The 245288-nt window shown below is 36.6% G+C and overlaps 8 protein-coding genes across 13 annotated transcripts; 5 read left to right on the plus strand and 3 right to left on the minus strand.

Annotated features, from left to right (window-relative positions):
- The first annotated feature begins 8688 nt into the window (after positions 1-8688).
- Positions 8689-22382, plus strand: LOC100892512 (phosphatidylinositide phosphatase SAC1-B). The gene is made up of 19 exons (XM_030975865.1): positions 8689-8796; positions 9572-9669; positions 10088-10162; positions 10449-10576; positions 11297-11446; positions 12902-12961; positions 13596-13629; positions 14412-14599; positions 15291-15377; positions 16096-16164; positions 16671-16750; positions 17145-17243; positions 17884-18022; positions 18559-18634; positions 19134-19206; positions 19793-19886; positions 20612-20713; positions 21207-21267; positions 22107-22382. The coding sequence occupies exons 1-19, from the start codon at positions 8771-8773 to the stop codon at positions 22241-22243; spliced, it is 1776 nt and encodes a 591-aa protein (XP_030831725.1). The 5' UTR covers positions 8689-8770; the 3' UTR covers positions 22244-22382.
- A 14226-nt stretch (positions 22383-36608) lies between these two features.
- LOC591586 (probable Na(+)/H(+) antiporter nhx-9) lies at positions 36609-88342 on the minus strand. 4 transcript variants are annotated; one of them, XM_003726089.3, is made up of 14 exons: positions 73589-73704; positions 70164-70553; positions 62076-62378; positions 60694-60857; positions 55078-55334; positions 48842-49062; positions 47990-48192; positions 46022-46111; positions 44651-44721; positions 43929-44120; positions 43181-43352; positions 42281-42518; positions 40172-40294; positions 36609-37310 (listed from the first exon to the last, which is right to left on the minus strand). In XM_003726089.3, the coding sequence occupies exons 2-14, from the start codon at positions 70387-70389 to the stop codon at positions 37147-37149; spliced, it is 2424 nt and encodes an 807-aa protein (XP_003726137.3). In that variant the 5' UTR covers positions 70390-70553; positions 73589-73704; the 3' UTR covers positions 36609-37146. The 4 variants fall into 4 exon arrangements, with proteins under 4 accessions (XP_003726137.3, XP_011675325.2, XP_030832045.1 ...); XM_011677023.2 differs by lacking the exons at positions 70164-70553; positions 73589-73704 and adding an exon at positions 87859-88342; XM_030976185.1 differs by lacking the exon at positions 73589-73704 and having other exon boundaries at positions 70164-70711.
- Positions 88343-92902: 4560 nt separating this feature from the next.
- On the plus strand, positions 92903-118723 carry LOC577509. Its single transcript, XM_030975591.1, has 13 exons — positions 92903-93068; positions 100008-100153; positions 100730-100981; positions 101614-101722; positions 102568-102710; positions 103454-103717; positions 109611-109719; positions 110591-110742; positions 111365-111609; positions 114586-114634; positions 116227-116335; positions 117094-117245; positions 117927-118723. The coding sequence occupies exons 1-13, from the start codon at positions 92943-92945 to the stop codon at positions 118183-118185; spliced, it is 2115 nt and encodes a 704-aa protein (XP_030831451.1). The 5' UTR covers positions 92903-92942; the 3' UTR covers positions 118186-118723.
- A 1075-nt stretch (positions 118724-119798) lies between these two features.
- On the minus strand, positions 119799-134659 carry LOC594452 (translin-associated factor X-interacting protein 1). The gene is made up of 16 exons (XM_030975307.1): positions 134433-134659; positions 133383-133515; positions 132307-132579; positions 131586-131720; positions 129616-129780; positions 128818-128999; positions 128026-128137; positions 127142-127203; positions 126288-126377; positions 125476-125626; positions 124561-124689; positions 123796-123966; positions 123128-123217; positions 122547-122699; positions 121690-121796; positions 119799-120023 (listed from the first exon to the last, which is right to left on the minus strand). The coding sequence occupies exons 1-16, from the start codon at positions 134477-134479 to the stop codon at positions 119810-119812; spliced, it is 2214 nt and encodes a 737-aa protein (XP_030831167.1). The 5' UTR covers positions 134480-134659; the 3' UTR covers positions 119799-119809.
- Positions 134660-137118: 2459 nt separating this feature from the next.
- LOC579137 (ran-binding protein 10) lies at positions 137119-188525 on the plus strand. Its single transcript, XM_011677019.2, has 12 exons — positions 137119-137368; positions 152138-152249; positions 171135-171193; positions 171872-172039; positions 173821-173843; positions 179720-179821; positions 180707-180789; positions 181278-181390; positions 182815-183615; positions 184233-184384; positions 184848-184959; positions 185715-188525. Exons 1-12 carry the CDS (start codon positions 137176-137178, stop codon positions 185834-185836), a joined length of 2040 nt encoding a protein of 679 aa, XP_011675321.2. The 5' UTR covers positions 137119-137175; the 3' UTR covers positions 185837-188525.
- A 4551-nt stretch (positions 188526-193076) lies between these two features.
- LOC590901 (ubiquitin-conjugating enzyme E2 C) lies at positions 193077-200867 on the minus strand. Its single transcript, XM_790487.5, has 5 exons — positions 200639-200867; positions 198279-198309; positions 197236-197322; positions 195386-195590; positions 193077-194851 (listed from the first exon to the last, which is right to left on the minus strand). Exons 1-5 carry the CDS (start codon positions 200743-200745, stop codon positions 194742-194744), a joined length of 540 nt encoding a protein of 179 aa, XP_795580.1. The 5' UTR covers positions 200746-200867; the 3' UTR covers positions 193077-194741.
- A 132-nt stretch (positions 200868-200999) lies between these two features.
- On the plus strand, positions 201000-207871 carry LOC580215 (mitochondrial calcium uniporter regulator 1). 2 transcript variants are annotated; one of them, XM_030975411.1, is made up of 8 exons: positions 201000-201143; positions 201747-201845; positions 202924-203027; positions 203891-203992; positions 204549-204590; positions 205485-205556; positions 205981-206095; positions 206481-207871. In XM_030975411.1, exons 1-8 carry the CDS (start codon positions 201008-201010, stop codon positions 206537-206539), a joined length of 729 nt encoding a protein of 242 aa, XP_030831271.1. In that variant the 5' UTR covers positions 201000-201007; the 3' UTR covers positions 206540-207871. The 2 variants fall into 2 exon arrangements, with proteins under 2 accessions (XP_030831271.1, XP_030831272.1); XM_030975412.1 differs by having other exon boundaries at positions 201000-201134.
- A 3104-nt stretch (positions 207872-210975) lies between these two features.
- Positions 210976-224861, plus strand: LOC580278 (mRNA cap guanine-N7 methyltransferase). 2 transcript variants are annotated; one of them, XM_780348.5, is made up of 11 exons: positions 210976-211107; positions 212866-213011; positions 213831-213941; positions 214534-214666; positions 215605-215726; positions 216095-216276; positions 217050-217214; positions 218223-218340; positions 219103-219225; positions 220378-220686; positions 221646-224861. In XM_780348.5, exons 1-10 carry the CDS (start codon positions 211101-211103, stop codon positions 220642-220644), a joined length of 1374 nt encoding a protein of 457 aa, XP_785441.1. In that variant the 5' UTR covers positions 210976-211100; the 3' UTR covers positions 220645-220686; positions 221646-224861. The 2 variants fall into 2 exon arrangements, with proteins under 2 accessions (XP_785441.1, XP_011675317.1); XM_011677015.2 differs by having other exon boundaries at positions 210978-211107; positions 212869-213011.
- The last annotated feature ends 20427 nt before the right edge of the window (positions 224862-245288 follow it).

Raw genomic sequence — 245288 nt, forward strand, 5'->3', positions numbered from 1 at the left:
GAGATGCAATGCGGTGTTGTGTGTTATACTTATAGGAGGGTGTGTCGGAAAGAAAATCATCCTGCCTGCGCATGCGTTTTATCTTTCTTTTTTTGCTGGTATATTGGAACAGATGTTGAGAGGAAAGAGAATGTTGGTATCACTGGTGAGCTTGGTTCCCAGAATACTCCTCCTATTGGAAGATGGTGTATGTGTGTGCTTCCGACAGAATGATGATGAGCAAAAATGTGTGAATATTTGATGGCTGTATAATGTAAGGGGAGGGGAGGGGTTACTGATGGTTTGTGTTTGCAGTATTCATTTTTCTTGTGTAAAAAACGGTTTAAATATCAGCTAAACTTACCATCAACTTTAGATTCCTAAGAGTACAATATGTCACTGTTCCATTAGGTGAACATGATTATACCCATAATATAAACAAATACACCCTTCAATATTCTGATAACAATAATCATCTTAAGGCGACCCGTCCATGCACCAGACCTTGGGCCTACTCTATACAATGGCCAGACCCTCCCCCCCCCCCCCCCACTCTCTCTTCCACACATCTATAGGCCTATTCCCACTTGCCACCCCAAGCCTAATATCTCTCTCTCTCTCTCTCTCTCTCTCTCCCTCCCTCCCTCCCCTCCCCTCTCTCTCTCTCCCTCTCTATCAATCTATCGATTTATCTATCTCTCTCCAACTAATTTACTTTTATCCTCTGTCACTCCCTGAAGAAATATAGAAACGAGATGCGGGCAGGTTTTTTCATGTTCTGATGTAAAACCCGATGGAATTATGAATAAAAACTATATTATTTTTCTCTAGCACCGACTGAAAATGAGCAGGAACTATGAGATGATAATACCAGCAAACATATTTTCTATCTAAAATGGAATACAAATACGCGTTAATGTAGAGACTTACAAAATATACTAAATGGCTACATGAAAGGAAAACATAAATTATGATAATACCGAAAGTCTAAGAAGAGAATCGGATTGTTTAATTAGGTTTGTTCGGAAATAATAAAAATCGCAGCTACACTCTGACGCATCTTGAGATCTAAATCATATGTAAAATATATTATTGTAATAGTAGATTTAATAAAGCTAGGAGAATATAAATTGATTATCATTATCATTTTGAGCAGATTATTAACTGTATATAAGTATAGTTCTTATATCTTTACTTATACCATTGAAAAACGAAAGTGATCCGAATATTTTGGCACTTTGAATGCACGAATTTGTAATCAATAAATTTGTTATAATCATCTTAGTTTCTGTCTCGCCTTAATTCCATGCACGTAATACGAGCTCTTCTCATCTTTGGTTGTTGTGATTATTGCCCGGGCTAAATTGATTGCAAATTTGGTATCGTAACTTGGGCTTGATTTGAATAGGCCTATTACTTTGAATTTGATTTTCTTTAGTTCTTATCGGGGATGAGTTTCATTTCAATGTATCACATTCCTATTCTCATCACCTTGCTCTGCCTCTCATACACAAATATTCATGTTTCATCTAATTATTTTGTGACCTATTTCACATACCTGCATGTCCTGGACCTCTTCCCCCTTTTTGTTCTCTCTCCCTTCCTTCTCTCTCTCTCTCTCTCTCTCTCTCTCTCTCTCTTTCTCTCTCTCCCTCCCCCTCTCTCTCTCTCTCTCTATCTTCCTCTCTGTCTTTATCTCTTTCTCTTTCTCTCTCCCCACCCTTCCCCCCCCCCCCCCCTTCTCTCTCTCTTACTCTCTCTCTCTCTCTCTCATTCCATGAACCCTCAACACATCGTGGCGTCGCATCACCTGTTGCCACTCCGCTTCCTGCTGTTGCCGTTGCCATGCCAACGATGACTTGCTCCATTCCTCGTTTCCAAGCCCTTGTGTGTGCTCGAGAAAAAGAAGAAGAAAAAAAGTAGCAGATCAGTACTGTTCTATTAACCAACTCCGACAGAAAATACCGGCCTGGTTTACGATGATCGCTCAATGACCCACGAATACAATAGCCGCACCCCGTCTATTGTGTTCTTGCCGATAAAACCTGGTATTTAAAAATGTCTCCTCCACACCTGACTAACCACCGACCAAAGACATGAGCACTGCTGGCTTGATGCAGACGGGATGTACAATGGCATTCTCCTCGATAAGTGAGGAGGGGCGGCGGAAAGGGCTAGTTATCTTCGAAGAGTATTATGAAGGGGTTAATTAAGAACGCTAAGATCATTGGTTGCCTCCGATGGTTAAAACACACAGCTGAAGACAGACTGTGTGTGAATTGCGGTTGGAGAACAGAGGAAAGACAGGAAGAAAGTTAATGATGGATGATAGTCGTGGAAATAGGGAGGAGTTAGCTGATATTAAAGAGACAGAGACTTACCATGAGGGACATGTCTAGGAGAGGTGGATATGAACCAGTGGCCTATCCATATAGACACCCCGTCCCCGTTTGAAGCAGTTTCTCATTTTTATTTTTACCTTAAGATTCTTTTTTTTTTTTTTTTTTTTTTTTTTTTTTTGTTGAGGCCGCCATCCTTGTCAAGCATCGCTTATGATTGCGGTCTCCTGCACTTTTCCAACAGATAGTTCGGATAATACTTTACATTTATGATAAAATGTTATGGAAATATATGGAAGTTTCGTTATTATATGTACATATCATGTACAATTATTGTTTGTAATGTTGTATTATACCTTACATTTATATGTTCTTTGTTATTCAGTTATATTATATTTGGAAAAATGCAGAAATCAAATCAAATCAAAACAGTACGTTCCTGGAAAGGACGTGGTGTTTGAGATAATATTAATGACCCTACATATACAAACCATTTTAATGATGAAATTTGCAAATAATTGTTAAGACAGGGAAGAGAGGGCATGGGCGCATCCAGAATTGTCAGAGAGGGTAGGTATGAAAGAAAACAAACATGTTGCAAAAGGCCATTATCCTTGGGAAGATCAGGAAGCTTCACGACTTGTGCATCCAGCATCCCTTTCCCCAATTTTATTTTTGCCCCCGGAATATGATTTTTTTTTTGTCCTTCTTCGAAATCATGTACGCCATTTTTTGTTCAAAGCGATAATTAGATTCCCCTTTTAATTTTCTTCAAGGGGCAATACCGTTCACCCCCCCCCCCCCCCCCCCATCTAAGTGTAGGTGAACTCAAACGATGAACATCAGGAGGAGGCAAACTTAATCTGTTATATTTTGTGTAATAAAAATAGGTCTATACCACTAAGTGTACATAAGAGAAAATATAAATAAGCAACATCTCGTGGAAGACGTTTAAATGGGGAAAAGATAAGAAGAAGAAGAAGAAAAAAAATCGGTCGTTGAAAATACAAAAGAATTAAATTAATTAGAATCTGAACTATGATCCTTCATGTTATTTTTAAACAATAAAGCCCATTCATTTTGACCCTGCTTCTCTGTTTGATCCGATGTATCCAAACATACAAGCACCTATAGTCATAAACCTAACCCTAAAAAACATGCTAAAGGGACTACAAACTTTTAAAAAATTGCAAAAATATAACATGATGCAATCCCCATATAATAAATAAGGCAAAATGTCCAATTCTATGTTACCATGGAGTTTAATCCTATACCTCCTTTAGATTGTATCTCAGAGATGATCACCGATTCTCTGAAGCATCACTCTAGAAATTGTCAAATATTCGTCTCGAATAAATTAACAATCCCGAAACGTGACATAAAGTTGTAATACCTCTCATATTGGGTTTGTTTCGAACTTTTGTAAGATTGAAAATTGAAATTGAACTGTTTATGGAGTATATAAACATTTTGTTTGGTTTAATTAATTAAATTTCTTTCCTGGATATGGAGTGGCAAATGCAGATTAATGCCTTGCCAAGGAGTCAGGCCCTATGTTGATTGAAATGATGCCTTTTATTTACACACTTTATTGTTTTAGTTAACGGAAGAAGGGATTTATGAGTTGGATATTAAAAGCATGATCGTAATACCATATCATTATCTTTGAGATGCACTGACCTTTAAAAAAAAAGACAGAAACGAAAGGTTAAAGAGTTTGGAACCGGTCGAGAAGGCATCGAATAACAAGCTAATTGGTAGATGGTCTGGTAGGATGCGATAGCAATCACCTCTCCTCCACGTGTTGGACCCGAAACAAAGGAAGTTGAGCCGAGAGGAGGATAACCGTGGAAAAGAGCAACCGGAAATCACGCACCTAACCATTCTTGTTTATGGATATCACAAACTTCCTGCATCCATCAAAGAATAAAACTCTTTCAGCCGGATTGCTGTGGATATAGAAGGAAATAAACGCTCCTCTATTGTATATCAGTATCGTCTCAAAGCTCTCACTGTATCTGAATCATTTTTTTTATTATTTTAACGAAAGCAATCTATTGTTTCTTAAAGTTTTTTTTATTAACGATTAAATGTATCCTTGTAATCGCAAAGATGGGGATTCTTATCGTCGTGTCATCTAGATACACCCTCAAAATCAAACATTATTCGTAAACTTTTTTTATTCAGAATTTTAGTTGAATAACAGACTGATTTGATTAATTGTAGATTGAATAGGTTATAGTTGAGCCAAGCACAATATTTCGATAGGTAGATTAAGTAGCGAATTCCTATTTGTCAGTGTATCCTAAAAAAGTTATAACTATGACCTATAGTCTATTAATGAGTAATTGATTGTGATAGCTGAACATGAGTATAGTAAGCAGCTATTTCAACAACTTTTTACCGTAACGGTATTTGGATACATACACTAATTTTGCACCTAGATTTTGCTTTATACCATAAAACCATGGCAATGGTGGAACAACGTCAATATTTTAGCTCCGCCTCGCCACTTCATGATTAAGATCCGTTGCATTGACCTTTCCAACTACCATTGTTTTATCATCTCCGTTTATAACCTATTCCTACTCCATTTTTGCGAGGAACACGGATGCGGCGATGCCAACTTTAAAGCTGTTTCAAATTTTAATTCCAATATTTTCTTCTCTAAATGATGTGTCGTAATCTTTTTACTCTGTGCATTTTTATGTTTATTTCATTTTTAGGAACATAGAAGAGTATAAAAACAACAAAGAATACAAATAAGTACAATGGTCAATATAATAACAAAACAACAACAAATTTCGAATTTCTACACAAGGCTCTCCGAATTTATAGTTGATGATACAATTCATAAATGTACCATAATTGCATAAGAACTCTTCAGAGTGCAAGACTAAAAGCTCCAGTACGTCTTTTTTTGCAAGCTATATTCTTCATTACTTTGTTCATATTTGTCTTTCTCCTCCCGTCTCATTATCATCATCATCATCATCATCATCATCATCATCATCATCATCATCATCATCATCATCATCACCATCACCACTCACCACCGCCAGCATTGAGGATACACAACTCTGGATAAATGCCATATTTGTTGCAATCACGTTCGTGGTTCTCGTCTTTTGGTTAATTTTAGCCGAACAATAATAATTATTATAGCAATATAATTTCTTTATTTAAAGATACTATGTCCCATTTGCAGGCCAAAAAAATTAAAAAGTTAAATTCCGACTGCATTTGAAAGATAATACTAATTTCGAACTTCCCTAAAAAAGGTGGGGCTTGAAAATGTCTTCAAGTGGGAAAATAACGACTATTAGTTGTCAAATCGACTTTAGGGCTATTGAGCCCAAAAGTAATAGTCTTGATTTTCAGACATTATTGTACCGAATGGTCATACGTTTTATGCTGCGCAAAGATTCAATCAGTTTAATCTTGGCCATCACAAGAAGTGGGTTATTGATGTAGACAAATGCTCATGTACCCTTTACAACTCTGTTCATGTATGTTATTACCAAAGAAGAAAAAAAAGCCAGTCAGTCACTCAATAGTGTCTGACACTGAAGTCTATAAGTAAACGGGTTTCCTTGCATAATTTGAATATGAGGACACTGCTAACGTTTAAATTTCACAGATAGGACATACATGACATATTCATAATTCCTGCAAAGTTCTACAGAATTTGAGGTTGGTTGCAAAAGGGACATAGTACCTTTAAAGCCTGTCTACACTACTTTGGCCAGGAGGGATTAGACACCCCCCCCCCCCCCCCTGCGTGGTCACTGACAGGTGGTACCGTGGTTATCTCATCAAATCATCTCTCAATTAACATAAGAAAAAGGGGATCATGGGGGACCAACGGGTACCGCTTAGGCATTGTTTGCTATATATAGAGGGCACAAGTAGCTACAAGTAGAGCAGTCCCACTTGGAATCGGAATGAACTACTTTCATGATTTCGTCGTGACAATTCAATATCAAGGGCAAAAAAACTCCTTATTATTGTCCTCCTGCCATTCGTGTAATTGGTGAAAGGTTCACATAAACCAAATTTGATACGACCCCCGCCCCTCCTCTCGCATTTATTCGACCTGATCCATCCTTGGCCTGCTTAGTTCTACCATAAAGGGTCGTATAATGCTCCAATAACTAAGACAGAACGAAAGAGACACGGGAAGACAATAAAAGAGCAATAATAACAAGGGGAAAGAGGTTCAGATATTTTAAAGCCATACAAAGATAGAAAAGGAGAATTTAAAAAAAAAGAGAAAGGGGGAAAGAAAGAGAAAAGTAGAAGGGAAAACAAGATAAAAGGGATAGACAAGTAGATCACACAATGAAATACAAAGAGAGAGAAGAAAAGAAATAACGAATATTATAATTGATCAATACCCGAAAAAGATAAACGATAATTTTCATAATAATGATGAAGATAAGACCCTTAATAATAATACTTGCAATTATTTAATAATAACAATAATAATGATAATAATAATGAACATTATTAACATGGGTATTGTTAAGAAACCAACGAAACATTTTGATTGAGAGGATTGAGAGCTCCGAAGAGTTGAACGGAGTTTGATAGAGGAGACGTTGTCCTTGGTAATGATAATTATCATTCTGACCGTATACTTTCAGCCTATCAGCGAGGGAGGATTTGGGAGACGTACAGATAATGTGCAGAGAGAGAACAAAGAGGGCGCCTACGACTATTCTATAGAACCGACTCTGACTGCACCGTTCATAAGAACTGGCCAATGTCGACAGAAATTTGTAATGGTCATTGGCGTATCGGTTTCAGTTAAAAAATAACTATAATATAATTTTGTTCCTCTACCACCCCTACCTGTAATGATCGTGGTGCCTGGTTGCGTTTGCGCCTTAATACTCCATTTTTGTATAAAGTATAGATGGTATATTTATTAGTTTCCATTTTCAAACATTATTTTATAATGTGTTGGTAACCCCCCCCCCCATACCAAAACCAGTTTTGAATAGTCGCAGTAGACCAACTATTACCATCCTATCAGACTAGATTAATACATGTATGTATCACACCGGGAAATCTTGTTATAGTTAAAGCCTTTGATGATCGGGTACAAAAGAAATAACAATATATGGCATTATTACAGCTACACCTTTTCTAGCTGAATGAAATAGTTTTTTCTCTACTACGTCGGGGTTTCCTGTGTAGGTCATGATATGATAATTCTTTTAAATTGTCTTTTATTTTGAAGAACATTGCGGTAAACATGTTTACACTTTCATCATGTCATGAAAGACAATATATAGTGACTTTTTTTTTTTTTTTTTAAACGTTACCGTGGAGTTTTCCAGCCTTGCAGAAAAAAAGGCTTACACTTGAACAAAAAAGCTTGGCACAAATCAAGACTGTCTAGTTATCGTCTGATCCTTTAAAAAAACCCTCTTCAATTCTAGAAAGTGAGTGAATTTCCGAAAATGACATGAGTTAGGCCTTATCGTTTAAAATAAATTCAAAGACAAAATATATATGTTTTTTTTAATTTTTTTTATTGTTGTATAAAAATTGACATGCACCACAGAATGAAGTGGTCAGTTAACAATTAGAATAATACAACAATGCAGAGGGGTGTTACGATAGTATTATGGATTTATTTTAAATTATGAAATATACATAAGAACCCTTTCAAACAACTAATGTGTGAACATTGCACCGTCACGTAATCTGAACATGATTTCCATGAGATATACTGTACAATGAGATATGTGCTTTTGTTGATTTCTTGAAAGTTTGTGCGATTGTGTTTTCAATGAATTAAACCATATTGATGTGTTATATGTTTTTTCGTTGTGAAATAGAGATAGCTTAAAGGACTCAGATAATTATAACACATATAAATTATGATCTTTGAATAACTAAAAAGTGTTCACTCCGATCAAAATCATAATCTGATGTAATTTGATGGGGATGAGTCCGTTACCTTGGATCGACACCATACGGTCCTTTGGTTAATCTGTTTGGGGCCATTAGAATGTAAACTCTGTGTTAAAGTTCTGTGTTCTGACTCCAAACAGATTTGGTAAACTTCAGGGGCGTGGCTGGGATGTCTGCTTATTGGGCGTGGTCCATATAATTATATGGGTTATTGCAGTGCCTAATTCTTCCTTCTTATTCGCATTGCAAATTTTTTTTCATTTTTCCAGTTTATTTTCTCGGATTGAATTTCTAAAAGTGTTTTCTATTCTCCATCTAAAATCTGCAATACATTAATCATTTTCATATCTATTCTTCTTTGAAAAAAATGAAGCATGAAATTCGTAGTGCAATTGGGCGGCTCTTCTTTTTTTAACGATCGAGCGATGAGATGAGATCATCGAGAGCGAGCAGAGTTCAAAGGTTGACCGGCGCCGTGTACACTTTTCTAGAACGGGAGTTAGTCAGAAAGACTGTAACCAGGCAGAATGGCGGTTTATGAAACTCTCCTCTTGTAAGTTATGACGTATTTTTATTGAACTGATTGTTTTAGATATTGTTTTTAATGATAATCAACTATTCGGTGAACATTTGAATGTTTATGATACTAATTTGTTGAAACCTTTTGTCATTGTAGTCCCACGAGATGAAATCGGTGTATGCTACCTTAAATATGCACTCGTAGGAGCATTATGAATACTTTGGTCTAGTCTAGATCTAGCAAAAATGTTACGTCTAAGACACCATCTATTGATTCTCAAAATTTTCAATCACCACTGTTCGAAAATCGGCACTTTAGTGACAATTGATGACACCTAGATCTAAACAGCAGTAAAATACAATCAATTCAACTCACCGATATTTTTTTTTTTTTAATAATTTTTTAATCAAAAATCTTTTATCAATCCTTGCGAAGCTAAGAGCTGCTTTGTTTTCCTATATCAGCAAAACAAATGGGAGAAAAATACAAATTATTGTTGAAACAATTTTAAATATGACGCTCCAAATTTGTTACAGTAAATCATGACCGTAATAAATCAGTCCTGTAATTTCCAGCCGATTCACAAACTGTAGAAGCCACTAATAGTTTTCCTCTGCCGTGTCCCTTTCGCTTGCAAGCTACATATTCATCTAAACAAAATTGACCAACAAAAACTCAGTAACTATATGGTCCGTTAGTGCCTACAGAATATTTAAGGGCTTTTACCTGTCATGTTGTTATTGTTATTGGAGTGTTTTTCTATCTTCATCTTTCTACAACTCTCTCTCCTACCCTCATTTGCGCACAGACATACCCAGGATGATAAATTCTACATCGAAGCAAGGGATCCTGGAACGAAGGAGGTTCTCGTCATCGATAGACTCAGCCAGGAGATCATTCTTGAAGGTGACAGTAAACCTCTGATGTGATGACTTATTAATTTTCATTCTTCCATTGTCCAACATCCTTCAGTGTGCATCATTGTTCCTGATAATAGTACATTCGCAAAATATGACAGTTTATTGAGATAAGAATTCATCCTACCAAATACTTTTATATCTTTGGCAGTTAATGTGATTTGTGAGAACAAGAAGGCAAATTGTATTAAGAGGATAAAAATAGTATAGGGTACTAGAAAGGTTTCCTAGTGCCAACTCACAACTGGGCCCCGTCTTATAAAGAGTTGTGATTGATGCGTGTTTACAGTTTTCAATCGCAATTAAGTTGCAATTAATCATAGCTTTTTATAAGACCGGCACAATGGCACAATTTATGGCAAAATAAACTGTATATTGATCATTGTCTTTGTTTTTGTCTTTTTTAGAAAATGGCCTTGGCATTCCACCAGGAGCAAGTAAGCCCATATGTGGTATTATGGGCATTATCAAACTGCTGAGAGGTAAGTAATCCGATTACTTTCAGCTCCCCCCCCCTATTTAATATCTATTCCACTTCTTTTCAATTACTTTCCCAGATTCAATTTAGAACCATTTAAGAATATTTACAGGTTCATCTTTTATTCATGTGAAAATCTTTGTCATGAAAGTTGTTAAGCTTTCGTCCAAAGCTAGGTGACATTTTATTGAATAAAATGAGTCAGGTCTGCATATTATTATTCAAATAGTCCATCAAAGTATCAATACTCTTAATGCTATTTACAATGCAATCATCCCTTTTTTCTGTAGGGTCATATCTGGTGGTAATAACCAAGAAAACAAAGGTAGGAGAGATCAATGGCCAACTCATCTGGAAGGTGGCTGGAACTGAGACTATACCCTACAAAAGAACTGATCTGCATCTCACTGAGGAACAGGTAAAGACTGCTCAATGAAAGACTAAGAAGTGGAAAGTTTCCTTGTAATACACTAGTAAAAAAAAACCTGATTACATGGTGCCTAGTGCGAATTGAAAACTGGAACTAATGATTGTGTGTATCTAATGCCTGTAAGGTTTACTCAATAGTTACACTATGTATAGTATTTCAAAGAAATAAAAGCCGACAAAAGAGCTGATGAGTCCCAGAAATAAACCTAAGCTCTATAAGCTTAAATGCTCCTTGACTGTTCGATCTGCATGCTCCAGTCATTTTCAAGAAAATGTCCAGAAATTTTCCATGCAAGTGATGGCTTTTTATCGTCCTTGTGAATATCTGTTGAGGAGACACCCCACTTCTTGTTGGCTATCCAATGGGAAATGCGTTTATAAACTAAATTGGCAGATATGCTATATTTTATCATGCTCTTTTTGTCCCTGCTAGGACCGTGAACTCTCATCTATGATCTGCGAATCATGCTAAAATGATCAGTTTCAACTTAAAGCCCCACTGTACTACTTGTAGCTACTTGCTTCCTCTATGTAGAAAACTTCCCCAATCGGTGCCTCTTGGTCCCCATGATCCTCTTTTTCTTATGTTAATTGAGAGCTGAGTTGAAGAGATACCCACCTGACAGTGACCTCGCTGGGTGGTCTAATCACTTCTGGCTGAACTAGTACAGATGGCCTTTAACTTATTTTGCATTTGTTCTTTTAACAGAAAGAAGACAACAAGGTGTATGAATCCATGGTTCAATATGCTTTGGAGAACAACACTTACTATTTCTCAACGACCTTTGACCTCACGCATTCACTACAAAGGTTATATAACACCAGTCCAGAGTTCTTACAGATGCCTCTATTTGAGAGGGTGAGTATGTCACATATCAAGTAAGAGTTACTCATGAGTCATGATTTGGTTATTTTAATTTAAAGAATCAAATATCATGATGTAAGAGGAATTATCTGTTTTTCCATTTATGGCAAGATAATTAAAGTCCACGTTGAACATTTGATGCTAAACTAATGTCATGTTGATTGAATGATAATAGAATTGCAACAATGTCACATCAAGAGGGTAAATTTACCTTAAATCATATTTTAGAGTGGAATTCAATCTAATTTGATTGCAAGGGTTATCTTCAAATGGCATACTAATTGATATATGTTATTAATGCTATATGTTATTAATGCTATAGATTTCTGTTGAGGCCCATGTATATTCATTCAATTAAATCACTGGCCAATTAACCCTTACTGTACTGGGCTATTTTGAGCACCCTCTGACTGGGGGGGGGGGGGGGGGGGGGCCTGGGAGGCCCCCCCCCCTATGATCTCGGCCGTCGAATGTCCGATGAACACGAAAATTTGCATATTTGTAGATATTTACGTAAGGAACAAGATGGTATAATTAGTTTTTTCCTAATATGCAAATTTTTCTCATTATAGCCTAATTAATTATGCAAAATGCTAATTTTATGCATTTTACAGAAAACTCTGCATATTTGTCCGTAGACTTGTGAAGAATCTTGAAAATGTATTGAATAAATGTTTCCTTCATCTCAAATTCATGAGGTTTCATTATTTTTATGATATTTGAAAATGCATAGGTTAATTTGCATAAATTATGAATACGCAAATTACGCATTCATGAATATCAAATCTGGAACTATATTTAGGGAACTAGAATCATTACAAGAATTGTCAGACTCCACTTTTTGAATGTTGAAACTCATTATTCATATGAAACTTCTTTTCTAACACAAAATAGTTATTTGATGTAATTAATAACGATAATTTATGCAAATTTGATGCGATTTTCAACTATTTATTTTCTTATGTATTATATTGTTTTTTATTTCTTATTATATCTATTGTTTTATTTCTAATGTATTCTTTTGTTCTGGAATACATCAAGTTACTCTGAGAAACATATAAAAGCAATTTGATATCAATTCATATCTTCAAATTTCTGCTTGTACATGAATATATGCAATTATAGCACTTTTTTGATGACATGCGCATACTAATTGTTATGTAACACCTTACACGTATATCCAATTTTGACGAAAATGGTATCAAAATGTGCGAGACTTGAGGGAAAAAAGTCATGAAACGACAATTCAAAATTCCAAGCGGTTGCGGCGCGATCTCTGAAAATGTTGAGGGGGGGGGCCTCCCAGGCCCCCCCCCCCCAGTACAGTAAGGGTTAAATCACAATATAAAGATGATGTTTCAATAATGATTTCAGATATGTAGCAAGGCATTTTTGTGTATATTTCATTTAGATGTGTGTGTTATCAAGTAATTTTTGTTTGTTTTCTAGGCTGATCAGAGGTATGTTTGGAATGGCCACATGCTTAGAGAGTTCACAGCACAACCTGAGGTAGGTTTAGTACAAAGTTTAGTGGATCTTCTCATCTTGTTCTGCTTGAATGTTGTGATTGAATTAATGTACATATTGTTTTATTATTAGTGTTATTAATATTGTTGTTGTTGGTGCTGTTATTATTATTATCATTATCATTTATTAGGCGAAGACAAAATCAAGTAAACAGTGAATACAAAACAACAGAATGGTTTGTAGGGAGTCACATGGATGCCGGGAAAAGGAGAAGATTAACTAAATATAAGTCTTTTGGGTTACAAGTTTATAACCCATTTTGTACGATTTAGACCACTCCTTGCTTTTCAAGTATAATTAGTACTTCCTTTCATTGTAAATCTACCCCCTAGCTCTTCTTTGGTCCATTTGCATCTCTTCTGCAGATATAAGCAAAAAATGGTTTGATTAGATATTGTGTGATTTTTATCATCGTCTGTGGTCAAAATTAGATTGCATTCAGAGACCGATCCTAAATCTTTTGGGGTTGAAAATTTCTCTAGGAATTTCCTAGCTAGTGAGATAACACTTGTTTAAGCTTTAACCTAAACTTTTGAGAAGCATTTGTGTTTTTGTATTCTATTCTAAATTGCAAGTATTGTGTAATTTACTTCATATTTTTGTTTTTATATTTTAGCTGGGCAAGTTCATTCTTCCTGTCATGGTAGGCTGTATCCTTTGATAATCATCTCAACTGGTTGAAACAATGAATGACTAACACAATCCACATACAACTTGATAACTAAGACAAGACCACTTAAATTTAATGGTCTACTGCAAGGGTTATTATTAATCTGCCAGGCAGAATACTGAAGTTTTGTTAGCTTAATTGTCTTGCTACCACAAACCCTGTTTGCTTTACATGTGGTATTCAAAACCTGTCCACAATGACCATATTTTTTGTTTTCCTTGAACTTTGTTTCTTTTAAGAAGGTGTATTAACCAAACCTGTCCTTAAAGACCACCTGTCTATAAAGACTGCTGATCCTGTCTCCCCGGAGCACTACACAGGGCTCTCTTTTGATACATAGTTCTGTTCAGTTCTGTCTTTTTTTTAAATTCTAAATAAAAGCAACATACATAAAATATAGAAACAATAGAAAAGCAATACAAAGACAATACAAAGCAATTCTCTCAGTATTGAAGTGTCAACAAAAAATGAAACCTGCTTAGTGACCACCTGTCTTCAAAGACCACATTTTTTGTTTTCCTTGAATACGGTTTCTCATTGAAACATTTACTAAAGGAACCTGTACATAAAGACCACTTTTCTTGTCCCCTTAGGTGGTCTTTATAGACAGGTTTCACTGTATAAACATTAGAAAAACAATACAAAACAATTACATGAAACAGATTATGACAATGAGCTGAAAGGTCAACACAAAATGGCAAATAGCCTTAAAGTATGTTGACCCAAAGTTGAACTCCTTAACTCCTTGGTTGCCGCATCCAGTCATCTCGATACGGATAGGCATCCTCAACACCAAGAGGTTTGACTACATCCTCATCTCAAGACGAAGCTGCCTGAGAGCAGGGACGCGGTTCTACATGAGAGGATTGGATGAGCAGGGACAAGCGGCTAACTTTGTAGAGACAGAACAGATTGTGCAATTCAACGGCAGCAGGGCTTCATTTGTCCAGGTAAGCATAAATGAGCTGTAGGAATTTCCTTTCATATGTTAAAGGCCCACTGTACTACTTGTAGCTACTTGCTCCCTCTATATAGAAAACAATGCCTAATTGGTGACCATTGGTCCCCCATGATACTCTTTTTCTTATGTTAATTGAGAGCTGAGTTTATGAGATCACCTGTCAGTGACCCCTAATCCCTCCTAGCCAAACTAGTACAGATGGCCTTTAAAGCCTATGAGGAATGAAAATTATTGGTACTTATTAAAGTGTTTGTTTTATCATTAATTTTATAAACAATTTGAAATGTAGTGTGCTCATGTAACTGTATTGCATTGTGGTGAGAGAATTGTCATGACCTCCACTGGTATTGCTCAATATTTTCACTGAGATGCTGCTAAATGTGTGTTTATTATATTTTCCCGATTAAGGGTAACATTCAGTCTTGGGGTGGGTATAAAAATGAGAGAATTTGTTAAATCATACTTTGTCACAGTTTATACTTTATCAGTGGAGGAAAGTCACTTGTCCAATTCCAATTGTAAAGATTCAATAATTCTTCTAAGGTAAAACAAATTAGACAAGTTAAATTGTCTGCCTTGACACTATTATGTTTTGGTACATTTATATACGATGTTCAATCATTTGCAGATATTACTTTACAGTTCCTATAATGTGTTCAATTTCTTTTATTCTTTTTCAGACACGAGGTTCCATTCCATTATTTTGGTCGCAGAGACCGAACCTGAAATACAAACCAGTTCCACATATCAGTGAATCACAGAGTCACGTGAGTAACAGCTAGGACTGCACAATCATGGAGAAAGGAAAGAAGGAGTAGAAATTGTTGCGGGTTCTCTTTTTGTTTAGAATAAAGGGTGCTTTTTGTATGGAAGATAGACGGGAGGGAGAGGGAGAGGGGGAGAGAGAGAGAGAGAGAGAGAGAAAGAGATGCCAAAATGAGTTAGATCATACCTCCTTTCTCAAACAATAGCCCCTCTTAAAAACGCAAATTTCTTTTTTCTCACACACAGTAACATTAATACAAATTGAGCATTGTCTAGTGATTTTTTGTATAGCGGACTCTTTTGACATTTTGTAGCAGACACATTATCATAGACTCTCATAATAATAATAATAGGCATTTCTATAGCGCCGTCTATCTAGAAATTCTATTCTGAGGCGCATTTATTATTACCCCGGCTGTAGCCTAGCTGCCATTACAACACTCCAGAATTTCAAGGAACTAATTCCTGCCAGGTACCCATTTACATCACCTGGGTTGAGTGTGGCAAATGTAGATCAATGGTCTTGCCAAAGGACATAAGTGCCGCGGTGGGATTTGAACCGCGGACCTTGTGATCGACAGTCTGGTGACGTATCCACTCGACCACGACACCTCTAGCACATTGTAATAGATGACACATAATCTTAATAGAATATTTTGAAGGAAGTGACATGGGCTATGAAGATATTTATTATGATGAACTCATCTTTCTTGATTTTAGCTGGATGCATTCAAGAGGCATTTTGATGATCAGGTGGTGAACTATGGTAATCAAGTCCTCATTAATCTGGTGAGTTCTACCCTTTAGTCACTCATAATTATGCAAATAACATTTACTCTTGAGTGTGTTAGCAGTAAGGAGCTAGCTTTGGAAGCTGATTGTGTGGGTTTGAACTGATGAAATTTAAATGTAGTAATCAAGAGTTGTGTGTTATTTTATTCATAACATATGGATGTTAAGATTCTTGTTATTTGATAAACTATTAATCATAATCAGAATTAAAAGCTATTGACTGACAAATTTGTTAGTAAGTCTAAAAGTGGTAATGCAAATCTTGATGTTGTATCCATATACCTCGCCAATGCGTGCTTCATCATTTGTTGAATATGAGTTCTTCAGAGGCGTATACACATGTGCACTAACATTTTTTGTTAGTCAAAACATAATTCCACTTTGTTCCTATTAACCTAAATTATTGCTTAATACCTCAGGTCCTCTTCATTCCACTTTTTCCTATTCACTCCAGTTGGTCCAATTAACTTTGTTTAATGATATTTTATTCTCCCGACTTCCAGATTGATCACAAAGGAGCAGAGAACAGATTGGAGAAGATGTTTGCCAAGACGGTCTATGAATCAGGCAACCAGATGATGAGGTGATCAAGTATTACATTCACAGATGACGGTTTTCTTCCTTGATTCTATTTTTAGGGAAGAAACAAAATATGTGCTCGAAATGAGAACAAAATAACTTTGTATGTAAATAATCGCTGCAAGATTATGTTGGGATGATCAGAGTATTCAGTGCTTTGTATCTTCAGAAAAGTGCAATGTAAATCAAACTTTTATCAATATTATTACCATTCTTAGAAGAGTTAAAAAATGAGCGAAATTTTTATATTTCAAATTTGGGATATCAGAGTCATTAGGATATTGGGTTCATGCACCGGTCACAACTTTCTTTGTAATATTATCGTTAAAAGCTATTGTATTGTCAGGAAAACATAATCAGGTTAACACAATTTTTATTTTTATTTTTTAAAATTTCAGGTACGAGGCTTTTGATTTCCACCATGAGTGCCGTAAGATGAGATGGGATAGACTCTCTATACTCATGGACAAACTAGCCAAAGATCAACAGCAATTTGGGTGAGTTACATAATTTATTTTCAAGGTCTTGGCCTCCTTTTCATCAACTCAACTTCAATTACAATTCAAATCTTTTATTCAACTTTTATTAAACAAATTACAATAATAATATACAAGATAATGGTTAGGACCAGAGAGCAGAATTCTGCTTGTAATCGGGGCCCTGTAACAAACAAGAACAAGATAATTGAAAAACTAAAAAAAAGTTGCATAATACAAGCATCACATACACACACATTCATAAAGAAGGTATCAAAGAAAGAATAGAAAGAAGAGAAAAATAGGATAGAAAGAAAGGAAAAAGAAGTACCTAGTCAGTCAACGATATCATTCTTCAAAAATACTTTTTTTGTACATCAATTTAAATCTGGTAATTGTAGAAGTGGATCTAAGGCCAACAAATGATATGGAAAGTGGGTGATGTAGATTTTACTTTGAAGAGTGGGTGTTGGGCGATGGAGTTTGAGTTAGCTATTTTCATAAGTGTTTGAAGAGATCTGAGATGTTGGTTTGTCAGGAGACTACAGCATTGCAGTGGTAGATAAAGTACCCTCCCATATGAAACCCAGTGGTCATATATTCTAAGGGTTATTGATGAACACTGATTTGTCATTGATGTTGTTTGCTGTTTGTTCTTTAGGTACTTCTGGATGGATGCCAACAATGAGCTACTCAAACACCAGGTTGGTGTGTTCAGAACAAACTGCATGGACTGCTTAGATAGGACCAATGTTGTACAGAGCATGCTGGCTAGGAGAGCACTTCAAGATCAAATGCAGGTAAGACTCTTGATAAACTCTGTTAATCAGACCATTATATGGTGGTGCGTTTAGCCAGGTCTAAATTATTTACAAGATGTGATCAATATTTTAAACAGTTTTAGATAAAACCAAGGTTTTACAGAATATTATAGGTAACAGCTAGGAAAAATGTTGATCAAACCAGGCTGGCGAGAAGAGCACTTTAAGATTAAGCAGGGTTGGTATTCTGAAAATTGCAATAGCAGAATTTTTAGAGGGGAACTAATGATGCACCAGAAGTTTGTTATTGCACTTTTTATTATTTCATAAAGTTAAAGATGAAATTTTTTTTTTTTAAATACCACATTAGGTAATCAATTTCTGATACAGTTGTTCAGGTGTGAACATTTGGCCTCATTTTCAAAGTGATTTAAATCGATGGAAATTTCTTATAAAACATTTTTCCCATTTGGTCGTCAGTGAATAAAAGATAAAATTACTGATCATTACATTTCAATAATTGAATTTTTCTTTGTTTTGTGTAACTCTCACTTTTTCATTACTTTTTTGTTCAGCAAATGGGAATCTTGAAACAGGGTGAGAATTTGGATGATCATTATACTGCCGCATTTGAATCAACATTTAAGAACAGTAAGTACTTTATTCAAACACCATGCAATATGTTTTATTTTTTATGCAGGATATTGTTCGATTTGTTATTTTAATTTGTAGGGATGGATAAAATCATGTATGCATCTACAGTCAGAATTCTTTTATTATGACTGCATATGAAACTGAATTGAATTGAATTGAATTATATCGGAATGTCTAATGATAAAAATATGCACCCTTTTCATTCTATCCATATGTTTTACTAATCTATGCCTAAATACTTTGGCATACTTTCCATCATTACACTACGATTTATGTGCTGTTTATCTTTCTACATCCGTAAAATGTTTGTATCAAGTTGTATGGAATCTTGTTAGTTAACATTTTATTCTACCTGCTGATTAATTCATTATCAGTCTACTTCAATGTGTTTGAATTCGTCCTTAAATGAGTAATTAGACAAGTCTCGAAGGTTCTACCTAAATAGTAATCTGAAAAGTTATGATCATGCATCCATTGTTTGCTTTCTATTAAACAGCTTGGGCAGATAATGCAGATGCATGCTCCAAGCAATATGCCGGTACAGGAGCTCTCAAGACAGACTTTACAAGGTAAGTTTAACATCCAGTATTGCGTTTAGATGAGATTATTAGGACTGGAGTCATCTTTGCCTTGGATGAACACCCTTAGATCATATGATTACCACTCAAATTGATCAAGATGGAATTGTATAAGTTTGGTTTGTTTTCAAGAAGGAATATACTTTTATCAAGATTAAGATGCTAATTCCAATATTTACTCAAGTGTACTGCCAAAATAATATTAATTGTATCGAGTTGGTACATTTTGCAGAATAAATATATTTTTTGTAGTATTCAGATGTCAATTTCCTCATGGATATACCTTGGTGAACTACCAGAAATCTTTAGTGTATTTGAATGAGACTTTATTGAAAGACAAGTGAGTCAGAGTAGAATATAAAACTTCCCGGTGGTAGGGGACAAATATTGTAATTGTCATTTGGGACAATTTTGATAGGAAGGACTTATTATGGATGAGTTGTGGAAGCTTTCTTGGCTTTAAATCTGGTTGCATGACTGGCTAAGTAAAAGCTGCATGTTTCAAAGCCTTGTTACTGTATTCATTAGTATGTATCCATCTTGTTTTCTTCTGTTTTTTAACTGTTTCCTTATTAAGAACTGGAAAGAGGACGAAATTTGGACTGCTCAAAGACGGCATGAACTCCTTGATCCGTTACTACATGAACAACTTTGTAGATGGTTTCAGACAGGTAAAGCATTTCTACATTATATGATTGACTAGTTCTGTGTAAATTTACTTTGATCATCTTTATAGCTTAGAAGAGCCGAAAGCATATTTTCTGCAGATTTATCATAACCCTAATCAAACTTAAAGGTAGCACAAGTAAGTTGCTATTAAATAGTGATAATGTTGTTTCTTGCATTTTATGTTATAGAAAAATATATACATGACATACTATTATGTACTGAAAATTTGTTATAATCTAAAAGGTACTCATATATTTGTTTTTAAAGTAACTTTATATCATGAGAAATTTGTGATTGACATGCGTTTTCATACATTTGCCACTCTCCATCCAGGTGAAGTAAAGCTTAGGGGCCTTATCATGGCAGCTCAGCTAAAGCCTGGGTAATATCATATTAGGGGGAACAGTATTCATACTTACAAGACTTTGCTGTGTGACATGACATATTATATGACAGGTTCAAGAATGTTGCCAATGGCAAACTTGTATTCAAGTCACATGTTTATGCCTTATTTTTGTCCATCGCGCCCAGCTATGCAAGATCAAGATTGAGATCAAGGTTAAAGAGCCAGGTTAAGGTATCATCTGACACAAGATACAGGTCATTGATGCTTCCTGGAAACTATATTAGTCGTATGTGCTCTAATGATATTGCAAAAGAAGAAGAAAAAAAAAACCCCAAAGTTCTTGGAATTATTTAAAGCAATCCTCTTCTCCCTTTTTTTCAGGATTCTACTGACCTGTTGCTAGGCAACTATGTTGTAGAGGAAGGTGAAGGTGTGACACGACCGTCTCCCATACGCAAGAGCAAGGATGCCAAGTTCATGCTGGTGAGTGATTATTAGGGATTCTTATTGAAGACAAAGAAAGAATATTAAATATATTGACTGAGAGTGAAGGGAATTTTTAACTGAAAACACTTGCAATGGAGCAATGTTCATCTAGCTTTTTGCCAGGTTAGAAAGAATTCAAACTTTAATTCATTCTTGTTTTAAAGCGACCTATAAGTATTTGGCCTCTACATGTAGAAATGAATGCTATATATGTTTTTTAAATGGAATTCAGAGAATTTCATTAACATATTTGATTTTTTATAGTCAAACTCAAGAGGCTTACAACTTCTTCTTTTTTGCTCCAAAAGCTAAAATTAACTTCATACAGATATTAGTATAAAAGCAGGGTCATGCACAATTTTAATGTCAATATTACTTTGATATCATAAAATATCATTAGGAAATATGCAAGTATTAGTACGAAGAGACATTGCCATAAAATGAATTACAAGTGCACATGTTGATGGCAGCAATCTAATTTTGTTTACAGTTACCAGCCATCGCCATGGTAGCATTCTCCATGCTTCTCATTAGCATGCTTATTCCAGCTGGTAAGTCAATTCAATTCTTTTTATACATCCAAATTCATTAGAGTACATTTGGTCACACATGGTACAAATACGCAATATATGTATGAGAAACTATATCGTTGTGTTTATAATCATAGAACCATCAAAATAAAAGGTAGACAAAATAGAAATATTTTTATATTCTAGTATTACACATTGAAAATGATGCAAACGGATATAACATCAGTGTGAAGGAAGGAAGGAAGGAAAACCAGGCTAAGCCCACATGCTCCTCACTCCATTTGGTTGTACAAACAACGGAGTATGGAACATATGAGCCCAACTATCGACCTGTCCGACATTTCAATGAGCGCATTCTCCTTCCTGACCATTTATATACATTTATCAGTATCTAGTGAGAAGAAATTAATACACTAATATGATCTTGAGTTTTCCTGCTATGGCATTCTTGCATTCATTTGGAGTGCTTCATGTTGCTAGTTTACAAAACAAATACAAGCTTTACAGTTGTGAAAAACATATTTTGGGAAATATATCACAAGTTAATTTTCCAATAGTAGTAACTATTTATTATGATTTTTTTGTAAAGTATTCATGTTGTTGGAAATTACAATTATTAAATGTTATGGAGAGCAGACAATTCCATGCTCTGCTGTTCAGGCGCGAGGCCTGCTTTGAACACTCCAATTTTTTCAAATTATGGCTCCAAATAAAGTATGTTTGTTAAATGTTGATAATTATGGTAAGTTCCCTGCTGAATTGTGTATTTTCATTTGCCAATTCATCTTTGAAATGATACTTAGAAAACAATTATGAACAGTTAATTTGATAAATTGCTGTTTTTCTTTCTATTCTTACAGCCGAGCTTCATTTACAGATTGCATACATCCTGTTCTGGTTAGCTGCTACTGTCATCTGTGTTGGTTTGATGGGGGTGTTTGGTATTGAGTTTATAGATCAACCCAAGCTCTCTCAAGCAAAAGTCAAGAGTGATTAAATAACTCATTAGTACCCCTCTCTGTGTCTGTCTGTCTCTCTCTCTCTCTTGCTCTCTTTGTCTCTGTCTCTCACAATCCTCTGTTGCTCTTTTCTTAATATTATTTTTCCTATCCATCCCTCTTTCTCCTGTGCTGCTCTTTTTTCCTCCCTTCCTCGTATGTTGCTTTCTCCTCTGTCTCTCTTTCATTTGTCACTTGCTCTCTCTTGTCCCCCCCCCCCCCCCCCCCCCCCCCCCCCCCCCCCCTCCCCCCCTCTCCCCCTTCCCCCCCTCTCCCCCCCTCTCTCCCCCTTCCCCCTCTCTCTCTCTCTCTCTCTTTCTCTCTCTTCCCCTCCCCCCACCACATGGGGTTAAACATTAATGACCAAATAGTAACTGCCTATAATACATCAAAACAATTCACTGTCCTTTGAAAAACATCTAACAAGTCTCTCATTTCGGAACATACTTTAAGTATGTGCATTTTCTTGCATTTATTCCAACAAAGTTAGTCGTTCCCCACTGTTCATGCACCATAAAGTCACAATGGTAAAATTAATTAAATACTTGAAGGAGGTACCTGTGTCAATGGTGAAACTTGTTGAGGCTAAACATCATACAAATATCAGGCCTGATAAAAACCCGATTTAAATCGGTTTCCCGATTTTTTTTATTTTTCCCGATTTTTTCCCGATTTTTTTTTTCTTCCCGATTTAAAAAAAAAAAAAAAAAAAAAAAAAAGATTTTTTTTTTTTTTTTTTTTTTTTTTTTTTTTTTACCAGATTTTTTTTTTCTTCCCTTTTTTATCCTGATTTTCCTGATTCCCCCCTTATTTTCTCTATTCTTCCCTATTTTGCCCTATTTTTTTCTCCCAATTTTCTTACTCGAAAGGGGGGAATGTTGTTAGATGCCGTTTTTTCCCCGCGAATCGCCTTTTTTTTTTTTTTACTCAAGGGGGGCGTGGTTGAGGGGAAAACAAAAAACCTATTTTTTTTTTAGTGCTCACTATCACCCCTGAAATATATGTTGGAAAGTTGCCTTAACATTTAGCTATAGGATATTTATTAGGTATGTGTGAGGAAAGAAAACAAATCATGGATCTACAATGGAGAATTATTTGATGGTACTTTGTAAGCGCTACTACAAGACAATTCTCTTTGTGCGGCTGTACCAATGCTTTTTTAAAAATTACATGTATGCAAGCATTGATATGAATTTGCTGTGCATAGCAATCAGGAATGCTTGGTATAACTTTTGTCTGTAACAGTGCTGGGTTATAGTAATAAGTATGGTATTCTTGTACATGATGTAAAATCTTATTGTTAGGGTAAAATGGAGATGTATTATTTGGTTTGGAACAAGTTTCCCTCGTACAATATCTATCAAGGAATCGGCAAGAAAATTATATTTCTGCATTTCGTATTATCACTCTACCCATATGAGACTTTGACAAGCTGAGACATGTCACAAAATGAAAACTGTGAAATGTTGTCAATTTGAAAAGGAAAGAGGTAGAGATTGATCGAAGATCTTGTTTGTGATGTATCGTCATAAGGTGAACCTTACATTTAATAGAATCTACTCTGTGTTGCGTTACCAAAGAAAACTAATCAATTCATTCCCCTGCCATCTTTAGTATGCATTAATCAATATTGGCCTCATCCTCTAGTTTTCCTTTATAGTTACTACATAGTGAACATGATATTATCTGTTGTAACAATCAGGGAATTATTTGCATTATTTCAATTTTTGTACCTGTAAGCATTCCGGTGTCAAGACACTAACTATCAATGTATGGTGGAAGCTTCACAACTTCAATATCTAGCTGTATAGATCATTCTTATGCTCTATTGATATATTTAGTCTTCATATTTTTAGCTGAGGATATACATAATTATTCACTTCTCAAAGCATGAGAATGTGTTTTACATGAAATTGAATTTAGCCAAAAGCTGTTGATTATTGCCATTGTGTGTCATATATTCTTATCAGCCAGAAATTAATTATTTCATGTGATTTCAAGTGATTACATTCGATAGTAGTTCACCCTCATTTATCATTACAGATTATCATTATATGCCCACTTTATTGTCATGTTTTCCTATCAATATCGTACACTCCATATACTCTTTGCAGTACGCATTTCACCTCCGTATTCTGCGCAGGAAAATTATTCTCATATATGCCCCCGTAGAGGTATGTATAATGATTTGCTCTGAAGGAATAGAAATATCATCTTTTGATTGTATATATGTATATCATTGGATATCCTCTGTATATACTGGTTTCTTCATATGAATTTTTTTTTTTTATAACCAACACTAGTCTAGTTGTTGGGCATAAAAAGATGTACAATAAGAAGGAAAACAATGCTAAAAGAGATGTACAACCAATATCAGAACATGACCGTGCAAGTACATTATAATACGAAAATATTTTGTATAGGTCCATAAAATCATGTAACAAAATTCAAATTAAGAAGCAATTTATTTGTGTGCTTTAGTCTTGTAATTAGACAATTCCCTCATTCGTTGTTGGTTGAAAACCATTAGTATTATATATTTTTTTTAATGTGTGTTCATTACATCTCGGTGATGTATATTTGAGGTGAAATTTGGTATTCTGGAGATAACCTTTAATTCAAGTAAGAAACAGGCAACTTACCTATGTTGATTGTCGTGTAAAGTAATGAAAACTGGTATTTTATTATGCATACCATCCTTATACTTGTACATGTACCGTTACTGAATATCATTGTAAATACAGGCCCTTACACACTGATATTATGTCACCATCACCTATCAGAAATTATTAACACCTTATCTGTTTGTTTTAGGTCGGTATTTAACTTCAACAATTTGCATTCAGATTACAAAACAAGATTTATTTTGACTAAGAATTGGACAGGGAGATTATTTAGCATTGAATGGCCTTATTATTGAAATGACTTGAGTGGTCGTAAATTTGTCTGTAAAATAGTTTCTTGCCTATGTTTATCTTGTGGTGTACAAGAATTGATGCTCTTTTCAATCAAATATTATGTTATGGAACGTAATTGACTTTTCAGGGTTACCCATACAATTACTATGCCATGAACCAGTTTGTGTAATTGTAACTTTTAAATACATATTTCAAGTTCTGGTAAAATGATTGTTACTGTTCTTTAGATTTAATATAAGAAACACTTTTGCCGTAGCTAAAGGGAATTGTAGAGAGTTACTTCATCATTGCCCAAAATTGTAGATATAGGATTGAAATGATAGATATATATTCTGTTTTATGTGAAGATATTGACCTTTATGATAATTTATTAGTCAAGATGTATTAATCCTTTGCTTGTATTATTTTTTAGCATCCTTAATCTTTGATACATATTGCTAATATTTAAATGGGAATTCATTATTTTCAACGTACTTGTATTTATGTTTGGTAGATAGTCACATATCTATTGGTTTGTGTAAATTTAATCTTTATTGTATGCCATGCACTTGTATCTTATTGTCACTGCTCTTCCACAGGTTATTCATGTCTTGCTAAACAAGGAACCGAAACTCTACATTTTGACAGTCTGTTCATTTTTTTCTATTGATATGTGATGTGCTTTGTGTAGCTATTTTATTGAAAACTTCATTGAATTAATTATGTGTATGAATTCATTAAAAGCAGCATATGTAATTGATCCAACAACCAAAAAAAATTGTATCTGCCGTTCTTCTGTTAAATTTGTTGATAGTGTGAGTGTATTGGTAATCATTGAGTAATGAAGCACTGTATTACAGGTTTCAATTTGGAGTAAAGAGGTTTTTTTCATCCAATATAGCACATAAAGTAGAAGAATGATTTGTGCTTTCACAGTTATCTGTGTATACTATAAACAATTGAACATTATGGGTAGCTCTGCAAGCACAGATGTAGAATGTCTCGCGACAATTACCTAGATATGTTACGATCAAGATACAGCTCACTGAAAATAAAAGATTTTTTCATATTTTTTAAACACCTCCAAAAGTTTTGGTGACTTCCTCAAACATAATACTGAAGACAAAAAAAAATAAATACATATGTTATCGAGTTATGAACAATAGTTGAATTATTATGAAATAGGCCCCATACAGAATAACACCATAGGACCGAGGTGCAATATGACTGGAACTGTGAGAGTTTAAGGTTAGTACTCTGCCTTTTTCTCCCCTAAGTCAAGATACTTATCATAAAATGGAATATGTAGAAGAAAAAAACAATCCGAAAACATCGTTTTGGGTTTTGAGATGAGCCGTGTAACATCTTATCTGAACAAGCTTTACCATTCCATTGACAAATATTCCTATAGTCACCATAAGTTTGAATAACATCTTTACGTGCAAACAGGGACTCAGCTAAGTAAATGGGTCCACGTGAACGTGTAGGTGCCGGTTCCACAGATGGAACGTCTTGTTCTTCATAGTCCTATGATACCAAAGGATCATCAATGGGTTGGCGTCGCGTCCGATGTACTTGCGACTCACCGCATCGCACGCGTTTGCAAGATGACAGAATGTGGCGCGTGCGGAGACCTCACACGTGCGTACGATGTCTGTGACGTCACCAAACTTGACGAGTTCCGAATAGATTGTTTCAAGGGAATAACCGGGGTCCCGCTTCTTTACGTGCCACCTTTTTCAAAATGATACGAACGATAAATCATGAGGGTTATAGAATAATAAATGAAATCTCAGATGAGATCAAGTCTGAAATAAGTAACCCAAACAACGTCTACTGTTAGTCCTAACCGATGACGTAACATGGATTGAATTCAATGAGGGGGCACTGACTGTAAAAAAAAAAAAAAAAAAAAAAAGAATAAAGAAAGCAAGATAGATAGATTTTTTTTAAAGGAGAGCACGGCTGTCTAATTAAATAAGTGGGGTTAGAACAACATAACGAGGGAAGATTGGAATGGAATTGTATTACGTTTTTATATTCCTCATTTCTCTTCTCTTTTCCCACTCCAAACTTTACGCTTTCTTGCCCTTTTTGTCGTGGGTGGGGGGGGGGGGGGGGCTACATTTCATAACCTTTATGATTGGTAACGATAACTAATCTTTGACCCGATTCAATTAAAAGTGGACACCACGTCAAGAGAACACATTTAATCTGAAAGTAGTTGTTAACACATGTACATGTACGTCTACTGTAGATGTAGACATACTATTTCAAATAAGTTTTGGTGAGGATGGCATACTTATGACGATGGCGGAGATGATAACGATGATGATAATGACGGTGATGATAATGATAATATCCATGACGGCGAGGATGACATGGTTATGATGAGAATAAAGGCTCTCTTTGCATGGTGTAGGTCTATTGTATTAAAGCCTAATATGATTGTACAAGTCAAGGATATAATAGTTGCAAGAAAGAATAGGGAGAATGAGAAAGAGGGACTGAAGGGAGGGAGAAAGGAGAGAGAGAGAGAGAGAGAGATAGTGGATCAAACCGTGAAGAGGAGATCGAGCCCTTACTATAATCAATCGATGTTCCCTTTAATTTCATCTATACTTTACACGTGCCCTATGCTCCTCCCCCATTACATGATGAATGCACCAGTGACATGTTACTGTATTTGGACACATCATGAAAATGCGATAATAAAACTACATGTATATGAAGCGACGGAGGCCCATATATGCCACGGTGACGTTGACTCACATGACGATGACGGTTGATAATGGAGCTTGTATCTTCGAGTTCTTATCGGCATCCTTCTGGATGGTCTGCATGAGAGCGTCGGGTTGATAAGGTAAACGAACCGCTTGTCGAGCGGGGAGGCAGGCATCGATGCGGTGATCGCAGAATGGACGAGTAGCAGCTTGAAGCCGATGTTCATGGTGTGTCTTGTTGTCGAGGCGACATCGACAGCATTGCGTAGTGGACGTTTTGGCTTCATTAGCTGGAATTAAAATTCGTGAATTAGAAGAATTATTAAAAAAAGGGAACGGTGCAAATATAGGTCTCCTTTTCAAGAAAGTTTGTTTATTGCATTCGTTCATTCGTTCGTTCCTTTCTTTTTCATTCATTCATTCAGTTAGTCATACGGTATTGTTAACATCAAATCAAACATACATGTATGATACGAGACGGCCCTCCGAAGAATGAAATTGAATGTACAGGGGATAACATAAATAAACGTTCATTTTCAAAGAAATTTAAATATTGTCAAGAAAGTTGATCCTCTTCGACGCACTAACTTGGGAGGAGTGGATCGAAGAAATGATTCCACGAAGCACTATCAGTACATCAACATTTAAGAGAATGTTCTTCAAGAAACTAGACTTAAAAACTTAGAAACTTAAGAAACTAGACTATCTTTGTTTTATAACGATGATGATTGAAACAACAATGGACACTTTATCTGAAATCATTTTGATTTTAACATATTGAAACAGAATATCTTTTTCTTATTTACTTTGAAACTCAGTAACTAATTAAAGTTTAAACGCAAGATCAATGTCATACCGTTCTGGCATGCAACTTGTGACGGGCCTGGTGTAGATCCATCTCTCTTACACCAAGGACAACCCAACATCTGTTTAGAACCTTCATAAAGTCGCTTAAAAACTCGCTGTTGCTCTAGTCCTACCAAGTGATGACGTGGAATATGTATCGAAGGATGCCAATGTTTTTCGGCATCTGAGGGTAAACCTTTCTTGGCGGGAGTTCGGACAATTACGGCATCCTCCATGAATTTGAAAGTTTTATTCTCCATTTTCGTTTTGCAAAGGCTGTCTGAGCCCTTATATTTTTTTGGAGATATCATGTTTTTGTTAATGCTTTATACCATCTTTCGAATTATTAGTGTTACGACAAGCTCCCAAAGATGGAAAGATGGTCACCATTGAATATCACATAGTCTATTACTGGGTATTTTGTTTTGTAATGCATGCAAGCTAATGTAACTAAGCAATTGTACACGGAGGTGGAATGGATGTCATTGTGACGTCATAGAGGTAATTTTGGGACTTGATGCTCGCGCGCGCACACAGGGTGTGCGCGTACAATGCGCCTGTGATATGACGTCACAATGTCAGACACGCAGTTTTGTTGACGAAAAAAGTTTGTTGAACTCACTGACCTAGTTCTGAATCAAAGTTCAAAGAGTCACGAACTACTGCACATCACACTATTATACAGTGGGTCCCAGAAAAAAACGAAACCGATAATTATCGATGTTTTTATCATAACTTAAAGTAATGCTTGCATTTCCATAGTTTTTTCAAACGAATTCATTTTCATAAGCTTCCTGGTTCTGTCTTGATCCTGGTCCTCGAGAGGGATATATAGATGCCTCCCGTAGCAACAAACAGAATTGACAAAAGACTTGACTCCGTTTCGTTGACGATCAGCCATAATCGAAAGACTTCATGCATGGCTGATTATCAACGAAACAGAGTTAAGTCTTTTGTCAATTCTATTTGTTGCTATGGCAGGTAGCCAGTGAAAACGAATTCGCTTGATAAAATTATGGAAATGCCAACATTAGTTTGAACAGAAGAACTTCGTTATTCCTAGCTCTTTTTTCCTGATTGAAGTTCAAGTGTCATATGGAAGGGCAGGAAATCGTCCGCCAAATTACTTTTTGGTACCCTTTCATCAAATTGATTTTAATCACTCATACGTGAAATATGCATCATACAAGTTGCATCAGACGAATGAGGAGGATCTAAGCTTTACAAGTATGTGTCATTTATTAATTATAATTGTGATTAAGTTATGATAAAACAGGGATAATTTTCGGTTTCGTTTTTTCATATCACGATCGATCGATCGATAGTAGGGTCATTCTCACTAGTAAACATCGCGACGAAAATACTCGCTATATTTCACCTCACAATTCACACCGACTTCCAAACACCGCGGATTGGCCATATTGACAGATAAGACTTATAACTTGGTATTCTATCCTCCTCATCTTCCGTACCCATCTCCATCATCATCACCATCATCATCATCACCATCATCATCAACATCATTATCATCACCAATATACCATCAATATCATCATCATCAACATCATCATTATGATCACCAATATACCATCATCATCATCATCATCATCATAAACATCATCATCATCACCAATATACCATCATCAACATCATTATCATCACCAATATACCATCATCATCAACATCATCATTATCATCACCAACATACCATCATCATCATCATCAACATCATTATCATCACCAATATACCATCATCATCATCATCATCATCATTATCACCATCATCAACATCATTATTATCATCACTAATATTCCATCATCATCATCAACATCATTATTATCATCACCAATAAACCATCATTACGATCATCATTTTGTTGTTAATTACAAAAATAATCACCATCATCACAATTTTCACCCTTACCATAATCACCATCATCATCTCACGATCATTACCACCCTCAATGTCCTACTCACCAATATTCCCATCACCATGAATCAAATTATTCTGATTTAGTGACACACCTGTAACAAATCTAACATTTGACTCATAATTAATGGCACATAAACTTATTGCCAAAGCTATTATCTATATTTATTTCAGTCGTTTTGTTTTTCTTCGAAAATGGACATCTATCAGAAGTTGGTCTCACATGCACTAATAATCCCCAAGCTAAGCCATTTTTTCCTGGTTCGGTCTGTTACCAGTTTTCACTTGTAATGAATATACCGATGTGAATAAAAATGAAAATCATTATCACAGACGGATAAGGTTTTGGTTTACTAGCTTGGTGTAACTTTTTTTTTAATGCCATAACGGTCTGCAATGAAAAACAAACAAAGGGGCATTTCTATTACACCATAGCCTCCCATATGATAGCCACTCATGGACTAAATAAATAGTCAATCATCTACGGATTTAAAAACTCAAATGTTGATACACGTGTTTGAATTGTTTAAAAGGAAATAAGCGTATTATTGAGATATTGGTGGTGGTTGTGCACTTATTGACTTTAACTATATGATATGCATTTAATCAATGTTTCTGTGTGTGTGAGTGTGGAAGGGGGGGGGGAGGGGGTGGCCAGGGTAAGAAAAACTACATATACAACAAAAATCAATTTTGTATATACTTTATTTTCATCTTGAATATATCTATATATATACGGTATGCATAAGAGTTCAAGCTTTCTTGTATTGTTAATGTTACAAGCAAAACCAATTATTTTTAGTACAAAACATTTGCAAAAATAGATACTTTTTCTTGATCGTAGTACAATTTCTGTCATAACCATGTATCACACAATATTCTTATTAGCATGATAATACTACATTTATAATTCTGGTAATTGTGAACTACTGATCTATATAACTACGACTTTTTAATCATTACCTTTTACCTAAACTGATTTAAAAGTATTGTAAGAAATAGTAATAGATGACAAGTTTATAATCTTTAAAAAAAAATCATTCAATACAAACACATCATATTGTGTATCATACAAAGCACACCCAACTTTGCTAGCCTAGTACGAACAGTTCACAATTATGTTGGCTTGCATGATCCAATAAGAGCATTTTCTTCTAATAATATACTATATTTCCTCCTTCTCAGGTGGTTTCTGTAACATGCAGTCATTTCAAGAGCCATGATCATTTTCCTTTTTATTCATGCTAAGCCAGTAAAGTTAGATGTACTCTTTGTGGTATAAACTTTATTTTGCTAAAAGTACATGCACTAACAACTACATTTTAGTTTAGTAATATAAAGTCAATTTAAACCAATTTGGCAAATGATTTTTGACCATTTATATAAACATGCAAAATAAAGAATTATTTAATTTGTATTTCTCTCGAGTATAAAATAATAATAACAATGATAATAATAATAATAATAATAATAGTGGGTAATCGTCTGTCAGACTTGACACTTCTGGGGCTCCACAATTATTATCACGGCTGTAGTATAGATGCCATTATAGCCCTCTAACATTTCAAGGAATTTATTCCTGCCAGGTACCCATTTACTTCACCTGGGTCGAGTGTGGCAAAAGTAGATTAATGTCTTACCAAATGTAGTACCACAAAAGGACTTGAATTGCGAACCATGTGATCTACAGACCGGTGACGTATCCACTAGAACATGACGCCTCCAAAATATAGCACAATTATGTAAATGCCTAGCCAAGACTGCATAATGAAATAATGCACACTCTATATCAACACTTCCGGCATGATGTTGAATGATAAAAAATAGATAGCAGTATCATCATTACCATATCTTATGCATTTTAAACGCACAAATGTTCCCTTTCGTCTGCTTCCTTTCACCAAGATTGTTAATATTTGAAAAAATATTTGGCTAAAGCTCGGAAAGCAAATATTACATGGCACTTTACATAGTACATACACTCAATGTGAAAAAAGCAGCTGCTAGCTTGGTCAGATATACATGTATTTCATGGTGTCAGCTGGGCTGTCAATTGATCAAAACACTTAAAGTATCAGAAACAAAGAAAGAAAAATACAAAAAGCAAAAGAACAACAATAATAAATAGCACTATAAACAAGAGAAAGCAATTACACAAAAAGAAAAGATAAACTAAGATGGAATGACTGTTATAAGTACTGTTCATGATATCAATTGTTGAGAAGTATAAACAAAGCACAGAAATAGAAACAGTGTGATATTTCAATGATATACCTGTAGCAGAATGAAACAGTGTACACTTAAAGGGAGAAAGGCAATGCATAGTCCGCCATCTTGGTAATTGAGTTTGGTCATTTTCAGTACTGCACCTTTACATTCTAATGCATTTGAAACTAGTCTTACATGGGATCCTCAACACGTCCCTGGCAAACTATCCCCTCCATTGAGCCAGAAGGACATTAACTTTAAGAGTTAATGACCTTCTGGTTTTCAAAAGGCAGGACGATAGAGAAACCGATTCTAACTTATTTCGATACCTCCAAAGTGGAAAGGTCATCTATTTTCAAATGAGTACCCATCACAAAGAAAATACTTATACATGTGCAATGAATTCTCTTCAGAAAGGTGATTTGTCTTCATGGTTTAGATACGTATCACTTATCAACTATATTTTGATACCTCCAACATGTAAAGGTCATCTATTTTCAAATGAGTACCCATCACAAAGAAAATACTTATACATGTGCAATGAATTCTCTTCAGAAAGGTGATTTGTCTTCATGGTTTAGATATGTATCACTTATCAACTATATTTTGATACCTCCAACATGTAAAGGTCATCTATTTTCAAATGAGTACCCATCTCAAAGAAAATACTTATACATGTGCAATTAATTCTCTTCAGAAAGGTGAGTTGTCTTCATGGTTTAGATATGTATCACTTATCAACTATATTTTGATACCTCCAACATGTAAAGGTCATCTATTTTCAAATGAGTACCCATCACAAAGAAAATACTTATACATTATGTGCAATGAATTCTCTTCAGAAAGGTGATTTGTCTTCATGGTTTAGATATGTATCACTTATCAACTATATTTTGATACCTCCAACATGTAAAGGTCATCTATTTTCAAATGAGTACCCATCTCAAAGAAAATACTTATACATGTGCAATTAATTCTCTTCAGAAAGGTGAGTTGTCTTCATGGTTTAGATATGTATCACTTATCAACTATATTTTGATACCTCCAACATGTAAAGGTCATCTATTTTCAAATGAGTACCCATCACAAAGAAAATACTTATACATGTGCAATGAATTCTCTTCAGAAAGGTGATTTGTCTTCATGGTTTAGATATGTATCACTTATCAACTATATTTTGATACCTCCAACATGTAAAGGTCATCTATTTTCAAATGAGTACACATCACAAAGAAAATACTTATACATGTGCAATGAATTCTCTTTAAAAAAGTGAGTTGTTTTCATGATGTAGAGACGTACAATTTATCAACTATATTTCAATACCTCCAAAGTGAAAAGGTCACATCTATTTTCGTATGAGTGCACATTACAATGTAAATGGTTATACATGTGCAATTAATTCTCTTCAGAAAAGTGAGTTGTCTTCATGGTTTAGAGACGTACATCTTATCAACTATATTTTGATACCTCCATAGTGAAGAGGTCACATCTATTTTCGTACGAGTACACATTAAAATAAAAATGGTTATACATGTGCAATTAATTCTCTTCAGAAAGGTGATTTGTCTTCATGGTTTAGAGACGTATAACACATCAATATGATGGCGCAATGCAACTAGCTCCATCAGCCTCATAAAAACAATACAGGCATTTTAAAATGGACTTTCTTCCACTGTAGATGAGTTTCACTAAGCAAATGTCATTTCAACTTTTGAGCTGGTCTTGAGTCGGTGTTTAAGTTGACTTTAATTGATTGATAAGCACATATCCACATGTTTGCATTAAAATATAAATTCTATAACATGCATGATCAACAATTTTGAACTTAAGTGAGTGTATACATTGTTTTATATTAGCACTATCATTACTGTCAGTGAATGCGAGTTTGTAATACTAATTGTACTGTTTTATGCAGCCACTAAAACAACACAAATCTTAATTTGCATAAGAAGTCAATACTAAATGCATTCTTTAAGCACACATTTGACAATTACAAATCTCACACCATGGATAATCCCAAAGCTCTGAATATTTGCTGTTTATGGATAGTGTTGCATAGAATTACAGAAAATACATGATATTATTTTCTCACTAACCTTAAACTGCCCTGAATAGTTATGTTGTAAATTCCACAAACTTAATAAAACTTGGCAATTTGAGTGTAAATTGACCATTCCCCATAAGAGAATATCACATACAAAGAATTTCACCAGTATCAAATCAAAACTACTTTTGCATAAATCAACTCACAAAAGACGATGTATAAAATTCTGATTTTTTTTTTGGTTCTTCAATAAGAGATCACTTTGGTGATGTTATACCATATTCTATGAAAACACAATCAGAGTTGTAGACTGAGATGTCCAGTACAAAACGCTTCTAATTAATGTGACTTACCAATAAAACAATAAGATACCCTGACCTAGTTGATATATACACTCTTTTCATTTGTTGTTTACATCCTGCAGCTGCTAGTACTAATCTATATAATCAACATATAACATTCATATTAGCATAATTTAATTAATCACATTGCATATTATTGACCATTACTTACGTTTCCATTCCTTACAACTGGACATGATTTGTGCAATTTTCTTTGAGCATGCCAAAAGTGACAATCTGCCTACCAGTACTACAATTATGACATTTATATATGTATGAATGGTATTCACAAAATATGATATGAAAAATAATATGGTTTAAAAAAACACACCAAAATAATAGAAAAATTTCTCACACATGTTCAATATATTTCTCTGATATAGTCTGTACAACAATTTGAATCAGTTTTAAACCGAGTTGTCTTATATAAATGCTAACAATCTACCTAGCTTGCATATCACTTTCATTACAAGTGTTATTAATTTTTGCATGGTACTTTTAAAACAAAACGAAGAGATTGATAAGTGCATATATTTCTTAATAGAGCTATTTAGCTTCATTTATATTGCAATGCAGTTGTGATATAGACAAAACATTCTACAACATTCTAAAAAACACTATTAGTGTTACATAGGACAAAATTTCGATTTTACACACACAAGCATCTTAACAATCCAATCCATTTAGCAAATAACCCTTTATTTGTATGCATAATTTGCTGTACATCATGAATATAATATGTATTTCATGTGAAAAATCTGTTGCACAGTAATGTAAAGAATGGTTATCATATTTGAAAAATAATGATTTTGGTTTCTTTATATGGAGCACTTATATCTACAACCAAAGGTGATTACGGTGTTTCAATATAAACTGGGTTTAGGTAGGATACTAAATCCTGTGATCACAGAATGCAGGAAATCTCTTCCTATCACTTACCAATATTCTTCATCTACACCTGGGTTGAGGGAGGCAAATGCCATGTCATGTCTTGCCAAAGGACAGTGACACGCAACGGCTCAACCAATGATCTTCGCATCTCCAGTCAACCTTTACATTTAACAACATTTTGTAAAAACTTCAAATGAAAACCTCATCAATTAAATTCTTGGGGGGTGTTTCACAAATATCCTAAGTTGAACTTATTTCTAAGTTGGACTTTACAATTATGGCAAGCCGTTAGCATCTTTGAAAATATTTTGTAAAAGTTATTTTAAAAGGCATACAATTTTGATTCAAATCTTTCATATTTTCTATTATCATAGGAGATTTTTATGTTCTTGATGTGGAATTTATGAAAAGTCTAAAATACTTGAATTTTTGATTTTGAATATATTTCATTTATAAGGCTACAAATGGCTCTCCATAACATTTAAGTCCAACTTAGAGTTAAGTTTGACTTAGAATCTTTGTGAAACACCCCCAGGTTCATTCCACCATATACATGTGGATATTGCAAAAGAAAAATAAGTCTCAATCCTTCTATATTCTGACATATAATTCAATAACAGAAAGACAGCTAGCATTACAAGAAAGAAAAAAAAAATCATTACCAATAAAATGATATAACTAATAAGGATACCAAAGAAAAGTATGATTGTACTTCAAGATGATTATTAGTACAAAATGTATTTGCATGTCACTTAAAGTCACAATAATATACTAGTCATATCTATATAGTAATTTTACATAAATGTACAGTACAATCTTTAAGCTTAAATTCTACAGATATTCTCCACCATTGATCGACAATCTACAAATTCCATCTTGATCTAACCATCCCATTTAAGATGATAAGTTCAACAACAGTTTGAAAGACAATATTTCAATCCTCACTATTTCATATTGTTGGTCATGGAAGGCAAAAGGGAACAAAATATTAGACAAATGACATGATGAGATGAGATGAGCTAAAAGCCGGTCTCTTTCTCTTTTGATTTTTCATCCTCGACAGAGAACTGGACATCTTCTGGTGACCTCTTCTGCTCATCAGCGCTGGTTGATGGCTCGGTGACGTCCACCTGGGCTGGTCCCATATCAGCAACAGCATCGGCTCCAGGTTCAACTCCATCTTCTACATGATATGGATGGGGGGGGGGGGGTTATAGGAAATAAATCAGTCAAAAGAGTACAGAAATATTCATACTAAAAAGCTTTCTTGTTCAGCTTCCTTAATTCCTTTTCCCATCTTACTCTGCTAACTCCTCTTTCATAGCGTAGGCCTTTACTTTTGTCAGAATGTATTCAACTGTTTGTTTATAATCTAATTGATGTTTTTGTTTGGTGTACATTTATGTATTCTTATGTTATTCATTGTTATCTCTTGCCAGTGGAGGCCAAATTTCTATGTCTTTTAACGTGGACAATCAAATTTGAACCTGAATATTAGAGGATAAAACACGATGAGAAGCTGGATTGACAAGACATGTCCAATTGCAAATCGACATACTGGGCGACGAAAGCTTTTCACATATAGCACGGACACTAATTTACAAGTACAAGATAATGGAGTAACAAATTGTCCTCGTTTACGAGTCTGAATCTATGAACAGTAACATCTGCCAATCAAATATTTATTTGGGGCAAGCACATCGTTGTTATTCTATGCAACAAACACAAACCATTTGGTTTCAACTGACTGAAAAGCAACATCGAGTGTGCAACATAAAACATGAATATGACATCTTTGTAGCTTGCTAAACATGACATTTATATACTAGCATAGAGAACAAGACTGCCTGTTAATCTTCTCATCAGATACTTTCCAACAGGATGTATGGAACAACATGAAGGAAACTGGTTGGAAGGAAACTGGGAGACTGGTAGCGGTAGAAAACAGGAAACCCAAAGGGGTAATAGTATATCTGAAAAGCGCTTAGAGACATTGTATTAAGCGCTATATTATTAAGGAAACTGGCAGTAGGATAGGATCAGTTAGTTATCTTTAAAATTTTTGTTAAGTGCCATGGTACAATTCTTACATTCACCTGTTACAAAAATAATTGTATTGAAATAGTCAGAATGCAAATTGCATACATTAATTGTCACTAGGTACGACAAACATGATGGATTTTCCTACCTCACTACACAGAATGTATGCAATTTGCATTCCGACTATTGAAATACAATCATTCATAACAGGTGAATGAAATCATTTGTAACATGGCACTTAACAAAGATTTGTGCATTGAATTTGATTACATTACCGACCTTACACAGTTGCTTCCACACAGTTTCTTTCATAATGTAATCACACAACCAGAACTCAACTTTTCTTTTAATTCATGAAACTCGTCTGTTTCCACTTCACAATGTCATTACCGGTACTTACCTTTTTTTTCTTCAAAATTCAAAATCACAAACTATTCTTCAAAAATGTCTTTGTATAGTTACTACACATGATGCCATTCTCATGTGTGTTAAAAAAAATTAATGTACAATTAATCAACCAAATATATTACACCATTCAATAAATGTATGTAGCTTATAATTACTTGAACCCACAATAACCGATTTCTGTTCATTTCAGTTAGATTGATACTTCATGCAGTTAGTAAAGCAGCTCCACCATTGGATAGCAGTTAGAAATGAAAGATGTTATCTTATAATGTGGATGCCATGCAACAACCAAATACTTGTGTTAGATAGTCCCTTGAAAAAACTTCTGGGTTAGTTTTATCACTGTAGATCCATCTGCAGACCAGATGGCACTATCGATAAACATCAATTTAGAATCATTATTAGAGGAAACTTTTCTTCCGTGACAACCTTAAAGGTACTCTGTCCCATTTGCAGGCCAAAAAAATGAAAAAGTTAAATTCCAACTGCATTTGAAAGATAATACTAATTTAGAACTTCCCTAAAAAAGGTGAGGCTTGAAAATGTCTTCAAGTGGGAAAATAACGACTATTAGTTGTCAAATCGACTTTAGGGCTATAGAGCCCAAAAGTAATAGTCTTGATTTTCAGACAATTGTACCGAATGGTCATACGTTTTATGCTGCGCAAAGATTCAATCAGTTTAATCTTGGCCATCACAAGAAGTGGGTTATTGATGTAGACAAATGCTCATGTACCCTTTACAGCTCATTTTATGTATGTTATTACCAAAGAAGAAAAAAGCCAGTCAGTCACTCAATAGTGTCTAACAGTGAAGTTTAGCAAGTAAATGGGTTTCCTTGCATAATTTGAATATGAGGACACTGCTAACGTTTAAATTTCACAGATAGGACATACATGACATATTCATAATTCCTGCAAAGTTCTACAGAATTTGAGGTTGGCTGCAAAAGGGACATAGTATCTTTAAAAGCAGTTAACCAAACTTACCAGACTGATTCTCTACAGAATATGTAGACTAAAAGCTATAATAGTACTCAAGACAAAGACCAGAAGTTATAGAAAGTATAATAAACCAGTTGTACACAGTGGCAGATCCGGGTGGGGACATGGGGGCCCTGGCCCCCACCCCTGGCAAAAATAAAAGTTTTTAAAAAAGATGGTAACGACAATTTAACTTTAATTTTTTTTTCTTCAAGGACAGATACCCCCACCTCTAAGAAAAAGAAGAAAAAAAGTATTACAATTCTTTTTGTGTTTTTTTGCTCAAGGGGAGGGGGGGGGGGTGTTGAGTACAAAAATAGTGCTCACTACCCCCCACCCATCAAGCAAAAATGCGCCGCTAAATATTTTCTCACTAATTGGGCTCCCTCCTTGTCGTCGGCTGGATCTGCCCCTGGTTGTACATAATTGCACATGTATGTACATATGGTTAATAAAGGAAGAGAGAGTGCCTACAACTTCACATGAGATTAACATAGGTCCAATCACAATAGGATGCTTGGTTGCATAAGAGTCGGGGATAAATAATCTAAAAGAATTAGGTCATATCTCTGGATTTGTGAAGAGAAATACCTCCCATCCTGTATGCACTTACTGCCATTCGGCGACGTTGCTGATTTGACGCTGAAAGTTATTCCCTGATCACTGCTGGCGCTTGGCGTTTGTGGTGTGATGATGATGGTGGGAGCAGGGGGTGTTAGGCTTTTCCTGTATGCCTCTGTTCACATTAAGCACAAACGTGTGAACACAGCAACAATCAAGAACGCACATGTAAACAGGGCGGGGTAGGGTAACACATATTGGGAAAAACAAACAATGGTAAAGAAAAACCATGCATGCATGTTAGGTATATGATCAAATGATAAATTCATGAAAAAAAATCATCTCCACATGTTCGTAAAATTGTTTGCGATTTCAGGCAAAGCAAAAACAACTAATTCTTCTTTTTATGCATGATGACATATGGATTGCAAGACATTCAGCATCTATTCTAGCATTTCACCTTCAGTGTTCACCAACTCCCACCTCTGTTTCACTTTCAGATAAAAATCATAAAACACAATGGTTTAAGTGACATAGGAGAACCTTCAACCAGCAAACAACATGAGGCCTCCAACGAAAGGAAATAAGCAGTACACCAATCACCGTATGTATGCAACAATTTGTATCGGTATATCTCTACTTCAATCGTAATTCATTGAATTGGGATGATCGGTTAACAGTTGGTTCTATAGCAACATATGATATCAATTTGTTATGGAAGTACAACCTTGGGATAATTGTATTCCTCAAATTCATAGAGGACATTGCAAAGGCGATCACAAAACAATATGACGGAAACATAAAAAACAAGATTAATGTAACTGCATCTCTAATATGCCTCTGCCTGTATATGGTCATTGATGGGTTTGAATCGCCTCAGGGGGTAACAAGATATTATCTAGCAGTTTTTAACTCTTTTATAACCCTGTGACCTTTTATCTTTGACCCCTTCTACCTAAAATCTAATAAGGTCATCCTTGTGTGCTCATACATACCGGGGGTACTTCAAGTTTTGGTTAAAATCCACTCAATGGTTCGTGAGTTATCGAGGTAACAAAAAGAGGGAGGGAGGGATGGATGAATGGACGGATAACCCCAAAACATAATGCCTCAGGCAACACCCTCGATGATTGTTAAAAAAACCCTGCAACTTCAAATGTTTAATTATGAGCAAAATGCGTTGAGATAATCAGCAAACAAAATGCTTATGAGCGTGCAAATGCCATAGATTAGTAAACCAAAATTGTATGATAAATTTTACTGAATAAATAAAAGCTGTCAAAATGCTGTGAATTTAAAAAATGTACTGTGTCGTGGCTTCCTGATCATGCATTTTGGGCCCCATTTCACAAAACTTGTCATCAGTGACAAATGATAGCTTTTGTTATAAGCTAGTGAAATCCTTGCTTCTGATTGGTTATCAGCAGATTTGTCACTGATTTTTGTCATTTGTCACGGATAAAGGCTTTGTGAAAGGGGTCCCTGATCCAATATACCATTTGTTTGAAAGTAGATTCATAAATCAGTGTATAATGTAATGAGCTAACATCCTTCTGGCTCCAAACAGATATATATGATGATTGATTGAGCCTGATCATTGCTGCTTTCCTGAACAATGTGTTAGCAAGCATCTAAACCCGTCGCCTACAAGAACTGGGTAGTTTTTGAGCAAACTATTTATGTTGCTTCAAAAGGCTTGGAATGGCAGCATTTTTATTCAAATGGTATCATTGGGAAATGTTTCAAATATAATTTTCAAAGTTATCTTGCTATCCATTGCACCTGGAAATGAATTTCCATCATGTAATTTTGAATACCATAATGATTAACAAAACCCATTCATTTAAGTGTTTAAACCCCGTCTGTACTAGTATGTCCAGGAGGGATTAGACCACCCAGCGTGGTTACTGACAGGTGGTTATCTCATCAACTCAGCTCTCAATTAACATAAGAAAAAGCGAATCATGGGGGACCAATGGGCACCGCTTAGGCATGTTTTCTATATAGAGGAAGCAAGTAGTACAGTGGGGCTTTAAGAGTGGAACATATAGATGCCAGCTACAGATTGGTCACAGGAAAAGAAAACCCATAAACCTTTAATGATGAACATTGTATTTCCAAGGATTCCTTTCCATCAAAAATCTCTCAAGTTATTTCCTACCTTTGGGTTGTTGGGCATCACCACTAACGTCCAGGTTGTTACCGCTGCGGCTCTTGAACATGTTACGAATGGCCGAACCGGAACGCTTACGAGTGTTGCCCTTCTGCGTCTTGTTCGCCCGCATCTTCTTTGTCTTGTGACGATGCAGGATGTGAAGGCTACGCTCTGCCAGAGGTTTCTCCTCGTGATCCTTGATCTCCTCATCATCCAAGAAGTAACGGGACTGACGCACAGTGTGCTGAAGGGTTTGATCACAAGAAAAGAGTTGGATAATAAAGAAGAAAATAGAAAAACAAGGGCATTAAAGGCATCGTTTAACAATGTTAAATCTGAGATGCATGGCCCTACGTGTCATCAGTGTCTGTGATTTGGTGTAATATTGAAGACCTAAACAAATTGCGCTTCAACAATGATGATCAAGAAGTGCCTCAAAAAAGTAAAAAATCTTTGAGTGACCGGTTTTACCACACTCTTTTTCTAAAATAGACTGTAATGTTATATAAAACGTAAGGAAAACGAAAAATGAAATTTCGATTTCCAATCATATAATATCTTGATTCAAAACATCCTTGTAATCATAAAAACCGAACTGTCATTTTTGTAGAATAACTAAGGTCTTAGTAAATGTAATGAAAATACATCTGGGATAAATATTCAACATAATTTTGAACTGATTTAGATTACTGCAGAAATTTCAAAATACAATATGAGAGTCTTTGGATGAATTATTAATGGCTATATGTATTCCTGCGTAAACTGAATAATGATTATACATGGGACAAGAATAGGTGTAGCGTACGCCACGAGAGACTACTACATGTGAAATGGAAACCAACATGCCAACGAGGACACTCCTTGAAAAAAATGTCAGCATTTTTAAAAAGAAGGTAAAATACTTACAGCCTGACGAGGTCTATAAGCACTCTTCTTGAAGGCATCCAGCTGATTTGTAAAGGAGGACTTCCTACGTTTGGGTGATTCTTCTGTTCCTTCTTGAATTGCCATACTTTCAACGTGGTCAGGTTTACGCTGTCTCAGAGCGGGGTCAGTTACCTCCTGGTTGAGAAGAGAGCTACGCAAGAAAAATATGTACGAGGTTTGATCAACGTCATTACTGAAATCCTAGGATTTATTACAAGTCACTTGCAATAATAACAATCATACTCACTCCAACTATAGCATATACAGTTAACAATTACAGTTGACAATCATTATTCATACCCCTTGCATATGTGATGAGTTTTGGGGTATTTCGTAACTCAAGAATGACAGATTGGACGTGTCGAATTAGGGCCTTTGTTGAATACTCTTACCGGTAGATGTACAATTTAATATGTCACATTCTCAAGAACAAATTGGGACGAATCAGTCAATGGGAATTAATGGAACAAGAATGTGAATAATAATAGGCTCTGATTGTCTGTCATGGGAAACTAGGCATTACCAACTTTTGTAGAAAGGGGCAGTTAACCGCAGTTAGTAGTGTGGTTTACACTAATGAGTGCAAGACGAAAAGCTTCAATATGTCTGTATTCAATGCTAGTCATAGATGTTGTCGTACCAATCATCTCATAAGTTATCTTTACTTATGTTTATCCTCTCATAAAAACTCTCATCAAGAAAAATAAACTCTTCCTCAGATACTTACGCTTCACTTTGATTTCGCGAGATGAGGTCTCCAGTTGAAGGAGAAAGATGGAAATTTTTATTACCCTCAATCCCCTCCCGAGTTTCTTTCTCTTTCAAACGCTTGTAGACGTTAAGGATTTCTCCGTCTCTGTTCACCTTTGGTTCCTTCACCAGTAACTTCTCAAGGAATTTATGGTTGACCTCTTCCCATCTGCTCATGAATATTCATAGAAACATTTGGATTAATCATTGCCATAGATGAGGTTGAATTCATTCAAATATTAAGATGCATCATTTGTTTACACTGAATAATGAACAAAGATATATTCTGCTGAACATTGATCATGAGGGGCTATATACATACAGCTTTTCATATAAATCATTCTTTTCAAAGGGTTACATACATCAAGATTTTCAGATAAATTGTTACCTAACAAAGAACAAGAACAACATCTATTTTTTTTTAATTCAGATATTTTATAACTTTATACTGGGCTATAACTCAATTATTACCATATATGTGTTCACTAATCACTTTTTTTGAAAACTCAAAACATTTAACCAAAAATCAAAAGAACGTTAGAAATGAAATCACATAAAACATAAACAGAAATTGTATTTATAAAGTATTTTCAGACATTTCTTAGATGTGGAGAGGGAAAGAAGTTCTTCGATTCACAATCATACTCCTTCAATTCACAATGGTTCTTACTTGCTTTATAATAGAATCATCCAACTTACTTTTCTTTGATCCAATGATGTCCATGGTGACCAACTATATCCTCCACACCCGCCATTAGATGGCTGTTAAACTGTGAAATTAACATCAGTCATAACAAGAGTTCCTCAAGTCAATTGTATTGATTAACATACAATAATTACCATGACAATACTCTATTATTTTAAAGGCCCACTGTACTACTTGTAGCTACTTGCTCCCTCTATATAGAAAACAATGCCTTATCGGTGACCATAGGTCCCCCATGATCGTCTTTTCTTATGTTGATTGGGAGCTGATTGATGAGATAGCCACCTGTCAGAGACCTTCCCGGGTGGTCTTATTCCTCCTAGCCAAACTAGTACAGACGGCCTTTAAATAACACCTTACTTTGCGTAACTATATGTCTCTATACATTTCCAGGGTACATAGGAAATTATGAATTCCAGCTAATTTGGCACCCGAGTCTAGCTCAGGCCCCTCTCCGAATGACAAGGCCAGGTAAGCCAGGGACTGATTGAATATCTTTAAAAGATGGATTTTGTAAAAATTCATATAAACACCAAGTTCCAAAATTAGGAACTCATTATATGCCACAAAAAATAATCTCCCTGTGCCACATTGTCTTGATCATGGGATAGATATATATACCAAAGGCTTCAAGATTATTTAACTGTTTCCAGTGCAAGGTTAATCTAAAACAGTGTTAAAAGGGTTGTCACAGAGCTACCTAATCAAGCCTGGAAATGGGTCATTTTGCAAAGCCACTGTGTTGCACAAAGCAATCCTACCATCAATTGGTGTCTATATTGCTTTGTGCAAAATTGCAGGTGTGTCAAACGAGCATCGTGTAGAGAGGCAAATAGAGTAACCAAAGGGTTAAAATAGAAATATTGCAATACCACTACCAGGGCCCAGTTTCAATAAGCTGTGATAAAAATGCGTAAACCTGTTGGCTACTGATTTATCTAATTCCCATAGGCTTAACACAGGGACCACCAGGTTCCAGTAAACAATGGGTTAATAGAGTCATGGCAGTTGTTATTGTTATAATTAATTATCTTTATCATTAATATAAATGATCTTCTGTCACCTGAGCCTGGGAGGGGAAAAGCAAACTTCATTACTAAAAACGTAACTAACGTCCTATCTGAGGGTACGTTGAGTGTTTTCCATTGTAACCTAGCTAGCCTGCATCTATGGAACATGGGAGGGGCACGTAAACACAAAATGCAGGCTTCCATCATTAACCTGGGCTGGATTCAAGCCCACGATCTTTGGTTCGCCAGGTAGATGCTCGCCCGACTAACCCAACCTAACTCCTCAACCTTAATAACAGGTTCTATGAAATAAGACTCTCGACATTTTCTCTTTGCTTTTTTTTTAGTACTCACCCTCTCGTAAATTTCTTCATTCATCGTTGGTTTCCTCTTCTCTGCTTTTTGGATGTGCAGAAAGTTCACAAGAGGTTTGATAGTAATACCCTGGTTTAGACAAAAGTAAGAAATTGTTCAAATGATGCACTTAATTTAATATCAAGACAGAAATTTCTTAATGAGATTGTTGAGCTCTACAGTAACAAAGACAGTGCTTTTCTTTGTACAACTATCAGTATACTGATTATATGTTTGTCAAATTGGGAAATAAGCAGAAGATCTTTTATTCAAATTTAGCTCTCACTGTCTTAAAGATAAAGACCAGTTGTGGTCATGCGATTGCATTGTGAAAGAAACGTTGTGAAATCGATCAGAAAAGGTCAATCATCTAGCATAGATGTACTTGAAATTTGGCCCAGTCTTCATAAAGTTACAAGCACTGTACACAGAAAGATGTATATTGGACTACACACACTTGCACGACACGTGCGTTTTTATCTTTCACATCCCAATAGATAAACTAATTTACCAAATATATCAATTAGTAGGCGGTTTCCCGGCAAAATTGTTATCATCATGTATTATTCAAAACATATTCTTTCACATGATTGGTAATAAGGGCTTCCATTTCATTTTTTGAAATTGGGGCGTTTCCAATACTGGTCTTTACCTTTAAGCTTCATATAAATATGCTATACTGTAGTAAACTGCCTGAAAACACAAAAACAAACACACGTATGCACACATGTTTTTATGGCAATCAGTCAATTTTGACTATTATCACGAACAAATTTTAAAATTTTTGTTTTATCATAATTATGTTATAATACAACTGACTTCCCTCTTGTTTTTAGTAGTTATTTTTTTCTTCTTCTTTTTAATAATCATTATATATTTTCTTAAAAGATAAAATGGTATCATGTAGTATAATGATAAAACAGTGCTTATAAAGGAATGACGTAAGCGGTGGCTTCAAATTCTATACTATACAACTCTTAGATCAGTGAGCCCGTCTGGGAGTGTTTATTGCAAGCAGTGCTCTTTTCTATCTATCGGTCGTAATATATTTATTTTGCCAAGGTATCTTTTCTTTTTCTCCTATTGAAGTGGCTCACCACATCATGTTTAGACAAGCCTTTTGAGTATTATCATAGCTATTGGAAGGCTCAGAAAAGTCAATCTACTTCAGTACTGTAAAAACAAGAAACTTTCAGGCAAGTGATTTACATTCACCAAAGGTTTCTCGACCTATGAAATAGTTGAACTTCAACTTACATAACACTGGCTATTTGAAGTTCTTAGGTTTCTTGATGTGAATATAGATTTTGTTAACAATTTGCAAAGGTTATATGTGGCAAACGTTCATCTTTATTTAAAACCTTCTGTACATTCTTAGTAAACAGATTTCTCTGTTTTATGAGTATGTTGCTAATCAAATGATCAATTAGAGAACATACTGCTGCTGTTGGTTTCGAGTAATATAACACTGACATGGCTTATCAAAGCCTTTCCTTGTTTCTAGGCCAAAGGAACCACACTTGATTAATGCTATAGAAACTAGAAAAGTACAGACTTATCTTCAGCGCAGTTCCAGATACATATCTCAATGGACAGTGAAGAATCGTTAATGACTTTTAAAAACCATGAAGTACCGATAGAATCAATTCATTAATCAGATTACCCTAGATGTGTACAACCACTTATTAAATACTTGAACCAGGTATTAGGTATTAAAAGGCATCCAACATTTAAAGTGCACCATTTATCAAGAAATATTTTGTTTTGTATGTCAGTAGTTCCATGTCAATAACAAGTTAAAATAACCGTTATAAGCAACTGAAATTGTGGCATTTGATTGGTCGAGAGTCAATTTGCCATAGAAAATTAGTATTCGTTATCGATGATTGACAAGTTTCACGAAACAGGGTCCAGATCAATGAATCTCTCCACAAGAAGAGAAGACAATTTGCCTCCATTTTATGTTACCTGTACAAAGACTGTGAACATGATGATCACTACGGTTGTGGTGAAGAAGATGGGCTTTGCGCTGATGACTTTAGAACACAAGAGCGCCACCAACGAGAAAGCGATAGCACCGCGGATGCCTCCATACGTCATGATGAACTGAGAGCGTCGGTTGATCTTGAATAGTCGGAAGCGATTCAGGATCGTTACCTGTACGAATACACCTGGAAAGGGAAAACAAAAAATGTATGAATGTGAAATAATACTATTACGGTAAATAGGAATGATAACAATAATACAAAATCTTTTATTAAGCACAAATCATCCTAGTAAAGAACCTCAATGCACTTCACAATCATGATTTTAAACATAATTACATAACATGAGTACATTACAACAACAAAATGTTAGTGAAGTATTTCATTTTTGTTCACTATTGCACATTCAAATCATGCTCTGCCTACAAAGGCACTTAGGGTCAATTTAGTTTGTCAAATTCTAAAACTCAACACAGGACCCAACACAATACCTGACCCTAATCCGTACCCTAAAACTAGTTACCTATAATGGACTTTGTGGCAGATTAGCCTCGTGCTAAACAAGTTATCTACTGAAGTCTACTACTACTACTACGATAAGCCAAGCACACAACCTAATCCCTATGTTATACCTCTCTTTAGAAATCTAGCCATCTGATTGGTCAAAATTGGAGTCGTATCCGGATGTACCGTCCCCTTGAGCCTATAGAAACAGTGATGCTTCTCATAGCAGTCAATATACCTATAATATTTAATAATACAGCCTACAGAGACCTTGATTGCACTTGAGCATGTGTTTAATCAACAACCATCTTGACAGCCAGTTTGTACTCACCTATAGCCCTATACACGGAGCAGAAGAGGAGAGTGAAGAGAACAAACGCCGTGTCCCACTGATGGGCCTCTTTGCTGAGTGATGTAGTCCCTAAGAAGATGAAGATGATGGTCTCACTGATACTACTCAGCATCTTGAGGAAGTATTTGATGGTGGTGTGAGACTTGGTGGAGATGTTCTGCTCCACGTAAGGCTTCATGAACATCGAACATGTGACGATCCTGAAAGAACAATTAAAATACCGGTGGATTTAGTGAACAACCATTGTTGGATGTAGGTTTGGCCCACATTAAGACCGTAGTCAAACCTGCTTTAGCGACCACCTGTATAGAAAGACCACCTGTCTACAGAGACCACATTTTTTGTTTCCCTTGAAAATGGTTTCTCATTGAAACATGTACTAAAGGAACCTGTACATAAAGACCCCCTGCCTATAAAGATCACTTTTCTTGTCTCCCTTAGGTAGTCTTTATAGACAGGTTTCACTGTACTATAATTGATTATATCATTCTACAAAACTTGTATAGCTATACGACAAGTAATAAACCTTTCTTTCTACTCTGAATGATGTATTAAGAAACGTTGTATGATGAACATCATACGTTTGAGCATAGTTTTGAACAGAAACTCAATAAGAATCAGTGTCCCGTTCTAGTCTGAACATCTCATCAAAGAAAATTGTGTAACTGGGCGGGGCTTATCGTGAGCTCACACTGATGGTTGGACAGCAAATTGACCTGTTTAAAGAAGTTTCTTATACAACTTTTCTTTATACAATGTTGTTTTGTACTCTGTATGCCCCTTTTACTATACAATGGTTCTTTATATGACGTTTCTTCACACAATTTTCATGTGAAATTTGTATGGTCTAAAGAAGTTATTTTTCTGCCTCAATAAAGTGAATGGCCCTTTTAAATGCAGCAGAACTTGTTTTAAAAAAAATTAAAAACTAAAAGCATAAAACATAAAGGAGATACACACTCGTCTTCTTCATCAAGTGTCACTTGACTGTTCGTTTAAAAAAAGTAATGTCCCTAAAGAAACAAAATGTTATGACTCTTACAAGTTTTCTAACAACTTTTGTATAATCCAATTGCATGAACACTGTACTACTTTCTCTTTCGATATGTTGTACCTTGTACCCACTTGTGTATAGTTTTGTATTGTTACATCCAACTTTACTGCTCAGTTTCACTGTTTTAGTAGACTTACAACTATGTGGAAAAGGATAAATTGAGCACATGAACAGACAATTTGCAGATTTTTATGTTCATTTTCAAATTAAATCTCTTTAGAATTGCCTGACACAATGATGCACAAGAGTGCATTTCACGTCAAAGATTTGATTATGAGTTCATTAACTAACGCACTCAACACTATACAAATTAAAAAAAAGAATGTCATCCGTGAAATTGATCTGAAATCTATGGTATGGCAATACATGATGAGATTTGAACTAAAAACCCATTTTAAACTCGGTATAAGACCTAAAAGAGCTCCTTTTCTGATAAATAGTTCATGTTGAGTTTTAATACATTTTTGTCCATGGGATCTCATCTTAAATTGGGAATAGCATGTGAGCTCATTTCTGATAATAATTTCATGCATTTTTTGTTTTTATTGAAGAGTCAGAGAAAGGTCTGGTGTCAATTCATGAAATAATATTTCCATCACACAACTAGAACACATGATAACAACTAAGTCATTTATACCAAAGTCATGCTAATTTCTAAATCACCTACTATCAAAGTAGGCAAAAGCGAGACTAATTCAGAGAGACCAAATTTATATTACTTTTACAAAATTCAACTTCCTTGTTAGAGTGAGTCAGGTTATAATTATTTGTAAAAGTACAAGTAAAGAGGACCATATCCTGTTTGTGAGTTAACAAAAAAGAGTTTCCTTTGAAACCAAGGATTGAGAAGTAATACCAAATAAAATGAAATCTGATTTATACTAAGATAATCAAGTATGGAAAGTGAAAAGCTGATTTTATACTTGAGATATATAGACCTAGTGCAAAAATTAAAGGGAATGTCCCTAAATGAAGTATTCTGTGTCAGCAAAAGGGTTTATTTAATTTCCATTGTTCTCAACCATGATGTTGGGTGGTAAATGTTCTGAGAAAAAAAAATGGGGCACACTTTTCTTCCTATTCAAATTAAGTTAAGGCCAAATGTTTGTAAGCTGCAGGCAACCACAATTTTAAAAATCCCTAACAGCTCGAACAAAACTAACACGCACACACAATGCCCACATTCCATGTCTGCAAGATTGGTAAAATACAATAATGGGCAATGGTAACAAGTGACCAAACACAAATATCAGTAGATTGATCAACAACAAAAAATAGATCAGGGGCCAGTTTTTCAAAACCGTCATAAGTCTAAGTTTGTAGACATCCCACAGATACGAGTGTTGATTCTATAACACAGGTTACAATAGGATGTCCAAGATGTCCATGGTTTCGAGAAACAAACAAACAAACAAACAAACTTAAATTTGAAGCAGGGTTTAAACTTTGTCTAAAGTCAAGTTTACATAAAAGGAAGTTGAAATTTTCCCCTTTTTAAAGATTGAAGTCCCTTGCGTCAGGTTTAACTGACTTAGCAGAACACTGGGCAGTGAATGCAAAAGGACAAGCACTACATGACATAGCATTTACTGAAAGTTCTGACACTGTTTATAACTTTACACTTGAGTACGAGTGTCTATTCAAATTGAATGCTGAAGGACAGGTACTACATGACAAAGCACTTACTGAAACAGTTTACAATGAGTACGAGAGTTCATTAAAAATGAAACCAATGTCTATGTGCTAGCTAGTACTGCATGCTTGGCCCGGTCTGAGCCTTTGGACAGAGTTATACAAAAGATACATTTAGGGAACTACAGAGTACAAATACATGCATTAAGTTAAAATTACAAATACAGAGTTGTGAATATATGTGTTTTCTAACACATATAATCATTGTTTGCAAAATTGTTTGGAGCGTTTAAAATTTACGGTTTGCTAAGCCCAAACTATTTCTGCATTGAGGCCTAGCTGCTTTGTGGCACAAAATACATATTGTGGTGGAATTGTATGTGCACGTACACTACCAGGTAAAACATGTCAGTCTATTCCAGTTGTTTATCTGGCGCTTTCATATCGAAATCTTCTTTTAGGATGTTACCCCCGTTCTAACCAACAATACCCATGACGGCCTAAGGCAGTTTATTGTCTGGAGCTTTGATATCAACATTTTCTCTTTTAGGGAGTTACCCCAAAGCTAACCAACACTACGCTTGATGGTCTAAGGCAGATTTTACCCTTGGTTTTATACACGGGTGTTACCCATCATATGCGCCTTGCCAACTTTTTTCATTACGTACTGTTACGTTTTGTTGCGTTCACCCCGTTTTACTATGGCCTACTATAGGTTTCCCATCCGCACCGTGACTGCCATGGCAAATTTGTTGACAGTTTAAAAATCCGGCCCGGCATCCATGGCAATCTCTGCCTGTCACGTTTACCCATTCCATCCATCACTTTGTCCATGGTGGCCTGAAACGTGATTGCCGTGGCCGCCGGGAACATGAAGTAAACCTAGCATAACCAACAATACTCTTGACAGTCTAAGGCAGATGTTACCCTTGATTTACATGAGTGTATTACCCGTCATTTAACACTGGTAACTTTTGATACCCAATGTACACCATGGTAACACTCAGGGGATCCCTCAAAATGATGTCGATGATGATGATGATAACAATAAAAATACTGATGGTGATGATGATGACGATAAATATCCTATTAATCCTTGTAAAGCCATTGTCAATTAAAAGTCACCTTATTATATCTAGGGCAACACTCAGGTGTCAGCATTGACAGAATCTTGGTTAAAAGGTATATTACATGAGTATCAAAAGACTGCAACATCGCAATGAAGACTAGACTGATCTTTATTCCTTGGAACTTAAAGGTACATTGTACTATATCCCATTTGCAGGCCTAAAAATGAAAAGGTTAAATCTCAACAGCATTTGAAAGACAATACTAATTTAGAACTTCTCTCAAAACAAAAGGGCTTGAAATGATGTTGGCTGCAAAAGGGACATACCGGTAGTATCTTTAACCTATATGGTGACATAAAGCTTACAAATGTTTCATGGATGAAGAATTGTATTTAAAAAAATTTGACTTTCTCAATGCTCACCTTGAGATAATTACTGTTTAATAATATCAAACATACCAAAAATGAAATCTCTAATTTCAAGAAACCAGCTCTTCTTTGTTCCAAAATCTTAGATACAATTGGGTCATTTTTTAAGTGCCAATGGCAATACAAGGGTTAATTGTATATTTTCAGCAGATACCTTAAGCCAATGGGTGAAAAAAGCCCATTGTTAAAATGTTTGGAAATTTAGGGCTGTGTTTGGGGAAAACCCTTTAAAATACCCGACAATTTTGAAGAGTAAAGGTTACCAAAATCAGTAGTGTTATCAACAAAACAAACACCATGTATTTGATGGACAAAAGGAAGTTAGTCTGATAAGTGATAATCTAATGTGATATTTATAATGTCTGTAATTATCAAAGAAGTGCAAACAATATATGCAATGAAAAACTTGTTCGAATCCTAATATTTTTTTGGTTTCTAGAATAAACAGCATTTAAAAAAAATGACAGTGAATTGCTAGTAAAATCTGCAGAACAAAGCCCATAATACCATGTTTTTAAAAGTATCACATCATCCATATAATAGGAAAATTGTAATTCTCTATACATATCTTTTTGTTTGTGCAATTTCAATTCATCACAAATATACTGACTAAGCTGCCGTGATTGATTCAAGTCGAACATCAGCACCAAATTAATCACAAGTTATTACTCTATGCAATGGTCGGATTAATTCAGATCAATAAGAAAAACCTAGTCTACTCTTCAGCATTTCGAATCTTCATAGGTTCCTAATTTTTATAACAAACTTTCAATTCATCACAAATATAATGTGTCAGGCCTGGATACACTGAAACATTATGCATGAGAATTTGGACTAATTTCAGCTATTGCTTGTCATAATTCACATGTAAGGGTATCTGAAGCCTATTCCTTGTCAGGGAACATCTCTAAATACTACCACCCTATTATGCTACTTCTCCAAACTGACACAAAACGAACAAGAAAGCTTACATGCTATTCAAAAACTTTACATGAACTCAACCTTCTTTTTAACATCACTTCCAGAAAGAAATGAATTAGGAAACACTTGACGTGAAACAAGTGTTAACCTTTACCTTGATCAAATAAACGGGCATATGCCTAATTTGATGAACTTGTACTGTGGCCCCTTGGACTTGAAACAATGAGATTATCTACACATTACAAACATGAGGAAATCTTCAAAAAGGAAATTCCCACTCAAAGATTAAATGCTGATGTCATGGTTTCCTCTCCCAGCTTGTTTACAATTGTTTGTTTAAGGCCAATTTAATGGCTTCCCTGCTTGTTTTGCCTAATCACCTTATCACCTAACTATACATTGTAGCTAATGATCAATAAAAGACTAATAGATACAAAACATTTTCACACCAGTCACATTTAATATCTATGTAATAAATACTGGTATCTAAAGATAAACAATATTTGTGACTATGATAATTAAGGCAAGTATCCAACCTGCAAGAAAACATATTGACTTTAACGGCTTAACCCTCCTCCTTTTTTTAAACAACACAATGAGTAAACAAACAACTTGAGAAGGGACCTGGGGGCGTTTCACAAAGCTTATTTTCAATAAATCAGTGACAAATCTGCTGATAACCAATCAAAAACAAGGATTTCGGTAGCTTATAACAAAAACTGTCATTTGTCACTGATGACAAGTTTTGTGAAATGCCCCCCCTGTTAGTAGCTAAAGCTTGCAAAATACTGAATAGTATATATGAGGTTACATCTGAAGAAAACATCTTTGAAGTCTAGAGGCCGTTTCTCGAAACTGTCATAGGTCTAACTTTAACTTTTTGGACATCCCATAGAATCATACTGAATAGTATATATGAGGTAACATCTGAAGAAAACATCTTAGAAGTCTAGAGGCAGTTTCTTGAAACTGTCATAAGTCTAACTTTAACATCTTGGACATCCCATCGAATCATGTGTTACAGCATTAGTGCGCATTTGTATGGGATGTCCACGAACTTGGACTTATTACGGTTTCGTGAAACTGGCCCCTGACGGTGGTACTACTCACGCAAGGATACTGGACAAGGTGAGCATCTCAGCTATGATGTAGGAGAGGTAGGCCATGACGAAGACGAAGATGGGCTCGATGACGCGTACCTTGTAGGTGTACTTGGTGATGAGCGCTGTGAGGAAACCCATGATGAGACCGATCAGGATACCTCCGAACGCGACCACGAAGAAGGAGATGAAGCCGAAGATGATGTCCTGAGTTGCAAGGTGTTCTCCTCCGATCTCGTTGAAAGATTCAAAGACACGGTACAGCACCTAGGATTGAGATAAGAAACCATCGTTCTAGTACAGTGAAACCTGTCTATAAGACCACCCAAGGGAGACAAGAAAAGTGGTCTTTAAAGGCAGGTGGTCTTTATGAACAGGTTCTTTTGGTACATGTTTCAATGAGAAACCATTTCCAAGGGAAACAAAAAATGTGGTCTTTGTAGACAGGTGGTCTTTCTATACAGGTGGTCACAAAAGCAGGTTTGACTGTACCTTGACATGCCATTTGAAACGCTCTCACAGCATTTGATAAGTCGATCATCCAGTCTCTGGGATAGGAAGCAAATCAAAGATGATGTATCGTGGGTGGAGGTGTCCTCCCCCATTCTCATCAAATAACTCCCCAAAAAACAAAAAAACATAATAACCATAATGTTCAAATACATAAAGCACAGAGACTTTGCAAATATGTTCTACTGAGTTGCAAAAACACCTGAAAAACTTCAGACTAGTACAGACCATTGAATGAAAAGATGTGATTGTAATTTTAATTTCGATTTTTAACAATGGTGACTTCCTGGTGTCTTGTATAGGGAGAAAGAAGTAGATTCCCAGGGGGCTGCTTACCGACGAGCACATTCGTTTTCAGGTCAAAGTATGAAACTTTACATCAACTACCTGGACCTGATTTGTATGTATTCTCTAAAATGGGGGCATAGTTAGATGGGCACATCCCCCCTCCCCTCCAAATGGAATGGACAAAAAAAGAGAGAAAGAATGAAACAGAGAGTGAAAAAGGATACTGTAACCAAAAGTAGATGACAGGTTCCCCACCTACAACCCCCCCCCCCCCAAAAAAAAAAACTTACTGGTAGCCTAGTAAGCCAGGTGGTTCCCCTTCCCATGTTGCTAGTGCCCCCCTCCCTAATAGATAAACCCATGCTATGCCTTTGATGTATGCAACAAGTCAATATACTTTATTACATTGAATCTTTAGAGATATGAGTGTGAGGTATTGTGAATGGATATTTGAAAGCGTGTTCACTCGTCACACAACATAACTCTTATTTCTATTTTAGCTACGAGGAAGCAAGGTTGCACTGACAATAAAATACATGAAAGAAAGTATTCCCTTTTCGTTAAGTTTATTAGGTAGTGATGAGGCTGGCCGTACACTTGCAAAGTGTAGCCAAGCACAAACGATGACTCGGAATGAGAATTGAAGATATTGCACGTAGTTACATAGAAATAGTAATGAATGAGAATGGACATGAATAAATGCGATGTATATAATGAAATTGAATGAATAGAGCTTACGACAGAATAGAAATGGCGTCGAAAGTCCAATGAAGATGAAGAGAGTTGAGAAGAACGAAGGAAGGGGCTCACGCGATGATGTGCGGAGGCTTGAAGAGGCGGAGATGTAACTTCGTTGTCGTGGCTGAAGAGCCGTGAAGAATCTCGACGCTGACGTCCGTGATGAAGATGTGAAGAAGCTCTCAGGCGAGAAGAGAAGAGACGAGATGTGGCGCTCGACGACGGAACAGTGGTCGTTCGATGTCGGAGGCGAAAAGTAGAAAGGTAGACATGCAAAGCCGGCACTGGTGCTGAGTAGAAATAGTTGCTCGTTTGATGCGCCGGACTTTGATGAAGAAATGTTTAGATGAGCTGCGGTGAAATGATGAGCTCGTGAGTGGAAAGAGCTACCGGAACGAAGACACTGGCAGCTCCCAGCGGAGAGTCAGGCGCCATGTCGGTGCTGACTATAACGTTCCACTGGGAGACTGCAGCCCGATGAACACGGCAGAGAAAGAGTTGACGTGCCGTAGAAAAGACGAAAGGCACGGAAGAATACAGCCTGGAGAGGAAATTGCGGAGATGTCTTGACTCGACCAAGGTGAAAGCGGGAGTGAAGAAAAACCTCGTGGAGTTGAAAATACGCGGGGTGAACAGTGCGGAACCACGATGCGCGATTGGAAGGAAAAACACACGTGGTCCGAATAATGAATATAAATAAGTACCGTGATGGAAAAATACTGGAGACATGAATGTATGGTGAAAGTAGGGCGAATGTAAGTAGGGCGAATGTAAGAGCCGCTACATTACTCCCCTGCCAGAATTGAAGCTGTGTATGCAATACACAGATAAAAGGCGATAAAGATATAAATGAGCAAAGTACAAAATGTCACAAGAATCAATGGCTGATAAAAATGTAAAAGTGCATGTATTGTATAGTGTATGCAGTAATTCACAACAGCCTAAGAAATGTACAAGCATGGCATGTTGAAAGAATGTAATACAACAAGCATGGTATGCGAACGGCTGTTTAGTTGCCAAAAATTGAACAGTGAGTATTGACATGGTATGCATCGAATAAACGCGTATAAATGCAAGAGCATAAAAAACATTTGATACAAAATCCAGAATGAATACAGTTGATAAAACATTGCTAAGTCCAAAAAGTCTGGGAATAATAAAATCGTACAACCAAGCTTCAAAGTAAACGAGGGGTCACCACTTTAGAGATATGAGTGTGAGGTATTGTGAATGGATATTTGAAAGCGTGTTCACTCGTCACACAACATAACTCTTATTTCTATTTTAGCTACGAGGAAGCAAGGTTGCACTGACAATAAAATACATGAAAGAAAGTATTCCCTTTTCGTTAAGTTTATTAGGTAGTGATGAGGCTGGCCGTACACTTGCAAAGTGTAGCCAAGCACAAACGATGACTCGGAATGAGAATTGAAGATATTGCACGTAGTTACATAGAAATAGTAATGAATGAGAATGGACATGAATAAATGCGATGTATATAATGAAATTGAATGAATAGAGCTTACGACAGAATAGAAATGGCGTCGAAAGTCCAATGAAGATGAAGAGAGTTGAGAAGAACGAAGGAAGGGGCTCACGCGATGATGTGCGGAGGCTTGAAGAGGCGGAGATGTAACTTCGTTGTCGTGGCTGAAGAGCCGTGAAGAATCTCGACGCTGACGTCCGTGATGAAGATGTGAAGAAGCTCTCAGGCGAGAAGAGAAGAGACGAGATGTGGCGCTCGACGACGGAACAGTGGTCGTTCGATGTCGGAGGCGAAAAGTAGAAAGGTAGACATGCAAAGCCGGCACTGGTGCTGAGTAGAAATAGTTGCTCGTTTGATGCGCCGGACTTTGATGAAGAAATGTTTAGATGAGCTGCGGTGAAATGATGAGCTCGTGAGTGGAAAGAGCTACCGGAACGAAGACACTGGCAGCTCCCAGCGGAGAGTCAGGCGCCATGTCGGTGCTGACTATAACGTTCCACTGGGAGACTGCAGCCCGATGAACACGGCAGAGAAAGAGTTGACGTGCCGTAGAAAAGACGAAAGGCACGGAAGAATACAGCCTGGAGAGGAAATTGCGGAGATGTCTTGACTCGACCAAGGTGAAAGCGGGAGTGAAGAAAAACCTCGTGGAGTTGAAAATACGCGGGGTGAACAGTGCGGAACCACGATGCGCGATTGGAAGGAAAAACACACGTGGTCCGAATAATGAATATAAATAAGTACCGTGATGGAAAAATACTGGAGACATGAATGTATGGTGAAAGTAGGGCGAATGTAAGTAGGGCGAATGTAAGAGCCGCTACAAATGATTGTATAGAATCAGAATCAAGGGCTGTTACTTCCCTGTACATGAACATCAATATAGTACCAGGTACTACCAGCACAATATTGTATTGCCTCCTACTTCAAGACACATGCAGTTCCCTTTTGGGGCAATCATCCCATATTTTGCGGTTTGCCTCAATAACTCTGGATTCAGAGCCCTACAAAACATGTCCAATTGATAAGTAGAAAAGGGGAAAAGGGTTCTGCATACCCGTACACTAGCTGCATCCATTCTTCTTCCATGACTTATTTTAGAAAGGAAAATAAGCTTTGAAAACCTTAAATTGGCAACACATTGAAAGGTTCTAAATCAATATTTTTGAACCAAATTTGCCCAATTGAAACATAATATTTTATTAGAACAATTTAGCGATAAAAGAAAAACAGTATTGTTGCCTATTTGAAGAACAAAAATTTAAATCCTGTCCTGAAAAAGCATACTCTTTATTCTTTTCTTCACATAGCACAGTAAAAGGTAATTTTAGATGAAACTAAACAAAGATAAAGCACCATAGAATTATGTAATACAAATATATATAAGCTTATGTATTGAATTTTTTGGGGGCATAAATTTCATCTCAATATGATTTCAATTATTTGTGCATTGAAAGCAGAATATTCTTATCTATCAATGATGTTCACAATACATATAAATAATAAACTAATAATGAGTCTTTCCTCTTTTTATTTCCAAAACCACTAATACTATTGTACAGACTTCAGTCTAAGCCTGCAAATGACCTTATATACATGAAATTAAGTTATGACCACATTTAACAGATTCATAAATTGTTGAGCGATCCTGACCTTCATAAACCATAATAAATAGAGGAAGTTTAGACGTATGATTGCAGCAAAGACAAACAAAACATATAGGGGTGATCAAATTTGAATAAACAATACGCTTTTTCTGAAATACGGCTTCCTTTTCATTTTGTTTTGCCTCACTACTTTGTCTTTTTTTTAAATTATTATTTATTTAAAAAAACATGCTGGGTGACCTATATATCTTTCGTTTACATTGTATTTTGTATCCTACTTGATTACAACAACACACTGCACAAAACAAAACTTGACACCCATCGGATGCAATATAGTTGTCAAGTAGGCTATCTATCAATATGGTTGAAGATATCAATGATGTGTTGCACTATGCTAAGAGTATATACGATAAACTCTGAATAAAACCTGTTCATTTAGGATCATGAATTTGGCTTAGGAACCTTTCATTTAGCTAACTTCGTCATATATACATGTATGTTGGTTAGAATTGGTAAAGTCAGGTGGTGTCATGTCATGTCATGACAGCTTTATTACTGTGGTTGAACTTGACAAGGCTAATCATTTATCAATTGAAATTAAGTTGTAAAAGGTAAATTAACCTACCACCTGCAATACATTAGGCGCTCATTAAAGACCATATACTAAGCACTATAATGGGGTAATTGGCAGACAAATGGAAATATTAGATTATCAATATATTATCACCATAAGGACACATTTCTGCCAAACTTGGATAACGCTTTGCCCAATCACAATCCCCTTTTTATACCAAACACTGAAGATTGTTTTTTCTTCAAAGTTGTGCCTGTAATTTGCCGGAAAATTGATCAGACATATTTTTACCATGGCAATGTTGTGGACAATTCTTGACATGATATTGTTTGTTGTGAAGTAAGCATGGAAATGCCTGTGAGGCCTGCATACTGAAGTATTTGAGAAAACCAGGCAATCTCTATAATGACAAAGTAGACTCACCACTGTGACAGCATCATTGAGCAGTGATTCTCCAAAGACCAGAATGTGAAGGACTTGATTGACATGAATCTCCTCAAAGACGGCCAGAACAGCGACAGGATCCACAGCAGAGATGAGACTGCTGAAGGTCATACACTCCAAGAAATTGATGGTTGTATTTCCACCTTTAAAAAAACAGAAAATCAGAGACATTATCATTTTAGTCACAGCGATTCCCTCAAGCATACGTGTTGTTGAATACTGCAAGTTATGGCGATGTTTCTCATTAGATGTGGCATTGCTATGTATTATTCAGAATTCAGATAATGCTTCGAGGCCTTAGAAAGCATAAACGATATTCCTATTACCATTCTGCAAAAAAGAAGATTATGTGATACAAGAGAAACTGTTTTTTAGCACCTTGGAGGTTCCAATGGATATGCTTAATGCAACAAAATTTCCCCATGAAATTGAGTTTGACTAAGAACCACTATTAACGATGAGCAGCTTTATCAATTTCTTTTCATTTTGAGCTTCTCTCACACTTCAGGTGTGAGATGTGTGCCGAAGTGACCCATGAGCACGAGGGTGTTTCACATAACTAGTCGTCAGTGACAAATGACAGTTTTTTTTATAAGCTACTGAAATCCTTGCTTCTGATTGGTTATCAGCAGATTTGTCACTGATTTTTGCCATTTGTCATTGAAAAAAGGCTTTGTGAAACACCCCACTGGTGTGGCTTGTGGAGAGTGGCCTCTGGGGTGCCCTGGAGGCATCTCAAGATAGCTTGGTATGACTCATGAAAAAAAAAACTCACTCACAGGTACTTGATGTCACAGGTATTTGAAGTTTTAACATGTTCAAAATAATTTTGAAGATGACTCAAATTGCTACATGCAATGCGAGCAGTTTATTTCTTACCAGCTTCTTTGGAAGTTGAACTGTGTTGGGTACAGATAGACTGGGTATGCCCTACTCTACAAACAATGAGTGAGCTTGACTTGAACACCGAGCAGATTCATACCAAATAGCACTGAAATCTTGTACTTTTCAATCATTAATAACATTAAACTCACTCAAGAGTCTCCAATGTAAATACCTAGAAAAAGTCCCTAGGGTTTAGTTGTAGTAACTGCATCAAACTCATTCATAAGTCCTCCTGCAGACGTATACACCCTCAATATTCAGCCTTTATCTAAAACAATATCAAACTTTTATAAATGTAATGCTTCCTGGGAGAAATTTCAATTATTCAAACATATTTGTGGCTTACACCCAGTAGATGGCAGTTTCATGTCCTGCTGGTTCCAAGATTTTTTCTGACTTGTTTTTAAATTACAGATCAATCAGAGGATCTTATTTACTGGGTGTAAGCCACAAATATGTTTAAACATCAAACTTACGGAGAAGTCCGCCCATAGAGACGCCCCACAGAGACAATCCGATGGTGAAGGCGTTGATGAGGGTCCCGACGACGGCGAACATGAGGATACTGCCTATGTTATTCCAGAAAGCAGCCTGAGGCATGAAGTACCCCGCCTCCATCATGATGGGCGGTAGGAGGTAGAGGAAGAAGATGTGGGCCTGGAGCTCTGGCTTGAACGGCGACGCAGTGTTGGCCAGGAAGAGGGCTCCGATAATGAAGCCAATGGCAATGAGGAGGCAGCTCTCCGGGACATACTTGGGCAGCGGCGAGAAATGGAAGACTGCAGAAAGAAATAGTGATTTAATATCATATCAATACAGATTACATTGGTGACATTAAAAGACGTATGTTCGATATAAATTCCTCTTGAAAGCAACATCAGCTCAAGGCTTTACTTCATAAAATATGTAGGGTTGAGGTTAGGATTGCAGTTGATTTAGGTCAGGATTAGGTTAGGTTTAGATTTAGGGTTAGATCTATATTTATAAATATCAATATCTTCATAATCAATATCTTCATAATCAATATTGTTTTATAATTTATTACTCTTTCTAACTCAAGAAAAAAATTCTTTGTAATAAAATTGTCAGCAATAGATGCTTTGAAACTCCAATATCATATCCATATACAGGAGATGATTAAGAACTTATAAAAATCCCATTTCAAATTGAACTCAAGTTTCTCAATAATCTTAGTGCCATATGCATAAATTTCCATGGCAACCAAGAGAAAGGTTATTCTTTGTAATAACTTTTCAGTAATACATGTTAATACCAGTGTTGTAAAGGGAATATAGCTTCACAACTTCAATACCATATCCACATACAGGAGACAAAGAACTTATTACAATCCCATTTCAAATTGAACTCCAGTTTCTCGATGATCTTAAAGCCATAGCATAAATATCCATGGCAACTGGTGCATGGGCATCATCTTGAATGGTAAAATATCTATGTATAAAATTTGAATCAACTACTAAATAACAAAAAAAAGTGAATAAAGCACACAAAAGAAGGTAACAGTCTCCGCATGGCTCGTGTTAATAACCCCCAATTACAAGTTGCAATGGTGACATGAGCATTACTATACAAACTGCAGGAGGTTAATATGCATTAATTACATTATTGCCCCATATCAAATAATGCTGTTTATATTTGACAGTCCTAGAGTCAGCATTATTGAACCAACTCATTATAGGGGAACGTCAAGTCATCTACCTTTGAAACATACAACAATAGCACCGTTTGGTTTTTCTCCCTCATTTAAAATGACATTGCTTCCTCTCTCAAATGTACACAGCGATAAGTAATCAAGATAGTAGCTAGTCTACATGATCCATACCATGTTCATTCACAGTCCCTAACACTTCGTGTAAATAGACTAGAAGCCAGGGATGATATTCTGACAAGTGCTGGAGGTTTGGGGGTTGGGGAGGGGGGTGATGGAGGAGCACAACCAGCCAATGTCCCACCTTTTAAAACCCAATTGTGCATACCTTGACAATACAAGGAAAGAAAATATGCCCCCAGTTGTGTTTTGTGCCCCCTTTTTAAGAAGTAGACCAAACAGGTACCTTCAAAGTGTGATGTTACAGAGATTATTTGGAACTGTGCCCTTACCCCTTTTAACAAAATCCTGAATCCATCCCTGCTTACAATAATTATTTAGGTACAAACTGAAACAAGCACTTTTCATATGTGGAGATACAGCATTAAAGCCCTGAATTTTCTTTGTGGATTACATATTTCTCTGTACATGGCTTCTAATGCACAGACGCCAAACCAACAACTCCTAAAGTAATATGAATTTAATGACATTATTAAAAAAAAACTAACATGGTTATCTGATAATAACCACCCGAGACTGCATTTCTGAAGAACCATTCACTAGATTCTCACATTCAGTACCAGGTACTGTAAGACTCGTAGAGGAAGACGGCTGGTGTTTGAAGTTACAGGTTTGTGTAAATATAAACGCTACCTACTTAAAGTACCAAGGGTTTTCACACTCTATTGACAGACGAGTGTAAGGTAACACATTGCCTTCTCAAAACCAGAAGGGTATCAACTCTGATCACTTGAGATGGAGTTAATGCCCTCCTGGCTCTCAACAGACAACATTCATGTAACAAACACTGGAACATGATCAACCAGTTGGAGATGTTCTCATTTTGCTTCAAGGTGTATTTCACCAAGCATGTTCTTGCGGTGTGACACGTTAAAGCCCCTCTAAAGTGTCAGGAGCCCCTAAAATTTGATGGCAAAATTTCACTTAAATTGTATCATTATGGGAAAGAGAATGTCATTTAAGACACATTTCTGCAAAGATTTTCAAAACAAATGTGTTTAAAGTTGAATATTGAAGAAAGCATACAAAATTTAGGTTTTCTGGGTACAACAGAAAACCCAAATGTATTTATCAATACCGGTATTTGTCTTCAAACACCTTCTTCTTTTTTTCTTTTTTTTTGGGGGGGGGATCTTTGCAGATTCTATGCTACAACATATTTAATCTGCTCAAAGACAGAAGGATGTTAACTCTGTGTTAATGTATGTGAGTTAAAGCCCTTTTGGCTCCAAACAGATTTAGATTTATAATGTACCACAAACTAACTTAGAGCGTTCATAATCTTCTATATAAATCCTGTTCTGTCATCATCGTATCTACTCCGTAAGTTTCACTCTGATCCAACCTTTACAAATAATCCTTAAAATCATCAATTAAAAATGAAATGACTACAGGTGTATTACGAAAGAGTTGCCATAGCAATAGAGCTTTTTCAATTGCATTGCTTTTTAAATATCAAAGGTCTATCACTACAAATACGTCAGTGCTACATGCTGGGCATCAATTTAAGTTTGCATGAATAAAGACTCCACCCTTTTACTTTTCAATGATTTTAACAATTTTAAAACAGCGGCTAGCTTCATAACCAAGTAGTACATGTAATTTCAATAGAATGATACAATTTTAAATACCAACACACAAATGTGAAAAAAGAAGAATACAATTGGACAAGAGCCTGTGGAGTGGAATTATCTATACTCTTCAAAGATATATTTGGCTAATTTCTTTTTCAACTATATTTATTCTTCATGGTCATTTTATTTAAGTGTTTCTAAAAATAATCTGTCTTCTACAAAATTAATACAAGGATCATCGTCATGTGGTTTTCAATATATTCCACTTACAGATTTATTACCTTGGGTGTACAAGTGTGATATTTTAGATCTGTTAACTCAAAACTTATAATTTTCTCACTTTCAATGTAGGGATGTAACGAACAAGATTTTTTAATCTTTCGTTTGTCTCAAATCATTTGAAACCAAGCTTTACTTGTATTTATTGTCATTATGTTTGAAATTATCTTTTTTTGGTACTTTTACATGTATTTGTATTTCATGTGGTTTTAATTAGTGAATAAATTGAATTGAATTGAATTGAAAACCTATTTGTTAATTAAAGAGTTCTTTTGGTATTTTCTAAGGAATACAAATATTAATCCTAGCAGCCCTAGCAAGCAAGCTCAGGCTTGAGAAATTTGCGAACCACAAAAGCAAGAACAAAACAATAAGAAGAAGAACAACAACAACAACAAATTTATTAAGTTACCAGTTTCTATCCATTTCTAATACAAAGATGTAAGGGTCACACACACACACACCCACACACACATTAACATATGACTGAAGTTCTCTAAATCGCAACAAACCAAATTGGCAGATATTTCCAATAAAAAATTGTGTTACATCGTAATGTGCTCACATTCTTATCTGAATTATGAGACCAATTCACTTATAAAGTCTGCAATGCAGTTATAGAAGAAGAATGTTCTCAGTTCTATTGAGACTTTGTAACAGTGTTTTTTTATAACTATCTTGGCAAGGTTTGAGTAATTCTGAAGTTATACAGCTTTCATGATCCAAGGGTATTTCCCATTTAGAGTACATTTCATTTATTGATTAAGCAAACAATCATTCAACTTTTAAAAAATACATTTAAGTTTGACTGAAATCAAAATATAAAAAAGTGATTTGTTTGCATATCTCTGTGGTTATTGTCATCAATCCAAAGTGCTTACCACAAAATAAACAACCTCACAATTTTTGTCCGGTAAGAAATGTATGCATGATCAAAAGTCCTTGAGTAATCTGTTATTGACCGAATGTATTCATCTTTTATACTTTCTGTTATTCTTTAATCTTGAAAGCTTTCCTGTTTCAGGCCTTTAGTCAATAAAGTTTACATTGCACAATATCAAACCGAAGACTTTAATCGTATAAGCTATTCACAGACACATTTTCCCAGGCAGTGCCTCTAAATTTTATTCTTCCCGGATGCATCTATCTTTTGTAGTGTATTTGGTGTTATTGTGTTGGCTTATTTTATCATGCAGACTCGTTTTATCTCGCCTCTTCAGATCTCAATTCCTAGCCTGCGGGATGTGGTAATCTGCTCTTAAAATTCCCCTGCCTCTATGGTAAATTGAAAACCACTTCAATGGTATATGAATCGCACCTTTCTAGGACTATCCACACTAAAAAAAGGTGAATATCAAACTATGATTCTAATCTCACTGTTTTTGCATTCACACAATCATGTAATAAAGTCAATTTTCTTTATTGATCACTGAACTTTTTTATGAAACAGAAATGCATAGCGAATAATGGTGGCTCCCCCCCCAAAAAAAAATAACGAAGTTACGACTGTAATTCATGTCACAATCCAGTCCTTACAATTGGGAGAGATTTTGGAAGTCACACATTAGAAAAGAGAGATTCTGATCACGATTTTATACAAAAACAGCGATATCAAAATCCAAGCAACTACCAGTACTCAGTATATGAAAGGCCTAAAGTCTGCTCACATACGTACAGTAATATATAAGACTGATTCCACTGTTTGTAATAACGCCGAGTCGCTGACGACATGAATAAAGAGATGCATTGCTGCTGGGGAGAAAATGTTTCTAAATTTGATGACATTTTCTTATCACATTTTGCTGTCAAGCAGTTTATACAAAGTGGTTTACAACCTCTTCAGCCTGTCTGATCTTATCTAAATTAGATATGAAAACATTTTAATTCATTGTTATAACAAGAAAAATTATGTGACTGCTCCTCCTATTTATGCCTCCACCCTTAATTCAGTATAGGAAATGGATGAAATTATTCATGACATATCACAATGAAGAAAAAAAAAAGTCTTTTCAAATGTCAACTGACGATTATGGTCTTGCCCTACATGTACTGGCCCCAAAATGTAATTGGTTCATCTTCCTATACTAATAGCTGTCCCAATGTTTGAGATAGCAAGGCTATTAATTTCAGAAATTGACCTCTGACCTACTTACCTAAACCTTACCTTATATCTATGGTGATAAATACTATCACCAAGTTTGAACCCCTGTCTCTAATTGCAATAGCAAGGCTAAAACCTGTAATTTCAGAAATTAACCTCTTTGACCTTTGACCTATGTATCCAAAATCTTATCAGATCATCTTCCTATGTTGATACATACTATCATCAAGTTTGAAGTTCATAACTTAAGTGGTTCATGAGATATCGCAATAACAAGAAAGTGGGACGGACGGACGGACGTCGGACAACCCCAAAACATCTTCGGTGGGCGAAGGCATGAATAGGTTGGGCTAATTATGCATAGAAATAGTAGTTGTGACCTCTTCAAACTCTGTTAAAAAACTTTCAAAGTGGACAGCTATACTGCACATTAATTCTATGGTGATTTATTTCACCTATATCACCTTCATGTATGACACATTATTTCCTGAATAGTGATTGCCTTTACGGTATTTTTGAGATCTAGCATTGACAGAAAATCAATTTGAAAACAAACCCACACTGAATGTACGTGGGCGATGTTGGAAGAAAATGTATGATAGCAAATAAAGATAGAAGGACTGAAGGATCAAGGAAGCAATTTTGCCCACATGCATGCATAACACACAGCCTCTACATGTATGTGCATACATTTATATCGTATTCTTGGAGCCACAAGGACGTTAACTCATATACACTGAATTAAAGCTAAACTTGAGCTCTGGTATGGGCATCGTATATCTAGAGAACATGGCTATAATTCATTCTGGATTGTTTATTCTGGATTGTTTATTCTGGATTGTTTATCTTGCAGTAGATTTATTTTTGTATTGTTCAATAGAAACCTCATAAAACTTGCTGGAAATCTACTTCAATCAAAACCACAACTCTCATTTGCACATAATGACCTGTGTTATGCACATGGTGTCTGGCCTACTTAGTACCTTGATTTACTTATCTTTCTATGCTCATTACTCAGCCCCTATATATTTTTTTACCTTGAGCATTCAGTGCAAGTTTTGTTGGGTTCTGTGAGAATTTATTTTCTATCATTACCAGAACTCAAGCTTATCTTTAAAGGTACTATGTCCCTTTTGCAGCCAACCTCAAATGCTGTAGAACTTTGCAGGAATTATGAATATGTCATGTATGTCCTATCTGTGAAATTTAAACGTTAGCAGTGTCCTCATATTCAAATTATGCAAGGCTTTTTTTTTCCTTGGTGATAAGATACATGAAAAGAGTTGTAAAGGGTACATGGGCATTTGTCTACATCAATAACCAGTGAAAAAAATACACGGGGGCTAAGGGCGAATTAGCCCCCGAAATGCCAAAAAGAGCACCCGAAAGTCGTAAAAGAGCCCCGAAAAATTTGCATAGAGTTCAATGCAAAACAAATTAAAGAGTGTTATTTTCATGCAAGCAAGCTTGAAAAGTAGCCCCCGAAATTGTTTAAGTATTTTTCCCCCTGTCAATAACCCACTTCTTGCGATGGCCAAGATTAAACTGATTGAATCTTTGCGCAGCATAAAACGTATGACCATTCGGTACAATTATCTGAAAATCAAGACCATTACTTTTGGGCTCTATAGCCCTAAAGTCGATTTGACAACTAATAGTCGTTATTTACCCACTTGAAGACATTTTCAAGCCCCACCTTTTTTAGGGAAGTTCTAAATTAGTATTATCTTTCAAATGCAGTTGGAATTTAACCTTTTCATTTTTTGGCCTGCAAATGGGACATAGTACCTTTAATATATGTGTTTGATATTTAATTGGCATTTTGCCGATCAATTCAAACGTCCAATCAACTGCATGAAAAAAATGCACGATCAATTTAAGCCAGACTCTCTCAACACGACTCAAGGTTGGATGGCGCTTTGGAGTAGACATAGGATAGAAAACAAAAGTGTTCATATGGTATTGTAAACTGTAAAACAAGAAACTTCCAGATGCATGAAATGTTCGGAATTGTGAATGTCACAAATGATTCAAAATTATTAAAAACCATATCTGAACTGAAAAATAATAATAATAATAATAAATTTATATAGCGCAGCTTTTATACAAAATATATTCAGCTGCGCTGGTTAAGAGCTCCTTTTTACTAAGTTCTACAAAATGAAATGGATGAATTATATATCAACGGAAAGCTAATAAGCCGTAGATAACAATAATATCAACCGAAAGCTTATAAGCCATAGATTACAATAATATAAACTACACTGTTTATGCCATTTTAGTGTCTATCGGAGGAGTATCAGCTCTCTGAAAACTCATTAATTAAGCACGGCTCATTGCCTCAGCTACATAGGTGAACCAGTCGGGTCCACATGTTATGTCGTCACTGTAACTTTGGCAAATTTGACCCATGTTGACCCGTAATTTGGAGGGGTGTGGAAAATGACGTTTAATTTGCTTTTTTATTCCTTTATATTTGCTTTTTTATTCCTTTATATTTGTATTCTACATTCATTCAGTTTTTCATTAATATCAAGTTGTATTTTTATCGGATTGGGTATTTAAGGTTTCATGCCATAAAATAATCGATTCCCAAATGACGCTCACCACCTTTTTGCATTTCGCGAAACTTCCTGAAAGCCATAGAAATTGCCCCCTTCGCAATTTTTTCGCACAAAGTTTCTGATTTTACTGTAGAAAGGATGAAAACAGTTTAAATTAAGATTTGTCTTTGTCTTATTTATCATCTAGGATACAAACTTACAGACTTTTGCTAGAGCACCAATGGTTATCCACATGACAGCTATGAAAGTCCCTGAGACGTCGTCAAATTCCACAGACGCTATCTTATAAGATGTAACCGCACTGATGTTTAATTCATCACAGTGTTTCTGGCCGAGATCCTCTTCTTCAAAAGCATGGCTGTATGTCAGCAGGGACACCATAAACGCGGTGAGGGCGACGAAATGAACATCAGCGTTATTCCTCATGGTTACTGGCTATGTTTGATCCAACACTTCAGGTTTTATGTCTATAGGTAGAATTACAGATTATCAGCTTGGCGACTTCTAGGTAATTGAGTGTGCAAGTATGGAAGCAGCAGTAGAATACAAGATGATATCAAGGTGTATAATGATGTAGAGGCAATCTGTTCCTAAAGAGTTCAAAAGGTGGGTAACTCATTAGTATAAGATACATCACACAAATGTGACAATACTCATCTGCCAAATGTTGAGGTTTCAAGAACAACTCGGTCGTTAATCAATCACAGATGTACTCCTGTTGCTCACGACTCCCAATCAAAGACATTCAAGAACAGGGGGGGGGGGCATTTCACAAAACTTGTCATCAGTGACAAATGACGGTTTTGTTATAAGCTACTGAAATCCTTGCTTCTGATTGGTTATCAGCAGATTTGTCACTGATTTTTGTCATTTGTCATTGAAAAAAGGCTTGTGAAACAGGGCCCAGATCTCTACCTGGAGGAACATCTCTTTCCCAAAGAACAAAACTAACCAAGTCTGTGTGAAGCAAAAACCTCTCTTAGCTATAAACATCCAAGCCTTTCTGCTGCTCAAATCACCAAAACGAAAACCCTGCCACTGAACGCAGTCCACACCTATCAAAGAACAAACATTACCATCCGCGATGGTTGAACTAATCATGTCTGTAAGTCAAACTGCTCATGAAACCTCAAGATATCAACAAAGATAATGTCACAAGACACAGCATCTACCACTTCTAGGAATGAATCATCTCCTGATGAGGTTTTAAAAAATTAACATAAAAACTGATTTAGGTACATATTTGATTCCTACTTTCTACGAAACAAGGATAAGGTTTTAAATTGTTTGATATTTTCCTTCCACATTTAACAATCTCATGTCGTCATAACTGTATTTAATTCGGCATTATGTGAGATTTTGTATAACCTCAATATCTAGATTTCATTATATACTTCTTTTAAACTTCCTTTTTACTGTATCGAAAACAATAATATCTAATAACATAAAAACAGGAGGCAAGCAGGGAAAAGGGAAGCAGGCAGAGACAAGAAACAGGACATAGAAGTGCCTGGTTAGAACCACAGGTAACATCAATTACCGATAATCAAATCATCTAGTACTGTTTGTATATTTGGCCAAAATGAGAAAACAATTTCTGTTCCTTTCAAAGAGTTTCAACTTTTGGTATTTCTTGGAAGTCAATGAAAATCAATTGACGAAAGCAGGTCTGGATAACTTTTCCCTAAATCTAATTGAATCGTTTGTTTTTATTCTTGAAACATGTCTGCAGGATAAAGCTATTGTAGAGCCCAAAATTTAAATGGAGGTTTTGAAGACACAAAATAGACAAATATGATCTTTCAAGATTGAGTTGATATATGCCACCTATTCACCTTTTCTGTTTCAAAGAGTAAAAGGTACAAAGTCATGTAAATATCACGTCGATTGACAATACCATCAATAAAATTCTGATGTCAAAGGGCATCAAGGCCACTAACATTGCTGAACAATTTACAGCAGACAGCCAGACACGCTTTAACATACCAGCGTAAATGCAAACAAAATCCATTTCAACATGAGTAAGCAAGCAAACACCATAATTGCTTCTTTCGTATCAACTTCTTTAAGTCGAAGATTGACACTTGACAAAATAAAATATGAATGCCACCTTGAAGCTACAATGGAATATCTCCACACATTGGGTGTCTTGCCTTGGAATGTATCAAGACTTAAAGAAAAAGATGTTGTATTGCACTTTGTGACCGATCCAAAAATTTTGAAATCTATGGTCGGCTTAAAAAAAAAAAATGGAACCGTTTTTTAGAGAAAAAAAAATATTAAAGCATTCAAAACTAAGAAGTAATAGCTCAAAGACGGAGAAAAAACAAAACAAAAGATTTCCGACCGACCAAGCCATGTTTTGGCACCTAAAGGGCAATACAACATCTTTTTTTTTAGGCCTTATCATGGATAGTTGACCCGGCAGACATATCCCAGCTATCTCATGATGAGGTCAGAGCATGGTGACCAGACACTTGCCCCTGCAACATTTAATTTGTTCCAGCTAGGCTTCAATTTGTCAAAGTGAAGATACATGGTTAACGTTAGGGTTGCAATCGGTTTTAGGATTGGTTTTAGGATTGGTTTTAGGATTAGGGGTTAGGTACTATAATATGTAGGTATAGTGTTTTGTCTCCAGGTCGAAGTTAGGAATTCAGTTTAACAAATTAGAGAAGGAAGTCGATGGTGGAGGAATCGCTACCAGAGCATGTGTCATGAAATCAAAACCAAGCACTGTAGATAATAATAGCATATTCATAAGAATGAAAAGATGTATGGATGCCTTGGAGATTTTATTATCAAAGACAATCGGAGCAGCAAATATTCCAACCTTCAGAATATCTTGAAGATTTGGACCACAACGGCTGTAAAGCGAGTACTGCGTAAAGTAAACAAAAATTCCATATCCACACTAAACAAGCTAGGAAACATTCAATATGCTGTCAAAATAGAGTACAGAACCTTTAACACTCTTCCCACTCCGACGAGATGCTTCGCGTGTTAACCATTTAGTCTGCGCTTCCCGCCGACAAATTGATAATCAAAGCAGGCCGGCACAGTGTCAGATAAATCATCATCATCCATGCACGCAAAGAGGCCCGGGTAATGATATGCCAGAGAGATGCAGAGAGGCAAGAGAAATGAATTCATAGATAACACTTTGTAGGTAACAACATAGTTTTATTGGACGGCTACTCGTATCAGTGCAGGAGGCATCAGAGGTGAGAGACTCACGGTGAAAGATCCATCTGTAAATTACAAATGCGAGCAATCCTGCTTTATAATTATAGTCAACGAACGCAATCAAAACAAAAATCGCTGTGTGGTTGTATCCAATCCTCCGCCTGCATAAAGTATAAATCACTCATCAGGACTTCAGTGAGATACAGGATTCAATAATCCTTCTTGAACAGATGAGCGAAATTCGATCACAGTGGCAGTCATATATACCCTGCAGCAAGGCAGAAATCCTGGAATACTGTATCAAGAGCTCTTGACGCCTCGACACACAAATGTCAAAGGCTAAACGATAACGTGCAATATTTTAGAAAAAACGTCTACCGGTATATGCAGGTTAAATCTAATACATTATAGCAATCAACCCATTAGACAATCCACATACAAGGCATTCCTGCTCTCCCGGTAAGCACTAAGGTGTCTCAGCTCGATCAGCCTTGTGAATGGCTTACCGTAATTAAATGCTCTACCTTCGCTCCACGAGTCCAAATTTATATCCATCTCAAGAGTTGGACGAATTTGTAACGAGAGGCAGCGCTTGCAATCGTCAAAGCCATTAGGAGGGTAGGGGTAATATAGAGGTACACATCATGGGGGCATAGGAGGAAGGAGGGGGGAATTGAAGAAATGTAATCAAATGCTTACTGATGACAGATGATCAAAATTCATTATAGCACATCCTATTCATATGGGGGGGGGGGGTCATGAGGGATAGAACCCAAATGTATCATAAATCAAAGTGGAAAAACTGAACTGGATAGAATAATTTATTACAACCAACTCATTCACAATGTGAAAAAATGAATATTGTACAGAATGCAACACTAAATACCAAACTGCAGTACATTGTGAAATATGAATAGTATAGCTGTTAATAGAAACCAATTTATATGTGTATATGTTCATAAGTGTTAATATTGGAATAATGTACTTTATTATATATTCATTATTATGGTAGATTGAGTCAAAGAAAAGAAAATCTTCAGAAGAAAGTCTAACCTGGGTCTTTCTGTATACTGGTATTTTGGTCGATGTTACCTTTTTTCACTACTGTAGTCTACTTTAGATAAGGATAAGAAAGATTTTCTTTGGGGAGGGGATAGTGCCCCACTTATCCCTTAAGATTCCCCCCATATTCTTACCCAATATTGACACAGTGAGGAGGAAACATGTAGCCTTCATAGGCTCAACATAAAAGATACAAGGGTTACAATCACTAAATAGCATGCTCACAAAACAAATAGACATTCAGATTTTAGCCAAGATAGTGGTTGTTTTTGTTTTCTTTTCTTTTTAGTTAAAAAATAGAATCTTAAAGGGATACATGTACATTGTGTATTTAGCTATTTTTACTGCCTATGCGGTGCTTAAATAGTCCTTTAAACGAGAAGAATAGCTCAGTAGTAGCACTTGGTTTCTCCAAAATCATAATAAATTATAATTATATGTAAGCTAATGGATTTAAAAAATATAAAAAATGAGTGGGAAATAAGATTTCAAACATACCACTTAAAGGAAGTAAATCCTTTGAATAAAGAAGTTACTGATCAAGACAATTGTAATACCAGTATTTGAAAGGAAACAAAATGTATACTGCCCTGATCTTTCTTGTATTTCATTTCAAAATTTACCCTTTGGAGCAATTGATCTATAAGATATTTTTAAAGATGAACATATACATACATTTTAAATACAAAGTACTTTTTTAAAATAATTTCCATGACATATCACCAAGAACTGTTTTTATTTTGAGATCACACTTATTTGTTATTCTGTGATATCCTTGGAATAAAAGTGGAATAAGTGTCTGGCACCCCCCCCCCCCCCATTGTTATAAATCAGAGGTAACAATGGCTGCCTGATGGGAGGCATAACTATAAATGTTATCATCTGATTTGCTTTTCAATCACACACAGATTGCAGACCATACACTCAATCTCAAATACAAGGAGTACAGACAAGTTCCTTTTTTCCTATTTTTTTCTTCTTCAAACTGCAATTGTGACATCTTTCCAATATACGTTTTGAGCCCCCGCTCCCAAGGATGAGTGGAAGAGAGTTTGCCTAGGTCAAATGCAAAATCATTCCTGGTTGAAGGATTTACTTTGATTGGCTTTTCAATTTTTCATTCTTATGCGCATCATGCAGTTAATCTTACACCCTGGAAGCACAGACAAATTCTTTCCGCTATTCTTCTTAAAGTGATCGTTTAACAATGTTAAATCTGAGATGCACGGCCCTACGTGTTATCAGTGTCTGTGATATGATGATATATTGAAGCCCTAAAATAATTGTGCTTCAATATTATTAAGAAGTGCCTCAAAAAAATGCAAAACTTTGAGTGACCGGTTTTACCATACTCATTTTCCCCATTAGACTGTAGTGTTATGAAAACTGTTTGGCAAATGCAAAATTTGATTTCGATTTTCCATCATGAATATCTTGATAATCAGACAGGCGATAGGCTTTTAAAAGTACATGGGGTTCCTGACTGGCCTAAAGGTTTATAAGTATCATTGTAGCATTCATGAGCTAAATTAAGGATTTTTTTAAAGGATCTACAGTGTAAGACAAAGTTACTGGATCCCTTTACACATGACATCTTTGCATATTTGTTTTAACCCCCCCTCCCCCCCCCCCCCTCCCCCCCCCCCCCCCCCCCCCCCCCCCCCCCCCCCCCCCCCCCCCCCCCCCCCATTCTCCTCTTTCAATGAATCAGTGGTAGACAGGGCTAATTATGTCTATGCTGGAATAAGGCAGAAAACGCAAAATCATATCAATCCTAGTTGAAACTTGAAAGACTTATTCTGATTTCCTCTTCATTTTACCCGACATGAAATGAGAAAACCATATGACCAAACTTGTGGTGAAATCTTATTTAAATGTTTGAATAAAGGTTGATTGCTATTGGATCTGTTCTTGGAATATAAAAAATTGACCCACTTTTATTAGTTTTCTGATAACTCTTACCGGTATTTTCTTAAAACCGATATCCCTTTGAAAGCTGTATTCAAGAAAGAAAGTGTTTCACTTTTAAATTGTCTGCTGGGAGTCAAAAGGGCATTAAGTCATGACAGGGTTACACCCTTCTGTCTCTCAATGTCTCATTTGACGCATAGAAGAAAGTTTGAGGAAATTGTTTCACATAGAACTCAAAGAGAACTTGTGGACTGCCCATCAAAATAGGGCCACCCAGGTCGAAATTCCTATAGAAACCAGTAGAAACCAGTAGAGATATTCTAAGGGTTTCTACTGGTTTTCCAGTAACCAGTAGAGTCTAATGGTTTCAGGAGGAACTGTGAAGTAAAACCAGTATAAACCTTTACAAACCAGTAGACTCTAATGGTTTGAAGACCAGTAGAAACCAGTAAGATCTAATGGTTTGAACATGGGTGTAAAAATCCTAAGTAAAACCAGTATAAACCTTTACAAACCAGTAGACTCTCATGGTTTGAAGACCAGTAGAAACCAGTAAGATCTAATGGTTTGAACATGGGTGTAAAAAACCTAAGTAAAACCATTATAAACCTTAATAAACCAGTAGAGCCTAATGGTTTTGAAGACCAGTAGAAACCAATAGAAACCAGTAAGATCTAATGGTTTGAACATATGGGTGTAAAAATCCTAAGTCAAACCATTAGAAACTTTAACAAACCAGTAGACTCTAATGGTTTGAAGACCAGTAGAAACCAGTAAGATCTAATGGTTTGAACATGGGTGTAAAAAACCTAAGTCAAACCATTAGAAACCTTAACAAACCAGTAGAGCCTAATGGTTTTGAAGACCAGTAGAAACCAATAGAAACCAGTAAGATCTAATGGTTTGAACATGGGTGTAAAAATCCGAAGTCAAACCATTAGAACCCTTTACAAACCAGTAGAACCTAATGGTTTTGAAGACCATTAGATCCAGTAAAATCTATTGGTTTGAACATGGGTGTAAAAATCCTAAGTCAAACCATTAGAAACCTTTACAAACCAGCAGATCGAGCTCAATTAATGCATGGTTTTGAAAACCAGTTGAAACAAATAGAAACCAGCATGATCTAGCACCGCCTCTGGTTCAATCTAACTATATTTATTTAAGCCAAAAAAACAGGGGTGAAAAAATCTCAAATTTCATTAGTCATTATATTAATAGTTTTATTTTACAGATTGTGCAACGTATTGACATGCCCGGTAAGGTCTGCAATATTGGTCAAGACTACAAGCCCCAAAACCCCAAAATGCAAATGCGACTCCCGCCTTTTTTGAACGGGTACACAGCATGGCATCTCTCTGGGCTACACTCACTATAACACTGTGTGTGTGCACGTGCACATGTAATCAAGGCATGCAGTGTGTGTGCGTACACGTACACCCAGCCATGCAGGCCATGCCTTATGAGACACGTACACACACATCTCAAAACAGCTACAGGAGCCAGCGACAGGAGCCACAGCAGAGTGACAAATCCTGTAGTTTGTTTTCTCCTGCTATTCTTCAATATGGGTAAGTCTTAGGTTTACCTAATTTATTTGCAATATTCGCAGTAACTGTTTTCTGTTTTGAAACGTAGTAATGTATGATTGTGAACTATTAGTAGGAGTGCTTTCAACGCCTGCCGCCAAGATCCCTGAAGATGAGAAATGTATTGTATTGTCCCATCTATGTATTTTTATGTTAGATCTTGATGGGATCATCATTCAAAGCAAAGTTTGTGCATTCACCTACACATGGCTTTAAAGGCATCGTTTAACAATGTTAAGTCTGAGATGCATGGCCCTACGTATTATCAGTGTCAGTGATATGTTGTAATATTGAAGCCCTGAAAAAATTGCGCTTCGAAATGATCATGAAGTGCCTCAAAAAGTAAAAATCTTTCTTTTGATTGACCGGTTTTACCATACTCATTTTCCCCAATAGACTGTAATAGTGTAAAACCGTTGGGGAAAACGGTTTTTGAAATTCGAATTCCAATCATAAATATCTTGATAATCAGACAGGCGATTGGCTTGTAAACGTCATGGGATTCCTGACTGACCTAAAGGTTTATAATTATGATTGCAGCATGAGCTCAATCCAGGATTTTGTTTCAGAATCTGAGGCAATGTTACCGAGTCACTTTAACTCTGCTGTAAACCATGTCAATTTTAAGAATTGAGCGCTTTATTCTTTTTTTAAATAAATAAAGTGCTGCATGAGAAGCATAAACGTCTGATCTACAATACTACTTAAGAGGTAGTTTTACTTTTATTTAATTTTCTAGTCTTTTTAAATTTTGATTACATGTATTTCAATTTAAACGACTTAATATTCCTTAAATTTTGTTTTAAACTACTGACTTGAAAGACTATAGTCAACGCACCCTTTTCGCACCCAACGCACTAGTCAATGCACCCTACAGCTAAACTATTCAGGTTCGTGGCTATAACTCACTCCCCCCCCCCCCCCCCCGGCCCCCCGCGCTTATCCCGAAAGGGTGTGTTAAGGCGGTACTCCGTTCTCAACGCACCCTAATTTCGAGACAAGGGGGGGGGGGGCTTTAATCCATTTATGGTGTGTTCGCACAATATATATATATATATATATATACAGAAGCCCTTATCTGGAAATAAACGGCTAGACCCGTAAATGGTAAACAAAATTCTTTACCCACAGGTTGTACGAAGAAGTTTGTAGTAGACCTACATGCATGTGTGTTGCAAATGCATCAACCGTTCAATTTGTTTTAACTTTATTTATTTTCTTATTAATTGTAGGCATCTTTTGACATCTTTCGCCAAACAGTGGATTCAAAGCACATTGTGGCCACAGTATATCTTCTGGATCAGCATTCAGCAGCCTCATGACACAGTTGAAGCCTTTACCGGTAATTGTGCAGATGTACTTGTATTATTTTTGTACATATATTTTTCATTCTTCCATGATCATGACACTGATTAATTAGTCATCAAGAATTGATCATTTCATTCGAAAGGCTTATTTTTCCTAAGTTTCAAATATATATAATTCAATTAATTTCAGATATGCAGGTATGTTGCAATAACCGACTATATTTTGTGAGTTTCGAACAGTGGTCTTTTCCCTCCTCAGCAATAGAGCTTTGATTCTACTCATCAGCAAACTAGAATTGTATTGATCATTATTTACAAAAAAATCCTGAATCATGTTTGCATTGCCAACAATTTTTTAAAATGCAAAGGTATGTTTATATTATGTTTGTAAGCAATGAGAGATTATTTTATTTAGTACTTTTCAGACAGAATTCATTATTTAATTCATTGTTTACGTTCTAGTTTTAAAATTTATAAAAGTTTTTTTTTAACTTGTATTCCTTTCTTTTTTGCTCTATTCATGCATTAGAATTCTTTGCGTGCATGTACCCTGGATCAAGCAGCACTTGCATTATACAGGAGATTCCACCCAAAATCTAAACCATGAGTCCAAGCTGAAGAGGAATATTTCCAAAATGAGGTCTACACACACAGAGGTTACTTTCCCCTTCATTATAGAGATACAGAGAGAGAGAGAGATTGGGGGGGGGGGGAGTAAGTTATAGCCACGAACCTGAATAGCTTAGCTGTAGAACTGAAATGCCCATTCATGTCACTTGCCATTTTGATGAATTACAGGGTTTACAAACATACATGTAGTCCTACATATTAACGCTTTGAGTAAAAGATTTTGGTATTTGCGTATATTTGTTATTACTATTTATGAAGTAGACCTGTTTCATAATGCTTATGTAGTAGATCAGTCTCGTGCTCACCCCCACCCCCTTCGTATCAAAATGTCAATTCCTAAAACCTGTGGCAAATTACATAAGTTGGTAATAGAGAAAAATTGAGTGAGGTAAATGCAATAGAAATCTATTCCAATCTTAAGCACTTAAGACTTATTCAGGTATGGCACGTGAACCGCCAAAACATTCCAAAAATGCTGCAGTTTTGTTTTATGTGTAAAGTGAACAGCAACAAAGGACCTACATGTTTTTGTATGTTTTGGTCTTTTGGACTGCACATATTCAGTGATCTCTGTATTATAATATACAGAAATGTAAAGCATATAGAGCTTTATGTCAACTCCAGCATCATATCTGAACGGGCCTTAAAGGGCAATCCAACCCTTGTAATAAGTTCATTGAAATATTAATATTTATTAAGGGAGTTGTACAAAGTTTAAAATATGAGATCACTAAATCCATGCGCATCTCAAATGGGCAATTTGGTCAGTGGATTATGACGTAGTCATGGGACAACTCTCCCATTTGTTACTGAATTATAATTAATTCTCTTTTTAGTTTAAGTGCCTTCTCCCCCTTTGAGAACTACTCAAACTATATTATGGATAGCACATTACAGGTCCTCTACATAGAAAAGCCCCTCCTGAATCATACATTTTGAAGAAAAAAAAAGTTTAAAATCATTTTGTGTCTTGAATAAATGGGAAAGTAGTCCTGCAGCTCATCATAGTGACATTACCGATTCAGCCAATTTAAAATGCCCATAGGTTTAGTGATCACAGCTTTCAACAATCCATAACCACCTTATTTTCTGTCAGATTTAATTTGGTATTTTTTAAAAGTATAGTTGTCTGTTAAGGTTGGATTTCCCTTTAAAAAGTGTAAGCCCTATGTGACATAATGTGATGAGGCAATTTTCGTTATAAAATCAAATCAAAGTGCCGCGGAACAAATTATTTCGTTCACCTGTTAAGAATAATTGTATTTTGATAGTCAGAATGCGAAATGCAAAAATGTGTTGTTAGGTAGGGGCGTAGGGCAAGTCATAATGTTTGTGCTACCTGGTACTACCAACACATAATGTATTCAATTTGCATTCTGACTATTTAAATACATTTATTCGTAAAAGGTGAATTTAATAATTGGTAATGAGGCACTTAACAAGGACCTATTCATTAAATTTGATTACAATACGAAAATGGCCTACATGTATTCATATGGATAGGAAATCTTTGAACTGTTATATGTCGTTTTCTGAGGGTTCATAATTCTACAAATGAAGTGGGGCTCTTAATTCTGAAAATGAACTAGGATTTGTAATTCAAAAAATGGAATATGGTTCATAATTCAGAAAATTAATAGGGCTCAATATACTTCCAAAATTTTATTATTCTGAAAATGCAAATAGAACCCTTTATCTTTTTTGGAATTACGAACCGTCAATATAATGAATCCTATTTCATATTCAAAATAATACCATTTCATTTGCAGAAATATTAACCCTATTTCAATATCGTTATTAACGCTCCTTTTTTCAATTCCAGAATTACGCACCCTATTTATTTTTCGTAATTATGAAATCTATTTTATTTCTAAATTCAAACCTTTTAAAATATGGATCATATTTCATTTGTTTATCAAATGTCAGGAGGAAATTGAAATTTGTCATAATACACTGTACTATCAAGTTACATTTATTGATGAACAGCACACTCTTTAGTTACCATAATATCACATCACTTGTCAAAATAATAAGGCCTTACCGGTAAATGATTTTGTTTTGCTTGTGAATGTAGTAGGCTTATATTACGTAGTACACAATATTTCATTTCAATTTGCTGCAACTTCATATCAATTCTTTACATGTACTTTGACAATCTACAGGTAAAAATCATGCTTTGCGTTATCATCACTTGTGAATTATTCTCCAAATTGAAATGCATGAATAACGTACTTAAATTTGTGCAAACGAACTTATTCTCTATGGTGGAAAATTACAAATGAAATTTCTCAGCAAAAATGCATGCTCATTGTTTCTACTCATGATGGCTACCGTAAGAAAACTATTGCATATTGCCAAACCTACTCTTTTAAATATCTACTCCAAATTTTCAAGATTGATTTCTCTTTGTTAAAACCGGCCATAACTTATAGACAATAATTAACCAATTTAACACTGTTTTTTTTTGGTCTTCTTTTGTTGTTGAAATGTGTACAAAAATCCTTTTTCATTTAAGCTGTTAACCTTGTTCATGTAATTGTAATCACTATATGATGGATGATATTCTGACAGATAATAAAAGGATACACTGTTAAGTGTTAAATATGATAAAGATGAACCAACATGATTATAATGTCTTTTGTTGCCAGATGTTTGCGAGAGAAGTGGCTGAACCTCGAGAAAATGGTTTATTGTGTTGGAAGCGAACTTCATGCCAGCTCCTGTCATTTTCGTGTCTTCTTTGCAGACCAGCATGCTCTTTCAAAGTAAAACAAAACAAAACAACAAGGGCTGGCAGATTTTGTGAGGAGTACTGTGATGGAAGTGCATTGAAGTAGTAGAATTTCAAATGATCAAAACAATGTCAACCATGTAATGTAACCAATGCTATATGTTTCAATTGGGGATTCCTACTTGTTTTCTACTGGTCTCCTAATGGTTCCATTGGGGGATTCCTACTTGTTTTCTACTGGTCTCCTGATGGTTACAGTTGGGATTCCTACTGGTCTCCTAATGGTTCCATTAGGGTTTTCTACTGGTCCCCTAATGGTTTCTGTGTGGATTCCTACTGGTCTCCTAATGGTTCCATTAGGGTTTTCTACTGGTCTTCTACTGGTCCCCTAATGGTTTCTGTATGGATTCCTACTGGTCTCCTAATGGTTCCATTAGGGTTTTCTACTGGTCCCCTAATGGTTTCTGTATGGATTCCTACTGGTCTCCTAATGGTTCCATTAGGGTTTTCTACTGGTCTTCTACTGGTCCCCTAATGGTTTCTGTATGGATTCCTACTGGTCTCCTAATGGTTCCATTAGGGTTTTCTACTGGTCTTCTATTGGGCCCCTAATGGTTTCTGTATGGATTCCTACTGGTCTCCTAATGGTTCCATTAGGGTTTTCTACTGGTCTTCTACTGGTCCCCTAATGGTTTCTGTATGGATTCCTTCTGGTCTCCTAATGGTTCCAGGACTTCTTTTTTACTGGTCTAATGGTTCGAGCACTTCTTTTTCTACTGGTCTCCTAATGGTTTCTGTATCGATTCCTACTGGTCTTCTACTGGTTCCAGTGGGGATTTCTACTTGTTTCCTACTGGTATCCTAATGGTTCCAGTTGGGATTCCTACTGGTCTCCTAATGGTTCCATTAGGGTTTTCTACTGGTCTTCTACTGGTCTTCTGCTGGTTCCAGTACGATTTTTTTCTACTGGTTTTTAATGGAAAAAGCGCCACTTTCCATATTGAAACCAGTAGAGAATAGACCAGTACAAACCAGTAAAAATCTGTACTGGTTTTCTCTACTGGTTTCTATGGGATTTTCGACCTGGGCATAAAGCTTTTTGAATTTTGATTAATATTAAGCGTAAGTCTGCGGCTCATCATGAATTGCTTAGATTTATGATCAATTATAACTCTTTATAATACTCAACCCAGATTCTTGATATTGTACAAAAATACTCTCTCAAATTAAAATCATCACCAACGCAACTTCCTTATTTACATTGTACACACATATATTTATTTATAGTCAAGTATGTCAAGAATAATTGAATCACAGCAGGTCTACATTAGTCACTCTGTATTTTCCTATGTCATGCTCCACTTCATAGTAGCACAATGGAGGTCTAATTTGAAATATATATACAATGCAAAAAGTGGTCTACTTTCTACCAAACAGTTCCTCTTTTAGGAAGGATGATTTAGCACAAGCGTTTCCTGCTTCCTGTGTTTACACGAGGTTTTTCCAGGATCCGGATAGAAATCACACCAAGCATGGTCGAACATATATATATTAGTCTACCAATCAAGGTGATGAAATGTCATTACAAAACCAATGACACCTTCACTGAACAAAATTGGTTAAAAACTGTCCAAAATGGGGGTATTCTATCAACTTTGGGGCAATGTATTCTTTCTCTCGCATAATTGGATGATGTTTTGCCCAATTACAATAAACAAAGTTACCTTTAACTACAAATTGATCAAAAATTGCCCAGTTGCGCTAACAACTGCCATAAAGTTGGTCAGACACATAATTGTCCTGATGTTGGGCAACTCTGTACCCAACATTTCCTACGGATTAGAATTTAAGGCGAGAACAGCTTTATATCTAACGCAGGACGATAATTCTACACTGCAAATTTTGTAGACTTTAGCGCAAGGAATCAATCATTTTAGAGTACTTACACATCAGTAATTGATAGCCTCTTTTGTCTTATCGAAACTTAAAGTAATGTTGCTTCAATGAGAGTACGGTCATTGATGTCTTTCCTCTTATGGTTTTTGGGGAAAAAAGTTCTTAAAACCAGTAAAAGTGGACCTTTCGTAAATCTTTGTGAATTTAGACTGTACAAGTCTTACAGTTCATGATGAGCATGCAACTGTATCCATTTCAACCTTACCCCAATCGTGAAGCCTAAATGATTAGCTGATTGGAAAGAGGGTCTGAGTATATGTCACAAGTGAATAGACACTCTCCCGTTAATAGCTTTAAGGTTGATCTGATGACTGAGTCTCTCCCAAAATTAAATTGTAACAGCCAAAACTGTACCTACTGTTGTCATAGTATTTGATCATTACAAAAAAATGAATAATGTTTCTGAATAGTATATTGGTAAGAAAATATGAGGGGTAGACTATAATACACTTTTAACTGGCAAATTTGATCCAATTGGCCAGCTTAGAGTCATTGATAAACTGGCCCTTTTCATGTGAAAGTATACATGGGTGTACATTGTATGTGTGTTTAATGTGCTTTGTGCGGAAGACTTATCTGGGCATTGAGTCTACCGGTAAGTTTAATTGATTTTTATGCACAATGTACATACGCATGTAATCAATGAAGCCCACGTGCCTACATGTAGCCATGAATTTGATACCATTTACTCGGTTGGGGCCGCGTTAAATATGATGGTATGACACCTGTAGACCTTCATAAATTATGCTTCATCATACAATTATTTAGTTTGCTGTTTTTTGTCATGCTTACAGACTTTCATTAAATGATTTTACAACACGTTGTACATGTATGTCAGGTTTGCACCAGAGCAGCTTAGGGGCTAAGGGCAAGGGGGGGGGGGTTAACTCCCTCTAATATAATACGATGGGGTGTGTTGGGGGGGGGGGCTTAGGCGAAAGGAACTCCACAAAAATCTACACCATGAATCAGACTTGTATGACCTAATGTACATGTATTCCCAATTCATAGCAAGAGGTAATTCAACAATATGATGATTTCTTTGTCTTTTTGGGTTAGGGGTTAGTTTTTGCATTTTGTGTAGGATCATCTACATATACCTCTAAGTTTCTGTAACTTGTTGATGATCCTATCACTTTCTAATTTCCTTTAGTGTATGTTCCATTTTATTTTCTTATCCATAAATGTGTAGGAAATATTTTATTGTATTCTTTGACCCCGTTCTCACTCACTTTGAAAGTGGTCTTAGTTAGACCGCTCCAGAGGAACGGGTCTTGAGGAACGGTTTGCGAGCGTACACACTCCGAGCAGTTTTTAATGGCTCAAACCGCTCCACGAGTCAAAGTGGTCTTGTTGCTATGGCAGCTCAGGTCAGCAGATCAATTTTTTCGCGCGCGGAATACAAACCGTATGTACCGTACTACATGTTTCGCACCGAAGGTCACTAGCTCACTTCTGTTCAAAGTACGCTTTCCGTTCACATTGCACGTTAGAGCGCTCCAAATCGCTCTTAATAAGACCCGCTCCTCAAGACCACCTCGGAAGGTGGTCTTCTGGAGCGGTCCAGAAGTCCACTTCCTGGACCACTTTGACCGTTCTCACTCACCTAAGAACCGCTCCTGAGGAACGGGTCTTAGTTAGAGCGCTCCAGAGCACTCCAACGAAGTGAGTGAGAACGGGGTCTTTGACTTTGCATGTTTTTATGAAAGTGGTGAGAAAATTCAATTCAATAGCAACATAATGGGATTCATAGAAAAGCTTGAAAATAATAGAGAAAGCAGAATTCATCATACTGTGGATTACCACTTGTAACTTATTTATTGTACAAGGTTTCAGTTTGTACATTTTTTTTAGGTACATCACTATATTGATACTTCACCAATAAAGGAACAGAGACATTATATGACAAAGACATACAAAAAAGGAGAACATAATAAAACATTTAAAAAAATAAAAAATAATAATAATAATTTACAAATCAAAACTTGAATCAAGACTTGACCTGAATAATAATGGTCCACAAAGAGCAGTTGATTTTTAAAAAATACAAATCATTACAAAATACAAATTACAGCTAATACCTGTAGTATGGTTCATATACAGATTTAAATATTTAGTATTCATTAACAAAAAAACCTAATGCCTTGGCCATACAGGTCCATACTACTTTGAATCACACAAATAGGCTGGAGGGATAAGATAATTAGTACAGGTACTTAAGTAATTAGGAAAATAGATGATAGCGCAAAACTACAAGTTTGAAATCCATATATATTACTACACTGTTTACATATACAGTATTCCTTCTACTGTGAAATATTGAGAAAAGCCAAGCTCGTCAAACTGTGCATGGATTGCACAGGTTAAAGATAAGTTCACTAGTATTCAAGAGTCAAAGCCTCTTAGAATTTACATTTAAATGAACATGACAAAGTTTGTTAATGGGAATATAATCGCATCCTCTTCCTCCAATGATTGGTGAATATTGATTTTCAAATCTACCTCCTTCCGAAGAAAAGTAACACAAAGGCTGTTCAATTGATTGTAATTACCACTGAATCACTGATCAATTACCCCTTCCTAATCTGTCGATAAAACTATCAACTATACAATAGATTTTATATTGACCTATTGATTATTACAAATTATTGTACCTCTCATGTTAAATAGAGACAGAGACTTGATTCTTTGAAGCTTGTGCAGTTAAATGTTTGAACTGAAGAATACCAATAAGTAAACGAGCCAAATTCATTTCACCATTCAAAGACAGGCCTTGTAAGATTTGTTTTCTTCCTCTAAACGTTGATGGGAGAATCGGTTTTGTATTTACTTAAGGATATCATAAGTTTATAATTTTGTATAGTGAATATTCTTGTGAAAGTGTTTAATGTTTACAACTACTGGAACTGAGACAGAACACTTTTTGCCACACTTATTAGGTTAACATTTTTTTTCCTAGTGTATCAGTGGTTATAATATCTATTATCTATACTAGCTCAATTGTCCGTTTTTCTATTTCTTATGTATTTTCTTTATTGCCAAAACAAATCACACTAACAATGAGATATGCAGAGCATACAGTTAAAACAAGACAATCTCTGTCCCAGTTTTGGCACAGTTATGCTCAAATATTAATCATCATCTCATCCTCACGAGTTCACCTGCTATTTTTAATTGGTCATCTACTTTCTTAACTGTTAAGTTGTAAACACCGAGTGAGTTCTCGCATATGTTTTTTTTTTTGTCTGTTTTTTTACATAGACTAAATACATCTACAATTCTACCTGTAACATTTTCAGTAATTATATTACTTACATACTTACTTGGTATACTTGGTAGATTAGCCCTCTATTCCTAAGGGAAGGGCTCTCAAATAACTCTTAAAAGTCGCCACAGTAGGTGCACACACAACTTTTTCTGTTAGATTATTCCAAGGTTCCAATCATTATTTCTTAAGACATTTTAGGAGTAAAAATTTAGAACTTGGATCCACAAAGTAGAAGAACAGGTTGATGAAACTTACCGATTTTGGCGACAGCAGCAACCAAGATCCATATACTCAGAACCAAAGGGGAAGCTACCTCCAAGAAATTCACTGATAGGATTTCATACGATTCTATCTCCTCCTCTGTTCCATTGTACTCTTTTTCATAATGGGCCACGAACTCCTCACACCCATCCTCAATGATGTCTCCGCCAGGTCCAACGGCCCAGACCGCTGGCAACAGTGCGACGGAGAGAAGCAGGGCGACCACTTTCCCTCTTTGCAACAAGCCCCCAAAAGTCATCTCTGTATTAAAATGAAAGACAGTCTAGAGAAAAGGAAAGATGTGGACACTTCTGCCACGACTTTCTCTATGGATATGATCCGTGGATATGAGCTAGCTGATAAAGTTTAGACCGTGCTCACGGTATTCCCAACAGGTTCACGTTCACCCGGAACTAGGCACACTCATTAAGTTACCAAGCCCCTGCCCATCCGGTCCACTGGCTTTCTATTGAGCTCTCTTCGCACTGCGCTATCCCTTGTGTTTCGGTTTCGTGAGTGCTGACTTTTTGTATTAATTTAAAAGAGGAAGAGGAAATAGTTTCCCACTTTTTATGAGATATATCTTTTATAACGTAATATGTAATGTGATATCATATTGAAGTGAAACTCTTTCTAGCATAAATTCGAGAGGCAAATCATGAGTCTGCTTCAAACCTTCAATACGAAACCAGCAATATAATCAGAAAAACAGCTCAGTTAGCTCCAACTTTGACACCCCCCTGCTTTGTTTTATCCATAAGCAACAGGTCAGACAAAGATTTCAAAATCAGTGGCGGATCCTAGAAGGGGACACAGGGGCATAAGGGCCTCTACCCTCGCCCCCAAAAACTGGGGAAACGAAGGAAGTATAGAAGAGTCTGAAGGGAAAGGAGGCAGAAAAGGAAGAAGGGAAAATAGAAGGAAAGAAAAAAAAGGACCAAAAAGGGAGACGGGGGAAAAGAAGAAGAAAATTAAGATGTATCCTTTGGCTGATGACTTTTTTCCTTGAAAGAGAATGTATTTGAAAAACGAGATTTTGATTTGCTTGTCAGAGATTTGTCTGGGAGTGCACTCTTACGGCCCTCTCTTTACCGTTCCTCCCCGGATACCTGCTCGTGTCGGAGAAGAAAGAAGGAAGTGAGAGGGACAACAAGGTTGCATTACGAAATATCATTGTATTTCATCAAATTCATTTTAATACATATTCCATACATCATACACAGAAGCGGCGCTCTGAAGGGCACAGTGCCCCCCCCCCCCATGCAACCTTTTCAAGTACCTATACAGTGCCACTTTTTATATAGATAAAGTGCCCCTATAACTTTGTAAAAGTGCCCCATCCCATTTTCACCTCAGATAAGTGCCCCCTTTACTTCAACAAGTTTCCATTTTTCTTTGCAATAAGTGTCCCTTTTTCATTCTGAAAGTGCCATTTTTAATCTCTAGTTAGTGCCCCTTTTCAAGTTACGAGAAGTACCACATTTCACTTATTATAAGTGCCCCTTCACTTCCGATAATTGCCCTATTCAAATCTGAGAGATGCTCCTTTTACTTTGTAAGAAGTGCCTTTCCCCTTTTAATAACTAGCCCTTTTTTAACCTCATAAGTGCACCTTTTTTCACACGTGGCCCTTTTACTTTCAAATAAGTGCCCTTTTCCTTATGATAGTGCCCCCATTTAAAAAGAGCTCATTCCCCTTCTTATCAATGCCCCTTTTGATCTATGAAACGTGTTCCCTTTCATTCTCATAAGTGCCCCTTTTCATTTTTATGAAATGACCCTTTTCAGGTCAAGAAGTTACTCCTTCTCTTTTGGATAAGTGCCCCCTTCGCCTCCGATAATTGCCCCTATTTAAATATGAGAGATGCTCGTTTTACTTTGAAAAGTGCCCCTTCCTCTCCTGATAAGCGTTCTTTTCATCTCTGATGAGTGCCCCTTTTCACCTCCAATAACTCGTTTTACTTCTTATAAGTATAAGTGCCCCTGCCCCTACTCATTATTATGCCTTTTCATCTCTGATTATTGCCCCGCTTATTTTAACATGTGCCTAAGAGTCTTTCTCTTTTTAACAAGAACTACTTCCCGCTTCTCATAAAAGCCCCCTTTCATCTCTCATAAATGCCCCTCTCAAAATCTGATGGGTGCCCCTTTTTTTTCAAAAAATGCACATTTCCCATTCTTACATATCCCTTTTCCACCTCGAGTGAGTGCCTCTTTTTCCACCTCTGATAATTACCCTTTGTACTTTGACTTGTGCTCCTTTTCTTTTCTTTTTTACTAAGTGTCTTGTGCCTTGCTCGCATTTATAGATGATATCATTTTGAGAACCTAGTTCATATTTCAAAGTTCATTTTATTTTTTCTTTCACAAACATTTGTACTTAGAATTTCAAATAAAGTAACTGGAACAGCAGATTATCAATATAACAAACATAATTTGAAGTGCAATAGTAATGTTCAACATACAAGTCTTGTTATTAACTAAAGAAACTCTATAAAAAAGTTACTTATGTAAGATCATGTTCTGTACATGAAAGAAAGAGGAGACCTTATATAGAAGCTGGGCTTGTTAGAGCAAGGTCCCCAAACAGAATATAATTCCTGAATGATTTAATTACTTTGAAGAAAAAAATTAATACTGAACAACTAAAGTACCTTAACAGACTAGAAACAATTACACATGGGAAATATTTACAAAAGAAATAGATTGATGTATATATTGAAAAAGGAGAAAATGGGAAGATATATACATTAGGATGGAGAGCGAAAGCGCAAAACAGAACAAAACAACAACAGAGAAAAGTTGAGAAGATAGTTATATGTAGGAGAAATGGTAACGGGGAAGACATAGAAGAGAAAGAGAGAGAGAGAGAGAGAGAGAGAGAGAGAAAAAAAAAGAGAAAAAGTACAATAGAGCAAAACAGAACAAAATGAGTTTGCTAATAAATGAAGAAATGTTTGTAAGGTAAGGGCCAGTCTGGAAAAGAGGGGGGGGGGGGCAATGAAGCAAGAGAAGAACAAAACATACATACTATATCATATGTGATGACAAAGTTTTTATATTAAAAACAATATCTAAGGACTTTCGAGTCTTCTGTTATAAGAATGTGCTTATAACCCCATCAGGATTGTTTTCCCCTCTTTATAAATAATATGTAAATTTTCGCACTGTGACCTCACAAATCTTGAAATTGTTCCTCGCTCGCAAATGAATATTCAGACCATCACACCCAACTGCAGAGTATAATGCTTAAGCAATATCTTGTACGATGTATAAAGTGAAACAAATGTTGAAATCATCACTGGTGATACAATGTACATACAAATGCTTACAAAATTGTACACTTTCGCTTTGAGATTTTCCTTTATATAGGGGCCCATTTTTCTCAAGAAAGTGGCCTGTTTTATTGGTGCCCCCCCCCCCGCAAATCGAGTTTACAGGGCTGAACCCCAGCTAAAAAAGAACTTCGTGTACATTTTATTTTTTTATTTTTCCAAGGTCTGTTTTTTCAAATTACGCGCCTACCCATGAGAAATCCTGGAGAACAAAATAAAACGAAGGAGAAGAAGAAAGAGGAGGAGGAAGAAAAAGAAGAAATAAAGGACGGAAAGAAAGAAAAGAAGAGAAAAAATAGGTGGACGCGGTCGAGATGCTTGCAGGGGCGTGGTCCGTAATTTTGCGTTGCCTTTTTTGCCTATATTGCTGACCGTGGCTTTTCATTATTCTATTTTCTTCATTAAAAAAAATGAATGTCAACATTAATTTCGTTTTCTACTCATTTTCAAGTTGATTTGCTAATACATTATAAAGCGCCTGCAGTGTTATTATCACCCCGGTCACTATATATTCAATTCAATATTCTGCACTTCATATTGCACATTCTCCACTCCATGGGGAGCATTTCAGCTAGTTGCTTTTTTTTTTTAGGGGGCGCGCACATGCTTATCCAACCATGCACAATGACGTTTGCTTCCTATACCGGGTACCAAATAGAGAGGACCAATGTAGATGATATGCCTTGCTCAAGGACATAAGTGCCGTGCCGTTGATCGAACCCACGACCTTTGAATTTCCCATCAAATAATTAAACCACTCGACTATATGACACCTCTACTTCTGATGACGAAGAAGAAGAAGTAGGAGAAAGAAAAAGAAGAGAGAAGAGAGAAGAACTTTAAGAAGGAGAAAACAAACAATGCCACTACCTAATTATTCAACAATAATGTCAAATGTTGTTATGATTCCATCTGAATTTAAATTGGCCAGAACGCCTATACAAGACAAGCCTATTTTGATGACGACGGAGTTGCTTAAATAGTTTATCGGTCCAGCATATTAACCACAAATGTATACAGCGACAAAACAACCCCTTAGCATTATGGGGTGCCCTCAACCCAAACCCCTCCCCGGGTTATACTGATGGTTCCTAGTTGGTATACACAATAATAATCAAGAAGGGGGGGGGGGTATAATATTTTGACTTCAATACACATCGATATCCCTGTCGGTATGTGATAAATCATTCTCCTTTTTTGTTGTTCAAGACAAAGACTGAGGGTTTTGTGTTGAAATATCTGAAATATCTCAGATTACCTTACTCAGAAGAAAAGATCCCACTTATTTGTAAAGAATCGTGGAATGGACATACTGAGTTATAACTCAGTATCTATCATTCTTTGTCCATTCAACGATTCTTTACAAAGTGGGAATGGGATCTTATCTTCTGAGACTCTGTGTAAAGTAATCTGAGATATCTCAACACAGAACCCTCAGTCTACGTCTTTAAAAAAAGAATGAAAACCCGTAACTACACCTCCAGGGTAAATTTCCTTGCAGAATATTTAGGTCAACAATCCAAGATCCAAATCTCAACATCCAATTATTATGATTAGTCTTCGCAAGGATTTGTAGAAAGAGCTTCAATCAGATCAGCCCTCTGAAGGAGAGGTCGAGCGCCATCTAGAGGCACGTGCAAAATAATGTACACATTAACAAATGTAGACGTAGATTAAAACGTCGACAGTCGGCCTCCCGGCCCGTCCTAGTATTCTTGAAGCGTAAACTTGCCAAAACACATCATGGAAGAAACTCCAGGTGATTCTGATGGCACCTTCTTGTATTATGGATTTGGCAGTAATCTACTGAAGGAGAGGATTCACTTAAAAAACCCATCCGCCGTTTTCGTTGACGTCGCAGAATTAAAGGTAAGTAATGACAGCAGATTTTGACCGAAGATTCCCCCGGAGCTTGGGCGGGTTGTCAGCTCAGGTACCGTAACTGTCAATGAAATATAGTTGCAGGTAGTGCTGGTGGTCGAACTTGAAGGCTTGAACTTTCTGAGAGCCCACAGCATCTGCTACTGCATGCTAGCTTAGTTATAACGACCAAGTCACCAAGAAGCAGCTGAAGACATAAAATCCTTTTGAAAACATACATGTTGTGAACAGTCGATGTCTCCCTTTTGCTTTTATGATCTGATGATGGATACCAAGTCCAAAGAAAGAAAGAAATTCCTCTCATTCATTCATTCAGATCCAAGGAGGGTCGAGGGGGTGTTTGTTAGGGGTAACCCTGCGAGGCCTCGCTATAACGCGCTAGTCATAAGGACCACTATTTATAACGTGTAACTTCCTATATATGTGAAGGGCCGTTGTTCATGAAACAGAAAGGGGGTAACTATTCATAAAGGCATAAGGACCGCTATTCATGATGTGAGATGAGGATCGCTAATCATAATGTGAGATAAGGGTCGCTATTCATAATTCACATTAAGGGTCATTACTCATAAGAACCACTATTCATAAACATGAAGAAGGGGCACTCTTCATAATTAATATTGGGGTTCACTACTCATAAGGGCCGCTATTTATAATACGAAATGAGGGTCGCTATTCATCATAATCTTCTCCTATTATGAATAGAGACCCCTATGATTTAAACGACCCTGATTTTGTATTATGAATAGCGGACCTCTTCAATTTGAATAGTGGTCATTGCGAATAATGACCATTTTCTCAAATTATGAATAGTGGTCCTTATATTATGAATAGCGGTTCTTATAAATAGCCTTCTTTATGAATAGCGAGCGGCAGGCCTCTCACCAAGAAATTTAAATATGTGTGGCGCGACCCAATGAAAAAAAATCAGGCGTAATTTGATCTATTTTCATCCCTGTATTATATTCCCGCCAGTTATTATTTATAATTTGCTGGAAATTGTTCTTTAAAAATGAGAATTAATGAGTTTGAGTAGAATTCACTATTTTATTTCGAAAAAGATTGTTGAATATCTGAATAAGGCTAATCTGAATCATGGTGACTGGTGAGCCTTTACTGTGCAGATGTGAAGACAGCCACAAAGGAATTGAACATTTTGATTGACCGCAGTACGTGTTGCCTAGTAACCATACATAAACAGAGGAAGGAATATAGGTCAGTTCATTCATGACTTGCGAAGCCCTCTCCCCTGAGTTAATGAGAAGAAAACAATGTTGAAATTTGTTGGCCGAGTGAATGACTTCAAGTGAATTCCCCTTTACATTGTAGAATGTATTTGAATCGCAAACTGTACCTGTGAAATAACAAAGTTTGATAAGCTTTGAAAGTTTGAATTACTGGTATTTTGAAAATGCAACAAATGTTGCCTACATGTAAATAGTAAATCAGAGATGGGAGAATCTTGATTTTATTTGGCGTGATTACTGAATATAATTTTATTAGGTGGTCTGTTGTCAACAGACCAGCTATTGATTTCGTCAGAATTTTCTTTCTTATTATTATTCTTTATTTATTTTTATTTATTTCTCCGCACTTTTTTGTGCAGACGATTTCTCAAAATCCATCCACCCAATTTCTTTCAATTTTGACACAGTTATAGGTCATCATCATAAGACATGACAGAAACATTTTCAAGTTTAACAAATTATCGTGACCTCATCCAGGCGCCATTTTGTAAAGTTTTCAGATAATGAACTCATGATCATATCTTCTTAACAAAAAATAAATTGCCAATCTTATTTATCATGATAAAGGTCAATATCCGCCCGGTCAATTTCAGGTCAATGAACGCGCGCATATATGCGCGCAAAATTTAAAATGCTTTAATTCGTCTTAAAATAATTTTGCATACGTTTCAGGCTATTTTGAGCATTTTATAAAAAAAATCGCACATGTGCGCACGTTTTTGTTCATCATGGCCGTACGCAATATACAAACGCCATTTGTTTTCTGTCATGTTATTCCCCATTTTTTAAAAACAATTTGATACTAAGTTTATCTCTTAATGACCATTAATAACGGAATGAGCATCCATTCAAGATAAATGTCCGTGCATGCGAGCTCTTGTAATGCATAGCAAATATGGGCAAAAACATACAAAATCCATTATAGCTCTTTAGGATGCCCTTTGACCACCAACTTTCTTTTCATATTTGAATAGATTATGAATTGTAGATATGATTTCATGTCTCATTTGTCCTCTAAGTATTTTGTAACATCATTATAAGAGCCTTGGAACTCAAATAAGAATTTGCATATTATGACGTCACCATATTTATGGAAAATGGATTGTAATTCTGTAAATAATGATAGATTTTCTTCCAAATTTCGATATTCCTAACAAGATCAGCGTTTACTAGATTTAATAGCAGACCACCTAATTCGTCTTCATGACGAATTGAATTTCTTGTTTTCAATTGTTTTTGTTTTTGTGAAAGTATCAGGAAATTTTATCAATTTAACTTGTTGTTCTTTCGTGGATTTTTTGCACCATAATTTAATAAGACCATTATAGAAAGTATGGGGGATGGGACAAGGAGGAATCTTGTCTTGTAATTATCTAGAATAGCCTACTGGATTTATTTTCCTTTTTTCCCTTTTTTTAAGTTGTGAAATGTGAATGTATGAAAAAGTTTCATCAGTTTGATCGTTCTCCTTTATTGGAATTTCTGATAAATTATTTCATAGTATTTTGTTGTAGTAGGCCCATGATCCATGATCCATGATCGAGACTCACAAGTTTCATCCTGTTTACGAGTTGGGGTCCTCCACTGCCTTTCAGTTCATGACCTTGTAGGGTCAGCCCAAGCTAGGTCAGGTAAGGCTGATACCCCAGGGAGTCTGATAACGTAGTTAACTCTTGTAGATTGTAGATCAAGCAGTGAGTTGAAATACATAGCTGTGGCTTGCATTCTTCATGTGATCTTTACTCAGTCCTCCGTCAATTTCAAGGTCAAAAGGTCATGTACTAATCTTCAAAATGATGGCAGATTTTGAATCCGCGTTGAATTCCCTTCCAAACAATACCATTTTTGTGAAGATTGACCCATTAGTTCCTAAGCTACAAGGGTTCAAAAGGTAGACGGCCACCCCCATTTTTTGCTGAAAATCTCAAAATTTGTTGGGCTGTATCTCCCAAACCCCTCACCCCTCATTTGAGATTTGGTGCTGTGAGATCACACTCATCAAAATGAAAAATTGTTGGTTAAACCCATCGGGGGATTTGATATGGAATGACCCCTTAGTGCTTTTGCATTCAAGTAAATCTTTATTATTATTATTATTTTTTTTTGGGGGGGGGGGGAGGGTGTGTGTGTATGTAGCCAAAATGATACAAATGAAATAGGGCTTTAGACTTTAGAGATCCATATAATAGAAATATTATTGCACCATTACTTGCAGCTAAACATCATTATGTTAATTACCCTTTTTTCAAAACTATCATTGCATTTCATAATTAAGTTTTCATATTTACTGTATGTCTCTATATTACACAAATTATGCATTGTCGCTATAGATATTCGTTACCGGTAATTGATTTTGAATGATTCTTTAAGTGGTAGAGCTGGAAACAGGTCCTGTCTTTCTGTTCATATCATACATGCACTAATAGTGTTTTCACACTGGCAATATTTTGCTTAACCCCGTACTATAGGTAGGGTTAAGGGGGGGTCTTAGCCCCACCTATAGTACGGGGTTAAGCCTATTCCACTTTCGGTTCAGACTGGTTTTTACCAAAGTGGGCTAAAGTTGGCTAACCCCACCTATAATACGGGGTTAACTAACCCTGCAAAATAGCAGGGCTAACTCCGCAATTGTGGTGCTAACTCCTGCTAACCCCGCAATTGCGGTGCTAAGCAAATGAATGAGAACAGAAACGAAAAATAGTCCGGTACTACGCAATGGAGCGTATCGCAGCTGGCCAGATGCGAAGTATGTCCAATCATAAAATACACGATATCCGGGGTTAACGAAATGCAGTGAGAACAGCGGGAATTTACTTATTCCGGAATAGGCGCTAGTACGGGACTAAAAACAGCGTGTGTGAAAAGCCAAAAAAATAGTCTGGGGTTAAGGATAGTACGGGCTAAGCAAAATACGGGGTTAAGCAAAACCAGTGTGAAAAGAGTATAATAGTACTATCTGTCAGTTCAATGACACAGGATATCTGCAGCATGTTGTATGTGATGACCTTATCAAGTTTCTAAACAGACACAATACTAATGAGGCTTGGCTTCATCAAACCGAAGTTGCAAAATAACCTGCTATTTTCTGACTCTGGATATTTTCCCAGAGGCTTGAAATTTGGTCTTCACCAGACTGAGAAGTTGACTCGTAAAACTAAGTTCCCAGCCTTGAAGTACATCCACAATACTTCACTGATGCCATTTAAATCCCAAATCTTGACCTCTGCAATATCAGGATCGTGAGCTATAAACATGAATACACGTGCATATTAGATTCATTAGCTTCATAAACAAAGTGAAACCCAGTCATTGTTCCAAAGCATGCCCGACAGTTACATGTAAGTTTCTGTTTTTGTTTTTGTTTATTATTATGTACATTATTTGTTAATAATGTAATTTATTTGGATTTTCCAACTAAAACACAAATTTAAAAAAAAAAAAAAAAAATTAAATTTTTTAAAAATAATTTTAAAATTGAAACCGTCCGGTTTTGACTGGCGTTAAAATGGAATTGGAGATATCCCTGATGTTACATCACTAGTTATTTTGCAACTTTGGTCTGATGAGTACAGGCCTTTTGAATGTACATGTAGTGCCTAATACATCAACAATGTCTCTAAGCATTTTACAGATATTACCCCAGTCATCATCCTTGCCCCCCCCCCCCCCCCCCCCCACACAATAAACATTCCCTACCCCTGGGGAGCATTATAGCCAGGGGCCATTGCACAGCTGCTCACAATGCTCGGCAAACTACAATAGCCAAGTTCACGCAATCTTGGTCAGCTAGAGGTCGTGATTGGAGCTAAACTCAATGTACAGAGGTCATGTATCTTGGTCATTTCTTTACTGAGGACCTTTGTGATGATGAAGATATTAGTCGACAGGGTCGTAAATTATATGCTCAAGGTAATATGCTCGTTAGGAAATTTCATATGTGTTCTCCGGATGTGAAGGTGGCATTATTTAGGGCATACTGTACACCTTTGTACACTGCGCATCTGTGGTGTAATTTTAAGAAGAGCAGTTTGTACAGGCTTACTGTGGCCTATAATGATGCCATGAGAATGCTTCTTAGGGTACAAAGATACTTTAGTGCTAGTCAAATGTTTGCTGAGTTGAATGTTCCAGTCTGTTCGGCTGTATTACGAAATCTCATGTATAAGTTCATCCAGAGAGTGGATGTCTCTGAGAATGGTATTGTAAAGGTATTAGTGAACCCCACGTATAGTTGCCTTAGGTACACATCGAGCCTCTGAAAATTTTGGCATAATAGCCTGCTGACACATCGGAATTGATCATATTTTGCATGATGTTACCAAGGACTATCCAGTCTCTTATGGTTGCAGTATAGTCCTTAGTCCTTTTTTGCTTGATTATAATATCTAGTTATCTATTATTAGTATATTGTTTTAGTTAGTTGAGCAGAGATTGTTACAATTAAGTTACAACTTCATTTTGTTATGTACCGGTTTATATTTATTTTAATCTTGCAGTTACAGGTACAGCTTAGAGTTAGATTGCTATAGGCCTTCTGTTATCAATTTTACAGATACAGGTTACATGTTACAGTTACATTTTATATACGTAGTATAGTTTAGTTTGTTATACTCTTTAGTATTTGTACGATTTGTTGTTATTATACTCATCATGTTCATACTCAGCTCTTTTCCCTATCTATATGTAACATATGTTTTATGGACCTCTGCCTTGTGCAGCTGAGTCTGAAATAAAGTTCTGAATTGAATTGAATTGGTAATGGTTGGTGCAATGACCGTCTGAACGGTAGTCGTGTTTATAGGTACGCCAACCTTTATGGCGACTGATTTACTCCTAGATTTTTCCAGGAGTAATGTGCCAACACAATTAGAGGGTAGCATAAGTTGACCGTGTGAATGCTCTCACTTGGTACTCTAAGTATCTGTGACCTTTCACAAGGGTTGTATGACCAAACATTTAAAATTTCTGGGGTCAAACCTACAGTGATTACCACACGCAAGTTTTTTTTAATTCGTTTAGATTGATTTTCAGTTTTATAGCGATGTTTGTTTACAATCAAATATGAAAATTAAATATAGCACCTTTTAGATGCGGAAGCCGGGTGGAGGTCGACTAGTGCAGGCGTCACCACCTGTGAAAGTTACACTGTGTAAGACCGGGTCGGTGGAAGGTCATGATAACTTTATCATGGCAAGTTGGTCCGAGTAAGAGCGTATGAACAACTTATAGTGTAAGTCCAATATTTATGGAATATTTATTGCTGCAGGGAAAAACTTACACCGACTAGGGAGCCACTTCTGAACAAGTCTAAGGCCTACAAAAAAAAAGATGTTGTTTTGCCCTTCAGGTGCCAAAACAAAAGTTTTTACTCCGTTTTTGGGCTGATATTTTTCAGTTTTGAATGCTTTGATACATTTTTTCTCTCTAAAAAAACGGTAAAAAAAAAAATTAAAAATTAAAAGCCGACCATAGATTTCAAGATTTTTGGGTCGGTTGCAAAGGGCAATACAACATCATTTTTTTAGGCCTAATGACTGTCACATTCTACCATCAAAACTCCAGCATGGAGAGTGGCAAAAGTGGATTAATCTCCCTCGACCTTGAGCAAATAATTATGTAATGTAAACTTTCAAGCATTAACATTAATTTGATTCTTGTATTGTTTATTTTTTTCTTTCAGAATTTTAAATTATGTTTTGGAGGGCAAAGCAAGTGGATGAGTGAGAGATGGCACGGAGGCGTCGCTACCGTGGAAGAGAGGAATGGTAGCTCCGTCTGGGGCATAGTGTGGAGACTAGATGAGAAGGATCTACCAAGTTTGGATCTGTAAGTTGCAACCGTTGATGAATTGATGAATGTCATACACTTTATTTTAAATATTTCATCATTCATCAATCAAAGAATATTACCCCCCCCCCGAAAAAAACAACAACAAAAAACAAAAAAACAATGTGTAGCTGTTTCAAATTTTCAATGCAACACAATTAATGCAACGCAATCCAAAATGTATTTTGTGCATCTCCCTTTCCGTGCAGTTACAAAGCATTTCGCATTATGTTTATTAGACTGTACAAATCATACAATCATAATCACAATTTCATTCATGCAAATATCATTATAGTTCATTCAGGCATAAGGTAGCGTTATTAAGGAAATACAAGTTATAGAGATTGTCAGTATGTTCTTATTTAGATTTATATCGTGCCCAATCAATTTGTAAGTATATTCTTTTGAGGACATTTTTGTCTTCACTTAATACAATTTTTATTTTGTGTGACATCAATTGTTTGTATCTTCGTTATGGAAAGTAGATAATGTGAATATTGCCATTTCAGTAAGAAAATCCCTATTTAGCTTTCTCTCTCTTTCACACTCTATCATACTCCTCTCGACTGACAACAGACAAGAGAGCGAGGGCGTTATTTATAGACGAATGAAAGTAGGCGTGGCATCCCAAGATGGCACCTGTCATTCATGCTGGACCTACAGCATGATGGATTTCCATGAACACACCCCTTCGCCACAATACCTGAATGTGATCAGGAAAGGGGCGGAACAGAACTCACTACCTCCGCACTACGTCACATGGCTTCGATCGATCGAGGATAACGGATACAGCGGCCAGGTGGAGATTATGAATATGATCGATTCCAAGTAAGAAATCAACTTTAACAATGACATTACCGGCTTACACCTACCATCTGTAATGTCTTCTTGTATGTTCTGTACAAGATAAAAATACAAGTTTAAATTCAACTTAAGAATATCCAATGGTGTATCCAGATCTTCGTTTCAAGTTGGGAGAGGGGGGGGGGGGGCTAGGGTAGAGACTGGGGTTCCAAAACATCAAGCTTACGATGACCTCTGCATACCACCAAGTTGTATGTTGGAAAGGGGATATTAACCTTCATTTAAAACTGTGGTGGTGGTGGTAGTAATTTAAAGTTTGTCAATCTAACAGAGGAGTGTTTTGTCTTCTCATCTTTTCTACATTTCTGAATTAAGATATCTTTTTTAATAAACCAGGAGGAGATGGAAGATTCCTAATCCTGCTTTTAACAAAAAAGGATTTAACTCTCTCTTCTCTCTCTCCTCTCCCTCCTCCTCTCTCTCTCTCCCTCTCTCCCTCCTCTCTCTCTCTCTCTCTCTCTCACCCTCTCACTCTTTCTCTCTCTCTTGATCTTATCCTAATGTCTTGTCAGGAGTAACGATGATACATTCCTCTTATCCTAATGTCTTGTCAGGAGTAACGATGATACATTCCTCTTATCCTATTGTCTTGTCAGGAGTGATGATGATACATTCCTCTACTTTGGTTATGGTAGCAACATGTTGAAAGCCAGACTTCATGTCCACAATCCAACTGCACAGCTTGTCGGTCCAGCTAAACTTGAGGTACGTACTTCACATGACCTTTTTCATATTAATGTAACACAGGTACATTGATTAAAAACATGATACTGTACATGGATTTTAAAACAAAGGGATTCTCTTCGGTTTATGTTGCAATAGTCGGTCAATGGAAGAAAAAATGTATAAAAAATTAAAAATACACAGCTATAGGTGTCATGCTTAATGGACCTATGTGGTTTATAATAATAAGCCACGACTTGTGTTATATATTTTTTGTTTTACCTACATGCACCTGTTTTCCAATTTGTACTTATAAGAAGTAAAAAGGATGAGATTTGATGAAAACTGTACACTGTGTATAGAAGTAAAAAAAAAAGAAAAGATTATCAAATACAGAATTTACAATCTGTCTGAAACCAGAGGTTGGAGTGGTCATTAAAGGGATCGTTTAACAATGTTAAATCTGAGATACACGGCCCTACGTACTATCAGTGTCTGTGATATGGTGTAATATTGAAGCCCTAAAAAAAATTGCGCTTCAAAATGATCAAGATGATCAAGAAGGTAAAAATCTTTGAGTGACCGGTTTTACCATACTCGTTTTCCCCAATAGACTGTAGTGTTATGAAAACCGTCAGGCGAACGGTTTTCAAAATTTGTAATTCCAATCATAAATATCTTGATAATCAGACAGGCGATCGGCTTGTAAAAGTCATGGGGTTCCTGACTGACCTAAAGGTTTATAATTATCATTGCATCATGAGCTAAATCCAGAATTTTGTTTCAGAATCTGAGACAAAGTTACCGGATCCCTTTAATATTTCCAAATGAGTTTTGAGATGTACTGATTTTTATGCCTCCCCTGCCCTTCATTTTCTTTTCTGCAGGGGTATAAACTGTGTTTCCGTGGCTTTCCAGATTGGTTACCGTATTGGAAAGGCGCCCCTGCTAGCATTGATACAGCTCCTGATCATCACACATGGGGCGCATTATGGAGGATAGATCGATCAGACCTTGAACACCTAGACAGGTGGGTAATCTTCATTTGGGAACCCTTGCAAAGATTTTTTTGTTTTACTTTGTCATTTTAGTTGGCCAGGGTTGCTTTAGAATGGTTGCAACTGAGTTGGTGATACTTCCCCCCCCCCCCCCCTCCTGAAAGGTGATATTTGGAAAGTGTGTACTGATTGGCCGATAGCAGATATCATGTGGAGTTTTCTGATCGGTTGATGAAAATATGGTATTGTAATATTGCATTCTGATTGGATGACAGAGGATAGCGTTGTTACGATGCATTCTGATTCTGGTGGTCATTATTATCATCACATCAGAACATGTGTATAAAAAAAAGCCTATGTACGATTTTCCTTGTCGATTTAAAGCCAATCTATAGCCATGGGAATGGATAAAGCATGAATTATATATGTAATTCATTCTGGATTGTTTATCCTGCAGTAGATTGATTGTTTGAACCACTAAAATAAAAACAAACTCACAAAACCTTTGCTGGAAATCATCTTCAATAAAAACCACAATTCTCATTTGCACATAGTGACCTGTGTTAAGCACATGGTGTCAGGCCTACTTATCTTGATTCCCTTATCTTTCTATGCTCATTACTCAGCCCTTATACATTTTCTATCAAAATCGTTTGGCACATGTCATTTATTTGTAATCTTGAACCTTGAGCGTAAATTTTGTTGGATTCTGTGAGAATTTATTTCTATCATTACCAGAAGTCAAGCTTATCTTTATGTTCCAATTATATTTCAGTCAAGAAAGCTCATACCGCGCCATAGATGTTACTGTGACAACACCAGAGGGCAGCAGTCATATATGTCGCACTTATCAACTTGGTGAAAATGTGGAGGAGATGCTTCCGTCCCCACATTATATGAAGGTGTTGATAGAGGGCGCCAAACAATCTGGACTTCCAGCCTCATTCGTCAAACATCTTGAAGCGATCCCTCACAACGGAGACTCTAACCCTCCCCCTATTATGGACACTCTCTTCAAAGCAACACCAACTCAAGCATGATATATATATATATATATATATATATATATACAGTTACAACTGAATTAGTTATATATTTCTTGTAAAGTTGATGTTTCTTGTGTGTTTTTCCTAACTCGGAAGGGTTGAATTAGTGCCTTTGTTGAATGATTTGAGATGTAAGCTTTGATATGTCATATTCTCAAGAAACATAAATCGAGAGAAATCAATTTCACATACTTAAAAAAAAAACTTTAAAAAACTACAAAAATATTGGTGAGGGTATGAATGATTTTGTTGTTAAAGACCATATCTGAACTGAAAAATGAAATGGCTTATAAGCCATAGATTACAATAATATCAATTATGTGCCATTTTAGTGTCTGTCAGAGGAGTATCAGCTCTCTGAAAACTCAAAATCAAAAGCTTTGAAAATCGGAAGTTGTCAACCTAAACACTTTCTATCATCTTATGTGGAGTACGTATTATATTCACAATGACTTTGTATTAATTAAGCACGGCTCATCGCCTCGGCTATATGGGTGAACCGATGAGGTTTTTAAATGGGTCACATGGGACCCCCTTAACCCTGCCACACCACACTATCTAAGGGATCTTCATCACCACGATGGCGAGGTGTGGCCTTCAAGGTTTATCAAGGTATATTCATGTTATGTCGTCACTGTAACTTCAGCAAATTTGACCCCTGTTGACCCCTAATTTGGAGGGGTGTGGAAAATAATGACTTAATTTGCTTTTGTGCAATAATGAAAGGGTAAATACTTTTTATTCCTTTATATTTATATTCTTCATTCATTCAGTTTTCCATTTAAGGTAGTTACTTATGTCGGCCCGTGCACATTATTAGAAGTCTTTGAATGTCACATGACACCTTTTCAGCAATATGTTACTTACTAACAAGTACCCTATTTTATAGACATGTATATGTGTGTGTGTGTGTGTGTGTGTGTGTGCATCACAAATAAATCTTGTACGTATCTATTTTGTGTGCACTAGTGTGTGATGATGATGATGTCATCATTATACGTTTGATATTAGCACAAATTCATCACTTCTTTAAAATTGAAAACAGATGATCATCAGTACTTCTATGGTTTAGTTAAAAACGATGGCTATGTACTAAGTATGTTCTACCTGTTTATATTTGAGTGTATGGTTAAACCCTTGGTGACTTGAAGATGACTATTTCCCTTTGGGGCTGCACTCCTAGTGAAAACAGTCCCATACATGCCAACTGTTCAGATTAAAGAGGAACATTCCTCTTTTTGGGAGAAGATAATTATCATTTTAATGCAGGTGTTCCTCTTCCTGTACAAATTTGTCTGTAGTATTGAATAGGAGAGTTAGGATTGTTCCTCTTTTTTTTGAAAATAGCATAATTTGTACAGATTTCTGATTTTCAAATGTTGGCATGTATGCAGTCCTAGTTGCATCACTTCATAGTTTTCAACGAGACCCTTGTACGGCAGTATGAATTGAATGAAATTGATATATAATTTTATAGAGTATATTAATTAATATATTTTGAAGGGAAAAAGAAGAGTAAGATGGACGTTTTTGAGACAAATTATGAGGGAAAATAATTACTTAAGGCAAGGTATAACTATATTTTAATTGTCTTAACTATATTATGTTGATAAACTCAAAATGTATTTGATCTGAAATAATTTTGTTAAGAAATATTGCCTGAAAGATCATGTAATTGATACGGTGTTTCTTTACTCTGGTGTTTACTTAATATAATGTGACAACGAAGAATGGAATAACAAATATACAAGGTATGACTCTTGAAGAAAAAAAATACATCTGGAACAGTTGTTAACATACTATATATATCTTTTATTAATTATTCTTTTTATTCACCACGATTTACTTGCCTAGAAAATTGAAATTTATCATTGTCTGTATTTAATTTGCATGGAATGCTTTAGGTTTGATATGTGAAGATGGGAAAGGAATATTTTAATTATATAATCAAAGTACTTTAGCCTTATAATCTGATTTGAAATTTGCATATGGGTCTTATTTAAAGCCATTCTGTACGAGAAGCACTACCGCAAAATCCCCTCTAGCGCCATCTCAGGTCAGCTGTAGCAGTATGGTCCTGTAACTCGCTGCTTCCCTAGCTGGTTCTCGCACCGAGTCCTTTTTCTGTGAAGTGGGAATTAGGCATTGGGTTACGCACTGTTAGCAGGTTGACCATAAGATGGCGCTTGCAATAAAAAAAAGTATGGTAGGGCAGAAACTTCATCAGTTCAGTATTTCTTTAACTATGAACACTCGCCAACATACTTTGATAAGAGATTACAAATTTTATTGTATATATGTGAACTAAGTTCAGCTGAAGTATGAACGTACATGTACTATGTTTAAAGTATCTATGTATAAACTAAATATCTGGATTTTAACTTCAATTTAAGGTGTTACTAAATCACCAATTACTAATGACTAAATTACCAATAACAGGTTTTACTGATTGAATCAGTTTGAGCATATTGAAGTGATTTAGTTTGCTAGTTTTGTGCCCCTGTCTGTGCAGAATACTGTCAGTTTTGAAAAGTCAAGTGTTGGCAACTTGAAATTTTAAAAATGCCAAAGGCAAAACCTTCCTGACCAGAGTACTGACAAATATATGAATATGTCAATGCATACTTTCAAAATTGTTTTTTGTCCTCTCAAATCTCCTGACGAGATGCTGCAAAGCCATTTTGTGTTTCACTCTGTACCAGTAGTGTAAATAAATATAAATATTGCAAGACCCTTGCTACCCTTGTTGGGCTTTCAAAAAGCGAAACAGAAGATGAAACCCAAAGAGGGCATTATATCCCACTCCCTGTAAACCCCCCTCCCAGAAACAGCTTTTTATGCCACTAGGTTTCACCATGCTAGCAAAGTTTAATCATACATTAAATATAATCAATATTAAGTAGACAAAATTATCAAACTCAATCATAGCATCACACTGTACTTATTGATTGATTTTAATTTAAAGTGGGTACCATTTAAGAATTAAATGTGAAGTTGGCAATTAGACAACACATTTATTAAGAATGAACTTATTTTTACAAAATGTATGCATATGATTTTAAATGCTATTTTATGTTTTATGATATTACTTCTATTTAAGTATGGTCATTTGTTTATGGTTCATTAACAAACAAAACAAATCATTTTAAGTGTGCATTGTTCTAAATTTGAGACTTTATGTATGCTTTTTTACTTTTGGTTTGTGGGTATTATATTTTCCATTGAACCTCATGTACTTCCCTGAATATGTATTTGAGAGTTTATTGCAAACTGAAAGTTAATGCTATCATAGCATGTAAGACAATGAGAAAGAGAGTGAGAGAGAGGGAGGGATGGAGAGAGAGAGAGAGGGAGAGAAAGAGAGAGAATTGAAGAAAGAAGAGAGAGGGAGAGGTGAGAGAAAGAAAGGAGAGAGAAAGAAGAAGAAGGAAAAGGAGAAAGAAATGAGAGAGAAGGAAGAAGATGAGGAAATGGAAGAAGAAGAAGAATGTTTAGAAATTGGTATATTATTTGTACCCCTACAATGTAATCAATACATTATCAGGGATGATCTTCAAGATTGTCTCTTTATGTGGTTCAGCACCATACCTTGTCTATGAGATCACATTGCAACCAATTAGATATTAGTATTCAATGAATAACCAATCCTTTTAAGCATAATATCCCCGGATAAAAGAAAGAATGAATAAACCTTTTATATGTTACTTAAAATAAAAAAAAGTTCTGTGATAACTATTATAGTTTATATTTTCTCAGAAATCATGTGATCTGTCCTTCGTGTTTTTCATATAATACTTTACTTAGTTTACAAGTTCATCGTAAGCTCATTGTATCGATCAATTGAAAAAAATAACAATAAATATGTACTTTGATGGAGATAAAGATGGATTAAACATCAGTCTTTTTTTTTTCAAAGGTAAACGAAAAAAGGCACTAGCTGGGTATCGAACCCGATACCTTCCAGTTACCAGGCGATCGCCTATACTCGAGACTAATGTGTCACTCTGCTAAATCTCTATGTATTTTTTTCCCGGCCCCCCCCCCCCCCACTCAGTGTTATTTAGGGTACGCATATGCGTGTTCCAACCGACCCCCCCCCCCCTTTTCAGCAAAAGTCCGGTGTGTAAAGTCAATACGGCTCGACCTTTTTCTTTTGTATACGAGCCTTTTTCAGCACCCCCCCCCCCTTTTCAGCAAAAGTCTGGTGTACATACGGGTCGACCTTTTTCTTTTGTTACGAAAAGGACATTTTGGCAACACGCATGGGGTCCGTCCGTTCTCGGAGTGGGGGGGGGGGGGGCCGGGATTTTTTTCCTTCATATTGATACTTATTGTCGTAGACGTAGCAAAAGACGTATTCTAACTTTTTCAGAGAGTGGCTTGTTAAAGAAAGAGTATCACATGTTATTTTTTCTCCTTTGTTGAGGAGGTGGGGGGGGGGGGGTATCCCCTTAAGAAAAGAGATGGACAAGTCAATACCATGGGGTGAAGAAAAGATATTACACAAATAACATGGGGTAAAAACGCATAGCTGGTAATCGAATCGAGTACATTGCCTTGTGAAGCGATCAGTCTTATCCACAAGACCACTCTGCCTCACTGCGATTACCTGGTTCAATTCTAATTGTCAACACTTTCTGATGTTAATGATTTTACAAAAATGTGCTGATTTAATGATTTTATGCTTTCGGGATACACAACTATTATTATTATTTTTGCAGTCCGATGTTGTCAAGATTGCCCGTAAAATCTTTCTTTCAGTTACTGTTATTACTGATATAATAGTGACTTTTTTAATGTTATTTTCATTTATTTTGCAAACTGCTGACTTCAAATTAAAGTGGTATGACTACAGGCCACTGCGCAGCTCTCTGACATAGCTTTCTGACATAGCTTAATGAATAGAGAACGGGTCTATTTAATAGGCCATATTCGTAATGTAACCAAATTTGATACATAAGTCTTTGTGAAGTGCCTCAATACAAATTATTTCATTCACCCGATAAGAATAATGGTATTTCAATAGTCTTCAATAGTCAGAATGCAAACTGCCTATATTAAGTGTCGCTAGGTAGGTCAAGCCATAATGTGTGTCCTACCTGGCAATAACTAATGTATGTAGTTCGGGTTATGTCTATTGAAACACTATTACTCTTTACAGGTGAATGAAATAATTTGTATTGAGGCACTTCACAAAGACTTATGCATTAAATTTGGTTACATAACGAAAGTGACCTATTGGTCATAGCATCCGATATAAATTTTTAAACGCTTTTGCCTCGTCTGCTTGCATATTTTACCAGGGTTACAAAGCAATTAACAAGTCGTAACACTCGATGCAATGTAAATCATTCTTTCTTGTGATCTGAACACCTGCATCAAATAATTGAACAAGAGTTTAAAGTTCAAAGTTTTATTTGCGAGTGAGATTCTTTTATCAAAGGTGCAAATTTTTCAAGCAGATTTGTTTTACATCATAATTATACCACGGACACTTCTTCACGAAAGATTTTCTCCCGGTCTCGTATTTAAAAGTGGCAAATCTTTCGAAAGAACATGGATAGCGGTGCATTGAGGTAATTTCGTACATGCAATTATTATTTTATATCATTGATCCTAATTTTAAATTACCTTATAGAAGTAATGCCGCGTAAACTTACCTTTTATATAGACGGTAAGTTACTATGTTGTTATTAGTTTTAAAAAAAAATGCTCTTTCGTAGGTTTATGATTATTATAATTTATTCTATGCCTGATCCAAAATTTTATTTCAGCGCATTCATTTTTACTCTAAAGCTCTACCCATTGATGGGCATGAAGATACCTAAAATCAAAACGTCGAATCCTTAAATCTCTTCTTATTTTTACTTTTCCATTGGTGATTAGTAAAGACGGGGAATCGTTTCTATATTTTGGCTTTGCCAGCAACTTACTGAAGGCTCGCCTGCACATTGCTACCCCTACAGGCGAGCTTGTTGGTCCAGCTAAAATAGAGGTAAGTTATACACTGCAGTCGATCTGTGTATGGAGTATTATATCTAGGTTTTAGCTTCTTGAGGAAGAGCCTGGTGGGGGTCCCAAAATAGCAACAACAACCAACCACGAAAAATATTTTTAAAAAAAAAATCTGTTTTAATTTTTTGGCAAGAAAACCAAATACAATTTTAGTTTAAACGTATGCACCGTAGCTTTCTTCCTTGATAATGTATTTCTCTTTCTTATTCTTTCGAGGAGGAATGGGTGATGATTGTGAAGGGATGGAGCCCGGGATGGGGGGGGGGGGGGGAGTGGTCTAAATGGGGGGAATCCACAAACACAACCTCCACCTTGACCTAACCAATGTCGACAACTAGGCTACTCCTAACTATATAAAACACGGTCACAGCTACTTTCGAAAAATCAACTCAAAGGCTATAAGTTCGATATCATATATTGCATGCCCTATAAGAATTATGTTCAGATTACGTAATACGTCATTTTAATGTTCGCACATTTCAATAGGTGACGTACAAGGCCATTGAAATTTCCTTAGGTTAATTTTCGAAAGTATTTACGATGCTATTGTATTAACTTTTAAAAAAAACCTGCTGTCAGATCAGTGGCGATTCGAGGAGTCTACATGGGCAACGGGAGCACTAGCCTAAAATAAGTTGCGTCGGACAAGCAATAAGGGGGATGCGCATGTAATGCTGCCGGGGAGGGGGAAAATAGGCACATTAAAAAACAACATTTTATGTGTACTTATTGGGTATCTTCGAAATTGGTTTGCTGGGTTGGGCACGCGCCCCTGAAATAACCGAATGACCCGCAAATACAAACGGTTGATCATCTGTTATTCTTTAAATTTGTTTTAACGATAATTATAGGGCTACAGGCTTTGTTTTCAAGTCTACCCGGGTTGGAGCATAGAAGAAAGTTTATGGCACGGTGCCCCAGCCTCCATCCTAGAGAGCCCTGGGGATCACGTGTGGGGAGCTGTATGGCGTCTCAAGAATTCAGACCTGGCTAACCTGGACCCGTAAGGAAACCTTATAATGACATTATTGATAGAACTTATTCGTTTTAATCAGATGGAAGCACTTTTGTTTACATTAATAGGCTATTAATTGAAACACCGCATTTTAGATCGTAAACCTTCTTCCGCAAATAATTTTATAAAGTTTGATCAAATACGGATAATTTGATTATTTATCTTTTATTTTTTTCCTTAAATAATGAATATGTATATTTGCTTATTTATGATTAATAGTCATAAAGTACATTTTATTATTCTATGTTTGTTATAGTACCAAAAATTGTTGGTATTTTTATGAAAAGCTGAAGAAAATAAATAAAATATATGAATAAAATAGAAGTATAGCCATGCAGTATTGCCCTGATAATGGTGGAATGATTCTGACAATAGAAATGAGACTGGGATATATTATGAAGGATTGAGGTGCTGAAAGAAAAGAGCTAGATAAAGAGGGAAGAACCTTGAACTTTCTTTTATGTTGACGTGTTGAAAGACACTGTAATTTATGCCTACGTCTATGTTCATGACGGGAAAAGTTATAGAGCCCTTGATATTTTTTGGTGTTTCATGGAACTTAGCCGATCTTGTCAGAGATTTTTCGTTTTCCTTCTTTGATGAATCTTAGACCAGAATCTAGCTACCGAGCTTTTGACGTGACGGTGACGTCACCGGATGGTAAGGAATATCTATGTCGCACCTATCAGATGATCAATGGCCTGCAGGAAGAACTTCCATCACCACACTACATGAAGGTCATCTCAGAGGGCGCTGTAGAGTCTGGCCTTCCAGAGACCTACGTGAAGTTCTTGAAATCGATCAAACACAACGGACACATTAATCCACCAGCTATCATGAGTCAATTATTCAAATGATCAACTTTCTTCAACTTTAATTGAAAACCTTAAATCGAACCTTAAACCTAAACCCCAAATTTTAAACTTTGGTATCTGTTTGTCTTATTACACATGCATTTTTGAAAGGAACATTTCACATATTATATACAAACACTTTGTTATAGCGATGAATAAGCCATATTCAAAATGTATTAACATTTACTCTTCTTTATACTTAGCAGCGAGATATCACAGTCACCTAACATTTATATATATATATATATATATTTGTATTTCAATAGTCAGAATACGAACTGCAAGTTGTTACTAGGCAGGACAGACATATAATAGCTTGCCCTATTTTGCGCTCTGACTATCTAAATAAAATTATTCGTAATAGATGAATGAATTAATTTGTGTTTAGGCGCTTTACGAAGAAGTATGCATTATATTAATTGATTACATTACGAAAATGGACTATGATTTTGTTAATATCTCATCATATATTTTTTCTGAAGTTATTTGTGATGTTGGCTCATACCTGCATATACGTTAACATTGACACGAGTTTTGTCTTTAAATTGTGTGCAATGATTTTCATGCAATTCTCATTGTCCATGGCAATAAATCATATTATGATACTGTGACGAAGCAACGTCTCTGTGTGTCTTGGAAAGTATAATGCTTATACTATAAACCTATATGTTTTGGTTGAGAAAGATAGACCTGACGCATCGAAACAAATTAGTAACGCGTTTCTGATATTACAAAACAGTCTTGATGACAATGTCAGCTGTTCCTACTACTGAACAGGGTGTTTATCGAATAACCTATTTGAAACTTAGTGGATTGGGGGGGGGGGGCATTAGCCGTCATTGTCGAATTTGCTGATATTTTTGGACATGCTAGGCTGCTGGGGGAAATAGAAAACCTTGAAATAAAAAAAAACCGTCCTCAGATTTTAACATATTATGACCTTGCTGACAGGTTGAGGGGTATCGCAACTTCCACACTTAGCGACACCCTTTCTGTATATAATAATAATACTAGTGATGATAATAACAATGATAATAATAATATATTCATAAAGCGTCTTTTCATTAGATAAAAAGCGCATAAACAAGAAATACTTACAATTAAACAAACTAAGGGAGAGAGAGATAAAGAGAGAACATTATCATAAGCTTACATTAATTACAAACAGAGAAGAATATTGCAACAAATGAGAAAAGATGTGTTTTCAGACACCTCTTGAAAGCTGTACGAGAATGGCGATTCGTTTTTTTTTTTTTTTTTTTTTTTTTTTTTTTGGGGGGGGGGGGGCAATAACTGAAAAAGCCCTATCACCTCGAGGGACGGTAAGTATATTACTACTGGCTGATCGTGTAATATATACATGAATGTGTGTGCGAATAGAGTAGATCACCTACAGGCTTGATTATTGATTTTACAAAGGTGGCATAATATATAGGTTAATGGACTGTACTTTGAACTTGTACGTGTTTTATGGGGAGGAAGTCCCTGGTAAATTAGGATAGGGTAAAGTCAGTTGTCACGATAATTTATTAACAGCAGCGCTGTTCAACTTTGGACAGCTGTTGCGTCTCTAAACAGGGAGGGTGGGGCTTGGGCAAAGAATCATTGTATGGGATGGGAAAATGAACTGAAAATAATACTATTTCATAATATTTGTTCAGCAGTATGGACGGGTAATCTTTCGATTGGGCTCGTTTCACCGCTATATTGATGCTTTCAACTATGCGTGAAAATGTTGGGGGGGGGGGTGGGGTCCTGCAAACTATAGGAGCATCCTGAAATCCTAGAGCAGTCGCATGCATGCACAACCAGGCGCGTACGCAGGATTTTTTCAAGGGGGGGGGGGGCCAAAAAAATCGCAACGACTCAGCCGACCGCTGAATAAGCGGGGGGGGGGGGGGGGGGGGGGGGGGGGGGTGTAAGAGGACATTTTTTTTTTTTTTTTTTTGTCTCGGAATTTGAAAATTTGACATTTTGCTCCGTTGGGGGGGGGGGGGGGGGGGTTAAGGTCAGCTTTTTTAGGTCAGCTATGGGAATTGTTTTTCTTATTTTTTTATTTTTTATTATTAATAATAATAATAATAAAAAAAAAGATCAAAGGGGGGGGGGGGGGTTTACACACACAAATATTCCAAAGAGGGGGGTTGACCCCCGAAACCCCCCCCCCCCTGTGCACAACAATGTATACAACACATCCCTGGGATAAGAATATGTGTGTTTCGTTATACCCACCAATGATCCCTTTCATACCCACGGGGTAAACTGACCTAGAATGCCCTACATACAAACGTAGGCCGGTCTACCTATACAAAAATTACAAATAAACACTCATGTACTCTGCAGAGATATGGTTGAGTCGAAGTCCTGCAACAAGAGCTGGAATATATGAATTGCCTTGTTATGTGCGAAGCGAAGCGACTGAAGTAACGTGAGTAAAATACAAATCGTTGAATATATAGGAAAGATATCATATTGGACGATCTAATATCACTGTACTTATACTATCACCGCTGACTATTGTGTATACATAATTATATTATTAGTCAATTTGACCAAGAGGTGTAATCACTCCTTGATTTGACAAGGTTGTATATATTATGCTCTCATGAGATTCGGTAGAATATATGAATCACGCTTAAATTGTGTATATGCCTATGCATATATATATACGACGGTTTCAGAGGGATAGATAGGCAGTATAGGCTGTAGTAAGGTCATAGTTGACATCAAATGAAGATGACGAAATCATTAAAAAGCAGTAGCGAGGAATTGAGATAAATTAGAAAAACATCCGAGAGAGAGAGAGAGAGAGAGATAGAGAGAGAGCTGGGGGGGGGGGGGTATATCTAGGACTTCCTATAACATCTCTGTCATAATTATTGAGGACAATTACGTAAATTAAGTAACATCTTTTCCCTCGTAAACCGTTTTTTCTTTAAATCACCTGAAATGTTTGTTCTTCTCTTTGATTTATCAGATTTTTTCTTCTTCTGGACCTCAACGAGTGATGGTTATAAAAGTGTTAGGTTAAGCAAAAGTTGAAGTGAACAGACCGAGTGACTTGACTGGCGAGGTGGGAAAGCCATGGCTACAACAAGTGCACACAAGTAAGATATTGCTGATGTAGTTTGCCCGATTGGCCGAGCCTACATGAACTCGCAGAAGCGTAGCAATTGATTTTCCAGTCTTTTGCTTAGAGCTTCGTAGACATATCATACAAATCCTATGTTATGTTGCTTGTCATATCGTTGCAGTCTGATATTTAAATATATCAAATATACACATAGTAAAGCAACATTACAGTTCGTTGTAGCTATATATTTTTAAGTATGCTACCCTTCACGGATGATCTTTCTTTCATGAAAAAAAAAAATCATCAACACAAGGATTATGTTTATCTCGTCTTGATGAAAGATAAAGATTGTAAGTTTTGAGTTTCAAAACAATCAACACGAGAAATTTTGTAGAATAAACAATACATTACTTTTGCCTCTCACGAGTTGAAGACTTTAGATGATTCTACGTATTTCGAGGAGAGGGTGTTATAATTCCTTACGCATGTTTTTTTTTCTTCGTATTTGAAATATATTCAAGCCGCCTGTCCCGTTTCATCAATGTAAAAACTCTTCAAGAGCTATAAGAATAGAGCTAATTTGAATCCTTTGATATTGAATTAACCCTAAAAAGGCCGGGCTATTTGAGGTCTTAGTATGGCAGGGGGGGGGGGGGCATTATGGCCCCCTTAAGATCTCGGCCGCGAAGCCGATTGCCGCGAAAATTTGCACGTATGTCAGGTGAAGTGTATAGAACACGCGTGGTATAGAATAATATGATAATTTCAAATTTTCGAAAAATTCATTCATTTGCATATTTATGGTAATTTATGCAAATAAAGTTACAAAAATCACATTTTTACCCATAAATCATATAGTATTCATATTTAAGCATTCTTTTTCACTACATATATTCATTAGACCATTCTAAATAATAATACGACAAAAAAATTTGGAAGAGCCAGCTTATTCCTTATGTTATCCCTTGTTTTAATAATTTCTTATGTATTTCATTGTTTTTTTAACTTATGTATTTCATTTTTTTTGTTGTTTTATTTCATTTCTTACTACAATTCAACTATTTTGACTCTCAAAACAACCATCTAAACTTTAAACAAGACCCAATAACCCATGTTTGATCTGTTTTTAGGAAAAATGACTTTTCCATATGTTTTGTACACAAATCACGAAAATGAGCGATTTTCGGGCTGACATGCAAAGACAAAAGGTCACGTGACCTTGTAACCGTAGGTCAGATTTTCAAAAAAAATCTTTTAAAAGTTGCGCAAGACTCGAAAGAAAAAAGTCAGCGAGCGGCGGGGCGCCATCCATATGCGTTCCCGAGCAATCAGAAAAATCGTGGAGGCCTTATTAGGGTTAAAAACCTTTGATAAGAGTTAACGCCACTCTAGCTCTCAACAGACAATGAATTGTGTCTGTTTTTGACAGCTCATTGTCTTTGATACAAAACCATTTTGGATATAAATTTTGAGAATGTATAGTCTTCTTCTATACTGTTTCTTGTCTTCGTGTTATTTAAATTCTATTCCATTCAATGATTACAGAGCAGCAGATGATAAGTTCTTCTATTTCTGCTATGCCAGTAATCTACTGAAGTCAAGGTTCCATCTTTATGTCCCGTCGGCTGAGTTTGTAAGCCCGGCAAAACTTGAGGTAGGTCCATTTTGTATTATGGTAGTACTTAGTTTAGAACGAGGTGGACTATTGGTACTTTAAAGGGGGTGGATCGCCAGTTTCCATGTGCAGAAGGCCATAATTCGCTGACACCAGACTTGGTGGAAATACCATTAATGGGGGTACAAATTTGCACACAGCAAACCCATAGTCCAGTCAAGAATTACCCCCTAATATCTCGGAGAGCTCGAGAATCTTCGGGCAATTCAAAGCATTACATAAGGTCCAATGGTCATAAAACTCAAGGCTAACCCTGGTGATTGACAACACCTATTATTGGGTAAACACCCGAACGGTGTCGAATTCCCCATGAGAGCCGACTACTCAGTGACTTTAATGAAAACCCTTACATTAAAAAATATATCTGCCAGTCTGGATCAATGTTCAGTTTCAATCGTTTAAAAAAAGGTACACGCACGTCAATGATGAAGTGATTATTGGTAATTTTTTTTAACTTCATAAACAGTTCCATGTTATTGTTATCGTGGCACTTCATGACGATATTGAAGATATAGAAGATGGAAAAGTACAACGGGAGATGTGAGTAGGTCTAGGTCACTTGGTCAGCTCTGTCTTCGCCTACAAACTGGCTCGGGCGACCCTGGTTCGAAACTGAGTCACGTCTACTTTCTGACATAGTGGTCGGTCCTCAGACGTAAATTATCATATCTGATTGATACACGTCTGTAAAACCCCAATTAAACACACAAGACACATGCTTACACCTCCCCCTACAGGGCTATAAATTGAACTTCCGTAGCTACCCTGGATGGTCTCTAGAGACGAGCCAATGGAGAGGATCTTTGTGTTCTATAGAACAGGACAGACAGGCTCATGTATGGGGAGTTATATGGAGATTGGACAAATCAGACGTTGAGGGACTTTACCCGTAAGATATTCTTTATCTCAAAGCTTTACCCCCCCCCCCCCCCATCCCCACCTCTCTCTCTCTCTCCTTTCTTTTCCGGACTTCTCTCTTCATACATTTTACCTTCTATACATCATATTCTCTTTTCTAACTCTCCTTTTTAGGAGTAGTCCTCTCAGACTACCATTCAGTGAACCATTTTTGGTGCGTATAGATATACCAGTTCTTTCTGAATACAATACATGTATATGTTGAATAATATTGAGGTTATCCCTTGCTACTGTCACATACTAGAAAGAGAGCAAGGGGTGGGTGTGTGTGTGTGTGCATGAAAGAGAGAGAGAGAGAGAGAGAGAGAGAGAGAGAGAGAGAGAGAGAGAGAGAGAGAGAGAGAGAGAGAGAGAGAGAGAGAGAAATTAAGCTACAGACAAGCACAGAGAGGGTGACTAAGGAAGAGAGTGTAAAAGAGAAGAGGAAGAGACAATCAAAAATGAGAGGGAAAGACATAATGAACATGAAAGAAAAACATTACAGGATCGAGCTAAATGAAAGAAAGGAAACAAGCTATGAGATACAGAAAAAAGGTAAAACTAGAGGAAGAGCAGAAGAAATGAACAAGAAAAAATATGAATATGGTGGCATTGCCAACATTCATGGTTCATAGATGCATATAACAAATGTCTTTCGATATTCTCATCCTAGGACCCTCTACCGATACTCTTCTCCAGAGGTCACCGTGACGACCCCCGAGGGCCAGGCCTACTCATGCCACACCTACCACATGGCACCTGACTTAGAGGGTGCTAATGAGGAGCCTCCGTCACCCCACTACATGAAGGTCATGATAGAGGGCGCTGTAGAATCACAGCTGCCTGCGTCTTATGTCGACTACCTGAAAACCATCAAGGACAATGGCGATACTACCCCTCCACCCGTCATGGACCAGATATATAAGAAATAGGGCGTGGTCACGATCTTCACGTAAGATTACCCCGAACACGCCATAGTATATATCACGTCGTCTGCTCAGAGCCAGAAAGGCATTAACTCATATCACTTAACACAGAGTGAACGCCCTTCTGGCTCTCAACAGACGATGTATTCTTGTGTGACAAGAGCTTTTTTAGGTAGAACAACAGATGTGGTACATGAGAGAATTACTTGGAAGTCCTTAGTTTATGAAGTTGCATAAATAGAGTCAGAAAACAAATGAAAAGTAAGGGTTCATATCTTTATCTTAAAACAATTTTTATTAAATAAAATGTAAGATATATTTGTACAATATATACATACAATAACAATATACGGTACTGCTTTTCACAAAATTCACATTTGCTTGGACGGTTTCATGTAATGATACTGCTTTTCAGGAAAGCACCTTACGAGTCTGAAAGTTTGGACGGTATTTCTGGAATTGTATGTATAATTGAAGGTGGAGCAAAGGGAAAACATATTGGATACATACTTCATAATTTTTAAATATACAAAATATATATGTGCATGAACTATATACAAATATATTTTTTTCCTTTCTCTTGAACCCAAAAGGAGTCAATTCTTTAATATACCAGCATGACTTAGTTTTCTTATCTAATCATTTTCTTCCAAGGCCCATTTGAGTTCTGGAAAGAGTAACGACACTTGATCATACGATTTTGTTCAGATACTGAGTATTGATTCCACAGCACAGTACTACAACCTAGTTGTGAGGGAGTTTGATCTCATTTGTTTACAATGTATTTTGTTCCCCTCACTTCTCAGATATTGTGCAGATTACTTCTCATTCAGTGTTACACTCTCTGTAAGATCAGTGCAGGTGTACATAAATCATGATTTGAAGAAAAAAAAACTTGGGAAAGTGTCAGAATTAGTCTTTGGCATGTACAATACTGTAATAAGAAATTTAAAGTGAATGTTGCTTAAAGGCTTGAAAACAGGAATTTGTCTTCTATGTCCATTTGATAAAAAAGTAAACCAATAGTTTTCTGAAGAAACTTTCCTCTTTCATATAGAATACACTCAGTGCATGAAACTAGTATGTTCCACTATGATACCCTTTCTGAGAGTGTAGTCCTAATGAGAAAAAAATATTCTTCATAATCTCTAACAAGAAATATTCACTCCTGTCATTGTAATAATAAAGTGAAGATTTATAATCATATCATATTTTTTTGGCAGTGATCAATAAAGGCTTCAAGAAACCAACGCATGAATTGATCAACAGATATTGTTCATGCTTTTCTAACTCTTGGAATATCTTTGTACATCAGCGTTTAATTTGGTAATAAAAATTCATATTTTCAATATCAAGAAACCAACTCATGACTTGATCAAGAGATATTGTTCATACTTTTCCGTCTCTTGGTATATCTTTGTACATGTATATCAGTGTTTAATTTTGTAATAAATTCATATTTTCAATATCAAGATACCAGTACAAGTTCTTTGCAGATTCAGAAATGTGCAGCCTTTATATATGGAGAAATATTGCTCATACTTTTTCATCCTGTCTTTGTACATCAAAGTTCAAGGTAATGTACATATATATTAAATCAATCAATGAATCGAACGTGAAGATGGTAGTTCTATGTAAGCTCAGAACTGTTGAGCTTGCCGATCCTCCTCACTGTGCTCTTCTGTAGTCTCCTCACGATCACGTCTAGAGTCGTGGGTTGCGCCGTGGTGATCTGGTCCTGAGGAACGTCAAACGCACGACACACATACTGCACCATGTGAGGGCGGTCTATCTCCGCATCGATGACGTTGATAGCCATTTGAACTTCTCGCCACGGAATCTCCCTGATGATTTAAACAAAAATATAAAAAATGTTTTAAAAATCCAATTTGTCAAAGATGTGGTTGAATATTTCTTACACTGAATGCCATCCTGACATGATATATACATGTATATAACATAATTGTTGTTGCCACGTTGCTTGAAATTTGTAATGAATTCTTTCTAGTGAGAAAATAAAGTATTTGGTTTATTCTTTCACACATATGGGTCTGGTTGTTCTTTAAATTTTGAGATGATAACAGCATGAAAAATATTTGATTTTGCAATAGCTTGTTCATTTTTTTTTTTTTATAATGGAAAAAGTAGCTATCGTATATAAGTTTATGAGAGCCGTGTTTGCTCCACAAGAACTACTTAAAGGTATTTCATGCCAAACAATCAATTTTGGCAAACAAATTATTTCCAAAAAATAATACACCACCAACTATGTGCATCTGCAATATCACCTCAGAGTTTTCTTTAATGGTGAATTTTTACCCGGATATCATATAACTGTAGGCAAAGAGATTTTTTGAAAAAAGAATTACCCATGCACCTGTGCAGGCTGTGATAACAAATGCTTAATCTAATGTGCCAAATGATTATTTTTTTTTTTCCTTTTCAGCACATAGGGTGAAATTGCTCACAAAGTATAAAATTAAAGAGAGAGAAGCTCATATACAGCAGTCACCCATCTGTCAACTCAAACATGAAATCAAAAGCAAAAGACAAGATAAAAGAAAATGCTGTGCTAAAAGAATAAAAATCATATTGAAAGCCAACCATCATCGGTGCATAATACACTACAGAACTGTTGTGTGTTGAAATAACATAACAATAATGCCATTCAAATCAAGCTTACCAGATCGACAACAAAGCATCAACTTCACTATAATCTTACCTCAAATTAAACATTTTAGTTTGACTTATCTGTTAAATATTAATGATAGAAGGAAGGATAAGATCATAAATAACTTTCTTGAACAAGTACAGTCACAAATTACAGGAATAGTGAAAAAACAGAGCTGAGATGTTTACACTTCTCCACAATTATGCCCCAAACAATTGTCCTCTTTCTTTCTTTCATCGCTCTTTCTTTCAACTAGCCAAGGTGCTATTGACATTAATATGCTTTGGGGAAAATAATAGTTTTTTGTGTAATTAATAACATGGTAAAATTTAATCTCCCCTAAACCCTACAAAGAAAATCAATGCAACCTGAAAAGCAATCATTTGTTGAGCCATCTTCCAAGGGCAAAATCAAGGAGGTCCTATCTGGAAGCTGGAATTGGGATTAAATTATATTAAGACAGCAATAGCAGCAATTGTCAATCAATGGGATTTACTAACAAAGGCCCTGTTGCTATGGTAATGACCATACTTCGGTCACAATCCTCTAACACTTTTTATAATGTTAATCTATTTCAATAATGTCAGTAGCTCCAATCAACTAAATGTCAGTAGCTCAGTAGCTTAAATCAACTATTGTAACATGTTAGTAACAACACATTTCATGTCACAGGGCATAAATATTTTTAAAGCTCAGTTTGAATAGCATCTAGAGAAAAATGCCATTGCAAATTATTTGAGATGTCAGTTAGCCCATTGTTTACTGGAACCGGGTGGCTCCTGTACTAAGCCTAAGGGAATGAGAGAGTTCAGTTGTCAACAGGTTAAAAACAAACTTACTCTTTTCCTTCCAGTTCTAATCTGATGTCATCCACATACTGTAGTTTCTCTTCTTGCTCTTGAGATCTGAGGAGAGAGATGAACGGTCCAACGGTTCCATCCTCCTCCTGATTAAAGAGACAAAAACAAGAATCATTAAAGGCTACAGGCAACTGTGAGACTCAATACAAGACAATTACATCTGTTGCTTAAAGTCATCAGGTCAAATCATTAACTTCTGAAGTGGTTAGACATATTGTTCATACTTGCCATCATACTAACAATCAGTCAAAATTCCTTCCATTATTGCGAGGTTGGTGACATTATAATCAATAAAGTAGCCAAGTGCTAATCACTATGAATATGACTGACAAAGAAAGCGGACAAAATATACAGTTCCTCAGGTAGACAAAGGTGAATATGCATGTGACACCTGTTCTACACATTTTTACAAAATAGCAGTGAAGGGATGTTCCTTTGTCTACCTGAGGAACTGTATATTTTGTCCGCTTTCTTTGTCAGTCACGTTCATACTGAATGCCATATTTGCTGGTCGTCCAGGTTACTGGTTCTAAACAACAGAGTCTGCGCATGAGGTTCATGAGGTTATTATGATTATGATTATTATCGTTATTATTAAGCAATACATGCAAAGGAAAATCAAAGCATGAAATGTCTTATTTGAAGCCATGTTTTTTCCTTGCATCAATGTTCACATCTTTTTGAGGAAACTACTGTGATGTAGAATCAGGAATTCTGTCATAATTGCCATTTTTACACTTAAAAAAAGTTGCAAATTGAAAAAAGTTCATTGTTGCTAAACTTTCTTGCAGGCAAGTTCTCTGGTATGACAGTTTACTACAGCTTTCCATACACACCTCCTGGAATAGTTCTTCATAGAGTAGTTTGGTCTCGTCTTCAGACTCAAGTTCTTGAACAGCAGCATCGACCAGGGCTTGGATGGCATCATCATCTTTGATAGGGAAGAACTCTCGCAAGGCGTGCTCTAGGATATCCTTGTTGAAACTCCCCTGGGGAAATGATAACAAATGTATTCATAGTTATATCAATAGCAAATTTGAAATGCATTAGTTCACAATTATCACTATCATTATCATCAGGATCATATCACCAATATCGTCATTCTTAACACCCCTATCCTATTTATTGTTTACATGACCACCATTATCATGATCAATATCCTCAACTTCATAAAGCTGCTGATAACCATCATCCTCATCCTCATCACTATCATCATCACCATCATCATCATCATCATCACCATCATCATCATCATCATCATCCTCATCATCACCATCACCATCAACATCATCAACATTGTGACATATCATCATTGTTCTAATCATCAATATCATCATGATCATCAACATAATTACTTTCATCATCGTCACCATCATCATCATCATCATCACCATCATCTATTTTTATTGTTACTTACATGCCCGCCTTCCTCCTCATCAGCCTTCTTGAATGCTGCCATGAGATCAGATAAGACCTCAAACTGATGATGATAAACATCTTCATCCATCTGAGGGAAGAGACAATCGTATAATAAACATTAGTGGGTAAAACTAATAAATAATTCATCCCAAAATGAACTTAATATACAAACAAAAAAATAGAATTAAACAATTTGTCTGATGACCAGAAATCCTTATTATTTCCAAATGTCTCTTTGTTGCTACTATTTCTAAGTTTGTTAGAAATTTCACAATGAATTACACCAACAGAAGAGCAAGGGATAACATCTTTCTAATTCTCCAAAATATTTTAAACAGCCCAACCAATCCCCCAACCCACCCATTAAAAATATGAGAGTCCTACAGAAGAGCACACAATGGTTACTAGTTTCTTTTTTATTCCCTTCCAGTTTACCAACTGACCAACCCACATTCACATAACTCCAACCAACAAACCAAGATACATCGCCCCAACCAACCAACTAATCAACCATCTCAGCCAGCCACATATCAAATCTTACTCACGTCTCCTATGAGAATATTATGGAATAGCATAAGATGATTATCTTTCTCTTCTAGTATACAAAGAAGCAAATACGTCCACTCCACCAACTAAGACATCCACCTACGAACCCTTCATACTCACCTCTCCTAAGAGAATCTTATGGAAGAGCATAAGATGGTTGTCCTTCTCATTCTCTTCTAGTACACTGAGCAGCATGTACGTCCACTCAAAGGCAAGTTTCTCCTCAGGGTACTTCTGTCTCATGAAAGGAGCAAGGAAGATATCCATAGGCTCTGGACCGGCTTCTCCTCTCTGAAAGATTTTGCAAACAATTTTAAGGTTATTCTGGCTCCTCCCTTTTGATTTTCTTATATAAAAGAAAGTCACTGTGAAATCATTATACAGAAAAAGTATATTGCTTATTGCCATGATATTGACAAAAAATAACATGGTATAAGTTAATGCCCTTTTGGGCTCTCATTAGAGGATATAAAATGAAGAGGATAACGTTTTCATTATTCAGGAGATGTGAGTTGTCTGTAAGGTCAGCTCTCTGTCTTCACCTAGAGACTGCCTCTTTAATAATAGACCCCAGTTTGAAACCAAGTCAAATCTTTTGGATAGACATGTTAATAGTCAGTTCCCAGCCACAAATAGTTACATCTGACTGATAAAAACCCAACTACAATCATACACCTTGTAGTTGCAAATTAAGTACCACTTTTACACCTGCAGACACTTTATATACACTTTGTACAGTAAAAGTATCCTAGAATGTGTATATTGTTTATGTTGCTTGTATATGTATGTCATGTCACTCGCCAGTGGAGGACGAATGTCTGTATTTTTTAAATCAGACAATAAAATATCTTGAATCTTGATCTTGAATGTAATAGTACAGCTGACCTCTTGATTCTGTTTAGTCTTCTCCATCCATATTTCTTTGATGAGGATACCAGCATCACTCTCATCCATCTTCCTCTTCCTCAGCTTGCCTTCATATCGCATGTATACAGGTACATCATCACCAAGGCCCTATATGGTGGAGGAGAAACGATCTTGAAATTAGGACAGAAAACATTTTCCAGATATTTGGCTGTAATGTCACGATGACTACCGGTACTTACTTCATTACCCATTTCACAAAGCCTTTTTTCAATGACAAATGACAAAAATCAGTGACAAATCTCCTGATAACCAATCAGAAGCAAGGATTTCAGTAGCTTATAACAAAAACAGTCATCTGTCACTGATGACAAGTTTTGTGAAATGGGGCCCAGGTCGACTGTCATCATGATGATAACAAGGATGTTTGATAGTACTAAAATCATATTTGTCTTCATAAACTGTAGTATAACAACCGATTGTGCTCAGTCTCATCTTATCAGCATAATCACCATCAACATAACATTTATACAATAACTATAATCATTTCTTTAAGGATCTTAACCCATTTATTGTTATCAGATTCTTTTTCTCGATATTAATGATTTCATACAAATTCTCATCTTCAACAAACAGCATTACCACGTTCTTCATCAATACTATCACCAGATCTAAAACATATTCCTCATTTTTTGTCCCATATTGATCTCTATTACATAATACCCAATGTCATTCTCCACAACAAGTTTTAACATTATATCATTAAAGGTATCTCATCACAGAAGCCTTCAGACTCTTCAGAATTCTCCTTCTCATCATTCTCAACATCTTTGTGACTAACACCACCTTGAAGGATACCAAATACCGCCCACCATTACTCTTCACTTTTATCATTACACTGATGCTGTTCATTGCCATAGCAACCGCACCACTCACCTTGGGTTCAAAGTACTCGTAGCCTTCTCCATCTCCCATGATCTCTTTGAGGAGCAACGTGACGAGCTGATCGCTCTTCTTTCCTTGTGAGATCTGCACCCATCTCTCCTCTCCTCCTTCCAGCACCTCAGCACATCGGTCCCATTCTGGCCTGTGTATCATACCAAAGAGCATCGTCAACACACCATATAATAACGTTCAATGTTTTATTGTCCATATAAAGATAGGACTACTTTCTCCTTTATCTTTAAATGCAATGCAATAAGTAATCAAACAAAGGGATAAATGCTTTCATCTCATATAAATAGAATTATGGTAAAACTAATCAATGAATTGTAATACACTGGAATAGACAAAATTACCAAAATAACTGAATTAACAAAGGTTCAGAAAATGCCAGAGCACTTGAATACCGGTAGGCAAAATTTGATTTCCAGATGCTAACAGTGTTTCTCCGACACGTAAATTCAAAAGTAATTTTGAAGCACATAGTGACATTCTTCCACATGTGATGTGCCCTGCATGTGCAAAGACATAATATTGCTATGGTATTATTTTTTTCATTTTGGAAATTACACCCAAGAAAGAAAAAGAGACAGTCACGGGATAAAAGGAGAAAAAGAGATAGAGAAAGAGAGAAAGAAAAGGAAAGAAAGAGTGGGAGAGAATGAGGGAGAGGGAGAGGGAGAGAGAGAGAGAGAGTGAGAAAAAGATAGATAGAGAAAAAGAGAGAAAGAGAAAAAGAGAGAGAACAAGAGAGAGAACAAGAGAGAGAGAGAGAGAGGGGATATAGAAGAGATGAATGTACATACCTTGGTGTTGCTGTTCTTTTGAGGCTTTCTAGTTCTTGGTAGAAGTCATCTCTCTGTGCTATGATCTGCTTATTCACATCTAACAGAGCTCTAAAATATGCATCAAAGATTAGACAAATTATTTTTTTTTAAAACATGTAAAACAGAAATTAAATATTTTTTTTTTTAAATTATTAAAAAAAACAAGTGTATTATCCCATTCAATACAACATTTTTGATTATAATATCAATTTCTATAGATATCTATGAAATACAAAAAAAAGTAAAGAAAGAGTTGATGAATCTTGCTCATCCTGCCAAAGGACACTTATAATTTGCAGCCTACCAAAATTCTCTCGAATAACCCCACTTCTACAGGAACTACACTGGTTGCCAGTTTGCCAGAGAATTACATTCAAAATATTAATGATAGTCTACAAAGCTCCTAGTTACGTTACTGAATTGTTGCATATCAAGTCTCAAACTCATGGTCGTAACCTTCGTAGTATACAAGACACATTTATGTTGCAAATACCCCCATATAAAACCAAAGAACCCTCGGGACCGATCATTTCTTTGTGCTGCCCCTAGATTATGGAATAAATTACCACTAGAAATAAGGAAAGCCCCATCACTAGATAATTTTGAATAAAGACTGAAAACTCACTTGTTTATATAGTATAGCACAGCATTTACGAGCTCCACATACTTATTGCGCTTCACAAATGAATATTATTATTATTATTATTATTATTATTATTATTATTTATAATATCGTAGCAAAAAGAATTGTTGTGGCATTAGCTCTAATGATGAGAAAGCATACATAGTACAAGAGGCCATGTCTGCTGATGAAAGAAAGAAAGAAAACTTACTCATGCTCTGCTCTCAGCTGTTTGTAGTCACCATTCAAAGTATCATGTTCTTCTTTCAATTTCTGTGAATATACAAAATATAAGATAATTAGAAATTCAAACAGAAAACAATTTTGTCTCATTACGTGATATTTCATCAATGTTAGTTTTTTTATATCAATGACATCTGCAAATTTAAAGTTAAGAAAAAAGAAAAAAACTCAAATTTGTCTCTTCAAAATTAAACTGCACAAAATAGAACACTTCAACGCATATTGGGAAAAAGAGAAAACGAATCAATTTCAAAACAAGATATGAATTAAACAACATATTCTTATTCCTTGTTTGTACTGCCTAGCAAAGTCCTGTCAGTATTCCTTCTGCAAATTAATAATAATAATAATTGATAATAATAATAATAATAGCCTAACAGTCCACTCCAAATTTTATTAAACCGAAACGGAAATTCTTTTTGCCCAATTGATCGTGAGCCCGGCAGCCACTGAGCAGCGCCAGATCGACGTTGCTCTATCCCTTATTGTTGAACGCCAAACAAGGTAGCAACAACTCCCATCTTTTAACGTCTTTTGGTTTGACGCGGCCGGGGTTCGAACCCACGACCTCCCGGTTGTGAGGCTGACGCTCTACTGACTGAGCCAACACTCCGGTTAAGTCACGGAACCAGGGCCCTATTTCATAAAAATTGTTCTCAATAAAAAATGCTTAATTTCTATGACAAATGTGCTCTCAGCCAATCAAATGCCACAATTTCAGTAGCTTGTAACAGTCAATTTAACTTGTCATTGATAACAGGTTTTATGAAACAGGGCCCAGAAGGCTGCAACGATCCTTCTGGTTCCCAGGTGATGACACGGGTTGCACAGTGGTTAAGAATGTCAACATACCTGATGGTCTGCTGTCAAGAATTCAAAATCTCTTCTTGGAACCACATCACCATAGTTAGCAATCATCTCATTTAATCGCTGAGTTGCATCATATAGATCCTCTCTTGCTTTCCTATTATAAAAACAACGAAATCAAACTGTATTTTCATGGTATCATCTAACCAAATAATTCTTAAACTCAGTTTAATTAACAAATACTATCAGCAACTTTTTGAGCTTTTGTAGCTTTATCTGTTTTTTTATTAAAAAAATAATGTAGCTTTAATAAAAAATAACGGTCATCATATACTTTAAATGTTTACATAGTCAGGTGTTTGGTTTGTGGATAGCTGTAATTTAAATTCAATACTTGATTATTCTGAAGTCCTTTTTTCAATGGATTTTACATTTCTCGTAGAGCCATTAGTAAGACGTAAAGCTATCAAGAGGAAAAGCTCACAAACATCTCTAGTTTAAGGAAGATATAAAGCTGATGATAACTACCGTATGATCCTTATCCTCATCATCATCACCAACATCCATGACACAATCATCATCATCATCATTGTTCAAATCATCAATATCATCATGATCAACAACATGGCATACACTGCCTTTAAATCCCGTCTGTACTAGGGGGATTAGACCTCCCTGCAAGGTCACTGACAGATGGTTATCTCATCAAATCAGTTCTCAATTAACATAAGAAAAAGGGGGATCATGGGGGACTAACATGCACCGATTAGGCATTGTTTGCTATATAGAGGGCACATTTAAGTAACTATTAGTAGTGCAGTGGGGCTTTAAACTCACCTGAGGGCAATCTTCATTTTGACAGGGTCTTCCTTAGCTTCAGCGGGTACCTCCTGGTTCCCCTGAGCCTTCTGATAATCCTCCTGTTGGTAGCGAAGGTCGTTGATATCAGAGACGAGGAGCTTCCGGGCATCACACTCATCACGGTACATCTGATACTGCTCAGCTATCTTCTCTTGGAGCTGTGATGGGGTTAAACGAGACAGAATGGTTCAAACTGAGTGCACTCAGGATTGTTATTGGAAGTAAAGATGAGATAATATCAGAGCAAAACAAGCAACATAGTCAGCATTCATGTTGGTTGTGGACCCTGTCTTATAAAAAAGTTGTGATTGATCCAGATTGATTGCAAGTTTTTCGTTTACTTCTAAAATCCTATTTCTTTGTTTGATTACTTCACAACTACTCACAAAGACAGGGCTCTGATCTTCTTCTTTTTTTGGATTTCTTACCACCAATTCTGACTCCAATTCAAATAATCAAACACATTTCCCTTTAATATGTGCATAATTCTTATCTAAAAATTGCTAGGACAACTCAGACAAGCTGCTATCATACATACTGTACAAATATCAGTGAAATAGTATGTCCAAGGGACTCCACAAAGAATATTAACAAATTTGAATAACTTGGTTAACTTTTTAATAGCATCTAAGTATACAATGCCATTAGCTGGGAAATTGTCAAGTGGTACTTTCGTAAACGATAGGGGGTAACCAACTATCCCGCATTGTTGTGGGTGGGTGACTGTCCAGGGGTTCGATAGGACCTTCCTTTCACCCAGTATAATTGTGTTACCTTTTCAATCTGCATCTGCAATGAGATCTGTTCCTCCCTCATGCCGCTGATACGCTCCAGGAGAGCTTGCTTCTCGTTCTTCAGATCTTTCATCTCTTGTCTCTCATCTTCCCTGAGAGCCATGATCTTCTGGTCACACTGCTCCGATACCGTCACCAACATGGACTGCGTATGATAGAACGTTAAAAGTATGATTTGATTTAAATCTGTATTTACTTGAGGTGTATTCAATACTGTCACCACAAGATAAGAAAGGACATCATATTAAATCATCTCAGTATTGAATATTAACTATGAATCCTAACAGATTTCCCCAATTTTCTGAAACAGCAACACTGATTGAAACAATATGAACATTATCAGCCCCCCCCCAAATGACAGTTATCAATATCTTATATTATTCCATATATACAGGAACTTATTAATACTGGCAGGGTGCTACAAGAATTTTTTTCACCACTTGCCCTGTCGGGCAAGTGGGTTTTCAATTTACTTGCCCAAACAATATTTCCACTTGCCCAAAACTTTAAAGCGAAAAAGGACTCGAGGTTAAAGCATTTATTATCTCGTAATGATAAGTTAGTGTTTTAGATAGCAAATTAATGCACATACATGTACAGTGTAACTGTACTGAATAATAACCTAATATGTCAAAGAAAATGGTCAACAAAGGATGGTTGAAGGTTTAAAAAACGCATTTTATTGATTCTCCATAAATAATCAGATTCACATGAATCTCGGCAAGGTAGAATGGTTCAAGCAGGTTTAAGTTTTTAATATTCAGTCATGTAAAAAAGCATAATGACCCTGTTGTAAAAAATATGATACAAACATGTCATTAATGGTAGCCACATGTACCATGGTGCAACATCACATGATCAGCAGTATGACAAGGATTGAAGATATTTTACGATAAATCTCGGATAAGTATGCGAAAACTAGACTAAACAACGTCGCTAAAACCATGAAAACAAAACAACAACGGCTTATATTCTGGGGGTCTCGATACTATTATCAAAATGACTCGCTCGGTCGGATCTTGAGACCGCAGTAATAAATTGAAAACGAGACAAAAACATTCATCTGATTTATATGAGCAGCGAGTTTTAAATAATATGTTCACAATCATTAACAGTCATTATGAATAAATATCAAACATTTGACTTTTTGTACTTACTAGAAAATCCCTGTTGTTTATTCCATTCCGATTCGCACGTGTTCATTTCCCTAGAATAATGACGTCATATTTGGCGTGATTCAACCAATCGGCAATCAGAGAATAGCAAAGGCCTGTCGGTGCGGCCTGCAGAGCTAGAGAGAGAGAGCGCGAATAAGCTCGCAGCTGGTACGATCGCGCTAGCTGTCTCTAGCTAGCTCACGGCCGGCCGTGCGTGGAGGCGGAGCGACATTCATGGCTTGAAGTGTCACTGTTGCATGCGCGCTGAGCTAGCTGAGCTGGCTAGCTGTCTGTGAAGTTTTTTCGAAATCGGAACGATCGCTTTTTTGCTTCTGGATTTTGACGACGGGTAAGAAGTTGACGGGTGAATGGTAGAGTTCTTGGACACTAGGAAATTACTGTAAAAGTATCACTTGCCCGAATCGGGCAAGTGATAATTTGATTTACTTGCCCGACGGCTCAATTTGGTTGCCCCGGGACGTCGGGCAAGCGGGTTTGTCGCGCCCTGTACTGGGCCATGTATCATAAAGCCTTTAGGTTGATTGTAAGGTTAATATTGAGCGTAAGTCCAAGGCTCATTGTGTATTGATCAAACTTGAGATCATGAATCTTTATTATACGCGGCCCTGATTGAATAGACATGTTACATACAAAATCAACCCCAGTATATTATCCATCTACCAAATAAATGTTTAACATCAATTTGTAATTACATGAATATATACATTGTATATTGATAGGATAAGTTTATTCATAAATATATGAAACTTCTACATTTTTCTGAATATGTTACCTTGAGAGGTTCCAGTTCTCTGATCTTTTCTCTTTGATGTGACATCATGACTTCATATTCATTCTTAATTGAAGAGAAGATGGGTTTATAAGCCTTGAAGTCTTCTATCAGATACTCAAACACTTCTCGATATGCCTGAAGGAAAAACAAAAAAACCATAAATCATGAATTAGTTTGGTAACCAAACAGTATTATTATCATTCAACAAAGAAAGTAAAGTGAAGAGTATTTAGGTGGGAAGTTTCATCAAGTAAAATTGATTTTGATCTTACTGATTTTATTTTGTTAAATCTAACAAATTACAATAAACAATGAACAATATTACGATTGGTTTTAAAGCTCAATGAAATACTATCTTGATGCAGTTACTAAGGACTTTGGTGACCATGTTTTTCTACATTTCTTTGTATCTAGCCCCTCTATTAGTTGCACTAAATTCATTCCTTCATATCTATTTATTCAGTCAGACTATCTACTGTATCTAAGGAACCTTTCTTCTTACTCTGCTCCTCTTCTCCTTCGTATTTCCTGCCAATGCCAGATTCTCTAATTCCACTTTACTTAAAATGTGCCAAAGCATCTGACATGTCTTTTCACCATTTAACAAGATAAAACACATAAATCTGACAAAAATGATATCATGCTGGTTGGATGTTATACATGTATGTGACAATCACTACGAGTGACGACCATGACATATTACTGAAAAAAAGGAACTCACTTGTAATCTTGTATCGCTTGGACCTCCTCTCCCACCATCCACGTTTCTGAGTTCTTTCTTGAGGAACACTTCCAGTTGTTCCAGGAACTTGGGTTTGGGTACCATTGACTGATGCGCCCCTCCCTCTCCTCCAGTGCTCCGTCCTCTACCATACTCCTCAGCGCTGGAACCCCTTGGCCGCTGGGAGGAGGGTAGGGAGGGGCATGCTGCTGCCTGGGCTGTGGCATGGGCTGGCCATGTGTCCAAGTTTCCTGCCTTTGTATCTACAAATGGCTGTCAGATGAAATGAAAGAAGTTGAATACACCAGTTTACAGTTGTGTGCGCCATTTTAAACAAAGCCAATGACCTAGAGGTCATGTATTTATGCGTAAATTAAGATTGCGCCCATGCAAATTTTGATGATCTACGCGCTGCGTTGTGCGCGCACATCATCATTTGCATGGGCGCAATCTTAATTTACGCATAAATACCAGAGGTCAGAGGTTATTGGCCCCGTTCCGGGGCCAATGACCCGAGGTCAAATGTCTGCGCATGCGCACTGATACAACTGTAAACTGGTGTATTATAATTTATATATACATATAATGTTGCAGAGTCAGAAAATACATGATGTAAATTTAACAGACTTATTTGAAAGAAGTTAAATATGATCACCTAAAAGAGGTCTGAATTCCTTGTTGCTTTCAAGTTAAAAAAAAAAGAAGATATTAAAGAGATCCCTGAAATTTAAAATTTGGGGGAAAACTTTTGAGGAATTAAAATGTATCATTTTCCAATTCATTATAGATACTTTTTACATACCGTAAATATGAAATACCATGAATATGGTAACATATAGAACACATGTATGAATGCCACTCTCCACCCAGGTGAAGTGAGTGGGTATCTGGAAGATGAACATTCTTTGAATGCTGAAGTGCCTCATCACAATAGCTTGACTAATGCTGGGAATTGTAACATACGAGCCTAAGAGTTCTCTACTGGATGATACCAAACTGAATGTCTTATATTTCAATGTACATGTATACCGAGAGTTTTCAATTTCAACATTCAATTGAAATTTGTGATGTTTTACCTTCAATGCCTGAGGTTCAGGTAGCCTGTGTTTACCCCCATCTCCTAGCTGGTAGCTTGGTCCCTGGAGTCCACTGAAAGCTTTACCAGCCCTGGGTGATATCACAGCATTGATGTTTGCAGGTGGAGGCGGACTGTAGATGGTACGTTAAGAAAAAAAGCGTTTAGTCAAGGTGCAGAGTCAAAATATATAATCATCAAGTTAGTTATGTATGCATCTATGATCTAGCCATCTACTATACAAAACGTATTGAAGAGATCTAGAACTTTCACTTTAGATCTAGATCTGCATTGAAACTAAATTTCTTTCATAGACTAGTCAGACTAAGATATTCTCAATTCAATTATATATCTCTAAGTCTAACTTCTAAGTCTAACTGAGTTGACACTACAGTCCAGTTAGAAAATTAGAATTCTAGAGACAATATTACTCATTCTCATTGATTGTTATCATTCAATAATTGACCTACATGTAGATTCTAGATCTACATGTAGATCTAGACTAGATTCTAGTCTACCTACACAATCTAACCATTTAATTTCAAGCCTTTAGAAGTAAATGATGATGAAGTCTTTAAAGTTCAAGTTTAATTTAAAATTCTACTGACTTACCATTAAATCTTCAAGGAGGTAATGTAAGAAATTGGTTATTAATATTTAAACTTTAAAGTTAAACAAAAAAAATAGTCAACCATCAATCATTCAATCACAATGCAATGTCATGATCAAAAACATTCACCATTGGCATTACAGCCATTAGATTAGGCATTAGGCATTTGGAAGTTTGCTTGATTATAAAGATGTATTAGATACTGATTTAGTACCGTGAGAATAAATAAAAAAAGAAATTAAAGAGGAAGAAATGACGATGGGCTAGAAATAGTAGAATAGATAATCACACCAGTCACGGCGGAACGAACGGTACGGTCCGCGTGAATTTGGCCAGCCCTAGCGGCCTGGAAGTCCTGTATAAGTCGCACTAGATCTAGTGGTAGTGCGAGAGTTACAAAACAAAATATGTTTGATAAATATGGTGATGTTTGTTATTTACCTCGATTTTTGGATTGGTGGTAACCTTGCCAGGGCCTTTGCTGACATGTCTGCTTTGTATCTGTATCTTAAAAGCTACAATTTGTTTCCTCAAATGTGGTTACGATAAGAAACAATTAGGTTGAAAATGAAAACATCCGACGATCCGTTCTTCGCTTCCGACCTCGCTTGACCCGTTGTTATGGTAGCGTGCATACGTACACACCAATCGCACCTGCACCCCAGCGCGCGCTAGATAGCGCTGATGATGGGTATAAAAGAACAGTGATAATAGTTGCGTTCCCTGTTAGAAGATTAGTAGCAGTGTATTCTGGCAATCTTGCAACAAATTTTGATAGTTCCTTTCATATTCCCTACAAAAATGTTAAAAATTTAAAGTTGGTAATAGAGACTGCATGATGCGGGGGAAATGGAAAAAAGAAATTGGCAAACGAAATTGATTGGTCCCCATAAAAAAATATTAGACCAATTAGAGGCCCCGGTTAGAGGCTTCAATGCAGTTCAATACTATACATTTTCATAAAAATGATGATAATATAATATCACATTTTCAATATGAACCTTATTAGTCTATACATTCAAGCTTTACACTTGGAATTTTAAGATAATCGTAGTCTCATTTTCTCTCATACCCTTTGTCCTTTCTATTTATTTCCTGAATGGGGCGATGTAATTGTGGCCATTCAATAAAACAGAAGCTTTACGTGTTAGACTTTAGAAACAGGAACTTGACACAAAAGGGGAAGAGCAGGGAGATAATAAAACAGAGTGCTCTATATAAAGGTACGTGGGGGTAATGTGGTACCGAACTTCCAAATCTAAATATATTTTTTGTGGTTAATAGGAAATACTAGCAAAGCGATCCGAGGTCTCCTTGCTTGCTTTAAGATTTCTTCTCCGAGTCCTTGTACTTTTTTTTTATCACGGCGGAACTATAATATAACTTGATTATTTCACCTTTTTTCTAGATTAGTGGGAAATCTTGAAGACTGAGCACCGAGAGTCGCGCCCTGGAAAGAAAATGGCATTTGAACTGCGATTGGTTAAAGCAAGAAGTTCTTGGTTAAAGAGTAGTACTTAGTCTTATGGAGACGGCGAAACAATCTCTCGGACAAAAGATGAAAGAGCGAAAGCCTTCGGAGCGGCCGGGTATAGGAAAAAAGGAGGGCTAATTTATTTGAACCACTGATGACCTATACACGAAAGGAAAACGTACCTGTATTTATACATAAATCATATTTTTAAAAATATCGAGTTTGATGTCTTTTGTGCAGCCTGTAGCCAGAGTTTGATGTTTGGGGGGGGGGGGGGGGCACATTACTCGATCGACGTCCTGAGGAGAGGTCTAAAAAGTTCAAGCGATCTTGGAAAAAAATTTGGGGGCACATGCCCCCCGTGCCCCCCGTGGCTACGTGCCTGCTTTTGTGATGCGCTGTATATAAAAATTATACCTTTATTTTATACGTGTAGTAATAAAGATGTTATGAAAATACAGGCACGCAATTTAACTAAATCGTAATAATCGATTAAATTTATTAATGAAATCACATGAGGTAGATGACAATCAAGATTAGGAGTAATTAATTGTAATCATTTTCAAACTGACAGTTACATTTTCGTTAGATTCACGAAACCATCTGAAGCAACAACAGTGAGGCTATGTATATTGAAGAATGCTATAAAGAATAGTTTAGAACGCATTTTCATATCGCCTTTTAATCACAAAGGTCAATTATGGTGATATGTTATTATCCTGACATTTTCAATTTTCTCTTAATAAGGTTAGACGTTGGGGTTAAATCATTAAATCAGTACTGATTTCTTCAAAAAACAACTGAAACTACCTGTACATGATCCTCTTAAGAGCCAGCGCCTGCCATGGTATCGTTTAGTAAAAGGCGCTATATAAATCCATTATTATTATTATCGTGGTTTGGCGATTTTAAAATTACAGGAGGGGCCGACCCCATGATCATTTTCGCGTTGGTAGGACATTCCCCTTTGAAAAGTGGACCATCTGGACCACGGGCGTCGGCCCGGGGGGGGGGGGGGGGTCCGAGCCGTTGATGATAAGTGTTTTTTTCAGCAAAAGAGAACTGATTTGCCATTGACAACGGACTCGGTAGGGAGGCATTTGCAAGCAAAATAACAGTGGTATTCGGTGAATTTAGAATCTTTACTCTTGAATAACAATTTTCAAGAAAATGCCAATATTTCTTGCATACTTGCCGCATACTTGTTTGTTTAAGGAGTTTCAAATAATTCATTTCAATTCTATGCATTCGTGTGACTGTTGGGCCTTACCTGGTGAGGAAAAAAATAATTTCCTTTACCCTTCATTTTTGTTTTAAGGGGGGGGGGGTGTTCCTAAACTCAATTCATTAGGCCGCATTGCGACTGAGCAGAAAAATATGCATCAGTGATGATTATTTACCTAAAGCAATGGGGCCTATTTTTTTTGGTCGGAATTTTGGCAGAAGAAACTACACATTGCCCACTTCAAGTACGCTATAGTGCCCTCGAATCGCATACGTGACTTAATTAGGGATTTACATCCTCCAGTTCTTACACAATCAATTAATACAGATCTTCGAATCTTGATGATGCATCATTAATTTCTACACAGACGCCTGTCTTCTTTAGACTACGAAATAGTTATTCGGCACGTGTATTGTTTATGACGTTTGATGCTGTGCTGAGTGGCTCATTGAGTTGTGTAATATTAGATCGGAGTAAGTGCGAAAATGGCGACGAATGGTGAAGGAACAAGCTCGGCGATCAACCAAAATACAGAAAATACAGATCCAACTGACAGATTAAAACGGTTATACCCGGTGGTAAATGAAGATGAAACACCTCTACCTCGAACATGGAATCCTCGAACGAAATCAACATTCATAGGACTGTCACAAAACAATCTACGTTTGCATTACAAAGGTATGTTAATCAATCACTCAGTAATGACGAACGCAGTCAAAACATTGGCTGATGATTCACTGCTGCTCTCGGTGCAGGCCCGCTGCGGCCACTTTCGCGCAGGCGGAGGCAGCCGCATAGCTGATGTTGCTCAGCTCAAGGCTGTTGCCGTGCTAAGCCGGGTACCCGTAAATTGTAACTAATTTCCTTGTAAATCTGCATAAAACGAAAGCAAGCTTGTCAATTAAATTCAAAATCAATGAGGCCTAGTTAGGCCTACGTCAATACGTGTATTGAATCTGTTTTGTAAACTCTCAAGATTACCATTGATAATGTTTGTAACTTTGTAAATTGTAGTCGATCGCATGACCAGGAAAAATTCAATTTTTAATAATAAAAATATTAAAATCATTGTAAGAAAAAAATGTGAATGTGATTTGACTGAAATAGAGTGTTCATTTACATTGATTTGTTCCAATGCTGGGATCCAGAATGACCTAGATCTACCTCATTCAAGAATCGCTGATTTCACTTTGAAAGATAAATTTTTATGCAATTAAAAAAAAAAAATTCTAATAGTCTAGGCCTGTAATAGGATCTACCGGTAGTCTACAACCGAATCAACTCCGGGAAGCTCCGATGCCAAAGGCCTCAGGCCTCGGAGCTTCGGGTGGTGCATCGAAAAACATTCTAACAGCGGGTTGGGCGACATTATCTCAAAATATGCAAAGGGAGTAATTACAATTGTGACTTACTAGGTTGCTCGACTCCTCTGGGCATCTCGCAGGCCACTCGAAATTATAATTTGAAGAAGTCTTCGATGGGAAAAGGGGGCTCCGACGCCTTCGGCATCGGCGTCGGAGCTTCCCGGAGTTGCAACAGAACCCGCACAAAAAGATTTTGAATTATGATTGTAGACTATCAAAGTCTAAGCGTGATATTTATGCATGGGTATAAGGTCGTTCGTGAAATAGGCAACTTTGCGATCACTCCCGATCATTACATAACATTAAGCCAATGCAGAGATACAAAGTTCAAAGATCAGCTATGTGTGACATTTTCGTGACGCGCGGGCGAGGGTGTAGCGTATGCGGTATAGTGAACGTTTCGAAATCGCATGTTTGACACGACGTGATTGCGATATGCAAGGAGCTAGCTGAGGCCTCGAGTTGGTCGGCCAGTACATAGTCTACCAATTTCTACCTTTTATTTTCTTTTCTTTTTTTTTTCCCAGTCTGGCCTGTACCAAAATTTCTGTCTCTTTCGTTCATTAGGCTCTGATTTGGGTAAGGTCGGCTCCTCTCTTTAGAGACAGAAACTGACCATAGGCGATACGCTGTAGGTTACGTGGACCGATTTATCCATCAAACTTGGCCAAACTTATGCCCAAATTCCATGTTCAAAAGGATGCTTATCCGGTGATTCTCATATTGAAAATTAGGCCTAGGCTATTATAGTGTACATGTATATATCGGTTCCACTTACCAACTTGACTGAAATAATCTGTTTAATGGTCCCTTTTTAGGAAATTATAGGTCAAAATCGACATACATGTTGAAAATCTTGCAGCCGTATTTTAAACTCTCTCTGCGCATGACGTCATCTAAATCTCATCCCTTCTAGTCTACGCGCAAGGCAAGTTATGAATTTATTTACGAGATTGACAAAACTTTGCCCTTCATTTAAAAAATATAACACATAATTGTCGGTAAGACATTAAACAGTTATTCTAGAAATGTCAATCACCTTTCATTTTTGTCCCATATGTACAAATTTGTGCTGTCTTTCATGGTTTTGACTTGCGATCGCAAAGGCTGCACTCCGACTTTTTGATATTTTCTCTTAAAAAAAAACTGCGGCCTTTACGCCGGCAAATACAGTACTACTTTAGGTGGAATTCTCATGGTTCGTGGGGAAAAAAACTGTATAGGTGGAAGTTGACTCTTTGAGTATGATTGTTGGTATGACAAATTGAGCTTCCTTGTGTTGTCGGTCTAGACTGAACTCCTCTGGCATTCATGCTAATAAAGCCAAACATTTTCATGCTAACAAATTTTTGTCTTGGTTGTCAGTGCAGGTGCCCTGACCAACTCTGTAACTATCAAAGAGAAATTTAGTTTCAATTGAAACTTTAATTGCTCAGACTAAGCTTGCCATGATACAATTTATTGAAATAAAGACCTCTTTTCAAATTAACATCACAATCTGGTTGAAAAAAAAAACATCCACTAATCGCACATGTGTACATGTAAGACTCATTTGATGAAGAATTTAGAAATGGTAAATTACAGATTAAAGATAATGACCCATATAAGCAGGTTTTTACAAGCAAATTGAAGTGAATTGTTTGTCTGGCATTTTACTTGTACGTGTGTCGGTCTAAATTTATATGTCTCCAATAGGCCATACCTAGTAGTGTTTAATATTAGATTATGACGTTATGATTTCTTATACAGAGTGTACACACATAGTGTACAGTCATGTAGAATATATGAGCTGATATTGAAGGTCTTTCAAAATCAATAATTCCTAATAAAATCATTAAAAAATGGGTATTCCGAAAGATATATTTCGCTTGCTATTTCATGGGGATATGATTTATTCAAAAAATAGGGTATTCCATGAGCATTTAAATTTCTCTTGCTTTTTCATGAAGTGGGGATTTTTAACATGGGTATTATGAACAATTTTTCCCTCTCTATTTTATGGGTTCATAGACTTTGACAAGTCTTCTCTTTGATTTCTATGATATTACCTTAATCATACTTGCTTTCTATTTGGTTTATTAAGAATGATATACTAGATTGCTCTTGTATGTTGACTCGAGATGTCTTTTTCCCTAAAGATTTTACTATGGATAATGTAATCCTACGGTACATTAACAGTCTTTTATTACATCTTATCTTATGCAATTAATACTTCCTGAATTGCTTGAGTTTTCCTGCAGTTCTGTCCACCACTTGAGTGCTTTCTGCTCAAGATGTATTCCAAAGAACTTATAATCTACATTTACACATTGAGTACATTGTCATTGTTTCCTGTCCCCCTTTGTAACGTGTTAGGAAGATGAATTGTCTTAACAGTATCCTGCTCTTGTCAGTGTGAGTTACCCCCCTCAGGGATACAGGACTTTGCAAGTTCATTGGAAGGCCCGTTTTCATCAGCTCGAGTTTGCCAAATAACCCGCTATTTTCAGACTCGGGATATAATTCTGAAGTTTGAAATTGCATCCTCACCAGACCGTTATGCTCATCACAAACAACCTGTAGCTTGGACGGGCGCAAATTAGCCCGCTATTTAAAATAGCGGAATATTATGGTAACAAGACCAATATTTCTCAGGATATTTTTGACCAAATATCCCGCTAATTGCAACTGCGGTCTGATGGAGACGCAAATTAACTGGTTAATTTGCGATCGGGATAGATAAAATTGCAGTTATTTGACAAACTCGAGCTGATGAAGACAGGCCTTCTGATGCCGAGGTAAAGAGGAAATTAGAAGAGAGCAAGCCTTGCACAGCCCCCTGTGGGACAGGCATGTGAAATGCCAAAGCATGTTTGAATTCACTCAAGGTGTATGCTTTACTACTTTGTAGCAAATAATCACACAATCTGTGTTCTAATTTCATGTTGTCATCAAGGAATCATCAACATATAGATTGAGATCTACAAATGACACAAAGAAGAATAGCATGTGAACTTCTACTGTAGTGCATTACACTATACATGAACATGTACAATGTATGTACATACATAGGTACTTACTGGTAGACTTTGTACTGTATTACAAGGTTGTTCATGACATAAGCTCGATCGTTGGACGAAAGTAATCAAATCTGATTGATACACTTACAATAATCAAACCTTATCATACACACATACACACATTGAAATGCTTGTGTGGTGAATATGAATCTGAGAATGTGGTGAAAGTGCTCACAATGTTTAGTGAGCCCAAGGCACATGATATGATTAAACTACGATTCCATTTTGGAAAAATTTACATGAGCATTTAATATGAACATTTCATCTTTTAAAATCTTAATGATCGATTATCTGAATAATCATATGGTTAATAAAATCTAAATGTCAAGGGATTTTAAAATTGTTTGGAGAAGAAAAAGCTGAATTGGCTTCTAAAGAAACGTATTGACGTATCTAGTGCGATTACTCTTTCATTGAAAATCGGATCGCATGAGTGTCAGTTGGGCATGACATGTACAATATTTAATGTCTCTGTCAAATAAACCTTAATTACAAACTGTATTTGTGCAGGTACATGTAGTTTTATATGTAATATCAATGACAGACAGTTTTGTCATTTATGTGACCATCTATTTTAATTTCTTTTCCCATATTTGCAATAAGTTGTACATACACTTTACGATTTCATAACATTACAGGTACTCTTTTAATTCCAAGTATTGCAGTTCATTCATTAACAACGGGTTAATATAATATCTCGTCGCTAGGTCCCCAGGAAAGAAACATCCATTAATATTTTAGTAAACAGGTCTATTCTTAAATGATTATGGTAATTGCTGATGTCACTAGATCCTTATCAACACAGACAAACATCAGTTTGCTGACCTGTATTTTTGGTCCTCCATTATTGTACACTACAAAACAAGGATTTTGATAACAACACTGTACAGTGTGGTATACACTATACACACATCAATTCAGATCAGATTAGTAAGTGTACCGGTATAAATAGTATGTCTAATAATAATAATAATAATAGCTAGTTCTTATATAGCGTTTTTCAAGACCGAAGGCCCTCTCAAAGCGCTTTACAGATATATATATTATTACCCCGGTCATAGGATTCAGGCTTACCCGCACACAATGTATGCACATTCTCCACTCCCTGGGGAGCATTCCAGCCAGGCGTCTTTTTTACGAGCGCACACTTGCTAATCTAACCACATTAGCTTTCGCATCCTACCGGGTACCCATTTAACACCTGGGTGGAGAGTGGCAAATGTAGATCAATGTCTTGCCAAAGGACATTAGTGCCGCGGTGGGACTTGAACCGCGAACCTTGTGATCCACAGTCCGGTGACATATCCACTCGTCCACGACACCTCTATAACCTTGATACACCTTTACATCATACATACGGTACACTTGTGTACATGTAGTATGTACATGTACATAGGTTAGTGTGCATTGAACATTAACAAATCATAGTACTTTGTTCTTAAAGGGTGACTAAATTACAAATTCATGTCAAATTTGTATTGACCTGTAATAATGTATACACCAACATATCTTTTGACTTTTTGATGTACATTTATGTCATATATTTTTTATATTATTTTTTCTATTACTTTTGTTCTACCTGGTTAAAGCTCCAACCCTAAAAAAAAACCCTCCAAAATAGGCAGGGGCGTCGCTAGACCTTTTTCAGTTGGGGGGTGTACAGGCCACTGATTACCGACAAAACTAGCCACCAATATAGTGTACATACACGTAATACAATAGTGTTGAGCATGATAGCAGGCTGGCTTGTACTATGTACATGTAGGCAGGCAGGCAGGCGGCCAGCTGTGTTTTATGTCAAGTATATGTAGTGTACTACAATATGGCATGCCTACCGATACTACACAATGAAGTGTCCATATACTATGTACATGTAATATATGTATGTACATACAGTATGCATGTACTGGTTATCCCAATACTCAATATAGTCTGGTATCTCTGTGCTTTAAACATAGTTTGTATTTGTTTACTTCTGTACATTTTTGTTATCATTGAGCTACATGTATAATGAACATTTTAATGTTTCTTCTTACTGTAAGTTGTAGTAGTTGATAGTTTGGTACACTTTCAACACATACCAGTAGAGTACATGTACAATGTACCAGTATGAGCCTGTGCAGTTCAATTTGTTATGACATGTACTATGCATCACGATAAATGTCAATGAAATAGGCCTGTGTATCTACATGGTATGGTTCTTAAATTTTGGAAAGCCAAGATATTCATGCATAGACTATAATTGTAATTTGTAAACAAACCAAGATATATTGTCCAATATCTCTCTCTCTTTCCCTCTTTCCCTCTCTTCTCTCTCTTCTCTCTCTTTTCTCTCTTCTAATTGGTTTTGTATTGACCTTTATTCTCACTAAATTGTAACATTGGCAAGACTGGCTATGGTTATTTTCCTTGTGGCAATGCATGTATAGACCGCATAATGAGTGGGTGTAGGAGTTTCTACCAGTAGTATTTGGAGTCACTGAATCACTACAACAACAATAACCAGTGCCAGGTCAACTGTGAAAGGCTCATTTACATATAATGCAATAACACAAAGTGGTGAGATAGACATGTGATGTCTATTCATTGAAACTGTTTGTTTTGCTAAGAGCTCTTTATAGCCTTATTTCCAGGAGTAGCCTATATTTGTAATCTGGCTATTCTTGGCATTCAGCTCAAAATAGTTAGTAAACATGGTGTTTGATACACCTGTATACTGTGTACAGTATGGATATTATTTTGTTTTCTTCTTCACTAGAGTTTTTCTTCATAGCCAAATGAGAGTTTTTTCAGGGGGTTCATTTGAGCCCCCCCCCCCCCGCCATATTTCAAACAAGTTTACAAAGACTCAATCATTGCAAGCTCCTAGGATTTCCCCTTGTATATGATTCTCATATACATGTACATGTAGCTACAACATGTATATGTAGCCCTATACAATGAATTATGGTACTTATATTTGTAGTCTAGTCTAAATGCAGGGTTAGGAATAGGCAGGGGGGGGGGGTGGTGGGGAGGGGAGAAGGGGAGAAGGGGACATGTAGGGAGGATGGGGAAGAAGGGGAATGTCTCAGTTGGCATGTATACTTTCTCTTTGTTTGTTATTTCAAATGGAATCTAATGAGGGAATGACATTGCTTGTATGGCTCAGTGGGGATCAGTTGGGATACCACAGTGTGGGGTCAATATAAACATACATGTTTAGTATGTCACGACAATAAGTAGTCTAAACCTCAGACTTTCTATCATTAATCTTTACCCAAATGTATGGCACGATGGCTGCCAGGGTCTCCTCAACACATTTAGAATAGTTTCTAATAATTTACTACAACCAACATGTCAATAAATCATCAATAAGCTCATGAAAATTTCTCTCTTATATAATCAATATCTCAAATTTTGCTGTTTGACAGTAGACTTTATGAGAATGTGGGCTGATCACACAGCAATACCTACACTGAACACTGAACGAAGTCAGAGTTTTAGCTGTCATTATTTCAAAGAACTGCATGCAATAAAAAGAACACTATTCAGCTTACTCTGTAAAGTTGTTTACAAGTACGGTACATGTAGGGTCGGTCGTAGGCTACCTGAATTGAAATCGTGGATGCATTACTAGGCGCGTCTTCATCATCTCGAGATTGCCAAATAGCCCGCTATTTCTTATTTGGGAAATAATCCTGAAGTAACATATCGCGTCTTCACTATCTCAAGATTCGACCTCGAAACTTGAAACTGGACCTTGAGAAATTAGCTCGAGATATTTTGCTCAGCGTGAGCGCGTATTGCGAATCTTTGGTCTAGTGAAGACGCACGAGACAAATAGCTGGATATTTTGCCAAATAGTGGGATATTTTGCAAACTATCCCAATATATCTTGGGATGATCATGACAATCCTGACCAAATATCCTTCTAATCACTACTTCGGTCTGATGAAGACTCAAATTAGCTGGACAGTTTGGACCGGCATAGTTCAAATACCTGGATATTTGGCAATCTCGAGAAAGTGAAGACAGGCCTAGTGTCAGGCGTACATGTTGTTGTAGTTATGCCCCTCCTCCATCCAGCTCAAGCAATTACTAATAGATTGTATACTATCCTCTCTGTACTCGTGATATGAATGATTGAAAATGTAATGATGATTAAAATATGTTCATATTTTTAATATACATGCAGACCTATATCTCTGACAAAGGATCTATCGGGCCTGCTACAATATTCTATAGTTTCATAATACATGTACATTAAAAACAATGATGTTTTGAAATGAATATTGCTAAAGGTTCACCCTTGAAACAAGCTTTATTACATGTGCATGTACATATATTGCATGTTTTAGCATACTGTGTATTAAAGCATCGCCCTTCTACATGTATCTCTCAATAGACAATCTCATGTTGTTTCATCATGTTTGATATTGTCTAGCCTCGCTGGCCCACATTTCTGTATTCCCTGTACATGTACTATCCTAGTTCAAGGTGAACGTGGAATGATGATTATTAAAATAGCAAAACGTTGCGATTAGAAAGCGAGATGAGAGGAGATAAGCCATGGGCTAATCCATCAAGGATCCCATATTTCCTGCCTAAATATAGATTAACTATACTTGTAGAACCTTTATACAGTTCACGCCACGTTCAATATCAGTTCTTTTTCTTTAAAATAATCGTAATATGTTATTCCATAGCTGCTGAAATATAGCCTAGCTCATCCAGAAATGTGTGTGTTTTGAAAAGGTTAATATACTGAATTTATTTTTCTTTTATAATTGTAAAACTATATTCTTGCCACCCCAAAATATGTTGATCTGTACCGTAGAGACAAAGGCTGCGATGAGTACTCGCACTATTGACAACTCGCACTATTGACAACTACTCCAGTATGTTTTCTCGGACTTGAATACTTGGTTTTTGTTTTGTTGTTATTTTCCGGTCACCTGGCACTGTCTAGGCTGACGCGTACCCTTGCCCGGGAGCTAGCGATGGTATGGTACCGTGGGTAAAAGTGTTTCCCAGCTCAATCACTGTCAACTCACCACTCAGAAACAGGGACCAAATGTCCAGATTTCTGTTTGGACCTGGAGCAATTAAGAGTAGTCCATCATCTTTGGTTTTAAAAACAGCATTGTTTACTATTATTATTATTACTAGCAGGACCCGCGGAAATCCGCGGGATTCTAGAGGGGGGCGGGGGGTGTAAATAGATATATAGAGACTGTCTAAATTAAAACCACCAAGAACTTTATTTGCCATTCAGGCCATTAAGAAATAAACATGTTAAGCGTCCCCGCCCGCTTCCTTTTTGGGGGCCGCCTCCTATTTTTTTTTTTGAAATTTTTTGAAAAGTTTTTTTTTTTTTTTTTTTTTTTTTTTTGAAAGAAAAAAAAACAGCGTCCCCGCCTGCTTCCTTTTTGGGGGCCGCCTCCTATTTTTTTTTTTTTTGAAAGAAAAAAAACATGAAAAGCACTGCTAAAATGTATTTCTGATTTTAAAAAAGAAAGAAAAAAATTGTCGGCCGCCATCTTGAAAAATAGCCTGAATGTCAGGAAAAATGTACGGAGTGGCCATTTTGAAAGAAAATAAAAAGAAAAAAAAAGGGCCTCCTCCTTCCCATTTTTCGAAAAAACAGGAAGCTAAACATGTTTTTTTTTAAATTTGGCCTTATATAAAAATTTAAAAAAAGATCCAACTGTACCGGTAGTTATTCTTTAAGCCACTGGAACTGCGTAGAGTTCCGTAGTGTGGCGTACTGACTACGCAGAAATTAGGCTGCGTATTAATGGGGAAATAGTCCCTGCGTAGGTTATGCGTAGGCTGGCGAAAAAAATTAAACAGGTTGAATTGTTTTCGTTCATCTTGCGTACCCCTTTCCGTCCCTCAGCATATAGTAACGTAGGCCAGCGTAGTTGTTACGCAACACTACGCAACTCTACGTATTGACCCCACGCCAATTAGTGACCCGCAAGTGTCACAAATAAAGTATTAAAAATATGCTCATCTGACCCTATACGCCTAAAACCCCCGAGCTTTCGGGGGTTTATGGCCCCTTGAAACCCGTGGACCCCACGCCTATATTATATATACACTCAACTCAGGACCCGCGGAAATCCGCGGGATTCTAGAGGGGGTGCGCAGGCAAAAAATTAAGTTTTTCATTTCGGGGGCTCCATTTCAAATTTTAGGGAAATTTTCGGGGGCTCTTTTTTCTGGGGCTACTTTTTCATTAATTCATATAAGGATAGGCCTACACTTTGTTGAGATTTGTTTAGTAGGCTATTAGGTTTCAGGCTTCCTACTTCATAATTGCCTATTTAAAAAAAAAAAACATTTTTCTAGTTCAATAACTAAGTTTTCATGCATTGATTTGATGCAAGAACTGTAACATAATAGAACCTAGATTGTGATTATTTCTGACCATGAATTTCGATAATCATTTTTCAAAGTAAAATTTTCACAGGAAAATCAAACAGTCTTTTAAAAACGTAGACATTAGAGTCTAGTAATACTTTTACTAATTCTAAGCTCAGGTTTCGTAAATCTATTCACGAAACTATATTGAAATCGCGGCAATAATGATGCAAACCAACAGATAACAATTTCAAAGTGTCAAATCTCTTCGACTCGAATTCAACTCACACACTTTCAACTGCAACTCAGCTCATCTCACACACACTACACAGTGGCAATGCACTGTCAGTTACGGTGATTTTGTCTGATTTTCTTTACTTTGAAGAAATGATTATCAAAATTACGTAAACATGGCGAGAACATCACAAAATAGGCTTTAATTTCATACCTCTATTTATGGAAACTTTATAATATTGCAGCAATCGTGAATTCGTGATGGAAATTGATTGCAGTTTCGCGATGTTTAGTGGTTCATGGTCTAGATTCAGCTTCTACCAAAACAAAATCGACCGCCAAAAACTCGAGCCCTACGCTCCGTCTCGATCTCGCAACTGCGAAAATGTACGTGTTTTGGCGTACTTGCGTGCGACATGGTAAGCCAGGTAAGGTATGGAATATGGTTCGAGTTTTTTTTACGACCGATTTTTGTGTACACAATTTTGTGTGTCTACGGATGCAATGTTGAATATCCATGAGGTATCTCTGTCGTCACGCATATCCTGCATTATGCATGTCGCGTCTGTTTTCGCCCTGGACGTCGACACGGAGGAGGACCTCGGGCGGAGTATAGCCAATTCGCTAGAGTAGACTCTCCCGCGGACGACGGCACCGGTCACCGGTACCCCGAGGGGAGGGTTCAGGAGGAGATAGCTGCACCAACTTGTGTCGGCGATCTCATTAAAAAACAATAGAATACAAAGGCCGGCGGAGACGTCGCGCCCCCCGCGGAGCCTTAGCGTATTACTATTATAGATTATCAAATCGGCGCCCTCGACTGCTACTCGAAGTAAAATCGTGTTAGTTTTCGGAGACGGACGTAGTATCTGTATGGCGTAGTATGGTGGTTGCATAAAAAACAAAAAAAACATGGCGTCCGAGTATTCGCTTGTAAGCCTGGGAGTGTAATCGAGTACCTCATTACACGGTTATTCACAGCCTTAGTAGAGACTTGGGGGGGGGGGGGGGGCTCGGGGTACCTTTTTTTTGTAGATTCTCTTTTGTGTATTTAATTTTGTATAGTATGTGAAAGATGCTCATCTAAAGTACAGGAAATGTTGTTTATGTTCTGGATGTAGTATCATATTCCAATGCAGAGCATACATACATGTACGTGTAGAAAAGCTCTATTTGTTGTTGTGTGTACAAGAATTGATTTTGCTCTGTGGTGTGTCTAATCTGTCTGTACTTGAGGATAATGATGAAAAAGAGCAGGCTTCTTACTTCACAACAAATATTTGTCCTTCTTCAGCACAGTTAATCCCTTTTGAATTTTGTATCTTTGATGAAGTGACCAAGGCCAATTATCCCCCCCCCCCCTGTTAATCAGATTAGTGTATTCTATTAAATTAGATTAAAAGCTTAGTGAGAAAACTGCAAGCTGTAGGTGAGGTTATTCTGTGTACCTGCATACACCTGTAGATAAGCTAGTGTATCATCTGATCTGTATGTAACCATGGAGATATTCTGTTTACTTTTTTCATAATTTTGCTATTTGATTTCAAAATTAAGAAAACAAACATTTTTTCTGGTGAGAACGTGCGATATATTTACTAATGAGAAACAAACCTGAAGTGATATGGATTGAGCCTCTTCACAAAGGAAATAGATTAGAATGGATGAATGGAATATGAACGTGACACTTGTCAACAACACCTTATGCGGTTTGGGGATTATGTACAACTGTACATAAGTAGTTCTCAGTGTCAACTATTTGATAAAACTGATAGAAAGTGCTTGCAGGACCTCCTTACTGTTATCTTATATTATACACTTATATCCGGTATGCAGAAATAAGGGATATACATGTACATGTACATGTTCTATTTTATATGTATATGATACGGTAGGGTGGAGGCATTTCAACTGTACTTTAAGCATTTGTTATTGCAGTGATGATTCAGTATCAAAAGCGGATTTTTATATTTGTGTCTACCGAAGTCGTAATACCCATATGTAGCATTTACAGGTCTCCCTCCTGTACATTCATTGTACATTTTAAGCAATGTAAAGAGCCGAGCCTAAATCAGCTTGACAATAGCTCTGACAAACAACCTACATGAACATGTACGTTGCCACAGTACTCTGTAGCTAAATTTATACTGCAAGCAAAAATCTTCAATTTTTCTCAGATTTCTGTATTTCTTCGGGAGTTGCTAAGCAACCACCGGCAAAAAACAAATAACCAAAATAAAACGCTGGCCAAACTTTCACTGATATTTGCAATGTAAATGCCTGCTCTCGAAACATTGGTGAATGATTTTGGTTTTTGGTCACATGACTCTTTTTTGCTTTCGTGCGATCACATGCAGAGCAGCAACAAGTTGCGATGGATGCGTGCTACCCATCAAAAAATAGGAATGAGCAAACACCAACGTTTTTTAATGGGTTTGTCTATTAATGTGAATGGCTGTTTAAAGGTAAAGACTAGTTTTGGAAACACCCCCCCTCTCAAAAAATGAAATGGAAGCTCTTATTACCAATCATGTGAAAGAATATGTTTTGACTAATACGTGATCGTACAAATTTTGCTGAGAAACCGCCTACTAATTGATATATTTGGTAAATTATTATATCTGATAGATATAACGCACATGTCGTGCACGTGTGCATAGTCCCATATACATCTTTCTGTGTACAGTGCTTGTAACTTTACCAAGACTGGGCCAAATTTCCTATCATTTTGATGATTCCAGAACCGTGCAGTACACACCAATACTTATATACTTCTTGATAATGGTGTTTTGGCTGTGTACAGTAAATGGGCCTATCGCAGTGTTTACTGCACTGCTCATGCCTACAACAAGCGTACACCTTCCATGGACAATAACAAGCTTATGTGCTTCTCTCGATCAGCTCAGGTATGAAGAAAGAAAGATTCAGGAACAGATTGAAATGCCCCCAAGGGTTAACCTGTAATTGAACTCTCACAAGTCTGTTGAAAGTCATCAAGGTCACCCTGACACATTTTAAATAGAATCTCCAGGCAATTCTTTGGTTCCTTATTATCATGGCCAGTTGTCGACTTTGCTTCCCCTTCCTAGTACTACTATGGTACTAAATACTGTGCTATAAAACCTGAAACTTATGGACATGACACTTTAGTGAATTAGAGTTAAAGTAAAATCCAACCTTGACAGCAAACTGGTGATAGTTAAAATGAAATCAGAAAAAATAAAATGAGAAAGTTATTAATTTTGAAAGTTGCATTCACTACAGGCATGGGCTCTTCAGATTGGCTGAATGGGTAATGTCTCGGTGATGTAGTGGAGGACAATTTTCCCATTTGTTCCAACACACAAAATGACTACCATTTCAACTAAAAACAAAAATGTATGACTCAGAATGTCCTTCATTTCATAGGACCTGTAATAATATACTCTCCATAATAATAATATATCTGGAGTAGTGCCACAAGGGTGAAGGCACTTGGGAGAAAAATAGAAATAAGTGATATTTTTGCAAAGGACACACATGAGAGTTGGCTTATCCATCATAACTTCACAACCCACCAACAAAATTGCAAATTTGAGATTCACATAGCTGTAGTGATGTCATATTTCAAACATTTATAACTTTCTTTCGGTCCAATCATTTCAAACTTTTGCCATTCTGTTTCTCTGATTTTTCTGCTTTCATTTAAATGACCTTATTGCAAGGGTTGTATTTCCCTTTAAGGATGACCATTATCATTGTAGGAAACTTTAGAGAGATCCAATGTTCGTTCTCTCTGATTAAGTATACATGTAGATCTAGGCCTATATTCCTGGTTATGAGATGAAATTTCCTCTTTTTTCCCTGAAATGGACGACAACCTGTCCTCGACAGTCAACTTTAATCGTCGACTTCAACCGTAACTGACAATTGTTGACGTACATTCCCATTACGATATCATTCTTCACGCCCCATTGTCCTCTTGCTGATAGTTTACCACATTATTTGGTCTGATTGTGACAAAGTCATGTCTCTGATGGCCTGCTTCGTTCTGGAAGGGTGAACTGAATGTGTGGCTTGTAATACCAGATCTACGCCTGTCACGTTAAAAAGCATAACAGCTGCATCCTTGTTCTTATTTGATTATAAAGAGTGTGCAATAAATGAAATGTGGATGTGTGATTGTGTGTGCGCATGTGGGATAGAGAGGGAGAGAAGGGGGGGGGGGGGAGTTCTACAATGGTAGAAAGAGGGGGAGTGGCAAGTGAAATATCATTTTGTATGGCTATTTATAAAGCCAAACTGAATTTACCTATCATCTTTTTATTTTATAATGCCATAAGCTTTTAAATTTGAGATATTTTTCAAGTATAGAATTTTAGGAATAGAAAACCATCTCATCAGTGTTTTTATTTCTTTGAACAAGTATGTGTTATAAATTTTTCTATCTTTTTTTCTTCTTCCAGGAATGGGAAAGACCCATAAAGATGCAGCATCAGTCACTACAGCTCACTCAATCCCAGCGTCATGTGGCATCTATTACTTTGAAGTCACAGTCGTCAGCAAAGGAAGAGAGGGGTGAGTTCAACACTATTTCTTTGAGTTTCTTGTAGACCTAAACCTTGCCACATAATTCCCCGGTAGTTTGCAGCCACAAACCGTTGTCAGTCGTTACGTGTGCGTAACAGTGTCTGCATGGTGAGACTATGCTGATAGCATACTGCATCGAGGCACTGTACTTTAGCTGCTCCGGACACAGCTACCTGTACATGCAGATACTGACAGAGCTAGGCTCTGCTCAAGGCTTAGGAACTCCAGGAATTCAGGAATCTTTTTAATGCAATAGATCATTCAATAGTTCTGTTGTAGCCTCTAAAATGTGTAAGTTTAAAAAGATGTTGTTTTTATTATTATTATTAGGATGCTATAATAATAATGAAATTTCTGAACAGGACATTCATGTCCATATTGGAGATACGTGCATTTTGCATGATACTGATATCAGTATTCTAATTGAATTTGACGGAGTGGCAGAAATTTGAAGCAAGTCAGTCGATATCTACCCTGATACTGTTACAGTAGCGGTTATGATATCAATTTCACTGATACCACTTTTCCAAGTAAATGCCCAGTGACATTTTAAAGTCCTTAATACTGAAATCAAATGCATAATTGCATATTATCTTGACTACTTACTTAGATTGCTTATTCATGCATTGAGAAAGTAGTATTGTACTTTGTTTTTGAGCAAGCACTCAAACAAACCTGACATGGTAGATAGAGTGCATTATAAATATTACTGTTGCACGACAGTATACAGAAAATATACTTTTCATTTTTTTTCTCCACCTGATATTTTGTCCCTGCGTATTTTACCACCTTTCACATACTTATATGAACAGTGTTACTGGGTTAGGGGTTTTAAAGGGGTTTATCAGACAGCGCTAAATGACATGTTATCCAATGCAGAGTGTAGACCTGTCTCAAATATAATTTCTCCTCTCATAGGGTACATACATGTACATGTAGATATTGGGAATCCCGAAGAATTGCAGGTGTTTAGCCGATCCAGTGAATGTCAGCATGTCAACCGATTTGACAGTAAAGTCTGTTATTCCCACTGTCCCTTCCCATGAATTTCAATGCAAGAAGCGACTCTATCCCGCAAAATATCTTCAGAGATGAAATTATATGGTGACGGACGGGTTCAACAAGCACAATACAGTGTTATCCTGTCCTGTACAAAATACAAAAGCAAATACCTCTGGTTTCCCAGTATGTTTTTTTTTTTAAATGATGGCATGAATTTCACAGATTTTTGCAGTGTAAATGCCCGCTCTCAAAAAAAATTGGTGAATGATTCCGCTTTTTGGTCACCTGAATCTCCTCGCTTCCGTACGATCGTCTACAGAGCAGCAACAAGTCCCGCAAGCGCCCTAGTCACAAAAAAAAAAAAAAAATAAGCAGACACCTAAGTTTTTAAATTGTTTTTTCTGCTAGTGTAAATGGCAATCCCCAAATCTATGATTTTTCCAAATGGTGTTTCGGGCTGCGTAAATGGCCTTATTCTCTCATATCCCCCTGGGCCCTCCCCCATCTCCTTTTGTCTCTGGTGGCAAAGGAGATGCTCTGACATTTATGTCACCTGATAGTTGTCGCGGGGGTGTCGGTTGCTATCTGAGTTCGGCCATTGGTATTTGTTTTCAGAGCAGATGCTCTCTTGTCAACATTTCTGTTTTTAGCATCCAGGAATTGTAAACAAAAAAACAGGATTAGCGGGGACAAAATTCCCAGGACAAAATTCCCAGGACAAAATTTCAAGGATATTATGATGACAAGTCAAAAACACTTCAGTTGACATTTATTACAGTTCTGCCTATTCTAACATTCGATTTATCCATGCACGTTGGAATCATGTTATATTCCATGTTGATAATATGAGGTTCATCTGAATACTGGTTCTTGTAATGAATGAGTGTTCATGAGATGTCATCAAAGATTCATGTTTTGTCACTAGGCAGTCTAGACATGCTTATAATACCCTATTCATACTGTGATGGGTATTACATACTCTAGTCTAAATACTGTTGATTCTAGTTATAATGGGTGTTGTTGTAAACATTATTTCAATAAAAAGGCATGCTGCATCAGTAGTAACTAGTTACCCTGTGAAAAATAACACAAATTTTTGTTCTTTGCATGGACAGTGAGGGAACCTCATGAACCATGAATTTTATTCTGCTTTTATGTCAATTGTGTGTTTATATCAAAAGTTAATACTGGATGGTTGAAGTAGCAGATTTGCTCGTATTGTTCACATTTATCTTTTTAAAAATATTGAGACATGTTCCTCATTCTCTGCGATTGACACTTCTGAGAGTATGAAAACATTATGATTTCTGTAATCAAGAAACCAAGCATATTTGTTAGATAGGTATTACACTGAAGTTTCAACAAAGTCTGAAATAACTTCCTTTGTTGGCACTTCTTCATCAATCTCCTCCTTTTAAATAAACAAGAAATAGGTGGATCAGGAAATCAATATTATGTTGTTGTTGCAATGATATCATTCTAGGAGTAGGATCCTATACTGTCAGTACCTATTGGTGTTGTTGCAGTTCTTCATGTGCTACATGTACTATGTAGGTTATGCATTGCCACAAAAACATAGCCTTGCAATGAGTCATAACAAAGGATATAGTTCCAAAACAACTCTCTGGTCCTTTGTCCTAGCGGTGGTTCCAAGTATCTTTCCTGTTTAGCCTTTAGTGAACCTCTAGTCCTCATCCTCAAGCTATATAGTGATTTTTTTAAATATTGAAACTGAATTTTGAGGGAGGGTATTTTATAACTTTTTTTTCTCTGAATTGTTGATAGGAAGCAGAAGCTGGATTTATTACAGAAAGTGAAACAAGTGACTTGTATTTGCACAAATGGTCATTAATAGACACTTGTAGATGTGTGATACATGTGCATAAACTATTACAGTTTAAACCTTGATAACATATGATATGGTAATACTTCTTTAAAAAACAAACATTGCGTGACTGAATGATACTTTTAGGTAAAGCAAAATTACAAGTCTTATCATTGTGAAGAAGAAAAAAAAGCTTGAAAGTGAAATTATGAAGATGAAATGAATAGCGAGCTGTCATTAATCATTTTGATGTTTTGGAAACATTTAGGTCAGCACTTACATGTAGCCAGAGATGGACAGTGTTTGCAAAGTATATAGAACAATATTATGATTCAAGATTGTTGCGGAATAGGTAAACAAATGGAAAGTGTAACATGCTTGAATTTGGTCAATCATTTACGTACATACATATTTATGTGTGTATGGTGCTACATTTGTAGGTCACTTGGGTCATGTCATATTCTTCTCAATGGTGACATTGATTGATCTGAGAACGGATTTATACTTTTAGGAAATGGGATGGATGATAAATAAATCTCAGATTTGTCTCCGAAAGGGGAATGAGGCCTCAGAAGGGAACCCACTTCATGTCTTTCCTCGGGGCTTAGCATAAAATGTTAACCATAGGGTCCTTCACATTGCAGAAAAACAAATTTGAAACACCATTGGTTCTTTAAAACTACCATTGAAACTACTGGAAAGCCCATAGAAAAACGTTGGTCTTTCATAATTTTGTTGTTTTGGTCGAGTTGTGGGCATGCGCCACTTACCGCTGCTCTGCATGCGTTAGCACGGAAGCGAGGAGGGTCACATGACCAAAACCGTAATATTTCACAGGTGTTTTGAGAGCGAGCATTTACGCTGCAAAATTGGATGGACTTTCGGCCTACATTGAAGAAAAAAATATGCTCCAGAACTGAAGTGGGTTTTTCTATTCATGTTTTTCGTCATGATAAAGAGTAGTTACCTAGCATCTTCCTACAAAACTCAGGATTTTGAGAAAACTCAGGATTTTGAGAAAAATCAATAGTTTTCTGCTTGCAGTGTAAATGTACATGTAGCTCATGGCCACATAAGCCCTTCAGTTGATGGAACGCTTGCCATCAAGTATTGGAATTCTCTCATAGTATAGTATTAATGACTGCTTTGAGAGAAATAGTTGTTTTATTACGCTCAAGGGAAGGTTAGAATTGGGCTATTCCCCGAGGCTTGCCGAGGGGAATAGCCCAATTGTAACCTTCCCGAGAGCGTATGAAAACAACTATTTCTCGAATATTAAAGCAGTCATTAATACTTTTATATGCCGAAAAAAAATAGACTAAAAAATAAAAAATAAAAAATAATTTTTTTTTTGTCGAAGGTGAGAGTCGAACTCTCGCGTACGATGAGTGATGAATCTAACACCAACGCCTTACACCACTCGGCCATCGCGCGCTGTTCACGAGCATGGCAGTTTTGTACAATATATACATTACAGTGGATTGAAACCGGCTTCGGCGTGATGAATGCTTCGCAAAAGCACCCTTCTTTTACTTTTGCAATGCATATTGGCACGAACTTAGATCAAGATCTATCGGCAGATGTTGTTTTTTTGTTTTTGGAAGTTTATTTTCGTCTTCATGTCAACAATGCAAGATAAAATTGTCGGTAAGATCGATCGAGATTCAATTGTATTGAAATTACCGACCAATCCTTCGCACACATACGGTATCCTCGATCGCTCAAACCATTTTTTAACATGTAAACCTATGGGGTAACCATGGAGGCTGACCTATTTTTTTAATAACCATGGTTATTAAAAATAGTAAATGTTTTATGCATGGTTACCGGGAATTTTACAGGAACAGTTGAAGTTTATGAATGCAATTCGACCAATCAGATGGCTGGATTTCTTAAGTGAGGTATATAACAATCTTTGTTCCACCCATACTTTACCTATTCAGTCATTTGATGAGGTATTGTCGGAATACAGAAAATTAGAAACACAAATATTGTTGTGTTACATTTGAATTGGCTCATTTGAAATCAAAAGAAAAATCGTTGAATACAGACATGTTCAGGGATGCAAAATTTGAAACATTTCTTTTTGCAAAAGCAGTGAAAATTGACATCTCTTGGCCAACTTCTGTCTTCTGTAATGTAACCTTGAATATACTCTTTCTAAATATGATCCCATTCTTCAAGATTGTCAATTAATTAGGAATATTTTCATTTATCACAAATCCACAATGGTCTGATGAAACTTGGATCAGGCAAGAGCTAGTCAAAGTCTGATTTTTTTTTCATTAATCATTTGACAAAAGAAATTTCTTCTTCTTGAGGATACTTCCCAATGTCTTGTCAAGAATCTAAGAAGAAATGTTGAGAATATGAGATTTTCGTTCATTCTTGTTGTTTGATTATCTCGAATCAGACAAAGAATAAATGTAAATGCATCAAGATAGCGCACTAGTCAGAACAAAGAGCTTCACTTCCAATCTAGCATCTCAGTAATTTCCAGTATTCTTACTTGCTCCGCAGGGAGACAGACATGCAAGGAATGCCAACAATGAACATGTTTACATACAAGCACTGTACAAACTCGCGGAATGAGATACATTCATATGCACGCTACTGGAATCACTATCATCATCTCGATCCTATGATGATATAAGTCAATCATTAATTGACTTTGATGGATTATCCTCTGAATAGTAAATGATATGGCCGAGCACGATCTGTACGACTGTATTGGGAAAGTACATTGGTTTTGCTCATTAACACCTACAGCTGATACGGCTCATTACATTCCTTTAAATTTTGTACTCTTGATGGATTTAAACCGTTTAATTCTGTCATGATTGTATTCTGTTTTGTATATTTTATTTAAATTTAATTAAATCAAATTGAAATACAGACTCGCTGGTCAATCGACCATCTTGCAAATTACTATTTTTATTTATTACAATGCTAAATGATAGTGGTTAGCCACTGCAAAAAGAAATGACCACATGTTTTAAACGTGTAAATGAATTGGAACTGAGCGCAGCAAGGGTCCAACGCAGATTCACTTTATAATAGCTCTGTATTACACCATACAGAAACGAGTTTATTACACTTTATGTCATCATAAAAAAAGCTCTGCAGTTTAACGAGTACATATCTGAACAATTCTAATTGATTGAGTTTTCCAGCTAACATGGTGCAGAAATTGTGCAGATGCCAGATTGTATGTTCTTCTCGGTCCTAGGGTTTTTTTAAATTTTTTATTGCTTGAAAGACTTGTATGGCAAATACATACTCCATGTACAAGTAGGCTATTTGTAAATGATTCATAACATAGCGAGGTGACATTAATATAATCATGCATCAAATAATACAAAAACAACCAAATAACAAAATTCTTTAGCAGGAGATGAGCTTTGATTAAGTTCTAGAAATGCCTGCATCGTATGATGGAGATGATCACACAATAACCAAGACCGTAGGGCAGAGTGTCTATGCTGTTGGCTAGAATGTATCACAGTATCCTGCCTGCCTCCCTGCCACGTATAGCCTATAGGCCTTCGTTCATTGTATACATGTACGTGCATACGGGATACCCTGGGAAGTAATTGGTGTTGGGAGTGAAAGGGGGCTACGAATGAACTGAACGCTATAGCTTGATGGGTAATGCTAATCAGATAGGAATTGCTCCTGGTGCTATAAATAGATGGGCTGTCAGACTTGGCAGTGGACAGGGGAACCGCTACAATGGTTTGTTATTCAATTCCCATTCATGATGTAGTGAAAGGATTTGACCCAGGTCAGGTGAGAATTATAAGTATAAGGGACTACAGTTAATTCCCTTATACTTCTACTACTACTACTACTACCACTACCACTAATATTCCGCTTTTATATAGCGCACAATTCAGCGATACAACAGTGTGTCTAAGCGCTTTACAGATATATCATTACCCGGTAATCGGAGTATCTAGATTATCTAGTTAATTACTTTCTATATGGTACTGTCAGCATTGACATTCTGGAGGAGACAAAGTTACAAAAGGAGCAAAAAATGATTTATTTTAATGACTTATGTCTTGCACGATGTGCACTTCTTGCTTCACTTTGTTATACAAATTTCCATAAATTGCACCTTGTCAGGATGTTGGTCATCTTCCAATATTGAAAATTTATGTCCAGATGATTATCCAATAACTTGAAATATACAGGAATGTACATCACCCATGAGCCCAACACATCACATGATAATTTATAGGTGGTACTGATAAACATCAAGTGGACTGGGTACTCCTTGACCTACTACAAATGTGACCCATTTTTTCACTGTCCTCCACTGTTTACTACTGCCATCCAAAGACTTTCTGAATATTGACAATTCTTTCAACCTACCGTATTGTATTCCCATGCATTTTGTGTCCTTATGGGAAGTCCACCCTTATAATTAACTGGTATATATATAAAAACAGGAGAAGCAAGTAAGTGAAAATGTCAGCAATATCCTTTAAAAAAATAGGAAAGTTATGAAATTTTGAAGTTGTCATCAATGAAACACAAATTGGCAACACTGTGACGAAAGTTGCGAGGTCGTCTCTAATTTGCTTTGTACAGAAAATTTCATACAGGAGATTATAAAAAAACATGTTTCCAATAATTGTATTTAGGGTGCTTGTATGATTGAAACATTTCTGTAAGGAAGATAACAATTTCTGAATCGTTCAAAAAGGTAGCAACACTTCTTTGGATAGTGTGAACAAATATTTCAAAAAATTGAACTTGTATTATGATACATTAAAGTAGATAAGTTGGCTAAGACTACATGAAGGTGACATTGTTTATGGTTCTGGAAAGTAGTTGATGTGAGCATACTTAATATCTGTCTTGACTCTTGAGCATTTATTTTGATTGATATCATATTTCCCATGTAATTGTTTCTTGAGTATGAAGCTGTCTAAGCTTTGGCTCTAACAGGCAATAACCGATATCGGTATAGTATCTGTGTTGTAGATAGGACTCGTGCAAGAATATCCGATCATGGCCTTACATAGTTTCATGCGTGGCTCTTTCCTCCCCAACGGAACATCCTAAACTTTGAATGGTTATAGAGTTGGTGAGAAATCCTCTGGGAACCGTATCTTTGCCATAGGATCTTTGCCCCAGGATCTTTGCCCCAGGATGACATGTAGAGAACACCTTACGACCGGATAAAATAGAAATGAACCCATAGGGAAACGTTAAAGAAAAAGTTATAGGAAACATATCTTTGCCCAAAAATGACATGTACTGTAGAGCAGACCCTACAATCGGAAGCAATAGAAATGAACCCATAGGGAAACGTTTAAGGAAACGAATCTTTGCCCCAGGATGACATGTAAGAACACCCTACGATCGGGTACAATAGAAATGAAGCCATAGGGAAATGTTAAAGGAAACATATCTTTGCCCGAAGATGACATTGTAGAGGACACCCTACGATCCTGATACAATAGATATGCATCCATCGCGAAACGTTACATAAAACATATCTTTGCCCCAGGATGACATGTAGAGAACACCTTACGATCGGATACGATAGAAATGAACCCAAAGGGAAATGTTTAAAGAAACGCATCTTTGCCCCAGGATGACATGTAGGAACAACCTACGATCGGGTACAATAGAAATGAACCCATAGGGAAACGTTTAAAGAAACGCATCTTTGCCCCAGGATGACGTGTTGGAACACCCTACGATCGGGTACGATAGAAATGAACCATAGGGAAATGTTAAAGGAAACATATCTTTGCCCCAGGATGACATGTAGGAACACCCTACGATTGGGTACAATAGAAATGAACCATAGGGAAACGTTAAAGGAAACGCATCTTTGCCCCAGGATGACATTGTAGAGGACACCCTACGATCGGGTACGATAGAAATGAAGCCATAGGGAAACGTTTAAAGAAACGTATCTTTGCCCCAGGATGACATGTAGGAACACCCCATGATCTGGTATAATAGAAATGAACCCATAGGGAAACGTTTAAAGAAACGTATCTTTGCCCCAGGATGACATGTAGGAACACCCCATGATCTGGTATAATAGAAATGAACCCATAGGGAAACGTTTAAAGACACGTATCTTTGCCCCAGGATGACATGTAGGAACACCCCATGATCTGGTATTATAGAAATGAACCCATAGGGAAACGTTTAAGGAAACGTATCTTTGCCCCAGGATGACATGTAGGAACACCCTACGATCGGGTACGATAGAAATGAACCCATAGGGAAACGTTTAAGGAAACATCTTACCCCTCACCCCAAGCTAGCTACCCTGGATCCAGCTGGCATTATTTTTAGCCAACCTACTTTCTAAGGGACATACCGTCATCACTATCGCACACATAGGATGAGTGTATGTATACTGTCCTCACGGCAGTGTGCAATTATGACTGTGTTCTATCGGAAAGAATTCTGCAACGCTCGCTCGCTGCAACCGTGCTGCGGCAGTGTACAAACAGTATATGCGTGTAAGGCTCATACAGCGTAGCATATAGGTATGAGAAAGTACACACATCACAATAACAGTGACCATCATTCCTCAGGATCCCATATGCTACAGATTAGATTGCTTCATATACACCTCCATATATTCCTTTGGTAAATCATATGAACACAGCTGCAGTAAGTGACATACTATTTTCTCTCTCTTTCTGGACGCAGTATCTTTTAGTTCATTCATATTCGGTACTATGCATTGATAGATAATGTGGATGAGCCTCTTTGTGGTGAAGCATTACATGTCGATGGCTTCTCCTGACCCTAATTACATGTATGTAAACAAGTCACTTGCCTTACAATGCCTTGGAGATGGATGGAGGAAGCTCGGTTTGCATGATGTCATACTGCAAAAGACATTACACTTTATTTCTTCATAACAAATCAGCCGAAACAATGGAATATAAATATAATTGTTGTTTGACTCATCATTTTGTTCTGTAAGGTAGTTATAAAGTAAAAAGCTCACAATAAATAATTTGAAAAACAATTGAAAAATAATTGACGTTAACTCATTTGGTTTTATTTCATCATGCACCTTACATGTTTTAAAGCCTCACTGCACTACTTATAGCTACTTGCGCCCTCTATATATAGCAAACAATGCCTAATCAGTGACCATTGGTCCCCCATTATTTCTTATGTTAATTTGATAACCACCTGTCAGTGACTTTGCAGGGTGGTCTAATCCCTTCTGTACATTATTACAGATGGGATTTGAATACATGTGATATCTTATTTTGAAACCTTGTTATGAAAACTGTCTGTAATAGCTCTAGGTAAACAACAAAGTGCTCTAATTCTAAATGCACCAGTCCCATGATGATATTTGCAGTGCATGACCTCATTTTGTGCTAGTGAGTGAGTGACCTTCCCATTTTGACTGGTATTACCAAGCTATAGTTATGGGATTGTGCAATACTCTGTGTAGTTAGCTTCATTGGCTCAAGTGTGTGGTGGTGGTGGTTTCTGTAAACACGAGATTGAAAGAAGAGCCACACCCCTAGCTTAATACATGTATTACTCATCAGGGTATGTGCCTTGTTTGAGTGATATTCTTGGACACACACCAATAGCCACACCTATACAGCTACATGTACATGAACATTGGCTGAAGGGTACAGCTTTAGGCCAGTTCAGGCTTTTCTAATTCATTAAAATCCCCTTTTCTGCTTCATACATACCGGTAATGAAATAGTTGAAAAGAATATACCGTGCAGCTCTTTAAAAGTTTTATTTCTTCCCTTGAGGAAAGGTGGTAGGTAAAATAATGGACAACAAGCTGATATTGATAAGAGGATATTTTAAACAGCGTCTATTGTATCAAGATTTTTGGCTCGTCTTTTCCAAAATATTGACATTTTGGTTATCTATCAGGTTTGTAAGGTTAAAAGAGTTCAGATGTACAATGTACACGTAAGCCTGCATGTACATTCACCATATACATTTTGTTCACTGTCTATGTGTTATCCTTATTGATCTACATTGCTGTATTGATCTGTGGCACTATAGAGAATGTACAACATATGCTGTAGTGACAAAAGCTCTGCGGTCAAATTTCTAGCGTTGGTTGAATCTTTAATTTCAGCTGAAGACCCAACACTGTATGTCTAATCGTAACCTCGAGGCTTAAACCTTATTGCAACCCAACCCTTACCATAGACCTTTGTTTCAATTCAATTCAATTCTCGCTACCCCAAATAGCGATTCTGCCGAGATCCGGGGAAATCCTGAAAACGCGCATTGCACTATGGGATAGCTTTTCGACATTACAGCTTCCTGTGCAGGCGTTCGTGATCACAACCCTCTCTTTCACGGTAGAGTTTAACGGCCTTTTGTGCTAAAGTCACTAATTCTGCCCGAAGCTTTCCATTGCATATTATAATCTGTACAAATTACACTGATTGGCATCGATTTTAGCGTGCGTGAAAACTCTGCACAGCGAACACAGGCGCTAGCGCCAGTGGGATGGGACTCTATACCGGAAGTTGTAGTGACGACCCGAGAGAGTGAAAATTACCTCGTCTCGCGAATTTCGAGATTTTCGTACCTATTTAGGGTAGCGAGAATTCAATGTGGTTACGGTAACTAGTAATACAGTTGCACAAAGTTTACTATGTAAAAATGGTCATAAAGTAGGATCATCAATTACACAACAAAAAAGAAAATGAATGAGAAGTTAAAGTACATAATCATAACAAATCAAAATCACACTTTCATGAAAGTATAAAGCTTTGGAAACAAATGATGAAATTGGACAAAGAGGAAATTTCAATAGAGTATATGTTGGATCACCTTGGGTAATCCGTATGCAAGGATAACAAATAAAAAATGTAAGTCTGAAGCAAACAAAACTCTGGAAAGGTTGGCTGAACATTGCCTAATCTAAAATCAGCTATTGGGACATCATTGTTTGGAATACCCCCATTCACATTGCAGAAAAACCAATTTGAAAAACCGTTGATCTTTTGAACTACCATTTACTCTACTAGAAAAACCCATTAAAGTAACGTTGGCGTTTGCTAGTTCTGTTATTTTTTTATTTTTTGTGCGATTTGTGCGCATGCGCCACTTTTTGCTGCTCTGCATGCGATCGCACAGAAGCGAGGAAAGTTACATGAGCAAAAATCAAAACAATTCACTGGTGTTTTGAGAGCGAGCATTTACACTGCCAAAATCAGGGGATTAATATAGGGGGGTACCGTAATTAACGTTGTATTTATAGCCCTCGTGTATTAACCGCACCCCTATTTTTCGCCCTAAAAAAAAAAAAAAAAAAAAAAAATCCCAACTTTATATTTGCTTGATTCTGGTGTTTCCTTGTGTGGTTGTGGGTAGTTGCCTAGCAACATCTGACAAGACTCTGGAATGTGAGAAAAACCAATGTTATTTGCTTGTAGTGTAAATGTCCCGAATTTTGTCACCAATTTTGTATTGTACTAGTATGTCAGTTTGCAGTGGTAATGATTGAAGTGATGCAATGAACATTGAGTATTATTCTGAAATTTAGAGTGATCGTATTTTGATGATGGTGATATATGATACGTAGAGTGTCATGTTTTCCAGAACTTGGCAGATACTGTGCTATACACATCTTTACATGTATGTTATTGATATAAATAACATGTACATTTACAATATATGCATGTTAACATAGTACATGTGATTGGCTACATGCATTATCTTGTGATGGGAATGGAACAATATAGATATATTCCATTTCCTCTTCTTACCAAACTAAAGATTATCTTTAATCCCTATATATATGCCCCCCCCCCCCCCCCACCCAACCAACTCTCAACTATCTTTTTATGGGAATTGAACAATATGAGATCGTATTAATCTAGATATATTCCCATTTCCTTTTCTTACCAACCTAAAGATTATCTTTAATCTCCATATATATGCCCCCCCCCCACCCAACCAACCTGCAACCCCATGAAGTCATATGGACAAAGAGGTGCCCTTGATGTGATCAAACAGAGATGTTTTGTCTAGACATTTCTTGAGGTCAGAGGTTTAACCATTGTTGAACTGGTGCAGTTGAGCTCTCCAGGCCCCGATTGGTATATAGTCCTCACAATAATAGCAAGTTGACCTTGGGTGACCTTTCCAGGTTGTTTTGGTTTGTACTGATACTAAATACATTCTTATTCTTACACCTTGTGGAAAATCATGGTGGTTGACTTGATTTCACCTCGGGCTGATGCAACTTTCATATTCCGTATGGACCAGCGCATTCATGTGAGCAGTATGAATGAAAATCTGAAAAGCCTTGCATGTATATTGAACAAAATACATGTATATTCCTGCCAGGGACAAAAATTTATGGGGGCTTCGGGCAAATTTGTTCCCGAAATGGCTAAAAGAGCCCCATGAAAGTCATTAAAGAGCCCCCCCAAAAAAAATTATTGCAAAACAAAGTAAAGAGTGATATTTTCATGCAAGCAAGCTTGAAAAGTAGCCCCAGAAATTGTTAAAATATTTTTTTCTGTGATTCCTGCAAGTGCAACCAAAGGAATGATTATATTTGCATCAATGGCCACTTTCAAAGGTTTCTTGAAATGGGAAACTAACAAGAGCAAATAGCATGATTCTATTCTAGACCCTTGGCACAGCACACTGGCACAGTTGTGTACAGTTGACAATATGGAGCAAGAAAGAGAAAGTGAAGTTAGCAAGAACCAGAATGTAGATGTTGAAACCTAACTGTTATATTTTTCAGTAATTGAGTTACTAATTAGGGCTATAATAAATAATGTCTGTTCAAATTGAGAGCCACAAATGTTGCACATACAGAGATAAGACAAATTTATTGTCTTGCTCTCATCACCTCTAATCTTAGATGCTCATTTCTTATGACTACCTGCTCAACCAATGAGCATCTACTACATGTAGTACTACACCTCAATCAGTCAGCTGTTTAAGGTCAAGGACATGGCCTACAGTGTAGCACTGGAGAAGACTTGCTGGTAATATGTACCTACAGTCTACACCAGGACTCAGTACGATTTTCATAACACTACAGTCTATCGGGGAAAATGAGTATGGTAAAACCGGTCACTCAAAGTTTTTTTTACTTTTTTGAGGAACTTTATAATCATTTTGAAGCACAATTTTTTTAGGGCTTCAATATTACACCATATCACAAACACTGATAACATGTAGGGCCATGCATCTCAGATTTAACATTGTTATACGATGCCTTTAATTCAAGATGCTCATTTGTTATGACGACCTGGTCACGACCAATGAGCTTCTCCTACTACATCCCAACCAGTCGGCTGTTTAAGGTCAAGGACAGAGCCCTAGGAAATGGGGAATGTCTAGAGTGTTGGCATGGATCTTCAAGAGCGGTATAGGAGAATGTACATGTTGTAAATACCCTACATACTTGGTGTAGTACTGCTCGTACACTGGCAGTGCTGGTCATAAACTCATAGGCCTAGCATAGATTTGTTGTCCCGTAAGAAATAGAAATTAGAATGAAAAACAGAGTATGGCAAGGGGGTCAGACCGGTCAGTGTACATCAGAAATGCATGACATCTTGTTTTTACAGTCAGGTACACAGTGCTGCAGTACAAAACAAATACACAGGAGTGCATGGGGAGGCATTTCAATGGTGAAAGCTTCAGAAAATGAAATGAGAGGTGTATAGAGTACCAAAGTGTGGAGTCATACCTGGTCATACTGAAAGAGAGCAACAGAGAGAGGATAGATAAGGGAGATGGGAGGGATTACATGAGAGAGTCTCGCATTGTTTTTTAATCAGATGTAAGGTGGCAGCATTATGAAAAGCAACATTAGACTCGGAGTCTATTGATATGCATGCAGTTATCCTTGCAGTTGGACTGACGTACTGTATGTACGTATTTATGTAAATGAATTCATGTAGTCATCATCTATTGCGCTCATAATGATTCCTAAGCCCTGAGGTTTACCTGGAATGTGTAAATTGATATTGATTTTTGACTTCAGTCTGTATGCTGCAATGGAAAGCTTTCCTAAAGAGTTGGGGCATTGATGATGCAAATCATTCATTCATTGCAAGAGTCCTGACATTTAGAGATGTGTGTTAAAAGACAAAGAGGAGTGGAAGTAGGTTGGGTAAGATGGACGGCTCTTTTTCTGTCTCATTTTCCTAATTTCTGATGCATGTTTGAGTGTGCTTGATAGTGTATGGAAGACACAGCCGCGTGCAGGTTTTCTTTATAGCTAGGTTCATGAAGATGCTTCATGAATACTACAGAATTTGTGTGGTTATTGTAGGGAAGATAATGTGGTATACATGTATCTTGATGGTGTGAATGTGCTTTCAGTGTGTTATCTTCTAGGAACACAATTTGATTTTCTAGCAGGTTCAGAAGGTGTGTGATGTGATTATGGTGTAGGACATTGTAAGAAAAATATGAATCTGCTCTCTTGAAAGGGAGATTGTAAATGTATTTCTCTTGTTTTTTTGTTTGTTGCTTGTGTATTGTTAAATCGCAGCTCTTCTATCAATCCTGTAATGGGCCTGTAGAGATAAATTGCTTTATGCTCTTGTGTATTTTTCCTCCACTGATTTTAAGAAACTAGATAAGAAGAGTGGAGAGACCATTAGGAACAGCTGTAGAATGTAGGTCAGGTCTGTGACCTTTGCCTTTGTTGACACTCTGTTTTTTTGTTTTGTTTTATTGACACTCTGTTTTGTTCTTCTCTTACCCTTTGGCCGTGTGAGGAAGATACACTGTATTATGGACTATTTATGGTTCCTCTGTAACCTCGTAACATGGACCTACTATGAAGTAGGTCCATGCTCGTAATCAACGGTAGCATATTGCTACAGATTGTTATGTGTATGCCATAGGCATCATGTTTGGAGCAGTCTGCCCTTCATGCTTTCATTTTAACTTGATAATACATTGCATTTGTATGACCATTATGAGATGGACTGTAGTGTTCATGTCCAGAGAGTTGGAACATCATAGGCTCCAAAGATCTTTAAATACACAAAATAGGAATTACAACTACCGTATTTGCCGGCGATAAGGCCGCAGCGCCGTATAGGCCGCACCCCCGATTTTGACATTTAAAAAAATGTTTTGTTGTTGTTGTTGTTTTGCTGCCGAAAACCCACGCGTGGAAGGACCTTCATTAACATCGAGGTGCAGTTAAAGGCGCTGATTTGTGCTTGTAAACTTGTCACAAATAATAGTAACAATGTCGTTTTTAGAAGAATGTGTAAGATCATTAATGTGAATTAAAAACAAAGTACCTATGGTACCAGTGGTGTACCTTGTGGTACACCATTTGTTTTAGAAAAAAATTTGAGGAACTATTATTATAAACTACATATTGAGATCTATTAGAAAGATTACTTTCAAACCAAGATGACAGTCAAATTTTAGTGTTGTTGTAGTTTCCGAGTGGTGAGTCAACACACTGATTACTGAGCTGGGAGACATTGCCAGGCATAGCGCCATAAATCGAAACTAAAAAAAAAACTTTTTTTTACTCTTTCGCCGCATAGGCCGCACCCCGAGTTTTTGATTTTTTCTCTTCCAAAAATACTGCGGCCTATACGCCGGCAAATACGGTAATTATGTATTGTATGGTAAACTGGGTCAAAGGTCACTAAAGTCAACCCCCCCCCCCCCCCCACCCAATGATAGTGATTTTGGGGCATTTGAATTGAGTACATTTATATCCATATGGATTTTATAAAATAGATATGCATGTACCTTGTATCTTCATACATGTACATGTATGTACTCTTTTCATCTTGTCTCCAATTATTGGATCCCCCATTATGATTTTAAATTCTGATTTATCATAAGGTTTTGCAGCGATTCATATTGTACATTGTAGATATCGGCCTATAGATGATGCAAGTACATGTTATGTACGTGCAGAAGATTTCATGCATCGTCATATTTTCTTTGTTGTTCACAAACTGGAAGGAACTTGAATCCGTCTAAACCTCTGGAATTTACAAACATTTAAGTTGCTCAGCAAACCTCCTCATAACATCACAAAATGACTCATCAACTTCCAATGTAAATGATATTAGTAAGTCAGTGTTTGGACCCTAGGTGTGTATAGGCCTAATATCAATATTACAATTTGTCCTGAAATAGTGCTTTGTCATGGTCAAGATAAAATTGTTATGAAACCAGGATGTACGTGTAAGTCATTTTATTACAGATATTAAAAGGGCAGAAGTTGAACATCTTTGTCTGACTCTATCTCTTTGTTCAAATCTCCCAAGGCTTGTTACAATGGATCTACAGGTTCCACGTGGACGAAACAAGTCTGCCCTTCGACCTTACGACATTGTAAATTTCCTGTTCGCTTTGGGCAAGAGGGAGATATTGCTTAATAAAGCTCAGTCGCAATCTTGAGTGTAATAATACTGGTACATGACTGTATGTGCATGGTATTACCATAAAAGGGCATAACCCTTTAGGTTACTCTGTTCTGACACTCGTATGTATTGGAAGGCCTCGACGTTCAAAAATATATATCTCTATTTCATTAATGAGGAAGATTTTCCTTATTTTGTATATTATTTTGTATATTATTTGTTACAAAATCTGTAGCATACAACCAAACTTCCTTTTCTGATGATATGTTGAATTATAAAATGTGATCAATAGGATACATTCAATTTAATTCAATTTATATTTAGTTCATTTCCAACAGAAAGATAAACAAAGGCATTACAGAAATTATTACAGAAAGTATGAACAAATATATGTACATATTCGTTTTTATCTTGAGAAGTATACAAATACACTGTACACATAAATAAATTATTAATAGAAATTATTAAAAGAAATTATCAATTTCTGAGAAAATGAGGGGATCTGCTAAAAGCAATGCTTGTAAGTTTGTGGATCCCCCAGAAAAAATAGAATTGTTTCAAATTGAATACCTTCAGTCATTTTATGGAAGAAAGGAAGCCCTGATTGTTTTGGCATTGTAAACACAAGATGTTGAGAAGGGCAAAAAAATATATTGTGTGACATAACAGCATACGTTTCAGTTGACAGATTCCATTTCATTATTTGTCCATGAAATAATGTGATGTCATTGATATGTCTTGCCCCAATTACAATAAAAATATGTAAACATACGTTATATGTTTAGGTAACTGTGGTGCAGTAGTTGTCATGAACACAGTCAGACGATAACAATCAATCATTACATCCACAAATAAAGACCTCAGTATGTTATTGAGTGCCTCCTAAACACAGACCCCTCTAACAACCCAAATACATGTGTAGGCAGACTCTGCGTTCCTATCGACGACGTGTTTAACGGTTTATGCGTCACTCAAGTACATGTTCGTTTGCTTGCACATGAGGGATAACTAATTGTAGTCACACGGTCGGTCTATGCAGGGGAAGCTTTTAAAGGAACTGTAAATGTGTATGGTAATTGAGAAGAATGTCAGCCAGACACGTACTAAATCCAGATGGTATAGTGACATTTGGTTGACCTCCTAAGGTTAAGGATTTGTCTCAAGCATAGAAGATTTTGACTCAAAAAAATGGATTGCAAAAAATGTTCTTATTTTGTTATTGTTTGATAGTGACGACATGAACAAGAATGGAAAGTGCTTCTTTGTTCTTTGAATGAATCTTGAATTGTTTAGTGTAACTGTGTATCCCAAATCTCATTGAATCTCATTCAAGGTCATTCTTTTGAAAACAACAATATCGCAGAGTGATTTAGACATGGCCAAAAAGACAAAACAAACATGCTTTATTGTATGCCTCTGCACTCATTTTAGAAAGAATTTTCGAATCTGTGTGGACATTATAAAAAGTGTTGCAAAAATGGGAGATCTCAGTATTTGCCTTAAAAGCCTCTACCGTTTCCCCTCATTTATTGCACTTCTGCAGAAGATGAGATACAATGGAAGGCATTCAATGAGGGCGAAATATACATGTACATGTACTATCTATTCCCTTGTTGGTATTTTATGTTAAAAATAACCATATTTCTTTCTATCTTTTCATCTTGTTTATTGCAGATATATGGGCATAGGACTATCTACTGAGGAGTTTGGAAATAATATGAGCAAATTACCAGGTATGCTATCTAATGATCAATCAATTCAACCATGACTTTTTTTTCAGACATGCAGTGTCGTATTACATAGTGCTCTTGATTCATGTAGAAAAGGAATGGGAGCTAAGTGATTGTCAAGCGTACATGCATATTGGTAGCAATGTCACGAGCAACTAATTGATTTTTATGATATCTAAGAGTGACTCAGCAAAATTTTGCACATCAGGGTATCATTGAAAGGAAAGGAAATATAACAATTGGATTGAAATAATGACACAAAGTTTCCATGGAGATAAATCTGAAACTTACATCATTATAGGCATGGGCATTATTATTCATAATTATAAGCCAATGTTGGATTTTAGTGAAGTTGGATTAAAATGGAAATATATGAGAAATATAAATAGAGAGAACAGAGTTAATGATATGGTAGTAAGCCCAAGGCTGAAGATAGAACCTAATTTTTCTTTTTATTTCCTCTATCCCAGTGTACAATTTGGATCATTTTATTTCAGAAATCGTAACTATTATTAGTCAGACACAATGATTGTTTATTTTTGATGAAAAATAGTCTAAATTGAATCAAAATTCATAGATTTTGTTCAGAGGTTTTATTCAACTACATTTCAAAATAACTAACATGCATGTATGATTTCTAACCCCCCCCCCCTCCTTCTGTTCTACTTGATTTTCTTTCAGGCTGGGACAAGCACTCTTATGGTTACCACGGCGACAACGGACATACATTCAACTCTGCAGGGAACGGCCAGCCTTACGGTCCAACGTTTACAACAGGTGACGTTGTAGGATGCGGGGTGAATCTGGTTGACAACACATGTTTTTACACTAAGAACGGTGTTCATCTAGGTGAGGAAACAAGTATTTCAAAGTGAACAATTAAATAACTGCATTGGTTGCAGCTTGTGAAGTACTGTTAGATAGGAATAAAAGGAAACAATTATGAACCAATTCGAAGGGGTGTATAAGCTGTGGAAAGCTTTGTTATTAATTTAGCTGGATTGCCTTAGAATAGGATTAATATGGAGTCATAGAGAAGCCTGATAAAGTATAGTAAATTGCACTTCTGTTATTCTGAATGTCAATCTAGTCTGCTTTCGCAGAGTGCATTTATTATGATTCGTGTAAAAGTGAAGTGAGGAGAAGTGCAAGTCCTATTTAATGAGGCTTCATTTCCTTTCATTTCCTTTACTTGATGACAAACAAGCCAGTAAACTGCAATCTAAACCAACCAAGCTAAACAGGATACTATAAAGTTGATGTGTACACATTATTACCCAAACGTATCATTATATCCTTGCGTGTCAACATACCGTTACACTATTCCTTCACATAAAACCCAAGTGTAATGACCGCGAGATATTTAGATGTGCAATGTCACGGTTATATCAAGATTGTAGAGTCCCCTAGTGACAGACTGTGTAGAAGACCCCTTTCATACACAGGTAATAAAGTAGATCAAAACTACATTGATCCAGGGTGTGTTCAGTAGCTTTGTATATGGACATTAGACTGTGTGTCTTGATGTAGATCAGTGTAATATAGCAGACTAATATGAGACTTTTGGGCTACATTTAAGCAAAGCACTCTCAATCCATCGAAAAGACCCTAGTGTAATGACCCGAGGTGTTTAGACGTGCAATGTCACGGGTTAAATCAAGATTGTAGGGTCCCATGGTGAAAGCTAGTAGATAAGGCCCATTTCATACAAGGGTAATTCTAGATTGATTTGTGGTAATATTTGGTCCGTTATGCCAGGTTAATGTACATCAGAATCAGATTGTGTACATGTATAGATTAAGATCAATTCATGGTGTCGGTCTGCTGACATGCATGTAGCATACGCTGCATTGGCGTGACATCGCAAATCCATCTAGATTGGTCCTGTCTGCGCAATGTGCGGAAAACAAGTCATTGAGATGTTTAGTCCTAATACACATGTACTTCATGTTCAAGGAGTGGACACATACACCAAGTCGATGAGCGGGGAAATTTGGAGTGTCGAGGGGATTCCCCAAACATGTACATAAAATATGTTGATTTCATCAGCTTAATTCTACGTAGTAACATGTATGTAGTTATATGACTTTCCACATAGATATAGGGAGGTTTTGGGATACTGCCAAGTTGGAAGCTGCTGGCACTTATTATTTTTCATGTAGAATGATTGAAGCTGTTATTTCATCAAAATACATTCATTTCAGGATTCAAGATTGTTGAAAAACATGTTGTTTGTTGGCTATTTGACATTGGAATTGTATATAAATGTAGAGATTTTCAACAGGAAATAATGAATGAAATACATGAATGGTAAAGTGCAAATGTTTTACATGTAGCTCTCATACCAAATGAGGCACTTATTCCATTACCATATTGTATGTTTTTACTAAAATCAGTGAATTTGGGTAAATGAAAATGAGTTTGCTTTCAATTAATTTATAAAATTGTTGCAATGTTCACACTGTCATTACAAATACATCTTAAATAGATTATAATGTGACGGCACATGCCCCATGAGTCTCTGTGATGATTGCATTTTCATCTTGGTGTAAAAACTCTTTGCTTTATATTCTTTTATCTTCTTTAATATTTACATGAACTCTTTGCTTTATCTTTGTATCTTTCTACAGGTATTGCATTCACAGATCTGCCTGTAAGTATTATCTTCCCCTCTCATTTGCATGATTGTGGATTTATTTGATATCCTTGTAGCCTTCACCTTTAAAGAAGAGACAAATTGGATTAAACCCCCCCCCAAAAAAAAAAAATCACGTTATAATATGAATGACTGTATTTACTGTATTTACAGAAAGTGACAATATTGAAACTGTCATGATAGATCTACAATGATTGTTCAAATGAAGTAGTAAAGACTACAGAACAATGTGATCTTTCTTTAACTAGATAGATGCTTGAGGTAGTGCCTCAAGCAAAGCCATTTTGTTCTGCACACCTTCATGATCTATAGCTGCTATTTTTTTATTTCATTTCAAAGCAGTATCATTTCAGAAAAATCTAATACAGATAAATTAAGTTTAGATAACACCTCATTGCTCAATAATGTGATGTAATAGTGTCATGATTCATGAATAAACCATTGGGTATTAAATAAACGTGCAACAATGCTGAGGACAGCTGTTGTTATGGTTCATGGTTGGACTGGCCCTGTACTTTGGCCCACTAGTAGTACGTCAACTGTTGAAAAAAGCTCGCTAGAATTTAAGTTAGGAAGAGTTTGATGTGAGTCATCGCACTGGGTATCTCGCTCTTTCCTACCCGATTCAATTTCCCCTGAGGAAGCCCATGTCAGTAAACCCTCATGATGTTGATTGTGTTTGGGGAGGACGGTATGGGGGGAAGGCTGTGTAGGGGAGGGCTGTTTGGGGTGAGGAGCAGCGCTGTTGCACCCATCTTCCTGCAGGTGTGTTCATAGGTCAAACTAAACGAGAAGTGAAGGTTCTCCCTCCCCACTGGCTTGAGTCTGCCTGAAGTGAACCCGATTGTATTGGTTCAGTGACCTACAGATGAGATTTGTAAACAAACATTGTGCCTAGCAGGTGAAGAAGATATCTTACATTCGATTTGATGGAAAGTTGGCTATGCTGAGGCTTTAGCCATATGATTCGCAGGCTTACATTACATTGCTGTGGATTTTACTCTATGATGCAGGACCTTTATGTTTTCATGTGAATTTTCATGCAAGATCAGGAGTCGCCCCCGCTTAAAGCGGTGCACGGGAGGGACAAAAGGTAAAGCATATGGTGCAGGGATTCCTAAAAACATGGGCATCGAAGTAATCAATATTGAAAGGTCTGGAACACAAGCAAGGACATGTTGCTACATGCAGAAGAGAGGGAGTGAGAGTGACAAAGGGTTTGAAATGTGATTTTAAGCCTCCATCAAACCTTTCAGCCATAGACAGTTCATTGACCCCTAGAATCCAGTGACTCTGTGGTAACAGCTTTTTGGAAAGAAAAAAAGTACTTGTCTCCAAAAGCAATGCATTCTCAAATTCTACAAACAGTTGTAACATAGATTTTCTATTACGTGACGAATGAAGGGGTGGTAAAAGGGAAAGCATAGAATACTGGCAACAATAATATGATAGGATAAGGGTTAATAACTAGCGGCTACACCTAGCTGCTTCTGTTGTGGCGTGTTACAGATTCTACATGTAGGATAGACCTTGAGCATGTTGGATTATGGGTGACTTAGATCACACCCTGTTCTTTCTAGGAATAACCATACAACTCAATAGGTACCAGTAGGGGATGTGGTTGTGATTAATAAACAAACATTATTATTTTTTGAGTACTTGATATTATGGTTGTATCTTTAGATGTCATCGATTAATTGAAAAACCTGGGCATTTTTAGATCCTTACTTGTTATATTAAAGGGATTCAAAAGGAATACTAGATTTCAGAATGATAAACAGTTATGCCCCAAAAAGTTTATTTCTTGAACTGATTAAAGGATTAAATGTAAAGCAACATTTCATATCAAGATGTATATTACAAGAAATAGGCACCCTCATGTAAAGATAGTCTCAACAAAGGTCATGCGCGTATTCACTTAAATGGGAAAGATATAAGATAGGAAATGTGAAGTGTATGATACTTTACACAGCGTTTGCCACCTCATATATGGACAAGGCTAAATGAACAAACAATATCTTTATAATATCAATTTTCTTATGATCATTTCATGGCTGGCCCCAATCAATTAATTCATTAGGTTACAGAGTTTAAAACTTGTGTCATATAAATACTGGCACTTTCCTCTCCATCAAGTCAAGTCTGTCTTCATGAATACGAGCCATTGCTCGAAACTACCCTCATTTAATTTATGGACCAAGCTCGCACGGAAGCTTAGCCTTGGAAGATATATTGTTGTGGTATTGTGCTAAGTAAATTTATTCTCTGTTATCCAATATAAAGATACTGACATGATATGATATATCACGTTGGATGAAGCCATGTAATGCTGTAACATAACTCACAGCTTGTCTAGCCATGGTAGACATTCTCTCATACTACATCACACTCCAGCCTCAGCTAAACCCAATGTTTATTTAATAATTTCACCCAAATAAGTGAATCCCGTGAGATAACTGATCAGGAATAGCCAGAATATTAATTTATAAGACAAGGAAACAAATGGAAAGATATCCAAAATATTTATCTTAAAGATGAAGTTGAGTTCTGGTCATGCGATTGCATTGTGAAAGAAACGGTGTGGAATCGACCAGAAAAGGTTGATCATCTAGCATGTATGAATTTGTGTGTATTGCAAGGTTCTGGAATCATCAAAATGATCAGAAATTTGGCCAAGTCTTGGTAAAGTTACAAACACTGTACACAGAAAGATGTGTATGGGACTACCCGAACACGTGGCGTAAAAATCCTACCCCCCCCCCCCCGAGTTTTACGATGTTACATGACATATTTAGAATATAAAGGCATTTGAAGAGCCATGCTTTTCAGGGAACATATCTTATCTGATGTTCTTCCACACTTGCATAATAAGAATGATAAATGCTCACAAATTATTTTTCACCTCTTCCCAGAACTCAACCTTCTCTTTAAACATTTTCCATCAAAAGTAGGTTGTACATGGGAAGAGTAATGCAATATTTCTGTCAACATGCTTAAAAAAACTCGATTTATTTCTGCAAGGTTCACTGTTGATCTGATAGTCTCCTCTGAATGATTAAGCTTTTTTTGTAATTGTTTGGACAACATTGTATAAAGCAATCGCAGTGTCTAAACTGTTCCTTGGGGTATTACCCTTCAATCTTAGCTGCAAATTGAACTTGCCTTTATGGATCAAATGAACATGGACAAGCAGCTGAAATGCAGGCTAGGAGGGGCCTTGTTGACAATATTTTCGGGGGAGCAATGTTAGATGAGTGAGGTAGGGCTCAGCAGGTAATATATCCTAATACATCATGTCTGATTAAAGGGGGAATGGTTTATGACTGGTTTACGACCTCATCACAGTGACCAGATACCATGTATACAACACGCCTGTTCTTTTTGTTTTGTTTCTTTACTTTGTTTGTGTCCTGTCACAAGAAGTCATTTTAAGTTACAGTTTGCCGACATCAAATTAAAGAGCATGCTAGAAATGAATAAATCTTTCAATGCCTAGGATATTTAGAAAGTTAGACTTATGAAAGTCTCTTGATGGTTTCTTGCAATAGCCCCTACATCTCTTAGAAAATAAAAATAGTGACTTTCTTGCTTCAAAATTTTTAACATTTTGACTTTTGGAGGCTTGAAAATCTTGAGTGGCAAGTGTTCTTCTAGATTGTTTTCATGATGTCATGGCAACTAAGAGTATTAGTTGTTGTATCCATCCATGTAAAGATTATTTGAAATTACCCCGAAATTACTGTGTGACCTCCCTTTAGTGGTACTACTCCTTATTCATTGTTTGAAAGTACACATGAGGTTGCATGTTGTATTCAAAATAATCTTACTGCAATTGATTTTCACACAGATGAAGAGCATCATATTACATGTTTATTTATTTATTTATTTATTTGATATCAATTTGGACTTTTGCCAAATTATACATGTTCTTATGTTATGATATTTGATACAGTATATCTTGCCAGAATGACAATAACACATATCAACAAATAATTCCTATGTACGATAAAATATGTGGTGTAAATTTCAACAGACATTCTATTCTATGCTATTTTCTAATTTGCATTTTAATTTGTCCATGGCCTGTGAAGACGCTCAAGATATTTTGATTTTAATCAATATGTGTAGGTCTGTTAAGTGGAAATTGAAAACAACGTTTAGAAAGTGAAAGTTGCCAATCCCTCATTCTGGGGAAGTTGTACTTAAAGTTAGTTTATATTGAATTACTTTCAAAACATCAACACATCACTATTTCAACACTGCTCTTGTTTTGTGTTATGTTTGAAATGTGAAACAGTGTTTGGATAACATTGTGAGCAGTGACCAGATAAATGTTGTTGTGTGCCAATTATGATAATTGTTTTACATAGCCACTTGAAAAGACATAGTGATCACATCATGATCATTAATCAGCAACTTACCCGTATTTGACAAATTCTTGAGTTGTGGTTTGGCACTATAAATTATGATTCATGGTCCTAAAAGGGGTTAATACCCAAGCAAAATGAACAATTTCTTCATGACTGATGTGTATTTTAGTTGCATCACCAAAACTCTTTTGATGGTAGAGATGTTTTGAATGAAAAGAAACTTAGAAAATTCTACAATTGACAGCACATTGAAACACCCAAGATAATTATTTTTCAATTGGAATTGACTTTTTTTAATTTTTTTTTACTGTTAAATACATTTTTTCTTTGTGCATTTTCAGTTTTGTTACATGACTTAATAAAAGGTAAAGCAATGAAAAAATTATAATGTTGACAGGTTGAAACAGTGAAGATGATTAATTGAGCAATTTAAAAAAAAAAACCTGTCGTTGACGAGCTAATGACCAATTGATCACTTCGATGACACTGGACAGTTGGGCAGGGCCAACATACAAATTTTCCATTTTCAAGGGCTACTTTAAAGAAAAAACATGACTTTGTTGGATTGAGATATTTTGGGCATTTAATAACAGAAATAATATTTAGAGGGTAGAGGTTCTTCACAAAGAAAATAATGGGGGCTTGGTATAAAGTTTTAGGTATAAATTGCCCCCCCCCCCAACCAATATTTGTCCTTACTGGCAGGTGGTTCTTTAAAAGAAGGAAAACAACATTAGTGTCAAAAAGCTGACACTCTGAATTATAAGTAGTTTAGGGAAACTTTAATTTATTCTAGCAGTACGTGGCATTGTATGTTACCCTCTAAGTGACTCATACGCACACAGCTGACTGTGTTAGTAGTTATAGTCTTCAAGGCACACTAACTCTATCCATTCTGTACTAGCAGTAGCCAATTAAGGCAGGGGGTAGAATAGCATTCGTGACTTGCTCTCTCTCGGTAGCTTTGACCAAGTGTACATCCTTGCATCACCTTAGTCACTTTCAGTGTGATCATTGCCAAGTGTATGTGTCTTTTTGGATTGTGAACGGGCTGGGGGTGTATGTGCAGAGAACATAAATGAGGCAGTTCTATTGTTAACTTGCACTGGTAACAATGCAGGCATGGCTGACTACAATGGAAAGGTTTGTGAATAATATTGGTACATTGTAGCCTTTCTGTGGCAGTTTCTCAAGGCATGCATATGGATTTCACCATGAATTCATGCTACATGTGAACTAAAATCATGTGTTTGTGTGTGTGAGAATGCTTGTACACATATATGCAAGATTTTACCTCACAAACCTCAACCATATTTTCCCCCAAGAGTGAACTTGCCAGATATTCAAAGGCCTAAAGGTTCTACTTTATATGTTTCCGCGGCAAAATCACCCAGATCTACTGTTTACCGTATTTTAATATTGTGTCCTCATTTACTTAACTTATTCTTTGTAGATCTGCCTAATTCTAACATTTGTGTATAAATGTTTTTTTCTTCTTTCCAGGGCAATCTCTATCCGACTGTAGGTCTCCAGACACCTGGTGAAATCGTTGATACAAACTTTGGTCAGAGTCCCTTTGTGTTCAATATAGAAGACCTCATGCAGGTTAGTCAATTGTATAATTCTCTGTAGGCCTGTTTTCATCAGCTCGAGTTTGCCAAATAACCTGCTATTTTAATTATCCTGATCGCAAATTAGCCAGTTAATTTGCGTCTTTATCAGCCCGTAGTTGCAATTAGCGGGATATTTAGTCGAGAAAATATCTTGAGAAATCTTGTTCTTGTTTCCAAAATATCCTGCTTTTGGGGAAATAGCGGGCTAATTTTGCACCCATCAGAGCTAGTTTGTGATGAGCGTATCGGTCTGGTGAAGACGCAATTTCAAGCTTCGGGATAATATCCAGAGACTGAAAATAGCGGGTTATTTGGCAAACTCAAGCTGATGAAGACGAGCCTTATTTCAATACTATAGACTGGTGTGAATGTTTACATGAAGGGCAATCTAGTTCTTTTGTATTTTGTGGTAAAGTTAATGGAAAGTGTGGTTTAGATCTTGATCCTGGATTTTTTTTTTTAATTAAAAAAAATGAAATAATAATAATAATAATAATAATAATATTGACATTTATATAGCCCGGTATCCATTATCAGTTACATATTGTGAAATTGCTGTAGATCAGAGCCCAGTTTGAATAAATTTGAATAAATATTTAGTAATACATGTAACATGAAACAAAACGCTCAATTAAGCAAGTTTATTGATAAAGTCAAATAGAGCATTGAATGAAACCCTGTTTTTCACCTTTGAGAATGAAATGCCAAGATGAAAATGCTGAAATGGAATATTCATTTTAACACAACTTGGTGATTTTTTTCAAATTAAACACTCCCTCCAATCCCCCCCCCCCCCCAAAAAAAAAAACCATGACCTATTGATCAAAATGAAAATATTATTTGATAGTTCTAATTTTGAAATCCTTTCTTGATTTAGGAAATGAGGATGAAGACAAAGATGACGATAAAGAATTATCCAGTACCAAACGACCAGGGAGAATGGCAATCAGTGCTACACAGGTATGTACAATATCTCTTCTGCAAAACACATTGCAGGGTATTTGAGGAACATTGTTTCTTCTGTAGAAGTCATTTGCATCAATAGTATCATCATGGTCATGAGGCGTTCGGGAAGACAACAATTAGTCAGCACATGAGGATAAAGCTGTCACTCGACTTTAAGGTTCTTTCGGTTTGGTGGTTAGTCAGGAACAATGACATTGTTTTTCTTTAGATTAGCCATTAATGATAGGTTGTTAATCCACTAGGAAAGCTGGAACAGTCTAAAAAGACAATTTGGAAAAGCCAGAGTAATCTTTTAAAGAGACAAACCTGAGAAATCTTTTATTTTATCAAATTGAATGTTACGTTACAGAGTTGATATTGTAATTATACAAGTTGGATTATGAGGACATTAGTCATTTACATGCAGATAAAGTTTGATTGAAAAGTCCATGATAATTCTTTGATCATGCATGTCCTTTCTTTAATGTATTCCTCTCTTTTAGAATTGTGTCAACATATCTAGTTCACCATGGTTACAGTCAAACGGCAGAGAGCTTTGCTCGGAGTACAGGACAGACAATAGCTGAAGATGTCATGTCAATTAAAAACAGACAAAGTGAGTTCCATTTCCTTAATACGTCATCTGCTAATCCTCTTGTCAATGTTGTTACTTGTAAATATATGTTTAGTGGCTAAATATAGTGACAACTGAAAATTACCCTTCAGATTTAAAACAACAGCAAACGAACAAGAAAACACAAAAACGTAACAGCAACTAATCTTGTTAGAGCATGAAAATATCCTGTATAATCATATATTCATATTGTATCATTCCTTAGCAAAGCTTTTGGATATTTTCAAGATCGACTTTATGTTATACTTATGTATACCAAGGAAATAGATAAATAAATGAATGAATATATAAATAAATAAAATGGACAGACTGACAGACCTAGAAACAATAAATGAATAACTAATAAATGTACGGTGAATGAAATAGCGTTTGCTGTAAACTGTCATGCGTCAATATTTCAGTACTTGACATTTTGTACTGTACTCTGATACTGGATGAATTTGTTTAATTGCCACTTGAATTCATATGCTGGTAGGTGTGTTCTCACTCTCATTAGACAGTATGTCTCACTCTCATGTACAATACATATAAACATTGTTATCATTGGCTGGTTGTCCTCTGGGAGTATAACAATACTCACTTTCTATCCAAACAGTGATTCCAACTGATTACCTGTGATGCAATTAGAATGGGGTGTGGGTTTTTATTGTCAGGTTGCCATGGTAATCAATCAAGTTCGCTTACATTCCCCCTGAAACCTTGTGTGTAATTTATTGCATGATTAGAGAACATATTGTAATGGTTAAACACAATCGTCTTGAAGTTTGTATGGAAATTACGTGCAGTGGCAATGCATGTAATATTTGTGTATTATTTAGATTTCATGGAAACATTGTTGTGAGATAAACAGATCTGATTAAGAAAGTAATTCCCTTTGTGTAAATCCAACCACCGGTAGTATTTTATGCAATCCAGGAACTCAGGTAGATTTTTATTAGTGAAGAATTTTACATGAACTGCAAATTATGACTTTTGAAGACCTGAAATTAATGCATGAGGTTTTTTTTATGAGTTAAGAAGCCCTACATATAAAACCAAGATGCTGCAGGTTATTCTTTCATGTATATGCAGTTACATATATTCCTGAAATAAATGGAAAATTTAAATAGAAAATTTAATTTTGTTTCCCTTTGACCGTTCCTAGTCATGAGCTTTATATATAAACAATATAAGCCAGACAGTTTAACAGAAATGTGTTGAGGATGATAATTCTATACATTTGTTTCTTGCAATAGTGTTATTCCAACTTGAAGATCTCCAATCCCGTAACTAATCCCTTCATTTCCATGGTGATATTTAACGACCCAGATGGCAACATTGAATTGAAACTTTCGAAAATGTGATAGAGAAACATGTATTTGTGTATTTTGCTATAATGATACAATCTTCTTTCTTTTATTTTGCAGAACTTCAAAGACTAGTATTAGCAGGGTGTATGGGTGAAGCAATAGCAACGACACAGAGACTCTATCCTAGTTTACTACAACAGAATCCCAATCTAGAATTCATGCTCAAATGCCGCCAGTTTGTGGAGATAGTGAGTGGGACAGAGAGCGAGATACGGCCTCCCCGCAGCGAGCCACGTAGCTCACGTTCGTCACGGTCCAGCAGTAGACACGCAAGTCCAGCCATGAGCCCTCATCGTGATACCACTGCACCCTCCTCCTCCTCCTCGTCGTCCGCGCATCTCAGTATATCATCACCATTGGCAACAGACCCTCTTCAAATGCATCATTCAGGAATACCAGGAGGTAGCAGTAGTAGTAGCAGTAGCAGCAGCGGCAGGCACGGGAGTAGTCTGCTCAACACTTCCAAACCCATATCACCAAAGAGTCCTAAGAACTTACAGCAGCAGCAACAACAACAACAGCAGCAGCAACAACAACAGCAACATCAGCAACAACAGCAGCAACAACAGCAGCAACAGCAACAACAGCAAGAAGGACTACCCACAAACTCTGCAATGACCTCAACCATGAATGCCCTCAACCTCACTACAAACGGTAGTGTCATGAACGGTTCCTCCTCAAGGATAATAAACCAAGAGTTGGATATAGACATGGACGTAGACTCTCATGAATCCACCAATGGTGTTCATACGAATGGAAACAGTAGCAATGGACATGCTGTGACAAACGGCAAGGCGTTGTCTTCGTCAGTCAATGGTGTGTGCCCGCCTGCAGAAGATATGGAAACAGATGATCTAGGTGAGTTGGTTTTGCTTCTCGTACAAAATGCTATACTGTAAACCAGAAGCTTTCGTGTTCCTGAAATGTTCCTGGATTTTGTGAGTGGTTAAGATTTAAGAAAGTTTCATGCTGCTAAATGACACAACGCTGAATTTTAGCAATTTGCAGAAGTTTCATGCCTTGAAAATTGCTGTCATTTTAAATCAGTACAATGTCATGTTGTGAAAGTTTCTTATTTTACAGTCCGACAACCACTGGTGTTTGATCATGGCCAAATCATTTTCGTAGGGGTCAGATATTAGAGGTTGGTTCATTTTCCTATGGCGTTTGTAAGGGACTAGTGGAAAAGTCACTTGGCCTTTGAGCAAATGGTATTTCCTTCACAGGCCCTTTGTCAAGACATTAATCAACATTTGCAATTCTATTCAGCTATTCTGAACATTGCAGAAATCCATTATGATTGCCTTTGTCATTGCCCTGCATACTAGGATGGAAATTTTCATGGGACGGTGCACACTTATGTACAGGCTTGAAATCCAGCCATCCAGGGCTCAAAATACAAATAACATTCACAAAGCACATTCATGTTATGCATTTTCTAAATGGAAAGTACTTTTATCATCTTTCATGTACAGAAGGAACATCGTTACCACCCGTCCGTCAACTCTGTGGAGGTAGTTATTCAGCAATTGAACATATGCTCAAATTTGGTCGGGAACTACAGTGCTTCTACGACAAAATCACCAGGGACAACGGCAAGAATGAAACCAATGCCAACGCATTACGGGTAAGAATAGATCAGTCCTGTGTAGAAAGATCAAAGCCTGATAGTTTACTTCTATTATCATTAGCTCCCGCTGTACCTCACCACACCCCTTTAAAGCCTATCTGCACTAGTTTGGCCAGGAGGGATTAGACCTCCCTGCATGGTCTCTGGCATAAGAAACATAAGAAAAAGGGGACCATGGGGGATCAACAGGTACTGCTTCGGCATTGTTGACTATATAGAGGGCGCAAGTAGCTACAAGTAGTGCAGTCCTGCTTCAACACAATATAAGGATGATGATATGAAAATGGATTTTTAATGAATGTAAGATTCTTAGTTTCTTAATTTGTACTTCATGAACTTATTTAACCAGCACTGAGATGACTGTCTACCCCAACCTAACAAATATATTGATTTCTCCAAAAAATCATGTTGTATTTTCTAAACGTTAACTTTTATTTTGATATTTGTTTGTTGCTTACAGGAGGCATTTAGTTTGTTAGCCTATGCAGACCCATGGAATAGTGAAAAAGGGTACCAGCTCGATCCCTTATTACGAGAACCAGTCTGTGCCGCATTAAATAGTGCCATATTAGGTGAGTATCCATCTTGTATACATGTGTACTGTAGTATTGAAACAAATTCTAAATTAATGACACCTGTTCATTATTTCCTCAGTGAAACCATGTAGAAGAAAAGTTTATACACTTCTTATAGGCAGTAATATTACCATGAAAATGAAACAGCCTATGTGATACATATCACTGTTTCATGAAATTATGCAAAATTTTAAAATTCAATAACTTTTATATATTTCATCCAATTTTGATGGAACTTTCACTGTTTTGTCTGTTTCATTTTTCTCTATTTATGTAATTCAACTTGAAAATATACAGAACTTGCCCTTTGATATTATAGATGATCAGACCTTCTTTGCTTGAAATATGTCACCTGTAGATAATGAAGCCTTTCAACATGTATCTCAGGAATGAATGATTATACTGCAAAGATTTAAAAATGTTTTGATATCATCTTCTGAAGAAGAAAAAAAAATCCTCACGCTTGAATTGCAGTTTATTATGTGTATATAAAGATTGGCTGAGCAAAATTAATTGTTTTTAATCTATAGAGAAGTGGAAGAATAAAATATGGGACAATTTTTTGACATATTTAAACAACTCCAGTGGACCAATGCCCAGAGACATTGTTAATATTTTCTGGAAAGTGATGTGGAAGTTTTAGCAGATACAAACATTAATTTTTTTCTGTAATAATTATGAACATTGCCAACTCCTGTTGTGTCTACCACTCAGCTGAAACATGTACATATCTTGTCTTTCTCTGTTCACAGAATCGCAGAACATGCCCAAGCACCCGCCTCTGGAGCTTGCCCTATGCCATGTGAAGGAGACCATCAAACTCATGTCCAAGTATGGAGCAGGGTTCTGGGGTCCTGTGCTTCCTCAGGAGTAGACCATTAACACCAACTAATGCTGGCCTTCCTTCCCTCCCATCCCTCCCCCTCCTCCTCCTCCTCGTCCCCTTCCTCCCACCTCTTCCCTTCCCTGAGTTTGTCTTAAACTGAGCGTTTAAATGTATAATCTTCTGTTTTTTTTAGAAAACTAGAAGGAACCCAAGCTCTTGCAGTCCCTGCCTCCATGCTCACCCCAGTGTATTGTTGTACGCAGTAGTCCCACTTGAATTATTATTCATCCAAGAATTCAGATCAAATTTTCATTGATATCTTGAGAGCCGGACTCTGCAATTTGTTTGGAATCATGATTGTTAAATATGTGAAACCTTCTTACCCTATGAAATTTATTTGATTGATTAAAAAAAACTTATTGTTAATATATGAGGTCAACCTAATATTCTTTAAAAAATATTATACTGCAGCTTTTCAAATACATGGTTTTTAATCTCCTCAAATTACCTCTACTTTCCCTGACATGATTTCATTATATTTCATATTAGCCCAATTCCTAGTTATATTATATGCCTTGGCCGTAAAAAATAACCTGTTCTTTTTACATTCATTCCAGTTAATGTACTTCCATCACATACCCTTGTGTTTTCTTTATTGTTTGGTAAATTACACCTGTTTTGCCCCTGTTTACACAATGCCCCCCCCCCTTCCCTCTCCCTCTGCCTACCGGTATGTCAAACCCCTGTCCCCTCCCTGTCACATACAATTCCACCAACAGTCCTGCCTCATCTCCCCATCCATCCTGAGTGCTGCCTCATTCATGACTCTGTGCAGAGTGACTTAAGATATACTCTTCAATGTAAGATCATTCAATAACACGATAATGCTGCCTCTGTTCACGAAGTACTCTTATGAAGACGATTTACCGGGAGCCGAGATGAACGCATGTAAACGTGTATCTCTCTCTATTCATACCGGACGTGACATTACCTACTGATGTGGTCAAAAGTGAGAGTTTGTGCATTTTAATCAGGACTGGGTGTTCAGTACATGGCTTGTCTCACGAAAGAATGTTTCTCTCCAACGGATCATTAGCCCAGGAAAGGCTCTATTCTGGAGTCGTCATCTGATCTCTTGCTTGTGATGTAGCCTGGAGAGGGATACCATCCAGTTACCGGTGTCCTCTGAGCTAGCCCTGGTGATGCCTATTCAAAGTTTGGCACTACACATCACATGCAGTCATCAACGGGAACATGATCGAGTCTGCTAAGATTTGACGAGAGCTGATATTGATCCGACACGAAGGATTAATGCTCTCCCGGAGATCGATCGTAAGATGTTTGGCCTGGATCAACTGCATCTGGCTGATTTGTAAAGGAAGCGCCCTTTCACGACTGGATGGAGAGCATAGCTTCGTACGCCAGCCTTGTGGATACTTGTAGATCATCTTCCATGCAGTGGTTTCTGGGACCCGTTTCACAAAGCTTTTTTGCAATGACAGATGACAAAAATCAGGGACAAATCTGCTGATAACCAATCAGAAGCAAGGATTTCAGTAGCTTATAACAAAAACTGTCATTTGTCACTGATGACAAGTTTTGTGAAACACCCCCTTGGAGTGCTCTCGAGGATAGATGAGAATTCGTCCAAATGCTGCACAAACCACAACGGAATGTTCCAACGTGACATCATACCAGATTTGACATTCAACTAATTCCCATCAAGAATAACATGAGATTGTTCTCGATCAGTCATTACTCCTTCTAATGTTAGAGATGAGAGACTGGTAAGAGACTGGTGAAACTGAATTTGGGAAGAGAGGACTGGAGAAGATTGCTGTGTAAAGTGGTACAATGTAGCTATGTGTGAAAACTATTACTCAAATACTGTGCTTTTTACTCTTCAGTCCATCATGTCCATTGTATTGCAAATATTTTGTGTGTTAGATTGTTTTATAACATTGTCCTTTTTTGTAAACTCCATTTTATAATATTTCCCTCACTTGAAAGATTCTGTAACTTATAGGCCATTTCTTAAACGGATGTCTGGCTAATTGAATGAATTAGTCATCAGATCAAGTTCAGTCAATTTGGAGTTTAGGCATGTACAATCCTTAAACCTTTCAAATTATCATGACTACAATCGTAAAAGAAATAAAAATGGAGTTCTTACCTATCCGCTAGGGATGTGATGCTGGTCAGTTTTAGTTATAGCCATTATTGCTCTCATCGTCTTTTTAGTTACATCATTTATTTCTTCTTTCGATCATATTTTCTACAGCCTTATTTGCATAGAATTATGCTTAGAATCAGTTATTTCATTTTTTCTCTCTTTTATATTCTGTTTTTATTTAATATTCCATTTCAATCAGGGAAAAAATATATAAATTGCTATCAGGAAGATGGAAATTATGCTGTACAGGAGTCATCATGATCAGATTCAATGTAATATCAATTGCAAGAATATTTTTTTTTATTTGCATTTGTAACCAACCCAACTGAATATCTCTACAAAATTGTGTCATGTTTTATTTTTTTGTAATATCTGTCTTGAGTTACACTTTACAATAAATATGTCTGTAAACGAGGGATTTCCAAGGCTCAATTGAGAAAAAGAACCACCTTAATACTTCATACACCCAAGAAAATCTCCGTAATAAATATTGTGGAGATTCTGCAATTATCTGGACAAAGTTTACTCTTTAGATCCTTGAATTCTTGGGTTTGGCCAACATATCATACAAAAACTAGTGTATGGAATCTCTGACTATTACATTACAGCTGACAATAGTTGAATGGGATAGTTCATTGTGAGGTACTCTGAGAAGATTGTATCCTTTAACTTGTATGCAATCTAAAATTGGTCTACATATACCTAGTAATACGATTAGTGTTCTTCAATTCTACCATCAGCTATCTGAGAACCCAGGGACATGGGAGGAAAGTAATTTACAGAATTGGTGAAACATTAGACTTTCATTTAAAGTAGAGTATATCTCGCTAACATCAGCTTCAACAATGGTGGAAAATGGTGATGTATCGTGGACTAGCATTGACTTCAGAGATGGTACCTTGTTGTATGTTGCTGATGAAAGGGATTTGCAGCATATGATTTCCTGTAGGAGTCTATAGTGTATCACTGCTGTCAATATAGGACATCCGCAGTCTGTGGATGGGATGGTTGGTAGGTTGACACTTTCATTGAAAACATGATGTACCATTTGTTACTTCTCTCAACACTGTTGCAGGAGAGTCATAATCAATCCTGATAATTATATTGCATATTTGCTCAAGACGCTCCAAAATTACCCTGGCTCTGCTAGGCTACTGATTTTGATGCTCACAGCATTCAAGTAATCCCTTCTGACCAGTACCCATTTAACACCTGGGTGGAGAGTGGCAAATGTAGATGAATGTCTTGCTGAAGGACATTACTGCCGCAGTAGGATTCCAACTGCGAACCTTGTAATCTATAGTCCGACGACTTATCCTCTAGATCACGACACTTTTACACAAGTAATCTAATTCTGCAAAATGAAGACAGACCTATTACCAGATCTGTATCTGGTCTCTTCTCAATGGCCTTCTTTTAATTGTCCTATCTTTGAAATGCACAGACATATTCAACATATTGTTGAAATCAGGAGTGTCTGTTTTTTCGGCAAGGTTCTGTACATTGGATCATTGTGTGTGTATGTGTGTATGTATGAGATGGCCACATCATGATTTGTTATAGAGCAGTATTTTTCTCAATTTCTTGTATAGATTCATGTTTGAAAGTGATGAAATAAAAAAAGATTCATGCAACCAATTGTGATGCTACATTAAAGTAAAAAACTATTATAAGAAAATGTATTGTTATATTATTATTATTATTACTATTCACTATCACATGAAATCTGATTTCTTAGAGATCTATAAGTCAGGGTTTTATATCAAACCAAATGAGTTTTCTTCTTATTTTTCTGTATGCACCATGATGAAAATATAGTGAAATGAAAATAGTTGTATTTATTATATGGCTTGATTTTGTGTGTGTAGATAAAGCAGAGAGTATGAGTTGACAACAGTATAGAATCGTTTGATTCATTTTGGAGAAAGCTATATGTTATGTAACACTGAGCTCATATATATTTTTCACTTGATCTTGTAAGTTGTAACATAATTTAATTTCATGAAGGAAACGTACCTTACCTGCTACCCTTCAAATATTGTATGCCAGGAATCGCTGTGCACAATGTTTAATCCACAGTCCACGAGTACATGTAGCTCGTAAAAATTGGAAGCAATAGTTGATATGCAAGTTAATTTGATGTCACTGAAATAAAATGATAATTTTTCATATCTTTACAATGTTATTCTCTTAAAAGATGGAATATCATATCCAACAATAATCATTCACCTTCCGAATGGTTAATAAGATAGCTTTTCTATGAATAGTTTGTTTGGAAGTAATTGCAAATAATCTTATAGTGACAGCTGGCCCAATCATAATTCGCGGAAACGTCTTTTTGCCTGTCAGATATGCATTCCTTTCAAATTCACTCTCTGTTTAACAACTGTTATGCCAAGAAGCAAGTTGATTATAGTAACCAAGGTGAAGATAGGATAGAATTCAATTACCTAAAGAATCATTTCGCAGTTAACAGCTGGAGTTAGATAATATTGAAGTATCAAGATAATGAAAAGTAGTGTGCATTTGTGACCAACTTCTTACATGTTATCTTTGCTTGAAGGACAAGTGAGTGTTCTTTGTAATCAAACTTGATACATGAACCTACCACTGTTCAAAACTAGGCTTTTCAAAAACATGAGACTAGACAGATTTCAGGTTTTAGGTATGTTGACGAGTCACGAACTCTTACAAAAAGCCGACCATTTACTACTTTTGTTTGATGCATCTTTAGGAGATGGAATCATACCATTGTGGGTGGCACACTATTACTACTATGTTATATCATAGCCCCTTTTGCTTCTCATTCCACCTTCCCAACTCTTGATGTTGTTTATCCATCTCGCAGGTCTTCTACCAACATTTTCCTTCAACTTAGCGTTCGATTGTTGCTAGTACAGCTCTCTTCTCTCTCATTTTTCTAGGCCCACACTGGGCCATACACTATTAGAATGATTATATCTGCTGTTGTTTCCTTCAGTAACTTGCAGATTACTGTATTAAATGCATTATGAGCTTAGTGTTACGTAGCAGAAATTTGGGTCTGTCAGTACCTCATTCATGGAATTTGACATTGAAATGTGTGGTTCTCTTATTTTATTATTATTTTTAATTTACGTGCATGTTTATGTACAGGAGTTGTTCAAGGGGAGAAAAATCTTATGAAATTTGAGTAAAGATGGAAAAAAAATAATAAAAGTGAAAATGTTTATGACTTGAAAATAATGTGTCATGCGTCACTTGTTGGGTAAGCTTTGTCTGTATTGTATGTTTATTGTGCAATGCACAGAGACTGCAAGTTCTTAAGTATTGTATTTAGATTTGTTAAAAGAGAACAGAGATGACGACAAAGACCCAATGTACCAGTTTCAAACTTGATACATGTAGATTTTGCTTTGATAAGCAATTCAAATCAGGAAGTACATTATCCTTAAAGCTAAGCCTCATGGCATAATTGGGCATTGATGTAGAAATGGTTAAGGAGAGAAAGAGATGGAGAGGAAGGAGAGAGAGAGAGAGAGAGGGGGTGGGGTAGGAAGGGAGGAGAGAGAGAGAGAGAGAGAGAGAGAGAGAGAGGACACATAGTTTGGCACAGAGAAAGCGGAGTAGAGAGAAGGAAGATGAAGGAAGATGAAGGAAGAGAAAAAACTTATAAGGAAAGAAGGCTGAAAGGAAAGTTCAGAGCAAACATGAATTAGAGGTATGTTTTCTTTTTGGCAGTAAGAGAAGTAGAAATTCATTTTGAAAATAATTGTGATGCCTTGAGATTATACCGGTAAGCAACTGATTTCATATTCATTCTGAAAGAGTAAATGCAGTGTTGCTTAATATTTTGGGAATGTGGAACATGTTTTCATTGTGCAGATTACCATCTAAGACCTTGAAGGGAACTGGAAAAGGTATTTATAGATTTGAATGATATTATACTTGTACTCCGATTTAAAGATATAAATGCTCAGTAAAATGGGAAGAATAGGGGCATAAAATCGAGTACTGGAAGGGATAAAGATGGCATTGACCTATTTCATGTATACGGTTTTTCCATCCAGGATTAAAGATATGTTCAGATATGACATGGCAAAACCGTAGCATTTACAACAGAAATGATGACCTCGGTGAATACACACAGACCTTTGTTGCGCTCAGTTGCCATCATTTGCACGTAAAAAAACAACTGGTGTGTTTCTTTTCGCTGCAGTTTCAATACCGCATATCTGAACAAGCCTTTAAAAGACACAAATTTTTCCTTCCAAGCTTGATTTATTACAATTCTCTTTGATCACATTACAAACATGCAACAACAAAGAAATGAAATTGAGATAATTCATCCAAACACTAGACTTGCTGGTATCCCTATTCATGATTTGTGTCACTTTTTGTAAAAATATAAGAAAAAGGAATTAAAGGTAATACAAAGTTTTGGTTTGGGGTCACAAATTTGATTCAAATGAACATATTGGAAGCATGTACGATCCTGCAATATTCAATGATCGTTGTCGAGGTTGAAATTGTGAATAAATTCTTTGTTGTATAGCTCCCTCTCATGATTGATAATACTTTAGCTTCAAAACAACGTTTCTTTACTAAAATCAAAGATATGTTCTATTCCCGTTTGGAAATTATATATCAGAACTGCATACTCTGAGATTTCCTGGCTTTAAAACGTATGGCAATAGGCGCTATTTGAAATTTATCGGGGGCACCGATAAATATTAGAATTTCTCGAAAATCCTTAGCGTTTTAGAGCCCAGATTTTTCAAAGTTGCTTATTCTAACACTAGGTTTCACAATGGTAATGCAAATTTTAGATTTCATATTTCAATCCTGTTGAAATATTACCATATTTTCCCGTAACATGAGAGTAATTTTAATAGTTTCATACTATTAATTAAATGTATTGTTAACTGTAACTGTATAATTGTTTTAAATGGGGGCACGCTGGGGTGGGGTTGTAGCAACTACTCCGAAGATCAAGATTACAGTAATCTTGATCTAAGGAGACACGAACGAACGATTACCAAAACTTTGTATTGTACCTGAAAGGTTTCCGTGATTTTAGAATTGTACTGAATATTCTACAACAACATGCACACAACAAAATAAACAGAAGATTTGTTTTTTATTTCAACATTTTTATTGAATGCTTACTTGTACATATAAAAACATTATAAAATGACACTCACACACATATTCAGTTGTTTACCATGGACACGTACTATAGTATACACATCCCCTTGGCATACAGCCAACATGAATGACCATATTATAGGCAGCAATATGAGGAGCTGCATCCATTGCTTGAATATATCGTTGGTGCTTGGAAACAGATCGTGGTAGATAAGTTCTTCAGGGTTGCTAACGTAAACAAATACATGTACATATACACTGATCAGGTCCCTGTTGCACAAAACTTACCATTAATGGTCACTTTGCCATCAATGGTAACTACCATGGAAACCTTGATTTTGATTGGCTGTTGAGCCCTGTAACCATGGTAGTAGCCATTGATGGCAAAGTTACCATGATAAATGGTAAGTTTTATGCAACACGGCCCTGACATGACAATATTTGAGATGAAATACAAATCTGACACATAATTTTTTAAAGCCATGTTTTAAAAACTAACAAATTGTTAAAGAATAGTTTCTAAGTAAACACATATATGTTTGACAAGTATGGCAATTCCCCATCCCACCTCCCCCCTCCCCCCTCCCAACAAAAATGCAGAGGTATTTGAATAGTATCCTTGAACATGAACAAGTTAATAGCAATGAGAATCAACTCTTGTGTATAATTTCACTCTTCATGATTTATACCGCAATTGAAAAAAAAAAAAAACCAGTACATGTATTATTTAGAGTTGACTGCATTGTATAACAATGAAAGGACCGAGCACAAAAGTATATTGAAACAAAACAATTGAACAAAGCAATTTTTAAACAGAAAAATATCAAATGAGGATGAGATTAGGAGATATGTGCATTGTAAATTGCTAGAAATGAATAACCTTCAGGTAGATCATTATTGCTCTGTGTGTAAATAAAGACAAAGAAATACAGTAATTTCCCCCTTGTTTTCTAGGTAATTTGCATGTTTGAACTTTTGCCATGAAAAAGTCTATATTCTTGGGAGTGTGTAAATCATATAGTTATATACTTCTTTGTTGATGCCTAAAAATCTTAAAGACATTGCAGCTCCTGGTTGGCAAAATAACTCCAAAAGGGCTACAACATGACTCTGAAACCCAGAGTAGCTGAAATTTCTCTAAATAATGACAAAAGCAAAGCTGTTTCTATTGAATTATGACATTTGAAAAAAACATAGTTTCTCATTTCCTACAGAAAACAGCTGCTCTTTTTCAGAATTCCAAGAAAACTTTTGAGGTATCATTGCTTTGTCAATACGTTTAAATCTATCATATCTATTCTGGCAGTTATACAAAACATACCAATTGTAACCTAAGTCTGTTTTTAACTAAAAATAAACTTTAAAAATTATACTGTATCCTCTTGTCAGGTATCACATCTAATTTCAGTAAAAACAAATGTAATAAAAGCATCTGTCTTTCCACTGGGATTAAGTTTTCTCTCATTCTTGAAGTGTTGCTTCTACTACTTTTGTACCTACCGGTATACCATTGTCTCTCTTTAGAAATACATTGGAAGCAGACTTATTTTGTTTTATTTACAGTATGTACATTTTTACAGTTAACTCTTGCTAGTAGTTATAGTCTGTAATAAATATAATCTGTCACACAAGGAATCACATGATCCCACACAATCATTTTGATGTTGCTTTATGGTATTTTTCTAGTACTGTCTTCTTGTAGGCAGCTTGGTTGGTCCACAATTCTGCAGCTTGAACATTGAGGGGGCTGTCATTATTGGGTTCTATAGAGAAAGATAAGTATGAAAAAAAACAGAGAGTAAATAGTAACTTGTTTCAATACACATACAAACTAAGACAAAGTGCATTAAATTTTATATATTACTGGATGATCATGATGTGCATCTTCATTTTTATGTATTCATAATAACTTTATATATCCATTATCTTTTTACATTATAAATGAAAAACTGCAATGTTTTGATTGAACTAGATCTTGAACAAGCAATAAAAAAAAAAGTAAAGTAATGAAGAAAAATAACAATGGCATACATGTTCGTGTTTTGAAAATATCAACCAGAGTTCCATGCATATAGACAAAAGATGATATGTGGAAATTTGTAAACATTGCTCATGTCCGGTATCAAAGTTCAAGTGAAACTATGCCACTGATATATATCAATACAGTACTGCCTTTGTTTACAGCAACAACGAAAATTCCCCACCAAATTCTATTGTTTAAGAAATGATTCATCATCTATTATTTAGATCATTCAGACATTTGAAAATAACATTGGTTACAATTTTAGGGTACTTACCTCCTAATAAGATTTGCAATGACATGAGTAGTGAGCCGACATCGTACAATGCTGACCACTTTTCTTTCAGGATGTCTAAGCATATATTGCCATCGTTGTCGACGTTAGGATGAAATATTGGGGTGACAAACTTGACTGTTGGAGCGACGTGAGGGTAACGAGATGGGAACTCCAGTGAAAGCTTGTACTTCAGAGATTCATAAACCTAGTAGGGAATAAAATCAAGTTGAGAAATAAACAAGTTGAAAAAATATCAACTAAATGGGATACATCTGAGATGGTTACTTATATATCTTGTTTTATCAAAATAATTATCATAATAAGTATCATAATATTACTCATGATATAAAATGAAATAGGATGGCAAAACATTATACAAATATCATATGCTCTGGCATTCAATGTAACAAAATAAATGAACCAAAAACTTCCACATTTTTTTAATTTTATTTCACCAATGCTGTAGGTCAAGGTGGACAAATATTGAACAATGGATTAAGGGTACAATGTATTTTGTATTTTATAATATTGAGGGTACTTGTAGTCCTATGCCTTCTTACTTTGAAGCCTGTCAATTACATTCAGGTTGCCTTCATGTCAAAGGCGCACATCTAAAACAATGGGTACACTACTACACATAGAGAAGAGAGGTGCACAGTCTGTACTCGTTAGACAATACACAAATGTTATATTGCACCCATGTGCTCATATAATAAAACGTTGAGTGACACACGAAACCTTTTTAGCAAATTGGATACATGTATTTGCTTTGGAATTTAAGCAATGTTTTCATGCCTGCAAATAACAATTTAAAAGAGAAGAAATAGGAAATAACTGATCATTATTGTATTACACGTATGTTCTTTATAACTGTAGCTATACAGTTGGAAACAAATCAAAAAGGTTGGCTTTGAATTTAGCAGATCTGCTTCATTCTAACCGAATACACAGTTAAAGATTTAGAATGAGCTCTCACATATCCAGTCCCAAGAGTCCACACTAAATTTGTTTACATCAAGTCCAAGGGTACAGATTTAAATTGCCTTTTTTGTTGTCATGGACCTCCTTTTGAGGGAAACATCTAGAGTTTTGGAGCCTACTGGGAGTATGCTGTGCACTAGCCTGTTAGTTGAGCCTTCATTAGCCCCACCCCCCCCCCCCCACAAACAAAGGATGTAGGGCAATAGGAAGACAATGAAAAGCTTATCATAGATCAAAGAGAATCACAGGATGAAGGGGAAGGCCTTTGATAAAACTCCTAACAAATGCACAGAACAGAAATGCTTGCATTGACTTGTCAGTTGTCACCTATGTTTTACAAATATGCTACTAAACAAAGAGGAACTGTGTGAAAGGGGTTAAATACCACCAACATGAAAATATACAGCTTCCTGCCTTTTCTCACTCACAGCATCAAAGCAAGGCTCAATACTAACAGGCTCCCATGAAGCAGTCACTCAAAATGTATCTTCAGGCCCCTGTCTTACAAAGGGTTACAATTGATCCAAATCAATCTCAAGTTTGCAATCTCCTATCTCTTATGTACATACGTAGTTGCAATTGATCGAAATCACAAATAAGTTGCGATTAATATGAACTCTTTGTAAGACAGGACCCAGATCTTCAATATTTAAAAATAGGGCTCATGCATATGGACTAAAAATTGTAGCCTGCATACCATTTATAAGAAAATGAGCTACATGTATTATGGCAATCTGATTAAAGCATTTTCCTTTTAATAACAAGGAAACTTCCTGCTTTTCATATCAATCATTTTTATTTTCCTTTTGTATCTAGATTAGAATTCAACCCATGGTTGCAATAAGTGAATAAATTATAATCACTCTTACCGATTCTGCAGGCCCCTCTATTGTCCCAATCCATTTGAATATGTTGTCATCTTCTGGAAAAGCTGAGATTCCTTTGCCACTACATTTCTATCAAATTAAAGAGGACATAAAAATCATGTCTAAGGTTAGGCTTAAAAGAAATACTACGTTAACTTTCACTTACCAACGCATCATATAAAGTAATTTTCAAAAGAATCTTTAATAGTTTACCTCCAAGAAATGAGCCAATAGATGAATAATCATTACATAAATCCTGATGAAAAATATCCTCACTGAAAATTTCTGAGGCTTCCTAACCACAAATAAATAAAATTAATGAATAAATTTTAAAAATCATATGTACCAGGTAAATGAAAGTTTGGTTTCTAACTTTGTTGCCTCATGTGGCAATACACAAATGTAAGTACTACACATTTTGTGTAGCAGTTGAAAACTGTTTTCCACTTTATAACTCATATATTTTAAGGCTACAAGGAAAAAGAAATGAACTAATGTATTTTTTCTTTTTCTTTGATAATCTCAATAAATTAAAAAATCCATAACTTTGACTAATTTACTAAGTCGTCAGGAGAAGAGAGAGATGTTCATACAAAATATTTGGTAGTTAACTTAGACTTAGTGTAAAATATTTAAATTTGCTATTCTAAGAAAAATCCTCCCAAGTGTTATGAAGAATATGCATAAAGGAACTCCAGTCTTATTTTGTTAATACTTAATGAGAGAGAAAGAGAGAGAGAGAGAGAGGGGGGGGGGGGGAGAGAAAGAGAGACAGAGAGAGACAGAGATGATTGTCAACACTGTGACGAAAGGTTATGTAGCCTACTGTAGCCCGTCCATAATATGTTTTACCATATTATTTGTTTTGCTGGTAACTGAGTGAGCATTTCTGTAAATTACGTCAATTTTTTTTTCCTGATGATATTGAGGTAAACTTGTTGAAAGCTACATACTTTTTAAACCAGTATCAGTACATAAGCCATACACAATACTCCTAAAGACATGTCCTAAAATTCATCTTCAAATTAATTCTTAATGTTACTCACCATCATAAGACTCATCAGTTCTTTTTGCAATCTATAGTGGAAGAGAAAGAAAAGCACTGTGAAAGAAAAGCTAAATGAAGGGAAAAAACCAAAAACATGATGCAATGTCTCTCTTTACATGTCATTTGGATCTATGCAACATGTAGAGTTTGTACTGGTAGTGGTAGTGAAATACTTGGTTTATGGTAACCCACTCCCTAAATCTGAGAAAACTTCTAGCCTACACAATTTTTGTTTGATCTTTGTCAAGAATTCTCCTTTGCGTTTTAAATCTTGACAGATTAGTCGACACTCTCATAATTTTTTTTTAATGAACATGGCAACAATTTTAAAGGACTTTACTTAAGCTACAAGATGACCGAAAGCAGGAATTTCATGACTCATCAAATTATCATGGGGCTAATCCGACGATTCATTGATGTTGTATTGTCGATTCAACATGGCGCAGAGACATTACGCATGCACGGTATTAGACCGAATTTTCCGTCTCTTTCGTTTGTTAGCCTCTTATTGGGGTAGGGTCGGCCGGCTCTCTCTTTAGAGTCGGAAACCGTCTATACACATTCCCTTGATAACGCCACGGTCATTTCAGTCGTAGCGTTTTGTCCCGAAAAATCCCCCAAAATGTCATTTTACCTCATGCATTGATTATTTAAAATTAGGAGAAGGTTATACTACATCGGTTCCACTTACCAACTTGACTGAAAAAAATCCGTTTAATGGTCCCTTTTAAGGAAATTATGGGTCAAAATCGACATCCATGTTGAAATCTTGCAAGCCGTGTTAAACTCTCGCTGTGCACGGAGTCATCTAAATCAATCTCATCCCTTCTAGTCTACGCCGAAGGCAAAACGATTATGAAGGAAAAACTGTGCGCCATCTACACGTTCGTAATGGCGTTATCACAGTTTTTTTTTTTTTGTCTAGCACGGTATCAGCGCAGGGAATATGAATATTCATGATATTCTAGAGCACCGTTTGCTCAAAATTGCTGAATATGCATGAATCGAAGATACAAAGCCCTGCTCGACCTCTCGACAATACAATTACAACAACCTCCTCCCTCCACAAATAGCAGTAACCATGGAAGAATCCTTGATCGATCAACAGGCTTAGACATACAACATCGTGTATTGAAGTAAAGTAAAGTAACATGGATGAATCGTCAAGTTAGGAGTCTTAGGACGAAAGAATCACCCTTTTCTTTCCCCTCCGAAGACTTCTTTCAATTATAATTTTATTTTTAAGTGGTTGGAAAGATGCCCAGAGGATTCAAAAAACATTGTAGACTAAGTCAAAATAGTAGTTGCCTGTTTACATTGCGAAAAAAATGTGACCAAACCCGCTGTGTGAATCGTTTCCAGAAACGGGCTCTGGAGCTCCGACGCCTTCCGATTAACGATTCCCTGGGCTGGAGTTTCAGTTAGTAAAAGTAAGCCCGTAAATTTTGCTCTTGCAATAATAACTTTATTAACATTTTAAGAATTTTAAATAGATCTAGATCTAAGTAGGAGATACCCATAATTTCTTATGTCTGATTTATGGATCAGAAAATTAGATCTAAAGATAGAAAAATCAGTAGGGGCGCTGGTCCGAGAATAAGGATCGTCTTCATAAACAAGGATCGTCTTCTTTAACACTGACCGATGCGTCCTCAAAAATAAGGACCGTCTGCATTTTTGCAGATGTTTCATTTTGATCGGCGCATTGGCGATGCAAAAAACGGATTCTGCAATGATTTTCTTGATGCAATTTACATTGACTTTGTACAGAGACCTTCACATTATGAGCAATAAATCCTTGGGAAGACGGACAACCCATAAAAGTAGACGGACAACTAGGGTTATTTTCCCCCGGGGAATCCATTTTTGGCATCGCCAGCGGGCCGTTCTGTAACATGAAAACCCCAGAGCGCCGATGAAAAAAACATCCTCGAAAATGCAGACGACCCTCATTTTTGAGGACACATTTTGTCTTCGTTTATGACTATGAGGATATCCTTGTTTATGAGGACGATCCTCATTCTCGGACCAGCGCCCCTACTGAAAATGGGGGAGAAAGTTTACGTACCAAAAGTGTTACAAAATCAGCTCAATCTCCCCCCGTTGACGTTGTGTGAACCGCATGGGTTATCGTCTGTACTATGGGGAATGTTGACAAATGTCAGTTTTATTAAAGAAGGATCAATACTAGCCTACTACTAGATGGTTATTTCTGTCTAGTTATCTCCACGCCGGAGTCACAGAGCTGAGTTGTGAACAAGCACAGATGGAATGGACCGGGGCCCGTATGCGTATGGCCTATGGGATCTTGGATTACCCATCCGCCGCGCCGCCCCGCTAACTAACTTGATGACTTACCTCGTACTGACGGAATGCCCATCTTTTTTGTTTGGTGAATCGCAAGATTTGTCTTTTCTTCTTGCTGCTGCAGCGGCCAGAGCAGGATCCAAATTCTGGGACGCCATTTATATTTAAGTTGATTACCCTTTCAATGAGTGAATTTTACGTAGACTGCGATCACTTTCCAGCGTCAAAGTGTAGCTCCGGTTGCTCGTCTAAATGCGGAAGTTGAATATGCGCGATTGTTATTTAAAAATGGCCGCAGCGGTCTTATGTCCAATCAAAGTGAGTTTTACGAAGAGTTGGCTACAATTAACCAATCATGCGTTTTCTTTCGCAAACAAAGGTCGGTGAGAAAATCCCGCAAAGGCCTCTGGGATATTCAAAATGGCAGCCCCCATGCGCAAGTCGAATGTCGTCAAAAACATATTTGACAAGATTTCGAAAGTACAGAATGGAAGAATTGTACCGAATTTTACTATCAAAACATCAAAAAATCATACTCCTATTTTAGGTATGTCAGGTAAGTCACTTTGAATGCAAATAAGGAGTGAACAGGTAATAAATCGTCCTTTTATTTTTATGGTTAGTCCCGTGTGTGACTTTTTATGTGTAGAAGAACAACACCAACAGCTTTCATTGACGACAAGAATTGTCGACAGTAAACATTGGACAAGACGTGTACTTTTATCTAGGGCCTGTTGATTATTTTTCTTCTCTCTTTTCGCTGCAAATTGACATAAATTATTCCCATAATAATAATATTAGAGATAGTCTAGACCCTACTGCATGTCAGTAATGCTTCTTGATCTTGCTCGCTGAGTTGATAGTCGGTGCAGTGCCAGCCATATACGGATATATACTCATTATCTCTATGGTGTCAGCTCAGTGGTGTTTGAAATGTTGAGAATCAATACTCTAGAACAGTTTTTAATACACAGCCAGGATAGTAATGCAGCTATGATGGTTATATCTAAGTTTGACTTTATTCAGTTTATTTTTTTAGTTTAGACCAGAGTCTAGTAGCCAATGCTAATGCGTGTATGTAAAGTCAAATGAGAACATTAATAAGAATAAAGATAATAAAGAGTGATGTTAATCTGATTAATTGATTGCATTTTTGCAGGTTCACTTTTATTCCAAAGGCACATGTGTCAAAATGTTACAACACCAAACATGATCTTCATAGATACTCACTCTACAGTCAAAGCTATAGAGAGGAGTGGTAAGTTTTGTCTATTTTGTCTGCTTGATCGGCAGTTATTAAGATATATTTTGCCCTCATTCTTAGCTCATAAGAATTGAAACATTTAATTTCTCAAGAGATGATATCAAATCTCTTCTCACTCCATACAACATAAAAGATGAAAAGATATGATAATTGAGATATCATTAAGAGATTTAACCAATGATCAAAACGGTCAATATTTGTTCAATACGAAAGTGATAACATGACTGTGTTTCTCTTTTTTTTATTGAAAATCAAGTTTTAACTGTCCCTTTATTTATAGAAGATGAATTAAATTTGAAAGTTATTCACAGTAGTGAGTGTATGAAATATTAATTTAAATTCATGTCGTATTTGAAGTTTTAAAATAATGAATAATAATAATAACATACCACTTGTATATACCACTCGAATACCTTGAATACCTTGAATACCAAAGCTTCTGGAAGAAAGCCGTCTCCAGCTGCCAAGCTTCCAGGTCTAACTTCAAGTTCAGGGGGGGGGGGGGGGGAGATGTCCCAGCTTCTGGGTCATGCACCATTTTACATCTGTATCTTGCTTGCTGGGTCATATCAGGATTGTCATAATTGGAGTGTCAACTGGGAGAAGGGTGAATGATATTGCTCCTTCTTCCAGTGTTTGTCAAGTCTGGCTTAATTAATACATAAGTCTCTAAGTGCTTTACAGATATATATCATTAATGAAGGATGCAGTTACCGGTATGCGAGCTTCAGACGTAGACAGTGAATAGTGAAAATGTGTTTCTATTTGCAATCATCTCAGATATAATTTCAATCAAAGTGCATAAGGACGTGTTTCTAAGCAGCCTTTGGCTGTTTCTAGAAAGCAATCTTGTTATTTTGCTGCTTTTCTTCTCTAAAGAGAAAAGCATAATCTTAACTTCATAACACCTTCAATTCTAGTGATGACATTGTCTTTATGACTTTTATTAATTTGGTATTTAGATTTTTTAAAGTAATAGTAACCATCATGATATGGCATAAACTCAGTTTCCTAATCAGCCATTTAATTTTATATTCATGAAGTTGTTTTCATTATTCATGCACCTCCTCAGGTTTGACAGCTGAACAAGCTGAATGTCTTACTGGGATCTTGGTCAGTATCATGAAGAAAAATACTGAGCTCAATCAGAAAGAGCTTGTGACCAAACATCAACAGGTAAAATGAATGTCTTTTACATATTGTTATTTACAAGTTTGTGCAAGCAATATAGCCATTATCCAAAGTAAGCTCAACTTAATTTACGTAAAATTGATGTGGTAGAAAGACAATGGTTTAAGAAGGGAGGAGGTTTCAAAGATATGGAGAGTAGAGCTGATTTCAAATTATTGGAAGTCATCTCATAACCCATTGTAAATAAAAGCCTTACCAAAATCACACACCGCAAACATTCTGAAATGGCAACATATTGACATTAAAAGTGCATGCATTCATTTCTAAAATAATGTTATAATTTTGCCATTCATGAAAATGCATGTAAATTGAAACTTGTAGCTCCTAATCCATAGTATAAGTTCATGATGAAACCAGGAAATTTCTGATTCTTCCTTTTTCAATCTTAATCTAAAATCTAGTACATTTTTTCAATAGTTCCATTTAACATTTTGAATGGTTCTTTGTATATTTCTTTAACACATTACATTTTATTGTATGCCTTACATGCAAATCGCATATACTTTTAAATCAAGATGGATAGAAGTAATGAGGTCTAGTGGTTTGTGGATCACAGTTAGTAGATCACATGGTTCATTGTTACTTACCCTGCGACCCGGCCTCAACACCAATACCCTTTAACAAAACATTAACCCACATTTGCAAATCAAGACCCAGATAGGTAGCTGGTAGAGAGGAATTTCTTAAATGCTAATGCCATGCTAAAATAATGTCTGCAAGAGTAATAATATAATATTTCCAGTAAATAGATTAACTAAATCAGGGAATGGTATCTTCAATTCTTCATGGTTCTATATGAAATTTGAGTCTATCTATGATTATGTTTCTTTTCATTGTGTGATTTTTAGGAGATAGTGCTCCAGCAAGTGATGTCTCACATAGCCTCTGTTAAGAAAGACATGGTGATTCTAGAGAAGAGTGAGTTCTCTGCTCTGAGAAGTGAGAATGAGGTAAGGAAATACAAATAATTATTGTCTTGAGATTGATGTTATACCTCCAATGCTATGTTGATTGCAATGCTGAATCACTGCTGTAGAAGTGAAGTGCCTCATGGACACAATACCTTACTATTACTGACCCATATCAGTAGCATTGGGCATTTGATTTCAAGTATATTTGGCCCCTTGCAAATCTTGTATATTAACATTATTATTATTATAGTAATTCAAAATTATATGCTGACTCCCATTTGGTACAGATTTTATGTTTCAAGTATGTACTATTTTATCTTTAAAAAAATAGATGAGATACTTCATTAATGCAAGATCATGAACCAAGTAATGTCTGGAAACCATATAACATCTTCATAGTCGAGCAAAAAATAAAAAACTAGTAATAATAATATTAATAAAATAATCATTACTCTATGTCACAATTGATTTTAATGACTCTTTTATTGTACCTCTTTCTACATGTCCTGTGAAAAAGCACATCTAGGCTTTGTCTTTGAATGCAGCACTATTCATGTTTTAATCATGTCATCTTTATTATTTCCCTCTGAAACAGAAATTGGTAATTGGAGTCAACCAACTCAGGCAGCAACTAGCTGTAAGTAGATTTCTTTGTCATCTCCAATTACCCATTTTTGTTTTTAAGATTAACATTCAAGGATTTTGTTTCATTTCTGAAAAGTAGCCAAACCCATGATGTAACTTCACCAGGGGGGGGGGGGGGGGTTCACAAAGATCCTTAGTCGAACTTAACTCTAAGTTGGACTTAACAATTATGGGGAGGGAGCCATTTGTAGCCTTTAAAACAAATATATTAAAAAGGGAGAATTCAAGTATTTTAGATTTTTTAAAATTAAATCTCCTTGATAATAGAAAATATGAATGATTTGAATCAACATTTTATGCCTTTTAAAATAACTTTTACAAAAATATTTTCAAAGATGCTAAGGGCTTTCCATAACTGTTATGTCCAACTTAGAGATAAGTTCAAGTTAGAATCTTTGTGAAACACCCCCCAGATCTGTCAGAAAGTTGTTTTGTTAGTGAGATATTATAACTAGGTTGGACTAGGCTCTGGTTTGGTATGCATCTGTCACTGATCTAGTGACCTATTCAAAATAAAACCGAAGTGGTCCATACCAGCTACAAAATCCAATAAGTTTTCTGATTGTCAAGTGGTCGCTGTTTATATATAGTTTTTTTTTTTGCTGGAAAGACTGGAATATTGTGCACATTAATTCTATTTAATATAAAAGCATGTCTGGGCCGTGCAATTCGTAATCAGTAAGAAATCTGTGAAATAAATTAATTGGTGATAGATGATGATGATGATGATCATAATAATAATAATAACAGCTAGTTCTTATATAGCGCTTTTCAGGACCGAAGGCCCTCTCAAAGTGCTTTACAGATTACAGATATATATATATATATATATATATATATATATATATATATCATAGCTTTTATTTGATAAATTGTTTCTTTACAGGATGAAATCCAAAAACTTGCCAACACAGTGAAATTAGACATCAATCTGGAGAGGAGTCGATCTATTGAGATGGTATGTCTGTATTTTGTTTGCATAGAGATTTCTACCATTTCATTTTACATGTACTTTTTTCGCCTTAGGAAGTTTCTTATGATCAGCTTCTATTAACATGAAATCTGTTTCATGGTAAATACAGATACATTTTCTCCAGTTAAAAGTAAATTATATTTTCTCTAATAATTATTCATTCCTCCTCACTTGCTACCAGGGATAAACTGAAAACCAAGTTTTTAAAGAGTCATATCAAAATATCATAGTAGAAAGAGCCATGGTGCCATTCTGCAGTTTTTCTTCTTTAGTCATTTTGATGTGCAGAGGACTTTGAATTTATGATGTACCACAACTGAAAGTTTAATAGTAACTTGAAACTCCCTACACCTGCCATAGACTAAGTCTCTCTCTCTCTTTCTCTCTCTCTCTGTCTCTGTCTCTTCAGTCGGCAGGTCAAGAACAAGAGATAGAGTCGGTTACACAGACGATACGAACAGAGGTCGCCAATATGACAGCAAAATTAGAAGCTACGAAAACAGATATGATCAAATACTTTGCAGGTAAGTCAAGAGATAATCTCAACTAGCAAAACCCCCCAGTTATGACACTGGAAGCAAATGAAGACATAAAACAAAGTTCAGTAATACGATCCTATGGTATCCCACGTTAGAGCTTCCGGTTTCTTGCAATATCCTTGTAGTGCTAGATTAAATAAAAAGGGTGCTGGTGAGCAGGCTGTACTTGTGACGTCATTTTTTATGTTAACTTTGTAGAAATGTGATTGGTTTAGATTAAAAAGGCAGCGGAGTGGCACAAAATTTTGCCGCAGTGACTCCTCTAAATTGTCATTCATTTATACACCCCCAAAAATGCAGGGGTTTTTAGTGGCCGTTTGCTGCTGCATATCTGAACGGGCCTTAAAATGTCTTTCCTTTTCTCTTTCAGGAACTCTTCTTGGTTGTGTAACTTTAGGGCTTGGCTTCTATCGGATCCTTATCAAGTGACATCTAGCATCACATCTCCATAGCATTATCAACGTAAAAGATTACTGAGTATATTGAAATCTATAAAATAAGTTATTTGTTGAAAATGTCTCGTGCATTGGCTATTTTCGGAATACTCTTAGTACTAGTATATGAAAAGTGGTGGATATCTCTTTATTAAAAACAACACATATTTGTTTGATATTAAGTAGCTTTGAGGGTGAAATGCAATTTATTTTTTTTAATTTTTATTCCCAAGAAAGTTCTATTGGTTGTATATTGAGGGTAATGCGGTCTCATTCACCCCAAAATTAAACAACAAAAAATTGCATTTCACCCCCAAATTAGCCAGTCAATATTATCATCACAGGGTTTGAGAATGTTAAGACAGCAGTACTTTATAGGTCAGGTGACACACAACTGTTCAATCCAATGCCTAGATTCTTTCTATCTGTTGTAAACAGGTGTATTCCTTATTGTGAATATTATTGCCTTTCAAAATATTCATTATGCAGAATATAATGGAATAGTAATATACTATCCTATGCTTTTATTAAACAGTACCGTAGTGCTTGCCAGTTCTTGATACAGTTATACAATACATGTGTTTACAGCTGAGAACATAATTCTTGTAATGCTGTTTGTATGTAGGTGTTATCATACATGAAGGAAAAGAAGGCAAGGGTTTAGAAAATTGGTGCTGGAAACCCTCTACTCTTATGCAGATTCCCTGTTTTTGTGCCATTGTTATGATCAGAAAGGTAAATGTCTTTAAGTTTGTGCCAATCACTTTAGAATTTGCAGTATCTTTTGAAGAAGAGTATATAGAAGAGTGAAGTATTTCTCTGAAACAATTCAGAGAGTTGAAATTTTATAGAATTAGATATGTTTGTGCATATGTTTATTTTATAATATAACTGATTTAATTTAGTTTCTTATGAATTGCACATGTATTAAATTTAATTGAATTATGTCATTTTTATTAAAAAGAATTGTATTTTGAAGAATTATTTGTATCTTTTTGATATTGAATGAAATCAAACATTACAGAAAACCAAGAAAGTATCCTTTGAATTATGAGATGGAATTTTAATGGAATTTTGTGTTCAAGGCTGGATAATTATGGTTTCTTGCTTCAAAAAGTTTACATCACATGTAACATGCAACTCTTGAAAGTAAATGCAAGTCTTAAATGTTTATCCTGATTGGTAGAAAGTTAAACAGCCTTTGAATAAAGACTTACACTTGGCGCAAATTGTTAATGTAAAGAAATCTCAGCCATGTTGTTCAGGTCCTTATATATTTTCATTGATAGAGAATAAAAATAAAGATGTATTTATCAATGATAAAGAAGAAATAGAGTATACAGTCTATTCTGTTGCACAAGTTCAGTACAAAGGATATTACCTCATTTATTATGTAATTTATAATCTCCTTCTCTACACTATTTGCCACACTTCTGCCTCTGTATCATTGTGTTTTTGTTCTCTCCTTTCAGTCTCGTCTCTCAATTTCTCTCTTCCACTCTCTCTTTCTCCTCTCTCTCTCTCTCTCTCTCTCTCTCTCTCTCTCTCTTTCTCTCTCTCCCCCCTCTCTCTCTCTCTCTCTCTCTCTCTCTCTCTCTCTCCCCCTCTCTCTATTTCTTTCCTTCATATTATCATATAATTGTATTACTATGGTATATGTACCAATTTGTAAAGAAAATTGTCTTTCGTCATTTTACCTTGTAAAATCCATGTAGTTCAGCCTCTTGGCTGCCAGTTGGAATTCTTTGAATAACTAAAAATACTATTCTATACTGTTATATTTTATTTTATCACCTAATTTTGATATCAATTGATTTAATCTTTACTTTAACCTTGTTTCTTTATTCAATTCATTTATAGGTGATCTGGTGCATATTTGAGGGAGGGGTATTTTTTATAGACCAATTGTTTATTGCTTGATAATCTATTTTCATAGAAGTATAACAGGAATTTATATATTGAGCTGATGTACCTTCTGTTTTCTATGACTTTGTATTAACAGACTATTCAAGAAAAAAGATTTTCATTTTCACTTTCTCTCTGATTTTGTAATGGCCTTTACGGTAATCATATTCTATTTGTATTTATGATTTATTCAACTTTAAATTGTGATGCAAATGCTCTTTATTTTCTGCATCATGTGCATTGGTAATTATTTAGAAGTGGTCACAAGATTTTGAGTTCTTTTCAGGACCAAGCATAAAGATATTACTCTATTAGGGGCGCATTTTTTTCATGAGCTTCCATATCAAACATATCATCATAATCATGATTCATGAGATATAATATGATCATTAATGTATCCTTTCTTATGGGCAGCTATTTGATTATTCCTCTATGTAATTGTGCCAAAAAGTTTTTTGATAATCAACTGCATGGTTGTTCTACAGAGCGTATAAGATATATACCCACTGTTGGTATAGACAGATACTCTTTACAATAAAATACCTTAAAAGGCCACAAAGGATGTAGAGGTTTTTAATTATGCGCACTGTATAACAGAATGATGTGTATTATGATATAAAGGTTGAGTTTATACCAAGAGAAAATGTTTGAAAGAAGACAAGCAAAGAGAAAGGAAGAGTTACTGAGAAATGCGAAGAGATTGAAAGCGAAAATGAATAGGGAGAGAGAGAGAGAGAGAGTGGCATGCAGTCTCGCAAAAGAAAAGGCTAGAAAGAGAGAGAGATGTATGCAATGAAAGAAAGGAGGGAGTCTGGGAAAGAGAAAATAAAATGGGATAGAATTAGAGAGCCTGGCAAAGAGAAAGAGACTGGCGAAGATGAAGAGCAAGAAGAGAGACACAATATTCCTGTCTTTCTCACCTTTCTCTCAGCGCCCCCCCCCCCCCCTCTCTCTTTCTTTCTCTCTCTCTCTCTTTGCATGAGTCCCCTTCACCTCTCCTCTCTATCCTCTCTCGATACATGCAAATGTAAGCCCTCATGCCACATCCTGGTATTTTCTCTTGTTTTCATCATATTTTTTAAAATCCGAATTCTTACACCTAATTCGTAATTCTGTCGTAAATCCTTTGTCTATCATACCTGTCAAAGTGATCATATAATAGGCATACGAGAGTGCAAATTAGTAGATCATGAATCAGTCAAGCGAACTAATTCATTAATGAACGAACAAATTAGTGAATGAATAAATGAATATCTTTTTTAATCATCGAAATTGTTTCACACATTTAGGCCTACATGCAATCTAAAAGTGTCCATTTTCGTTTTTATATAGCGGGCTCACTATATCACTTGTTTGTTACTGGATGCGAGTTTCTAGGGCCGGAGTTATAGCCGCGGGTGAAGGGGTGGGGGGGGGGGGGGGAGGGGCTTGGAGGTTACCTCATGATGTCAATGTACCTCGCTTAAAGTCAATCATAGGCTAATAAATATTTTTAGGGGGAGGAGCTACACTTTTGCCTTTTAAGTTGGAATGTGTCTTTGACCTCTTTTCATGAACGGCGGTTGTGACTCAATATGATTAATTCTTGATAGCTCCTAAATATATTTAACCTGGTCGTCTCATGAAGGAACCAAGTTGACTGATAGAGATCGATTGATAAAGCTTTGAGAAGGCATACATCATCTATCAAGAGAAATCGTGTTGTCACAGTCATTTCATTAAAAGAGGTAGAGAAAAGTTAATCAAACTTTAAGGGAAACAATGTAAACATGTGCTTTTGAAGAGTTTGGGGGGAATATAAATTCATCCGTTTTCACACTTTCACCCGATCTGTCTTGGGATCTGAAAAACAAGAAAATATAATTATGGGCTTTTGAACAGGGCTCGATCCTTTCTTGGTTTTGGGTATAAGTTTACACTGAGAGGAAGAAAACAAGTCCCATTCAGTTGAAAGATAGAGTTCTTTTTTTAAATATATATATTTGATATCCTGGTAACACAAAAGAAAATCAGAAATTACAATTACTTATCTTCAAAATCCAAAGTTCATTGCCCAGGCCCCCATGGCTAATACTTCACAGCATTAAGAGGGAGATATACAGGCCTGTCATTGGTGTCATTGCTCTGAACCCAGATTTCATTTAAAAAGTCATCAGATGAAAATGTTATTTGATTTAATACGGATTCCCGCTAAGATTATCAACATAATGCATTGCATGCTAGGCCTATATCCCCTATAAAATAAGGAACCGAGATGGGGGAGATACTTCTAATGCATCCATCCTCCATTTCGTCGCTCTTTTTTCAAGGTCTCATTCTTTTTCGCTCTACTAGTAAATTACTTTTTTGGTGCACTTATTTACATTCATGAAGGAATGTGACATTAGATAGAAATTGTTTAGATTATTAATTTCAGTCAACGTACAAACTTTCAAATATACATGGATCTCTATGGTTAGCTTGGTAGAGCTTCTTACTCATGGAGGAAGTTAATCGAGCGCCTTTGTGAACGTGCACGCATTACCGGCGTGCGTGCGTCCGTATATCACACGCGCCTCGCATTACAACACGTGTGAATTGTACTGTGATTCCAGTGTCATTTTTTATTTCCAGTATCTAATATTACCCATCATAAACATAAATCAACAAATATGAGTGGTAAGCATTATTTCATATATTTCTTAGAGTTTGAAAATATATCTCATATTACCATATTTCAATGGAATATACTGAATTTTTACCTTTTACGTGAGGTGATGTGCTTTTGGTTTTGCCTGGCGTGTTGAATTGAGCTCGGTCCCATCCACTGAGAATTGTGTTTGTAAAATGTTTTTGTTGAAAGCGGCCTTTGTTTGATTATATTTTTTTTCTCGAAATAACTTGTTTCTATTCTTATCATCGGAATGACTTCGCAATTAATGTGTGATATAATATTATTGTTTAATGTGAAATGAAGTCGTAGATCATTTCGAATTTTGAATTGGATGAAACTAACTTTGACTTTTGAGTTTGAAATGAGTTGACAATGACTTGAATGAGTGAATGACATCTTTCATTTGCAGTGTTATGCAAATTTAAATTGTTGGTAGAGAAGCTCACACTCACAGTGATCAATTCAGCAATTTGGTTCATAAAGTCCTTACTATTACTTGTTTTTGAGCATCCCCACTCCCTTGGTCAGTGGCAGTAAGCTGTAATTTTGAAGGTTTTGCAGTTATCAAGTAAGGCGCAGCTCGGCATATTTTGGCATTTTTTTAACTTTCTTGCTTTTGTTGTCGCAAGTCAAAATTGGACTTTTGGTTGTCATTTTGCACACAGATTGAAGTGATCATGAGTGTAAAACAGCTGAAAAAAACATACATGTAGGAAGCGAGAATGAAAAGGCTCTATATCTCGACTAATCTTGGAAAATGGACAAAGTTTTTAACGCACGAGCAATTTTCAACTAATAAAATGCGATTCCATGGGCAGTTTTAGATAAACTTGACATTGGAATTTTGAAGTAAAGTTGACATAAATTGAAGTTCAAGTTGGGTATTACCGTATTAGAATTTATTTTAAAAATGCACTAGAGGTCTATATAAATAAAGTGATGAGTAATGTAAAGGACAAGTTCATACCAAAAGAAAAGTTACAAGGAAGAGACGGGAAAGACAAGAGTTTCTGAGAAATGCATGCAAATAGATTGATTAAAGCAAAGGTGGATAAAGAGAGAGAGAGAGAGATAATAAAGATAATGCAATTTTGTTATACTAGTTTATAGTTATAGTATTCTGCAATCAATGGCTCTACATTTTTTGCTACTAATTTAACTGAAGATGCGTTTGTGTTTATACCACATAGTCTACATCTTTCTCAGTAATGTGATACCAAATGAGTTGATCTATGACAAATATTATACCTAATGAAGCTATTTACTACCTAAAGTCATCAATTGAGCTTGAGCATGAATGTGATGTCTTACAAATGTATATATTGAAACATTTTTTTTAGTTGTTGTGAGTTTTATTTTTGTGAAATCACCAAATTTCTCACACTGTGTGGCATGAAATGTTGTCAAACGTACATGTACGTGGATAAAAGTTAATGTTTGACTGAATGTGCTTAGCTTTATATCAAATGTTGAACAAACATAATTGCATGCTTATGATTGGGCTTTCACTCTTGGCTTCTCAGTGGGAATTTTATCACGTTTAGTCCGAATTAAATGAAAATGGTCCAACAGAATTGCACATTGTGATTTTGGCGGATCAACACATCTTTAAATGTTTATTACCCTATTCAGGGAGAAATTGTCCTTAGTATTTTTCTTCTTAAGTCCCTCACCCATGGTATTACATGTAGCACCAAGTGAGAACTCCGCCACTCACATGTTCTGAAAGTAATTCTTTCTCTCTATTTTCATTGACTGTACAGCAGAAGTAGCAGAGGTAGCAGTAGAGCAGGCTCCAGTGGAGACCCCCGAGGCCGTGCCTGATGTAGCAGAGGTCGCTCAAACAGAGGAGAAGATGGAAGAAACAGCAGCACCAGCAACAGAAGAAACAGAAGCTAAGAAAGAAACGGTGAGTTCTCTATCATGCATGTGACAATCGACATGGCTATAGTGTCTATGTCTGCGCATCGTCCTTGTTTGTGCACATGCGTAACTGCGCCATGAAACTTAATATGCAACAGAAAATTATTATCTCTCCCATAGTAATACTTGTCGTGCCCCAAAAACAGAATTATTACAAAATATTTAGAAAGTCTACTTGCTATAATTCTATTCACAACCGTCAAAATGCTATTTTTCATATCAAAATTCTTTAATTGAGTATAAAATAAATGAGTGTGCAGACATGGAAACATTTGTTTTGCAATGTCAAGTGACACAGCCACCTTCTTTTGTAAAAATAACATTGTTCTTGTTTGAATTTCGATGAGAATTTTCTCCAACTAACTCTTCAGAATACAAAGTAGCATGAGATTAAGTATTAAGATGAGTATAAATGAAATACCTGGTACTTGTTCATATCATGTCAAATATTAAGTGCGCAGACATGGGACTCCTCATAATACTACCAAACCAGTGAGAGACTGGTACACCTTTAGCCTAGGGTATCTGTACATGTTCATCACCATTTTTGTCAATTTTTGAATATTCTGTCACATGTCCATAGATGGATTTTAATATGTTATCAGTAACATCTTACCAGATTTTTATTTTATGAATACGAAACATTTAGAGTGATCGTTAATTTGGATAGGTTCTTGAAAATAGAAGGGCATTCAAAACTTACCACATTGGGTCAAGTCAAAATTAAATTAATTGATGCCATGTTCACTGTGAATGGCCTAAATTGAGTCGTGATGTATGTCTTCCTCTTTTTATTTATGTCCAGGGTTTGTCAGGGACTGTAGCGAAGCACTACAACGATCTAAGGGAAGGATCAGTGTTCGACAGAGCCAGGAGCAGAATTTATTACCAGCGCAATTTCAATAACTGGATTAAGGTGAGACAAAGACTTTGCTTTCAGCTGAACACTCATTTTCCTTGCTAAATTCGCTCTCCTTGTTACGTTGTAATGTATAAATGTACAGTTCTTCACATAATGAATTGTAAAAGCTGTAGAAGCTTCCTAAAAAAAAGTTGAATTGTACATTGTGGGATGAAAATTTATATCCATTTTAAACTACATGTAATATGAAAAGCGAAACTCCAAACACAAATATGCACAAGATTGCGACAATGCCCCACATGTCATTCATGTTTGAAAAATGGTACATGTAGAATGTCCTAAGAAATTCCACATATCTGGTGTCATGTACTTCTGCTGTTTCAAGAATTGTTATCAATTTAAAATCTATGGTCGTTCCTGGTGTGTAATCTGTAATCACAATTGTAATGTAGACGTGTCCTGTCGCTACTCCAGATACAGCCATAGTGTGTCTAGGCTTTCTCTGATCATCATTAGATATCTTTGAGTGCTTCAAAGAATTGTACTTACATGGACCCTGGAACCAAAGCCATAATGTTACAGAACAGCGTGTAAAGTGTAAGGACAATCTAGATGACAACAAAAATGTCTTAATTTGATTTTACAGAGCATGATCATCGCAAACTCGTTGAAGGCCGTTCACAGAAAGAAGGGTTGCACAGTACTCGATCTGTGTTGTGGGAAAGGAGGAGATCTTCTCAAATGGACCAAAGGACACATCAAGAAATTAGTCTGTGCAGGTAATGTATACATGTGTGTACATGTAATTGGGTTTTTAGTTTTTACAGACTCTTGTGAATCAGCAGAAGTAACCTGAGATTGAACCACGAGAGCTGAGCACCAGATGTCTTATTTCTGTGCCATCTAATTTTATCTAAAGTTTGAGTGCTATTCAGGCAAAGAAACACTCAAGAAATAGAGAATCCTTGTTATCACCCAAGTATCAAAACATGAGTAGAGATATATACAGTCAAACCTGTCTATAGCGACCGCCCAAAGTGGTCTTTGTAGATGGGTTCCTTCAGTACATGTTTCAATGAGAAACCATCTTCAATGGAAACAAAAAAGTGTGGTCTTTGTAGACAGGTGGTCACTAAAGCAGGTTTGACTATAATACCAAGAGTAAAACAAAGGCCAATGTAGCAGCAAAAACCAATACCCCAACGAAATCAAAGGAAAGAAAAAAGAAAAGAATGAATGCCACTAATGCTTTTTATTGTCATTTTTATGTTTGATCTAAACAGCAGATCACAGTGGGGAAATAAATCACCTTGTAAATGAATGCAAGTTTCTTCATTAGGAAGTTGTGTTCATTTCGAAATGCATGTTTAAAGACATTTCATTCTATGGAAATATCATAAATTGTAAGAGGTTGAATGTGCTTAAAATAAAAGGAAGGAAGTTGATAGTAGCCATGATGTCATTGCTGTAAAATAACATTAGAGGGAGTATTTCTTAAGCCTCTGCACTAGTTTGACCAGGAGGGATTAGACCTCCTACAAGGTCACTGGCAGGTGGTTATTTCATTGAATCAGCTCTCAATTAACATAAGAAAAAGAGGATCATGGGGGACCAATGGTCACCAAGAAGGCATTGTTTGCTATATAGAGAGCCCAAGTAGCTATAAGTAGTGCAGTGGGGCTTTAAAGATTAAAATTTTGCTCTTCTTACCTTGCAGATATCGCAGCTGTGTCAGTACAACAGTGTCAGAAGAGATACAATGACATGGTAGAGCGTAACAGACGTAGCGGTAACCAAAAGACATTTGCAGCAGAGTTCATTTCAGCAGACTGTGCCGAGGTATGCTTTTCTTTTGTTCTGTTCCAAGATTTCAAATCCCAACCAAACTTGAAGCAAGCCCAATTTGTTATATGGATGAAAGAAAATTGAGCAAGTTTTCCTTTTTTTCTGTTTTGGGAGTTTATTCTATTTCTCTTACATTTTTTTTCTTTATGCATGTCTGTAGGGATGTGGCAATTGATAGCTTTTTCTCTTGCTCTATAAAGATATTTCAATTGCAATTTTAAAAAACTCTAAAAATGTGTGTAAAAGATGTGCATGATTCAAGATGATTGATCATAAAGATGACTGTATTTTAATTTAATTTAATTTAATAGTGGATTGATACAGTAGCTTTGATGTGAGATACCTTTTCTTTGTGTTTGCAGGTACTTTTAACGGAGCGTTACCAAGAGAAGGACATGCTCTTTGACCTGTGCAGTTGTCAGTTTTCCTTCCACTACTCGTTTGAGGCAGCTGCTAGGGCCAGGACCATGCTCAGGAATGCCTGTGAGAGACTGCGACCAGGAGGATACTTTGTTGGAACCATTCCCAATGGATACGAGCTTGTGTAAGGATTCATTTAATCAGCCACTGTTCAGATTGTACTTTTAGTGTAGTGTAGCTGAAAGTTATATCGCATTTATTTATTTTATTTGAATTTTGTTATTGATTTATTTAACACTTGTTGGATGGAACATAATGATAACTGTTTTTTTTATAGAGGTCCACACTGTTGATTAGAGATGATTGTTTGTGTCCATCTTTTTTGTTTGTTTTTTAATTTCAAATTCTTAAGTCTCGTCAGTACTGCAAGAGGAATGCTGATTGCTGTGGAGATGTAAAGATCCTCAAACTCTTCAAACTATTAAAATATAAACTATCAAAGCTCAGATCTTTTTATCTTCTATATTGATAAGACCTGTGTATCAGAACTTGAGTTTTAAATGATCATTGCTCCTTTAAGTAAAATCCTGTACAAAGATCTGTCAGGGGAAATATTCCTAAATCTACATGAGATAAAGTGTCTCAGTTCATTGAGCAAATGGATAGCTTCTTGAAAATTAATGTTTTTAAAAAACATTGATGATAATCCCTTTTCTACATAAGGATCAGCAATATTCACATTGCATGTAAGGATTATTGACACAAAGATTCATTAATTGTGCATGTAATCATGTGCATGTTAGTGGGTGGGAGGGGGTGAAAATGCTGAGATCTTCACTACCAAAAGAACTGTGTGTTCAGTGACATTACTCAATGCCTTCTGCTTGTATGTTTGTAAATAACTGCCATTTGTTCAGTTGTACAATTGAAATAAATCTTACTCTTTTCTTTCTACAGATCGAGGTTAAAAGAGAGCGATGGTCTGACGTTCGGCAACGAGGTCTACAAGGTCACCTTTGAGAACAAAGAAACGTTCCCCCTCTACGGATGCAAGTATGATTTCCATCTTGAAGGCGTGGTCGACTGTCCTGAGTTCATGATCTACTTCCCTCTCCTTGAAGAGTAAGTAGAATAGTAATAATGACTGCTATAACAGTCATAACTTTTATATACCGAAAAGGGTCATAGAATACATGTGCGACTTAACCAATCATGGTAATGAAGTTTGTTTACGCTATCGAGACCTAGTCTTAATAGGGTGTCTGATCGCGCACCCCTCAAGTTTGTGTGCTAAAATCCTTCCCATTGAGATTGCACGCGTAAAGGAATGGCTAAAATCACGACTCCAATTTCGACCAATCAGAAGGCTGGATTTCTAAAGTGAGGTATATAATACATTATACAATATTTCATGGTGTAGAGCAATGCAGCAGTCATACACAAAATAGTTTGAATAAACATTTATCATTAACAAATTTCAATCTCATTTTTCAATCAGTGATGTAAAATGTGATATTAAAACCAAGAAATATCTATATTCACATCATATGTATTTGTTTTAATTGCTTGTTTCTGCATCCTCATATCCCCCATTATCTATGTGTTGATCATATTGTCTAACAACAGTTGTGTATATCTGTCAATCTATATGTCTAGTCATTTACCCAAACATTCCCCATTGACATGGAGCTTGGGACCCTGAAGTTGTCAGAAAAAAATCCTGACGTATTTGTCTACTTTAATATATTCGTCATTTTCCACTGGTATTTCACAAATCCAATTTTGTCAGAATTACACTACAGACCGTGTTTGATAGTCACCTGTATATAGTTTGCTCACCATGGTGTTATGTATAATCATAACACACAAAGACATGTAAGCACATTGATGCTGTGTTTGTATAGATCATTCTAAAAGAAATACAAGATTTAGGGGCCTAATAACTCATTTACAGAGTTACAAAATCATGACCTTCATCCTTCATCATTTTTCTTACCAACATTGTTAATACCTTGTTCAAAGAGGAGTCTGTGTGGAAGACAAATTTGAAAATGGTCCATTTACTAGCCATATAACTCAAAAAATTCTGCAGCTTTTTGACTTAATCCTTATTTCTATCCATTCATGTAGGATGGCTAAGGAGTTTGACATGGAGTTGGTGTACCTGAAGAAGTTCCAGGATATATATGAAGAGAACTGTGAGAGTGTAGATAACCAGGCTCTCATCTCAAAGATGCAGGCTCTCGAGGTACGTGTTCCATCAAGCCTACGTGTTCCATCAAGTGTATCCTGTCTAACTAGGGGGGGGGGGGGTGTTTCACAAAGATCCTAAGTTGAACTTATCTCTGAGTTGGACTTAACAATTATGGAAAGCTGTTAGCATCTTTGAAAATATCTTGTAAAAGTTATTATAAGAGGCATAAAATATTGATTCAAATCATTCTTATTTTCTATTATCTAGGAGACTTCATGTTCTTGTTGTAGAATATATGAAAAGTCTAAAATACTTGAATTTTTGTTTTTGAATATATTTTATTTTAGGGCTACAAATGGCTCTCCATAATGTTCAAGTCCAAATTAGAGTTAAGTTTGACTTAGGATCTCTGTGAAACACCCCAGAAACTTGTGAAATTGGAGATTGGTCCCATTTTGCAAAAAAATAATTGCCTTGAAGTGATAGAATGAATACCCTGAATTCACATTAAGTGTGGAAGGTTCATGCCCATATAATGACCATCATTAATTTCCAGCGTAGTCTGGTTGAACAGTGGTTGATTGCTTTTACGAAAGACTACTGAGTATAGTCGTAGGATTCGAATTGGATAGGGACAAGTGGAATGACTTCATTTAATCAGCCCCAAGTATTCTCACCTGCATCTTTGATAAAAACTTTGCAATTTTCTCAAATGAACCAAATTGATTTGGGGTCTTCAAAAGTGATTTTCTATTCACATTATCGTAGATGCATTTTTTGGACAAATTTTGCATTTGTATTTTGGTTGTATTTTAGCAATTCCCACCAGAGAAGGGCACCGGAACAGCGAGTAAGAAAGAGGATGACTACAGCCATGCTGAGACTAGGCATACTGAAGTGATGGGTATGGAGAACGAAGACAAGAAACCAACATCCATCGTAAGTTACTCAATCGATTGCCCCCATGTTACATTTTTCATCCCCCCTTCTCCCCCCTCTCGTACTAGCTGTTCTGTTCAAGATAACCTTTGTGGCAGCAGAAATGAACAAATCTAATACAATCAAACCTGCTTTAGTGACCACCTGTATAGAAAGACCACATTTTTTGTTTCCCTTGAAAGTGGTTTCTTATTGAAACATGTACTTAAGGAACCTGTCTACAAAGACCACCTGCCTGTAAAGACCACTTTTCTTGTTTCCCTTGGGTGGTCTTTATATACAGGTTTCACTGCAGTAGGTCATGTTGATGAATTTTGTTTAAAGTGTGATACTTGGTTTGTGTCTTTGAAACTAAGAATGTAAATCTGTTGCTGTGAATTCAGGAAGAGACCCTAGAATAGTTACCAAGAAGATAAATGTACTTCTGGTACATGCCTAGTTCATTTTAGAAATTTGTGAGTAATAAGAGTATATAGTAATATAATAATAATAATTGTTAGCACTTAATAGAGTTCTCATGCTAAGGGCTTTACATGTAGTATATAACTTGAAATTCAAACAACAAACAAAATAAAATAAGATATGAATTCTAAGCGCTTAACATGGAATTAACAACTTTTAAGAAAAAACTTCATCAATAAACATAACATGAAATAGTTTAACGAGTACGAAGAGCAAATTATGAAACAAGGAATACATTACATAAATTTAGACCCTACAACAAAGTAGGAAGATGATTATATGCTCATTGATCTCTGACTCTCCGTATTTCATTATTTGAGAAATGTCGTCTGCAGTGTATTCCTTTTTGAGGTAAGTTTCCTTTCCATAAAGATTGATGGATATCTTTTTTCAACATGTATTGATAAATGTTTCAGTAGTCCTTTTTTGTAATAATTAGACTTTGTACATGAAAGAGATTCAAAGGCCGGCTGTACTAGTTCAGCCAGAAGGGATTAGACCACCCAGCGAGCCAGCGAGGTCACTGTAACAGTTGGCTATCTCATCAACTTAGCTCTCAATTAACATAAGAAAAAGAGGATCATAGGGGACCAACGGGCACCGATTGGGGAAGTTTTCTATATAGAGGGAGCAAGTAGCTACAAGTAGTACAGTGTGGCTTAAACTAAACCGATGATTCTCTCTGTGCAGGGTACCCTTTCCAAGTCCGAGTGGGAGGCATCTAGCCTCTACTGTGCCTTCGCCTTCAAGAAAGCAGGAGACTTCGAGGAAGAGGAAGAAGAGGAGGAGGAGGAGGCTGCCCCCGTCGCCGAGGAGAAGAAGGAGGAGGAGGAGAAGACGGAGGAGGTTGCCAACGGTAACGGTGAGGAAGCTGCTGCTGAAGTGGAAGGTGAAGGTGGTGAGGAGGCAGGTGCAGAGGGAGAGGCTGAGGCTGAGGGAGAAGAAGAGGCGCAATGAACAGGGATGGAATGCATACAGCTTCATTGACTACTGTTACAGGTGAGGCCACCAACAGTTTGAATGAAAGGGTAGTGTAACATTTTAAACCTTTGTGACATGAATTTGTAAGCATTGTTAATGATGGGTGTTTTGTGTTTTATTGCAGAAAATTTTCATGTGGTGCAAAAGTCTTCATGATAAATTAATCAGATCGTTTCATGCCCTGAAAATGGCAAACACTTGTGAAATAACTATTAGTTTGCAAAAGATTATTTGCAGGATTTCAAGACCTTGTTTTATAGTCACCTTTCTTCAGATTAGGAATTTTATCCTTTATCATTTTCCTTACCAAAGATTCTTGATACCAAATAACAATAAATCCAGTCTCATTTCAACATTATCCAAAGATTAATTGCTATCCATTTCGGGTGATAATACACTGACTTTCAAAGACATACTTGAAACCTGCAAAGAGCAGTCTGTTTGGAAGACAGAAGTGAAAGTGCGCCATCTATTGGTGATATAACTACATTTTACTGCTGCAGCTTCATGACTGTTGGAAACAATTACACAAAGTCATTTCATGTTTTGAGCTAATGGTATATGCCTTGAGCATGAGTTGATCAAAGAGCTATCATTTACATGTCATCAGCATTTGTTCTGTGCAGTAGTATGTTGGCGTAGGCTCTTTTTAACATGATTTATATGACATGAAAATAGTCAAGTACCTGAAGATCGTGTGTGTTATAAGTTGATTTATTTTGTTGCCTTAAACCACTCATAATTATTTCAGATTGGCTAAGTCATGTTTTCATGTTTTAAGAGGATATATGACTAAAATTTAGAAACATTGGTGCCCAATTTCTACACATAATCAAAGATAACTGCTATATTACAATGGAGTTTGTACCGTTTCTTTTGTTAATTTATTCTTGATTTTCAATCCATCCATATTCCTCTCTGTTCTTCCAACTATTCATCCATCATTTGTTTCTTCTGTCTTTCTTTCACACTTGCAGGATGTGCATTGGAAGAAAGGTATATCAAACAAGAAAAGGAGAATCATCTGTTGGATTTTGACCGGTTCAGCGCACATTCAGGGAAAGGGGATTAAAGAAACGGTAAAACAATACCTTTTCATGAAATACTCCACAGGGCACATTTACTTTTTTTGAGAGTCAGGAGGACTCAAGTCATAATTTCTTCATTAATAACTGCCCTTCTGACTCTCAACAGAGTGTTAGTTATATCTTTTTGTGTATTTTTTCCTTTTGTGTATGTTGTTTTAAGGACACCATTGAATTTTTTATTTTTGTTAATCATGCTTAGTAGATTTCAGCGTGTAAGCTACTCAAAGAAAACCATGCTCCCATTTCATTACATTTTAAAACGATGAAAGCAATGTGACTTGGTGCAGGGTAAGAATGTATGTGACCAGTGCACTTGTCTTTATTTGATTCTCATGTATCATGATATAATACAGATGACATTTCTTACATAATGTGTGGTAGCAGTGTAGTACAATGAAATCTCTTCTCTCCTTGATGCCTAGCTTTTAGAGAATATCCAGCTTGCATAGATACTGTCATTTTGCATATCTTTGAATTTCAAATTTTGTCCTGAAAATAATGTTTCCTTGTTTTTTTTACTATTTCACATAAACTGCTGTTTGTGTATTTGAGAATGCTTTTCTGTATTAAGAATGAATGCTGGGATTGTTGTATCTTGTATAAAACTAATATGAAACTAAATGACATTTGTGTGTAAAGCAGTAGTTTACTGTGTACTTACGGTATACTCTAATGGCGGAGGAGAGTTCGCTGTCATTCAATATAAACTGTGTAAATAGAATGAATGTGTTAAGTTAGATGGCAATGCACAATGAATTCTGATTGATGTTAAAAGCTCCAATTTTGTAATGTCTCATTCTAGCTCAGGTCTGTGAATTTTTTTTCCCCGCAAGGTAGACCGATGTTCTTTGTTAAGCAGTAGATCTGTTAGAGGTGTGTCATAATTCCAGCACCGTAGGTCCATGTTTATCGTAGGGTTTTTATATGAGATGCGCTTGCCCTTGCTTTGCCATTCATCCTTGAAATGCATACAATCACGGAGAGGAGGCCATGCATGCATTTTAGGATATGACACAAATATAGGGATATCATAGTTGACTTTTCAAGTCAGATGTCAAAATCAAATTTCTTGGTCTGACAATCAAGTCAAAGACATATAGGCCTTGAGATGGGTACTAGGTTTAGTATCACCCCCAAATGTTGGTCCTTCAATAGAGTCCATAGAACTACACACTAAACCTACCTACTTAAATGTATAAAGAAGATTATCAATGGCAGTCATGTTTATGTAGTCCCACTTGTACTTCTTCTTGTCATCCGTGAATCAAATTGGTTTGCACTTTTTGTTGTTGTTCTGTGCATATACCTGAATAGTTGTATGTACTTGTTCTATCATGATGTAGAGATTGTTTTGTAATGTTTGATTTCTTCTTGTGAGTAAATATATCATCTGCCGACAGCTCGAGGGGCTTTGAATCGTTTCTTAGCACACAATGTTGACGCCTTATCAGCAGACGTTATATTGACATGTAATGAATAACAACGTCTAGGGATATGTCACATTGTTAACCAAATTGATGAGATTGAAAGTTAAGTAAGAAAAAGTAACATCTTGATCTTGCTTTCACATTGTACATTATGTTCCGTAGTTTTTTTGGTGTAGATATATATACGGATTGATAATGGGCATGATGCGTGTTAAGACTTTAAAAATGTACCATATTTTGTTTTAATAGCATGTCTCTCTTTGCAAGGACATACTGTAGGTAGGCGCTTCTCAATCCTCTCTTGGCTATGTAGCTTGTTAATACATGTATCATATTGTTATTGGAGAGTTAGTCTTAGGCGTAGTTCCTTCAAACAATCAGAAGTACAAATTCTAGGATTTTGACTCTGCGTTTATGTGATTAACATGTAGTAGGTAAATGATGCAAACACATATATGTTATTTTCATGGTTTGTAAAGAGAAATATTACCAACACGATGATTTAAAGACTTCTTTTCAGTGCCTTTCCTCAAGATGACTACACTTGTTGAACCGATTCTCTGCTCACTCTCTCTCTAACATCCTGTAGGAGAGAGAGAATTAAAAAAAGAAATGACCAGGATAGACTCCCATGGTGCTCTGCTGCATCATCACAACATTTTCGTCTAAAATCTCACACTACAAGCCATACACAAGAGGGCATTTAAGCACTTCCCTCATGTTTTTTTCTAGAGACAATATCTGTCGAACAAATAGACAAGTCCGAGGTGTTTTGGCTCCTATATTTTTAGCAAAAAGTGATGGAATTGTGTACATAATTAACATCAAAAGTGTCAATTTGGTTGGTGAATATATCATTTTCTTTGTTATCTGGTTAACTTTATGCAATCTTATTACTGTTATCAGATAACATGCGGGGAAAGAATTCCTTGGACTTGTCTCTCCGACTTTAAATAACAATACTCTTGAAAGGGGACTGGCGGATGTATTTTTTTTTATTGAAATGCCCCTTTCTGCTTCCATTGCATCTTGTAAGGAGTAATTGAATCATATTTCGTAAGCTTGTGTGCATTTACCTTTCAAGTTGTTGGTCATGGATCGATGCATTTCACTGTTATGATTACATAAGGTAGAATAGATATGTGGTGTGTGAAACATACTGGAATTTTGTTTTGTTACTAGAAATGCATTCCTTTACCTTAACTGATGTTAATAAAATATGGATTCAGGGAGCTCACGTAGAATTGATTTAAGAACAAGCATTGTCTGTTTCCCTTAGTAGCAGTCAAATGGGAATGTTAATCGTTGCATGGCGTAGGGCTGGCTGGGAGGGCGTTTGTGAACAAATTGATACAATATTAAGGCTGTGATGTTGTTGTACAGGGGTTTATCAACCCATTTTTTGATGTGATATTATGTTAAGCACCCAAACTTGTTTGGGAATTTCTTTTGTAATGTACAGTTTTTGATCAGTGGTGTATGAAAATCAGCCCATCCCTGGAGATTCATTCTAAAGAATATTTTTCCTCCCAATTTTGTTGGTGTAAAACGCTTTGTTTTTGGTAATTATTTGAAGAAAAAAACTTTTTTGTAGTATCGCTAAGAATTCTGTATGGAATTTTAAATGTTGTAGAAGTGTAAGGATAGCTCAATTAAAAAGACTGGAATGTATTCTCAATTTGACATTTTGAATGTTTCATTTCTGTTGTGTATTTTGATACTGTTTGTGATAATTAATTATTAATCCATCCGTAGATAAAATCTTAGTATGGTGAATTATAATTTAAAAAATACAGTGAAAACTGATAATGTGACATAATTATTCTGATGTCTACATAATAAAAGAGATCAGTGGTGACATATCTGAATGGAGATCAAATTTGCCAAGGGGGTGGGGGGTCACAAAATATGTTCATTGTTTTATTTGACAAAAACCATGCTGTGAGAACGAGGATTAGGTCAAGTTAAATGGTCATACCCCCCCCCCCCAAAAAAAAAAAAGCAACAAGAAATTAACATCCTTATGGACAGTATTATTATTGGGGGGGGGGGGGTAAATGCCCCTCATGTCCACCCCTGAACATTCTTGTACTTGAAATGTAGGTGTGAGAGAGAGAAAGAGAAACAAGCAAAAAAGGGGGGGGGGGCAAAAAGACTCTGGGAAAGAGCAATCGCATTTCATGTTTGACGCGCAAGCAGTCATCCATTGCCATGACAATACCACATGTAACGAGATGATGATGATGATGTTACATCTCCGAACATAAATACCACTCGCATGCCATATAAAATGCCGCCCAAGGGATGTGTACACTACCAAACCAAGATGTATTGTTTTTTTCTTTCTCTTGCCGCCGGTGATTCTGCAGATTCTTAAGTGTTTTTATGAGATTTATCGCTTTCTTCTCATCCTTCTCTTATCATCATATCCCAATACCATTTCTTCTCTAAGTGATTGGATTTAGAAGCCGATACAACCTCAATAAAACAACTGGCGGAATGTCACGCAGTTATTGATTTCCCAATCGTCTTTTGAGAGGACAAGCTGAAAAAGATAGACGAATAGAGAGAAAAAAGAACGTGAATATTAAATAACTGTTGAACGGGGAAATGGTAAATAAAGGAACTTCTGAAATACAAGTAATGATAGGTAGCTTTTCACCAAATGACTAAGAATAGAACTATAGTGTAATAATATTACATAAGTGGGAATTCATCCGACTGTCTGTCCCATTTTCAACATTTTCTTTCTCTCTGCTTCTATACAGTATCACTCTACATTTGCATGTATATCTTTCTTCAAAATAATGTCTGTCTCTCCCTCCCCGATCCTATCCCCCCCCCCCTCTCTCTCTCTCTCTCTCTCTCTCTCTCTCTCTCTCTCTCTCTCTCTCTCTCTCTCTCTATATATATATCTTCCTCATTCCCTTTCTATCCCTCTCTCTACTTTATATTTGACTCTGATTCTATTTCTTTTTCCATAATTATGTCCATCTTTAGTACAATATCTCCCCCTCTCTCTCTCTCTCTCTCTCTCTCTCTCTCTCTCCCCCCATCTCTCCCACCCTCTCTCCCTTTTTTGGTTGTCATTCTCTTAATGTGTAGTCCTTCCCCGTGCCCCTAGGGGCTACGCCATTAGATGTATTCACATGAATTCACAACCTTCAGTGCTGGCTCTAGGGCGCCGCGTAAGGATATATTAGTATTGGTAGGCCTATAGCCAGCCAATGTTATATAGGCCGAAGTCTCAGATCTTTCCCCTCTTCATGGGCGCGTTTCGATGGAACTCTCATAAGAGTGGAGGGGGGGGGGGCACTATTGTGTTGTTGATTTTTAAAAGGTCATCAGATGATGTGAAGACTAAACCAAAAACTTCCTGTTTACATGTATTATTGAATTGTTATGTTAACACCACTTTTCAATATTAGAAGATCATTGTAGACATCTAAGCGCTTAGTACACGCTATTGTCAAAAGAACAACATTATATAGTTCTCAACCATCTAGTTAGATTTGAAGGAGAAAGGTCACCAGTTGATTGGAAAGCTGATGTGATGAAATCTCAACCTCTAATTATAAGTACAGCAGCTTGGTCGCGACCGTTAGCTCATTGTTGATGTTTCAATTCAACCTCGGTCGGATTTTGATAGAAATCTCATGATGATGATATATTGCTTCAGCAAAGTGGGTTTCTTTTTCTCTTTTAATTTGTTTACTGCATTATTAAAGCAAGGGAAGAGATGAAGAAGGCTGAAAGAAAGAATACGACATGCGTATAGCGCCGGCGGGAAGGAAAGGTTATTTACATCACTGTTCGGTTTTTCTTCTGCAAAATTAATGCCCCATAGGGGAAAGGAGGAAAGAAAAGAGGGGTTATGAAAGGAAAAGGGAAAACGAGAGAAAATGGGATGGCAATGTCTGGTACCGGTAAACACTGTAAAGCTAGGCCGTCGGCATGCCGAGGCGAATGCCAAGCTTTTTAGAATTTTGCTCCTGGCATTTGGTTTTTTTTATGCGTTCCTTCCACTGCTTTATAATACGGATAGTCAAGGCGAATTGCTTTTGTGTAGAGTCGAGACTTCGCCCTAACATGTCCGCCAGTCAACCCTGGGGGCGCTTTATACCCAAGTCGGCCCCAACATCTGCCGTCAGTTTTTGTTTGCAATTTCTCTTCTCTCTGTCGCATTAAAAGCTTCTGACTCGGCATTAGGCATGCTGTGCCGTGACACGGGCAAGGGCCAGGTTTGTCGAATCTCATTCCCAAACGTCTTGAGGTGCTCATCGTAGATGTTTTCTAATGATGATTACAGTCTTCAGCACAAGAGCGCGGGAGATAAATAATGAAGAGGGGAAACTTATAAGTGTGTGTGTGTGTGTGTAAGGGGGGGGGGGGTTGAGATCAGAGGCTAAATGGTCCGCGTTTACTCGGTTATCTGTAATTAACGAACAGTGAAAAGAGAAATACGTTGCAAATATTATAACGATCAGAACCTGAAAGTCAAATAATTGCACAGTTCGTTAAGATCAACAATAATGTATGAGGTGCTCTCTTCGACACTTCTTAGATCCAAAAGGAGCATCGATTCTGAGAATATTGAAGAGCCCCCCCCCCCCCGCACCCTGTTTTAAAAATAGCAGCAACAAGATCAGAATAGATTGCGTTCTCCCCCCCCCCCCCCCCCATCTTGTAGATAAATCAAAGCTCCTGTTTTTGAAAGCGTAGAAGTCAAAACACATCATTCCAAAATGAAAAATACATTTATTTATAAGCCAACTACATGTACTTTTTCTATAATTATAACTCTTACAAACTGGAAATGAAATTAACCCTGTGTTGCTAGCTTAGGCAACTGTTGTCGCGTTGCACAGTGGATTTGGAGGAACATTAACCGCGTACCCACCATACCTGGGTAAAGGGAGGCGAAAATCAATAAAATGCAATGTCAAAGGGCACACGCATTGAGCATGATCTTGACCTTTGTGTTGATAATAAACACACAATTAACTACATGTACCCTGTCCTACACGACGACATAACCATCACAGTGATTCTGTTCCGGACGCCATTTCAGCATCCGATTTGATAACAACACAATCTCGGATTGGCTAATGTCATACTTCCCGCCTCAAATCATGGGTCTAAATCCTGAACATGATTGAAATCCAGGCCTAGGGGCGCAATGTGTCTCAGTATTCCCTTGTGCCCATGTGGCTCAAAGTCACTCTGACTCCCTCTCTTTATATAATTATTTATTCACTCTCATATACAATCATGACATAACTGTATGTATCTGTGGAAAATGAAACATTACAGTGTTAGAAATTGAAGTGTTAAACAGTGTTCGAATATTTATTAGTGTCAGGAAACTTTGATATAACTAATGAAAAATCATCATGAGCAACATGTCTGCCAGGCATTATCTTCTTTGTCTGGTACATGTAATAACTATAATGCAAAGGTAATATTTAGTTTACACGTTAATGTTATTTGTCATATTCACCGCTCCCCCCCCCCCCCCCCCCCCATCGATTGTCGCTGTTCTCTTTGTATAATAATGACATGATGATAATGTGTAAAGAATGTTCGCGCTATGCATTTTCTAAACTTATTTGCAACATAACAGTTTCAATCCTTCCAAATAGAATACAATATAACATTAGATGGTGAAAGATGGGTTTAAGAAGCACATTTATGGGGATAGATATTACATCTCTAAAGATGCTACTATAATAGGGTTCAAATTTCGGGCATTAGCTTCGATGTATTTTTTTATAATATACAATGTAGGCCATTCATGAGCAATGGCAGACCTCACCTGCTTGTATAATTATCAATAATAATTTGTACGACACATCCTTCAGCAAAAAATTGCTCAGAGTCTGTGGCTTACAAAAAGCGCACCCTCAACTTCCATCCCTTAATTATCCCAAAACCTTTAACCCATAGTAAAAACCTGTCCGATGCTACCCAAGGAAAACAGGGAAAGGGACCGCTGTGGGCAGGTGGCCTTTATAGGCAGGTTCTACAACGCATATTTGTTTCTTGAGGGAGACGAAATACATGCCTTTACATGGTCACTATAAACAGGTGGCCTTATATCGAGCGGTGGCCACTAAGACAGGTTTGTTATATTTGCAACCCTGGTCTGATCTTTGACAAACTTAAAGACCGTCAGTACTAGTTTGGCTAGGAGGGATTAGACCACACCGCGAGGTCACTGTCAGGTGGCTATCTCATCAACTCAGCTCACAAATAACATTCGAAATAGAAGATCATGGGGCACCAACATGCACCGATTGGGGAAGTTTTCTATATAGAGGGAGCAAGTAGCTACACGTAGGACAATGGGGCTTTAAGATCGGAGCGATTGCTACCAGAACAAAATTAATCTAAATGACCCAAATGTCCAGATTCATGCCAAAGCAGATCTGCCCGTCCTCCGTCATTAGCCGGTTTCGGAAGAAAAAAAAATGACCTAAAATCGTTATAAGTCCTCAAAACTGAAAAATAAAACTCCACTGATCTACGAAAAAATAACAGATTTAACGGAGGGCCTATAGCAACCGCGTTCTTACAATTTGTCTATTTCCGACCCCTCTCCCTCTACTCCCGCCGTACCAGCTCTAAGTCGATGCCCCCTCCCCTTCCACTGCACTCCACTATCCCCGTGGTACCCCTCTAGCGCGGATCATCGGGCAAACCTACAGAGAATCCACTCCAGTGTCGCGCTCCAGGTTTACCACCTAATCCTAGCCCCAAACCAAGCTTTTATCCAACTCACTCCTCTACTTTATGACTTGTGTGATTATTTAAGATAATGAACCACCACATGCTCACTGTTAAATCTGGTTATAGCACCCTCGCTCCGTGGAGATAGGGAGGAAAATTCAATCACCATTGGCAACGGAGTGGTAGCGATTTATAAAGTTAGGCCTATAGAGATGAATTTTGAGACAGGGATCTTATTTCATATATTGTGGCGGACGTATTGGTGCAATAGATGAAGAGCTGTCTTAGAACACTTAGACCTTGCCATTATCAACAAACAATCAATTGTATAGTTACAAGAACTAAATCAAGAAGAATTGTATAAAATGACAAATTAAAATAACGCTTTGTCATGGTAAGAATTAAATCGATCAAGTAGGCTTATATTTAATTTTGATTAATTTTCTATTTATTGGGTTTAAAATCATGATGTAACCAAATCAGAATCAATTAGTGTAAATGAATTTGCAATACCTTATTTACATATTAATGAGGTATGGATCAACTAAACGAATAGTTTCATGATAACTGTATTGTATGCATACATCTATTTAACTTGTTTAACACGCCAACCAGACTGTTTTTCACCGAGTCCGCGCGAATAGCGATATACTGGTATTATTATACTACTGACAAAATTAGAATTATACCAAATGTGAATTAGAAACAAGACTTACAAAATATAAAACATTCAAATTTAAAAACTGTACAATAACATCAAGGAAAACCAGAATTAATCATCAACATTATTAATTGTGTGAAAATTAGATGAAGGACTCTAAACGCTTTATTTTGAAGCCGTTTTTAATTTGTCGATTTTTGTGCATAGTAACCGACCTAACACGTTCTGTAATCTGTGATTAATCGGAAGAGCTCTTTAAAAGGGGGATACCCCTGCGAATTTGTTATAAAAGCTATCATGTCGAACCTGTCTAGTGGCGGAGATAGACCGGCATCGAGTGGCTCGAGTATGGGACAAGTGAAGTGACCACAACTCGGACACACACAAGGGTGTGGTTTCTAATGGCACACTTAGGCGGCGCCATAAACACCCCTCCGGAGAATTGGCGCCTGCAATCGGCTGAATTGCACATTATTGTAACAGATCTAATGCTAATGTTATCTTACTCAAACCACTTGTTTTTAAATGCCTTTTCCCATTCTCAGCCAAGTATATAGAATAATCCAGTAGTCCATATATACATGTACATTTGCATAACATTCTTTAAATGCTTTAAAAGGCAACGCAGAGTGGTGATAAAGTAAAATGGGTGGAAATATATTTCCTTCGTCTTTCAAATTTTCAGATACCCATCATTGTAAAATACACTATCTCTGAAACGCCTGTCATTATGGCGAGAAATCACACTTTTAGCTTAGAGTATCAATGCATTCATCAGTCATCGATATTGTATTAAGGCTGATTTACCCAATGATTTCATATTTGAAACTGTGGCAAATTAGCAGATTGTCATCTCACTGATAAGGTCACAACATGGAAATGCTGGGTATCTAACGCGGAAAAACAAATTCGTTCAGGCAGACAGATGACCCTAACTTTAATCTGTCCTGTTATGAATCTTTGTCTTTGTCTATGTCCTATGCATCTAAACAAACATACATAAACGATTACTTTCAACATTTTCCAACACTCTATAAATGCAGCCTGATATCATCTGATGCACGAATAGGACAAACATGTTCTCATTTACTTTGTAATTTGGAAGTTTGTGTGCAGCTATAGGCTCCGCGGAACAATACAGCAAGATTCCCCAGTAAACAGTGCATTTACTCCAGAGTAAAGAATTTCAGCCATTTTGCTTTGATCAACTTTTCTGTCATTCCATTGGCAGGGAGAGTTTATTATGAAAGATGTTAAATCGCATTTCAAACATCATCAAATGAGATTGACGATTAGTGTTTTAAATTTAAGTTTGTGTGACAAGAATTCGCTCTTTAAAACAAATCGCATAATCATCAAATCGAGAGTAAACAATGTGATGGAAGATTGTTGACACATTTTCACTTGATACATTTGTTTTTTCTTAAACTATGACAATTTCACAGTCATGGGTGTCGATCCGTAACTGATACCTATTCATCAGGGGGGGGGGGGGGATGATCTATTCATTCATCCCCCCCTGATGAATAGGTATTACGTAAGTATCGACACCCATGTTCACAGTGCTTTAATAAACACGCTTTTACGCTAGTTTTATGAATATGCATCGTGTGACAACGTCGCATATTTTTTAAATGATCGATAGTCTAAATAAGAGTTGGCTAAAAAAAAGGGAGGTGTCTGATTAAATCTGTAATGTCTGAAATGGGGAAGCGTATGAGTATGTTCAAAATTTGTAACGGACCATGCAGACATCAGTTCGGCAACTAATGGCTATTTTCTTTTTTTATGAGTCACTGTGTTGTTCAGAGCTCAACATCGAGTCGTGAGGTAAATAGCTAGGCCCTCTCTCGACGAACTCTGAACACGACAACCTCTGTCACTCTTTGATATATTCTTCTTCTTCTTCTGTTGATCTTCAAAAGGCTATGCATCATCTATCACGAACTTCACGAAGATCTGTAGAAAGATTACCAGTTTTGAATGCAGGCACACTAAACACCGGATTTACCAAAAGTTTAGCGAATCAACATAATTATGGTTAGGTGACTCTCCTACACAAGTCGATCACTAGGAACCTCCAGTTTACGTTCTATCCCGAGGAACGGAGTGTTTTCCTCTGAACCCGAGCCTGCATCGAGAACAGAGGGGAGGGGCGCGCTCACGCACACAACGCGGCGACAACAAAGCGGTTTTTCATAATAATAAAAACACGATTACACGTATTAGCCAAGATTGTATTAGATCTGTTGAAATTAAAGCTACCTTGTTTAACCCGTTGAATACTGAATATCCTCATTCGCTTTTACTACAGGAGCTACTCGGTACCAGTAGGCAAGGGGTTAATTTGATTATAGTTGCATTGAATCGCGTGGCGCTTGCTTTTTACATGTTATCACATACTATATCGTGGTATGGAAGCACCAGAGCTAGCAACACATCAAAATTGAAAAAAAAGGGGGGGCGGCAACATTGTCTTGCAAGGCGCAAACAAATTTCAAGTCAGGGGAGGACCCCGAGGGAAGCAAGGGGGGGGGGGGGGGGGTCAGAGGTGGGTATATTCATTTATTGATAATTTTTGGAAAGCTCCCATATTATATGTTTTCATAAATAGATATGCCTCAACCACCCCCCCCCCCCCCCCACTTCCTTAAAAAGATTGTTACAATTTTAAGGAATTACACAGTTACGTATGATAATGCCTTGTTTACAGCTAAAATTTGCATTTACCTTTGAAAAGCTCATTACTGACATGACTTGAATATCTTAATCATCATCACACCATTGTTGTGACTATACTAAGATAGGATACGTTCTATGTTATTCCTACATTTACGTCGGGTGTCGAAACCCTTTTTCAGATTTTATGAACATTACGTCAAGCATCGTATATAGCTAAGATACATGACGAGCTGTGACGTCATTAAAGCTTGATGAGTTGAAAACATTTCCAAAAATATACCCAACTACTCGGGTGTTTCATTACCTCGAAGACAATAGATACTACCATGTAACATCAACAGGTGTAGCCTTATACTCTGATAGGAAGTTCAGTTAAGAACATACCCCGCAGCTGTTTCTCCTTTTTCTTCTTTCTTTTATACGACATGGAAGACAACCTTTTGGACGGGTGGGGAGACAATCCGAATAATTGGAAACAAATGTCTCGGTTTAAACGCCAAATCACATCGTGGATACTGGATACACTATACTGTCTAATAAGATATGGCCTTTCCAAAGATTATAACATATTATGCTACAATCGATGTCAAAATTTAATGTGTAAATTGTTGTATTGTCAGGTATAATTTCCTCATGCTTAGTAGATTCATCCTTCCATTTTGATTTTACTTATTCCAAAGGCATTTTTCACTTACAATAATGATCTTATGTAATAATATAACATCGAAATTTATATTTAACACAAAATGTATTGACGCGTGTATCCGCACACACCGTTGCTCACCCACCCATACCGCGCGCACACATACACATACAACTTGTAACTGTGACAAACTTCTCTAATTTGCAAATTGTGCCCACACATCGCTTACAATTATTTTCATATTTTACACATCAAAGCGACAGCTGCTACTGTTTATGGCGAGATGCAACGAAACTAAATCCCCATCTTGGATAATTCTTAGTTGCATTATTTGAGGTTTTTGTTTTCCATTAACAGTATCCTGTAATAACACTTGGCGCTTCTGGCAATCTAAGCTGACGCTTGACGGTATATAGACACATACAATCCAGGCTATGCTTTCTTCCAAAACGACCTCCAGCACTTTCTATTATGCATTATCTTTCTTGTTTCTGTTCATTTTTGTTTCATACTTTTTTCTCTCTGGATCTCCTTCGTGTTCCTTCTCTTCTCCCGTTCTCGCCGGCAATTCTAATTTGACCGAAAATGGAGGTGGCTCAAGGCTGTGTACGGACCTCAGCTACGCCTCTCAGAACCCACGGGGATTACGGCATCAAGGGAGAGATAGAGGGGAGAGCGAAAGGGGGAGAATTGGAGCCGCTTCCGCGGAGGCGGTAGCAAGCAGACGACATTTTCACAAAGCGATGCAAAGATTTCAGCAGCGCCGCGAAAACCGCTCGTGTTTCGTCCACCTAGGGCGCCCTCAAGGCGATAATCCCGTCATTGCCATTCTGGGCTGTTCCATGTTGGAGGCAAATAGGGGTACGTTACTTATGTCTTTGAGTCGAAGCGGGTATAATGATTAGACTTTCCTCCCATTATTTCTGCCCCTCACATTTGGGAAGGTGTTTTGTTGATGATGTCAAGCAATATGAGGGATTATTACTGAGTAATCCACAAGGGAAGATAGAAATAGCATTTTAGCTTGGAGGTAATTAGTACTCGTCCAACATGGCATCTGCGAGCAATTATGAGCGAGCGGGGGAAAGAATAGATTTTCGACGATTAATTTGAAAGCACAAATCACTATAGCTCTCACTCAATAAGGAATAAAACAACGGTAATCAATTAAATTTGGGTAAAGTGATACTACCGGCATTATCCCACTCTCAATAGTCATAGTTGCTTATTTGAGGATCAATGTCTTGCGCATGATATCACACAAAGACAATTGCAATCATCGGGATCCTCAGACATAGGTATATTATGTGCAGTGAGACTTCGTCTACACCTTTCTGTCTGGAATCTATAGCCCTTTACCTCAGCCTTACTTAACAACATACAAATTGACTATCTTCAGGTGTCTGCCTACATTGCTAAATTACCTATTTGATATGACATGTTTCAATGAGGAGAGGGGTATAAGAAGATTCTATTTTATTATGAAAGGTGCGCTATAAATGAAGGGGGCTACCTGGAGGGGCTTACTTTTTCGGTTCGCCTTTCCCTTCTCCCTTTTAATTTTTCTCTTTTCTTTTGGACAATTGTGATGGGGTGCAAGGGGGCACTGAAGGAAAAGTAAAAATGTTTTTATGTCATCATCGCCTTTAGTTGGCGGATTCCCGATCTGGGCATATCAAATTCTCGGGGTCGGGTCGGGGGACTATATACAACCCTAGCTCCCGCCTCGTACCCCTCTTGTCTTATCCTCTACATACTTTTGGTTTGATTTAATTCAAGTTTATTCCTCACCTTATAAAATCATAAAGAAATGTACCTCGAAATTAAACAGATGGAAGCATCCCTAAAGACCACAAGATCGTCGATGTCGGCCTTCTGACCTCTCAAAATATAGGTTAGAAGGTTGACGAGACCGACATGCCGATTTCGTGGGCTGTTCAGAGGTCTCATAAACCCTCATCATTTTTTTTCAGTCTGAAGGCTCGCCAAACCAACATTATTTGTTGGAAAGGTTGGAAAGTAATAGCCAACGATGAACCTCCCCTGATGCTGCATGGCATTGAAAGGAAGTTTATTTTGCCCTTCGCCGCTTATGTTTCTGATTTTCTTTTGACCCGCATAATCACAATATACAATAATGCTACAGTTGCTTATAGTGCAAACTTGTAAATATTTTGGTTGTAAAACCAAACAAAAACAAGATAAACTTTAGGTTGACGATCGATTTATGAATCAATGGGCGTGGTAGGTTCGGCAGGGCATAACAAGGGACAATAATCATCGTTTGACCAAAACTTTGACCCATTTTCTTTCCACAACAGAAAGGCGCTTGGAGCCTTCAAACTGCGCGATATTACCGTGTTAATATCGATTTGTTGCTTTACAGCTGTTCAGGTGCATGATGGGAGCCATGTTTTTTCAATCGTCCAAAGAGATGTAAGTATCTTGGACAGGTAAGCGATGGTTAAAAATTTAAAGCAATATCATGAACACTACGTCATCCGAATCATCGTTTAAAGCTTGCACTATCAACTATTAACTACCACATTTTTGAACAGGTATACGAATGACGGTGGATATGATCAAAATTAAATTTAAGAAAGTAGACTGTCTAGCTTTGTCAGTTCAAGAGTATTGGGTTCAGTTGAGCACCAGCGGACAACCACATAATCACTCTGTGCGATGAAGGCCTATCTTTGATTACTTTTGTTACAAATGTTGGGGAGTATGAGCACATGATTGTCATGGGCTATGAACTCTCTGGAAAGGAACATCAACCTAGAGTAGGGAGGTGTATAGGCTAGGTGAATCCGCAGGTGATGATGCAACGGTTTAAATCTCTTCATTGAGGAAGAAAAGATATTTTGGGTTAAACATTGTTATATATTCCTCGGGAAAATGTCACATTCTCTTTTCGGTCTTTGTTTGGAGCGGGCGGGGCGGCATGATTTCAGCAAGAAAATAGTTTTGAAAATACATTTGAAAGGAGGGTGTGCCAGGCCTAGGAAAAAATTTGCGCAGATTCTTTTACTATTCCTCCCTTAATCTTTTACTAAAATTACGTTCTTGTGATTATAAAATATCGAGAAAATAATTTTTTGACAACCTTATATCAGTACCTGGGAGAGGGGGTGGGGGCAAGCACATCAGAACAACAATATGTATGATGATACACATCAGTGGGAGATGCCCTTATGCCAACACCCGCTAGGATCGGCACCCATGTCTTGTATCTTCGTCGTTGTCTCAACACATGTACATCAATGACAGGGAAAAGATCTTGTTGTCACATCGACCTAGAGTCACCATCAGCGTGTCTCAGTGGGCATCGTTTAACTGGTACAAGGGTCATAACGACATCACGTGACTGAAGGAGAGTTGGGATATAGGATGGAGGTGACAGGCGAAGATTTTGTCACATAATTATATTCCCACATAAATAACATAAAAGCAACAAACAAACGAAGAAATCTTAAAATATTTATTTCAACAAGGTGTCAAAACCAAAACCCTACTATTGACGAGTTTTCACTTATTTGTAAGGATACCACCACCCCCCCCCCCCCAACACTCGTGAGGCCTGCACGATCGAGAATAACATTATTTGCAGTCGACTGTTGAATGCGTCTACAGAGTCATAATGGTATTCATGAACTGATATCAATCAAGTCACATTGGAAGTTTATTTGTTTGATAATAATATACTCTATGCCGGTTTGACAACTCTTCATGAGATATGCAATTTATTTTCATGAGCTATCAGTCTCTAAGCCCCTCTTCATCATGTTTATAAAACTGCGCGTAAGTAGCCGAGGATGGCGCGATCCAAAATAATTCATCCGCCTAAAGATTGCGCCATCCTTGGAAATCGAGGAATCGCTCAAGAAATTGAATCTGCTTGATTTGAGCTTGTTTGGCACAACCAACAATTTCAATAGTAGTAGCTTTTTAGAACATATTTGTGGAGCGTGCGGTAGGGGTTATAGAGGCGCCATTGACCATTGCTTTACACTGATACTTCGTGGTGTGTATCGGAATGTTTGCCATCAAAGGAGTGTACTTGTCTTTCTAACTGATTGAAGCGTAAATTCGTTGGAATGACTGCATTAATTGTTTATATTGATATACATGTACATATTCAATGCAAGGTTTTACAAAATCATTTTTTTATAATTTTTGATAAAGTGGTTTAGTATACAATGGCTTCGTGTTCGGTTTGAATGTAGACGACGTTGACATGGAGACGGATTTCGGCGTGGTAGTTGTACGTTTCATGACACCGCGCGCGCACTCCAAAATTTAAGCCTTCGATTGTTTTGTTTGAAGTGTTTAGATGTAGGACGAGAAGCCATATCGCTCTTCCGACTGGCCCATCCTCTCCTCCTCCTCATCACCATCACCACCATGGTTACTGTAGATATCATCACATAAGTAGAAGGAGAGGAGGAAGTAGGATGATGCAGCGATGGTCTGAAGTTGGGAGTTTGATACACCTCAACATGGCGCATAGCACGTACCATGTACAGACACCCTAACCATTGCACATCAGGCCAATCAACTAGATCCGCTAAAAGCTCACTTTCAAAGCTCTTACCTTCTACGAAAACCCTCCCAAATAACCCCTCAAGTGATGTCAGTTGATCTTCTTGCCCGTAAACCACCTACCTTTCTCTCCCTTTTCTCCAAACTCCTTAATTTCATTTCGGCGCTGCGTTTACCGCTGTGCCTTGTTATCGCAGCTGAAACGGGACACCCTTTAGCCCCAGAAAATATCGGCGTTCCGCACGGTGACGAGACCTGCGGGGCGATCCGGGCAAAGTTTGGTGTAGCATCTCGGTGGCAACAGATGGCGCGCAAATTTTCATATCATTAGCTAATAAACCATAGGAGCCCTAAAAGGCTCTCATCTCTTCATCATCACCCATCATGTTGTGTAACGTTATATGAAGAGAAAATGTAGGCATTATGTGACCCGTTGATGAGTAAGAAGGGTATGATGCACCCCTAAGCATGATTCCATCCACTCAGAGAGAAACCTCTTTCATTAACCATTCCTATACCTTTCACATGAACACTCAATGAGACACAATACAACAGGCCGGAAAGCTCTAGTCATTTGACAAATTCCCCTTTTATTTCTGCCCGCAGAAAAAAATCGAGGACAGGAACCGCGAAAACGAAATTGCACAACAAAAAATAATGTGTTGAGTGGTAATTGGATAAAGACTTTCCGCGTATTTGAAAAGAGTTTCCTAACTTTTGAAAAATTAAATCTGTAATAACTTCTTTTGAAGACGTGTATGCATCAGCTGTCCAGGAGAATTCATACAGCATCGAGTATCAACAACTAGCGAGGATTATGAAAATAAGTTAGTGTGCGACTATACTGAGAGAAATAGTAATTGGTAAAAACTAGTAGATAGGTGCTATAGATTAACATTATCATTGTCTGTAAATGTGTCTGTAATTTTGATCTACTGGTCAAAGTATTTATGTATTGATTATGCGTGTTAGTAGCATAGGGTGTATCCATCTATGAGGTGGGGGCGGGGGCGTTGGTCTAAAAAGCTGGGTGAGACTCGAGGAAGGGTATATTTTGATGATAAATTTGCAATTTCTCTATAATAAAGTGACATAATTGAGTGATAAACGTCAACCCTCCCTCCCGACCAAATTTGGCACGTACAACAAAGAAGGAGGGGGAGAATGAAAAAAAATATCGTAAAAATATTATCTCAGACATAAAATGAGAACCATCTTCCAGAAGGACATCACAATTTGTTCCCAATGATCTACACGGTTTAGTTTATATCCAAAAACAATGATGACAGGCTTTTTTTAATGGTAAATGCTCGCTTACTGCTGAAGATTTGCCATCAGCATGTTTCGCTTGCAAGCCATTTCATGATATAATAGTTGTGATACTTTGGACAGGAATATACCGCCCTCGCCAGTCTATCATATTATGTATATTATAATACGAATAAACTAGTATTCTAAATTGTTATTTTAAGGGATAGAATTCCACATTCTTTTTACATCTTTTATATAAATTGCAACAGGTCACATCAACAGTACTGTAAACATATTATTAAAATGACTGATTATGTTTCTCTTGTTTATCGTGATTGTGTTACGGACCAGGGGTGTTTCGTCAATGTCATCAATCATCGATTTTTACTCCCTGCTAATGCAATTGTTGATGCTGCTGGTTCAACCCCTTCCCCATTCATTTTATCAGACTTGTTTCATAATCGAAAAAACTTTGAGTCATTCTATATTTGAATCAAAACTATCATTGATTTGATTATATACCTCTCTTTAGTACGTTGAATAAATCTAGTCATCTAATTGGTCGAAATTGGAGTCGTGATTTTAGCCATGCCCGCATAGAAACAAACTATTCCCGTTGCCCCGGGTAACGGGCATAGTTAAATTTTGCTGAGATCCCAAATTGGTTTACGTATACAAAGTTTATACAGTGTGTGTGCGATTCCCGAATGATCGGAAAATTCAAGCAACTTTCCAGCGAAGATTAACAGACAGTGTCTCAGATTATCTGTGATGTTTTAACCAATCTTTACTCAAGAAAAGGACAATAAGGCAAGAATTCTGTTTAGACTATGTTGTGAATTCGGTATATAAAAGGTATATGTACTGCTTTAATAACCGTCAATACTACTGGGCCAGAAGGGATTAGACGACCCAGCCAGGTCACTGACAGGTGGCTATCTCATCAACTCAGCTCTCAACTAACATAAGAAAAAGAGGGTCATGGGGGACCAATTACAGGCACCGATTGGGGAAGTTTTCACTATACAGGGAGCAAGTAGCTACAAGTAGGACAATGGGCTTTAATATTCGAGGCATTTATCTAGCTTTTTCTTTACTGGCTCGCGGGACGTTACATCCTGCTATGACCCCGTGGCGCGCCTCGGGGTCATAGCAGGATGTAACGTCCCCTTGAGCCTATATAAACAGCTATGCCTTTTATAGCAGTCAATATATCTATAATATTGAGGTATAGACAAAGGTGGAAAATAGTTGATCTTTGGAAAGTGGTACCCCCCCCCCCTCCAACGATGGGTATTGATAGCAACGTTGTTGTCCCATTGAACATGATCGTTCCTGTGAAACGTGTCAACACACTCGCTTCCCCCCCCCCCCCCCCCACCCCAAACGAAAAATCTATCTGCAGAAGTGTGTTATTCTCATATCTTTAGTCACCCAAACTAGAATTTGAAATCTAAAAACTCACTTTAAAATTCATGAGTGTGCATTTCGTACTTATTATACTTCCTGTGTAACCCCTTCTTTACTTCCTCTCTTTCAGTTCTTTGTGACTGAAATGTCATCTGTTTAAAGACACAAACTAATGAATGATTTGACAAGACATGACTGAGGAAACAGCCTCCCCCTTTCTTACCCCCTAACTTGTCAAAAGCGACCATGCACCTAGTACATCTAATCATAGAGCGGGACCTCGCCTTGCGCTATGCCGGCGGGCCCCGCGCGGTAGGAGACGAGTTTGGCTCCCCTGCTTCCGTCTCTCGGGCCCTGCTCGGGGCGTATTTCTTATCGTCCTCTTTGCAGTTTTCTTGGACGTAATTGCGTCAAGAAAATTAGCGATGGACCCGATAGTGAAACTCTAAACCTTAAAAGTATATTTCTTTTTCTTCCCTCGGCATGGCCTGTGCATTCGCTTTAGGATGGCTGTAAGAAAGCACTTAAGCTATACACATGCAGGACCGATATGGTTTTTGCAGTAATGATTGCGACCCACCAACAAACATTTGAAATACATTATCACGTATCCTTTACATACACAGACCTATACATACATACCAGTTTTCCAACCTTCACTGACATTTCTTCCCGCTATCTTGTTTTCAATCGTCTAACTGCACTGGCCTTGGTCCATGCTGCAAAGTTGTATTAATAATAACCTATACAAGCTCGTCATTTGATGTTACATCAAAAGGCAACTATAAGCCTGATGATCTACAAACCTTTAACACAAAATATAGCAGTTAACAAAATAATCAAAACTATTGAAAAATAATTGAATGAACTAATCCTCCGTTATAAATCTCTGTAATCCATTGGCCGGAATTCTTTGATTTTGTTGAAGAGTCGCAAACAGTGATACAATCTAGGTTTAAGCATATAGTAGGAAGCAGAAAATCTAGTAAGTGAAACGGTATTTACTAGAGAAAAGCTTAAATTGTCAAAATATTAGTCACACATTGGATTCACGTAAAATGATGGCTACTTGGAGAAATTTGTCAAGCTCTATCATCTAAAAATGAGGAACACCGTAATTACTCCGTAGATAGGGGAGGGAAGGGGTGACACACTCATTAATTAGGTTTTCCATGTTCATGAAATTATACTCATAAAGTTAAACACAATCATGTCTTCGGGTCCACTTCAAATCACTGTCTGACAACCTCAATAGCTCATATCAAACAAAGGAGCAAAATGAATATCCTTATAGTTACACCTTACTACAACTACTGAGAGTAAACCCTAATTTTTGTCAACATTCTCTCTCTTTTTCTTCTTTTATTTGGAGTGAGAACAGAACGCACAATACTCTATTCCTTGACCTAATCTTATATAGAGGTGACAGGTTCATGGCTCTCACTCAGTAGCCTTCAGCTCGTGAGTATCGTGCTACAGTAATTGCAATTAAGCTCCAATTTACTCCTCTGATTGTAACACCGAGGAGTTACTCGGTCTTCAGTCTTCCTGTTTCAAGTTATGATACTCGCACTACAGCATCGTCCGTCAAACATTTTCTTTCAGGGGCTGTATTGTCATTTGATATGTTTTGGTACGCTGGATGATAATGTTGGTCAACATTGATATATATATAGATATAAATATGTATTTATAATAAACGTTTTCCTTTTTTAGAATAAAGTAACACAATGTTAATAAATGATAAACTCGGAAAATACCTTTTGTCCTCAACAAAATACTACATCAGCAATTAGCAACAATTTTGTCGTCATAGCCTAATAGAACATGATTTAGAAATATCAAAATTATTTGCAGAAATGCTACGGATTAAATTGTCGAGAAGAGATACCAAATTATAACCATCTTCTGTCAAACAAACACAAAACAGAACCGAAAGCATTTTTTTCCTCATTTTTTGTTCATTAGTTAAATACTTCGAATACAACTTATGTGAAAGTTCGAAAGATAATTAAGATGCTGTAATGATTAAGACGACATTATTTTCGATAATCAGAAGCAACACATTAACCTTTCATTTCTGTATAGTCATAAATGAATATGCAAACTTTGAAAACGCTTTTCTTTCTTTTCTGAAGTAAAAAAGATTAAGAGCAACGACATGATGCTTTTTGCATGCGAGTCCATAACCTAGATTTGAATTCTTTGGTATTGGATATGTGATTTGGCCCACTTTGATTGAATTCCTGATAACAAATTCGATAAACCATTCATAAAGGCTCTTAAAATCTACATTTATATTACGCTTATGTAGATTACGAATGAACCCGTATCCGATTTACATTACTTGATGATTTATCAAATGTTCCCTGAGTAATACATTATGTGGAAATAAATGAACTTTGATTTGAATTTGAAAAAAAGGAAGGAAATAAAAAACTGAATTTGGAAAAAGAAAAACGAAATAAAGCTGAATTTAAGGAGGTGTGACGGTACAGATAAACAACTTTCCAGATTGGAGAAATCATGGCTGTGCCATCAAAAATATCTACATTTTGCTTCTTTGTAAAATTGGTCTCGTCACGTCACTATGCAAGTTTCCACCGACCCACCACCCTAAGAATGAAACACCTTTACAAATAGCTTCCTTTACCTCACAAAATGTCATCATAATGTAATGCAGTACAAATGACATTGATCCAGGTATAAGTAATTTCTGCAGCAAAATCATTTTTCTTCTGGTGAGAAATTAATGCAATATCAAAGTCGTAACACTGTTTGCTGATGGTATACTATACGGGTGTGATTGTAGGTTCATTTACACTTCTGTACAAACACCGAGACGTGACACTCAGCGACTATACAACTGTATCATCAAAATCATGACCGTTTTGTTGTTGTGTAAATGGTCCTATATGATAGAGGGCTATGTGACAGCAAAAACCGAGACAAACGATTACCTCAAAGAGGATATGAGATTAATCACATGTATAGCCAGTTTGACGTCTTGAGACCCCTTCCCTTCAGCTTTTGACCTATTTCATTGTCGATCATCCCTGGAGTCACACGGTTTTATAGGCGGTCGACATTTTAACAAGAACAATGTCGGTTGTTTCGTCATTATAACCCGGATGGTCAAATATGGAAGGGTATATGGAGCTATATGGAAGGGTTTTAATCGTTTCGATTTAAAATCAAATTTAATTATCCGTTAGAAATGTAAACACTTTTCTACATAAGCAAACAATAACAAGATGTAATCAATCCTATGTACTTACTATGTAATCAATATTAATACTAGAATTTTCTTCTATAAACCATCAGCATTAGTTTCTTCTATATAATTTGTTATTTCAGTAATTTTCGTGTTTACCCGCGTATTATTTTCCCTTTAAACTTGCGAATTTATATAAATAAAAGGTTATAGTTGAGCTTTTGGCTGATGGAAACTGTTATTTCTTCCTCTAGTATAATCTGGAAATTAGAAGAACAAAAATCTTCTCATACTATTTTAGCTACAAGAAATCTATTTTTCACAATCAAGGCCTACTTGCAAATGTAAAATGAGGATTTCGCATAATTACTACAGCTTTACCTTTAAATACACGTCATATCAAAATAGTCAAACGGAATACCATGTTTGATGTGATAAAGATTTCCCGCTCAAATTCATCTCTTCTCGTCTCACATGGATGACGTAATCACGCCACAATCAGACAAGAACATGAAACCTAAACCAAACACAAAATATCGATGACAGGAAATTAATGTTGAAGGGGGTGAATACCCCATAGCCCCCATGACCTTCTGAGCTGTGAACTTGCCCCCTCCCTCTTTTCGTTTGTAATGTAGGTCATGTGAAACCTTAAGGCATCACTGTTCTCTTTACAATAGAAACTCGGTGTCAGACGGATGAGAGTAGTGATGAGACGCTAATTGGTACCTTCGAGGAGTAATCTATTTAACATTCAGCATTCGAGGCAGACATTTGAAAGTATTCACGAACTGTAATCTATGCACCTTTTTTTCGATTCAATTTTTCGAAATCACCATTGAAACATTTTAATAGTTTTGATTTAAGGCACTGATTGGATTTTGCGCTTTTTAAGCTGAGACTTTTAAATGATTAGGATAAAGCTTATCAACTGACTATGATGCATAATACTATGATCATGATGATTCATAGC

The sequence above is a fragment of the Strongylocentrotus purpuratus genome, unplaced genomic scaffold (genome assembly GCF_000002235.5).
Source record: "Strongylocentrotus purpuratus isolate Spur 01 unplaced genomic scaffold, Spur_5.0 spur5_scaffold_8, whole genome shotgun sequence".
NCBI lineage: Eukaryota > Metazoa > Echinodermata > Echinoidea > Camarodonta > Strongylocentrotidae > Strongylocentrotus > Strongylocentrotus purpuratus.

What these genes read in the sequence shown, in the direction of transcription:
- LOC100892512 (XM_030975865.1), top strand. Translation starts at nt 8,771, where the DNA reads ATGGCGGTTTATGAAACTCTCCTCTT. An exon ending in GTTTATGAAACTCTCCTCTT is followed by an intron (nt 8,797 to 9,571) that starts GTAAGTTATGAC and finishes ATTTGCGCACAG; the next exon opens with ACATACCCAGGATGATAAAT. An exon ending in CTCAAGACAGACTTTACAAG is followed by an intron (nt 19,207 to 19,792) that starts GTAAGTTTAACA and finishes TTCCTTATTAAG; the next exon opens with AACTGGAAAGAGGACGAAAT.
- LOC591586 (XM_011677023.2), bottom strand. Translation starts at nt 88,123, where the DNA reads ATGACTTTTGGGGGCTTGTTGCAAAGAGGGAAAGTGGTCGCCCTGCTT. An exon ending in TGCTGCTGTCGCCAAAATCG is followed by an intron (nt 62,379 to 87,858) that starts GTAAGTTTCATC and finishes TTCTTTCTGCAG; the next exon opens with TCTTCCATTTCTCGCCGCTG. An exon ending in CTCCGTGTATAGGGCTATAG is followed by an intron (nt 48,193 to 48,841) that starts GTGAGTACAAAC and finishes TTCCCTTTCCAG; the next exon opens with GTGTATTCGTACAGGTAACG.
- LOC577509 (XM_030975591.1), top strand. Translation starts at nt 92,943, where the DNA reads ATGGAAGAAACTCCAGGTGATTCTGATGGCACCTTCTTGTATTATGGA. An exon ending in TCGGTCCAGCTAAACTTGAG is followed by an intron (nt 101,723 to 102,567) that starts GTACGTACTTCA and finishes TCTTTTCTGCAG; the next exon opens with GGGTATAAACTGTGTTTCCG. An exon ending in CATGAGTCAATTATTCAAAT is followed by an intron (nt 111,610 to 114,585) that starts GATCAACTTTCT and finishes TTGATTTATCAG; the next exon opens with ATTTTTTCTTCTTCTGGACC.
- LOC594452 (XM_030975307.1), bottom strand. Translation starts at nt 134,479, where the DNA reads ATGTCAGCAAAGGCCCTGGCAAGGTTACCACCAATCCAAAAATCGAG. An exon ending in GAGAACTGGAACCTCTCAAG is followed by an intron (nt 129,781 to 131,585) that starts GTAACATATTCA and finishes TATCATACGCAG; the next exon opens with TCCATGTTGGTGACGGTATC. An exon ending in AAAATGAAGATTGCCCTCAG is followed by an intron (nt 128,138 to 128,817) that starts GTGAGTTTAAAG and finishes TTTTTATAATAG; the next exon opens with GAAAGCAAGAGAGGATCTAT.
- LOC579137 (XM_011677019.2), top strand. Translation starts at nt 137,176, where the DNA reads ATGGCGACGAATGGTGAAGGAACAAGCTCGGCGATCAACCAAAATACA. An exon ending in GTCAATTAAAAACAGACAAA is followed by an intron (nt 181,391 to 182,814) that starts GTGAGTTCCATT and finishes TTTATTTTGCAG; the next exon opens with AACTTCAAAGACTAGTATTA. An exon ending in TATGGAAACAGATGATCTAG is followed by an intron (nt 183,616 to 184,232) that starts GTGAGTTGGTTT and finishes TTTCATGTACAG; the next exon opens with AAGGAACATCGTTACCACCC.
- LOC590901 (XM_790487.5), bottom strand. Translation starts at nt 200,745, where the DNA reads ATGGCGTCCCAGAATTTGGATCCTGCTCTGGCCGCTGCAGCAGCAAGA. An exon ending in AACTGATGAGTCTTATGATG is followed by an intron (nt 197,323 to 198,278) that starts GTGAGTAACATT and finishes TTAATTTGATAG; the next exon opens with AAATGTAGTGGCAAAGGAAT. An exon ending in ATTGCAAATCTTATTAGGAG is followed by an intron (nt 194,852 to 195,385) that starts GTAAGTACCCTA and finishes CTTTCTCTATAG; the next exon opens with AACCCAATAATGACAGCCCC.
- LOC580215 (XM_030975411.1), top strand. Translation starts at nt 201,008, where the DNA reads ATGGCAGCCCCCATGCGCAAGTCGAATGTCGTCAAAAACATATTTGAC. An exon ending in CTCTGAGAAGTGAGAATGAG is followed by an intron (nt 203,993 to 204,548) that starts GTAAGGAAATAC and finishes CCTCTGAAACAG; the next exon opens with AAATTGGTAATTGGAGTCAA. An exon ending in AACTCAGGCAGCAACTAGCT is followed by an intron (nt 204,591 to 205,484) that starts GTAAGTAGATTT and finishes GTTTCTTTACAG; the next exon opens with GATGAAATCCAAAAACTTGC.
- LOC580278 (XM_780348.5), top strand. An exon ending in CAAGAAATTAGTCTGTGCAG is followed by an intron (nt 214,667 to 215,604) that starts GTAATGTATACA and finishes CTTACCTTGCAG; the next exon opens with ATATCGCAGCTGTGTCAGTA. An exon ending in CCCAATGGATACGAGCTTGT is followed by an intron (nt 216,277 to 217,049) that starts GTAAGGATTCAT and finishes TTCTTTCTACAG; the next exon opens with ATCGAGGTTAAAAGAGAGCG.